This window comes from Loxodonta africana, chromosome Y (genome assembly GCF_030014295.1).
Source record: "Loxodonta africana isolate mLoxAfr1 chromosome Y, mLoxAfr1.hap2, whole genome shotgun sequence".
Classification (NCBI taxonomy): domain Eukaryota; kingdom Metazoa; phylum Chordata; class Mammalia; order Proboscidea; family Elephantidae; genus Loxodonta; species Loxodonta africana.
This window is the reverse complement of record NC_087370.1, coordinates 5,970,657-6,259,014: the sequence shown is the minus strand read 5'-3', so window position 1 is coordinate 6,259,014 and position 288,358 is coordinate 5,970,657. Positions and strand designations below refer to the sequence as shown.

Below are 288,358 nucleotides of genomic sequence, written 5' to 3'. Positions count from 1 at the left end.
TGTTCTACAATTGGAACTGAGGGGAGGGCACAGCACAGAGGCATGTGCTGGAAGCCAGTGGGGTCTGACTTGCCAGAGGGAGTCTGCTGCGGAAGCCAAGGCCAACCCAGACAAGGAACCATTTTCTCTTACATTGATCCCTTCTTTGGAGGTATAAACTGTATGTTATGGGTTTGGGGCTTTTGGCTTCCATTCATGAGTCCTCTTCCCAGTCTGAGACCTTGCAATGGCCTGGGAAGGTGCGTGACGGTCATGAAGATCACTGTGGCAGAGATCTGGGTAGGGGAAACGGAGGGTGAGGAAGTGGGAGATGGCAGGGGGAGGAGCTCTCTTATAATCTGTACACATTTGAATTTGTAGCTGCTTTCCAATTATACCAATACGTGCTTAAGCAATTGCAAGACTAATACAAAAATTTTTAATCATCAATCCGCCATCTAAAATACTCCCCTGGTCTCACCCCACCTGGAGCAAGAGAGAATGAAGAAAACCAAAGACACAAGGAAAAGATTAACCCAAAGGACTAATGGACCACAGGTACCACAGCCTCCACCAGACTGAGTCCAGCACAACTAAATGGTACCCAGCTACCACCACCGACTACTCTGACAGGGATCACAATAGAGGGTCCCAGCCAGAGGTGCAGAAAAATGTAGAACAAAATTCTAACTCACACAAAAAAACAGATGTTCTGACAGAGACCGGAGAAACCTCGAGAGCATGGCCCCTGGACACCCTTATAGCCCAGTAATGAAGTCACTCCTGAGGTTCGCCCTTCAGCCAAAGATTGGACAGGCACATAAAACAAAATGAGAATAACTGGGCACACCAGGCCAGGGTCAAGGACGAGAAGGCAGGAGGGGACGGGACAGCTGGTAATGGGGAACCCAAGATCAAGGAAGGGAGAGTGTTGACGTGTTGTTGGGTTGGCAACCAATGTCACAAAACGTGTATTGTTTATTGAGAAACTAGTTTGCTCTGTAAACCTTCATCTAAAAGGACAATTTTTTTTTCTTCCGGAATACTTTTTAGTTAATACAGACTTGTGATCCCTGACTCCCTACTTGGTGCTGGCTTTGTTGGTCCCTCTAATACCTGGCTTGCCAGGGTTTATTTTCTGTAGACAAATTGCTTCTACTTTTATAGGAAGGAGTTTGATGGTATTAGACCACTGTATGTGTGCAAAATCTCTCAAATTCCTGGATTCTTGTGTTCTTATTGTTAGTTGCTGTCGAGTTGATTCTGACTCATGGAGACCCCACGTGTGTCTGAGTAGAACTGTACCACAGGGTTTTTAAGGCTGTGGCCTTACTGAAGCAGATCATCAGGCCTGTCTTCTGAAGTGCCTCTGGGTGGGTTCAAGCCAGCAACATTTTGGCTACTAGTCGAGGGCTTAACCTTTTGTGTCACACATTGGAAAGACCATGCCATAAATGGACAATTGTATTTAATTTGAACTCACTGGGAACAGCTCCAGAGTGGCGTCTGCTGGCAGGTGGGAATGTGGCTGGACTTTATGGAGGTGTTCTGATGACCAAAATAAGCACAGAATGAAATGAATTGATATGACCATTCTAGAATATATTAATTAGTGTGTGTGTGTGTGTGTAAAAGAAAGACAGCAGGAACAGGCAGTAATGAAGAGCCAAGCTCAGAGCCTGGACGGAGCATTTGAATGCTCTGCCTCACATCAGGCCCCTAGGGAAGAGGATGTTGGCTGATTATCCTCGAGACTAACGCTGACTATGGAGAAGCTTGTCTTCAGCGTGTGAGAGGGATCGAGAATGAGGTAGCTCTAACTTGCCAAAAGCCCAGATCTCAAAGCACAGCCAAGGGCTCACAGGGTCACAGATTCCAAATGCAAGTGAACTACTATCAACTCACATCTAGTGTGTGAAAGAGAAGGGAAAGAGGGCTAGGTACAGAAAGAAGTAAGATTCAACCCTCTGCTCCCCCGTTGCTTAATGCCAGCTTACTGATGTTCTTTATTTACCACATTGAGGGTTCAAAACTTTCTGTGCTGATACTTAAAGATACGTGTGCTGCTCATTTGCTGTTTCTTTAAGAGCAATGTAGACACATCCAATACAGATCTGGGAGTTGATGCCCTTGGGACTTCTGCTTTAAAAATTGAAGAACAGAGCTCCCTCTGAATGCAGATTTGAGAAATTGAACTAAACACTCCATGAAGCACTTTTCTGTTATTATCAGATAAATCATATCAATAAGCTGGAAAACCAAAGTAGGCACACCTTGAAACCATTGGATTCAAATGAGCAGAGATGCTGGCCGTGCTCATGCTTTGATATTGTCTTATTTTTTAAAGCGTGAGACTTCCAGATTCCATTGATATTGTGTGTTCACACAGTGCTTACCATTCACCCAGGCAAAGGGAGATCGCTTTTTCTTTGAAAAACAATGCTTTAATCCACTGTAAATACACACACACACACACACACAGAGAGAGACCAACGCATTTTTCTTTTCTTATTGTATTGTATCCATCTTGTATGTTATATGTTGCCTTACATTCTAAAACAGAGAATAAATAGATCAGTCAATGAGTTAAAAAAAAAAAATGATTCTAAGGCAGAGAAATGGGAATCCATTTAATTGGTGCAGGTTGAAGAATGAATGAGAAATCCTTGGTGGATACTCACTGGTTTAATTTGCTCAATTTTTATCCAGAAATACTGCATGGTGCTATATTAAAGTGAATCTCTAATTCAGCAGAATGTCCCAGATATGGGGTTATTCTGGTTAATGGAACATTCTGACAAACTCAGGATGAACAAGCAACCCGTATTTTTGTTTATTTCTACATTTTCTGTTGAAAAGAAATGTGAAAACACACATCAGTTCATTCTCCTCTCAAATTCACAGTCTAATGAACTGAACATTTGGTTCAACGAATTCCATCAGAACCACTTGTCAGCTGTGATATCTATGTGTTAATTACATCATCTACAAAATAGCAATAACTGCAATTTACATATATTGCTTACCATAGTATTTGGCACACACAGGCCCTCAAAAATGCTAGCTGGAGCCCTGGTGGCACGGTGGTTAAGAGCTCAGCTGCTAACCAAAAGGTCAGCAGTTCGAATCCACCAGCTGCTCCTTGAAAACACTATGAGGCAGTTCTACTCTCTCCTATAGGATCGCTATGAGTTGGAATCAGATCAGCTACAACAGGTTTTGTTTGTTGTTTTTTTTTTTTTTTTTTTGGATACTACTACTACCATTCCTTATCACTGTATTACTTATTACTACTACTACCACCACCATTGCTTATTACCATTACATGTGATACACTGTCCTAGGTGCAGTGGGAGAAACAAACAAACTAAAAAGCAGGAGACTCAGTTGGAATCTTCTTTCAGGTACTTGTTGTTGTTGTTGTGGTCAAGTTGGCTTCAACTCATGACGACCTTATGTATAACAGAACAAAACATTGCCCAGTCCTGTACCATTCACACAATCTTTGGCATGTTTGAGTCCATTGTTGAAGCCACTGTGTCAATCCATCTCATGCATGGTTCCTCTCATTTTTGCTAGCCCCTCACTTTACCAAATATGATGGCTTTATCTAGCATCTGGTCCCTCCAGATGACATGTCCAAAGTAAGCAAGACAAAGTCTTGCCATCCTTGATTCGAAGGAGCATCCTGGCTGTATTTCCTTCACAACTGATTTGCATTCTTCTGGCCGTCCGTGGTGTATTCAATATTCTTTGCCAACAGTATAATTCAAATGTATCAATTCTTCTTTGGTCTTTCTAATTCACTGCCTAGCTTTCGCATACATATGAAGCTATTGAAAAGACCATGGCTTGAGTTAGACACACCTTAGTCATCAAAGTGATCTCTTTGCTTTTTAACACTTTAAAGAGGTCTTTTGCAGAAGATTTTCCAATGCAATGCATAGTTTGATTTCTTGACTGCTGCCTCCATAGCCTTTGATTGTTGATCCAAGTAAAAAAAAAAAAAATACTTGACAACTTCAATTTCTTCACTATTTATCACGATGTTTTTTTTATTGGTGCTTACTGTGCATTCAAGGTGCCAAAATTATGTCCACTAAACATTCAAATTTCAGAGGGAGGCCATTAACAAAAAAAAAAAAACCCAATCCGTTGCCATCAAGTCATTTCTGGGAGGCCGTAAGTTATGAGTTTTCTTGCCAAATGAGTGAGGCGCACATCAGGTTTAAAGGGGCTCAAGGAGAGGAGCCAATAGCTGGGCAGTGAGATTGAGGAAGGGAAGAGGAAGGAAGGAAGAGGGATAATAGAAGGAAGAAAAGGTGAGATGGAGACGGGCAAGCCCAGAATGATCTGAGTAGCTGAGGAAGCAGGAGCAAGAAGAGCACGTGAGGGATGGAAATGAGCCTGGCATGCTTTGGGGATGTCTCAGAGCCATCATTCTGGAGACCAAATTTCATTGCCAGGACTGTCACCGGAAAAGATGTACTCAATTAGACAGAAAGTGTTCTGATCCCTGGAACTTTTTCTGAAAGTTTACACAGAGCACAGCACAATGGAAAGAACTTCAAAAAAAGAAGACTCAAAGAAAAAGAAACGATTTTTTTTGTCAATATGGTTTTCCTGCAATAAATACAGAATCTTGATGAACCAAAGTTCCCTGCTAGTCCGATTTCATTTAATTGAAATCTTGATACATAGTAGTACATGGCTATCAGTTATAAAAAGCAATGATGTCACCTCAAAGACTAAGGTGCTCCTGACCCAATCCATGTGTTTTCAATTGCATTTAATGAGTGTGAAAGCTAGACAATGAATAAGGAAGTCCGAAGAGTTTGGTATTGGTGAAGAATACTGAATATACCGTGGACTACCAGAAGAGCCAACAAATCTGTCTTGGAAGAAGTACAGCCAGGCTGCTTCTTGGAAACAAGGATGGCGAGACTGTGTCTTACATCTTTGGACATGCTGTCAGGAGAGATCAGTCCGTGGAGAAGGAAATCATGCTTCTTAAAGTAGAGGGTCAGCTAAAAAGAGGAAGACTCTCAAGGAGATAGATTGACACAGTGGCTACAACAATGGGCTTAAGCCTAACAATGATTGTGAGCATGGTGAAGAACCAGGCAGTGTTTTGTTCTGTGGTACATAGGGTTGCTATGACTCAGAACTGACTTAACAGCACATAGCAACAGCAACAAAAATCAGTTATGAGGAGAATGAGTCTGAACAAAAGGCTCTGGAATGTCAGGGGCTGTTATGCATTGAATTGTGTCCCCCCAAAATGTGCGTCAACATGACGGGGCCATGACTCCCAGTGTTGTGTGGTTGTCCACCATTTTGTGATCTGATGTAATTTTCCTCAGTGTTGTAAATCGCAACCTCTAGGATGTTAATGAGGTGAGATGGGGGGAAGTTATGTTAATGAGGCAGGACTCAATCTACAGGACTAGGCTGTATCTTGAGTCAATCTCTTTTGAGATACAAAAGAGAATCCATCAGAGAGGAGAGGGACCTCATTACAACCAAGCAAGAAGTAGAGCGTGTCCTTTGAGCTTTGGGGTTCCTGCACTGAGAGGCTCCTAGACCCAGGGGAAGACCTATGCCAAGACCTTTCCCCAGAGAGAGAAAGCCATCCCCTGGAGCTAGCACCCTGATTTCAAAGTTCTAGCTTCCTAGACTGTGAGAGAATAAATTCTCTTTGTTAAAGCCGTCCACCTGTAGTATATCTATTACAGCAGTGCTAGATGACTAAGACTGGGGTAGAGGCATTAACAGAATTGTTCAAAACACTATTTGTATTTTGCCTGTGGATTGAGGCATTCCCATGGCTCTCAGGGGAAGGAATGGTGAGGAGATGCAGAGTGAGTTGAGTGGGTCTCAATTTCTGGCCTTGGTTTTGATTGTTGACCTTGGACAGAGACCTCACGAAGGTGAGCTCTGTCTGTTTCCTTATCTCTTCACATCCTCTGTGTTGATCAGGATCCAAGCTGTCAGCGAGCCTCCTTGCTTCCTGTCTGGAATAAATAGACTGAACAGTCTCTTAAACACGGAGTGAAGTGGAGCTTTGAGACTATTGAATGCGTTCACCTAATGGAATCATAAGTTTGGCCACAGAGAGGCTCTGAAGTCTAAGCCTCTGTGTTAGAGAAAAAGCTGTGATTATTTGGTATCATCAAGTCGATTCGGACTCATAGCAACCCCATGGGACAGAGAAGAACTTCCACATAGGGTTTTCTAGACTATAATTTTTACAGGAACAGATTACCAGGTGATTCACAGAGCTGCTGAGTGGGTTCAAACCACTAGCCTTTCAATTAACAGCTGACTGCTTAACTGTTGTGCCAGCAGGACTCCTTCCTAATAAAGAGTGGAGGAACACATTTAGTGCCGTGAAATAATTCTTTCTGACTCCCTGTTGGAGTGTGTAGGTTTTGATGTGGTGGGTAGTCCGTGGAATTTATGAAATGTTTTTGAAAATTTCTTCAGGTGAAAATGAAGCCATAGAAACATCCTAGGAGCCCTGGTAATGCAGAGATTAAGAGCTCAGGTTGCTAACCAAAACGGTCAGCAGCTTGAATGTACCAGCTCCTCCCTGGAAACCATGTGGAGCAATTCTGCTCTGTCCTGTAGGGTTGCTATGAGTCAGAATCAACTTGACAGCATACAACAATAACAACAGGTTTTTCTTGGGGTGCTGGAGCTGGGGACTAGGCATGGGTCAATCACATCGTAAGACCCCTCAGAGTCCAGACTTTTCCTCCTTCAGCATGAATATTTGGATCCTGATGAAACTCGTTAAGGTGACCAGTTGAGTTAAAAGAAGGTTAGGGATGAGAGGAAAAGAGAAACCGCTGCCCTATTGCTTGGCCTTGTGGTGAGGACTGTGAAATGAGATGTGAGGCTAATTTGTACATGAACTTGAGTTCTGTTTTTCCTTTCTCTGTATCTTTTGCTTGTAAAGCCTAGCTGGCCAAAGTCAATTCTTGTGCCTACTAGCTATTCCAAGAGGTAGTGACCAGCTGCCAGCCCCTGCTCACAGCCCAGCACCCTGCACCCCAGTAACAGCCCTGGGGCCAGCCATTCCCTTGGATGTCTTTCTCTTAGGTCTGTACTGTCTCCTTTCTCTCTTCTGATTTCAAAACACCCTTTGTTTCATCGTTTGTCTCTATTGTTCCAGGGGAAACAGATTCTCCCTTGGCCTCTACCTTGCCTCCATTTTTTTTTTTTTTTCCTAAACAAGATTCTTGGGGCCTGGAATAGTAGAAAGACAAGCTCAAAATATGCAGTTCTCATAGAGGCCCTCGTTTTGTCTGGACACAGTGCTTCAGAAGGGTCCAGGTATCTCAATTAAGCTGTTCATGCCGGAATCTCACTTCTTACAATAACTTGTGTCCCTTGATTGTGAAACACAACAGAGTGTGGTTTCAAAAGTTGTCTTCTCTATTCCTAGAGTCTAAAATGATAGACTCTAAAGTGATAACCTATTGATAACCAATGTCACTAAACAATATGTATACTGTTTACTGAGAAACTAGTTTGCTCTGTAAACCTTCATCTAAAGCATAATAAAAATAAAAATAGATAAATAAAAAGAATCTCATTATATAAAGCAAAAAAAAAAAAAAAAGGAAAATTTTGTTTTGTGCTGTCAAGTAGAATTCAACTCATAGTGACCACAAAGGACAGAGTAGAACTGCCCCATAGGGCTTCCTAGGCTGTAATCTTTATGAGAGCGGATCACCAGCCATATCTTTCCTTCCACAGAGCTGCGTGGGTTTGAACTGCCAGCTTTTTAGTTAGCAGTTGATCTCTTGCCCTGTTACAAAACCAGGGCTCCTGAACGATAAAATAGTACACCCATATGTGCGCTCATTGTATGTCCAATTGTAGGCATAGCACCCCATAATTTAGGCAAATGTCTACTTAGTCTTTGAAAACAAGTTAGAATAAACTCTGTTCCTGTATTTTGTAATCATTTACAGTACCTTTTCTTTTTTTGTGTGCTTTTCTATATCATTAATTATTTCTTTATTTACTGTACTTTAGATAAAGGTTTACAGAACAAACTAGCCTCTCGTTGAACAATTAGTACAGGGTAGGCAGAGCCAAGTTGGAGGAACAGACAGACGTTTCCGGTAAGCCCGGTTTACAACAAAGACCTAAGAAAAAGTGAAATGAGTATATTTGTGACAAGCTAGCAGGACTAAGCAACAAGGGCAAGCTTAGAAAACAAACCCAGGGGCATGGGGAGGAAGAGACAGTTCAGAAGTGGAGAGGAGTTACTGGACCTGATTGTTGGGAACCTTCAGGTACAATTCCCAGAGCGGCAGCAACAGGCTGGTGCTAGCGTTTGGTCGCAGTTTCCTCAGGCAGAAGCTACTGACCACACAGCCTACTTATACCTACAGAACCTGAGAAGAACGGCACGCTCGGCAAAAGCTAAGTACCTGCGTATACTTTACTGTGCCCCCCACCCCCAAGCTGGCTTTAGCAGCTGAATTCCCTGGGCCTGAGATAGGTACTTTTGAGTACTAGAGCCATCCTCCCAGCCATGGAGAAGGAAGAAATTTGCATTTGAGGGAAAAGTTAATTTGCCAGCTCCACTAACTAGGGGAGCGCAGGACAGAAGTGGCTCCCGTCCAGGCATAAATGGTCTGTGGACTTTTAGCACCTTTCCCCTCTGCATGGACCTGTGTGGGCCTATTTCAGGAGAACAGGTCCTTGTTGGCAGACTCCAACCATTTCAGCTGTGCAGTGGAGAGGTGGGTGTTTGATGTTTGACATTGCTCTTCCTATTAAACAGGGTCCTCACCTACCCGCATCAGGGGCCTAAGGACTGGTAGCTCCAGTCACATCACCCAGCCACCTGCAAAAGGGGTCCAAGGATAAGTAGACTTCCAGTCTTTACAACTAAAAATATTGTGTGCCAATTGTCTGTCTGTAGAACTCACCCACCTGCACACTCTAGGGATCAGGGATGTGCTTTCCTCAGAGACACTCGGGGGTCAGTTCTCAAGCTGCTGCCTTGTTCAGAGCTTGAACTCCTGCTGCAACCAGATACCGGTACATACACCAATTACCCCTGCCCCTCTAAGACTATAGGACAGAGCCTGTACCACATACCTGATGATCAGCTACCTGGGCAACTGAGCTGAATTCATACAAGAAAACTGAATAGACTCCTAGACTGATATACCTGATAACAGTTCTAGCCAGCTGGGGACAGGACATCAGAGCTCCAAAGGCAAAAATAATCAAGCTAGCTCACTCAAGCAGCCCATCTGGGCATAACAAAACAAAACAAAGTAAGAAGCTATGACACAGTAAGCAAACATAAACTAATATGATAACTTAGAGATGGCTCGGAGACAACAGTCAATACCAAGTCACATAAAGAAACAGACCATGATCACCTAAACAAGCTCTCAAACAAAGAATCCAGGGATCTTGCAGATGAAAGTGCATTCCTGGAATTACCAGAGGCAGGATACAAAATTTTGATATACAGAACCCTTTAAGACATCAGGAAGGAAATGGGACAACACACAGAACAAGCCAGGGAACACACAGATATAGCAATTGAAGAAATTAGAAAGTTTGTTCAGGAACATAATGAAAAATTTAATAAACCGGAAAAATCCATAGACAGACAGCGATCAGAAATTCAGTAGATTAACAGTAAAATAACAGAATTAGACAGATCAATAGAAAGTCAGAGGAGCAGAAATGAGCAAATAGAAGCCAGAATTTCTGAGCTTGAAGATAAGTTACTTGGCACTAATATATGTGAAGAAAAATCAGATAAAAGATTTTTAAAAAAAATGAAGAAAATCTTAAGAATCATGTTGGACTCTATCAAGAGAAATAACCTTCGAGTCACTGGAGTACCAGAACAGGGAGGGATAACAGAAAATACAGAGATAATTGTTGAAGATTTGTTGGCAGAAAACTTCCCTGATATTGTGAGAGATGAGGATATATCTATACAAGATACTTATCAAACTCTACATAAGGTAGATATTAAAAGAAAGTCACCAAGACATAGCATAATCAAACATGCCAAAACCAAGGATAAGGAGAGAATTTTAAGAGCAGGTAGGGATAAACAAAAAGTCACCTACAAAGGAGAGCCAATTAAGAAAATGCTTAGACTACTCAGCAGAAACCATGCAGGCAAGAAGGCAATGGGATGACATATTTAAAAAATTGAAGGAAAGAAATTGCCAGCCAAGATTCATGTGCCCAGCAATACTGTCCCTTAAATATGAAGGTGAAATTAGGACATTTCCAGAAAAACAGCAGTTTAGGGAATTTGTAAAAACCAAACCAAAACTACAAGAACTACTAAACGGAGTTCTTTGGTTAGAAACAATAAGATCAGGTATCAACCCAAGACTTGAACACTGGACTGAGCAATCAGATTTCAATCCAGACAGACAAATGAAAAAAAAAAAAAAAAAAGCAAGATCTAAAAAAAAACTCAAAAGAGAGTAACAACGATGTCAATATATAAAAGATCACAACATTAAAACAATGAAGAGGGACTAAGAAATGTAATCATAGACCTTCCATATGGAGAGGAAGATACAGAGATACAAAGAAATTAAAGTTAGGTATAAATTTAGAAAAATTAGGGTAAATACTAAGGTAACCACATAGAAGAAAAACTTCATCAAAATAAAGTACAAGAAAAAAAAAGAGACTCGGTAGAAACAAAATCAACAACAATGAATATGAGCAAAGGACAATATATAAGGAAAATCTACTCGGCACACAAAATTAAGTGGGAAAAAGAAACTGTCAATGACACACAAAAAAAGACATCAAAATGATAGCACTAAATTCATACCTATCCATAATTACACTGAATATAAATGTACCAATAAAGAGACAGAGAGTGGCAGAATGGATTAAAAAAAAAAAAGATCCATCCATATGCTGCCTACAAGAGACACACCATAGACTTAGAGACACAAAGAAACTACAACTCAAAGGATGGGAAAAAATATATATCAAGACAACAACAATCAAAAAACAGCAAGAGTGGTAATATTAGTTTCTGAAAAAAAGAGACTTTAAAGTTAAATCCATCACAAAGGATAATGAAGGACACTATATAATGATTAAAGGAACAATACACCAAGAAGATATAACCGTATTAAATATTTACGTTCCCAATGACAGGGCTGCAAAATACATAAAACAAACTGTATCAGCATTGAAAAGTGAGATAGACAGCTCTACAATAATAGCAGGAGACTTCAACATACCACTTTCGGTGAAGGACAGGTCATCCAGAAAGAAGCTCCATAAAGACACGGAAGACCTAAATGCCACAATCAACCAACTTCACCTTGTAGACATATACAGAACACTCCACCCAACAGCAACCAAGTATGCTTTCTTTTCTAGTGCACATGGAACATTCTCTAGGATAGACCACCTATTAGGTCATAAAGCAAGTCTTAGCAGTATCTAAAACACTAAAATATTACAAAGCATCTTCTCTGACCATAAGGCCATAAGAGTGGAAATCAATAACAGGAAAAGCAGGGAAAAGAAATCAAGCACTTGGAAACTGAACAATTCCCTGCTGAAAAAAAGACTGGATTATAAAAGACATTAAGGATGGAATAAAGAAATTCATAGAATCCAATGAGAATGAAAACACTTCCTATCAGAACCTTTGGGACACAGTGAGAGTGGTGCTCAGATGCCAATGTATATGAATAAATGCACACATCTAAAAAGATGAAATGGCCGGAATCAAAGAATTATCTCTACAAATTGAACAAACAGAAAGAGGCAACAAAAGAAACCCTCAGGCACCGGAAGAAAACAAATAATAAAAATTAGAGTTGAATTAAAGGAAATAGAAAACAAACAAAAAAAAAAAAAAAAACAATTGAAAGAATTAACAAGACCAAAAGCTGGTTCTCTAATAAAATCAACAAAATTGATAATCCACTGGCCTAACTGACAAAAGAAAAACAGGAGAGGAACGAAATGACCCAAATAAGAAATGAGATGGGTGATATTACCACAGACCCCCTGAAATTAAAAGAATCTTACCAGATTACTATGATAAACTGTATTCAAACAAATTGGAAAACCTAGAAGAAATGGATGAATTCCTAGAAACACACTATGTACCTAAACTAACACAAACAGAGGTAGAACAACTACATAGACCCCTAACAAAAGAGATTGAAAAGGTAACCAAAAAACCCCCAACAAACAAAAAAGCCCTGGTCCAGACAGCTTCACTGCAGAGTTCTACCAAATATTCAGAGAAGAGTTAACACCACTACTACTAAAGGTATTTCAGAGCATAGAAAAGGACGGAATACTATCAAACTCACTCTATGAAGCCACGATATCCCTGATACCAAAACCAGGTAGTAAAGACACCACAAGAAAAGAAAATTACAGACCTAAATCCCTCATGAATGTAGACGCAAAAATCCCCAACAAAATTCTAGCCAATAGAATTCAACAACATATTAAAAAAAAAATAATTCACCATGACCATGTGGGATTCATACCAGGAATGCAGGGATGGTTCAATATTAGAAAAACAATTAATGTAATCCACCACATAAATAAAACAAAAGACAAGAATCACATGATTTTATCAGTTGATGCAGAAAAGGCATTTGACAAAGTTCAACACCCATTCATGATAAACTCTCAGCAAAATAGGAATAGAAGGAAAATTCCTCAACACAATAAAGGGCATTTATACCAAGCCAACAGCCAACATCACCCTAAATGGAGCAAAACTGAAAGCATTCCCACTGAGATCAGGAACCAGAGAAGGATGCTCTTTATCACCGCTCTTATTCAACATTGTGTTCGAGTCCTAGCCAGAGGAATTAGGCTACATAAAGAAATAAAGAGCATCCAGATTGTCAAAGAAGAAGTAAAAGTATGTCTGTTTGCAGATGACATGATCTTATACACAGAAAACCCAAAGGAATCTTCAAGAAAACTACTGAAACTAATACGAGAGTTCAGCAGCGTATCAGGATACAAGATTAACATACAAAAATCAGTTGGATTCCTCTACACCTACGAAAACAACGCCGAGGAGGAAATCACCAAATCAATACCATTTACGGTAGCCCTCAAGAAGATAAAATACTTAGGAATGAACGTAAAAAGTAAAAGACTTATACAAAGAAAACTACAATACACTTCTGCAAGAAACCAAAAGAGACTTACATAAACGGAAAAACGTGCCTTGCTCATGGATAGGAAGAGTTAACATTACAAAAATGCCTATTCTCCCTAAAGCGATCTATACATTTAATGAGATGGAGAAACAAATCACCAACTTCATATGGAAGGGAAAGAGGCCCTGGATAAATAAGGTATTACTGAAAAAGAAGAACAAAGTGGGAGGCCTTTCTTTACCTGATTTTAGAACCTGTTACACTGCCACAGTAGTCAAAACAGCCTGGTACTGATACAACAAGAGACACATAGACCAGTGGAAACCGAGTTGAGAATCCAGACATAAATCCATCCACATATGAGCAGTTTATATTTGACCAAGGCCCCAAAACAGTTAAACGGGGAAAAGACAGTCTTTTTAACAAACGGTGCTGGCATAACTGGATATCCTTCTGCAAACAAATGAAATAAGACCCCTTCCTCACTCCATGCACAAAACCGAGCTCAAAATCAATCAAAGACCTAAATATAGAATCTAAAACAATAAAAAAAGGTAATGGAAAAAAAATAGAGACAACGTTAGGAGCCCTAACACAAGGCATAAACAGTATAGAAAACATTACTAACAATGCAGAAGAGAAACTAGATAACTGGGAGCCCTAAAAATCAAACACCTATCCTCATCCAAAGACTTCACCAAAAGAGTAAAAGACTACCTACAGACTGGGAAAAAGTTTTTAGCTGTAACAGTTTCAATCAGGACCTGATCTCTAAAATCTACATGATATTGCAAAAACTCAACTACAAAAAGACAAATAACCCAATTAAAAAATGGGGAAAGATATGAATAGACACTTCACTAAAGAAGACATTCAGGAAGCTAATAGATACATGAGGAAATGTTTACGATCATTAGCCCTTAGAGAAATGCAGATCAAGATTACATTGAGATTTCATCCTACACCAACAAGGCTGGCATTAATCCAAAACACACAAAATAAATGTTGGAGAGGTTGTGGAGAGATTGGAACTCTTCTACCATGCTGGTGGGAAGGTCAAATGGTACAACCACTCTGGAAATCGATTTGGCGCTTTCTTAAAAATCTAGAAATAGAACTACCATACGATCCAGCAATCCCACTCCTTGGAATATATCCTAGGGAAATAAGAGCCTTTACAGGAACTGATATATGCACACTGATGTTTATTGCTGCATTGTTCACAAAAGCAAAAAGATGGAAGCAACCAAGTTACCCATCAACAGATAAATGGATAAATAAATTATGGTATATTCATACAATGGAATAGTATGCATTGATAAAGAACAGTGAGGAATCTGTGAAATATTTCATAACATGGAAGAACCTGGAAAGCCTTATGCTGAGTGAAATTAGTGCAAAAGGGCAAATATTGTATAAGACCACAATTATAAGAACTTGAGAAATACTTTAAACTGAGAAGAAAGCATTCTTTTGTGGTTACGAGACGGGGAATGGGAGAGGGTTATTCACTAATTAGCTAGTATATAAGAACTACTTTAGGTGAAGGGAAAGACAGTACACAATACAGGGGAGGTCAGCTCAACTGGACTAAACGAAAACCAAAGAAGTTTACTGAATAAACTGAATGCTTCGAAGGCCAGCGTAGCAGGGGCAGAGGTCTGGGGACTAGGAGTTCAGGGGACATCTTAGTCAATTGGCATAGTAAAATCTATTAAGAAAACATTCTGCATCCCACTTTGAAGAGTGACATCTTTCTGGGGTATTAAACACTATCAAGCAGCCATCTAAGATGCTTCAATTGGCCTCAACCCACCTGAATCGAAGGAGAATGAAGAACACCAAGGACACAAAGTAATGACGAGCCCAAGAGACAGAAAGGGCCACATAAACCAGAGACTACATCGTCCTGAGACCAGAAGAACTAGATGGTGCCTGGCTACAACCAATGGCTGCCCTGAGAGGGAACACAACAGAGAACCCCTGAGGGAGCAGGAGAGCACTGGGATGCAGACCCCAAATTGTCATAAGACCAGATTAAATGGTCTGACTAAGATTGGAAGGAACTCGGTGCTCATGGCCACGAGACCTTCTATTGGCCCAGGCCAAGAAGCATTTCTGAAGCCAACTCTTCAGACAGGGGTTAGAGTGGGCAATGGGTTGGAGAGGGATGCTGGTAAGGAGCGAGCTTCTTGAATCAGGTGGACACTTGAGACTATGTTGGCATCTCCTGCCTGGAGGGGAGATGAGAGGGTAGAGAGGTTTAGAAGCTGGCGAAATGGACACGAGAGGAGAGAGTGGAGGAAGAGAGAGGCCTGTCTCATTAGGGGGAGAGTAATTGGTAGTGTGTAGCAAGGTGTCTATAAGTTTTTGTGTGAGAGACTGAGTTGATTTGTAAACTTTCACTTAAAGCACGATAAATAGTATTAAAAAATTAAGTGGAAAAAGAAACCGTCAACAATACACAAAAAAAGACATCAAAATGACAGCACTAAATTCTGACTAAATGACTGGACTAAATGCACCAATAAAGAGACAGAGAGTAGCAGGATGGATTAAAAAATACGATCCGTCTATACGGTGCCTGCAAGAGACACAGCTTAGACTTAGAAACAAACTAAAACTCAAAGGATGGAAAAATTATAACACACAAAAAAACAATCAAAAAAGAGCAGGAGTGGCAATATTAAATTTCTGACAAAATAGACTTTAAAAAGATCATAAAGGATACGGAAGGACACTATGTAATGATTAAAAAGGACAATATACCAAGAAGATATAACCACATTAAATATTCATGCACCCGATGACCAGGCTGCAAGATACATAAAACAAACTCTATCAGCATTGAAAAGTGAGATAGACAGCTCCACAATAATAGCAGGAGACTTCGACACACCACTTTGTGAAGGACAGGTCATCCAGAAAAGCTTAATAAAGACACGAAAGATCTAAATGCCACAATCAACCAACTTGACCTTATAGACATATACAGAACACTCCACTCAACAACAACCGAGCATACTTTCTTTTCTAGTGCACATGGAACATTGTCTAGAATAGACCACGTATTAGGTCATAAACCAAGCCTTAGCAGAATCCAAAACACTGAAATATTACAAAGCATCTTCTCTGACCATAAGGCCATAAAAGTGGAAATCAATAACGGGAAAAGAAGTCAAACACTTGGAAACTACACAATACCCTGCTTAAAAAAGACTGGGTTATAGAAGGCATGAAGGATGGAATAAAGAAATTCATAGAATCCAAAGAGAATGAAAACCGTTCCTATCAGAAGCTTTGGGACACAGCAAAAGCAGTGCTCTGAGGTCAAATTATATCAATAAATGCACACATCCAAAAAGAAGAAAGGGACAAAATCAAAGAATTATCCCTTCAACTTGAAGAAATAGAAAGAGAGCAAGAAAAGAAACCCACAGTTACCAGAAGAAAACAAATTATAAAATTTAGAGCAAAAATAAATGAAACAGAAAACAGAAAAGCAATTGAAAGAGTTAACAAGACCCAAAACTGGTTCTCTAAGAAAATCAACAAAGTTGACAAGCCATTGGCCAAAGTGATGAAAGAAAAACAGGAGAGGGAGCAAATAACACAGATAAGGAATGAGATGGGTCATATTACAAAAGACTGAACTGAAATTAAAAGGATTATATCAGATCACTAAGAAAAACTATACTTGAACAAATTTGAAATTCTAGAAGAAATGGATGATTTCCTAGAAACACACTATCTACCTAAGCTAACACAAACAGAGATAGAACAACTAAGTAGACACACAGGAAAAGAGATTGAAAAGGCAATCAAAAAACTCCCAACAGCAACCAAAAAATGCCCTAGCCCAGACGGCTTCACTGAAGGGTTCTACCAAACTTTCAGAGAAGAGTTAACACCACTATTACTAAAGGAATTTCAGAAAATAGAAAAGGGCGGAGTATGCCCAAACTCATTCTATGAAGCCAGCATATCCCTGATAACAAAGCCAGGTAAGGACACCACACAGAAAAGAAAATTACAGACCTATGCCCCTCATGAACTCAGATGCAAAAATCCTCAAAAAAAATTCAGGCCAATAGAATTCAACAACATAGCAAAAATGTAATTCACCATGACCAAGTGGGATTTATACCAGCTATGCAGGGATGGTTCAACATTAGAAAAACAATTAATGTAATCCATCACATAAATAAAAGAGAAGAATCACATGATTTCGTCAGTTGATGCGGAAAAGGCATTTGACAAAGTTCAACACCCATTCATAATAAAAACTTTCAGCAAAATACGAATAAAATGAAAATTCCTCAACATAATAAAGGGCATTTATACAAACCAACAGCCAACATCATCCTAAATGGAGAGAGCCTGAAAGCAATCCCCTTGAAACAGGGAACCTGACAAGGATGCCCATATTCACCCCCCTTATTCAAAGGTGTGTCGGAAGTCCTTTCCAGAGCAATTAGGCTACAGAAAGAAAGAAAAAAAAAAGCGCACCCAGATTGGCAAGGAGTAAAAGTATCTCTATTTGCAGATGATATGATATCATATGCAGAAAACCCTAAAGAATCTTCAAGAAAACTACTGAAACTAATAGAAGAGTTCAGCAGAGTATCAGGACACAAGAGAAACATACGAAAATCAGTTGGATTTCTCTATACCAACAAAAAGAACAACGAAGAGGAAATCACCAAGTCAATACCATTTACAGCAGCCCCCAAGAAGATAAAATACTTAGGATAAATCTTACCAAAGATTTAAAAGGCTTATACAAAGAAAACTACAATATGGTTCTGGCAGAAACCAAAAGGGACCTACGTAAGTGGAAAAACATACCTTGCTCATGGATAGGAAGACTCAACATTATAAAATGTCTATTCTACCAAAGTGATCTATACATTTAATGCAATTCCGATCCAAATTCCAATGGCATTCTTTAAGGAGATGGAGAAACAAATCACCGACTTCATATGGAAGAGAAAGAGCCCCTGGATAAGGAAAACATTACTGCAAAAGAAGAACAAAGTGGGAGGTGATACTTTATCTGATTTTAGAACCAATTATACTGCCACAGTAGTCAAAACAGCCTGGTACTGATACAACAACGGATACATAGACCAAGGGAACAGAATCAAGAATCCAGACATAAACCCATCGGCATGTGAGCAGTTGATATTTGACAAAGGCCCCGAAACAGTTAAATGGGGAAAAGACAGTCTTTTTAACAAATGGTGCTGGCATAACTGGATATCCATCTGCAAAGAAATGAAACAAGACCCATACCTCACTCCATGCACAAAAACGAGCTCAAAATGGATCAAAAACCTAAATATAAAATCTAAAACGAAAAAGATCGTGGAAGAAAAAATAGGGATAATGTTAGGAGCCCTAATATATAAAGAGTATACAAAACATTAGCAACAGTGCAGAGGAAAAACTAGGTAACTAGGAGCTCCTAAAAACCAAACACCTATGCTCATCCAAAGACTTCACCAAACGAGTAAAAAGGTTACCTACAGACTGGGAAAAAATTTTTAGCTATGACATTTCCAATCAGCACCTGAGCTCTAAAATCTACATGATACTGCAAAAACTCAACTACAAAAAGGCAAATAACCCAATCTAAAAATGGGCAAAAGATATGAACAGACACTTCACTAAAGAAGAATTTCTTTAGTGAAGTAACGGATACATGAGGAAATGCTCGTGATTATTAGCCATTTTAGAGAAATGCAAGTCAAAACTATGATGAGATTCCATCTTACTCCAACAAGGCTGGCATCAATCCCAAAAACACAAAGTAATAAATGTTGGAGAGGCTGTGGGGAGATTGGAACACTTATACATTGCTGGTGGGAATGTAAATTGTACAACCCCTTTGGAAATCGATTTGGCGCTTCCTTAAAAATCTAGACATAAAACTATCCTATGATCCAGCAATCCCAGTCCTTGGACTATATCCTAGGGAAACAAAAGCCTTTACATGAACAGATATATGCACACCCATGTTCATTCCAGGACTGTTTACAATAGCCAAAAGATGGAAGCAACCAAGGTGCCCATCAACACATGAATGGATAAATGAATTAGGGTATATTCACACAACGGTATACAACTGAATAGGCATTAATAAAGAACAGTGATGAATCTGTGAAACATTTCGTAACATGGAGGAACCTGGAAAGCATTATGCTGAGTGAAATTAGTCATTGGTAAAAGGACAAATATTTTGTAAGACCACTATTATAAGAACCCGAGAAACAGTTTAAACAGAGAAGAAAAAATTCTTTGATGGTTACGAGAGGGAGGAGGGGGAGAGGGCGGGAGAGGGGTATTCACTAATTAGATGGTAGATAAGAACTACTTTAGGTGATGGGAAAGACAACACGCAATACGGGCAAGGTTAGCACAACTGGACTAAATGAAAAGCAAAGAAATTTCCAGAATAAACTGAATGCCTGAAGGCCAGCATAGCAGGGGCTGACGTTTGGGGACAATGGTTTCAGGGGACATCTAAGTCAATTGGCATAATGAAATCTACTAAGAAAACATTCTGCATCCGTCCTTTGGGAGAGGCATCTGGGGTCTTATATGCTAACAAGTGGCCACCATAGAAGATGCATCAATTGGTCTCAACTCACCTGGATCAAAGGAGAATGAAGAACAGCAATGACACAAGGTAATTATGAGCCCAAGTGAAAGGAAAGGCCACATAAACCAGATACTACATGAGCCTGAGAATAGAGGAGCTAAATGGTGCCCGGCTACAGGCGATGTCTGCCCTGCGAGGCAATGCAACAGAGAACACCTGAGGGAGCAGCAGAGCAGTGGGATGCAGGCCCCAAATTCTCATAAAAAGACCAGACTTAACGGTGTGAGTGAGACTAGATGGACCCCGGTCGTCACGGCCTCCATACGGTCTGTTGGTCCAGGACAGGAACCATTCCCAAAGCCAACTCTTCAGACATTGATTGTACTGGATAACACATTGGAGAGGGATGCTGGTGATGACTGAACTTCTTGGATCAGATGGACACTTGAGACTATGTTGGCATCTCCCTGGTGTGGAGGTGAGAGGGTAGAGGGGGTTAGAAGCTGGAGAAATGGACAGGAAAAGAGAGAGTGGATGGAGGGAGTGGTTTGTCTCATTAGAGGGAGAGAAATTGGGAGTGTGTAACAAGGTGTATATAAGTTTTTGTGTGAGAGACAGAGTTGACTTGTAAACTTTCGCTTAAAGCACAATAAAAATTAAAAAAAAAAAACAAGATTACTACACATATTGTTTTGTGACATTGGTGCCAGCCACCCCCACAACATGTCAACATTCTCCCCTTCTTGACCTTGGATTCCCCATTACCAGCTTTTCTGGCCCCTCCTGCCATCTCATCCTTGCCCCTGGGTTGGTGTGCCCCTTGTCTCCTTTGTTTTTATGGACCTGTCTAAGCTTTGGCGGAAGGGTGAACCTTAGGGGTGACTTCATTACTGAGCTGAAGGGGAGTTCAGCGGCTACTCTTCTCTTTATTTAAATCTTACTCTTCACACCTGACACAAAGGACACTTGTAGCCTTCAATGTGAAACGACTTTAGAAAGCAGGACCACACCTAGACTTATTGGATTACTGTAAAATGCAGAAGCTATTGCACTCCTTCCACAATTGTGTTTATAAATTTTTAGCTAAAAGTAACATCTACAAAGACCATTTATCTCAAGTCAATGTATTTGCTAGTATCCAGGTTCTAAAGATTTTCTATAAATCAAAGTTATTTCTTTATGTTAGAATAACAAATCTATTTCAAAAAATACTTTATTTTATTTTTACTGTTATTGTTGTTGACAATATACACAGAAAAAACGTATACCAATTCAAGGACAATTCACGTACAATTTAATGATGCCGGTTACATTCTTCGAGTGGTGCAACCATTCTCATCCTCCTTATCTGAATGGTTCCTCTTCCATTAACATAAACTTACTACTCCCTAAGGTTCCTATCTGAACTTCCCAGTTGCTGTCGCCAATCTCATCCCATATAGGTGGATCTTAAAAGGGAATAATGCTCAAAGCAAATAAGATAATTAATTTCTGATCTGTACCTTTGATATATTTGAAATGCACTACAAGATAATTCTTTTTTTAATGTGGAATTACTTTTACAGGATTATTCCCCTTAAATTTTAGACTGAGGAGAGGTTATTACCTGCAACAATACTTTGAATACTTCCTATGTCTCGTCCCGAAAAAAAGATTGACCCTGATTCATGGTGACCTCATTATGTCAAAGTAGAACTGCATTCCACGGGGCTTTCAATGGCTAATTTTTCAAACTAGATTGCCAGGCCTTTCTTCTGAGGCCCCTCTGGCTAGATTCAAACTGCCAAATTTTTAGTTAGCAGTTGAGTGTTTTAACCATTTGCATTTGTACCACCCAGGGACTCTAGCTCATCCAATCGCCCTGGCTTAACTCATCTGGCACTCGGAAGTAGAGATACATTTAAAAAAATACTATGTATGTCTTTGGAAGACCCCATCCACTTACAGGAACAGTCTTCACATTTTTACTTCTTCCAGGCAGTCTGAGCGTGACAAAAACAATGTTCTGAGTTAGCAGGTGTCATACTAGGTATGAGTGTTAGCTGTGGAACTTGTGCTGAGTACACTATGGTTTGGGTCTCAGGTGGCAAGACTGGACGTGGTCCTTTCAGCTGAGGCCAGAACAAAGAAGAGAGCATTACTAGGTCTGACAGAGCCTTGGAGTTTTATTTGTGCAGATTCTGTAGTTCCAAGGGTACCTGATGTTTAAATGCATTGAGGAACCTGCTGTGTAAAAAGAAGGAAAGGGGTCAACATTGCGAAAGAATGTCCTGGTTTTAAAATCATCCAGTGAGGATGGCAATATGGGCATGCACAGTTGCACTCCTAGATGTTCCTCACTCCCACCAGGGACTGGAGCCTTTGGGGTGGCAATAGCCTTCTTCCGTCTGCAGAAGCCCTACTCTCTTGGTTATCTAGGGCTCTTATAACAGAAATACCACAAGTGGATGGCTTTAACAAACAGAAATTTATTCTCCCACAGTCTAGGAGGCTGGAAGTCCAAATTCAGGGCACTAGCTCCAGGTTTTCTTTCTGTGTCAGTTCTGGGGGAAGGTCCTTGTCATCAGTCTTCCCCTGGTCAAGGAGCTCCTCAGCACAGGGACCCCAGGTCCAAAGGACACACTCTTCTCCTGGCTGTTTTCTTGGTGGCATGAGGTCCCTCTCTTCTCTACTTCATTCTCTCTTTTATATCTCAGAAGAGATTGGCTCAACAGAAAAACCAATCCTGTACACACAGCCCTGCCTTATAAGCATAACTGGCTCTAATCCTGCCCCACTAAAATCATAGAGGCTAGGATTTACAACACATTGGAAAATCACATCAGATGACAAAATGGTGGACAACTACACGATCCTGGAAATCATGGACTCGCCAAGTTGACACTCATTTTGGATGGACACGATTCAATCTACAACACCCACGTTGCTCACAACTGCTTTGCTGACCATTGACACCACAAGTGTGAAGGGAGGAGAGAAAATCGGAATGAAAGCAGTGGACAACATGGCAAAAAAGACATGCTTTCCCAAGAAAACAGAGCCCCGCTTCAACTTGGGAACATATAAGCAGTACCTAAGCTTTCAAAGTGCTCTTCTTAATTTGATCCCATGTAGATAGTTCTTAAAAGAGCACAATGTTTAAGGCAGGCATTCATTACTAGTTAAGCTAAACTATCATTTGGTTTTAAGGAGACTTCAGGGAATATTTTTGGTTTAAGGTTTAAGGATTATCTCAGAACAATAGTTTCAGGGATTCATCCAGGGTCCATGGCTCCAGAGAATCTGGACTCCATAAGAATTTCACATTCTGTTCTGCATTTTCCCCATTTTGATCAGGATTCTGCTATAAAATCTTTGATCAAAATGAGAACTTAATAATTCTTAAAACTGGCCTCCTTAAACATCTCCATTTTTGTTGTTTTCTGCCCTTGCAGTTTCACACGTCAGTGATAACATCAACAAAGCTAAGGTCTGACTGCTTCTTTTCAGTGAGTGATTGTTCAAGAACATTGCTCAGGGGACCATCTCCTTACTCTTGCTTCAAACAGGACACATCCAAAATGTTGACTTTCAGTGTTTTGTTAGTAGCAACCAGAGTTCTCTGAAAGATGTTCAAGGTGGCAAAATACATGATTGTCTGCTTCTGAGCTGGGAAATGTACAGTGACATGTTCTCCTGAGCTGGAGGGAGAAGGGAAGAAAAGAGAGAAGTGCCTCCCCCTGATCTTGATGGAATCTACTCTTGTTTCCTTTGAAGCAGCAGCACTTTGGGGCCAGAATGGATCCTATTTCCCCATCTCCTCCATCAAAAGTGCAGACAGTGAACAGAATTTCTAGAGTACTGGATGAATGTACAGATGCCACCTTCCCATGAAGCCCTGTGCGTATCCTCTTAGGAAGTTTCCCTTAGGGTCCAGGGTTGTGCCTGAGCTCATCAGCATGATGAGAGCTTGGCCCTGGATTGTAACACACTGTTCTCTCACTGGAGACACACCTTCCCCATTTTGCAAAAGTAAGTTGTCTAAACAGGCAGGATGGGGAGATGGGGCAGGGGCAGAGAATGCTGGGTCAGTGTAAACCCACCATGGGCACTAGGAAACTTCTCTGATGGCCACTCGGGATGTTCTCATAAAGAAGGCCTCTTTGCCATTCCGTTTGAAGGGCATTACTTTAGCAATTTCCATCCACTTGGCACATGAAAACAAACACTCTGAGTGTTCACATGTTCATTGAAGATACAAAACGTGCCCTTAAAAAAAACCCCAGGGCACGGACTTCGATCATTTATTCAATTCATTGAATAGGCATTTGGTGAGCAGCTCTTAAGGTATGATATGCTCAATATAATATGACAGGGAAACAAAAAGACAGTTTGGAAAAACTGTAATGGAGATCATGTCTTAGAAGAGGGGTTGACATAGGTGGGGCCAAGATGGCAGAGTAGTCACATGCTTCCCGTGGTTCCTCTTACAACAAAGACCCAAAAATCAAGTGAATCAATGATATATGACAAGGTAGCATCCCTGAACATCAAGGCAAACTTGAGGAATTAGCCTGATTGGCAGGGGGAAGGAGAGACTGTTCAGAAGCAGCAAGGAGTTGACAAACCTGACCCAGTGGGAATCCACACTGAACAGGCTGATTCTGCTGGCTTGAGCGCCATGAGGCAAGCAGTGGCCTTCGGGACATGTTTGCCACAGCAGGAGAGAATGAGCAGCCAAGAGTCTGCTCAGCCCTCCAGAACAAGTGAGAAGTGGCTCTCAATCACCAGAAGATAAGTACCTGTGTTTACCCTACCTTGTGGATCCAAAAATACCCCTTCAGGAAAAAACCTCTCTCCCACTTACCCGCTCCCTTCCCACTCTGCACTGAGTCCCAGCCAGCTGCATCCCCTGAGCCTGAAGAAAGAACCTACACTCACCCTGATCCGTTCTCCCAGCTTGGAGAGGGAACAAATTAACAAACAGGGAAAAAAATAATCTGCCAGTTCCCCTAAGCCAGGAACTCAAGGTAGAAACAGCTCCTTTGCCTAGGCACAGGCATAAGGGGTCCACGGACTTTGTACATTATTTATTTATTTATTGTACTTTACGTAAAGGTTTATGGAACAAACTAGTTTCTCATCAAACAGTTAGTACATACATTGTTCCATGACGCTGGTTAACAACCCCACAAAATATCAGCACTCTCACTTCTCAACCCTAGCTTGCCCATTATCAGCTTTCCTATTCCTTCCTGCCTTCCAGTCCCTGCCCCAGAGCTGGTGTGCCCCTTTAGCCTTGTTTTGTTCCATGGCCCAACTCAATCTCTGGCTAAAGGTTAAGCCTCAGGAGTGATCACACTACTGAGCTGAAAGGGTGTCCAGGGGGGCTACGTTCTCAGGGTATCTCCAGTCTCTGTCAGGTGAACAAGTCTGGTCTTTCTTTTTGAGTTAGAATTTTGTTTTACATTGTTCTCCAGCTCTGTGCAGGACCCTCTATTGTGATCCTTATCAGAGCAGTCAGTGGTGGTAGCGTGGCACCATCTCATGGTATTGGACCCAGTCCTTTGGAGGCCATGATTCAAGAGACAGTCATAAGAGGAGAACTGAAGCAACGGAAGGGAGAATTAAATATCCAGAAAAACTGTCTCTCAAATACGATGGCAAAATTAGGACATTTCCAAATGAAGAGAAGTTTAGGGAATTTGTAAAAAACCAAACCAAAATGACAAGAAATACTAAAGGGAGTCCTCCAGTTAGAAAGTCAATAATATCAGGTAAAAACCCTAAACTAGAACACAGGACACGACAACCAGATATCAACCCAGATAGGAAAATCACAAAAATAAATCAAAGCTAAAATGCTCGAAACAGGGAAACAACTGTCACTATGTAAAAGATGACAACATTAAGACAAAAAAGAGGGACTAAATAATGTATTCATAGATCTTGCCTAAGGAGAGAAAATTAAGGTGATATAAAGAAACAAAGGGGCAAACATTAAGATAATCACAAATGAAACTAATGATCCTACACATCAAAATGAAAAACAAGAAAAAGATAAAGACTCAGCAAATACAAAATCAACAACAATGAAAAAGACAAAAGAAAATATATAAAGAAAAACAACATGGCACAGAAAATTAAGTGGAACAAAGAAACTGTCCACAACACTCAAAAAAAGATATCCAAATAACAGCACTAAACTCACACCTGTCTATGATTACTCTAAACGTAATGGACAAAATACACCAATAAAGAGACAGAGAGTGGCAGAATGGAGAAAAAAGCACGATCCATCTGTATGCTACCTCCAAGAGACACACTTAGACTAAAAGACACAAACTAAAACACAAAGGATGGAAAAAAATGTATCAAGCAAACAACAATCAAAAAAGAGCAGGAGTGACAAAATACTCCTTAAAGTTAAATCCACCACAAAGGATAAGGAAGAACACTAAATAATGATTAAAAGGACAATATACCCGGAGGATATAACCATATTAAATATTTATGCAAGATACGTAATCTCTATCAGCATGGAAAAGTGAGGTAGACAACTCCACAGTAATACTAGGAGACTTCAACACACCACTTTCAGTGAAGGACAGAACATCCAGAAAGAAGCACAATAAAGACATGGAAGATCTAAATGCCACAGTAAACCAACTTGACCTCATGGGCATATACAGAACACTCCACCCAACAGCAGCCAAGTATACTTTCTTTTCTAGTGCACATGGAACATTCGCTAGAATAGACCACTTATTAGGGCATAAGCCAAGCCTTAGCAGAATCCAAAACTTTGAAATATTACCAAGCATCTTCTCTGATCATAAGGCCATAAAAGTGGAAATCAAAACAGAAAAAGCAGGGAAAAGAAATCAAACGCTTGAAAACTGAGCAATACTCTGCTCATAAAAGACTGGATAAGATAAGACATTAAAGATGGAATAAAGAAATTCATAGAATCCAATGAGAATAAGAACACTTCCTATCAGAACCTTTCGGACACAGCAAAAGCAGTGCTCAAAGGTCAATTTATATCAAGAAATGCACACATCCAAAAGGAAGAAAGGGCCAAAATCAAAGAATTATGCCTACAACTTGAACAATAGAAAGAGAACAACAAAAGAAAACCCCAGGCACTGGAAGAAAGTAAATAATAAAAAGGAGAGGAGAATTAAATGAAATAGAAAACAGAAAAAAAAAAAAAATGAAAGAGTTAACAAACGAAAAGCTTGTTCTTTGAAAAAATTAACAAAATTGATAAACCATTGGCCAACGTGACAAAAGAAAAATGGAAGAGGAAGAAAATAACCCAAATACGAAATGAGATGGGCAATATTAAAAGAGACCCAAGGAAAATTAAAAGAATCATATCAGATTACTACGAAAAATTGTACTCAACAAATTGGAAAACCTAGAAGAAATGGATGATTTCCTAGAAACACGCTACCTGTATAAACCAGCACAAACAGAGGTAGAACAACTAAATAAACCCCTAACAAAAGAAGAGATTGAAAAGGTAATCACCAAACCCCCAACAACAACAAAAAACTCTGGCCTGGACGGGCTTACTGCAGAGTTCCACCAATCTCTCAGAGAAGAGTTAACGCTATGACTTCTAAAGGTATTTCAGTCCACAGGAAAGGATGGAAAGCTCCCAAACTCATTCTATGAAGCCAGCAAATCCCTGATGCCAAAACAAGGTAAAGATACCACAAAAGAAGAAAATTATACACCTATGTCCCTCATGAACATAGAGGCAAAAATCCTCAACAAAATTCAGGCCAATAGAATTTTACAACATATGAAAAAAAGAATTCAACGTGACCAAGTGGGATTCATACCAGGTATTCAGGGATGGTTCAATGTTAGAAAAACAACTAATGTAATCCATTGTGTAAATAAAACAAAAGACAAGAACCACTTGATCTTATTGATTGATGCAGAAAAGGTATCTGACACCGTTCAACACCCATTCATGATAAAAACTCTCAAAAAAAATAGGAATAGAAGGAAAATACCTCAACATTATAAAGGGCATTTATACAAAGCCAACAGCCAACATCATCCTAAATGGAGAGAGTCTGAAAGCATTTCCCTTGAGACTGGGAATCAGACAAGGATGCCATTTATCAGCACTCTTGTTCAACATTGTGCTGGAGGTCCTAGCCAGAGCAAATAGGCTCGATATAGAAATAAAGGGCAACCAGATTGCTAAAGAGGAAGTAAAAGTACCTCTACTGGCAGATGACATGATCTTATACACAGAAAACTGTAAAGAATCCTCAAGAAAACTACTGATTCTAATAGAAGAGTTCAATAGAGGGTCAGGATACAAAGTCAGTTAGCTTCCTCTACAGCAACAAAAAGAACATTGACGAGGAAATCACCAAACCAATACCATTTACAGTAGCCCCCAAGAAGATAAAATGTTTAGGAATAAATCTTGCCAGAGACGTAAAAGACCTATACAACGAAAACTACAAGACACTATTGCAAGAAACCAAAAAAGACCTACATGAGTGGAAAAATATATCTTGCTTATGTATAGGAAGACTTCACATTGTCAAAATATCTATTCTATCAAAAGCGATCTGTAGATACAATACAATTCTGATCCACATTTCAAGGACATTTTTTAATGAGATGGAGAAACAAATCACCAAGTTCATGTGGAAGGGAAAGAGGCCCTGGATAAGTAAAGCATTAGTGAAAAAGAAGAACAGTGGGAGGTCTCACTACCCAGTTTTGGAACTTATTATACCATCGCAGTATTCAAAACATCCTGGTACAGGTACAGCAGATACATAGACCAATGGAACAGAATTGAGATTCCAGACAGAAATGCATCCACATTTGAGCAGCTGATATCAGACAAAGGCCCAAAGTCAGTTAAACGGGGAAAAGACAGTCTGTTGAACAAATGGTGCAAGCTGGTTTAACTGGATATCCATCTGCAAAAAAATGAAAGAAGGCCCATACCTCACACCATGCACAAAAACAAACTCCAAATGGATCAAGGAACTAAATGTAAAATCTAAAATGATAGAGTGCTTTTTAGTACATCCACAAAGTTGGCACCATTGCGTGGCTCCAGAACATTTTCATCACCCCATAAGGGAAACCCTGAACTGGCTTGTAATCACTCTTTATGCCCCTTGTCTCATCCCATGAGAACTACTAATTCACTTTTGTCTCCCTAGATTTTCCATTTCATATAAATGGAACTATACTGTATATCATCGTTGTGTCTGGTTTCTTTTGTGCAGCACGATGTTTTCAAGGCTCATCCATGTTGTATCAGAATGACATTTCTCTTTTTGACTGAATAATATTATGCTGTATGGCTAGACCGCTTTTTGTTTATCCATTCATCACTTGGTGGACATTTGAATTATTTTAGCTCTATGGCTATTGAGAAGAGTACTACTATGAACATTCGCGTGCGTGTTTGGGTGTGTACATACGTGTTTATTTCTCTTGGGTTTACACCTAAGAGTGGAATTGCTGGGTCACGGATAACTCTATGGTCAACCTTCTGAGGAGAACTCTATGTTCAACCTTTTGAGGAGCTGCTATGGTGTTTCCCAAACTCATCCTCTTACCTTTTTTCTTCATTATTGTCTTTGTTATCTAGTGCTGCTAAAACAGAAATACCACAAGCAGGTGGCTTTAATGAGCAGAAATTTATTTTCTCACAGTTCAGGAAGCTAGAAGTCCGAATTCAGGGTCTTGGCTGCTAAACAAAAGGTTGGAGGTTCAAACTCACCCAGCAGCTCCATGGGAGAAAGACCTGGTGATCTGGTTCTCTAAGGATTACAGCCAAGGAAATACCATGGGGCGGTTCTACTTTGTCACACAGGGCTGCTCTGAGTTGTAATCAACTTGACTGGAGCCGGCAAATATCTTACTTGTTCTTTAGGAAATTGATTTGAGGACCGTGGCTCATTGCATAACAAGTTATACTTTTTCTTTTTCTCCATTGAAAAATAATGTGAGTATATTCCCAACCAGACCAAACCGATTGCCATAGAGTTGATTCCCACTTAAGGCGACCCCATGTGTTTCAGAGTAGAGTTGTGCTCCTTGGGTTTTTAAGATTGTTTCTTTTTGGAAGCAGATTGCCAGGCCTTTCTTCCAAGGTGCTTCTGGGTGAATTCAAACCTCCAACCTTTCAGTTAGTAGCTGAGTGCCTAACTCTTTGTGCCACCCAGGGACTCCTAAATATGTTGTCAGTGGATTTTATATACAGATGAATAAAGGACCTCTAACGGGATTTCCCAAAAGGCTATCCCTGCCAGTTGAGGGCTTTGGTTTCCTGCTGTTGAAAGAAATGAGAGTGTGAACAGAGTGTACAAAAGGTTTGACATTGCTTGCAAATGCAGCAGGTGGCATGAGGCTAAGTTGGATGCTGCTCATAGAATGAGTCCAACTAACTTGGAGGAAGGTCAAAGAGAAGGTCACAAAAATCTCTTTCTGTGGCCAGTTTTATCTAGTGCTGTTGCAACAGAAATACCACAAGCGGGTGGCCTTAATGAACAGAAAGTTATTTTCTCACAGTAGAGGAGGCTGGAAGTCTGAATTCAGAACACCTGCTCTAGGAGAAGACTTTGTCTGTTGGCTCGGGAGGAAGGTCCTTGTACCTTTTGAGCTTCTGCTCCTGGGCAATCTTACATCGCATCTCTCTTTCCCCATCTCTCTTTCTTTTGCTTGCTCATTTAATCTGTTTTATTTGTGTTTTATTCTGCTATACACAGGATTGCCTTGATTCAGAAGTGACTTGATGGCAACTAACAAAAATGACAGCCTTAACCAATGTCTAGGATAGTTGTGGAACTGAAACACACACACACATATAAAAACTAAATCCACTGCAGTCGAGTTGATTCCAACTCATAATGACCCTATAGGACAGCGTAGAACTGCCCCATAGGATTTACAAGGAGCAGATTGCCGGATTTGAACTGCTGAACTTTTGGTTAGCAGCTGAGCTCTAAACTACTACACACACGTTCGAACTTTTGAAATGAGGCTTCTGCAGTTTACTAATAATCTTCCTGTAATAAGAAATGAGGGAAGTCAAGGTACTTAAGAAAATAAGATAAAGAGGTAGACAGATCGACGGATAAATAGACAGGCGGATGGATCGATGGATGGATGGGTGGGTGGGTGGGTCAAGAGATGGGTGGATGGATGGACGGATGGATGGATGGGCGGACAGATGGACGGACGGACGGACGGATGGGCGGATGGGTGGATGGGTGCATGGACATATGGATGGGTGGATGGATGGGTAGGTAGTTAGATTGACGGATGGATAGATGAATAGTTGGGTGGATGGATGAATGGGTGGGTGTATGGATGGATGGGTTGGTGGGTGTGTGTGGGTGGGTGCTTGGTGGATGGGTGGATGGATATATGGATGGATGGGTGGGTAGATGGATGGGTGCATGGGTGGATGGATGTTGGGTTTGTGGGTGGGTCGGTGGGTGGAAGGATGGTTGTGTTTGTGGACATGTGAGTAGTGGGTTGATGGATGGATGGATGGGTGGATGGATGGGTGGGTATGCAGTTGTGTGGGGGAGGGGGGAGGGAGTGAGGGAAGGGCAGATGGATAGATAGCTATTATTGAGTTGATGCCAACTTATGGAAAACAGCAAAACACTAACCAGCCCTGCATTATCCTCATGATCACTGGCATGTTGAAATGCATCGCTGTGGTTACTGTGCCAGTCCATGTCAATCAGAGTTTCCCTGACCCTTGCCAGCCCTAGATTTCACCAGACATAATGTTCTCCTGCAGCAATGGATCCATCCTGATGATGTGTCCAAACCAAGTCGGACAATGTTCTGTTGTGATCCATAGGGTTTTCATTGCCTGATTTTTGGAAGTAGAGGGCCACACCTTTCCTCCTAGTCTGTCTTTGCCTGGAAGCTCTGCTGAAACCTGTCCACTGCGGGTGACCCTGCAGGTATTCCAAATACCAGTAGCATAGCTTCCAGCATCACAGCAACGTGCCAAGCATCACAGTATGACACATAGACAGACAGGTGGTAGTGTTTCCTTGAGGGGGTCAAAAACGCCATCTTTAATCAGCAAAGGGGCCAGCAGTCAAGCACTCCAATACAGAACTCCAGCTGCCTGCCTTCAGCACACACTGAGCGTGTAGTGTGTATAGAAAACATTTAACAGTGTGGGTGCACGCTAGGGAAACATCAGGGAGACTCTCAGGAGTTCACTGTCTTTCAGGAGCTAAGTGCACACGTACATACACATACTCTACCTGGATACACACACACACACATATACAGACACACACATACACAGACAATATGTATACAGGTAGAGACACACACACCACACATGTGCCACACTGCACATACACAAACACTTATACACACAGGTATAGACAGATGCATACACACAGAGACACATACATACCACACATATACCATAACATACACTCACACATATAAGCACACATATACCACACACACATAGATACACATGTACAGATACCACATCACATGCTCACACACAGACATACATACCTCACACACAGGCACACACACACACAGACATGTGCATAAACTATGCATGCACCAAAGCACATGTACACAAACACTCTCATATGCATACACTATACAAGCATACACTATACAAATATACACACACACAGACATACATGTACACTACATGGGTACCACACTGCACAGATACACACATACCACACCACTCATACTCACACACACACAGACACACATACCTCAAACACATAGAGACATGCACACACCAAAGCACATGTACACACACTCTCATATGCATACACTAAAGATACATACAGACAGACTACACAGGTACCACACTGCACAGACACACACACACCGCACCACTCATGCTCACACACAATCAGATGCACGTAACTCACAGAGACACATGCACACAGCGTGTACACACCACAGCACACATACACACACTCTCACACATATACACTACACAGATACACACACCTCAGAGACACATACACACACACCACACAGTTACCACACTGCACACACACACACACCACACAATATTCCCGCACATATACAAACATACACACTTGAGCTACTTTGCTTTTCCCAAAGCCTCAAGATAACTAGCAGGAATCGAAGCAGTGAAACCAAAAGGCATGGATGGTGAGGGGCATGGCAGGGAGTGGCCCTGGTCCCCAGGCAGTTGATGGCTGAGATGGGCTTCAGTCCTATGGAAGCATTCTTTATAGCGTGGCTGTTCACACATTTTACATTTGTGAAACGCAGAATTTAAAACTGAATACATGTATGCTCCAAAATGGCCCCTGTAACAATACCCTGGTGTTGCCTGAAACATATCCCATCTGTTCTGGGCACGTTCTCCCTCCATGCAAGCTGCTACGACAATGAATGTTTAACAAGGACACCGTCCACGGCCTTTGTGAAATCTCACTGTGGGAATACGTCCCATTTAACTTTACTTATTTTGTACTTGACTTCTGGTGTCTGTCATCTGCCAGTGCTGTTAGTCAATAGCCATTTCATAATTGAATCTCGCGCTCGTGGAAAAATCTTTGTTGGAAGGAAAAACATCAAAGACATGAATGCACCATGTCTCCATGGGTTCTTGGCCAGGTTTTAAGATTTCATGGTTGTTAGAAGAGGCACAAATAGAAGACGTGATGCTAGTGACAATATGTTCATTTCCTTCACGATGTGGGAAGCTGTTTTTTAAGTGGCTTCTTAAACAGATGAGTACTGTATTTGTAGAAATATGGGGTAAAACGAAGCATTTCCCATGGCTTAAGTGAGGGCATCCTGGAGCAAAATACCTATCCTGCACCTAACACTCAGCCATCACGTGAAACTCACCCTGTCAGGATTCAGTCATTACTTCAGGGACACCTCAGCAATCATTTACTGTGTGTCCACCATGAAACCCTCAACCAGGTGATTGACAAGACAGTCACAAACAACGAATGCAAACCAACGATCGTGAAGATGGTGCAGGACTGGGTCACATTTCGTTCTGTTGTACACAAGGTTGTTATGAGTCAGAGTTGACTCAACAGCAACTAACAACAACAAAAATATGTGTTATCTTCAAGTCAATGCTGACTCCTAGAGACCCAATAGGACAGAGCAGGTCTACCTCACAGGGTACCCAAGACTGTAATCTTTTTTTTTTTTTTTTTAAGGGAGTAGTTTTTTTTTTTTTTTTCTTTATTGTACTTTAGATGAAGGTCTACGGAACAAACGAGTTTCTCATCAAACAGTACACACATTGCTCTATGACATTGCTTAATAACCCCACAACATGTCAACACTCTCCCTTCCCAACCCTGGGTTCCCTGTTACCAGCTTTCCTGCCCCTCCTGCCTTCCATTCCTGCCCCAGGGCTGGTGTGCCCCTTTAGTCTTGTTTTATTCCATGGGCCTATTCAATCTTTGTATGAAGGGTGAACCTCAGTAGCAGCCTCACTACTGACCTGAAAGCGTGTCCAGGGGCCATACTCTCGGGGCCAAGGCTGTAACCTTTATGGAAGTAGACTGCCACATCATTCTCCCTCAGAGCAGCTAGTCAATTCAAACTACCAATCTTTCAGTTAGCAGCCGAGTGCTTAACCACTACACCACCAGGACTTCAACAACAACTACCATGACTAGTCATGTCTTTTCTCTGCGGAGACCTCTTTCTATATACTCTACAATGCAATTTTAGTTACTGTCTTTTTTAGTTAAGATTATCCCTCAAGAAGCTTGCTTTTGCGTCATTGGCTCCATCTCCCTTACTCATTCTTTCTTTCTCCAAAACAGTTCAGTCCCACCAGTCTCTAATACTGGACCTATCTAACCACATAATCCCGTCACCCATTTTTATCACTGGGCACAGTAACCGATAAACTTTGATGCCCCTACCACTATTGGATCTTCAAATTTAACTGATGTTGTGGTCAATTCTGGTGGTGGTGATGTTGTTAGTTGCAATAGAAATGGCTCTGATCATGGAAATCTCATGTACAACTGAAGAAAATGTTGCCCAGTCCCGTGCCACCTTTGTGATCATTGGTAGGTTGAGTCCATTGTTGGGCAGTTGTGTCAATCTTGGAGGGTTTCTCTTGTTTTTTGCTGAACCTCTATAAAAATCCTTACAACTATACCAACAAGAAACATCATGATAAATGGGGAAAATATTGAAGTTGTCAAGGATTTCATTTTACTTGGATTTACAATCAACGGTCATGGAAGAAGCAGTCGAGAAATCAAGTGACGTATTGCATTTGGCAAATCTGCCAGAAAATACCTCTTTAGAGTGTTAAAAAAAAGCAAACATTTCACTTTTAGGACTGAGGTGTGCCTGACCCAAGCCACGGTATTTTCGATCGCATCATATAGATGGGAAAGCTGGACGATGAACAAGGAAGACAGAAGAAGAATTGATGTCTTTGAATTCTGGTGCTGGTGAAAAATACTGAACACACCACGGACTGCCAGAAGAATGAGCAAGCCTTCCCTGGAAGAAGTACAGCCAAGATGCTCATCACATGTGAGGATGGTGAGACTTCATCTCATCTAGTTTGGACGAGAGACTAGTCCCTGGTGAAGGACATCATGTTTGGTGAAGTATAGGGTCAGCAAAAAAGAGAGAGACCCTCAATGAGATGGATTAACATAACAAAGATTGTGAGGGTGGTACAGGACCAGGCAGTGTCTCATTCTGTTGTGCATGGGGTCACTACGAGTGGGAACTGGCTCAAGAGCATCTAACAACAGCAACTACTTTCCCAACCATAATGTCTTTTTTCTAGGAATTGGTGAAGATGTCCAAAGTAAGCTAGCCAAGATCTCACCATCTTTGCTTCTAAAGAGCATTCGGATTGCATTTTTCCTAAGATAGATTTATTTGTTTTTCTGGCAGTCCATAATGTATTCAATATTCTTTGCTAACACCACAATTTGAATGCATGGGCTCTTTCTTCTGTCTTCCCTTTTCATTGTCCAGCTTTCACATGCATATAAGGCTATTGAAAAGACCATGGCTTGCGTCATGTGCACCTTAGTCATCAAAGTGACGTCTTTGCTTAAGTACCTTTTGGTTAGTACCAAAAACAAACAAAGAAGCCAAATCCATTAGCTATCTAGTCGATTCTGACTTACAGTGATTCTATAGGACAGAGTAGAACTGTCCCGTAGGGCTTCCAAGGCTATCATCTTCAGAGAAACATTCTGCCACATCTTTCTCCTGCAGAGCCACTGATGGGTTCCAACCACCGACGTTTCAGTTAGCAGCCTAGCACTTAACCACTGTGCACCAGAGCTCATTCTGACAGTCCTGCCTGAGAAAATCCTTCTTCTATTACTTAGAGTGGCTTTCACCAACGTTCACCAATTTCAGGTCCTCTGCCTCTCTCCCTCAGTTTCACCACACAATCTTTCTTTCCAAAGCAAAGAGAAAGTAGACATTATCAAGAATCACTCCGTTGATTTTTCACATCTCCTATGAAATGATCTATGCCTGCATTGTTTCTCCCCCGCAGTCTCCTGAGAACATAGGACCAAAGATAAGGATCTCCCTATCTGCTCTGTCAGTTCCATCTCATCACAGAAGAGCCTCCATCATTCATCCTCTTTATCTTCCTTATCGTCAACCTCCCTAAGAACGGAGCATCTATAAATGGATGAGTCTTCTGTGCTCCTCACCATGCTAGCCAGATGCCATCATTGAAATTTTAGCGCACACGTTACCAGGCAAACATTCGCAAACTTGTCCATGCCTGTTGCCACAATGTCTTCATCTCCTAATTGTTACTTAACCCGTGAACATCTGTTTTCAGAATCCTTCACCCAGATCTCTTCAGGGTCACACAACCTTCATAACCTCTTTGACTTCCTATTTCTGCTTCCTCCCTGTGCCCTACTTGATTGCTTTTATTGGTTAATCAAGAACTACTTCTTGAAACTCTTCCTTCCCTAGATTCATGACTGTACATGGAGGTGATTTCTTTCCACTGCTTGGCTCATTCCTTCTCAATATTCTTTTTGAATTTCTCTTGCTCCATCTTCCCTTCCAGTTGGGGTGCTTTCCAACATTGTGTCCTTGGTCCTTTCACACACCTTTCTCTGCACACCCTTTGGCAAGATGACCTTAAGCATTGCTGTGTGTTTGGCACCTCATTCTCGCACAGGCTCCAGCTTTAGAGATAAGCAGATGCGTGGGCCCCACCTCCAGGAATTCTCTTGTAATTGATAGGAACTATGGCCTGGACATCCAGTCTACCAGTTTCTCTACAGAGTTTAATCTGCATTCAAACCGTTCAAGGATCTTATTAAAATATACTCTGATTCAGACTGAATGGGCACACCAGCCTAGGGGCAAGAAGGAGAAGGGAGGAGGGGACAGGAAAGCCGGTAATGGGGAACCCAGTGTGGAGAAGGGGGAGCATTGACATGCTGTGGGATTTTCAATCAATGTCCCAAAACAGTATGTGTAGTAATTGTTTAACGAGAAACTAATTTTCTCTGTAAATCTTCACCTAAGGTACAATTTATACACATATTCTCATTCAGTGGGGTACTAAGGCAGAGTCCCAGGCTCAGCATTTATAACAGACTCAGTGTGATTTTGATGCAGTTGGTCCAGGGACTATAGCACCCACTTCCTCACTCATACCCTGTATCCTCTCTCCTTTCTTCACTTACCACAATACTTGTCACACTTACCAAAAAAAAAAAAAATATATCAAACAAACTTGTTGCTATCAAGTCAATTCCAACTTAATTCAACCCTTTAGGACGGTATAGAACTCTACCTCTATTTGTCAGTTTCAGCACACAATCTTACAAACATAGGGTTCCTAAGGAGCGGGTGGTGGATTCAAACTGCTGACCATTTGGTTAGCAGCTAAGCTCTACACCAGGGCTCTACAGCGACCATAGAGGTCCTATTCAGTGTGTGGTTGTTAGGTTCCATCAAGTCCATTCCGACGCACAGTAACCCCATCAGACAGAGAGAGTGAGCACTGCCACATAGTATTTTCTGGGCTATAATCTTTACAACAGCAGATCTCCAGGTCTTTTCTCCATGAGGCCACTTGATGAATTGAAACCGCTAACCTTTCAGTTAGCACCTGAGTGCTTAACCATTGCTCCACTGGGGCTACTTAAAAAACACCAAAAAACCCCGTCGTAGTTGAGTCAATTCCAATTCACAATTACCCAATAAGGGCTCCTTATTAAGGTGTATATCTGATCACATGCCAACGCTGCTTACAATTCACCATGGACTTCCCATCAGATGGAATAGAACCAACATCACCTGTCCTGGCTTCTTGGGCAACCACAGTCTGGCCATTTATTTCTCTCTCACCTTCTGTCCCCACCTCCTACAGGCTAGGTCATTCCTGCTCCATGGGCTTTGCTCAAGTATTTCTCTATTTGGAACACCTTTCCCCCAGTCTTCAGGTAGATAACTTCTTTCTCATTATCCAAGACTCAGCTCAAACCGTACTTGATCAGAGAGCCCTTCCCTGATGCTTCTTCTTGGTAACTCTGTTTCCTCGTCTTGATGGAACTCATCGCTGACTGGAAGTAACTCATTTATCTGTTGGTGCACAAGGTTTTATACTGTATCTCCCTACTAGACTTGCCCAGAAGGGCAGCAGCTTTGTCTTGTTCACTGCTGAGTACCCAGCATATAGAAGCTCACCTGGCACATATTAGGTGCTCTGCAAATATTGTCGCATGAATGGATAAACACATAAACCGATACATAAATTGCATTGTAGATAAGGCAGTTCATTGTGATCAAGCTTTCAATATTTGCCAGCTTTTGTTTTATAGGAGTTAACATTTTAAAACTAAACCTTAGGTGTTCAAACTGTAGGCTGTTCCTCTAGGATTTTTGCATTTATCCAAGCTTTGTCTATAGAAGGAATTCAGGGCTGGAAGAGATACTGAACAATGTGTCTATTCATCCGTGTCTGCCACAATCCTGCCTGCACTCTGGGTTGAAGGGGGCACATAGGATATGACCCATTTTGGTGGGAGGAATTATTTCATCCATGATGAGGTAAAGCACCATTGTGCAGCCAGACTCTGTATGCCTTTACTGTCAGATGTAAGAGATGCTTCCAGGAGACTGGTCCTCGTTACGAGTGCTGATGTAACAGAAGTATCACAAGTGGGTGGCTTTAAAGAGCAGAAGTCTATTTTCTCACAGTTCAGGAGGCTGAAGTCCAAATTCAGATCACTGGCTCTAGGGCAAGGCTCACTCTCTATTGGCTCTGGCAAAATCTTTTGCCATTCCTGCAGACCCAGGATTCCTTGGATCCTTGGTGATCTCCCCATGCCATCTGTCTTCTCCTCCGTTTATGCTGGCTTCTTCCTTTGCCTAACCTGTTCTTTGTATATCTCAAAAGTGAGTAAGTTTAAGACACACCCTAGACTGATATGCAGCCCTGGTGGCGCAGTGACTAAGTGATACGGCTGCTCACCAAATGGCTAGCAGTTCAAATCCACCAGGGGCTCCTTGGAAACCCTATGCGGCCGTTCTACTGTGTCCTGTGGGGTCACTATGGGTCAGAATCAACTCAACGGCAATGAACTTCTTTTTTTTTTTAATACTGCTAATGCCTCAGTAACAAATGGACTGAATCCACAGTTATAGGGCTTAGGATTCCAACACACAATTTTAGGCAGACGAAATTCAATCCTCAATAAAACCCAGGAATTATTTACAGCCTAAGGTTCTACGGTCAGAGAGACAAGTGAAAGTCAATATGAAAAAGGTGTTGTGATCTGGGTTTACTCATTGAATACACACTTGCATGGTGTGGCACCTAAACTGGAGAGGCTATCAGGATGGCATAAGCCAGGTAACTCTGATTCTGTTACTGGTGAGGACTCAAGCACCAAATCAATAAATAGTAAAATTGGAAGGCAACTCATCACAAAATAGAAGAGAAAGATTGTTTTTCCCCCTTCAAGATTTCCTTTTCCCACTTATTTTTCAGTGTGGTGAAATGACGGACATCTCATAACTGAGAATTATTGTCATAGACCATGTTCACACAGATTATGTTCTTTTCTCCTAGATTGGCAGACTTCAAGGTGGTAGTCTAAAAATAAAGACACATGAGGATTCAATCACTACTATTCTTTTATTTAAAGCTCTGAACAATTACCAAAAAAAAAAAAAAAAAAAAAAAACAACCCTAGGAGATAAAAAATAGAGATTAGAAAAATTGAGTAAGAAAGTCATTATGTACAATACATCTTTTGGTACTTGGTACTTCCTCATTGTGAATTTTAATAATGAGTCAGAGGATAGGTAGGTTTTTACTGTGTGTTAGGATCCTGTAAAATTACTCCATTTTCACAAGTACCTCAAAGATTAAATCGATATTTAAAATGCCCCTTTCTAAAGTGGATATTATTTCCTGTACTTTCAATAAATCATAATGGTTGCATAATTAACATTAGCCATTGACTAATTGGAAAATGGACTCATTGCTAATTGGAAAAATCCTCAAAATGGCGCATGTCCTTAGCTGGGCAAAAAAAAAAAAGCAGTGTCGTTCGTATTGCAAGAACCCTTAAATATTGACAAGGTACTCATGCCTGTACATGTACCTGAAATGGTCAAGATAAGTCATATTATAGCACCAGACCTGTTAAGAATGAGGTTGAAAAAATACATGAATCCACTACCCTAGCCAGTTGGTCAAACTGACAAATTCAGGCAAGGATGTTGCTGTTGCTGTTAGGGGCCAGCGAGTGGGTTCAGACTCATAGAGACCCAATGTACAAAAGAACAAAATACTGCCCACTCCTGCACCATCCTCACAGTCCTTGCTATGTTTGAGCCCTTTGTTGCGGCCACTGTGTCAATCCATTTTGTTGAGGGTTTTCCTCTTTTTCACTGACCGTCCACTTTGCCAAGCATGATGTCCCTCTCCAGGGGCTCATCCTTCCTGATAACATGTCCAAAGTACATGATAACAGGTACTACTTCCAACACAGATTTGTTCATTCCTCTGGTGTGTTCAATATTCATCACCAAGACCATAATTCAAAGGCATCAATTCTTCTTCAGCCTTCTATCCACGTGTTGACACAATGCCTTAAAGTCCATTCCGAATTACAGCCACCCTGTAGGAGGAGTAGAAATGCGCCATAGAGAACAGATCACCAGGTCATTCTCCTGTGGGGCTGCTGAGTGGGTTAGAACCAATAACCTCTTCCATAGCAGCCTAGTGCTTAAACACTGTGGCACTAGGTTTCCTGCATATTGAACCCAGGGGGAAATAAATATGATACTCATTTCACTCTGTTGTTATTTTTGTTAGTTGCCATGGAGTTGGCTCCGACTCATGATGACCTTATGCACAACACAACAAGATGTTGTTGAGTCCTGCACCATCTTCATAATTGTCGCTACGTTTGAGTCCATCATTGTGGCCATTGTGTCAATCCATTTCATAGAGGGTTTCCCTCATTTTTGCTGACCGTCTGTTTTATTAGACATGATGTTCTTAGGCACCATTAATTCATATGTCCTTCATTTAAACATTACAAAATACACATGTTGATGGATGTACTGTGCTTAAGTACGACAAATCAGAGTCCCCAACCTCAGAGGTACATAGGTATGTGGCATCAGGCAAAATCAGGTGAATTCCTTAATAGCAGCACAAATAAAGTGTTCTTCACCTGCACGTGGGTAAAGGTTAATTCTAATTTGAGAGGTCTGAGCAAAGTTGGATTTGGAGATGGCTCAAGATGCTACCTTTTGAGGTGGATTGAAAGAAAGCTGGCCACTGCGCAGTCTACTGGGAAACAGGCCGGTCAAGTCCACCGTGTAAATCTGAAGCCACAGCCCTGTGATAGGTGACTATATTTCCACTCTTAGTGGCAGTGTTCTGAAGAGTAAAGATTGAGTCAGTAAGTAGGGCATGGTACCCCCACCACCACCAACTCCAGACATGGAGAGCTCAGAATTGCAATTGTCATCCAAAGTCAAGGCATGTCATTTAGCTGTAGAATTTCAGCGGTCGTAGATTTACCCTGTTCCTTTGAGATAGTTTAGAGCATTTCAGTTCCAACGCAGGGACTGTTGGACCTGATTTTTCTTTTTTTTCTAATGGTTTTAAAAACGTAAAAGCCACGTTTGCCACTTTAGCATTCTTCACATGTACAATTGAGTGACATCAATTGCTTCAGTCATGCTGTGCAACCATCACTAATACATGTTGCTAAACTTCCATCCCCCTAAATCAAAACTCAATGACTCCTAAACTACAACTCCCTCCTCCCATTTCCCTAACTACTAATTATCTTTGGTTTCTATACCTTTTCCTACTCTAGATACAGGCACTCTCCGGATTATGAACAAGTTCCATTTCTAAGCCTGCCTTTAACTTGAATTTGTAAGTAAGTTGGAACAGTTAGGTATGATTTGTATCTAACATCAGATAGTCAAATGTATTAGTATATGGTATATAGTGTATCTTTCTGTGCATTAAAAAACATTAAAGTAACAATTCCACATACACTAAAAACCTTTTTATGGACTGAATTGTGTTCCACCAAAATGGATGTCAGCTTGGCTCGGCCGTGATTCCCAGTATTGCGTGATCGTCCACCATTTTGTCATCTGCTGTGATTCTCCTATGTGTTGTAAATCCTACCTCTATGATATTAATAAGGCAGGATTAGAGGCAGCTAGATTAATGAGGCAGGGCTTAATCTACAAGACTCGGGTGTGTTTTAAGTCAATGTCTCTTGAGATATAGAAGTGAGCAGAGAGACAGGGGGACCTCATGCCACCAAGAAAAAAGTGCAAGGAGCAGCACGTCCTTGGACCTGAGATCCCTGTGCTGAGAAGCTCCTAGACCAGGGAAAGATTGATGACAAGGACCTCCCCCCAAAGCCAACAGAGACAGAAAGTCTTCCACTGGAGCTGGCACCCTGAATTCAGACTTCTAGTTCCTAGACTGTGAGAGAATAAATCCCTCTTTGTCAAAGCCATCCACTAGTGGTATTCCTGTTACAGTAGTACTAGATAACTAAGACAATCTTTAACATAATCATACAGTGATAATAATATTGTTTTAATGCACTTGCAAAATAACATCTATTTGTTCTTACGAAACATTGTATGTATCTCGAATTTTTAACATAGTAGGCTATATGGGGCTGGTTCATAACTACAGGTTGGGCATAAGGCAGATGCTGGAAAATGATAGCCAGGAAAAACCTATGGGGCAGTTCTGCTCTGTCATGTGGGGTCACAATGAGTCAGAATCGACTCTATAGCACCCAACAACAACAACCTTCTCTTACTGAGATCCACTGTGGTTTACGTTCTTTCTCTTTGCAATGAGCAAACAACCCAACTTGTTGGACTACAGATGTGTTCCTGATCATCTTTGGCTGGAGGGCATTGGCACGCTTGAGGAAGCCCAAGGGTTTGGAGGGCAGTGGTTTGGTATAAAAATCTGCTTCTGAAAGATACTCTATAGTAAGCATTAACAAACTGATTCAATTTAAGCGTTCTCTTGGAATGCTGCTTAGTGCATCTAAGAATAAGGTAAGTCACTCATCCTTACTGGATGTCTATGTTTATGGATCGAGGTTGTAAGCAAGGGAACCTTGAGCGTTGGATAACAGAGAAGGTAACCAAACTGGGCACCCCACATTTCTTTATATTCTGCCCCTGGGAAACTTAAAACACTGGGTAAAATAATTGAAAGTGGGAATGCAAACAGATCTTTTTACACCAATGTTCATTGCAGCACTATTCATGAAAGCCAAAAGGTGGAAACCACCTAAATGGCCATCAACAGATGAATGGATAATCAAAATGTGGCACATACATACAGTGGAGTATCCTGTGTGGTAAAGGGAAACAAAGTTCTTATACACCATCGATGAACCTTGAAGGCACCACATTGAGTGAAAGAAGTCAGATACGAGAAGACTAGTAATCTATTACCCCACTTATATAAAATACCTAAACCAAACCTTTTGCCATGGGATTGATTCTGAGTAGAACTGATCCATGGGGTTTTCTTGGCTGTAATCTTTACTGAGGCAGATCATCAGGTCTTTCTTCTGCATTTGGCAACTCTAAGTGGAATTGAAATGCCAACCTTTAGATTACAAACTGTTTGTGCCACCAGGGGAACTCTATATAATATACAGAATATACAAATGTATAGTGATCAAAGTTCATTAGTAGTTATCAGAGGAAGGAGGAAGAGGGAAGTGAGAGCCATTGCTTAGGGGACACTGAGCTTTTGTTAAATAGAGGGTCAGTGAGAAAGAAAAGACCTTCAAGGAGATGGGCTAACACAGTGGCTGCAACAATGGCCTCAAGCATAACAATGATTGTGAGGATGGCGCAGGATGGGGCAGTGTTTTGCTCTTTTGTACACAGGATCGCTATGAGTGGAACCGACTCAATGACACCTAACAACAAGAACAACATATATATGCTTACTACAATTAAAACAATCTCATCAGCTTCACTTCAAAATTTATCCAAGTTTTGTCAGACTGTATCAGATTGTACTATTAAAATATATGGAGAATGTTGTTATGCCAAGTATTCCAAAACAAACCTGGGGGGAAAATCACATTGCTAAGAAAATAAAAGGAAAACAAATGTCAGGGAGATGGTTTTCCTTCTGATTTTCTTCACCTGTTGCTTCATCCTCCGTTGAGATCAATTCATGGTCACAAGTGACCTGCCCTGCATGGCTGGAGGTAGTTTGAGGACTAATGGAAATCTCTCAGCATTCCTTGAGTCAGGTTACAAAGTCTTTAGTAGAGGATCCCTTCTTGTTTCTCCCAGCTCTGGTAGCCACAGAAGTTCCATGACTGGTAGATGAGACTTCACATGCCATCTTTCCTCTGGCTGTCCCAATGCCTTTCTTCTCCTTTTGTATAGGGTCAGAACTCAGGTCCTGTTACCACTACTAGCTGCCACCCAGACAATTCCAGCTCAGGGCAACCCCACATGCTTCCGTGTAGAACTGTGCTCTCTAGAGATTTCAATGGCTGATTTTGCAGAGGCCCCTCCGGGTGGGTTTGAACCACCAGACTTTCAGCTAGCAGTTGATCACTTCACCGTCTGCACTGCCCAGAACTCACCACTGATAAACCTCTGAGTAGACTGTATAGCCTATTTACTTCTGGGTTCCTGGGTCTCACATCTAGACCACAGGCTTCCACAGGTGGCAGGCATATTCCCTGGGGCAGGCAAAACCACCTGTGGGGAAATAAGAAGATGGTGCAAAACATAACTTGTTGCTGACCCTCTAATTTACCACACACAATTTCCTTCTCCAGGTTGGTCCCTCCTGATAATATGTGCAAAGTATGTGAGACAAAATCTGGCCATCTTTGCCTAGAAAGAGCATTCTGGCTTGTACTTTTTCCAGACAGACTTGTTCATTCTTTTGACAGTCCATAGTATAGCCATCTAGTGCTGCTGTAACAGAAATACCACAAGTGGGTGGCTTTAAGAAGCAGAAATTTATTTTCTCACAGTTCAGGAGGCTAGAAGTTCACATTCAGGGTGTCAGCTGTAGGGGAAGTCTTTCTCTGTCACCTCCAGGAACGTCTTTGTTCCTTGGTTCCCTGAAGACTTTCAAGTGGTATCCGTGGCATCTCCTGTCCACCATCTCTGCCTTATTCTCTATGCCAATTCTGCTCTTTTGAGTTCTCAAAGGTGATTGACTTAAAATTCACTCTACACTGATATGACCTGTTCCCATAACAAAGAAGACCCATTCCCAAATGAGATTATAACCAGTATAGGAGCTGAGATTTACACCAATATTTTTAGGGGACACAATTCAGTTCATAACGCCCAGTATATATCACTTCATGAGTTATATATCCTTAGTGTTTTACCCGTTTAAAGAACTTTCCATGTATGATTTTGTATGAGATTGACATTGCTTAAATTGTGTGTTTTATGACTGTCTCAGCTTGAGAAGAAAGGGTGGTAAATAACTGTAGGTTTCTCTCTGGCATTTATATTTTTTAACATATGTACCAGAGATAATGTTGTGACAAAGGGCAATCAATACCTTAACTCTTGCATGATGCTCACATTTGTCATATTAAGTACGATCAAGAACAAGGAGCATACCATTAAGTAATGTTTTGATCAAAGATTCTATAGAAGAATCCCAATCAAAAGGGGGAAAATGCAGAACAGAATTTCAGATTGTCTTGGAATCCAGGCTTTCTGGAACCTTGATTGAGCCCCAGAAACTATTGCCCTTAGGTAATCTTTAAACCTTAAATCCTTAGCCAAAAATATCCCCTGAAGTCTTCTTTAAGCCAAACAATAATGTAACTTCATTAGGGAAGAATATCTGCCTTGAGAATGATGCTCTTTTAAAGGATTATCTATGCAGGGTAAAATTGATAATAGCCACTGGAAAGATTAGTTAGGAAGCTTAGGGAGCAGTGAGTTTATGTTAATAGTGGAGGAACAATTCACAAACCGTGGGTGAGAATGGATGCACAACTTGAAGAATGTAATCAATGTCACTGAGATGTACGTGTAGAAATGGCTGAACTGGTGTATTTATTTTTTTATTTGTATTGTACTTTAGATGCAGGTTTACAGAACAAACTAGCTTCTCACTGAACAGTTAGTACTCATACTAACCCCACTACATGTCAATGCTCTCCCTTCTCAACCTTGGGCTTTCTGTTAGCAGCTCTCCTGCCCCTTCCTGACTTGTAGTCCTTGCCCCAGGGCTGGTGTGCCCTTTTCGTCTTGTTTTGCTTTATGGGCCTCTCCTACCTTTAGGTGAAAGGTGAACGTCAGGAGTGACTTCATTACTGAGCTGATAGGGTGTCTGGGGACCATACTCTCAGGGTTTCTCCAGCCTCTGCCAGGCCAGCAATCCGGTCTTTCTCTTTGAGTTAGATTTTTGTTCTAGATGTTTCTCCAGCTCTGTCCAGGACCCTTTATTGTGATCACTGTCAGAGCTGAACTGGTGTATTTCTTCATGTATATTCTGAACAACAACAATTAAATAAAATGAATTACTTAAGAAAGGGGAGGGGGAAGTGATATTTAAGCCACCTAGCTCTCTTTGGGTTCTTGGGGGACAGAATAATCCAGTGACTAGTCTGTGCCATGACCACCTTGAAATATGGAGAACAAAGAAAAATTGTTGTGATTGTTCAGATGAGAAGCGAAGGGAGACTCACAAAATGTCTAGGTGTCATCCTAACTTTGGGCATACCCTCTTCCATAAGCAGGGTTGGTATCCTGAGAAATATGCCCACTCTCTCAGCTCTCCCTGATGGTATCTTTGAAGAGAAAACATTCCTGCTGCGTTGTCTGGAGGAACCCAGGACTGGGGCACTGGGTGCCAATCACATTGGACCCAAAAGGAAACATTTGCAGATTGTAGGGGTGAGGTGAAAACTAGGGGCAAGGTCAGTTGCTGACACTTCTTCCAATGTCCGTTTTTCAAATTAATAATAACCTTTGTTCCTTAGTCAAGTGCCTGCTGTTAAGAGTCATTGATTTTACCAGACCACGAGTTGGGTTTGGGTTCATTAAAATAGACTTCTTGAAGTTAATCTGACAAACTTGGCTCATTGTATGAGCTAAGTTTCAATTGGTGAAAGGTGGAGGAAATCCTCAATCTTACAGATATCTCTCTAAGATTTAAGCTGGTGAAGCGTAGCAACCACCTGGTTAAAGGCTTATGCATTAAAGAGTGGTTCATACTTTGATTGACAACACCGTTATCATTTATGAATTGTTAAAATATGTAAAGTCGACCGTCAAACTGAGTTCATTGTGAATGGCATGTCCTGAAATCACATATTCACTTTTACCTGTAATGACTTCTTGAAGACTTTGTTTCTTTTTTCTTTTCCAAAGAGGTGGCTTTTTATGCATGCTTTTATGTTTTTTCCCCTAAATATCATGAAAATTTTAAAAAGGGAAATAAGAGGCAACGTTTGCAAACAGTGAATATTTGTCCATTCTCTGCAGTAAGAGTTTACTCAATTGAGCAAATGCTTAATGAGATGGTGTTATTAATCCATGACTTTTTGAGGTTCAAACATATCCACTTTGTCCTCTGAGATATTGTGACTAAGGAAATGTTCTTTTGGCAAAAATGCCAAAACCCAAAAGTGTGCTGTTTCAGTCTGTGCCACAGGGTGTGACTTTTGACATTATTGTGCAATGAATTACATTGTATGTAAAAGTTGCTCGGGTTAGGGATTGTTGTCTTTTACATGGCTGACTAAATGCAAGTAAAAACATATGAAAAAATATTAAAATGCATGAAGAAATAAAGATTGTTGTGGGGAAAAAAACAGATTTCAGCTTTAAATTAAACCAATATTGAGGAGCCCTGGTGATGCAGTGTTTAATCACTAGCCTGCTAACCAAGAGGTTGGCAGTTCAAATCCACCAGTCGCTTCACAGGAGAAAGATGTGGCAGTCTGCTTCCATAAAGATTGATAGCCTCAGAAATCATACAAGACAGTTCTACTCTGACCTATATGGTTGCTATGGGTACCAACAGACCTGATGGCAATGGGTGGGTTTTCAACATATGTGCCTGGTCCTTTGAGTGGTATTTCCTCCCAGAAGGCACAACCAGAAGAGGTGATTTGTGCATTTGATCAGCTTGACCCTGCACATAGCATGTCCTTTTCTCCATGAGGCTCAGTCTACAGTTGACCAGCTGTTTGCTTCAAAGTGACTTGGAGCCACGTGGCTCTGGGTGTGCCAACAACACAGGATGATGATTTCCAGATTTGGGGGAAAACTGGAATGTACATATTATCACTTACTGTTGTCAGAGGAAAATGGATCATTAGAGCTCATTAGAATCTAATGTGAGAAAGCAAGTCCTTGGGGAACAGCCTTATGCACCTACCATTAGGTTGTGTGAGCCAAAGGTGGATTTGATGCTGCTGAAAACCCAGCGTGAGGCCAGTGGTGGTTCAGTGGTAGAATCCTCATCTTCCAAGCTGACCTGGCTTCGATTCACAGCCAGTATAGCTCATGCAAAGCCACTACTTATCTGTCAGCGGAGGCTTTCATGTTGCTGTGATGTTGGACAGGTCTCAGAGGAGCTTTCAGACTAAGACAAACTAGGAAGGAAGTCCTGGCAATCTACTTTGAAAATCAGCTAATGAAAACCCTATGGATCAGAAAGGTCTGATGCTGTTGCACATGGGGTCGCCATGAGCTGGGGCGGCTGAATGGCAGCTAGCGACAACAACCCAGCAGCAACCAGCTGCTGCATCACTGGGAACCACATGTCTGATGTCTACCACAATGAACAGATGGTGCCGAGAGTTCATTTTCTTGCACTTAAGAATAACGACACCACCAAAGTGTTGCTCCTTCCACATTTGATGCCAACATATTTACCAGGGTCTAGACTCACGGGAACCCTGGCGGTATAGTGGTTAGGAGCTATGGCTGCTAACCAAAAGGTCAACTGTTCAAATCCACCAGGCACTCCTTGGGAACGATATGCGGCAGTTCTACTCTGTCCTATGGGGTCACTATGAGTAGGAATTGACTAGATGGCAATGGTTATTTATTATTTTATTGATTCCCAGGAACTGACAGACAATTTAGGACATGAAAGATTTGATTAGCAAGAGTGATGTATTAGAAGGAGAATAAGACTTCCTTTGAAGACTCATATTTTATTCAGGGGGTCCTCCATTCAGCCTTTGTTTTGTACAGTTTTCAAGGCAACTCTGAGCTGCAGTTTAATGTGTAGATTGAAGTCCAGGGCTCTTGGTCCAGGGCTGTATTTGCCATGAGTGGGTGTTGAGTTCATATGGATGGGTCAGATGACACCAATGATGATATCATCCGTGTGGACCCAGAGGTGAGATTACGCAGAGGATTTTGTGGTTACCCTGTGCCAGGGTGACTAATTCAGCTCTTGTTTCTCTGGTTGTGCCTACATTTGAGGAAATAAAAGAACCATACGAAGGAAACGCATCTAAGTCCATGCTGTGAAAGCAAAAAAAAAAAAAGTTGCCATCTAGTAGATGCTGACTCGTAGCAACCCTATAGGACAAAGTAGAACTGCCCCATAGGTTTCCAAGGCTGTAATCTTTATGGCAGCGACTGAGGCATCTTTCTCCCATGGAGCATATCTTAGTCATCTAATGCTGCTATAACAGAAATACTACAAGTGGACGGCTTTAACAGCGTGATGTTTATTCTCGCACAGTCCAGCAGCATAGAAGTCTGAATTCAGGGCACCGGCCCCAGGGGAAGGTTTTCTCTGGAGGAAGGTCCTTGTGATTCATCAGCCTTCCCTTGGTTTGGTAGCATCTCAGCGCAGGAAACTCAGGTCCAAAGGACATGCTCTGCCCTTGATGTTGCTTTCTTGGTGGTATCAGGATCCCATGTCTCTCTGCTCCCTTCTCTCTTTTATATCTCAAAAGAAATGGCTTTAGACTCTACCTAATCTTGTAGTCCTCATCAATATAACTGCCACTAATCCATCTTATTACATTATAGCGAGAGGATTTACAGTATATAAGGAAATCATGTAAAATGGTGGACAATCACAAGATACTGAGACTCATGGCCCAGCTAAATTCACAGATATTTTGGGGTGGCATAGTTCAACCCATGACAGAGTGGCTGGTGGGTTTGAACTGCCAATCTTTCCATTAACAGCCTAGTGCTTAGCCACTGTGCCACCAGGATTCCTTTGAAAGCTAATAGTCCACAAAAAAAGATGCTCAAATATTTTTCAGCAATTGTTGCTTTGTGCAGTCAGGTCAATTCCAACTCATAGTGATCCTATAGGTAAGAGTAGAACTGCCCCATAAGGCTTCCTAGGCTGTAATCTTTGTGGGAGGTGATTGCCAGGTTTTTCTCCCACGGAACCACTGGGTAGGTTCAAACTATCATCCTTTTGGTTAGCAGCAAAGCACTTAACCAGTGAGCCACCAGAACTCCTTTATTAGTCATTATGAAAATACAAACCAAAGCCACGAGGTACCACTTCACATGCAGTAGGATGGCTATCATCAGAAAACCAGACAATAACAAGCATTGGCGAGGAGGTGGGATTATTGAAACCCTCATCTGTTGCTGGTGGGAATAAAAAAATTGTGTAGCCACTGTGGAAAACATTTTTGCTGGTCCCTCACAGAAGAAGACCATATCACCCAGCAATTCCTCTCCTAGGTATACACTGAAAAAAAAAAAATTGAAAGTTAGGACTCAAGTAGAAATTTGTCCCAAATATTTACAGCAGCAGTATTCCTAATAGCCAAAATGTAGAAACAATCCAATTGTTCATTAACTGATGAATGAATAAAAAGAAAACATGATATAGTCATGTCGTTAGGTGCCATCGAATCATCTCTAACTCATGCTTTGAGGTAAAGCTCTCTTCATTACCCAGCTTTGCACCATCTTCATGATGGTTTGCTATTTTCAAGCCGATTCTTGCAGTGACTGTGTCAATCCAGGTATAGCCATACGATTGAATATTATTCAACCACACAGGAATCAGGTACTGATTCATGCTATGCACAGATGAACCTTGGAAACATTATGCTCAGTGAAATAAGCCAGACACAAATGGAAAGATGCTGTATGATCCCATGCACATAAAATATCGAGAATAGGCAAATCCAGGGAGACGAAGTGGATCAGTGGTTACCAGGGAGTGGAGGATGGGAGTTATAAACTGGTATAAAGTTTCTGTTTGGAGTAGGAAAAGTTTTGCAAATACACAGATTGTGGTGATGGTCACCAAGAAAAAAAAAAAACTAATTGCCCAATAGATGGTGGAAATGCATGGCCCCATGGTCCAAGCATAAGATTGGATTATAATATTAAAGGCTTCAGTCAGTGGTAAGCAACTCAACTCAAGGAAAGTTTATTGGCTGTGTCTTATGAATAAGTTTCTAAGCCTTACCCAAGGAAAGGTCTGGTGACACTCTGGCTAATTTCACCCGGAGGTGAGAAATTGCCAGTAAACCTGGCAATAAAAGTGTCAAGCAATGGTTGTGGGGCATACTGTTCAGCACCATTGAGGAAGAGATTTGTTTGTTTTGGCAAATCAAGAAAGACTTTCCAAAGAAGAAGGCTTAGAAGACAGACTTCGTTGAATAAGTAGGATTTTGAGAGACAAAGAGAAGGATAGTGGAGAAAATGTTTTGAATGGTGGCCCTGTGATGCATCTGTGTTGTAATTCATAGGCCCTGTGAATGGGACCTTCTTGGAAAAAGGGTTGTTGCAGATGCAATTAATTGTAGCATCTTGAGATGAAACCATCCTGGACTATTGATGGGCTTTAAATACAATGACTAGTATCTTTATAAGAGGTAAAGGAGAGACACCCAGGTAGGGTGAAGACCATGTGAAGACGGAGGCAGAGACTGGAGTGATGCAGCCACAAGTCAGGGATGCCTGGGACCACCAGAAGCTGAAAGAGACAAGGAAGGATCCTCCTGTAGAGCCTTTGGAGAGTTGTGGTCCCACCAACACCATGATTTTGGACTTCTGGTCTCCATCTTCTAACTTGTAGGGAGACTCTGCCCACAGAGGCATTGGCTTTCAACCCTGATGACAGCGATGACAGCTGAACACCCAATAAATCTAAACATATATTCCCAAAGGTCACTTGTTAAAATCATAAAGGATCATGAGAAGGACTTACCATTTCCCATCATTGTTAAACCACCTAGGTGATATGAACGCTACTTCTTTTGGGTTCACATCAAAACCCAGTTCATTTAGGTATGCAACACCTTTGGTTAAATTCCCAGAGGACCCCACAGACGTAGTCTCATTAATCTTCATGACACTTGTTGGAGCCACGTGTCAGCTGTGGGCATGGTTTATAGGTTAGGGAAACCAGAGGAAGGCAGCAGGTTCTCACCTCAGGCTACAAGTCAATTTCTTCCCTGGCTGAGCCACAAGTCTTATTTTGGAAAATTCTCTGAGCACAGTCTTCACACTGCTCAGGGGATTGTTGCTACCTAAATGCTGACACAGGCAGCTGGCATTTCAGAAGAATTCTTTGCATGGTAGTGATAGAAAAAGACAACTTACTTTAGGAATGCGGAAACACACAGGCATTCTTTTCCTAGGGCATCTCGCCATGGTTGACAATTGAGCTGCTAAGTTATCTGAAGAATTTAACCCATTTTGGACGATAAGAAGTCCATTCTCTGGATAATGTTGCCAGGATTGAAGGGAATCCCATTCAAGTTTCTTGCTTTAAAGGAGACACCATCAAAAACAAAGAGTGAAATTGTGAAGTTGAACTCAAATGTTGAAGACAGTGTAGATTATGGAAATGATGATGTTTCTCCAGAGTTGTCACCAGGTTATAAAGTAAGTTGTTGGGTGCCAAGAAGTTGGTTCCAACTCATAGGAATCCAATGTACAACAGAATGAAACACAACCTGGCCCTGCACTATCCTCACAATTGTTGATATGTTTGAGCCCGTTGTTACACCTACTGTGTCAATCCGTCTATTTTAGGGTCTTCCTCTTTTTTGCTGACCCTCTACAAAGTGTGATGTCCTTCTTCAGGAACTGGACCATCCTGATAACATTTTGAAGGTATGTGAGATAAAGTTTTGCCATCCTTGCTTCTAAGGAGTATTCTGTCTATACTTCCTCCAAGACAGATTACAATTAATAGAATAAATATTGGGAGAGATCTAATTAATACTCATTTTTGAATCTTCATGCAGAAGCCAAGAAAATGAAAATCTGGTGACCCTGAAAATTCATACGGAATAGTTTTTAGTTGTTCCCCTGCCAGTGCATTTTTATTGTATTGACTATACAAAACGTGTTACCAGGAAAAGACCATTTTTCAGTAAGTGAAGTTCATTATTCAAAAAATATTGTGGGAAGGCGGGGCCAAGATGGCAGAGTAGTCAGACCCTTCCCTCTTACAACAAAGACCCAAAAAATAAGTGAAATGATTGTATTTATGACAAGCTCAGATCCCTGAACATCAAAGGCTAAGTACCTGTTATTATATACCTAATAACAGCTCTACCCATCTGGCAACAGGATGTTAGAGCTTCAAAAGTAAAAATAATCAATCTAGCTCATTCAAACAACCTACTCTGACATTTCAAAACAAAGCAAGAAGCTAGGATGTAGTGAGCAAACATAAACTAATACAAAAACGTATAGATGGGTCGAAAACAACAGTCAATATCAAATCATACATAGAAGCAGACCATGATCCCTTCAACAAGTTCTCAAAACAAAGAATCAAGGGATCTTCTAGATGAAGATGGTTTCCTGGGATTACCAGATGCAGAATAGAAAAGATTCACATACAGAACTCTTCAAGACATCAGGAATGAGATTGGAAAAGATATCAGGCAATATGCAAAACAAGTCAAGGACTACACAGATAAAGCAGTTGAAGAAATTAAAAAGTTTATTCAAGAAGATAATGAAATATTTAATAAGGTGTGAGAATCCATAGAGAGACAGCAATCAGAAATTCAAATTAACAATAAAATTACAGAATTAGACAGTGCAATAGAAAGTCAGAGGAGCAGAATTGTGGAAGCAGAAGCCAGAATTAGTGAGACTGAAGATAAAACAGTTGGCACCAATATATTTGAAGAAAAACCAGATAAAAGAATTAAAAAAATGAAGAAACTCTAAGAATCATGTGGGACTCTATCAAGAGAAATGACCTATAAGTGATTGGAGTACCAGAACAGTGAGGGATAACAGAAAATACAGACAGAATTGCTGAAAATTTGTTGGCAGAAAACTTCCTTGATATTGTAAAAGGTGAGATGATTTCTATCCAAGATACTCATCGAACTCCACATAAAGTAGATCTTAAAAGAAAATCACCAGACATAGTATAATGAAACTTGCCAAAACCAAAGATAAAGAGGATTTTAAAAGCAGCTAGGGATAAATGAAAATCACCTACATAGGGGAGTCAATAAGAATAAGCTCGGACTACTCAACAGACACCATGCACCAAGAAGGGAATGGGATAACTTATATAAAACATTGAAGGAAAAAAAAATCATCAGCCAAGAATCATATATCCAGTAAAATTGTCTCTAAAATATGAAGGCAAAATTAGGACATTTCCAGGTAAACAGAAGTTCAGGGAATTCGTCAAAACCAAACCAAAACTACAAGAAATAATAAAGGGAGTGCTTTGCTTAGAAAATCAATAATTTCAGATATCAACAGAAGACTAGAACATGGGACAGAGCAACCAGATTCAACCGACTTAGGGAAATCACAAAAATAAACCAAGATAAAAAAATGCTCACAATAAGGAAACAGCAAGATTTTATGTAAAAGGAGAAATTAAAACAAAAATGAGGGACTAAGAAATGGAGTCATAGATATTTCATATGGAGAGGAACACGAGGTGATATAAAAAAAGTAAAAGTTAGGTTTAAACTTAGAAAAGTAGGGTACATAGTAAAGTAACCACAAACGAGACTGACAATCCTACTGAACAAAATAAAATACAAAAAAAAAAAAAAAATTAGAGACTCAGCAGAAACAAATCAACAAAATCAAATAAGAGCAAAAGACAATACATAAAGATAAACCACTCAGCACAAAAAATTCAGTGGGAAAAAGAAACTGTCAGCATCACACAAAAAGGTATCAAAATGATAGCTGAATGTAAATGTACCAAATGAACCAATAAGGAAACAGAGTGGCAGATGGGTTAAGAAAACATGATCCATCTACATGATGCCTACAAGAGACACACCTGAGAATCAGAGACAACAAAGAAGTAAAACTCAAAGGATAGAAAAAAAGATATCAAGCAAACAATGTCAAAAAAAGAACAGGAGTGGCAATAGTAATTTCTGAATAAAATAGACTTTTAAGTTAAGCCCACCACAAAGGATAAGGAAGGACACTATATAATGATTAAATGGAAAATACACCAGGAAGATATATTCATATTAAATATTTATGTGCCCAATGACAGGGCTGCAAGATACATAAAACAAACTCTATCAGCACTGAAAAGTTAGATAGACAGCTCTACAATAATAGTAGGAGATGTCAACATACCATTTTCGGTGAAGGACAGAACACCCAGAAAGGAGCTCATTAAAGACATGGAAGATCTAAATGCCACAATCAGCCAACCTGACCTCGTAGACAGATACAGAACACTCCACCTAACAGCAGCCAAGTATATTTTCTTTTCTTGTGCATATAGAACATTCTCTAGAATAGACCACATATTAGGTCATAAAGCAAGCCTTGGCAGAATCCAAAACATCAAAATATTGCAAAGCATCTTCTCTGACCATAAAGCCATAAAACTAGAAGTCAATAACAGAAAAATCAGGGAAAAGAAATCAAACACTTGGAAACTGAACAACACTTTGCTCAAAAATGATTGGATTACAAGGGGGGCAAGATGGCTGACTAGCTAGAAGCTACCTCAGATCCCTTTTGCAAAAAAGACTCGGAAAAACAAGTGCATAGATCACATACATGACAATCTACGAACTCTGACCATCAAACACAGATCTAAAGAGTTGACCTGAGTGACAGAGACTGAGAACGAGCAACCACGGGGAAGCACTGTTTTCGGAGCCTGGAGCCAGCATCCCAGTCAGAAAACCTTGGCACCGGGCTTTGGACTGGGTGCAGGGTCGCTGAGCATGGCATCCTGAGACGGTGCAAACACAGAACGCAGCACTAGCCCCCAGAAGTGACCTCGGGGGAAACCCAGCCAGTGCGCGCAGGCAGCGCAGCGACGTGGCTGACAGAAGGAGAAGTCACCAGGAGGCAGCGACTGGTTTTGGAGCCTGGAGTGCGGCACTCCAGCCAGGGAACCTTGGCGCGGGGCTTTGGACTGGGAGCAGAGGAACTAACAACGGCTTCTGAGACAGTGCAAGCACGGGACGCGGGTCTGATCCTCGGGGGCAATCTCTACCCAGCCAGCGTATACAGTCGACGCGCCCCTCAGGAAGCTCAGAGAAAACAGTCATCCCATGCAAGATAAGTAACTTTGTCTATATTCCGGGGTGCTACTCTCTCCTGTTTATCTGAACCCTCCCCACCCCTTGCCAGGCAGTTTCTTTAACATTGGGATTTCCCGAGCCAGACAGTGAACTGCACTTCGGTTTTTCTTTCTTTTCTTTTTTGGTCTTTTCCTAACCCATTCTCCTGGCCTGAGAGAAGCAGCTACAAAAAACCCAGGGAACAAAAATCCTTCCCTAATTGGACTAAAAACACAGAACCAGCTCCAGCCAACCATATGTGATCCACAGTCTTGGGCTTTCATCCCTGCAGAGAACAAGGTGGCTATTATAATGCAAAGGCATTTCTGATAAGGATCTGACTGTAATTGTTTTAGCTGATTACTGGAAAGACAAGTTTCCCAAGTCTGATATCTCTGCATATTCAACAGAGCCCCCACTGACCCACAACAGGGAACTGAGGGCTGAAGCTCCCCCCAGACCACCTAGCCTCATGCCTTAAGGGTCTAAGGGGGGTGACACCTACCAGTCTGTAGAGGTACTTGCATTGGGGGCCTAAGGTACAGTTGCAGAGCCCACCCACCAAAGTGCTTTAGGAATAAAGACACACCTACCTCACTGGCACTCAGGGGAAGCCTGTCAGCATCCTGCCCCCCCTGGAGTGTGAACCCCACTGCTACTAGAATCTGGTGCACACAACTATCACCACTACTTCTCCAGGTGGATAGGTGACAGTCTGCTCCACACACTTGATGACCCAAAATCAGATTCTACTCAAGAATAGTGAATGGACTCTTAGGCTTATATATCTGGTAACAGCCCAAACCAGCTGGTACTAGGACATAAGTGATTCAAGGGCTACAACAATCAAGACAGCGCAAGCTAGTAGCCCATCTACGTATACTGAAAGAAAACCAAACAAGTTAAGACTCAGTGAGCAAATATAGAATAAATCACTACAATATCTTAGTGATGCCTTGGAGACAGCAGTTGATATCAAACCACATAAAGAAGCAGACCATGATTGCTTCTACAATTCTCCAAATTAAAGAATCAAAATCTTTCCCAAATGAAGATACAATCCTAGAATTGTGAGATGCAGAATATAAAAAACTAATTTACGGAATGCTTCAAGACATCAGGGATGATCTCAGAAATGAAATAAGGCAATCTACAGAGAAAGCCAAGGGACACACTGATAAAGGAGTTGAAGAACTCAAAAAGATTATCCAAGAACATAGTGGAAAAATTAATAAATTGCAAGAATCCGTAGAGAGACAGCATTCAGAAATCCAAAAGATTAACAGTAAAATTACAAAATTAGACAACACAATAGGAAGTCAGAGGAGCAGACTTGAGCAGCTGGAATGCAGAGTGGGAGATCTGGAGGCACCCGGGATTTGACACCAATTTAGCTGAAAAAAAAATCAGAGAAAAGAATTAAAAAAAATGAAGAAACCCTAAGAATCATGTGGGACGCTATCAATAAGAATAACTTGCGTGTGATTGGAGTCCCAGAACAGGGAGGAATAACAGAAAATACAGAGAGAATAGTTGGAGACCTGCTGGCAGAAAACTTCCCTGACATCATGAAAGACGAAAGGATATCTATCCAAGATGCTCATCGAACCCTATTTAAGATTGATCCAAAAAGAAAATCTCCAAGACATATTATCATCCAACTTGCCAAAACCAGAGATAAAGAGAAAATTTTAAAAGCAGCCAGGGATAAAAGAAAGATCTCCTACAAAGAAGAATCAATAAGAATAAGTTCAGACTACTCAGCAGAAACCATGCAGTCAAGAAGGCAATGGGATGACATACATAGAGCACTGAAGGAGAAAAACTGCCAGCCAAGGATCATATATCCAGCAAAACTCTCTCTCAAATATGAAGGCGAAATTAAAACATTTACAGATAAACAGAAGCTTAGAGAATTTGCAAAAACCAAACCAAAGCTACAAAAATACTGAAGGAAATTGGTCAGAAAACCAATAATATCAGATACCAGGACAACACAAAGTCACAGAACAGAACATCCTGATATCAACTCTAATAGGGAAATCATAAAAACAAATTAAGATTCATTTTAAAAAGAAAAAGCACTCAAAACAGGGAATCATTGAAGTCAATATGTAAAAGATAACAATAATCATAAAGAGGGACTACATACAGGTGGCATAGAACTGCCATATGGAGAGGGATACAAGGCGATATAGGACAATACAAGTTAGGTTTTTACTTAGAAAAATAGGGGTAAATATTAAGATAACCACAAAGAGGTATAACAACTCCATAACTCAAAATAAAATCCAAGAAAAACATAATGACTCAGCAAACATAAAGTCAAATACTATGAAAATGAGGAACACACAATTTACAAAGAAAAACATGTCAGCACAAAATGTAAGTGGAAAAATGAAATTGTCAACAACACACATAAAAAGGCATCAAAATGACAACACTAAACACATACTTATCTCTAATTATGCTGAATGAAAATGGACTAAACACACCAGTAAAGAGACAGAGAGTCACAGACTGGATAAAGAAACACGATCCATCTATATGCTGCCTACAAGAGACACACCTTAGACTTAGAGACACAAACAAACTAAAACTCAAAGGATGGAAAAAAATATATCAAACAAACAACAATCAAAAAAGAGCAGGAGTAGCAATATTAATTTCTGGCAAAACAGACTTTAAAGTTAAATCCACCACAAAGGATAATGAAGGACACTACATAATGATTAAAGGGACAGTAGACATGGAAGATATAACCATATTAAATATTTATGCACCCAATGACAGGGCTGCAAGATACATAAAACAAACTTTAAGAGAACTAAAAAGTGAGATACACACCTCCACAATTATAGTAGGAGACTTCAACACACCACTTTCGGAGAAGGACAGGACATCCAGTACGAAGCTCAATAGAGACACGGAAGACCTACTTACAACAATCAACCAACTTGACCTCATTGAGTTATACAGAACTCTCCACCCAACTGCTGCAAAATATACTTTTTTTTCTAGCGCACATGGAACATTCTCTAGAATAGACCATATATTAGGTCATAAAATAAACCTTTGCAGAATCCAAAACATCGAAATACTGCAAAGCATCTTCTCAGACCATAAGGCCATAAAAGTGGAAATCAATAACAGAAAAATTAGGGAACAGAAATCAAATACTTGGAAACTGAAAAATACCCTGCTGAAAAAAGACTGGGTTATAGAAGACATTAAGGAGGGAATAAAGAAATTCATAGAATGCAACGAGAATGAAAACACTTCCTATCAAACCTCTGGGACACAACAAAAGCAGTGCTCAGAGGTCAATTTACATGATAAATGCACAAATAGAAAAAGACGAAAGAGCCAAAATCAGAGAACGGTCCCTACAACTTGAACAAATAGAAAGTGAGCAACAGAAGAATCCATAAGGCACCAGAAGAAAACAAATAATAAATATTAGAGCTGAACTAAATGAATTAGAGAACAGAAAAACAATTGAAAGAATTAAGAAAGCCAAAACCTGGTTCTTTGAAAAAATTAACCAAATTGATAAATCATTGACCAGACTGACTAAAGAAATACAGGAAAGGAAACAAATAACCCGAATAAGAAACGAGATGGGCCACATCACAACAGAACCAACTGAAATTAAAAGAATCATATCAGATTATTATGAAAAATTGTACTCTAACAAATTTGCAAACCTAGAAGAAATGGATGAATTCCCAGAGAAAACGCTACCTACCTAAACCAACACAATCAGAAGTAGAACAACTAAATAGACCCATAACAAAAAAAGAGATTGAAACAGTAATCAAAAAACTCCTAACAAAAAAAAGCCCTGGCCCGGAAGGCTTTACTGCGGAGTCCTACCAAACTTTCAGAGGAGAGATAACACCACTACTACTAAAGGTATTTCAAAGCATAGAAAATAATGGAATACTACCTAACTCATTCTATGAAGCCACCATATCCCTGATACCAAAACCAGGTAAAGACATCACAAAAAAAGAAAATTACAGACCTATATCCCTCACGAACATAGATGCAAAAATCCTCAACCAAATTCTAGCCAATAGAATTCAACAACATATCAAAAAAATAATCCACCACGACCAAGTGGGATTTATACCAGGTATGGAAGGCTGGTTTAATATCAGAAAAACCATTAATGTAATCCACGATACAAATAAAACAAAAGACAAAAACCACATGATCTTATCAATTGATGCAGAAAAGGTATTTGACAAAGTCCAAACCCATTTATGATAAAAACTCCCAGCAAAATAGGAATTGAAGGAAAATTCCTCAACATAATAAAGGGCATCTATACAAAGCCAACAGCCAACATCATTCTAAATGGAGAGAGTCTGAAAGCATTTCCCTTGAGAATGGAAACCAGACAAGGATGCCCTTTATCACCGCTCTTACTCAACATTGTGCTAGAGGTCCTAGCCCGAGCAATTAGCCTAGACAAAGAAATAAAGGGCATCCGGATTGGCAAGGAGGAGGTAGAATTATCTCTATTTGCAGATGACATGATCTTATACACAGAAAACCCTAAGGAATCCTCCAGAAAACTACTGAAACTAATAGAAGAGTTTGGCAGAGTCTCAGGTTATAAGACAAACATAAAAAAATCACTTGGAATCCTCTACATCAACAAAAAGAAGATCGAAGAGGAAATCACCAAATCAATACAAATTACAGTAGCCCCCAAGAAGATAAAATACTTAGGAATAAACCTTACCAAAGGCATAAAAGATCTATATAAAGAAAACTACAAAGTACTACTGCAAGAAACTAAAAAGGACCTACTTAAGTGGAAAAACATACCTTGCTCATGGATAGGAAGACTTAACATAGTAAAAACATCTATTCTACCAAAAGCCATCTATACATACAATGCACTTCCGATCCAAATTCCAATAACATTTTTTAACGTGATGGAGAAACAATTCACTAACTTCATATGGAAGGGAAAGAAGCCTTGGATAAGCAAAGCATTACTGAAAAAGAAGAAGAAACTGGGAGGCCTCACTCTACCTGATTTTAGAACATATTATACAGCCACAGTAGTCAAAACAGCCTCGTACTGGTACAACAACAGGCACATAGACCAATGGAACAGAATTGAGAACCCAGATATAAATCCATCCACATATGAGCAGCTGATATTTGACAAAGGCCCAGTGGCAGTTAATTGAGGAAAAGGTAGTCTTTTTAACGAATGGTGCTGGCATAACTGGATATCCATTTGCGTAACAATGAAACAAGACCCATACCTCACACCATGCACAAAAACTAACTCCAAGTGGATCAAAGACCTAAACATAAAGACTAAAATGATAAAGATCATGGAAGAAAGAATAGGGACAACATTAGGAGCCCTAATACAAGGCATAAACAGAATACAAAACATTACCAAAAATGACAAAGAGAAACCAGATAACTGGAAGCTCCTAAAAGTCAAACACTTATGCTCATCTAAAGACTTCACCAAAAGAGTAAAAAGACCACCTACAGATTGGGAAAGGATTTTCAGCTATGACATCTCCGACCAGTGCCTGATCTCTAAAATCTATACGATTCTGTTAAAACTCAACCACAAAAAGACAAAGAACCCAGTCAAGAAGTAGGCAAAGGATATAAACACACACTTCAATAAGAAGATATTCAGGCAGCTAACAGATACGTGAGAAAATGCTCTCGATCATTAGCCATTAGAGAAATGCAAATTAAAACTAGGGTGAGCTTCCGTCTCACGCGAACGAGGCTGGCATTAATCCAAAAAATACAAAATAATAAATGTTGGAGAGGCTGCGGAGAGATTGGAACTCTTATATGCTGCTGGTGTATCTGGCGTTTTCTTAAAAAGTTTGAAATAGAACTATCATACAACCCAGAAATCCCACTCCTCGGAATATACCCTGGAGAACTAACAGCCTTCACAGGAACAGATATATGCACACCCATGTTTATTGCAGCTCTGTTTACAATAGCAAAAAGCTGGAAGCAACCAAGGTGTCCATCAACGGATGAATGGTTAAATAAATTGTGGTATATTAACACGATTGAATACCACACATGGATAAAGAACAGTGAAGAATCTGTGACACATTTCATAACATGGAGGAACCTGGAAGGCATTATGCTGAGTGAAATTAGTCAGGTGCAAAAGGACAAATATTGTATAAGACCACTATTATAAGATCTTGAGAAATAGTATAAACTGAGAAGAACACATACTTTTCTGGTTACGGGGCGGGGGAGGGAGGGAGGGTGGGAGAGGGTTATTTACTGATTAGTTAGTAGATAAGAACTACTTCAGGTGAAGGGAAGGACAATACTCAATACAGGGAAGGTCAGCTCAACTGGACTGGACCAAAAGCAAAGAAGTTTACAGAATAAACTGAATGCTTCAAAGGTCAGCGGAGCAAGGCTGGGGGTTTGGGGACTATGCCTTAAGGGAGCTTCTACGTCAATTGGCAAAGTAATTCTATTATGAAAACATTCTGCATCCCACTTTCAAATGTGGCGTCTGGGTCTTAAATGCTAACAAGCGGCCATCTAAGATGCATCAATTGGTCTCAGCCCACCTGGATCAAATGACAATGAAGAACACCAAGGTCATACGACAAGTATGAGCCCAAGAGACAGAAAGGGCCACATGAACCAGAGACTTACATCATCCTGAGACCAGAAGAACTAGATGGTGCCCGGCCACAACCGATGACTGCCCTGACAGGGAGCACAACAGAGAACCCCTGAGGGAGCAGGACATCAGTGGGATGCAGATCCCAAATTCTCACAACATGACCAGACTTCATGGTCTGACTGAGACTAGAGGAATCCTGGCTGTCATGGTCCCCAAACCTTCTGTTGGCCCAGGACAGGAACCATTTCCGAAGACAACTCATCAGACATGGAAGGGACTGGACAATGTGTTGGAGAGAGATGCTGACGAAGAATGAACTACTTGTATCAGGTGGACACTTGAGACTGTGTTGGCGTCTCCTGTCTGGAGGGGAGATAGCAGGGTAGAGAGGGTTAGAAACTGGCAAAATTGTCACAAAAGGAGAGACTGGAAGGGCTGACTCATTAGGGGGAGAGTAAGTGGGAGTATGGAGTAAGGTGTATATAAGCTTATATGTGACAGACTGACTTGATTTGTAAATGTTCACTTAAAGCTCAATAAAAATTAATTTAAAAAAATTAAAAAAAAATGGCTGGATTACAGAAAAAATTAAGGACAGAATAAAGAAATTCACAAAAGGCAATGAGACTAAACACACTTCCTATCAGTACTTTTGGAACACAGTGAAAGCAGTGCTCAGAGGTCCATGTAAAATAATAAATACACACATACAAAAGGAATAAAGGGCCAAAGTCAAAGAATTATCCCTACAACTTGAACAAATAGAAAGAGAGCAACAAAAGAAACCCTCAGGCACCAGAAGAAAGCAAATAATAAAAATTAGAACAGAATTAAATGAAAGAGAAAACAGAAAAACAATTGAAAGAGTTAACAAGATCAACATCTGCTTCTTTGGAAAAATTTAAGAAAATTAATAAATCAATGGCCAAACTGACAAAAGAAAAACAGGAGAGGAAGCAAATAACCTGAATAAGAAATGAGATGGGCAATATCACAAAAGAGACAGCTGAAATTAAAAGAATCATACCGGATTACTATGAGAATTTGTTCTCTAAAATATTTAAAACCTAGAAGAAATGGGTGAATTTCTAGAAACACACTACCTACCTAAACTAACACAAAGGGAGGTAGAACAACTAAATAGAACCATAACAAAAGAAGAGATTGAAGAGGTATACAAAACCTGCCAACAACAAAAAAAGCTCTGGCCCAGACAGCTTCACTGGAGAGTTCTACAAAACTTTCAGACAAGAGTAAACACCACTACTAAGGTATTTCAGAGCATACAAAAGGACGGAGTACTTCCAAACTAGTTCTATGAAGCTGGCCTATCCCTGATACCCAAACCAGGTAAAGATGCCACAAAAAAATAAAATTAAAAACCTATATGCCTCATGAACTTAGATGCAAAAATCCTCAACAAAATCCTACCCAAAAGAATTCAACAACATATCAAAAATATAATTCACCATGAACGAGTGGGACTCATACCAGTTATGCAGGGATGGTTCCACATTAGAAAAACAATTAATGTATTCTACCACATAAATAAAACAAAAGGTAAGAATCACATGATTTTATCAATTGATGCAGAAAAGGCATTTGACAAAGTTCAATACCCATTCGTGATAAAAACTCTCAGCAAAATAGGAATAGAACGAAAATTCCTCAGCATAATAAAGGTAATTTATACAAAGCCAACAGCCAACATCATCCTAAATGGAGAGAGTCTGAAAGCACTCCCCATTGATATCAGGAACCAAACAAAGATGCCCTTTATCACCACTTTTATTCAGCATTGTGCTGGATGTCCTAGCCAGAGCAATTAGGTTAGACGATGAAATAAAAGCATCCAGATTGGTAAGGAAGAAATAAAAGTATCCTTATTTGCAGATGACATGATCTTATACACAGAAAACCCTAATGAATTCTCAAGAAAACTACTGAGACTGATGGAATAGTTCAGAGGAGTATTGGGATACAAGATAAACATAAAAAAATCAGTTGGATTCCTCTACACCAACAAAAAGAACATCGAAGAAGAAATCACCAAATGAATACCATTTTGCAGTAGCCCCCAAGAAGACAAAATACATAGGGATAAATTTAACACTACTAAATCTAAACACTACTGCAAAAAACCAAAAGAGAGCTACGTAAGTGAAAAAACATACCTTGCTCATGGATTTGAAGCCTTAACCTTGTAAAAATGGCTATTCTACCAAAAGTGATACATGCATACAATGCAACTCCAATCCAAATTCCAAGAACATTTTTCATGAGATGAAGAAATCACCAGCTTCATGTGGAAGGGAAAGGGGGCCTAGGTAAGGAAAGCATTACTGAAAAGGAAGAACAAAGTGGGAAGCCTCAGAGTAATGCAGGACCAGTTAGTGTTTTGTTCTGTTGTACGTAAGTTTGCCATGAGTTGGAGTCAAGTCAATAACAGCTATGTGTTTATCTGTGTCTGTCTGTCCATCCCCCCATCCATACACCCACCACAAACCCATCCATCCATCCAGCCATCCACCCACCCACCCAACCGTCCATCCCTCTGTCCATCCATCCATCTATGCATCCATCCATCTTAAGCTTCTGTCTATTGTATCTCACATATTTCCTTCCTCTCTTTCCTTTTTCTTCCTTCCTTCCTTCCTCTCTTTCCCTTTTCTTCCTTTCTTCCTTTCTTCCTTTCTTCCTTCCTTCCTTCCTTCCTTCCTTCCTTCCTTCCTTCCTTCCTTCCTTCCTTCCTTCCTTCCTTCCTTCCTTCCTCCCTCCCTCCCTCCCTCCCTCCCTTCCTTCCTTCATTCCTTCCTTTTTTCCTCGCTCTCTGTCTTTGGATCTCCCTTTCTCCATCCTTTCCTTCCTTCCTCTCTTCTGTCATCTACCTAACTACCCACCTATCTGCTTGTCTAGTTATTATATATCTATTTATCCATCTAATCCTATTCCAGAGCCTGGACTCCCCACAATATACTTTTAATGATTAGTATATTATCAGAGTGCTTGGCATATAATTCTCAATAGATGCAGTAGGATTTATAACTGTCAAGAGTGTCTTAGAAGTTAAGAGTGCCTCATAGTTGAGAAGTAAAAGAACCAGGAAAAAAAAATGTATTTTATAACTTTCAACTACCCGTTCAATGTGTTTGACTATACCAGCTTTCTTTACTACTTTCAATTTTTAGAGTTAAAAAAAAAAAATGATTTGTTTTAACAGGCCTCAATGAACTTCAAAGGATCAATTTAGAATTCTCACCTGTAATTTGTTCCAATGCTGGAATCTCCTTTCTCCCAAAGAGAGAGAAACACGAAGACACAAAGATATGGCACAATTTAAACACACATGAAACTTCATTTGCTCTATACTTTTGTGATCCAAGAAAATCACAGGCTTTCTAAACCATGCTCTTAGAAGAAGCATACAGCCCAAAGAAGCCCTGTGAGTGCCCATCAATTAAAAATCCTGATTCTTGGAAATCTAGTTTGGCCGACATTGCCTCCTCCAACTTCCTTAGCTCCTGCTGGTGGTTATTACAATGTCAAGAGGGCACAGTGGCTCATTGATACAGCTTTTTCTTCTTACCAATTCTTACCTTGGCCCTTCCCTCCTTACTGAAGCTGAAAATACCTGTGCTCTTTGGGTGTAGAAGAAAGGTGTCTTCGGTTGTCCTGAGAAAGAGAACACATTTCTGCAATAAATGGAAATTGTGAATTTTTTCCTCTTTCTGTCCTAAAATACAGTAGCAGGTAAATTGAGTGGAGTAACAATTTCATGTTTTGCATCCAGAGCATATCATTGCTGGGTAAATGGGGATTAGGATGCTTCTTTTGTTGTGTGTTTATCTTGCTAACATACTGAAATAAAAAAAATAATACTGACTTTTCACTGGGAATTTGCGTTTTGTCACCTGATAGGATTTTTCTATGTCCTGTAAATCCTATCTCTATGATGTTAATGAAATGGGATTAAGGGCAGTTGTGTTAATGACGAAGACTCAATCTATAAGTTAAGATTGTGCCTAACCCACTGTCTTTTGAGTTACAAAAGAGAAAAGTGAGCAGAAAGACATGGAGACCTCATACCTCCAAGAAAGCAACCCTGGGAGTAGAGTGTGTCCTTTGGACCCAGGGCTCTTACTTGGAGAAGATCCGAGTCCAGGAGAAGATTGATGACAAGAACCTTCCCCCAGAGCTGATAGAGAGAGAAAGCCTTCCCCTGGAGCTGATGCCCTGTATTTGTACTTCTATCCTCCTAGACTATGAAAGAATAAATTTCTCTTTGTTAAAACCATCCATTTGTGTTATTTCTGTTATAGCAGCACTAGATGACTAAGGCAGTTTTGAATTGGATCATTGTGATCCATAGGGATTTCATCGGCTGATTTTCAGAAGTATATATGTAGGCCTTTCTTCCTAGTCCATCTCAGTCCGGAAGCTCCACTGAAACCTGATCGGTGTCATAGCAACACACAAACCTCCACTGATAGACAAGTGGTGGCTACGCATGAGGTACATTGGCCCAGAATGGAACCCAGGTCTCCGATATGGAAAGTGAGAATCCTAACACTCAACTACCATTGCCCCTCAGTAGGAAGGTCAATTTTGCAGGTGAAAAGACAATGCAAACACTTTTGCTACCAAAGTGTGGTCCAAGGACCAGCAGATTCAGCATCCACTGGTGAGTATCAGTAACAGCTTCTTAGAAATGCGTTATTTTCTTCTTAGATATAAACAAACTCCTTGCAGGATTAGTTTTGTGTGTTTGAAGGATTAGAACCATAGTCTTGTGGGACAACTTGGTCAACTGCCATAATGCAGTTTATAAAATCTATGTTGTAAATCCTAGTTTGGTGAGTAGTGTCTGGGGTCTTAAAAGCTTAGGAGTGACCATCTAAGATACAGCTATTAGTTTCTACTCATCCAAATCAAAAGAGAAAAAAAGGAAACCAAAGAGTCAGAGAAGAAATTAGTGCATAAGACAAAGAACCTACACAAACCATGACCTCATCTACCCTGACATCAGAAAAACTAGATGGTGCCTGGCTACCACTAACAAGTGTTCTGATTGGGGCCACAATATATGGGTCCTGATAGAATAGGAGGAGAATGTGAAACAGAAACTCAAATTCTTAAAGAGCCCAGAATTACTGGAATGGTTGCGATCAGAGGACTCCCTGAGACTATCGCCCTAAGATACTCTTTAAACCTTGAACCGAAATGATCCCCTGGGGTCACATTTTTTAGCTAAATAACAGACTAGCTTATAAAATAAAGATATCATCCTTGAGTGTTGCACTTCTTTACAAAATTGACTGTATGAGACCAAAAGGTCAATAATGACTTCAAAGCAAGGATGAGAAGGCAAGGGGAGGGGGCAGGTAAATGAGAGTACTGGAAATGGAACAACCAGAATGGAGATCATCAGAGTGATGACACATTTCAAAAAGTGTAACCAATGTCACTGAACAATTTCTATGTTGTTGTTAGGTGCCATCTAGTAAGTTTCAACTCATAAAGACCCTGGGTACCACAGAATGAAACACTGCCGGGTCCTGTGTCAACCTCACAATTGTTGTTATGCTTGAGCCCATTGAAGGAGAAAAATTGTCAGCCAAGAATCGTATACCTAGCAAAACTCTCTCTCAAATATGAAGGAGAAATTAAGACATTTCCAGATAAGCAGAAGCTTAGGGAATTTGCAAAAACCAAACCAAAACTACAAGAAATACTAAGGGGAATTCTCTGGTTAGAAAATCAATAATATCAAATAGCAACCCAACACTAGAAAACAGGACAGAGCAGCCAAATATCAACCCAGATAGGGAAATCACAAAACTAAATTAAGATAAAAAAGTGCTCAAAACAGGGAATCAGTAATGTCATTACACAGAAGATGACAACATTAAATCAATAAAGAGAGACTAAATAAAGTAGGCATAGATCTTCCATATGAGAGGAAATAAGGGTGATATAGGGAGATACAATGTAGGTTTAAACTTAGAAAAATAGGGGCAAATATTAAGGTAACCATAAAAAAGACTAACAAACCTACACACCAAAATAAAACAAGAACAACATGAAGACTCAACAAAAACAAAATCAACTACAATGAAAAAAGAGGAACACACAATTCACCAAGAAAAACTACTCAGCACAAAAATATAACTAGAAAAATGAAACTGTCAACAACACAGAAAAAAGGCATCAAAACAACAGCAATAAACTCATGTATACCTATAAAACCCAAAACCCAGTGCCGTCCAGTCAATTCCGACTCATAGTGACCCTACATATCTATAATCGTGCTAAATGTAAATGGACTAAATGCACCAATAAAGAGACAGAGAGTTGCAGAATAGATTAAAAAACACTATCCCTCTTTATGCTGCCTACAAGAGACATGCCTTAGACTTAAAGAAACAAACAAACTGAAACTCAAAGGATGGAAAAATTATATCAAGCAAACACCAATCACAAAAGAGCAGGAGTGGCTATACTAATTTCCTAAAAGCAGACTTCAAACTTAAATCTATCACAAAGGATAAGGAAGGACACTATATAATGATTAAAGGGACAATATACCAGGAGGATATTACCATATTAAATATTTATGCACCCAATGACGGCTTCAAGGTACATAAAACAAACTCTAACACCAATGACAAGTGAGACAGCGCCACAGTAATAGTAGGAAACTTCAACACACCACTTTCAGTGAAGGACAGAACATCTGGAAAGAAGCTCAATAAAGTATACTTGGCTGGAAGACATAAATGCCACAATTCACCAAGGTGACCTCATAGACATGCACAGACACTCCAACCAACCGTAGCCAATATACTTTCCTTTCCAATGCACTGGAACATTCTCTACAATACACTACATATTAGGCCATAAAGCAGGCCTTACCAGAATCCAAAACATTAAAATATTACAAAGCATCTTCTCTGACCTAAAAGCCATAAAACTAGAAGTCGATAACAGAAAAACCAGGGAAAAGAAATCAAATACATGGAAACTGAACAACTTTTTGCTTAAAAAGGACTGGATTATACAAGAAATTAAGTTCGGAATAAAGAAATTCATAGAATCCAGTGAGGATAAAAACACTTCCTATCAGAACCTTTGGGACACAGCGAAAGCAGTGCTTGGAGGTCAATTGATATCACTAAATGTACACGTCAAAAAGCAGAAAGGGCCAAAATCAAAGAGATGTCCCTACAACTGGAACATATAGAAAGAGAGCAACAAAGGAAACCTTCAGGCACCAGAAAAAAAAGCAAATAAAAATTTAAGCAGAATTAAATGAAATAGAAAAGAGAAAAATAATTGAAAGAGCTAACAAGAACAAAAAGAAGTCCTTTGAAAAGATAAACAAAACCGATAAATCACTGGCCACAACCAACAAAAGAAAAAGAGGAGTTGAAGCAAATACCCTGGATAAGAGATGAGGTGATATCACAGCAGACAAAACTGAAATTAAAAGAATCATGGCGGAGTACTGTGAAAAGTCGTACTCTAACAAATTTGAAAACCTAGAGGAAATGGACAATTTCTGGAAACACTAGGTACCTAAACTAACACAAACAGAGGTAGAACAACTAAATAAACCCATAACCAAAGACAAGACTGAAAAGTAATTTAAAAACTCCTAACAAAGAAAAGCCTTCTCCCTGACTGCTTCTCTGGAGAGTTCTACCAAGCCTTCAGAGAAGAGTTAACACCACTACTACTAAAGGTATTTCAGAGAATAGGAAAGTATGGAATACCCCCAAACTTATCCTATGAACCAGCATAACCCTGATACCAAAACCAGGTAAAGACTCCACAATAAAAGAAAATTAGAGACCAATATCGCTCATGAACTTAGACGCAAAAATCCTCAACAAAATTCTAGCAAATAGAATTCAACAACATAAAATCAAAAAAATAATTCACTGTGACCAAGTGGGATTCATACCAGGTATGCAGGGATGTTTCAACCTAAGGAAAACAATTAATATACCCTATCATATAAACAAAAGAGAAGAGTCAGATTTTATCAATCGAGGCAGAAAAGTCATTTGACAAAGTTCAACAGCCATTCATGATAAGAAGTCTCAGCAAAATAGGAACAGTAGGAAAACTCCTCAACATAACAAAGGGCATTTCTACAAAGCAAATAACCAACATCATCCTTACTGGGGGGAGCCTGAAAGCATCCCCCTTGAGATGCGGAACCAGACAAAGATGCCCTTTACCACCACTCTCATTCAACATTTGCTGGAGGTACTAACCAGAGCTATTAGGCTAGATGAAGAAATAAAAGGCATCCAGATAGGCAAGGAAGGAGTAGAAGTATCTGTATTTGCAGATGACATGATCCCAAGTAATCCTTAAGAAAACTACTGAAACTAATAGAGTTCTGCAGAGTATCAGAATATAAACATAAAGAAAAATCGGTTGGATTCCTTTACACCAACAAAAAAAAATCAAAGAGGACAGCACTAAATCAATACCATTTACCATAGCCCCCTAGAAGATAAAATACTTAGGAATAATTTTACCAGGGATGTAAAGACTTATTCAAATAAAACTGCAATACACTTCTGCAAGAAATGAAAAAAGACCTACATAAGTGGAAAAACATACCTTGCTCATGGGTTGGAAGACTTAACATTACATAAAAATGTCTGTTCTACCAAAAGCAATCTATACATTTAATGCAATTCTGATCCAAATACCAAGGACATTTTTTAATGAGATGGGGAAACAAATCACCAACTTCGTACGGAAGGGATAGAGGTCCTGGATAAGTAAAGCATTACTGAAAAAGAACAAAGGGAGGTCTCACTCTACCTGATTTTAGAACCTATTATACCGCCACAGTAGTCAAAATAGCCCGGTACTGGTACAACACAGGTACACAAACCAGTGGAACAGATTTGAGAATCCAGTCATAAATCTACCCACATATGTGCAGTTGATATTTGAAAAAGGCTGAAAAAGAGTTAAATGGGGGAAAAGACAGTCTTTTTAACAAATAGTGCTGGCATAACAGGATATCCATCTGCAAAAAAATGAAACAAGACCCATACCTCACTCCACGCACAAAACAACCTCAAAATGGATCAAAGGCCTAAATACAAAATCTAAAAGGATAAAAATCTTGAAAGAAAAAATAGAGACGTTAGGAGCCTTAATACACGGTATTATCAATATACAGAATATTACTAACAGTGCAGAAGAAAAACTAGATAACTGGGAGCTCCTAAAATTCAAACACCTATGCTCATCCAAAAACTTCACCAAAAGAGTAAAAAGATTACCTACAGTCTGGGAAAAGGTTTTTAGCTATGACATTTCCAGTCAGCACCTGATCTCTCAAATCTACATAATACTGCAAAAACTCAGCTACAAAAAGACAAATAACCCAATTAAAAAATGGGCAAAATATATGAACAGGCACTTCACTAAAGAAGACATTCAGGTAGCTAATAGATACATGAAGAAATGATCAGGATCGTTAGCCCTTAGAGAAATGTAAACCAAAACTACAATGAGATTTCATCTCACTCTCACAAGGCTGGCATTAATCCAAAAAACACAAAATAATAAATGTTGGAGAGGCTGTGGAGAGATTGGAACACTTCTACAGTGCTGGTGGGAATGTCAAATGGTACAACCACTTTGGAATTGGATTTGGCACTTCCTTAAAAAGCTGGAAATAGAACTACCATACAATCCAGCATTCCCACTCCTTGGAATATATCCTAGAGAAATAAGAGCCTTTACACAAACAGATATATGCACACCCATGGTTATTGCAGCACTGTTTACAATAGCCAAAAGATGGAAGCAACCAAGGTGCCCATCAATGGATGAATGGATAAATAAATTATGCTATATTCACACAATGGAATAGTACGCATCGATAAAGAACAGTTAGGAATCTGTGAAACATTTCATAACGTGGAGGAACCTGGAAGGCATTATGCTAAGTGAAACTAGTCAGTTGCAGAAGACAAATATTGTATAAGACCACTATTCTAACTCAATAAATAGTTTTAACAGAGAAGAAAATATTCTTTGATGGCTATGAGGGGGAAGAGGGAGGAAAGGTGGGAGAGGGGTATTCCCTAACTAGATAGTAGATAAGAACTACTTTAGGTGACTGGAAAGACAACACACAATACGGGGGAGGTCAGCACAACTGGACTAAACCAAAAGCAAAGAAGTTTCCTGAAGGAACTGAATGCTTCAAAGGCCAGTGTAGCAGTGGCAGGGGCTTGGGGACCATGATTTCAGGGGACATCTAAGTGAATTGCCATAATAAAATCTATTAAGAAAGCATTTTGCATCCCACTTTGAAAAGTGGCATCTGGGGTCTTTAACGCTAGCAAGCGGCCAAATGGGTCTCAGCCCACCTGGATCAAAGGAGAATGAAGAACACTAAAGACACAAGGTAATTATGAGCCCAAGAGACAGAAAGTGGCACATGAACCAGAGACCACATCATCCTGAGACCAGAAGAACTAGATGGTGCCCGTCTACAACCTATGACTGCCCTGATAGGGAACACAACAGAGAACCCCAAGGGAGCAGGAGAACTGTGGGATGCAGACTCCAAATTTCGGTAAAACGACCAGGCTTAATGGTCTGACTGACACTGGAGGGACCTCGGTGGTCATGGCCCCCAGATCTTCTGTTGGCCCAGGACAGGAACTATTCCCAAAGCCAACTGTTCAGAAAGTGATTGGACCGGACAATGGGTTGGAGAGGGATGCTGGTGAGGAGTGAGTTCCTTGGATCAGGTGGACACTTGAGAACTATTTTGGCATCTTCTCCCTGGAGGGAAGAAGAGAAGGTAGAGGGGGTTAGAAGCTGGCAAAATGGAAGGAAAAGAGAGATTGGAGGGAGGGAGCTGGCTGTATCATTAGGGAGAGAGCAACTGGAAATACGTAGCAAGGTGTATATAAGTTTTTGTTGAGCGACTGACTGGATTCATAAACTTTCACTTAAAGCACAATAAAAATTAAGAAAAAAAACATGGCTTGGGTCATTAGGCATCAACATGACATTAAAGTGACATCTATATTATTTCAGATTTAAAGAAGTTTTTTTTTGGCCAAAGACTTTCTCAGTGTGATACTTTGATCTCGACTGCTGCTCCCATTCTCCACAATGCTATCCATGTATATATATATACTTATGATCCACTCTGCAAAATGCCATGGCATAGAGGATGGAACACAGGAATATCTTTGTAGTATTATCTGCTTTTCTTAAGATCCATCAGACATCAGAAATCATATTTCTTGTTTCACGTCCCCTTTTGTATCTGTGGTAAACTTCTGGCAGTTCCTGGTCAAAGTACGGATAAAGCTGTTTTGAATTATCCTCAGCAAAATTTTTCTAGGGTATAATAATAATGATATTGTTCAATAAATTTCTAATTGATCACCTTCCTTTGGAATGGACATGAATATGGATCTCTTTCACTTAGCTGGCCAAAAAAGCTATCTTTCAAATAGATTGACATGGACAAATAAATGCTTGCAGTATTTTATCTGCTTGCTGAAATATATTAAACGGTAATCCATCAATTCCTAGAGGCTCGTTTGTGTCAATTTCTTCCTTCAGTACCAGCAGTTTTTCCTCCTATGCAACCTCCTGTTTGGTTGAACGTTGACCACTACACTTGGTGCAGTGACTGTGTATTCCTGACATCCTTTTTGTTGCTTCTTGTACCATCCAGTTTTTTCCCATGGAATACTTCAGTATTGCACCTTGAGTCTTCTGTTTTTTTCTTTTTGAGAATTGTGAAACATATTGTTTGTTTTCTATTTTTTTCCACTCCAGGACTTTGCATGTTTTGGAGCCCTGGTGGCTTAGCGGTTAAGACTCTGCTGCTAACCCAAAGGTTGGCATTTTGAATCCACCAGCCACTCCTTGGAAACCATATGGGGCAGTGCTCGTCTATCCTATATGTGTCAGAATTTACTCGATGGCAACAGGTTCGCACCTTTCATTACACAGGAAAACCTGCAAAATTCAGAACCTGGGAAAGACAGAAATTGTCAGAGAAGGAACACTCAAATATTTTCCACTAAGATGAGCGAGAGATAAGTGCTAAGACTGCACCTCATTGATGGAGTAGTCATAGCAGTCATCCTGTTCTCATTCCTGTTCTCAAGTGGGAGACTCTCAGTCTTCTCCATTCAGTGTCCTGCTGGCTGTTAGTTTTTTTTATAAAAACACATTATTTGTGCTCAAGAATTTCCCTTCTACGCATATAATATTGACAATTTTTATTAGGAAAGGGTATTGAATCTTATCAAACACCTTTTCTCCATCTATTGAGACAATCATGTAGCTCCATTACTTTGTTCTGTCATTGTGGTATATTACATTGATAAATTATATGATGTTGAAACCATCATTGTGTACCTGCAATAAATCTAAATTGTTCATGGTGCCTAATTCTTTTAATGTGTTCCTGTTCTCTGCTCACCAGTACTTTATTCAGAATTTTTTTGTGTATATTCATGAGGGATACTGGTCTAGTTTGTTTTGTTTTCATTTTTTGTTTTGTTGTTTCCTTGTCTGGCTTTGAAATCTGGGTAATGTTTCCTTTATAGAATGACTTATGGAGTATTCATGTCTGTTCCATAGTTTAGAAGAGTTTGAGGAATAAGGTGTTTATTTTTCTCTGAATATTTGTTAAAGTCCCCCAGGAAATGAATTTGGTCCCACAATTTCTTGTTGCTGGAAGGTTTTTGTTTCAATCTCCTCTCTTATGAGTTCGTTGAGATTTTCTACGCCATTTGTGTTTGCTTAGGTACATTATGTGTTTCTAGGAATCAGCTCATTTTATTTGTGTTTTCAAATTTGCTGGAATACAACTTTTTACAATACTCTGTTGTCCTATTTTTATTTCTGTTGTATCTGTTGTAATGTCTTCGGTTTAATTTTTTATTTTTGTTGTTTGCCTCCTAATGACTTTTGTCAGTCTAGCTGAAGACTTGCCATTTTACTGATCTTTTCAAAGAAGCAACTTTCAGTTTTGTCAATTTTCCCTGTTGTTTTTCTGTTCTTCATTCATTTATTTCTGATTTAGCCTCTGTTTACCTCAGTTGAAATGCTTTTTCTTCCCTGCCAAAAATTATGAATCTCAGTGGAGCCAAGATGAACAGAATAGTCGGATGCTTCCTGTGGTCCCACTTACAACAAAGACCTGAAAAAATAAAAGTGAAATGAATATATGTCACAATTTAGGAGCCCTGATCATCATAGACAAAGTTGAGTAGTCAGACTGAGCAACAGGGGGAAGAAGTGTTAGTTGTGAGATAGACAGAGCCCTGAAGGCTAAGTCATCAGGCACATGCAGGCTGAAGCAAACAGCAACACTCGGGACATGTTTCTCCATAGCAGGCAGCAGAGAGTCTGCAGAACCCTCCAGAGCTGAGGGGAAGCAGCGCTGGACCTTTGAAAGTTAAGTGCAAGTGTATATCCTACTATGTGGGGTCAAAATAACCCTACCCCCTTCAGGACTTTGACAGCAGAGAAGTGCTAATTTCCATTCAGCCACTCCCCTCCCAGCTCTGCTCCTACACCAGACCTGGGAATATTCTACAAATGCCATGCTCCCTATGCCAGAACTGAGGGCAACCCTCACCCAAACCAGTCTTGCAAGGGGAAAAAATCGGCAAGCTCCCTAAACCTGGAACTCAGCACAGTCTGCCCAAACAAGTCTTATGCTTCAAAATAGACTTACCCTGCCAAGCAGGAACCCAGGGCAGGTTCTGCCCCTTTGCCTAGGCACTGACATAAGGTTAGTCCATGAACTTACAACACCCTTCAACCCTGCCTAGAGCTGTGTAGGATGATGTGACACCACAGGCCCTCATTAATGTCAAGCTCCGTAAGCTGGTAGCTCTAAACCTTCCACCCCTAAGGCAGTGTAATGATTTAAAAAAAAATGCCACACTCCCTAACCCAGAAACTCAGAGCAGGCACTGTCCCTTTGCCTAGGCACTGGCATAAGGGGTCCATGGGCTTGAAACACCCTTCATCCCTGCCTACACCTGCATGGACTGATTCAACAGTGTAGGCCCTCATTAGCATAGAACAATAGGGCATGTATCTGAAGTCTATTTTTACTGCAGAAGCCAAGGGGGAGTTGCAGATTCATAACATTTGACACACCCTGCCCATTAAACAGGGTCCTCACCCACCCACATAAGAGGCCTGAGGGCTGGTGATATCACCTGTTCCACCGAGCTATAAACGAAAGGGGTCCAGGAATAAGTGGTGCCTTCCAGTGCTTATTGCCAACAGCACTGGGTACCCAAAGTCTGTCTGCAAAACCCACCCACCTACACACTCTAGGGGACATGGATATGTCTTCCACCCAGGCAATCAGGGTCAGCTGTCAGCCCTGAGCCTTGCTGAGCATATAGGCTCCTACTGTAGCCAGATGCCTGTACTCACACCAAACACCCTTACATATCTCTGCTTATCTAAAACTTTAGGTTAGAGTCTGCAACACATACTTGGTGACTGATGACCTGGACACCTGAGCTGAATTTGCACAAGAAAAGTAAACAGACTACTGAACTCACCTACCTAGTGACAGGACCTAAAAGCTTCAAAGACACCAACGACAAAAATGGCTCTCATTCCCAGCTACCTACTTGGACACATCTGAACAAATCAAAAAGCTAGGACACAGTAAGCAAACATACAATAAATAAATAAATAAAATAACTTACTGATGGCTCAGGGACTGGAGTCAATATCAAACCACATAAAGAACCAGGTCAAGATAGCTCCAGAAAGTGATCAAACAAAAAACAGGGAAACCTTCCAGATCAAGAGAAGGTCTTGGAATTACCAGAGTTAGAATTCAAAAGATTAATATTCAGAACTCTTCAAGAGATCAGGAAGGAAATCAGGCAAAACTCTGAACAACCCAAGGAACACACAGTAAAAGCAATAGTGGAATTCAAGAAAGCAATACAAGAACAGAACAATGAATTTAACAGGCCGCTAGAAACCAGAGAGATAGCAACCAGAAATCCAAAAATTTAACAATGAAATTTCTGAATTAGACAACCCAATAGGAAGTCACTGGAACAGAATTGAGGCAATGAAAGTCAAAATTAGTGAGATTGAAGATAAATCCCTTGAAACCAATTCATTTGAAGAAAAATCTAAGAGTTTTTTTTTTTTTTTAATGAATAAACTGTAAAATCATGTGAGACACTATCAAGAGAAAAAATCTATGAGTGATTGGAGTACCATAACGGGGGGTGAAGGGAAATAACAGGAAATGCAGAGAGAATTGTTAAAGATTTGCTGGCAGAAAATTTCCCTGATACTGTGAAAGACAAGAAGATATCTATCCAAGAAATTCATTGGGCCGCACACAGAGTAGATCCCAAAAGAAAGTCACCAAATCATATTCTAATCAAACTTGCCAAAGACAAAGATAAGATACATTCTTAATAGTAGCTAGGGATAAACAAAAAGTCACCTACAAAGCAGAGTCAATAAAACAAAGCACTGACTACTCGGCAGAAACAATGCAAGGAAGAAGGTAATGGGATGACGTATATAAACCCGTGAAGGAAAAGGAAAAATTGTCAGCCAAGATTTTATACATCTAGCAAAACTTTCTCTCAAATATGGTGTCAAAATTAGGGCATTTTCAGATAAACATAAGTTAAGAAAATTTGTAAAAGCAAAACAAATATTACAAGAAATATTCAAAGGAGTTCTTTGGCTAGACAACCAACAATATCAGACAATGACCCAAGATTAGAACACAGGCCAGAACAACCAGGTATCAACCCAGATAAGTTAGTTGCAAAAATAAGTCAAACTCAAAAGACTGAAAATAGGAAACAGTGACATCAACATGTAAATGATAACAACGTTAAAACAAAAAAAGAGGGACTAAATAGTGTAGTCATAGAACTTCCATGTGGAGAGAAAGGTAAAGCAATATCATGAAGTAAAAATTAGTTTTAAACAAATCTACCCATACAAATTAAAAAAAGGAAAACATAAAGAGTCAGCAAACACAAAATCAACAATAGTGAAAAAGATGAAAATACATAAAGAAAAATGCCTTAGCACAGAAAATTAAGTGGAACAAAGGAACTGTCAACACCACACACACACATGCACACACACACACACAAAAAATAATCAAAATAATGTCACTAAGCATAACTACCAATAATTACGCTGAATGAAAATAGATTAAATGCACCAATAAAGAGACAGAGAGTGGCAGAATGGATAAAAAACATGACTGTTCTATATGCTGCCTACAAGAGTCACACCTTAGATTCACAGACAAAAAATGATAATAATATCAAAGATGGAAAAAAATATATATGCCAAACAAAAACCGAAAAAGCAGGAGTGACAATATTAATCTCTGACAAAACAGACTTTAACATAAAATATACCACAAAAGACAAGGACGGACACTACATATTGCTTAAAGAGTCACTACACCAGGAGGACTCATCCATAATAAATATAGATACACCAATGATAGGGCCCCAAAATACATAAAACAAAATCTAACAGCATCGAAAAGAGAAACAGAAGCTCCACAAAATACTAGTAGACTTCAACACACCACTTTTGGTGAAGGTCAGGACATGGAGAAAGAAACTCAATAAATACATATAAGATCTAAACGCCACAAGCAATCAATTTGACCTGACAGACATATACAGAACACTCCACACAACAGCAGCCAATTACACATTTTTTTTCCAATGCACATGGGCATTGTCCGGAATAGAACATATTTCAGGCCACAAAGCAATCCTCAACAGAATCCAAAACATCAAAATATTACAAAGCATCTTTTCTGACCAAAAAGCCATAAAAGTAGAAATCAGTAACAGAGACAGCAAGGGGAAAAAATCAAATACATGGAAACTGAGCAACACCTTGCTTGAAAACTACTGAATTACTGAAGAAATCAAGGATGGAATAATGAAATTCGTAAAATTATATGAGATTGAAAATAAATCTTACCAGAACATTTGGGACACAGCAAATGTGGCACATAGAGTTCAATTTTTATAGCAATAAATGCCCTCATCCAAAAAAATAGAAAGGACCAAAAAGAAAGCATTAACCCTTCAACTTGAACAAATAGAGAGAAGCAAATGAAGCAGTGAGACACCAGAAAAAAGGAAATAATAAAGATTAGGGCAAGACCAAAAGCTGGCTCTTTGAAAAGTTCAACAAAATTGATAATCTTTTGGCCAAACTGACAAAAGAAAAACAAGAAAGGAAGCAAATAACGTGAATAAGAAATGAGATGGGTGATATCACAGCAGACTCAAATGAGATAAAAATACTCAGAAAAAATGTACTCCAACAAATTTGAAAACCAAAAGGAAAGAGGCAAATTTCTAGAAATACACACGTAAATGAACTAATACAAACCCTGGTGGAAAAACTAAATAAACCCGATATTACAACAGATCCAACTGAAATTAAAACAATCATATCAGGTTACTATGAAAAAAGTGTACTAAACAAAAGTACTACTTACCTAAACTACACAAACAGAGGTGGGACAACTAAATAGGCTGAAAACAAAAAAAGAGATTGAAAAGGTAACCAAAAAACTCCCAACAACAAAAAAAAAGCCCAGGCCCAGAATGCTTCACTGCAGAGTTCCACGGAACTTTCAGAGAGGAGTTAACACCACAAGAAAAGGACAGAATACTCCCAAACTCATTCCATGAAGCCAGCGTATCCCTGATACTAAAACCGGGTAAAGATATCACAAAAAAGAAAATTACAGATCAATAGCCCTCATGAATATATTGTAGCCCTCAACAAAATTGTAGCCAATAGAGTTTAACAACATATCAAAAAATAATCCATCATGACCAAGTGGGATTCACATCGGTACGCAGGAATGGTTCAACATTAGAAAAACAATATAGCCCATCGTATAAATTAAAAGAACCATATGATCTCATCAAATGATGTGGAAAAGGCATTTGACAAAGCCTAACAAACGTTCCTGGTTAAAAAAAAAAAGCTCTCAGCAAAATAGGAATTGAAGGGAAATTCCTTGACATAATAAAGGGCAATTATACACAGTCAACCATCGATATCAATCTAAGTGGAGAGAGTCTGAAAACATTCCTGTGAGAATGTTAACCAGACAAGGATGCCCTTTATCACCACTGTTACACAACATTGTGCTGAAGGTCCTAGCCAGAGCCACAAGGCAAGAAAAAGAAATAAAGGGCATCTACGCTGGTAAGGAGGAAGTAAATGTATCCCTATTCACAGGTGATACGATTTTGTACACAGAAAACCTCACAGAATCCATGAGACAACTACTGCAACCAATAGAATAGTTCAGCAACATACCATGATTTAAGATAAACATACAAAAATAAGTTGGATTTCTCTATACCAACTAAGAAAACTTTTAAAAGAAAATCACCAAATGAATACCATTTACAATAGCCCCCTAAAAGATAAAGGACTTAGGAATAAACCTACCCAGAGATGTAAACAAAGAAAACTACAAGACACTATTGCAAGAAAACCAAAGAGACCTACATCAGTGGAAAAACATACCATGCTCATGGAGAGGAAGGCTCGACATTGTGAAAATGTCCATTCTACCCAAAGCTATCTACAGATACGATGCAATCAGGATCCACATTCTAATGGCATTTTTTAACAAGATGGAGAAACAAATCCCTAACAGCATATGGAAAGAGAAGAGGACCCAGATAAGTAAAACATTACTGAAGAAGAAGAACAAAGGAGGAGGTCTCCCCCTACCTGACTTTAGAACTTATTATACTTCCTTGGTAACCAAAACAGCCTGGTACTGGTACAAGTACAGATACATACACCAACAGAACAGAATTGAGAGCCCAGACGTAAATTCAATCACCTATTAGCAGCTGATATTTTACAAAGGCCCACAGTCTGCTAAATGGGAAAATGTCTCTTTAACAAATGGTTCTGGCATAACTGGATACCCATCTGTAAAAAAAAAAGAAAAAGAAAAGAAACAAGGCAGGTACCTCATACCATGTAAAAGGCTAACTCCAAATGGATCAAAAACCTAAATATGAAATCTAAAATGATAAAGGTCACCAAAGAAAAACTAGGGAGAATACTAGGAGCCCTAATGCACGGCATAAATAGTGTACAAACCGTAATTAACAATGCACAAACACCATACACACAAGCACAATACTACTATACTAAAGAAAAATTAAATCATTATTCCACACAAAAACTTATTTATGGCCAAGTTGTTCATAATAGACAAAAGGTAGAAACAACCCAAATATCCATAAACGGTTGATTCAATAATCAAAATGTGGTAGTATGATGTACTCCTACATGGCACAGCATGGATGAACCTTGAAAATATCATGGTAAATTAAAGAAGCCAGTCACAAAAAGACTATTTATTAAATTACTCCGTTTTATATTAAATATGTAACCAAAAAAATAAACCAAACCCAGTGCAGTAGAGTCAATTCCGACACATGGTGACCCTATAGGACAAAGTAGAACTGCCCCATAGAGTTTGCAAGGAGCGCCTGGCCTATTCGAACTGCCGACCTTTTGGTTAGCAGCCATAACATTTAACCACTATGCCACCAGGGTTTCCACTAAATATTTAGAATAGACAAATACATTTCCCCTGTAGTGCGAATGGTTTCTTTGTGCTCCTGAGGAACCTTTCCATAGATCAAGAGGCAGTTGTTGGGCAGAACAAGGGGATACTGACTGGTTTAAAGCCAGGAAAGGTGTGTGTCAGCGTTGCACAATTTCACCATACCTATTTAATCTGTATGCAGAACAAATAAACCGAGAACCTGGACTATGTGAAGAAGAACAGGACATCAGGATTGGAGGAAGGTCCTTAACAACTTATCTTACGCAAATGACACAGCCTTGCTTGCTGAAAGTGAAGAGAACTTGAAACACTTACTAATGAAGGTCAAAGACCACAGCCTTCAGTATAGATTACACCTCAACATAAACAAAACAAAAATGCTCACAACTGGACCAATGAGCAACATCATGATAAACAGAAAAAAGATTGAAGTTGTCAAGGATTTCATTTTACTTGGATCAACAGTCAACGCCCATGGAAGCAGCAGTCAAGAAATAAAAGGATGCATTGCATTGGGTAAATCTGCTGCAAAGGACCTCTATAAAGTGCTGAAAAGCAAAGATGTCACCCTGGAGACTGAGCCGAACTGTGGTGTTTTCAGTCATATCATATGCATGTGAAAGCTGGACAGTGAATAAGCAAGATTGAAGAAGAATTGGCGCTTTTGAATTGTGGTGTTGGCGAAGAATATTGAATATACCATGGACTGCCAAAAGAACAAACAAATCTGTCTTGGAAGAAGTGCAGTCGAAATGCTCCTTAGAAGTGAGGATGAGGAGACTGCGTCTTACCTACTTTGGGCATGTTATCAGGAGGGATCAGTCCCTGGAGAAGGACATCACACTTGGCAAAGTACAGGGTCAGCAGAAAAGAGGAAGACCCTCAAGGAGGTGGATTGACACAGTAGCTGCAACAATGAGTTCAAGCGTAGCAATGATTGTAAGGATGGCACAGGACTGGGCAGTGCTTTGTTCTGTTGTACATAGGGTCGCTGTGAGTTGCAACAGAGTCAACAGCACCCAACAACAACAACTAAGCTAAAGGTTCTTGTTTCTATCCCATGCTTTGTCTCTGCAGAATAAAGACCTGGAAATCTGCTTCTATAAAGATTACAGCCAAGAAAACCTGACTCTCACAGTTCTACTCTGAAATACTTGTGATTGTCAGCAGTCAGAATCCACACAATAGGGACAGAAGGAGGTTGCTTTGAGCTGGGTGTGGGGATGGAACAATTGGTAGTTGAAGTGTACATGTTTCTTTTTAAGATGATAAAATGACTCTAAAATGGAACTGATAATATTTGTAGAGTCCTTGCGTGGTACAAATCTCTAATGTACTTGCTAACCACAAGGTTAACAGTTTGTGTTCACCCTAGAGGTATGTTGGAAGAAGGGCCTCGTGATCTACCTCCAAAATATCAGCCATTGAAAGCCCTGTGGAGTCCTCTGACATACATGGGGTTGCACTGAGTGGGAATCAGAGTTAGGGTACTGGTTTTGGTCATGGCTGCAGACATCTGTGAGTATACTTAAAAAAAATGAATTGAGTTTTGTATATGAAATGTATAAATTACATCTCAGTAACGCTGTTAAAAATCAGTGTTTGTGCACCCAAAGGTTGGACAGGCTCATAAAACAAAACAAGACTAAAGGGGCACACCACCCCTGGGGCAAGGACTACAAGCCAGAAACGGACAGGAGAGCTGCTAACAGGAAGCCCAAGGTTGAGTAGGGAGAGTGTTGACATGTTGTGGGGTTGTTAAACAATGTCGTAAAACAGTGTGAGTACTAACTGTTCAGTGAGAAGCTAGTTTGTTCTGTAAACCTGCATCTAAAGTACAATAAAAATTAAAAAATAAATACACCAGTTCAACCATTTCTACACGTACATCTCAGTGACACTGACTACATTCTTCAAGTTCTGCACCCATACTCACCCTTATTTTGTGAATTGTTCCTTCAACATTAACATAAACTCACTGCTCCCTAAGCTTCCCATCTAATCTTTCCAGTGGCTGTTATCAATTTTACCCTGCATAGATAATTCTTTAAAGAGCATCATTCTCAAGGCAGATATTCTTCCCTAATGAAGTTACATTATTGTTTGGCTTAAAGAAGACTTCAGGGGATATTTTTGGCTAAGGATTTAAGGTTTAAAGATTACCTAAGGGCAATAGTTTCTGGGGCTCAATCAAGGTTCCAGAAAGCCTGGATTCCAAGACAATCTGAAATTCTGTTCTGCATTTTCCCCCTTTTGATTGGGATTCTTCTATAGAATCTTTGATCAAAACATTACTTAATGGTATGCTCCTTGTTCTTGATCGTACTTAATATGACAAATGTGAGCATCATGCAAGAGTTAAGGTATTGATTGCCCTTTGTCACAACATTATCTCTGGTACATATGTTAAAAAATATAAATGCCAGAGAGAAACCTACAGTTATTTACCACCCTTTCTTCTCAAGCTGAGACAGTCATAAAACACACAATTTAAGCAATGTCAATCTTATACAAAATCATACATGGAAAGTTCTTTAAACGGGTAAAACACTAAGGATATATAACTCATGAAGTGATATATACTGGGCGTTATGAACTGAATTGTGTCCCCTAAAAATATTGGTGTAAATCTCAGCTCCTATACTGGTTATAATCTCATTTGGGAATGGGTCTTCTTTGTTATGGGAACAGGTCATATCAGTGTAGAGTGAATTTTAAGTCAATCACCTTGGAGAACTCAAAAGAGCAGAATTGGCATAGAGAATAAGGCAGAGATGGTGGACAGGAGATGCCACGGATACCACTTGAAAGTCTTCAGGGAACCAAGGAACAAAGACGTTCCTGGAGGTGACAGAGAAAGACTTCCCCTACAGCTGACACCCTGAATGTGAACTTCTAGCCTCCTGAACTGTGAGAAAATAAATTTCTGCTTCTTAAAGCCACCCACTTGTGGTATTTCTGTTACAGCAGCACTAGATGGCTATACTATGGACTGTCAAAAGAATGAACAAGTCTGTCTGGAAAAAGTACAAGCCAGAATGCTCTTTCTAGGCAAAGATGGCCAGATTTTGTCTCACATACTTTGCACATATTATCAGGAGGGACCAACCTGGAGAAGGACATTGTGTGTGGTAAATTAGAGGGTCAGCAACAAGTTATGTTTTGCACCATCTTCTTATTTCCCCACAGGTGGTTTTGCCTGCCCCAGGGAATATGCCTGCCACCTGTGGAAGCCTGTGGTCTAGATGTGAGACCCAGGAACCCAGAAGTAAATAGGCTATACAGTCTACTCAGAGGTTTATCAGTGGTGAGTTCTGGGCAGTGCAGACGGTGAAGTGATCAACTGCTAGCTGAAAGTCTGGTGGTTCAAACCCACCCGGAGGGGCCTCTGCAAAATCAGCCATTGAAATCTCTAGAGAGCACAGTTCTACACGGAAGCATGTGGGGTTGCCCTGAGCTGGAATTGTCTGGGTGGCAGCTAGTAGTGGTAACAGGACCTGAGTTCTGACCCTATACAAAAGGAGAAGAAAGGCATTGGGACAGCCAGAGGAAAGATGGCATGTGAAGTCTCATCTACCAGTCATGGAACTTCTGTGGCTACCAGAGCTGGGAGAAACAAGAAGGGATCCTCTACTAAAGACTTTGTAACCTGACTCAAGGAATGCTGAGAGATTTCCATTAGTCCTCAAACTACCTCCAGCCATGCAGGGCAGGTCACTTGTGACCATGAATTGATCTCAACGGAGGATGAAGCAACAGGTGAAGAAAATCAGAAGGAAAACCATCTCCCTGACATTTGTTTTCCTTTTATTTTCTTAGCAATGTGATTTTCCCCCCAGGTTTGTTTTGGAATACTTGGCATAACAACATTCTCCATATATTTTAATAGTACAATCTGATACAGTCTGACAAAACTTGGATAAATTTTGAAGTGAAGCTGATGAGATTGTTTTAATTGTAGTAAGCATATATATGTTGTTCTTGTTGTTAGGTGTCATTGAGTTGGTTCCACTCATAGCGATCCTGTGTACAAAAGAGCAAAACACTGCCCCATCCTGCGCCATCCTCACAATCATTGTTATGCTTGAGGCCATTGTTGCAGCCACTGTGTTAGCCCATCTCCTTGAAGGTCTTTTCTTTCTCACTGACCCTCTATTTAACAAAAGCTCAGTGTCCCCTAAGCAATGGCTCTCACTTCCCTCTTCCTCCTTCCTCTGATAACTACTAATGAACTTTGATCACTATACATTTGTATATTCTGTATATTATATAGAGTTCCCCTGGTGGCACAAACAGTTTGTAATCTAAAGGTTGGCATTTCAATTCCACTTAGAGTTGCCAAATGCAGAAGAAAGACCTGATGATCTGCCTCAGTAAAGATTACAGCCAAGAAAACCCCATGGATCAGTTCTACTCAGAATCAATCCCATGGCAAAAGGTTTGGTTTAGGTATTTTATATAAGTGGGGTAATAGATTACTAGTCTTCCCGTATCTGACTTCTTTCACTCAATATGGTGCCTTCAAGGTTCATCGATGGTGTATAAGAACTTTGTTTCCCTTTACCACACAGGATACTCCACTGTATGTATGTGCCACATTTTGATTATCCATTCATCTGTTGATGGCCATTTAGGTGGTTTCCACCTTTTGGCTTTCATGAATAGTGCTGCAATGAACATTGGTGTAAAAAGATCTGTTTGCATTCCCACTTTCAATTATTTTACCCAGTGTTTTAAGTTTCCCAGGGGCAGAATATAAAGAAATGTGGGGTGCCCAGTTTGGTTACCTTCTCTGTTATCCAACGCTCAAGGTTCCCTTGCTTACAACCTCGATCCATAAACATAGACATCCAGTAAGGATGAGTGACTTACCTTATTCTTAGATGCACTAAGCAGCATTCCAAGAGAACGCTTAAATTGAATCAGTTTGTTAATGCTTACTATAGAGTATCTTTCAGAAGCAGATTTTTATACCAAACCACTGCCCTCCAAACCCTTGGGCTTCCTCAAGCGTGCCAATGCCCTCCAGCCAAAGATGATCAGGAACACATCTGTAGTCCAACAAGTTGGGTTGTTTGCTCATTGCAAAGAGAAAGAACGTAAACCACAGTGGATCTCAGTAAGAGAAGGTTGTTGTTGTTGGGTGCTATAGAGTCGATTCTGACTCATTGTGACCCCACATGACAGAGCAGAACTGCCCCATAGGTTTTTCCTGGCTATCATTTTCCAGCATCTGCCTTATGCCCAACCTGTAGTTATGAACCAGCCCCATATAGCCTACTATGTTAAAAATTCGAGATACATACAATGTTTCGTAAGAACAAATAGATGTTATTTTGCAAGTGCATTAAAACAATATTATTATCACTGTATGATTATGTTAAAGATTGTCTTAGTTATCTAGTACTACTGTAACAGGAATACCACTAGTGGATGGCTTTGACAAAGAGGGATTTATTCTCTCACAGTCTAGGAACTAGAAGTCTGAATTCAGGGTGCCAGCTCCAGTGGAAGACTTTCTGTCTCTGTTGGCTTTGGGGGGAGGTCCTTGTCATCAATCTTTCCCTGGTCTAGGAGCTTCTCAGCACAGGGATCTCAGGTCCAAGGACGTGCTGCTCCTTGCACTTTTTTCTTGGTGGCATGAGGTCCCCCTGTCTCTCTGCTCACTTCTATATCTCAAGAGACATTGACTTAAAACACACCCGAGTCTTGTAGATTAAGCCCTGCCTCATTAATCTAGCTGCCTCTAATCCTGCCTTATTAATATCATAGAGGTAGGATTTACAACACATAGGAGAATCACAGCAGATGACAAAATGGTGGACGATCACGCAATACTGGGAATCACGGCCGAGCCAAGCTGACATCCATTTTGGTGGAACACAATTCAGTCCATAAAAAGGTTTTTAGTGTATGTGGAATTGTTACTTTAATGTTTTTTAATGCACAGAAAGATACACTATATACCATATACTAATACATTTGACTATCTGATGTTAGATACAAATCATACCTAACTGTTCCAACTTACTTACAAATTCAAGTTAAAGGCAGGCTTAGGAATGGAACTTGTTCATAATCCGGAGAGTGCCTGTATCTAGAGTAGGAAAAGGTATAGAAACCAAAGATAATTAGTAGTTAGGGAAATGGGAGGAGGGAGTTGTAGTTTAGGAGTCATTGAGTTTTGATTTAGGGGGATGGAAGTTTAGCAACATGTATTAGTGATGGTTGCACAGCATGACTGAAGCAATTGATGTCACTCAATTGTACATGTGAAGAATGCTAAAGTGGCAAACATGGCTTTTACGTTTTTAAAACCATTAGAAAAAAAAGAAAAATCAGGTCCAACAGTCCCTGCGTTGGAACTGAAATGCTCTAAACTATCTCAAAGGAACAGGGTAAATCTACGACCGCTGAAATTCTACAGCTAAATGACATGCCTTGACTTTGGATGACAATTGCAATTCTGAGCTCTCCATGTCTGGAGTTGGTGGTGGTGGGGGTACCATGCCCTACTTACTGACTCAATCTTTACTCTTCAGAACACTGCCACTAAGAGTGGAAATATAGTCACCTATCACAGGGCTGTGGCTTCAGATTTACACGGTGGACTTGACCGGCCTGTTTCCCAGTAGACTGCGCAGTGGCCAGCTTTCTTTCAATCCACCTCAAAAGGTAGCATCTTGAGCCATCTCCAAATCCAACTTTGCTCAGACCTCTCAAATTAGAATTAACCTTTACCCACGTGCAGGTGAAGAACACTTTATTTGTGCTGCTATTAAGGAATTCACCTGATTTTGCCTGATGCCACATACCTATGTACCTCTGAGGTTGGGGACTCTGATTTGTCGTACTTAAGCACAGTACATCCATCAACATGTGTATTTTGTAATGTTTAAATGAAGGACATATGAATTAATGGTGCCTAAGAACATCATGTCTAATAAAACAGACGGTCAGCAAAAATGAGGGAAACCCTCTATGAAATGGATTGACACAATGGCCACAATGATGGACTCAAACGTAGCGACAATTATGAAGATGGTGCAGGACTCAACAACATCTTGTTGTGTTGTGCATAACGTCATCATGAGTCGGAGCCAACTCCATGGCAACTAACAAAAATAACAACAGAGTGAAATGAGTATCATATTTATTTCCCCCTGGGTTCAATATGCAGGAAACCTAGTGCCACAGTGTTTAAGCACTAGGCTGCTATGGAAGAGGTTATTGGTTCTAACCCACTCAGCAGCCCCACAGGAGAATGACCTGGTGATCTGTTCTCTATGGCGCATTTCTACTCCTCCTACAGGGTGGCTGTAATTCGGAATGGACTTTAAGGCATTGTGTCAACACGTGGATAGAAGGCTGAAGAAGAATTGATGCCTTTGAATTATGGTCTTGGTGATGAATATTGAACACACCAGAGGAATGAACAAATCTGTGTTGGAAGTAGTACCTGTTATCATGTACTTTGGACATGTTATCAGGAAGGATGAGCCCCTGGAGAGGGACATCATGCTTGGCAAAGTGGACGGTCAGTGAAAAAGAGGAAAACCCTCAACAAAATGGATTGACACAGTGGCCGCAACAAAGGGCTCAAACATAGCAAGGACTGTGAGGATGGTGCAGGAGTGGGCAGTATTTTGTTCTTTTGTACATTGGGTCTCTATGAGTCTGAACCCACTCGCTGGCCCCTAACAGCAACAGCAACATCCTTGCCTGAATTTGTCAGTTTGACCAACTGGCTAGGGTAGTGGATTCATGTATTTTTTCAACCTCATTCTTAACAGGTCTGGTGCTATAATATGACTTATCTTGACCATTTCAGGTACATGTACAGGCATGAGTACCTTGTCAATATTTAAGGGTTCTTGCAATACGAACGACACTGCTTTTTTTTTTTTGCCCAGCTAAGGACATGCGCCATTTTGAGGATTTTTCCAATTAGCAATGAGTCCATTTTCCAATTAGTCAATGGCTAATGTTAATTATGCAACCATTATGATTTATTGAAAGTACAGGAAATAATATCCACTTTAGAAAGGGGCATTTTAAATATCGATTTAATCTTTGAGGTACTTGTGAAAATGGAGTAATTTTACAGGATCCTAACACACAGTAAAAAACCTACCTATCCTCTGACTCATTATTAAAATTCACAATGAGGAAGTACCAAGTACCAAAAGATGTATTGTACATAATGACTTTCTTACTCAATTTTTCTAATCTCTATTTTTTATCTCCTAGGGTTGTTTTTTTTTTTTTTTTTTTTTTTGGTAATTGTTCAGAGCTTTAAATAAAAGAATAGTAGTGATTGAATCCTCATGTGTCTTTATTTTTAGACTACCACCTTGAAGTCTGCCAATCTAGGAGAAAAGAACATAATCTGTGTGAACATGGTCTATGACAATAATTCTCAGTTATGAGATGTCCGTCATTTCACCACACTGAAAAATAAGTGGGAAAAGGAAATCTTGAAGGGGGAAAAACAATCTTTCTCTTCTATTTTGTGATGAGTTGCCTTCCAATTTTACTATTTATTGATTTGGTGCTTGAGTCCTCACCAGTAACAGAATCAGAGTTACCTGGCTTATGCCATCCTGATAGCCTCTCCAGTTTAGGTGCCACACCATGCAAGTGTGTATTCAATGAGTAAACCCAGATCACAACACCTTTTTCATATTGACTTTCACTTGTCTCTCTGACCGTAGAACCTTAGGCTGTAAATAATTCCTGGGTTTTATTGAGGATTGAATTTCGTCTGCCTAAAATTGTGTGTTGGAATCCTAAGCCCTATAACTGTGGATTCAGTCCATTTGTTACTGAGGCATTAGCAGTATTAAAAAAAAAAGAAGTTCATCGCCGTTGAGTTGATTCAGACCCATAGTGACCCCACAGGACACAGTAGAACGGCCGCATAGGGTTTCCAAGGAGCCCCTGGTGGATTTGAACTGCTAGCCATTTGGTGAGCAGCCGTATCACTTAGTCACTGCGCCACCAGGGCTGCATATCAGTCTAGGGTGTGTCTTAAACTTACTCACTTTTGAGATATACAAAGAACAGGTTAGGCAAAGGAAGAAGCCAGCATAAACGGAGGAGAAGACAGATGGCATGGGGAGATCACCAAGGATCCAAGGAATCCTGGGTCTGCAGGAATGGCAAAAGATTTTGCCAGAGCCAATAGAGAGTGAGCCTTGCCCTAGAGCCAGTGATCTGAATTTGGACTTCAGCCTCCTGAACTGTGAGAAAATAGACTTCTGCTCTTTAAAGCCACCCACTTGTGATACTTCTGTTACATCAGCACTCGTAACGAGGACCAGTCTCCTGGAAGCATCTCTTACATCTGACAGTAAAGGCATACAGAGTCTGGCTGCACAATGGTGCTTTACCTCATCATGGATGAAATAATTCCTCCCACCAAAATGGGTCATATCCTATGTGCCCCCTTCAACCCAGAGTGCAGGCAGGATTGTGGCAGACACGGATGAATAGACACATTGTTCAGTATCTCTTCCAGCCCTGAATTCCTTCTATAGACAAAGCTTGGATAAATGCAAAAATCCTAGAGGAACAGCCTACAGTTTGAACACCTAAGGTTTAGTTTTAAAATGTTAACTCCTATAAAACAAAAGCTGGCAAATATTGAAAGCTTGATCACAATGAACTGCCTTATCTACAATGCAATTTATGTATCGGTTTATGTGTTTATCCATTCATGCGACAATATTTGCAGAGCACCTAATATGTGCCAGGTGAGCTTCTATATGCTGGGTACTCAGCAGTGAACAAGACAAAGCTGCTGCCCTTCTGGGCAAGTCTAGTAGGGAGATACAGTATAAAACCTTGTGCACCAACAGATAAATGAGTTACTTCCAGTCAGCGATGAGTTCCATCAAGACGAGGAAACAGAGTTACCAAGAAGAAGCATCAGGGAAGGGCTCTCTGATCAAGTACGGTTTGAGCTGAGTCTTGGATAATGAGAAAGAAGTTATCTACCTGAAGACTGGGGGAAAGGTGTTCCAAATAGAGAAATACTTGAGCAAAGCCCATGGAGCAGGAATGACCTAGCCTGTAGGAGGTGGGGACAGAAGGTGAGAGAGAAATAAATGGCCAGACTGTGGTTGCCCAAGAAGCCAGGACAGGTGATGTTGGTTCTATTCCATCTGATGGGAAGTCCATGGTGAATTGTAAGCAGCGTTGGCATGTGATCAGATATACACCTTAATAAGGAGCCCTTATTGGGTAATTGTGAATTGGAATTGACTCAACTACGACGGGGTTTTTTGGTGTTTTTTAAGTAGCCCCAGTGGAGCAATGGTTAAGCACTCAGGTGCTAACTGAAAGGTTAGCGGTTTCAATTCATCAAGTGGCCTCATGGAGAAAAGACCTGGAGATCTGCTGTTGTAAAGATTATAGCCCAGAAAATACTATGTGGCAGTGCTCACTCTCTCTGTCTGATGGGGTTACTGTGCGTCGGAATGGACTTGATGGAACCTAACAACCACACACTGAATAGGACCTCTATGGTCGCTGTAGAGCCCTGGTGTAGAGCTTAGCTGCTAACCAAATGGTCAGCAGTTTGAATCCACCACCCGCTCCTTAGGAACCCTATGTTTGTAAGATTGTGTGCTGAAACTGACAAATAGAGGTAGAGTTCTATACTGTCCTAAAGGGTTGAATTAAGTTGGAATTGACTTGATAGCAACAAGTTTGTTTGATATTTTTTTTTTTTTTTGGTAAGTGTGACAAGTATTGTGGTAAGTGAAGAAAGGAGAGAGGATACAGGGTATGAGTGAGGAAGTGGGTGCTATAGTCCCTGGACCAACTGCATCAAAATCACACTGAGTCTGTTATAAATGCTGAGCCTGGGACTCTGCCTTAGTACCCCACTGAATGAGAATATGTGTATAAATTGTACCTTAGGTGAAGATTTACAGAGAAAATTAGTTTCTCGTTAAACAATTACTACACATACTGTTTTGGGACATTGATTGAAAATCCCACAGCATGTCAATGCTCCCCCTTCTCCACACTGGGTTCCCCATTACCGGCTTTCCTGTCCCCTCCTCCCTTCTCCTTCTTGCCCCTAGGCTGGTGTGCCCATTCAGTCTGAATCAGAGTATATTTTAATAAGATCCTTGAACGGTTTGAATGCAGATTAAACTCTGTAGAGAAACTGGTAGACTGGATGTCCAGGCCATAGTTCCTATCAATTACAAGAGAATTCCTGGAGGTGGGGCCCACGCATCTGCTTATCTCTAAAGCTGGAGCCTGTGCGAGAATGAGGTGCCAAACACACAGCAATGCTTAAGGTCATCTTGCCAAAGGGTGTGCAGAGAAAGGTGTGTGAAAGGACCAAGGACACAATGTTGGAAAGCACCCCAACTGGAAGGGAAGATGGAGCAAGAGAAATTCAAAAAGAATATTGAGAAGGAATGAGCCAAGCAGTGGAAAGAAATCACCTCCATGTACAGTCATGAATCTAGGGAAGGAAGAGTTTCAAGAAGTAGTTCTTGATTAACCAATAAAAGCAATCAAGTAGGGCACAGGGAGGAAGCAGAAATAGGAAGTCAAAGAGGTTATGAAGGTTGTGTGACCCTGAAGAGATCTGGGTGAAGGATTCTGAAAACAGATGTTCACGGGTTAAGTAACAATTAGGAGATGAAGACATTGTGGCAACAGGCATGGACAAGTTTGCGAATGTTTGCCTGGTAACGTGTGCGCTAAAATTTCAATGATGGCATCTGGCTAGCATGGTGAGGAGCACAGAAGACTCATCCATTTATAGATGCTCCGTTCTTAGGGAGGTTGACGATAAGGAAGATAAAGAGGATGAATGATGGAGGCTCTTCTGTGATGAGATGGAACTGACAGAGCAGATAGGGAGATCCTTATCTTTGGTCCTATGTTCTCAGGAGACTGCGGGGGAGAAACAATGCAGGCATAGATCATTTCATAGGAGATGTGAAAAATCAACGGAGTGATTCTTGATAATGTCTACTTTCTCTTTGCTTTGGAAAGAAAGATTGTGTGGTGAAACTGAGGGAGAGAGGCAGAGGACCTGAAATTGGTGAACGTTGGTGAAAGCCACTCTAAGTAATAGAAGAAGGATTTTCTCAGGCAGGACTGTCAGAATGAGCTCTGGTGCACAGTGGTTAAGTGCTAGGCTGCTAACTGAAACGTCGGTGGTTGGAACCCATCAGTGGCTCTGCAGGAGAAAGATGTGGCAGAATGTTTCTCTGAAGATGATAGCCTTGGAAGCCCTACGGGACAGTTCTACTCTGTCCTATAGAATCACTGTAAGTCAGAATCGACTAGATAGCTAATGGATTTGGCTTCTTTGTTTGTTTTTGGTACTAACCAAAAGGTACTTAAGCAAAGACGTCACTTTGATGACTAAGGTGCACATGACGCAAGCCATGGTCTTTTCAATAGCCTTATATGCATGTGAAAGCTGGACAATGAAAAGGGAAGACAGAAGAAAGAGCCCATGCATTCAAATTGTGGTGTTAGCAAAGAATATTGAATACATTATGGACTGCCAGAAAAACAAATAAATCTATCTTAGGAAAAATGCAATCCGAATGCTCTTTAGAAGCAAAGATGGTGAGATCTTGGCTAGCTTACTTTGGACATCTTCACCAATTCCTAGAAAAAAGACATTATGGTTGGGAAAGTAGTTGCTGTTGTTAGATGCTCTTGAGCCAGTTCCCACTCGTAGTGACCCCATGCACAACAGAATGAGACACTGCCTGGTCCTGTACCACCCTCACAATCTTTGTTATGTTAATCCATCTCATTGAGGGTCTCTCTCTTTTTTGCTGACCCTATACTTCACCAAACATGATGTCCTTCACCAGGGACTAGTCTCTCGTCCAAACTAGATGAGATGAAGTCTCACCATCCTCACATGTGATGAGCATCTTGGCTGTACTTCTTCCAGGGAAGGCTTGCTCATTCTTCTGGCAGTCCGTGGTGTGTTCAGTATTTTTCACCAGCACCAGAATTCAAAGACATCAATTCTTCTTCTGTCTTCCTTGTTCATCGTCCAGCTTTCCCATCTATATGATGCGATCGAAAATACCGTGGCTTGGGTCAGGCACACCTCAGTCCTAAAAGTGAAATGTTTGCTTTTTTTTAACACTCTAAAGAGGTATTTTCTGGCAGATTTGCCAAATGCAATACGTCACTTGATTTCTCGACTGCTTCTTCCATGACCGTTGATTGTAAATCCAAGTAAAATGAAATCCTTGACAACTTCAATATTTTCCCCATTTATCATGATGTTTCTTGTTGGTATAGTTGTAAGGATTTTTATAGAGGTTCAGCAAAAAACAAGAGAAACCCTCCAAGATTGACACAACTGCCCAACAATGGACTCAACCTACCAATGATCACAAAGGTGGCACGGGACTGGGCAACATTTTCTTCAGTTGTACATGAGATTTCCATGATCAGAGCCATTTCTATTGCAACTAACAACATCACCACCACCAGAATTGACCACAACATCAGTTAAATTTGAAGATCCAATAGTGGTAGGGGCATCAAAGTTTATCGGTTACTGTGCCCAGTGATAAAAATGGGTGACGGGATTATGTGGTTAGATAGGTCCAGTATTAGAGACTGGTGGGACTGAACTGTTTTGGAGAAAGAAAGAATGAGTAAGGGAGATGGAGCCAATGACGCAAAAGCAAGCTTCTTGAGGGATAATCTTAACTAAAAAAGACAGTAACTAAAATTGCATTGTAGAGTATATAGAAAGAGGTCTCCGCAGAGAAAAGACATGACTAGTCATGGTAGTTGTTGTTGAAGTCCTGGTGGTGTAGTGGTTAAGCACTCGGCTGCTAACTGAAAGATTGGTAGTTTGAATTGACTAGCTGCTCTGAGGGAGAATGATGTGGCAGTCTACTTCCATAAAGGTTACAGCCTTGGCCCCGAGAGTATGGCCCCTGGACACGCTTTCAGGTCAGTAGTGAGGCTGCTACTGAGGTTCACCCTTCATACAAAGATTGAATAGGCCCATGGAATAAAACAAGACTAAAGGGGCACACCAGCCCTGGGGCAGGAATGGAAGGCAGGAGGGGCAGGAAAGCTGGTAACAGGGAACCCAGGGTTGGGAAGGGAGAGTGTTGACATGTTGTGGGGTTATTAAGCAATGTCATAGAGCAATGTGTGTACTGTTTGATGAGAAACTCGTTTGTTCCGTAGACCTTCATCTAAAGTACAATAAAGAAAAAAAAAAAAAAAACTACTCCCTTAAAAAAAAAAAAAAAAAGATTACAGTCTTGGGTACCCTGTGAGGTAGACCTGCTCTGTCCTATTGGGTCTCTAGGAGTCAGCATTGACTTGAAGATAACACATATTTTTGTTGTTGTTAGTTGCTGTTGAGTCAACTCTGACTCATAACAACCTTGTGTACAACAGAACGAAATGTGACCCAGTCCTGCACCATCTTCACGATCGTTGGTTTGCATTCGTTGTTTGTGACTGTCTTGTCAATCACCTGGTTGAGGGTTTCATGGTGGACACACAGTAAATGATTGCTGAGGTGTCCCTGAAGTAATGACTGAATCCTGACAGGGTGAGTTTCACGTGATGGCTGAGTGTTAGGTGCAGGATAGGTATTTTGCTCCAGGATGCCCTCACTTAAGCCATGGGAAATGCTTCGTTTTACCCCATATTTCTACAAATACAGTACTCATCTGTTTAAGAAGCCACTTAAAAAACAGCTTCCCACATCGTGAAGGAAATGAACATATTGTCACTAGCATCACGTCTTCTATTTGTGCCTCTTCTAACAACCATGAAATCTTAAAACCTGGCCAAGAACCCATGGAGACATGGTGCATTCATGTCTTTGATGTTTTTCCTTCCAACAAAGATTTTTCCACGAGCGCGAGATTCAATTATGAAATGGCTATTGACTAACAGCACTGGCAGATGACAGACACCAGAAGTCAAGTACAAAATAAGTAAAGTTAAATGGGACGTATTCCCACAGTGAGATTTCACAAAGGCCGTGGACGGTGTCCTTGTTAAACATTCATTGTCGTAGCAGCTTGCATGGAGGGAGAACGTGCCCAGAACAGATGGGATATGTTTCAGGCAACACCAGGGTATTGTTACAGGGGCCATTTTGGAGCATACATGTATTCAGTTTTAAATTCTGCGTTTCACAAATGTAAAATGTGTGAACAGCCACGCTATAAAGAATGCTTCCATAGGACTGAAGCCCATCTCAGCCATCAACTGCCTGGGGACCAGGGCCACTCCCTGCCATGCCCCTCACCATCCATGCCTTTTGGTTTCACTGCTTCGATTCCTGCTAGTTATCTTGAGGCTTTGGGAAAAGCAAAGTAGCTCAAGTGTGTATGTTTGTATATGTGCGGGAATATTGTGTGGTGTGTGTGTGTGTGCAGTGTGGTAACTGTGTGGTGTGTGTGTATGTGTCTCTGAGGTGTGTGTATCTGTGTAGTGTATATGTGTGAGAGTGTGTGTATGTGTGCTGTGGTGTGTACACGCTGTGTGCATGTGTCTCTGTGAGTTACGTGCATCTGATTGTGTGTGAGCATGAGTGGTGCGGTGTGTGTGTGTCTGTGCAGTGTGGTACCTGTGTAGTCTGTCTGTATGTATCTTTAGTGTATGCATATGAGAGTGTGTGTACATGTGCTTTGGTGTGTGCATGTCTCTATGTGTTTGAGGTATGTGTGTCTGTGTGTGTGTGAGTATGAGTGGTGTGGTATGTGTGTATCTGTGCAGTGTGGTACCCATGTAGTGTACATGTATGTCTGTGTGTGTGTATATTTGTATAGTGTATGCTTGTATAGTGTATGCATATGAGAGTGTTTGTGTACATGTGCTTTGGTGCATGCATAGTTTATGCACATGTCTGTGTGTGTGTGTGCCTGTGTGTGAGGTATGTATGTCTGTGTGTGAGCATGTGATGTGGTATCTGTACATGTGTATCTATGTGTGTGTGGTATATGTGTGCTTATATGTGTGAGTGTATGTTATGGTATATGTGTGGTATGTATGTGTCTCTGTGTGTATGCATCTGTCTATACCTGTGTGTATAAGTGTTTGTGTATGTGCAGTGTGGCACATGTGTGGTGTGTGTGTCTCTACCTGTATACATATTGTCTGTGTATGTGTGTGTCTGTATATGTGTGTGTGTGTGTATCCAGGTAGAGTATGTGTATGTACGTGTGCACTTAGCTCCTGAAAGACAGTGAACTCCTGAGAGTCTCCCTGATGTTTCCCTAGCGTGCACCCACACTGTTAAATGTTTTCTATACACACTACACGCTCAGTGTGTGCTGAAGGCAGGCAGCTGGAGTTCTGTATTGGAGTGCTTGACTGCTGGCCCCTTTGCTGATTAAAGATGGCGTTTTTGACCCCCTCAAGGAAACACTACCACCTGTCTGTCTATGTGTCATACTGTGATGCTTGGCACGTTGCTGTGATGCTGGAAGCTATGCTACTGGTATTTGGAATACCTGCAGGGTCACCCGCAGTGGACAGGTTTCAGCAGAGCTTCCAGGCAAAGACAGACTAGGAGGAAAGGTGTGGCCCTCTACTTCCAAAAATCAGGCAATGAAAACCCTATGGATCACAACAGAACATTGTCCGACTTGGTTTGGACACATCATCAGGATGGATCCATTGCTGCAGGAGAACATTATGTCTGGTGAAATCTAGGGCTGGCAAGGGTCAGGGAAACTCTGATTGACATGGACTGGCACAGTAACCACAGCGATGCATTTCAACATGCCAGTGATCATGAGGATAATGCAGGGCTGGTTAGTGTTTTGCTGTTTTCCATAAGTTGGCATCAACTCAATAATAGCTATCTATCCATCTGCCCTTCCCTCACTCCCTCCCCCCTCCCCCACACAACTGCATACCCACCCATCCATCCACCCATCCATCCATCCATCAACCCACTACTCACATGTCCACAAACACAACCATCCTTCCACCCACCGACCCACCCACAAACCCAACATCCATCCACCCATGCACCCATCCATCTACCCACCCATCCATCCATATATCCATCCACCCATCCACCAAGCACCCACCCACACACACCCACCAACCCATCCATCCATACACCCACCCATTCATCCATCCACCCAACTATTCATCTATCCATCCGTCAATCTAACTACCTACCCATCCATCCACCCATCCATATGTCCATGCACCCATCCACCCATCCGCCCATCCGTCCGTCCGTCCGTCCATCTGTCCGCCCATCCATCCATCCGTCCATCCATCCACCCATCTCTTGACCCACCCACCCACCCATCCATCCATCGATCCATCCGCCTGTCTATTTATCCGTCGATCTGTCTACCTCTTTATCTTATTTTCTTAAGTACCTTGACTTCCCTCATTTCTTATTACAGGAAGATTATTAGTAAACTGCAGAAGCCTCATTTCAAAAGTTCGAACGTGTGTGTAGTAGTTTAGAGCTCAGCTGCTAACCAAAAGTTCAGCAGTTCAAATCCGGCAATCTGCTCCTTGTAAATCCTATGGGGCAGTTCTACGCTGTCCTATAGGGTCATTATGAGTTGGAATCAACTCGACTGCAGTGGATTTAGTTTTTATATGTGTGTGTGTGTTTCAGTTCCACAACTATCCTAGACATTGGTTAAGGCTGTCATTTTTGTTAGTTGCCATCAAGTCACTTCTGAATCAAGGCAATCCTGTGTATAGCAGAATAAAACACAAATAAAACAGATTAAATGAGCAAGCAAAAGAAAGAGAGATGGGGAAAGAGAGATGCGATGTAAGATTGCCCAGGAGCAGAAGCTCAAAAGGTACAAGGACCTTCCTCCCGAGCCAACAGACAAAGTCTTCTCCTAGAGCAGGTGTTCTGAATTCAGACTTCCAGCCTCCTCTACTGTGAGAAAATAACTTTCTGTTCATTAAGGCCACCCGCTTGTGGTATTTCTGTTGCAACAGCACTAGATAAAACTGGCCACAGAAAGAGATTTTTGTGACCTTCTCTTTGACCTTCCTCCAAGTTAGTTGGACTCATTCTATGAGCAGCATCCAACTTAGCCTCATGCCACCTGCTGCATTTGCAAGCAATGTCAAACCTTTTGTACACTCTGTTCACACTCTCATTTCTTTCAACAGCAGGAAACCAAAGCCCTCAACTGGCAGGGATAGCCTTTTGGGAAATCCCGTTAGAGGTCCTTTATTCATCTGTATATAAAATCCACTGACAACATATTTAGGAGTCCCTGGGTGGCACAAAGAGTTAGGCACTCAGCTACTAACTGAAAGGTTGGAGGTTTGAATTCACCCAGAAGCACCTTGGAAGAAAGGCCTGGCAATCTGCTTCCAAAAAGAAACAATCTTAAAAACCCAAGGAGCACAACTCTACTCTGAAACACATGGGGTCGCCTTAAGTGGGAATCAACTCTATGGCAATCGGTTTGGTCTGGTTGGGAATATACTCACATTATTTTTCAATGGAGAAAAAGAAAAAGTATAACTTGTTATGCAATGAGCCACGGTCCTCAAATCAATTTCCTAAAGAACAAGTAAGATATTTGCCGGCTCCAGTCAAGTTGATTACAACTCAGAGCAGCCCTGTGTGACAAAGTAGAACCGCCCCATGGTATTTCCTTGGCTGTAATCCTTAGAGAACCAGATCACCAGGTCTTTCTCCCATGGAGCTGCTGGGTGAGTTTGAACCTCCAACCTTTTGTTTAGCAGCCAAGACCCTGAATTCGGACTTCTAGCTTCCTGAACTGTGAGAAAATAAATTTCTGCTCATTAAAGCCACCTGCTTGTGGTATTTCTGTTTTAGCAGCACTAGATAACAAAGACAATAATGAAGAAAAAAGGTAAGAGGATGAGTTTGGGAAACACCATAGCAGCTCCTCAAAAGGTTGAACATAGAGTTCTCCTCAGAAGGTTGACCATAGAGTTATCCGTGACCCAGCAATTCCACTCTTAGGTGTAAACCCAAGAGAAATAAACACGTATGTACACACCCAAACACGCACGCGAATGTTCATAGTAGTACTCTTCTCAATAGCCATAGAGCTAAAATAATTCAAATGTCCACCAAGTGATGAATGGATAAACAAAAAGCGGTCTAGCCATACAGCATAATATTATTCAGTCAAAAAGAGAAATGTCATTCTGATACAACATGGATGAGCCTTGAAAACATCGTGCTGCACAAAAGAAACCAGACACAACGATGATATACAGTATAGTTCCATTTATATGAAATGGAAAATCTAGGGAGACAAAAGTGAATTAGTAGTTCTCATGGGATGAGACAAGGGGCATAAAGAGTGATTACAAGCCAGTTCAGGGTTTCCCTTATGGGGTGATGAAAATGTTCTGGAGCCACGCAATGGTGCCAACTTTGTGGATGTACTAAAAAGCACTCTATCATTTTAGATTTTACATTTAGTTCCTTGATCCATTTGGAGTTTGTTTTTGTGCATGGTGTGAGGTATGGGCCTTCTTTCATTTTTTTGCAGATGGATATCCAGTTAAACCAGCTTGCACCATTTGTTCAACAGACTGTCTTTTCCCCGTTTAACTGACTTTGGGCCTTTGTCTGATATCAGCTGCTCAAATGTGGATGCATTTCTGTCTGGAATCTCAATTCTGTTCCATTGGTCTATGTATCTGCTGTACCTGTACCAGGATGTTTTGAATACTGCGATGGTATAATAAGTTCCAAAACTGGGTAGTGAGACCTCCCACTGTTCTTCTTTTTCACTAATGCTTTACTTATCCAGGGCCTCTTTCCCTTCCACATGAACTTGGTGATTTGTTTCTCCATCTCATTAAAAAATGTCCTTGAAATGTGGATCAGAATTGTATTGTATCTACAGATCGCTTTTGATAGAATAGATATTTTGACAATGTGAAGTCTTCCTATACATAAGCAAGATATATTTTTCCACTCATGTAGGTCTTTTTTGGTTTCTTGCAATAGTGTCTTGTAGTTTTCGTTGTATAGGTCTTTTACGTCTCTGGCAAGATTTATTCCTAAACATTTTATCTTCTTGGGGGCTACTGTAAATGGTATTGGTTTGGTGATTTCCTCGTCAATGTTCTTTTTGTTGCTGTAGAGGAAGCTAACTGACTTTGTATCCTGACCCTCTATTGAACTCTTCTATTAGAATCAGTAGTTTTCTTGAGGATTCTTTACAGTTTTCTGTGTATAAGATCATGTCATCTGCCAGTAGAGGTACTTTTACTTCCTCTTTAGCAATCTGGTTGCCCTTTATTTCTATATCGAGCCTATTTGCTCTGGCTAGGACCTCCAGCACAATGTTGAACAAGAGTGCTGATAAATGGCATCCTTGTCTGATTCCCAGTCTCAAGGGAAATGCTTTCAGACTCTCTCCATTTAGGATGATGTTGGCTGTTGGCTTTGTATAAATGCCCTTTATAATGTTGAGGTATTTTCCTTCTATTCCTATTTTTTTTGAGAGTTTTTATCATGAATGGGTGTTGAACGGTGTCAGATACCTTTTCTGCATCAATCAATAAGATCAAGTGGTTCTTGTCTTTTGTTTTATTTACACAATGGATTACATTAGTTGTTTTTCTAACATTGAACCATCCCTGAATACCTGGTATGAATCCCACTTGGTCACGTTGAATTCTTTTTTTCATATGTTGTAAAATTCTATTGGCCTGAATTTTGTTGAGGATTTTTGCCTCTATGTTCATGAGGGACATAGGTGTATAATTTTCTTCTTTTGTGGTATCTTTACCTTGTTTTGGCATCAGGGATTTGCTGGCTTCATAGAATGAGTTTGGGAGCTTTCCATCCTTTCCTGTGGACTGAAATACCTTTAGAAGTCATAGCGTTAACTCTTCTCTGAGAGATTGGTGGAACTCTGCAGTAAGCCCGTCCAGGCCAGAGTTTTTTGTTGTTGTTGGGGGTTTGGTGATTACCTTTTCAATCTCTTCTTTTGTTAGGGGTTTATTTAGTTGTTCTACCTCTGTTTGTGCTGGTTTATACAGGTAGCGTGTTTCTAGGAAATCATCCATTTCTTCTAGGTTTTCCAATTTGTTGAGTACAATTTTTCGTAGTAATCTGATATGATTCTTTTAATTTTCCTTGGGTCTCTTTTAATATTGCCCATCTCATTTCGTATTTGGGTTATTTTCTTCCTCTTCCATTTTTCTTTTGTCACGTTGGCCAATGGTTTATCAATTTTGTTAATTTTTTCAAAGAACAAGCTTTTCGTTTGTTAACTCTTTCATTTTTTTTTTTTTTCTGTTTTCTATTTCATTTAATTCTCCTCTCCTTTTTATTATTTACTTTCTTCCAGTGCCTGGGGTTTTCTTTTGTTGTTCTCTTTCTATTGTTCAAGTTGTAGGCATAATTCTTTGATTTTGGCCCTTTCTTCCTTTTGGATGTGTGCATTTCTTGATATAAATTGACCTTTGAGCACTGCTTTTGCTGTGTCCGAAAGGTTCTGATAGGAAGTGTTCTTATTCTCATTGGATTCTATGAATTTCTTTATTCCATCTTTAATGTCTTATCTTATCCAGTCTTTTATGAGCAGAGTATTGCTCAGTTTTCAAGCGTTTGATTTCTTTTCCCTGCTTTTTCTGTTTTGATTTCCACTTTTATGGCCTTATGATCAGAGAAGATGCTTGGTAATATTTCAAAGTTTTGGATTCTGCTAAGGCTTGGCTTATGCCCTAATAAGTGGTCTATTCTAGCGAATGTTCCATGTGCACTAGAAAAGAAAGTATACTTGGCTGCTGTTGGGTGGAGTGTTCTGTATATGCCCATGAGGTCAAGTTGGTTTACTGTGGCATTTAGATCTTCCATGTCTTTATTGTGCTTCTTTCTGGATGTTCTGTCCTTCACTGAAAGTGGTGTGTTGAAGTCTCCTAGTATTACTGTGGAGTTGTCTACCTCACTTTTCCATGCTGATAGAGATTACGTATCTTGCATAAATATTTAATATGGTTATATCCTCCGGGTATATTGTCCTTTTAATCATTATTTAGTGTTCTTCCTTATCCTTTGTGGTGGATTTAACTTTAAGGAGTATTTTGTCACTCCTGCTCTTTTTTGATTGTTGTTTGCTTGATACATTTTTTTCCATCCTTTGTGTTTTAGTTTGTGTCTTTTAGTCTAAGTGTGTCTCTTGGAGGTAGCATACAGATGGATCGTGCTTTTTTCTCCATTCTGCCACTCTCTGTCTCTTTATTGGTGTATTTTGTCCATTACGTTTAGAGTAATCATAGACAGGTGTGAGTTTAGTGCTGTTATTTGGATATCTTTTTTTGAGTGTTGTGGACAGTTTCTTTGTTCCACTTAATTTTCTGTGCCATGTTGTTTTTCTTTATATATTTTCTTTTGTCTTTTTCATTGTTGTTGATTTTGTATTTGCTGAGTCTTTATCTTTTTCTTGTTTTTCATTTTGATGTGTAGGATCATTAGTTTCATTTGTGATTATCTTAATGTTTGCCCCTTTGTTTCTTTATATCACCTTAATTTTCTCTCCTTAGGCAAGATCTATGAATACATTATTTAGTCCCTCTTTTTTGTCTTAATGTTGTCATCTTTTACATAGTGACAGTTGTTTCCCTGTTTCGAGCATTTTAGCTTTGATTTATTTTTGTGATTTTCCTATCTGGGTTGATATCTGGTTGTCGTGTCCTGTGTTCTAGTTTAGGGTTTTTACCTGATATTATTGACTTTCTAACTGGAGGACTCCCTTTAGTATTTCTTGTCATTTTGGTTTGGTTTTTTACAAATTCCCTAAACTTCTCTTCATTTGGAAATGTCCTAATTTTGCCATCGTATTTGAGAGACAGTTTTTCTGGATATTTAATTCTCCCTTCCGTTGCTTCAGTTCTCCTCTTATGACTGTCTCTTGAATCATGGCCTCCAAAGGACTGGGTCCAATACCATGAGATGGTGCCACGCTACCACCACTGACTGCTCTGATAAGGATCACAATAGAGGGTCCTGCACAGAGCTGGAGAACAATGTAAAACAAAATTCTAACTCAAAAAGAAAGACCAGACTTGTTCACCTGACAGAGACTGGAGATACCCTGAGAACGTAGCCCCCCTGGACACCCTTTCAGCTCAGTAGTGTGATCACTCCTGAGGCTTAACCTTTAGCCAGAGATTGAGTTGGGCCATGGAACAAAACAAGGCTAAAGGGGCACACCAGCTCTGGGGCAGGGACTGGAAGGCAGGAAGGAATAGGAAAGCTGATAATGGGCAAGCTAGGGTTGAGAAGTGAGAGTGCTGATATTTTGTGGGGTTGTTAACCAGCGTCATGGAACAATGTATGTACTAACTGTTTGATGAGAAACTAGTTTGTTCCATAAACCTTTACGTAAAGTACAATAAATAAATAAATAATGTACAAAGTCCGTGGACCCCTTATGCCTGTGCCTAGGCAAAGGAGCTGTTTCTACCTTGAGTTCCTGGCTTAGGGGAACTGGCAGATTATTTTTTTCCCTGTTTGTTAATTTGTTCCCTCTCCAAGCTGGGAGAACGGATCAGGGTGAGTGTAGGTTCTTTCTTCAGGCTCAGGGGATGCAGCTGGCTGGGACTCAGTGCAGAGTGGGAAGGGAGCGGGTAAGTGGGAGAGAGGTTTTTTCCTGAAGGGGTATTTTTGGATCCACAAGGTAGGGTAAACACAGGTACTTATCTTCTGGTGATTGAGAGCCACTTCTCACTTGTTCTGGAGGGCTGAGCAGACTCTTGGCTGCTCATTCTCTCCTGCTGTGGCAAACATGTCCCGAAGGCCACTGCTTGCCTCATGGCGCTCAAGCCAGCAGAATCAGCCTGTTCAGTGTGGATTCCCACTGGGTCAGGTTTGTCAACTCCTTGCTGCTTCTGAACAGTCTCTCCTTCCCCCTGCCAATCAGGCTAATTCCTCAAGTTTGCCTTGATGTTCAGGGATGCTACCTTGTCATATATCATTGATTCACTTGATTTTTGGGTCTTTGTTGTAAGAGGAACCACGGGAAGCATGTGACTACTCTGCCATCTTGGCCCCACCTATGTCAACCCCTCTTCTAAGACATGATCTCCATTACAGTTTTTCCAAACTGTCTTTTTGTTTCCCTGTCATATTATATTGAGCATATCATACCTTAAGAGCTGCTCACCAAATGCCTATTCAATGAATTGAATAAATGATCGAAGTCCGTGCCCTGGGGTTTTTTTTAAGGGCACGTTTTGTATCTTCAATGAACATGTGAACACTCAGAGTGTTTGTTTTCATGTGCCAAGTGGATGGAAATTGCTAAAGTAATGCCCTTCAAACGGAATGGCAAAGAGGCCTTCTTTATGAGAACATCCCGAGTGGCCATCAGAGAAGTTTCCTAGTGCCCATGGTGGGTTTACACTGACCCAGCATTCTCTGCCCCTGCCCCATCTCCCCATCCTGCCTGTTTAGACAACTTACTTTTGCAAAATGGGGAAGGTGTGTCTCCAGTGAGAGAACAGTGTGTTACAATCCAGGGCCAAGCTCTCATCATGCTGATGAGCTCAGGCACAACCCTGGACCCTAAGGGAAACTTCCTAAGAGGATACGCACAGGGCTTCATGGGAAGGTGGCATCTGTACATTCATCCAGTACTCTAGAAATTCTGTTCACTGTCTGCACTTTTGATGGAGGAGATGGGGAAATAGGATCCATTCTGGCCCCAAAGTGCTGCTGCTTCAAAGGAAACAAGAGTAGATTCCATCAAGATCAGGGGGAGGCACTTCTCTCTTTTCTTCCCTTCTCCCTCCAGCTCAGGAGAACATGTCACTGTACATTTCCCAGCTCAGAAGCAGACAATCATGTATTTTGCCACCTTGAACATCTTTCAGAGAACTCTGGTTGCTACTAACAAAACACTGAAAGTCAACATTTTGGATGTGTCCTGTTTGAAGCAAGAGTAAGGAGATGGTCCCCTGAGCAATGTTCTTGAACAATCACTCACTGAAAAGAAGCAGTCAGACCTTAGCTTTGTTGATGTTATCACTGACGTGTGAAACTGCAAGGGCAGAAAACAACAAAAATGGAGATGTTTAAGGAGGCCAGTTTTAAGAATTATTAAGTTCTCATTTTGATCAAAGATTTTATAGCAGAATCCTGATCAAAATGGGGAAAATGCAGAACAGAATGTGAAATTCTTATGGAGTCCAGATTCTCTGGAGCCATGGACCCTGGATGAATCCCTGAAACTATTGTTCTGAGATAATCCTTAAACCTTAAACCAAAAATATTCCCTGAAGTCTCCTTAAAACCAAATGATAGTTTAGCTTAACTAGTAATGAATGCCTGCCTTAAACATTGTGCTCTTTTAAGAACTATCTACATGGGATCAAATTAAGAAGAGCACTTTGAAAGCTTAGGTACTGCTTATATGTTCCCAAGTTGAAGCGGGGCTCTGTTTTCTTGGGAAAGCATGTCTTTTTTGCCATGTTGTCCACTGCTTTCATTCCGATTTTCTCTCCTCCCTTCACACTTGTGGTGTCAATGGTCAGCAAAGCAGTTGTGAGCAACGTGGGTGTTGTAGATTGAATCGTGTCCATCCAAAATGAGTGTCAACTTGGCGAGTCCATGATTTCCAGGATCGTGTAGTTGTCCACCATTTTGTCATCTGATGTGATTTTCCAATGTGTTGTAAATCCTAGCCTCTATGATTTTAGTGGGGCAGGATTAGAGCCAGTTATGCTTATAAGGCAGGGCTGTGTGTACAGGATTGGTTTTTCTGTTGAGCCAATCTCTTCTGAGATATAAAAGAGAGAATGAAGTAGAGAAGAGAGGGACCTCATGCCACCAAGAAAACAGCCAGGAGAAGAGTGTGTCCTTTGGACCTGGGGTCCCTGTGCTGAGGAGCTCCTTGACCAGGGGAAGACTGATGACAAGGACCTTCCCCCAGAACTGACACAGAAAGAAAACCTGGAGCTAGTGCCCTGAATTTGGACTTCCAGCCTCCTAGACTGTGGGAGAATAAATTTCTGTTTGTTAAAGCCATCCACTTGTGGTATTTCTGTTATAAGAGCCCTAGATAACCAAGAGAGTAGGGCTTCTGCAGACGGAAGAAGGCTATTGCCACCCCAAAGGCTCCAGTCCCTGGTGGGAGTGAGGAACATCTAGGAGTGCAACTGTGCATGCCCATATTGCCATCCTCACTGGATGATTTTAAAACCAGGACATTCTTTCGCAATGTTGACCCCTTTCCTTCTTTTTACACAGCAGGTTCCTCAATGCATTTAAACATCAGGTACCCTTGGAACTACAGAATCTGCACAAATAAAACTCCAAGGCTCTGTCAGACCTAGTAATGCTCTCTTCTTTGTTCTGGCCTCAGCTGAAAGGACCACGTCCAGTCTTGCCACCTGAGACCCAAACCATAGTGTACTCAGCACAAGTTCCACAGCTAACACTCATACCTAGTATGACACCTGCTAACTCAGAACATTGTTTTTGTCACGCTCAGACTGCCTGGAAGAAGTAAAAATGTGAAGACTGTTCCTGTAAGTGGATGGGGTCTTCCAAAGACATACATAGTATTTTTTTAAATGTATCTCTACTTCCGAGTGCCAGATGAGTTAAGCCAGGGCGATTGGATGAGCTAGAGTCCCTGGGTGGTACAAATGCAAATGGTTAAAACACTCAACTGCTAACTAAAAATTTGGCAGTTTGAATCTAGCCAGAGGGGCCTCAGAAGAAAGGCCTGGCAATCTAGTTTGAAAAATTAGCCATTGAAAGCCCCGTGGAATGCAGTTCTACTTTGACATAATGAGGTCACCATGAATCAGGGTCAATCTTTTTTTCGGGACGAGACATAGGAAGTATTCAAAGTATTGTTGCAGGTAATAACCTCTCCTCAGTCTAAAATTTAAGGGGAATAATCCTGTAAAAGTAATTCCACATTAAAAAAAGAATTATCTTGTAGTGCATTTCAAATATATCAAAGGTACAGATCAGAAATTAATTATCTTATTTGCTTTGAGCATTATTCCCTTTTAAGATCCACCTATATGGGATGAGATTGGCGACAGCAACTGGGAAGTTCAGATAGGAACCTTAGGGAGTAGTAAGTTTATGTTAATGGAAGAGGAACCATTCAGATAAGGAGGATGAGAATGGTTGCACCACTCGAAGAATGTAACCGGCATCATTAAATTGTACGTGAATTGTCCTTGAATTGGTATACGTTTTTTCTGTGTATATTGTCAACAACAATAACAGTAAAAATAAAATAAAGTATTTTTTGAAATAGATTTGTTATTCTAACATAAAGAAATAACTTTGATTTATAGAAAATCTTTAGAACCTGGATACTAGCAAATACATTGACTTGAGATAAATGGTCTTTGTAGATGTTACTTTTAGCTAAAAATTTATAAACACAATTGTGGAAGGAGTGCAATAGCTTCTGCATTTTACAGTAATCCAATAAGTCTAGGTGTGGTCCTGCTTTCTAAAGTCGTTTCACATTGAAGGCTACAAGTGTCCTTTGTGTCAGGTGTGAAGAGTAAGATTTAAATAAAGAGAAGAGTAGCCGCTGAACTCCCCTTCAGCTCAGTAATGAAGTCACCCCTAAGGTTCACCCTTCCGCCAAAGCTTAGACAGGTCCATAAAAACAAAGGAGACAAGGGGCACACCAACCCAGGGGCAAGGATGAGATGGCAGGAGGGGCCAGAAAAGCTGGTAATGGGGAATCCAAGGTCAAGAAGGGGAGAATGTTGACATGTTGTGGGGGTGGCTGGCACCAATGTCACAAAACAATATGTGTAGTAATCTTGTTTTTTTTTTTTAATTTTTATTGTGCTTTAAGCGAAAGTTTACAAGTCAACTCTGTCTCTCACACAAAAACTTATATACACCTTGTTACACACTCCCAATTTCTCTCCCTCTAATGAGACAAACCACTCCCTCCATCCACTCTCTCTTTTCCTGTCCATTTCTCCAGCTTCTAACCCCCTCTACCCTCTCACCTCCACACCAGGGAGATGCCAACATAGTCTCAAGTGTCCATCTGATCCAAGAAGTTCAGTCATCACCAGCATCCCTCTCCAATGTGTTATCCAGTACAATCAATGTCTGAAGAGTTGGCTTTGGGAATGGTTCCTGTCCTGGACCAACAGACCGTATGGAGGCCGTGACGACCGGGGTCCATCTAGTCTCACTCACACCGTTAAGTCTGGTCTTTTTATGAGAATTTGGGGCCTGCATCCCACTGCTCTGCTGCTCCCTCAGGTGTTCTCTGTTGCATTGCCTCGCAGGGCAGACATCGCCTGTAGCCGGGCACCATTTAGCTCCTCTATTCTCAGGCTCATGTAGTATCTGGTTTATGTGGCCTTTCCTTTCACTTGGGCTCATAATTACCTTGTGTCATTGCTGTTCTTCATTCTCCTTTGATCCAGGTGAGTTGAGACCAATTGATGCATCTTCTATGGTGGCCACTTGTTAGCATATAAGACCCCAGATGCCTCTCCCAAAGGACGGATGCAGAATGTTTTCTTAGTAGATTTCATTATGCCAATTGACTTAGATGTCCCCTGAAACCATTGTCCCCAAACGTCAGCCCCTGCTATGCTGGCCTTCAGGCATTCAGTTTATTCTGGAAATTTCTTTGCTTTTCATTTAGTCCAGTTGTGCTAACCTTGCCCGTATTGCGTGTTGTCTTTCCCATCACCTAAAGTAGTTCTTATCTACCATCTAATTAGTGAATACCCCTCTCCCGCCCTCTCCCCCTCCTCCCTCTCGTAACCATCAAAGAATTTTTTCTTCTCTGTTTAAACTGTTTCTCGGGTTCTTATAATAGTGGTCTTACAAAATATTTGTCCTTTTACCAATGACTAATTTCACTCAGCATAATGCTTTCCAGGTTCCTCCATGTTACGAAATGTTTCACAGATTCATCACTGTTCTTTATTAATGCCTATTCAGTTGTATACCGTTGTGTGAATATACCCTAATTCATTTATCCATTCATGTGTTGATGGGCACCTTGGTTGCTTCCATCTTTTGGCTATTGTAAACAGTCCTGGAATGAACATGGGTGTGCATATATCTGTTCATGTAAAGGCTTTTGTTTCCCTAGGATATAGTCCAAGGACTGGGATTGCTGGATCATAGGATAGTTTTATGTCTAGATTTTTAAGGAAGCGCCAAATCGATTTCCAAAGGGGTTGTACAATTTACATTCCCACCAGCAATGTATAAGTGTTCCAATCTCCCCACAGCCTCTCCAACATTTATTACTTTGTGTTTTTGGGATTGATGCCAGCCTTGTTGGAGTAAGATGGAATCTCATCATAGTTTTGACTTGCATTTCTCTAAAATGGCTAATAATCACGAGCATTTCCTCATGTATCCGTTACTTCACTAAAGAAATTCTTCTTTAGTGAAGTGTCTGTTCATATCTTTTGCCCATTTTTAGATTGGGTTATTTGCCTTTTTGTAGTTGAGTTTTTGCAGTATCATGTAGATTTTAGAGCTCAGGTGCTGATTGGAAATGTCATAGCTAAAAATTTTTTCCCAGTCTGTAGGTAACCTTTTTACTCGTTTGGTGAAGTCTTTGGATGAGCATAGGTGTTTGGTTTTTAGGAGCTCCTAGTTACCTAGTTTTTCCTCTGCACTGTTGCTAATGTTTTGTATACTCTTTATATATTAGGGCTCCTAACATTATCCCTATTTTTTCTTCCACGATCTTTTTCGTTTTAGATTTTATATTTAGGTTTTTGATCCATTTTGAGCTCGTTTTTGTGCATGGAGTGAGGTATGGGTCTTGTTTCATTTCTTTGCAGATGGATATCCAGTTATGCCAGCACCATTTGTTAAAAAGACTGTCTTTTCCCCATTTAACTGTTTCGGGGCCTTTGTCAAATATCAACTGCTCACATGCCGATGGGTTTATGTCTGGATTCTTGATTCTGTTCCCTTGGTCTATGTATCCGTTGTTGTATCAGTACCAGGCTGTTTTGACTACTGTGGCAGTATAATTGGTTCTAAAATCAGATAAAGTATCACCTCCCACTTTGTTCTTCTTTTGCAGTAATGTTTTCCTTATCCAGGGGCTCTTTCTCTTCCATATGAAGTCGGTGATTTGTTTCTCCATCTCCTTAAAGAATGCCATTGGAATTTGGATCGGAATTGCATTAAATGTATAGATCACTTTGGTAGAATAGACATTTTATAATGTTGAGTCTTCCTATCCATGAGCAAGGTATGTTTTTCCACTTACGTAGGTCCCTTTTGGTTTCTGCCAGAACCATATTGTAGTTTTCTTTGTATAAGCCTTTTAAATCTTTGGTAAGATTTATCCTAAGTATTTTATCTTCTTGGGGGCTGCTGTAAATGGTATTGACTTGGTGATTTCCTCTTCGTTGTTCTTTTTGTTGGTATAGAGAAATCCAACTGATTTTCGTATGTTTCTCTTGTGTCCTGATACTCTGCTGAACTCTTCTATTAGTTTCAGTAGTTTTCTTGAAGATTCTTTAGGGTTTTCTGCATATGATATCATATCATCTGCAAATAGAGATACTTTTACTCCTTGCCAATCTGGGTGCGCTTTTTTTTTCTTTCTTTCTGTAGCCTAATTGCTCTGGAAAGGACTTCCGACACACCTTTGAATAAGGGGGGTGAATATGGGCATCCTTGTCAGGTTCCCTGTTTCAAGGGGATTGCTTTCAGGCTCTCTCCATTTAGGATGATGTTGGCTGTTGGTTTGTATAAATGCCCTTTATTATGTTGAGGAATTTTCATTTTATTCGTATTTTGCTGAAAGTTTTTATTATGAATGGGTGTTGAACTTTGTCAAATGCCTTTTCCGCATCAACTGACGAAATCATGTGATTCTTCTCTTTTATTTATGTGATGGATTACATTAATTGTTTTTCTAATGTTGAACCATCCCTGCATAGCTGGTATAAATCCCACTTGGTCATGGTGAATTACATTTTTGCTATGTTGTTGAATTCTATTGGCCTGAATTTTTTTTGAGGATTTTTGCATCTGAGTTCATGAGGGGCATAGGTCTGTAATTTTCTTTTCTGTGTGGTGTCCTTACCTGGCTTTGTTATCAGGGATATGCTGGCTTCATAGAATGAGTTTGGGCATACTCCGCCCTTTTCTATTTTCTGAAATACCTTTAGTAGTAGTGGTGTTAACTCTTCTCTGAAAGTTTGGTAGAACCCTTCAGTGAAGCCGTCTGGGCTAGGGCATTTTTTGGTTGCTGTTGGGAGTTTTTTGATTGCCTTTTCAATCTCTTTTCCTGTGTGTCTACTTAGTTGTTCTATCTCTGTTTGTGTTAGCTTAGGTAGATAGTGTGTTTCTAGGAAATCATCCATTTCTTCTAGAATTTCAAATTTGTTCAAGTATAGTTTTTCTTAGTGATCTGATATAATCCTTTTAATTTCAGTTCAGTCTTTTGTAATATGACCCATCTCATTCCTTATCTGTGTTATTTGCTCCCTCTCCTGTTTTTCTTTCATCACTTTGGCCAATGGCTTGTCAACTTTGTTGATTTTCTTAGAGAACCAGTTTTGGGTCTTGTTAACTCTTTCAATTGCTTTTCTGTTTTCTGTTTCATTTATTTTTGCTCTAAATTTTATAATTTGTTTTCTTCTGGTAACTGTGGGTTTCTTTTCTTGCTCTCTTTCTATTTCTTCAAGTTGAAGGGATAATTCTTTGATTTTGTCCCTTTCTTCTTTTTGGATGTGTGCATTTATTGATATAATTTGACCTCAGAGCACTGCTTTTGCTGTGTCCCAAAGCTTCTGATAGGAACGGTTTTCATTCTCTTTGGATTCTATGAATTTCTTTATTCCATCCTTCATGCCTTCTATAACCCAGTCTTTTTTAAGCAGGGTATTGTGTAGTTTCCAAGTGTTTGACTTCTTTTCCCGTTATTGATTTCCACTTTTATGGCCTTATGGTCAGAGAAGATGCTTTGTAATATTTCAGTGTTTTGGATTCTGCTAAGGCTTGGTTTATGACCTAATACGTGGTCTATTCTAGACAATGTTCCATGTGCACTAGAAAAGAAAGTATGCTCGGTTGTTGTTGAGTGGAGTGTTCTGTATATGTCTATAAGGTCAAGTTGGTTGATTGTGGCATTTAGATCTTTCGTGTCTTTATTAAGCTTTTCTGGATGACCTGTCCTTCACAAAGTGGTGTGTCGAAGTCTCCTGCTATTATTGTGGAGCTGTCTATCTCACTTTTCAATGCTGATAGAGTTTGTTTTATGTATCTTGCAGCCTGGTCATCGGGTGCATGAATATTTAATGTGGTTATATCTTCTTGGTATATTGTCCTTTTTAATCATTACATAGTGTCCTTCCGTATCCTTTATGATCTTTTTAAAGTCTATTTTGTCAGAAATTTAATATTGCCACTCCTGCTCTTTTTTGATTGTTTTTTTGTGTGTTATAATTTTTCCATCCTTTGAGTTTTAGTTTGTTTCTAAGTCTAAGCTGTGTCTCTTGCAGGCACCGTATAGACGGATCGTATTTTTTAATCCATCCTGCTACTCTCTGTCTCTTTATTGGTGCATTTAGTCCAGTCATTTAGTCAGAACTTAGTGCTGTCATTTTGATGTCTTTTTTTGTGTATTGTTGACGGTTTCTTTTTCCACTTAATTTTTTAATACTATTTATCGTGCTTTAAGTGAAAGTTTACAAATCAACTCAGTCTCTCACACAAAAACTTATAGACACCTTGCTACACACTACCAATTACTCTCCCCCTAATGAGACAGGCCTCTCTCTTCCTCCACTCTCTCCTCTCGTGTCCATTTCGCCAGCTTCTAAACCTCTCTACCCTCTCATCTCCCCTCCAGGCAGGAGATGCCAACATAGTCTCAAGTGTCCACCTGATTCAAGAAGCTCGCTCCTTACCAGCATCCCTCTCCAACCCATTGCCCACTCTAACCCCTGTCTGAAGAGTTGGCTTCAGGAATGCTTCTTGGCCTGGGCCAATAGAAGGTCTCGTGGCCATGAGCACCGAGTTCCTTCCAATCTTAGTCAGACCATTTAATCTGGTCTTATGACAATTTGGGGTCTGCATCCCAGTGCTCTCCTGCTCCCTCAGGGGTTCTCTGTTGTGTTCCCTCTCAGGGCAGCCATTGGTTGTAGCCAGGCACCATCTAGTTCTTCTGGTCTCAGGACGATGTAGTCTCTGGTTTATGTGGCCCTTTCTGTCTCTTGGGCTCGTCATTACTTTGTGTCCTTGGTGTTCTTCATTCTCCTTCGATTCAGGTGGGTTGAGGCCAATTGAAGCATCTTAGATGGCTGCTTGATAGTGTTTAATACCCCAGAAAGATGTCACTCTTCAAAGTGGGATGCAGAATGTTTTCTTAATAGATTTTACTATGCCAATTGACTAAGATGTCCCCTGAACTCCTAGTCCCCAGACCTCTGCCCCTGCTACGCTGGCCTTCGAAGCATTCAGTTTATTCAGTAAACTTCTTTGGTTTTCGTTTAGTCCAGTTGAGCTGACCTCCCCTGTATTGTGTACTGTCTTTCCCTTCACCTAAAGTAGTTCTTATATACTAGCTAATTAGTGAATAACCCTCTCCCATTCCCCGTCTCGTAACCACAAAAGAATGCTTTCTTCTCAGTTTAAAGTATTTCTCAAGTTCTTATAATTGTGGTCTTATACAATATTTGCCCTTTTGCACTAATTTCACTCAGCATAAGGCTTTCCAGGTTCTTCCATGTTATGAAATATTTCACAGATTCCTCACTGTTCTTTATCAATGCATACTATTCCATTGTATGAATATACCATAATTTATTTATCCATTTATCTGTTGATGGGTAACTTGGTTGCTTCCATCTTTTTGCTTTTGTGAACAATGCAGCAATAAACATCAGTGTGCATATATCAGTTCCTGTAAAGGCTCTTATTTCCCTAGGATATATTCCAAGGAGTGGGATTGCTGGATCGTATGGTAGTTCTATTTCTAGATTTTTAAGAAAGCGCCAAATCGATTTCCAGAGTGGTTGTACCATTTGACCTTCCCACCAGCATGGTAGAAGAGTTCCAATCTCTCCACAACCTCTCCAACATTTATTTTGTGTGTTTTGGATTAATGCCAGCCTTGTTGGTGTAGGATGAAATCTCAATGTAATCTTGATCTGCATTTCTCTAAGGGCTAATGATCGTAAACATTTCCTCATGTATCTATTAGCTTCCTGAATGTCTTCTTTAGTGAAGTGTCTATTCATATCTTTCCCCATTTTTTAATTGGGTTATTTGTCTTTTTGTAGTTGAGTTTTTGCAATATCATGTAGATTTTAGAGATCAGGTCCTGACTGAAACTGTTACAGCTAAAAACTTTTTCCCAGTCTGTAGGTAGTCTTTTACTCTTTTGGTGAAGTCTTTGGATGAGGATAGGTGTTTGATTTTTAGGGCTCCCAGTTATCTAGTTTCTCTTCTGCATTGTTAGTAATGTTTTCTATACTGTTTATGCCTTGTGTTAGGGCTCCTAACGTTGTCTCTATTTTTTTTCCATTACCTTTTTTTATTGTTTTAGATTCTATATTTAGGTCTTTGATTGATTTTGAGCTCGGTTTTGTGCATGGAGTGAGGAAGGGGTCTTATTTCATTTGTTTGCAGAAGGATATCCAGTTATGCCAGCACCGTTTGTTAAAAAGACTGTCTTTTCCCCGTTTAACTGTTTTGGGGCCTTGGTCAAATATAAACTGCTCATATGTGGATGGATTTATGTCTGGATTCTCAACTCGGTTTCCACTGGTCTATGTGTCTCTTGTTGTATCAGTACCAGGCTGTTTTGACTACTGTGGCAGTGTAACAGGTTCTAAAATCAGGTAAAGAAAGGCCTCCCACTTTGTTCTTCTTTTTCAGTAATACCTTATTTATCCAGGGCCTCTTTCCCTTCCATATGAAGTTGGTGATTTGTTTCTCCATCTCATTAAATGTATAGATCGCTTTAGGGAGAATAGGCATTTTTGTAATGTTAACTCTTCCTATCCATGAGCAAGGCACGTTTTTCCGTTTATGTAAGTCTCTTTTGGTTTCTTGCAGAAGTGTATTGTAGTTTTCTTTGTATAAGTCTTTTACTTTTTACGTTCATTCCTAAGTATTTTATCTTCTTGAGGGCTACCGTAAATGGTATTGATTTGGTGATTTCCTCCTCGGCGTTGTTTTCGTAGGTGTAGAGGAATCCAACTGATTTTTGTATGTTAATCTTGTATCCTGATACGCTGCTGAACTCTCGTATTAGTTTCAGTAGTTTTCTTGAAGATTCCTTTGGGTTTTCTGTGTATAAGATCATGTCATCTGCAAACAGACATACTTTTACTTCTTCTTTGACAATCTGGATGCTCTTTATTTCTTTATGTAGCCTAATTCCTCTGGCTAGGACTCGAACACAATGTTGAATAAGAGCGGTGATAAAGAGCATCCTTCTCTGGTTCCTGATCTCAGTGGGAATGCTTTCAGTTTTGCTCCATTTAGGGTGATGTTGGCTGTTGGCTTGGTATAAATGCCCTTTATTGTGTTGAGGAATTTTCCTTCTATTCCTATTTTGCTGAGAGTTTATCATGAATGGGTGTTGAACTTTGTCAAATGCCTTTTCTGCATCAACTGATAAAATCATGTGATTCTTGTCTTTTGTTTTATTTATGTGGTGGATTACATTAATTGTTTTTCTAATATTGAACCATCCCTGCATTCCTGGTATGAATCCCACATGGTCATGGTGAATTATTTTTTTTTTAATATGTTGTTGAATTCTATTGGCTAGAATTTTGTTGGGGATTTTTGCGTCTACATTCATGAGGGATTTAGGTCTGTAATTTTCTTTTCTTGTGGTGTCTTTACTACCTGGTTTTGGTATCAGGGATATCGTGGCTTCATAGAGTGAGTTTGATAGTATTCCGTCCTTTTCTATGCTCTGAAATACCTTTAGTAGTAGTGGTGTTAACTCTTCTCTGAATATTTGGTAGAACTCTGCAGTGAAGCTGTCTGGACCAGGGCTTTTTTGTTTGTTGGGGGTTTTTTGGTTACCTTTTCAATCTCTTTTGTTAGGGGTCTATGTAGTTGTTCTACCTCTGTTTGTGTTAGTTTAGGTACATAGTGTGTTTCTAGGAATTCATCCATTTCTTCTAGGTTTTCCAATTTGTTTGAGTACAGTTTATCATAGTAATCTGGTAAGATTCTTTTAATTTCAGGGGGTCTGTGGTAATATCACCCATCTCATTTCTTATTTGGGTCATTTCGTTCCTCTCCTGTTTTTCTTTTGTCAGTTAGGCCAGTGGATTATCAATTTTGTTGATTTTATTAGAGAACCAGCTTTTGGTCTTGTTAATTCTTTCAATTGTTTTTTTTTTTTTTTTTGTTTGTTTTCTATTTCCTTTAATTCAACTCTAATTTTTATTATTTGTTTTCTTCCGGTGCCTGAGGGTTTCTTTTGTTGCCTCTTTCTGTTTGTTCAATTTGTAGAGATAATTCTTTGATTCCGGCCATTTCATCTTTTTAGATGTGTGCATTTATTCATATACATTGGCATCTGAGCACCACTCTCACTGTGTCCCAAAGGTTCTGATAGGAAGTGTTTTCATTCTCATTGGATTCTATGAATTTCTTTATTCCATCCTTAATGTCTTTTATAATCCAGTCTTTTTTTCAGCAGGGAATTGTTCAGTTTCCAAGTGCTTGATTTCTTTTCCCTGCTTTTTCTGTTATTGATTTCCACTCTTATGGCCTTATGGTCAGAGAAGATGCTTTGTAATATTTTAGTGTTTTAGATACTGCTAAGACTTGCTTTATGACCTAATAGGTGGTCTATCCTAGAGAATGTTCCATGTGCACTAGAAAAGAAAGCATACTTGGTTGCTGTTGGGTGGAGTGTTCTGTATATGTCTACAAGGTGAAGTTGGTTGATTGTGGCATTTAGGTCTTCCGTGTCTTTATGGAGCTTCTTTCTGGATGACCTGTCCTTCACCGAAAGTGGTATGTTGAAGTCTCCTGCTATTATTGTAGAGCTGTCTATCTCACTTTTCAATGCTGATACAGTTTGTTTTATGTATTTTGCAGCCCTGTCATTGGGAACGTAAATATTTAATACGGTTATATCTTCTTGGTGTATTGTTCCTTTAATCATTATATAGTGTCCTTCATTATCCTTTGTGATGGATTTAACTTTAAAGTCTCTTTTTTTCAGAAACTAATATTACCACTCTTGCTGTTTTTTGATTGTTGTTGTCTTGATATATATTTTTTCCCATCCTTTGAGTTGTAGTTTCTTTGTGTCTCTAAGTCTATGGTGTGTCTCTTGTAGGCAGCATATGGATGGATCTTTTTTTTTTTTAATCCATTCTGCCACTCTCTGTCTCTTTATTGGTACATTTATATTCAGTGTAATTATGGATAGGTATGAATTTAGTGCTATCATTTTGATGTCTTTTTTTGTGTGTCATTGACAGTTTCTTTTTCCCACTTAATTTTGTGTGCCGAGTAGATTTTCCTTATATATTGTCCTTTGCTCATATTCATTGTTGTTGATTTTGTTTCTACCGAGTCTCTTTTTTTTTCTTGTACTTTATTTTGATGAAGTTTTTCTTCTATGTGGTTACCTTAGTATTTACCCTAATTTTTCTAAATTTATACCTAACTTTAATTTCTTTGTATCTCTGTATCTTCCTCTCCATATGGAAGGTCTATGAGTACATTTCTTAGTCCCTCTTCATTGTTTTAATGTTGTGATCTTTTATATATTGACATCGTTGTTACTCTCTTTTGAGTTTTTTTTTAGATCTTGTTTTTTTTTTTTTTTTTTTTCATTTGTCTGTCTGGATTGAAATCTGATTGCTCAGTCCAGTGTTCAAGTCTTGGGTTGATACCTGATCTTATTGTTTCTAACCAAAGAACTCCGTTTAGTAGTTCTTGTAGTTTTGGTTTGGTTTTTACAAATTCCCTAAACTGCTGTTTTTCTGGAAATGTCCTAATTTCACCTTCATATTTAAGGGACAGTATTGCTGGGCACATGAATCTTGGCTGGCAATTTCTTTCCTTCAATTTTTTAAATATGTCATCCCATTGCCTTCTTGCCTGCATGGTTTCTGCTGAGTAGTCTAAGCATTTTCTTAATTGGCTCTCCTTTGTAGGTGACTTTTTGTTTATCCCTACCTGCTCTTAAAATTCTCTCTTTATCCTTGGTTTTGGCATGTTTGATTATGCTATGTCTTGGTGACTTTCTTTTAATATCTACCTTATGTAGAGTTTGATAAGTATCTTGTATAGATATATCCTCATCTCTCACAATATCAGGGAAGTTTTCTGCCAACAAATCTTCAACAATTATCTCTGTATTTTCTGTTATCCCTCCCTGTTCTGGTACTCCAGTGACTCGAAGGTTATTTCTCTTGATAGAGTCCAACATGATTCTTAAGATTTTCTTCATTTTTTTTAAAAATCTTTTATCTGATTTTTCTTCACATATATTAGTGCCAAGTAACTTATCTTCAAGCTCAGAAATTCTGGCTTCTATTTGCTCATTTCTGCTCCTCTGACTTTCTATTGATCTGTCTAATTCTGTTATTTTACTGTTAATCTACTGAATTTCTGATCGCTGTCCGTCTACGGATTTTTCCGGTTTATTAAATTTTTCATTATGTTCCTGAACAAACTTTCTAATTTCTTCAATTGCTATATCTGTGTGTTCCCTGGCTTGTTCTGTGTGTTGTCCCATTTCCTTCCTGATGTCTTAAAGGGTTCTGTATATCAAAATTTTGTATCCTGCCTCTGGTAATTCCAGGAATGCACTTTCATCTGCAAGATCCCTGGATTCTTTGTTTGAGAGCCTGTTTAGGTGATCATGGTCTGTTTCTTTATGTGACTTGGTATTGACTGTTGTCTCCAAGCCATCTCTAAGTTATCATATTAGTTTATGTTTGCTTACTGTGTCGTAGCTTCTTACTTTGTTTTGTTTTGTTATGCCCAGATGGGCTGCTTGAGTGAGCTAGCTTGATTATTTTTGCCTTTGGAGCTCTGATGTCCTGTCCCCAGCTGGCTAGAACTGTTATCAGGTATATCAGTCTAGGAGTCTATTCAGTTTTCTTGTATGAATTCAGCTCAGTTGCCCAGGTAGCTGATCATCAGGTATGTGGTACAGGCTCTGTCCTATAGTCTTAGAGGGGCAGGGGTAATTGGTGTATGTACCGGTATCTGGTTGCAGCAGGAGTTCAAGCTCTGAACAAGGCAGCAGCTTGAGAACTGACCCCCGAGTGTCTCTGAGGAAAGCACATCCCTGATCCCTAGAGTGTGCAGGTGGGTGAGTTCTACAGACAGACAATTGGCACACAATATTTTTAGTTGTAAAGACTGGAAGTCTACTTATCCTTGGACCCCTTTTGCAGGTGGCTGGGTGATGTGACTGGAGCTACCAGTCCTTAGGCCCCTGATGCGGGTAGGTGAGGACCCTGTTTAATAGGAAGAGCAATGTCAAACATCAAACACCCACCTCTCCACTGCACAGCTGAAATGGTTGGAGTCTGCCAACAAGGACCTGTTCTCCTGAAATAGGCCCACACAGGTCCATGCAGAGGGGAAAGGTGCTAAAAGTCCACAGACCATTTATGCCTGGACGGGAGCCACTTCTGTCCTGCGCTCCCCTAGTTAGTGGAGCTGGCAAATTAACTTTTCCCTCAAATGCAAATTTCTTCCTTCTCCATGGCTGGGAGGATGGCTCTAGTACTCAAAAGTACCTATCTCAGGCCCAGGGAATTCAGCTGCTAAAGCCAGCTTGGGGGTGGGGGGCACAGTAAAGTATACGCAGGTACTTAGCTTTTGCCGAGCGTGCCGTTCTTCTCAGGTTCTGTAGGTATAAGTAGGCTGTGTGGTCAGTAGCTTCTGCCTGAGGAAACTGCGACCAAACGCTAGCACCAGCCTGTTGCTGCCGCTCTGGGAATTGTACCTGAAGGTTCCCAACAATCAGGTCCAGTAACTCCTCTCCACTTCTGAACTGTCTCTTCCTCCCCATGCCCCTGGGTTTGTTTTCTAAGCTTGCCCTTGTTGCTTAGTCCTGCTAGCTTGTCACAAATATACTCATTTCACTTTTTCTTAGGTCTTTGTTGTAAACCGGGCTTACCGGAAACGTCTGTCTGTTCCTCCAACTTGGCTCTGCCTACCCTGTACTAATTGTTCAACGAGAGGCTAGTTTGTTCTGTAAACCTTTATCTAAAGTACAGTAAATAAAGAAATAATTAATGATATAGAAAAGCACACAAAAAAAGAAAAGGTACTGTAAATGATTACAAAATACAGGAACAGAGTTTATTCTAACTTGTTTTCAAAGACTAAGTAGACATTTGCCTAAATTATGGGGTGCTATGCCTACAATTGGACATACAATGAGCGCACATATGGGTGTACTATTTTATCGTTCAGGAGCCCTGGTTTTGTAACAGGGCAAGAGATCAACTGCTAACTAAAAAGCTGGCAGTTCAAACCCACGCAGCTCTGTGGAAGGAAAGATATGGCTGGTGATCCGCTCTCATAAAGATTACAGCCTAGGAAGCCCTATGGGGCAGTTCTACTCTGTCCTTTGTGGTCACTATGAGTTGAATTCTACTTGACAGCACAAAACAAAATTTTCCTTTTTTTTTTTTTTTTGCTTTATATAATGAGATTCTTTTTATTTATCTATTTTTATTTTTATTATGCTTTAGATGAAGGTTTACAGAGCAAACTAGTTTCTCAGTAAACAGTATACATATTGTTTAGTGACATTGGTTATCAATAGGTTATCACTTTAGAGTCTATCATTTTAGACTCTAGGAATAGAGAAGACAACTTTTGAAACCACACTCTGTTGTGTTTCACAATCAAGGGACACAAGTTATTGTAAGAAGTGAGATTCCGGCATGAACAGCTTAATTGAGATACCTGGACCCTTCTGAAGCACTGTGTCCAGGCAAAACGAGGGCCTCTATGAGAACTGCATATTTTGAGCTTGTCTTTCTACTATTCCAGGCCCCAAGAATCTTGTTTAGGAAAAAAAAAAAAAATGGAGGCAAGGTAGAGGCCAAGGGAGAATCTGTTTCCCCTGGAACAATAGAGACAAACGATGAAACAAAGGGTGTTTTGAAATCAGAAGAGAGAAAGGAGACAGTACAGACCTAAGAGAAAGAAATCCAAGGGAATGGCTGGCCCCAGGGCTGTTACTGGGGTGCAGGGTGCTGGGCTGTGAGCAGGGGCTGGCAGCTGGTCACTACCTCTTGGAATAGCTAGTAGGCACAAGAATTGACTTTGGCCAGCTAGGCTTTACAAGCAAAAGATACAGAGAAAGGAAAAACAGAACTCAAGTTCATGTACAAATTAGCCTCACATCTCATTTCACAGTCCTCACCACAAGGCCAAGCAATAGGGCAGCGGTTTCTCTTTTCCTCTCATCCCTAACCTTCTTTTAACTCAACTGGTCACCTTAACGAGTTTCATCAGGATCCAAATATTCATGCTGAAGGAGGAAAAGTCTGGACTCTGAGGGGTCTTACGATGTGATTGACCCATGCCTAGTCCCCAGCTCCAGCACCCCAAGAAAAACCTGTTGTTATTGTTGTATGCTGTCAAGTTGATTCTGACTCATAGCAACCCTACAGGACAGAGCAGAATTGCTCCACATGGTTTCCAGGGAGGAGCTGGTACATTCAAGCTGCTGACCGTTTTGGTTAGCAACCTGAGCTCTTAATCTCTGCATTACCAGGGCTCCTAGGATGTTTCTATGGCTTCATTTTCACCTGAAGAAATTTTCAAAAACATTTCATAAATTCCACGGACTACCCACCACATCAAAACCTACACACTCCAACAGGGAGTCAGAAAGAATTATTTCACGGCACTAAATGTGTTCCTCCACTCTTTATTAGGAAGGAGTCCTGCTGGCACAACAGTTAAGCAGTCAGCTGTTAATTGAAAGGCTAGTGGTTTGAACCCACTCAGCAGCTCTGTGAATCACCTGGTAATCTGTTCCTGTAAAAATTATAGTCTAGAAAACCCTATGTGGAAGTTCTTCTCTGTCCCATGGGGTTGCTATGAGTCCGAATCGACTTGATGATACCAAATAATCACAGCTTTTTCTCTAACACAGAGGCTTAGACTTCAGAGCCTCTCTGTGGCCAAACTTATGATTCCATTAGGTGAACGCATTCAATAGTCTCAAAGCTCCACTTCACTCCGTGTTTAAGAGACTGTTCAGTCTATTTATTCCAGACAGGAAGCAAGGAGGCTCGCTGACAGCTTGGATCCTGATCAACACAGAGGATGTGAAGAGATAAGGAAACAGACAGAGCTCACCTTCGTGAGGTCTCTGTCCAAGGTCAACAATCAAAACCAAGGCCAGAAATTGAGACCCACTCAACTCACTCTGCATCTCCTCACCATTCCTTCCCCTGAGAGCCATGGGAATGCCTCAATCCACAGGCAAAATACAAATAGTGTTTTGAACAATTCTGTTAATGCCTCTACCCCAGTCTTAGTCATCTAGCACTGCTGTAATAGATATACTACAGGTGGACGGCTTTAACAAAGAGAATTTATTCTCTCACAGTCTAGGAAGCTAGAACTTTGAAATCAGGGTGCTAGCTCCAGGGGATGGCTTTCTCTCTCTGGGGAAAGGTCTTGGCATAGGTCTTCCCCTGGGTCTAGGAGCCTCTCAGTGCAGGAACCCCAAAGCTCAAAGGACACGCTCTACTTCTTGCTTGGTTGTAATGAGGTCCCTCTCCTCTCTGATGGATTCTCTTTTGTATCTCAAAAGAGATTGACTCAAGATACAGCCTAGTCCTGTAGATTGAGTCCTGCCTCATTAACATAACTTCCCCCCATCTCACCTCATTAACATCCTAGAGGTTGCGATTTACAACACTGAGGAAAATTACATCAGATCACAAAATGGTGGACAACCACACAACACTGGGAGTCATGGCCCCGTCATGTTGACGCACATTTTGGGGGGACACAATTCAATGCATAACAGCCCCTGACATTCCAGAGCCTTTTGTTCAGACTCATTCTCCTCATAACTGATTTTTGTTGCTGTTGCTATGTGCTGTTAAGTCAGTTCTGAGTCATAGCGACCCTATGTACCACAGAACAAAACACTGCCTGGTTCTTCACCATGCTCACAATCATTGTTAGGCTTAAGCCCATTGTTGTAGCCACTGTGTCAATCTATCTCCTTGAGAGTCTTCCTCTTTTTAGCTGACCCTCTACTTTAAGAAGCATGATTTCCTTCTCCACGGACTGATCTCTCCTGACAGCATGTCCAAAGATGTAAGACACAGTCTCGCCATCCTTGTTTCCAAGAAGCAGCCTGGCTGTACTTCTTCCAAGACAGATTTGTTGGCTCTTCTGGTAGTCCACGGTATATTCAGTATTCTTCACCAATACCAAACTCTTCGGACTTCCTTATTCATTGTCTAGCTTTCACACTCATTAAATGCAATTGAAAACACATGGATTGGGTCAGGAGCACCTTAGTCTTTGAGGTGACATCATTGCTTTTTATAACTGATAGCCATGTACTACTATGTATCAAGATTTCAATTAAATGAAATCGGACTAGCAGGGAACTTTGGTTCATCAAGATTCTGTATTTATTGCAGGAAAACCATATTGACAAAAAAAATCGTTTCTTTTTCTTTGAGTCTTCTTTTTTTGAAGTTCTTTCCATTGTGCTGTGCTCTGTGTAAACTTTCAGAAAATTTCCAGGGATCAGAACACTTTCTGTCTAATTGAGTACATCTTTTCCGGTGACAGTCCTGGCAATGAAATTTGGTCTCCAGAATGATGGCTCTGAGACATCCCCAAAGCATGCCAGGCTCATTTCCATCCCTCACGTGCTCTTCTTGCTCCTGCTTCCTCAGCTACTCAGATCATTCTGGGCTTGCCCGTCTCCATCTCACCTTTTCTTCTTTCTATTATCCCTCTTCCTTCCTTCCTCTTCCCTTCCTCAATCTCACTGCCCAGCTATTGGCTCCTCTCCTTGAGCCCCTTTAAACCTGATGTGCGCCTCACTCATTTGGCAAGAAAACTCATAACTTACGGCCTCCCAGAAATGACTTGATGGCAACGGATTGGGTTTTTTTTTTTTTGTTAATGGCCTCCCTCTGAAATTTGAATGTTTAGTGGACATAATTTTGGCACCTTGAATGCACAGTAAGCACCAATAAAAAAAACATCGTGATAAATAGTGAAGAAATTGAAGTTGTCAAGTATTTTTTTTTTTTTTTACTTGGATCAACAATCAAAGGCTATGGAGGCAGCAGTCAAGAAATCAAACTATGCATTGCATTGGAAAATCTTCTGCAAAAGACCTCTTTAAAGTGTTAAAAAGCAAAGAGATCACTTTGATGACTAAGGTGTGTCTAACTCAAGCCATGGTCTTTTCAATAGCTTCATATGTATGCGAAAGCTAGGCAGTGAATTAGAAAGACCAAAGAAGAATTGATACATTTGAATTATACTGTTGGCAAAGAATATTGAATACACCACGGACGGCCAGAAGAATGCAAATCAGTTGTGAAGGAAATACAGCCAGGATGCTCCTTCGAATCAAGGATGGCAAGACTTTGTCTTGCTTACTTTGGACATGTCATCTGGAGGGACCAGATGCTAGATAAAGCCATCATATTTGGTAAAGTGAGGGGCTAGCAAAAATGAGAGGAACCATGCATGAGATGGATTGACACAGTGGCTTCAACAATGGACTCAAACATGCCAAAGATTGTGTGAATGGTACAGGACTGGGCAATGTTTTGTTCTGTTATACATAAGGTCGTCATGAGTTGAAGCCAACTTGACCACAACAACAACAACAAGTACCTGAAAGAAGATTCCAACTGAGTCTCCTGCTTTTTAGTTTGTTTGTTTCTCCCACTGCACCTAGGACAGTGTATCACATGTAATGGTAATAAGCAATGGTGGTGGTAGTAGTAGTAATAAGTAATACAGTGATAAGGAATGGTAGTAGTAGTAACCAAAAAAAAAAAAACAACAAACAAAACCTGTTGTAGCTGATCTGATTCCAACTCATAGCGATCCTATAGGAGAGAGTAGAACTGCCTCATAGTGTTTTCAAGGAGCAGCTGGTGGATTCGAACTGCTGACCTTTTGGTTAGCAGCTGAGCTCTTAACCACCGTGCCACCAGGGCTCCAGCTAGCATTTTTGAGGGCCTGTGTGTGCCAAATACTATGGTAAGCAATATATGTGAATTGCAGTTATTGCTATTTTGTAGATGATGTAATTAACACATAGATATCACAGCTGACAAGTGGTTCTGATGGAATTCGTTGAACCAAATGTTCAGTTCATTAGACTGTGAATTTGAGAGGAGAATGAACTGATGTGTGTTTTCACATTTCTTTTCAACAGAAAATGTAGAAATAAACAAAAATACGGGTTGCTTGTTCATCCTGAGTTTGTCAGAATGTTCCATTAACCAGAATAACCCCATATCTGGGACATTCTGCTGAATTAGAGATTCACTTTAATATAGCACCATGCAGTATTTCTGGATAAAAATTGAGCAAATTAAACCAGTGAGTATCCACCAAGGATTTCTCATTCATTCTTCAACCTGCACCAATTAAATGGATTCCCATTTCTCTGCCTTAGAATCATTTTTTTTTTTAACTCATTGACTGATCTATTTATTCTCTGTTTTAGAATGTAAGGCAACATATAACATACAAGATGGATACAATACAATAAGAAAAGAAAAATGCGTTGGTCTCTCTCTCTGTGTGTGTGTGTGTGTGTGTATGTATTTACAGTGGATTAAAGCATTGTTTTTCAAAGAAAAAGCGATCTCCCTTTGCCTGGGTGAATGGTAAGCACTGTGTGAACACACAATATCAATGGAATCTGGAAGTCTCACGCTTTAAAAAATAAGACAATATCAAAGCATGAGCACGGCCAGCATCTCTGCTCATTTGAATCCAATGGTTTCAAGGTGTGCCTACTTTGGTTTTCCAGCTTATTGATATGATTTATCTGATAATAACAGAAAAGTGCTTCATGGAGTGTTTAGTTCAATTTCTCAAATCTGCATTCAGAGGGAGCTCTGTTCTTCAATTTTTAAAGCAGAAGTCCCAAGGGCATCAACTCCCAGATCTGTATTGGATGTGTCTACATTGCTCTTAAAGAAACAGCAAATGAGCAGCACACGTATCTTTAAGTATCAGCACAGAAAGTTTTGAACCCTCAATGTGGTAAATAAAGAACATCAGTAAGCTGGCATTAAGCAACGGGGGAGCAGAGGGTTGAATCTTACTTCTTTCTGTACCTAGCCCTCTTTCCCTTCTCTTTCACACACTAGATGTGAGTTGATAGTAGTTCACTTGCATTTGGAATCTGTGACCCTGTGAGCCCTTGGCTGTGCTTTGAGATCTGGGCTTTTGGCAAGTTAGAGCTACCTCATTCTCGATCCCTCTCACACGCTGAAGACAAGCTTCTCCATAGTCAGCGTTAGTCTCGAGGATAATCAGCCAACATCCTCTTCCCTAGGGGCCTGATGTGAGGCAGAGCATTCAAATGCTCCGTCCAGGCTCTGAGCTTGGCTCTTCATTACTGCCTGTTCCTGCTGTCTTTCTTTTACACACACACACACACACTAATTAATATATTCTAGAATGGTCATATCAATTCATTTCATTCTGTGCTTATTTTGGTCATCAGAACACCTCCATAAAGTCCAGCCACATTCCCACCTGCCAGCAGACGCCACTCTGGAGCTGTTCCCAGTGAGTTCAAATTAAATACAATTGTCCATTTATGGCATGGTCTTTCCAATGTGTGACACAAAAGGTTAAGCCCTCGACTAGTAGCCAAAATGTTGCTGGCTTGAACCCACCCAGAGGCACTTCAGAAGACAGGCCTGATGATCTGCTTCAGTAAGGCCACAGCCTTAAAAACCCTGTGGTACAGTTCTACTCAGACACACGTGGGGTCTCCATGAGTCAGAATCAACTCGACAGCAACTAACAATAAGAACACAAGAATCCAGGAATTTGAGAGATTTTGCACACATACAGTGGTCTAATACCATCAAACTCCTTCCTATAAAAGTAGAAGCAATTTGTCTACAGAAAATAAACCCTGGCAAGCCAGGTATTAGAGGGACCAACAAAGCCAGCACCAAGTAGGGAGTCAGGGATCACAAGTCTGTATTAACTAAAAAGTATTCCGGAAGAAAAAAAAATTGTCCTTTTAGATGAAGGTTTACAGAGCAAACTAGTTTCTCAATAAACAATACACGTTTTGTGACATTGGTTGCCAACCCAACAACACGTCAACACTCTCCCTTCCTTGATCTTGGGTTCCCCATTACCAGCTGTCCCGTCCCCTCCTGCCTTCTCGTCCTTGACCCTGGCCTGGTGTGCCCAGTTATTCTCATTTTGTTTTATGTGCCTGTCCAATCTTTGGCTGAAGGGCGAACCTCAGGAGTGACTTCATTATTGGGCTATAAGGGTGTCCAGGGGCCATGCTCTCGAGGTTTCTCCGGTCTCTGTCAGAACATCTGTTTTTTTGTGTGAGTTAGAATTTTGTTCTACATTTTTCTGCACCTCTGGCTGGGACCCTCTATTGTGATCCCTGTCAGAGTAGTCGGTGGTGGTAGCTGGGTACCATTTAGTTGTGCTGGACTCAGTCTGGTGGAGGCTGTGGTACCTGTGGTCCATTAGTCCTTTGGGTTAATCTTTTCCTTGTGTCTTTGGTTTTCTTCATTCTCTCTTGCTCCAGGTGGGGTGAGACCAGGGGAGTATTTTAGATGGCGGATTGATGATTAAAAATTTTTGTATTAGTCTTGCAATTGCTTAAGCACGTATTGGTATAATTGGAAAGCAGCTACAAATTCAAATGTGTACAGATTATAAGAGAGCTCCTCCCCCTGCCATCTCCCACTTCCTCACTCTCCGTTTCCCCTACCCAGATCTCTGCCACAGTGATCTTCATGACCGTCACGCACCTTCCCAGGCCATTGCAAGGTCTCAGACTGGGAAGAGGACTCATGAATGGAAGCCAAAAGCCCCAAACCCATAACATACAGTTTATACCTCCAAAGAAGGGATCAATGTAAGAGAAAATGGTTCCTTGTCTGGGTTGGCCTTGGCTTCCGCAGCAGACTCCCTCTGGCAAGTCAGACCCCACTGGCTTCCAGCACATGCCTCTGTGCTGTGCCCTCCCCTCAGTTCCAATTGTAGAACAAACTGCTGCCAGGGAAATAGGCAAGAGGAGCATCATGTCAATCAGAGGTGTGAGGATGGGGGTTTTCTCTCAGGAACTAAAGTGCATGTTCACCAGCCATGGGGCAGGCAGACCAACCACTGCTGGAAAGTTGGCTCTTACAGAAAATTGGTGCAAAAATATACAGCCTGGTGCCACAAAAGTCAGGCAGTAGTTTTCCACTGAAAACTTTCTTTTTAGAAATTTCCCTCTATCCCCATCCCAAGTCACAGAACTTCTCTTACTCTGTTCAGCACTTGAACCTTGACCTGTGACCTATTGGTTTTTAATAGGAGACACCTAATAGTGTGGCTCACCTTTTCCATTTATGTCACACCTTTCCTTTAAATTCCAGTAAAGGAGATTTTCCATAATCAGTTGGTGTTCGTTCTGACGTGTCTGGTAAGTTACTTCTTAGGAGGAAAGGCCCAGAGGCCATCTAGCTTCTGGCAGACTGGATTTGGAATTTCCCCAGCAAACCTATTACGCCTTCAACAATTAAACTCAGTAGAATTAGCGTTAGAGTGCTCTCCCTTAAACAATAGTATAAACTGATTAGAAACATTGACGTCATTAACTCTATATTCCTGGGCTAGAATATGCTATTATTTGTGTGCCTGCGAGTCCATTTCAAGTAACAGTGACCCTAGGTAACAGAGTGGAACTGCCACACAGGGTTTCATAAGCTGTGATTTTTTGTCAGAGTAGATCACCAGGACTTTTCTCCCACCGAGCCCCTACAACCTCGGGCATTTCGGTAGGTAGCCGAGCTCTTAATCAGTGCGCCACCAGGGCACCTGGGGCTACCATACGATGGGGCTAATTTAAGGGGCTGGGCAAGGAGAAGTAACAATGTCATTTCCCTGGAGCGCAGTGGTGGAGACCACAAAGTGATGATAAGTGTGGGTTTGGATACAGTACAGTTTTTCTCTGGGCTGCAAACCTCATTGTAGTGTATCAGGCTTGAGTCATTAAAACAGAACTTGTGCCCTCTGCCCGAACTGGATGATGGGCATCATAGCTCATCTCCAATTAACCCTCCTTACTGTGCTTGAAATAAAATAAATACATATATATATGTATGTATGTATGCACACACAGAAACACAAGCAGAATTGGTTGTGTTGTTAATACGGCCGTTCCGTGAAATGTGTTCTGTGGCCCTGGGCCCATCGCCCTTCCTTTCAAATATTTCAAGTTCAAGGCTGAGAAACGAGTCGATACTGTGTCCGGCTTAGACTCGATGAGTTTGATGCGCAACCAGAGGGATGCACGGAACTGGTTGGTGTGTTAAAAAGAAAAAGCAAGAGATTTAAAATCATTACAGCCGTTGAGGGGAAGCCTCGAGATGTCTAATAACATCTCTGAGAGCTGGGAGATGTCTTCATAACTCGTTTTCTTCTGTGGTGAGAGGTAATAAAGCAGAGTGATGAAGAGGACACGCTCCAGAATCGGACAATAAAAATAGTGCCAAGGCCTTCAGGTTTGTTGTAATGATTTGGTGCCTTGAACATAATAAACGTTCCATAAGTGTTAGCTATTAATGTTTCATTCCTGGGAGCAGAAACAGTAAAAACAGTCCCAAGTTAGGTTGGAGACATACATTTTCAAGTTAAATTTCTCAGAAAGGTTCCCTCAGTGTGTGTCATTCAAAATGCAAATGGCTTCATATTGGATAATCCTCTCCAAAAGGTAGAAGAACTGCTTGGATGAAAGTCGTCTGTCTGCGTGCAGAAGGTAAGTAACTTACCTGAAGGGACAGATGAAGTGATGTACTAGCAGGGATGAGAACAGGACTGCATGCTCCTTACACTCCAGCAGGCATCCTTGCCTCTAAGTACGTATATTCCAAGTACGGTTATGAGTCTGTTTAGACTGTTTCTTGATGTAGAAAATCCTCTGAATCTGACTCTGCATTGTTATAATACCTCTTCCACTGAATAAAGCAGTAAGAAGTAATTTATTCCGTCAGACCAATTATATTTCTTTTATAAGGAAGTTGTAGAACAAATGGACCCACAGCAGCTAAACTTTGAGGAATTGAGCCTTAGTTTTTTGTTTTACAGTTTATGGATAACAGCAATAATTAAACAGAAGAAACCACAAACATTATAAAACAAAACCATATTTTTTTAGTGTCCTCCAAAGAGTAGGTAGAGAACGTACTTCTTTTCCAAAAAGGAACTAGGGGAAAAAGAGAGAGCGAACAAACCCTGTACCTCATTGACTACAGCTTTTCTCACGTGAAACTTCTTACATTGTCAGTGCTCCCTTCGTTTTCTACTTCTAATGCTTCATTTTCATTGTTATCATTCTTGGGTTTCTGAAAATTGAGTGTTTGATGAAATTGAAAGAAATTTCTCTCTCCCTTCACAAATATGTGTAAACTAACGAAGTTATTGCCAAATGTAAGCCAGTTTCTGTCATGTGTTGCAGTAGATGAGATGGGCAGTTAGGAGCAATGTCTTGCATGGGACAGAAGGGATGCACTTGGCAGTCTCCCATGCTGCGTTTCTGACCTGTCTTCTCAGTCTGCATGTTGTCTATAATGTTAGATAGTGCCAGGTCCTAAGTGTTGGGTTTATAGTCCCACCAAATTTTTATTAAAGTGAAAATAGGACTCATCCGGATTCCTGATGAATTTCATTTTGTATTTAGAAAACTGAATGCACCTATTGACATAATATACGTGCGTGTATCTTCTAGGAGATTAATTGAGAGAGAGAGGGTTGGAGAATTGGGAGCTCCTGAAGTATGGGGACTTTCTCCAAAGAACCCTGAACCCGAGTAAGTGGTTGAAAGTATTTTTAGATAGGTTATACCATTTGTTTAAACCTGGAACCTGTTGTCAGATTACTTTGTCAACTAAGTAAAGAACTTTAAGTATATCTCTCCTTTTTTTCCACGTGTGATTTCTGCTGCTCTACTCTTTAAATTTTAGAAACATGGGACGTAATAGATACAGGTTGGAACATGTTGCTGGTGAGTTTTAGCATGCAAATTGTTCTCTTTAAATTATAATTCGCCAGGTATTTCCTATTCACAGAAGGGTACGATGTTAAAATTAAAAGAAACAGTACATTTAGTCTTCCCAATACTACCAAATACTTCCTGAAAGCTGGATGCTTTTCCTCATTTTCTCTTTTGTGCTATTCAAAGTTTCCTCTCCTCTATTTCTGTGTCTACTTTAGATTCAGTTGAGACAAAGTGCTTGACAGGAAACCTGTAATTTGTGACAGGGTGATAAACCATTATTATCTGCAACTTGTAATCAACACCTTTGGAAAATGATCTACGAACCTGAACTCTTAAGATTAGAATTGGCAGGAACTCTAAAAATAACTTTCTAGCCAATAGCTAAATTATTCCCGATGCCATTTTCAGAGGAAGAGATTAATGATATAGAAACTCCTTTTGTAAACTATTGTAGAATTTTAATGATACTCATTTTCAGAATTCTCTGTAACAGAATGAAATCTCTTTACACCATAGTTTGTTAGGTTTGTCTTGCCCTGGGGAGGCAGAACAGCTGCTCTTCTACCTATATGTCCTTAACTTACTTAGGAGAAAATTGTGAAGTCTTCCCTCAGCCTTCTTATCTCCAGTTTCTTTCATCTTTCCTTTTGGTTCCTGTTCCCCTATTTTAGCCACTGTGGTTTCTTCCGAAAATATAAATCCTCCCTGCTGCTTTCAGCGTGACTACAGGTTTCTGAACTCTAAAGCATTATGTAAATATAAGTGATTGTTATAGTTTGATGAAGGTTGTACACCCTGGAACTGTATCCTTCCCTACAAAGGCATCCCAGAGCTTGCTTATGATGGTTCTCGGACATTCAGTGTCACTACTGAAATATTTTCAATCCATATTTTTATGGTTCATGGCTCATATTTTGTCAGTTTTCTAATTCTTATTACCAGTTTCTTTAAATTCAGCTCCGATGAACATACACCAGTAGAGCACGACGAGCCAAAGAAAAGCGCTTCTTCAGCTTCTACTTCAGAAGGTTTTTTTTTTAAGTACAGAGCTTTTTTTTTTTTTATTAGAAAGTTAAAAATGGGTTTATTAATAGTTGAAAATTAGACTTTGTTTTTAATCAAGTTGTCCATCTCTTCCTTTTTTAGCATGTCAATTACAATAAAATTGATGCACAGGAATACTTCTTTAGAAGTTACTTTTTATCTGTATTTTATATAGAAGAAAAAAAGAAGAAGAAGTCTAGTCATTCTGAAGAAAGGTTGAAGAAAAGGAGAAAGAACAAATCATCCAGAAGAAAACACATTCTGATGACAGTGACAGTGGCTCTGATTCTGAGACAGACTTTAGTGGTAAGAAAGCCGACACAATTCTGCGAGCCTTGTTTTAAAACTAGTTTCACCCCTTAAATCTTGTCTTAGAAGAAAGCTCTTAAAATCAGTGGTAATAGACAAGATTTTTAAAATACCCACTGGCCATGCCAGGCACTGTGCTAAGTGCATGCTATTCTTTACTACTGTTTAATCCACGCAGTAGCTGTAGGATACCTCTTACAGATGAGGACATGCAGGTGCAGAGCAGGTTATAAGTACCACACCCGAGGTCACACAGATAGGATTCAAATCTCAGCAGCCTGACCCCAGAACAGTTGTGCATAGGTTGTACAAGGCCTGTGGCACCCAGCCACGTCAGGGATCGGGCCGCCAGTCTTGTGGAACCAAGTCAGGCCATACTGGGCTGCACTGGTCCAGTGGAAGGGGCCTTTTGTGTCATTCTCATACCGAAAGGGCACCTTTGTGCAATTTCCTAAAGGCATGCTGTCAAGCGCCCCCTTCAGGCTCTCTGCCGATTTACAGGAGGCACTCCTGGAGAGTCACATCACAAAAACCCACCTTTCTGTGTCCACTTCTGGCTGACCATTGACAAGAGAGTGCCTCCTTTGGGGTTGACATAAAGGTGTCCCTTCCTCTGATGCTGCCCGGTATCCTGGCCCCCACTGTCACTTCTCTTCCTCCTTACTGCTAGAAGACTAAACTTTCTTAAAGCACAAATCTGAGCATGTCTGTCCCCTACTTCTACTCCTTCAATGGCTTTCCATAGCCCTCAGGGTAAGGTTCACATGCTAACTGATCCCTCTCTAATTGCATATATGCCATCACCCTCTTGCACCATCCTCTCTAGCCTGAGAACTACTTTGTTTCCTCAGTTTTCCATGTTCTTTCCCTTGACTCTGTTACTTGGTACAGAGAATCCCTCTGCCTACATTCTCTCCTTCCATCTGGCTTGGCTTATTCATTTCAACAACGGGCATGCATTACTTTTTTAAGAAGTCTGATTTTTAAAAGGATTAGCTTTAGAATCACTTTTTCCTGGTCAACCATTTTTCACCCACCCTCTGCAAACAGGAAACCCTGGTAGCGTAGTGGTTAAGTGCTACATCTGCTAACCAAAGGATCGGCAGGTCGAATCCCCCAGGCAACCCTTGGAAACTCTATGCAGCAGTTCTACTCTGTCCTCTAGGGTTGCTATGAGTCGGAATCGACTGGATGGCACTGGGTTTTTTTGGTCTCCACAAATCAGTCTTTGTGTGAGATGCCTCTGTGCACCCAGAGCACTCCATGCTTCCTCTGTCCCTCCAGATTGTATTTATGTCTTAGGTCTTGTCTTCATTAGCTAGAGCTCCTGCAAAACTTCCCTGCCCTCCCAGACTCACAAAGTTTTGTTTTGTTTTCAGTTATGAAAAGAATCAAACATTCAAAAAAGCAAATAGTAGAGTTTAGCAGAAACCTGACCTGTTGCCATCCAGTCAGTTCTGACTCATAGCAATTCTACAGGACAGAGTAGAACTACCCATAGGATTTGAAGGCTGTAATCTTTTTTTTTTTCCTAAGTATAATCTATTCTGTTGTTGTTGAGAATATACAGGGCAAAACATAGACCAGTTCAACAGTCCCTACATGTACAATTTAGTGACATTGATTATATTCTTTGAGTTATAGAACATTCTCACACTTGTTTGCTGGGTTGTCCCTCCCTCCTTATCATAAACTTATTGCCTCCCAAGGTTCCTGTCTAATCTTTCCAGTTGCTGCCGTCAATTTGATGTCATATAGATATTCTTAAAAGACCATAATGCTGAAGCCAGGCCATTTTTACTAGTTAAAAAGTATTGTTTGGTTTTAACATGACTTTAGGGATATCTTTGGTTTAAGTTTTAAAGATTATCTCAGGGTACTAGTTTTTTTCCTTCTCAGAAACTTTTTTTTTTAATTTTTCTTGTGCTTTAAGTGAAAGTTTACAAATCAAGTCTGTCTCTCATACAAGAATTTATATACAACTTGCTCACCAGTCACCACCACCCGCTGCCATTGAGCGAATTCTGACTCATAGCGATCCTATAGGGCAGAGTAGAATTGCCCCATAGAGTTTCCAAGGAGCCCTTGGTGGTTTCAAATTTCGGACCTCTTGGTTAGCAGCTGTAGCACTTAACCACTACACCATCTGAGTTTCCATACACCTTGCTATATACTCCGAATTGCTCTCCCCTTAATGAGACAGTCTTCCCTCCACTTTCTTTTCTCACGTCCATTCTGCCAGCTTCTGACCACCTCTGCCCTCTCCTCTCCCCTCCAGATAGGAGATGCCATCATACTCTCAAGTGTCTACTTAGTCCACGAAGCGCATTCTTCACCAGCATCTTTTTCTATCCCATTTTCCAGTCCAATCCCTGTCTGAAGAATCGGCTTTGGGAATGGTTCCTGTCTTGGGCTAACAGAAGGTCTGGGGGCCATGACCACCGGGATTCTCCTAGTTTCACTCATACCGTTAAGTCTGGTCTTTTTACGAGAGTCTGGGGCCTGCATCCCACTGCTCTCCTGCTCCCTCAGGGGTTCTCTCTGGTGTTCCCTGTCAGGGCAGTAATTGGTTGTAGCCGGGCACCATCTAGTTCTTCTGGCCTCAGGCTGATGTAGTTTCTGCTTTGTGTGCCCTTTCTGTCTCTTGGGCTTATAATTACTTTGTGTCCTTGGTGTTCTTCACTTTCCTTTGGTCCGCGTGGGTTGAGACCCGTTGATTCCTCTAGGATGGCCACTTGCTGGCGTTTAAGACCCTAGACACCACTCTCCAAAGTGGGATGCAGAATGTTTTCTTGATAAAATTAATTATACCAATTGACTTACCTGTCCCCTGAAACCAGGGCCCCCAAAACCACGCCGCTGCTACACTGGTCTTCGAAGCATTTGGTTTATTCAGGAACCTTCTTTGCTTTTGGTTTATTCCAGTTGTGCTGACCTCTCCCGTATTGTGTGTTGTCCTTCCCTTCACCTAAAATAGTTCTTATCTACCATGTAATTAGTGAAAAAAAACCTCTTCCTGTCTTCCTTCCCACTCTTGCAAACATCAATGAATATTTTCTTCTCAGTTTCTTTTTCAAATTCTTCAGATAGTGGTGTGATACAATATTTTTCCTTTTGCAACTGACTAATTTCACTCAGCATAATGCCTTACAGATTCCTCCATGTTATGAAAGGTTTCACAGATTCATCACTGTTCTTTATCGATGCGTAGTATTCCACTGTGTGAATATACAACAATTTTCTTTATCCATTCATGTTAATGGACACTTGGTTGCTTCCATCTTTTTGCTGTTGTACACAGTGCTGCACTGAACATGGGTGTGCATATATCTGTTCGTGTAGAGGCTCTTATTTCTCCAGGGTGTATTCCAAGGAGTGGGATTGCGGGTCGTGTAGAAGTTCCATTTATAGCTTTTTAAGGATGTGCCAAATGGACTTCCAAAGTGCTTGTACCGTTTTAGATTCCCGCCAGCAGTGTAGAAGTGTTCCAGTCTCTCCACAACCTCTCCAACATTTATTATTGTGTGTTTTTTGGATTAATGCCAGCCTTGTTGGAGTGAGACAGAATCTCACTGTAGTTTTGATTTGTGTTTCTCTAATGGCTAATGATCATGAGCGTTTCCTCAGGTATCTGCTAGCCACCTGACTGTCTTCTTTAGTGTAGTGCCTTGGTCATACCCTTTACCCAATTTACAAATGAGTTACTTGTCTTTTTATAGTTGAGTTTTTGCGCTATCATTTAGGTTTTAGAGATCAGGTGCTGATCAGAAATGTCATAGCTAGAAACTTTTTCCTAGTCTGAAGGTAATCTTTTTTACTCCTTTGGTGAAGTCTTTGGATGTGCACAGGCATTCGATGTTTAGGAGCTCTCAGTTATCTAGTTTTTCTTCTGCATTGTTAGTAATGTTTTGCATACTGTTTATGCCATGTGTTAGGGCTCCTAACGTTGTCCCTATTTTTGCTTCCATGATCTTTATCGTTTTAGCTTTTATATTTAGGCCTTTGATCCACTTTGAGTTAGTTTTTGTGCATGGAGTGAGGTATAGGTCTTGTTTCATTTTTTTGCAGATGGATATCCAGTTATCCCAGCACCATTTGTTAAAAAGACTGTCTTTTCCCCACTTAATTGCTATGAGGCCTTTGTCAAACATCAACTACTCACATGTGGATGGACTTATATCTGGATTCTCAGTTCTGTTCCATTGGTCTTTGTATCTGTTGTCGTACCAGTACCAGGCTGTTTTGACTACTGAGGCAGTATAGTAGGTTCTAAAATCAGGTAGAGCAAGTCCTCCCATTTTGTTCTTCTTTTTCAGTAATGCTCTACTTATCTGGTGCCTCTTTCCCTTCCGTATGAAGTTGGTGTTTTGTTTTTCCCCTTCATTTAAAAATGTCATCGGTATTTGGATCAGAATTGTGTTGTGTCTAGAGATAGCTTTTTTTAGAATAGACATTTTTACAATGTTGAGTCTTCCTATCCATGAGCAAGGTATGTTTTTCCACTTATGTAGGTCTCTTGGTTTCATGCACAAGTGTACTGTAGTTTTCTTTGTATAAGTCTTTTACGTCTCTGGTAAGATTTTATTCCAAAGTATTTTATCTTCTTGGGGCCTACTGTAAATGGTATTGATTTGGTGATTTCCTGTTCGATGTTCTTTTTGTTAGCGTAGAGGAAGCCAAATGATTTTTTTTATGTTTATTTTTTATCCCGATACTCTGCTGAGCTCTTCTCTTACCTTCAGTAGTTTTCTTGAGGAATCCCTAGGGTTTTCTGTGTATAAAATCATGTCATCTGCAAATACAGATGCTTCTACTTCTTTCTTGCCAATCTGGATGCATTTTATTTCTTTGTCTAGACTAATTGCTCTGGCTAGGACCTCCAGCACAGTGTTGAGTAAGAGCGGTGATAAATGGCATCCTTGTCTGGTTCCCCATCTCAAGGGGAATGCTTTCAGCAGAGCTTAGTCTTATTGTTTCTCTTTGTATGTGACTTTTGTTTTTCTTCAGTCTCTCTCACAATTCTTTCTTTGTCTTTGGTTTTGGCAAGTGTGATTATGACATGTCCCGGTGACTTTCTTTTGGGGTCTATCCTACATGGGATTCATTGATCTTCTTGGATGGTCAGCTCTTTATCTTTCCAAAAATAAGCTTTCTATCAACAAATTTTCAATGATCCTCTCTGTGTTACATTTTCTCCCCCGTTCTGGAACTCTGATCACATGCAAATTTTTCTCTTGATTTGTTTCCACGTGATTCTTAGGTTTTCTTCCATCTTTTCTCTGATTTTTCCTCAAAGTTGTATCTATGGATTTGTCTTCAATTTCACTGATTCTGTCTTCCATTGTTTCAGATTTGCCCCTAAAACCTTTGATTACGCTGAAATTTTGTTATCTTTTGGATTTCTAATTGCTTTTTTTTTTTTTTAAAGGATTTCTACTTGTTTATTTATTTAGGTGTGTTATTCTTGTATTATTTTCCTGAATTCTTCTATTGCTTCGCTTGTGTTTTCTTTGATTTTGGCTATGCTTTGGTTGGTTTTTTTTCTTTGTCTGCATTTTCCTCAATTTCTTTCCTAATCTCTTGGAGAGCCCTGAATATTAGACTTTGGAATTCTCTGTCAGGTGGTTCCAGTGCCTTTTCTTCTGCTGGAAGGCCAGCTGATGCTTATTCTGATTGCTTACTGGAGCCATCTTGTCCTATTTTTTAATATATTTTAATATTGTGTGCTGTTTCTGAGACATTGAATTATTATTTTACTTATTTATTGATAGTAGGTTTGTTTGTTTTGTCCTGCTTTTCTATTTTGTTTGGTTATTTCTAGGTGGGTGGGCTGGATGTGCTTTGTTGCTTGCTTGTCTGTGGGCACGATAGCTCTCACCACCTTTTCCTGGTGTGCATGGCCAGTCGCTCAGCTATGGTGCAGCAGGGCAGGACCAGCAGGAAGGAAACGGGAAGAGATGGGTTGCTTGCCTGCAGCAGGAACTGGGCCGGTGGCCAGCGTGGGACCACTGTGGTCTGCGGGGTTGGGGGTGGGCATCCCCAGCTGGTGCAGTTTAGGCCGGGTCCCCTCGGGGCTGCAGTGGGCAGCAAGAGGTGTCCTACAGAAAGGGGCCTGGGATCTGTGCTGGGTACCCTGGGTGCCATGGCAGGTTGTGGGAAGGGTCCAGTGCTGGCAGGAAGGGGCCTGGGGTATGAGCCAGGTCCCCTGGGGGCTGCAGTGGGCATCAAGAGGGGTCCAGAGCCTGCAGGAAGGGGCTTAGGGTCTGGGCTGGGTATCCTGGGTGCTCTGGCAGGCTGTGGGAAGTGTCCAGGGCTGACAGGAAGTGGCCTGGGGTACCGGTCGGATCCCTCAGGGCCACAGTGGGTGGCCGGAAGGGGTCCCGAGCCAGCAGGAAGGTGTCTGTGGTCTGGGCCATGTCTCCTTGGGGCTGTGGCAGGCAGCAGGAGGAGTCCAGAGCTGGCAGGAAGGGACCTGGCCAAGTCCTTACGCTGGCTTATAAGGCTATACACAGCCTGCCCCCGCCCCCAATACTTCTCTTCCCTAATCTTATATTTCTTTCCGCTTCCATCATTGTACTCCAATTACAGTCTTCTTCACTGTTCCTAGGACATGTTGGCACTGTCCTGCCTCACGGCCTTCACACGTGGTGTTTTGTCTGGAATGCTCTTTGCCCACATAACTGCTTCATTTAGGTCTCTGCTCAAATGTTACATCATCAGAATGCTCTCTGACCACCCTGTATAAAACAGCATTCCCCCATACCACTGCACGCTTATCTCCTTACCTTTATTATTCTTCATAGTACTTATCACAGCCTGATATATTAGTATATTAAACAATACTGTGTTTAGAATATATATATTATGTGAGTATATTTAATATGTATTATGTATTAATTTGTTATTGTCGCTCACGTAAGTTCCATGAGAACATGGACTTGTGTTTTTGTCATGGCTGTACCTCCAGTGGAAACCCTGATGCTGTCGTGGTGAAGAGCTATCGCTGCTATCCAAATCGTTGGCAGTTCAAATTCACCAGGTGCTCCTTGGAAACTCTATGGGACAGTTCTACTCTGTCCTCTAGGGTCACTGTGAGTCGAAATCGACTGGACAATGGGTTTGGTTTGTGGTTTTTGGCAACTCCAGTGCTTAGAGCAATGCCTGGGGAATATTGAGTGCTCAAAAAATATTTATTTAATGAATGAAGTTCCACATCCACCAGTCTAGTCCAGTATTGCATGATCTGTTACCTGGACTAGCACGGCAGCTTCTTCACTCCTCTCCCTGCCTCAGACTGGTTCCCTTTCAATCCATTTCCATACAGCAGAATTATCTTTTCAAAAATCAAACCTGATAATCTCGCTTCCATTCTTAAAGTACTTTGATGTTGTCCCTTTGCCCTTCAAATAAAGTCCAAAGTCTTTAACATGACTTGCAAGGTGTCTGCTCTTTGGCCTTGACTACCTTGTCTCTTTCCTCCTGTCATCCTAGATTGCTTTCTTAGCAGAAGCCAATCTCTCACATTAGGTCCTTAGTATGTTTGTCCATCTGCCTGGGATCTTGTTCTCCTACTTACCTTTCAGGTCTTAGTGTGAAAGTCATTTTCCTAGGGAAGCCTCCCCTGACCTCTGAGACTAGGTTGGATTCTTCAGCATACAGCTGCAAGCTCATCTTTGCTGTGATGCTTTTTTCTTGCTCATCATTTCACACCCCTACCTAGCACGATACCTGACATTTAGAAGTTCGACCAATATTTGTAAAATGAAGGAAGCTGTTGTTAATTGCCATCAGGTCAGCCCTCAACTCATGCACAACTGAACAAAATGCTGCCTGGTCCTGTGTCATCCCCATGATCAGTTGTGGAATGGACCATTGTGAGCCAGAGGGGGTTTTTTAGTGACAGATTGAGTGAGCTTAAAGCAAGGATAACGTGAGCTTGCGGATACCAGAGGACAGAGCATATTGTCCCGGAATAAAGCCAGCACTGGAGAAAGAGCTGAATGATGGAGAGAAATCAATACTTTTTTTTTTCCTTTGCTTTTCCTTCCTGATTTTTTTTAATTTAGTTGTTGTTGAAAATATACACAGCAAAACATACACCAAATCAAGAGTTTCTACATGTACAAGTCAGTGACATTGATTATATTCTTTGAGTTGTTCAACCCTTTTCTAAGTTGTTCCTCCCCCATTAACACTGCTCCCTAAGGTCCCTATCTAATCTTTTGAGTTGCTTGTTATCAATTGATCCCATATAGATCTTAAAAGAACACAATGTTCAAAGATGACATTCTGTACTAGTTAAGCTAAACTACTGTTTGGTTTTAAGAAGACTTCAGGGGATATTTTTGGTTTTAGGTTTAAAGATCATCTCAGGGCAATGGTTTCAGGGGTTCATCCAGCCTGCATGGCTCCAAAAAGCCTGGAGTCCATGAGAATTTGCAAGTCTATTCTGCATTTCCCACCTTTTGATCAGGATACTTCTACAGAAGCTTTGATCAAAGTTTTCAGTAGTGGCAGCCAAGCAGCATCCAGTTCTGCTCTCATGGCAAAGGGGCAGCTGTTCATGGAGGCCCTTAACCCCACATTCCATATCCTCCTCCTATTCCTGACTCTCCTTCTCCCTCTGTTGCTGCGGGTGAATAGAGACCAATTGTTGTGCCTTGGATAGCTGCCTGAAAGCTTTTAAGACCCCAGGCACTATGCAGTGAACTAGGAGGTAGAACAGAAGCACTAATCATGTTAACTAGGACGCCCCATGAAACCAAGACCCTAAACCAAGGAACCAAATCCCATGAAGTTTTTGGTTGTACATGAACAGCCTCAGCAGCTACTCTCTTTTTGTTTTTGTTGTAAATATATCTACAACACGGCTTTTTCCAGTTCAACTTTTTACAGGTGTACAACTTATTGACAACAATTGCAATAATCACCTCTGGATCCCTAGGGTTTTCATTGGCTGATTTTCAGAAGTAAATTGCCAGGCCTTTCTTTGTACTCTGTCTTAGTCTAGAAGCTCTGCTGAAACCTGTTCAGCATCGTAGCAACCCACAAGCCTTCACTGACAGACAGGTGGTAGCCGCACATGGGGTGCGTTGGCTGGGAATCGAACACAGGTCTCCCAGAGGAAGGTAAGGATTCTGCCATTGAACCACCACTGCTGCCTCTGAGGTAGTAGGCAATTACTCAAGTATCCCCATCTTACTTTGTGCATTCTTTCTTATAGAATGTACCACATTATCTCAAGTGAGTTTATGTCTCTGAAGTCCTCCAAAATAGGGCATGGGTTAATCCTGGGAGATCAGCCCTGTGCACTCTTTTGTGATACTCCATCACACTTGTCATTGTTTAATGTCCAGCTTCATGAGGGCAGAAGCTGCTAATACCCCCTGTGCCAAGCACAGTGCCTGGCACAGCAGCTGTTCAAAGAATATCTTTAAAGGGATTAATGAATGTGAATAAAATACACTGTACCCTACAACTTATTCTTGCATGTTTCCTGGGATAAGCCCAAGTTCTAGTTAGAGCAATAACCATGTGCTAATGATCTGGCCTAATTGGTCTCCCTGCTTGTCTTCCATCTTCCTGCAATCCATCCTATAGCTTGCAACCACCTATACCCACTGCCATCAAGCCGATTCCGACTCATGGCTACCGTTAGGACAGAGTAGAACTGCCCCACAGGGTTTTCAAGGAGCAGCTGGTAGATTCGAACTGCTGAGCTTTTTGGTTAGCATCTGAGCTTTTTACCACTGCACAACCAAGGCTCTGCTTGCAATCACAATAAATATTAAAGAAAAAAAAAGCCTGTATTCCTTTCCCTAATCCTCTGCTGTCTTCCCATTATCTACAGAAATACAGTCGAAGCACCTTACCTTGGCATTTAAGGCTTTGTCCCCAGTCTCCCTTTTCAAAGCTCTCTGAGCTTACTTTAATAAGCACTGGCCTAGTCACTGAAGGAGTTCACAAAGTAATTGTGAAGAGACGTACATAGACTAACTATACGGCGGGGTGACCAGCTCTATTATAGTCTCTGAGAACATGGATAATTGCAGATAATGAGTTATAAGATATTAGGTCTTTGCCTTCTGCAGGTTCGCAAGTTCCATCTAGAACTGTCATGTCCAATACTTGGCCACAAGCCACATTTCAAAGGCTCAAGAGTCACATGTGGCTAGTGGCTATCATACTGGACAGCACAGCATAGACTATTTCTATCATCTATGAAAGAGTGCGGTGGAGGGGGGAATGGTTACCAAGAGATGCTTCAGAGAGAACAAGGACCACTGACCATACATGCTCCCTGTGGTGCTAGCTACCAGTCTCCCAACCACCTTCTTCCTTCCACCCCCTCACCCCACGTTTTGGCTCTGGTGCATTTTGAAGTTAGTACAGGCCCTCAGGGCTCCCGACAAAGATGTGTGAACGTCCTTAGCAAACTATTAAGTGACAGAAACGTGATACAATAAACAGGTCCAGTTCTTGCTCCCATCGCAGCCTGGGTTACTTCAAGCACGTTCTAGCTGTTTTCTCAAACTTCAAAAATCCCATCCCCATATTTTATGCCAAAGAGTTCTAAAACGTATATGCTACACACAGGTAAAGTGTTTATCTCAGCACTAAAAATCCAGGTTGTACCCACCTTGACGCTTTTACAAGTCATTGAGGACCCTACTGGAGTACCTGCCTTCTCCCCTCAGTCACCTTCCCCAAAAAGTCAGGACACAGGATCTCCAAAACAACAAAACATTTATTCTGTGATTGGAGAATTAGGAGACACTTAAATAACGGGAATTGGACCCTCATCGGGGTCTTCTGGGAAATCGGAAGCACCATCCTCTCCAGCAGCTCGATTCCTCTCCAGTTTGGCAATCACTTTTTTCGCTGGACTGAAGACGCCATTGGTCTGCCGGTCGCAGACATAGCAACGTGGGGTGGTGCGGAAATGCTGCAGCGCACAGCTCTCGCAGAAATAATGCCTGCACTTGGTGACAACTGGGTTTTGGAAGGTCTGGCGACAGATGAGACACTTGAATGGTATTTCCTCGTCGTCACTTCCCACTTGGTAGTTTTCGTCGCCGTAGACACCATAGCGACCTTCATCAAGCTCACGTTCGATCTGCCACCCATGCTTGTAATCTGAACGATCATGGAGGAACTTGCAGGTGTCTCCGAAGCCGCAGAAGCCAGTCTCTTTGTAGTCCTTACAAATGTCGGGCTGGTAATCCCAGCGCACCGTGGCACGTAGATGCTCGGGAGCTCGGACGGGGCCCTTCCTGACCATCCCCGAGGAGACACTGCCCATAGACGTATCCTTGGGCTTCACGTATTTCTGATAATTGTTGATTCCCCGATGGATCTTGTCACCCTCCTTGCCCCTCAGCTCCTCCTGGATCTTCTGGCCGCGCTCAAAGATGCCTTGTGCGTCACGCTCTTTCTCTGTGTCTAGCTCGTGGACAGCGGTTGCACCCATATCCTCTGGCCCCACGGGTCCCCCTGAGCCAGTGGACGTGTAGTCCACGCCAACACTCTCGAGCTCATTCTCCTCCTCGCTGCTCCCGTCGCCGTGAGCCACCTTTTGTTTACCGCTGCTACGCGTCTTCTGTACCATCGGATTGTGGGTCGTCCGCTTCTTTTCCGGGCGAACCACAGTGCTGCCTTCCTCACTGCTGCTGCTGCTTTCTCCGGGATCTCGGCTGCAGACAGGGCGCTTCCTGCGGCCTGTAGCACCTTTTCGTCCAGGCTTTTTGAAGAGGAAGGTGCACACCTGGTCTCCCGTCTTTCCTGGAGAAAGGTGCTCTGCCATTTTGGAGAACCGAGCTCCAGAGAGGCTCCGGCGTGTCGGAAAGCGCGGGCCCCGTCAAGTGAGAGCACGCCCTGCGCTCTGCTGCGCGTCGGAGGAAAAGAGGCCACAGCAAACACCGCAAAAACCCCAGAGCGCGAGGGCGTGATCGCGCACGCCCTTGAGCCCTACCGGACCCCGTCGCTTCCTCTGGCGAAGGGAGGGACGCTCCTCACTCGTGGAGCGCCGCGGAGCTTACCGGGAAGGAAGCCGGAAAGCGGGTCACCTCTAAGTAACCTAGAAGGACGTTCTGCCGCGATCTGGTTCGAGATTCTCCCCGGTATCGCTGTCATGGTGACGTGTTTGTTCATCCCGGGAGTGGCCCACACCCCTCAGCAAGGGGAAAATAAGTCTTGTCCCCACTCTCCTCGACCTCTAATCTCTCTCTATTCTTTCTGGCTCGGTTTTGATTTTCATTTCTCGCATCCACATTTCTCTACTCTTAATTAGGTTATTCCGTTGACATTTTTTTCATTTCCTGTTTTCTCTTGCAAGCCTTTAGGAATTTACCCCAAGACCCTATTTTTCTCATCAGGTTTTAATTTTTTCCCTCTTCCTAGCCCTTCACGTCATCCCTGGAATACAGTAATGGTATAACATTATTTTCTGGTTTTCGATTGTCCTTCACGTGTTACCCACCGCTATTGTTTTTGTTCGTTGGTGTCCTAAAAGATAACGAGTAAACTATTCTCAAAAAAAAAAAAAAAAAAAAAGAGATAAAGACAGCGATGCTGATTAAAATAGAAAGGTATAAGAAGTCATGTTGACCCTCTTAATTCTGAAGTTCAGTGGCCTGATTTTTATTTAGAAGATTCTGGCCTTGTTAATTTGGCTTCTATTTCAGCGATTGTTGCTTCTTTCTAGAATGTCGCTTTTTTAAAGTTCTGAGATTCATCAGCTGGGTCGATCATCTGTATACACTGCAATAGTACTTGTTTTCTGTTTGTAGGAGAAAGGGTTGTCCGTTTTCCGTACCAGTGGACTTTGATGGAAAGAGATAGGTGGGTCTCTGGGGTGAAATTTTTACTATGTATCAAAGGTAAGATGACCATGACGCCAGTCACCTGTCAGGGTTGAGGTGGGTTCTGTTATGCCTCCCCCTAGGTCATAGGTGGTAAGGAAGTGGTAGAGCTGAGTTTGGAGCCATATCCATTGTCCTTAGCCCCTACACTATACTACTTGTCCAGTTGGTAGTTATTTTTTTCATTGTCTCATTTGTCAGCATAAAAAATTGGTAATGTCGTTGTCAGTTCCCAGATTGTTTTTGAGATTTTACTGGCCTGTGTAATTCAGGAGCCTGGGAGCAATTGACCTACAGAGTGGTTAGACACTGTTAAAATAAATAAATAAGTCAAGATTTGCGACTGAGTTTTTTGATGACTGCAGCTGACCTACAGAGTGGTTAGACACTAGTTTTAAAAGATTTGCGAGTGAGTTTTCGGTGACTGCTCTTTTGTATAAATGTGTACATTTTTAAACCTTGTAAATTCGACTTTAAAAATATAATTCAAATGACAGTGGTATATATTAGTGAAACGAAAAGAGGATCGATTAAGACCACTAATTTGTGTATCCAGGTGGGAAATACACGAGCTTTAGAGTTGGACAGACTTGGATTTGAATTTCTGCTCTACTTAGGTCTTTTTAGTCTCTCTAACCCTCTGTTTCCTCAGTTGTGCAACAAAACTGTTAAAGACTACCTGATAGAGTTTTTGTGGTATGACAGTATTTGATACCTGTGTGAGGAACTCAGCGTTATCTTTGATACAAGCTCAATAAATGTTTCCCTCCCTTCTGGTTAATTTCTAAGCTTTTTTTTTTCTTTTTTTTTAAGGTTTATTTGGCTCAGCGGCATTGGAAATTATGGACTTTGAATTCAGTGACACCTAGATAATACTGTAGATCTTAAAATCTGTAAATACTGTACTCTGAAATTCCTTGAACTGGTACATGGACCATCATTTTACTGTTAGCACTTGACAGCAGTTTCTTTCCATTGGAATAATCTGTCTAGAGTGCAAAACTGTTGGTACCTCCAAAATCCAACCACAGTATCTTTTGTGGAAATGCAAAAGTCTGATTAGAAGCCATAATCGGGGGGAAATTCAGATTGCTACCTGGGCGGATGTGTTTTACGTTAGATCAAAGGGTATGTGTATCAAAACCAAGCCAAAACACAAAGTTGCAGTAGGCTTAAGATGGAAGCAAAGGAAATAAGCCCTAAGATAATGTGAGCAAGGAACGTGAAGATACAGTGCTGATAGGGAGGGGAACAGGTGGAATTTGGTGAGTCGTTTCAATGTGGAGTTTTGGACTTGATGGTCAAGTTGCCTTAATTTTACTTCAGCAGAGTCTAATGCTGCTTCTTGAGATTTTTGAGTAGAAATAAAGACTAACTGATAGTACTTTCTAAATCACAGTGGAAGAGAAGTACCTTATCCTAAAGAATCATCTAACATTGTATTTAACGTAGAGCGTAGTGGATCGTTGATCGTAAGGAGAAATGATAGTGTTGCTTTAATCCCTAACAAATTGTGCATCATAGGTAGTTGTTTGTGGATGAAATCATGAGCCAAGTACAATCAAGCACCTGTCGAAATCTGTTTTGTCAACTGATATGAGAGCTTAGATTTGTTTAGTGCCCTACTGTTTGCCGAGTGCTTTGTCCAAGTTCATTTAACATCTTTTTGTAAATGACGTAAGTGATTTCTGAATGTGTTGTATAAAAAATTTTGAAAATACAAAGGGTAAAAATCAAAGGCCCTTTTTCTCCCCCACCTCAGCACGCATAGCTACCCATGCAATCCTCCTCCTTTCTCCCGAGGTGACCATTGTTTTCATTTTGCTGTGTACCATCCTAGGCTTTTTTTTTCTGTATATTCCCATACATGTGCATGTTATCTATACATACAGTTTTGTAAAAAATGGGATCATCCTGTACATGTTATTTCTTAGTATTATCTGATAGGACATCTCAGAGATGAGATCTTCCCTCATCGGTTCATACATAGGTCTGTATCAGTGGTTCTCAACTGGGAGGGATTTTGCCCCGCAAGACGACATTTGGCAACGTCTGGAGACATTTTTGGCTGTTACAGCTTGGGGGGGCTGTGCTACTGGCATCTAATGGGTGGAGACCACAGATGCTGTGAAACATCCCTATAATGCACAGGAGAGGCCCCACAACAAAGAATCATCTGAGCTAAAATGTCAGTAGTGCCGGGGTTGAGATTTTTGAAAAATCAGGTAAAAGAATTTTTTTAAAAATGAGGAAACCCTAAGAATTATGTGGGATTGTATCAAGAGAAATAACCTGCACGTGATTGTAGTACCAGAATGGGTGGGATAACAGAAAATAGAGAGAGAAAATTGTTGAAGATCTGTTGGCAGAAAACTTCCCTGATATCGTGAAAGATGAGAAGATACCTATCCAAGATGCTCATCGAGCCCCACTTAAGGTAGATGTTAAAAGAAAGTAACCAAGACATATTACAGTCAAACTTGCCAGAACCAAAGATAAAGAGAGAATTATAAGAGCAGCAAGGGGTAAATGAAAAGTCACCTATGAAGGAGAGCCAATAAGAATAAACTCGGACTACTCAGCAGAAACCATGCAGGCAAGAAGGCATTGGGATGACATATTTGAAAAATTGAAGGAAAAAATTGCCTGCTATGAATTATATACCATCAAAACTGTCTCTTAAATATGAAGGTGAAATTAAGACATTTCCAGATAAATACAGGTTGAGGGAATTTGTAAAAACCAAACCAAAACTACAAGAAATCCTAAAGGGAGCTCTTTGGTTAGAAAATCAAGAATGTCAGGTATCAACCCAAGACTAGAACACTGGGCAGAGCAACCAGAAGTTAACCCAGACAGGGAAATCCAAAAAATCAAAGCAAGATTATTAAAAAAGAAAAAACAAAACAGGGTAACAGCGATGTTATTATATAAAAGAAGACAACATTAAAGTAATAGAGTGACTAAGAAATGTAATCACACACCTTCCGTATGGAGAGGAAGATATGGCGATACAAAGAAATAAAAGTCAGTTTTAAATTTAGAAAAATAGTGGTAAATAATAAGGTAACCACAAAGGAGATAACCTGTCCTACTCATCAAAATAAAATACAAGGAGAAAATACAGACTCAGGAGAAACAAAATCAACAACAAATATATGAGGAAAGGACAATATATAAAGAAATTCTACTCAGCCCATAAAATCAAGGGGCAAAAAGAAACTGTCAACAACACACAAAAAAAGACCTCAAAACAATAGCACCAAATTCCTACCTATCCATAATTACCCTGAATGTAAATGGACTAAATGCACCAATAAAGAGACAGTGGCAGAATGTATTAAAAGATAAGATCCCTCTATATGCTGCCTACCAGAGAAACATTTTAGACTTAGCGAAACAAACTAAAATGCAAAGAGTGGAAAAAATATATCAAGCAAACAACAATCAAAAAAGAGTAAGAGTGGCAATATTAATTTCTGACAAAATAGACTTTAAAGTTAAATCCATCAGAAAGGATAAGGAAGGACACTATATAATGATTAAAGGGACAATAGACCAGGAAGATATAACCATATTAAATATTTATGCACCAAATGACAGGGCTGCAAAATACATAAAACAAACTCTATCAGTATTGAAAAGTGAGATAGCTCCACAGTAATAGCAGGAGACTTCAACACACCACTTCAGTGAAGGACAGGTCATCCAGAAAGAAGCTCAATAAAGACACGGAAGATCTAAATGCCACAATCAAACAACTTGACCTCATAGGCTTATACAGAACACTCCACCCAACACCAACCAAGAATAGTTTCTTTTCTAGTGCACATGGAACATTCTCTAGAATAGACCACATACTAGGTCATAAAGCAAGCCTTAGCAGAATCCAACACATTGAAATATTACAAAGCATCTTCTCTGACCATAAGGCCATAAAAGTGGAAAGCAATAATCGGAAAAGAAATTAAACACTTGGAAACTGAACAATACCTTGCTCAAAAAAGAGTGGATTATAGAAATCATTAAGGATGGAATAAAGAAATTTGGAGATGCCAGTGAGAATGAAAACATTTCTATCAGAAGCTTCGGGACACAGCAAAAAAATAAACATTTGCGACTGAGAAGAGGGACTGACCAGGGCCAGGTCGGTCCACTGTCCGCAGGAGTTCTTCCTCCCCCCCCCGCCCCGCCCCTTGACACCTGCCCCAGTGTCGAACAGACCCCATGGCGAGTGAGGCTTGTAAGTCTTCGAAGAGCTTCAGATGAGCACAAAGGCCAACTTCAGTGCCCCAAGGGACGTGTGAGGAAGAACCATGGTTGTGGGGTAGTAGGGGTATGTGTGGCAATGATAGGAGGTGTGGGCGACTGTCTATCCCAGCACTGGTTTCTGGCCAGGTCGGTTTTGACTGGTGCTGGCCCTTCTCTGCCTGGCCTCTGAAAGCTCCTTGACCCCATGCAGATTATGAACCACCCCAGATGTCAGCCATGATCAGTGAGGAAGAGGAAGACACACTCAGCTATGTGATAAGTTTGGAGGTCAGGACAGAGGTCAGGCAGGGGAGGGGAGTGGGAAATATTCATTCATGAAAACAGACAAGGGCAGAGCTCCCTGAAAGGCAGGTTTCCTAAAAAGATGTTCTTGCTGTCCCCATCTACTCCTTTCTCCCATGTGGAAAAGCTCATCCATCCTAATAACAAATGCAAAAATCACATTTCTCTTTCAGAGCAACCCCTATTTTTGGAATGAAGTCATCATGGAAGAGTATGTCCTTAACATCACTGGTAAGAAGTGGCTTCCTTGATGGGTAGGGGAGAGTGTCTGCATGACCCAGCCCCTTCCCTGCATTCTCCTTTTTCTCCAAGGTGTACACCATCTCACTCCACTCTAACCCAGTAGTTCCAGACTGTGAACATGAGACTCAGAGATGCAGGCATCATGACAGCAGTCTTCACTTCTTCTACTGGTTCTCTGGTCTGAACTTCTGAGGATATAACAGGAGTGCTGAGGTGGGCCTCTGTAGGTGGGATCAGAAATGCTTTGGTATGTTCCTAGCTGCTTTGGAAATGAGGGCTGAACCTGGCATAATCTGTCCTGTTTCTACTATCAGATCATCAGTGAGGACCTAGGCATTAATTCCCTAAAATACCACCTGAGGGAGGAAGGAAGCTGGAGAGTTACTGGAGAGAACAGGTGAGAATTTCATTCCGTTGTGCATGGAGTTTCCCTGAGGTGGAAGGGACAGGAAGCCATCTATTGATAACAACATGAAAAGCGGAGATTGAGTCACTCATCAAAAACTGATCCACAAAGACAAGCGCAAGATCATATGGCTTCATGGATAGATTCTACCAAACATTTAAAGAATTAGCACCAATCCTTCTAAAATGTTTCAGAAAACTGAAGAAGAGGGATCACTTCCCACCTAATTCCATGAGGGCAGCATTCCTCTGAAAAACGAGCATGGAAAGACATTGCCGGTAAATTAGTGACCAGTTTTATGCTTATGTAAATATAGTTATTTTGTATTAAACTTTGAATCAGTTTTAAGTGGAAATGTTTTAATGATTTCCTTTCAGGATGTGTATTACTGGTGCAGAGAAATACATTGGACTTAGCTCATTTTGTTATTGTGTCCTACAATTTTAAGTTATTTACTATCTCTGATGCTTTTTGTTGTTTTTCTTTTTTGTGGATTTTAAGGAATTTTTTTATTATAAATTTATGTTATATGTGGAAGGAGATAGTTTTACTTTTTCACTTCAAATTTGATGCCATCTATATCTTGCTAAATTTCTCTGGCTAGAGCTTCGGGCGTAGTGCTCAATACGAATGGCAAATGCAGGCATCCTAGTTTTGTTCTTGGTAATAGTGGCGTGCTTCTAGTATTTATTGACTGTGATGCCAGTTTGGGGTTTTTAATAAATTTCCTTTTGAGCTTAAGCATCCTTCTAATTCTAGTTCGAGGGTTTTCATCATGAAAGGCTGTTGGGTTGTGTCCAGTTTGCTTCTGCACTGAGATGATGTAAACTTGCCCTTCATTCTCTCAACGAGCTGTGTTATGCGTATGAATTTTTGTATATTCAGCCCACTTGTATACTGGGAATACCTTCTGTTTGAACATGGAATATAATCCTTTTAATTATGTTGGATTTTGCTAGTGTTCTCTTCAAGATTTTTGCAGGCATATCCATAAAACATATACCCAGCCAAAGTGTGCAGAATGTATCTGCAGAGCGCGGGATAGGCGCGCATACTCTGTATCCACCAGCTGAGGCTTTTGAGAAGAGCGACTGAGCGGAGTCATGTCGGTCTACCATCCCCAGGAGGTCTCCCCTGCTCTCCCCCAGCCCTGCCCTCGACACCTGCCCCAGCGGCCACCAGACCCCATGGCGAGTGAGGTGCCGCCTGGAGAAGGCCAGGCTGCTCTGGGAGGTTGAGAGGACAGCGACCTGCGAAGTGGCCCTTTAGAGGGACGGCACCCAGCGTGTCCTGGGGAGCAGCTCCCCGAGAGCTCTAGTGCCAAGGCGGAGCAAGTCACAGCTGGTGCGCAGGCGCAGGATGAGACGCCTGAGGAGGCCGCTGTCTTCTGTGGGGTGCTGGTAGAGGAGAGCGGGGCCGGGAGGGGGACGGCGGAGGTGCAGGAGGAGGAGGTGGTGGTGGAGGATATAATTGAGGAGGTGGATGTCGTGGCCGTGGGGGACGAGGAAAAGCAGGAACAGGTGGAAGAGCAGGAACAGGCCCAGGAGCAGGAGCACTGTGAACAGCCCCAGGCCGAGCAGGCCACCATCGCCTGGACCCTCCAGCACCCAGCACTTCCTGGAGGCCTTGGAGGCCCTGGAGGCCCTTCAGATGGAGATATGGCCTATGAACACCAAGGCCAACAGGCCCTATTTTCGCCTGAGGTGCAAGCTGGTGCAGAGTTGTAAGCCTTACCTGGACCACAGAAGCACCATCATCCAGGGCATCCCAGGATTCTGGGTCAAAGCAGTATCCTTTCACTGGGAGCTCCCAAGGGCCTCAGAGTGGTGGGAGGTGGGAGAGGGAAGAGGGTTAAAAGAGCAGAAAGTTGGGTGGGGAGGGTGCATGGTGTCCAGAGGGGACACAGGTAGGGGAATAGAGCCAGGCCAGCATCCACACTAAGAAAAACCTGAGGCGGGGACAGCAGATGACTCTTTTGGCCCTGTCCTGAGCAGGGCAAACCTTCCCGGGGACTAGGAGCAGAGGCCACAGGCAGCATAAAAATAGCTTCGGTGACCTGAATGTCCATGCCAGTCAGTCACTCAAAAACAAAAGATACAAACCCAGTGTTGCGGAGTCGATTGCTACTCATAGCGGCCATACAGTACAGAGCAGAAATGCCTCATAGAGTTTCCAAGGAGCACCTGGTGGATTGGAACTGCCAGCCCTTTGGTTAGCAGCCCTAGCACTTAACCATTCCACCAGCAGGGTTTCCAGGCAGCCACAACCAGTACCTCATCTCCAAAAGGCAAGGTTCTCCTTACTCAAGTTTTTTTTGCTGAGCAGCCGTTGTCCTCTACACGACCTCAGCACCCCACCCCATTACACACCAGCCAACTCCAGCCTCTGCATCCACAGCCCCCTCTCCGCAGCCCCCACATATGTGACCTCTCATTGCCTCATAAGAATCCATCAGAGTTCCAAACAGAGCCAAGCACCCATGGGAAGTGCATGGGGCTCATGTAGGACACATGGCATCAATGGTTTGACCCCAGGATCCTGACTGAGGACCAGAGGCAGCCACAGGAGTGCCAGGCAGTATTAATTTCTGACAAAATAGACTTTAAAGTTAAATCCATCACAAAGGATAAGAAAGTTCAGTATATAATAATTAAAGGGAAGATATAACCATGTTAAATATGCACCCAGTGACAGGGCTGCAAGATACATAAAACAAACTCTATCAGCATTGAAAAGTGAGATAGACAGCACGACAATAATAGTAGGAGACTTGAACACACTACTTTCGGTGAAGGACAAGTCATCCAGAAAGAAGCTCAATAAAGATACAGAAGATCTAAATGCCACAATCAGTCAACCTGACCTCACAGACATATACAGAACACTCCACCCAAAAGCAACCAAGTATACTTTCTTTCCTAGTGCACATGGAACATTCTCTAGAATAGACTCCATACTAGGTCATAAAGCAAGCTTTAGCAGAACCCAAAACATTGAAATATTACAAAGCATCTTCTCGGACCATAAAACCATAAAGTGGAAATCAATAACGGGAAAAGAAATCAAACCTGGAAACCGAACAATACCCTGCTCAAAAAAGACTGGTTTATAGAAGACATTAAGGATGGCATAAAGAAATTCATAGAATCCAATGAGAATGAAAACACTTCCTGTCAGAACTTTTGGGACACACCAAAAGCGGTGCTCAGAGGCCAATTTATATCACTAAATGCACACATACAAAAAGAAGAAACAGCGAAAATCAAAGAAGTATCCCTACAACTTGAACTAATAGCAAGAAAAGACCCACAGGCACCAGAAGAAAACAAAAATTAGAGCTGAACTAAACAAAATAGAAAACGGAAAAACAATTGCAAGAATTAACAGAACTAAAAGCTGGCTTTTTGAAAAAATCAACAAAATTGATAATCCACTGGCCAAACTGAAAAAGTAACAACAGGAGAGGAAGCAATATAACCCAAATAAGATCAGATGGGCAATATTACAACAGACCCAACTGAAATTAAAAGAATCATCAGATTACTATGAAAATTGTACTCTTACAAATTTTGAAAACCTAGAAGTAATGGATAAATTCCTAGAAACATACTACCTACCTAAACTAACACAGACATAGAACAACTAAATAGACCCGTAACAAAAGAAGAGATTGAAAACGTAATCAAAAAACTCCCAACAAAAAAAATGCCCTGGCCAAGATGGCTTCACTGCAGAGTTGTAGCAAACTTTCAGAGAAGAGTTAACACCACTACTGCTAAAGGTATTTCAGAGAATAGAAAAGGATGGAATACTACCAAACTCATTCTGTGAAGCCACCGTATCCCTGACACCAAAACCAGGTAAAGACACGACAAGAAAAGAAAATTATACACCTATGTCCCTCATGAACGTAGATGCAAAACTCCTCAACAAAATTCTAGCCAATAACTTCAACCACATATCAAAAAAATAGTTCACCATGACCAAGTGGGATTCATACCAGGTATGCAGGGATGGTTCAACGTTAGAAAAACAATTAATGTAATCCACCACATAAATAAAACAAAAGACAAGAATCACATGATTTCATCGATTGATGCAGAAGAGGCATTTGACAAAGTTCAACACCCCTTCATGATCAAAACTCAGCAAAATAGGAATAGAAGAAAAATTCTTGAACATAATAAAGAGTATTTATACAAAACCAACAGCCAACATCACCCTAAATGGAGAGAGCCTGAAAGCATTCCCATTGAGATCGGGAACCAGACAAGATGCCCTTTATCACTGCTCTTACTCAACATTGTGTTGGAGGTCCTAACCAGAGCAGTTAGTCTAGATAAAGAAATAAAGGGCAACCAGATTGGCAAGGAAGAAGTAACAGTATCTCCATTCGCAAATGACATGATCTTATACACAGAAAACCCTAAGGACTCCTCAAGTAAACTACTGAAAGTAATAGAAGAGTTCAGCAGAATATCGGGATACAAGGTAAACATACAAAAATCAGTTGGATTCCTCTACAGCAACAAAAGAACATCAAAGGGGAAATCACCAAATCAATGCCATTTACAGTAGCCCCCAAGAAGATAAAATACTTAGGAAAAAATCTTAGCAGTGATGCAAAAGACTTATATAAAGAAAACTACAGTACAATTGTGTAAGAAACCAAAAGACACGTAAGTTGAAAAATATACCTCGCCCATGGCTAGGAATACTTAACGTTATAAAAATATCTATTCTACAAAAGCGATCTATACATTTAATGCAATTCTGATCCAAATTCCAACAACATTCTTTAATGAGATGGAAAAAACAATTCACCAACTTCATATGGAAGGGAAAGAGGCCCCAGACAAATAAGGCATTACTGAAAAAGACAAACAAAGTGGGAGGCCTTGCTTTACCTGAATTTACAGCCTATTATTCCGCCGCAGTAGTCAAAACAGCCTGGTACTGGTACAACAACAGACACGTAGACCAATGGAACAGAATTGAGAATCCAGACATAAATCCATCCGCTTATGAGCAGTTGATGTTTGACAAAGACCCCAAAACAGTTAAATGGAGGAAAAGACAGTCTTTTTAACAAAATGGTGTTGGCATAACTGGATATCCATCTGCAAAAAAATGAAACGAGACACATACCTCACTCCATGCACAAAAACAAGCTCAAAACGGACCAACCTAAATATAAAATCTAAAATGATAAGGATCATGAAGGAAAAAATATGGACAATGTTAGGAGCCCTAATACATGGCATAAACAGTATACGAAACGTTATTAAGAATGCAGAAGAAAAACTAGATACTGGAAGCTCCTCAAAGTCAAACACCTATGCTCATCCAAAGACTTCACCAAAAGAGTAAAAAGATTACCTACAGACTGGGAAAACGTTTTTAGCTATGACGTTTCTGATCAGCGCCTGATCTCGAAAATCTATGTGATACTGCAAAAACTTAACTACAAAAAGACAAACAGCCGTATTAAAAAAATGGGCTAATGATATGAATAGACACTTCACTAAAGAAGACATTCATGTAGCTAACAGATAAATGAAGAAATGTTCACGATCATTAGCCATTAGAGAAATGCAGATCAAAACTACAATGAGATTTCATCTCATTCCAACAAGGCTGGCATTAATCCAAAAAAAAAAAAAAAAAAAACCACAAAATAATAAATGTTGGAGAGGCTGTGGAGAGATTGGAACATTTCTACACTGCTGGTGGAGATGTAAAATGGTGCAACCACCTTGGAAATTGATTTGGCACTTCCTTAACAAGCTAGAAATAGAACTAACATATGATCCAGCAATCCCACTCCTCGGAATATATCCTAGAGAAATAAGAGCCTTTACACGAACAGATATATGCACACCCATGTTCATTGCAGCAATGTTTACAATAGCAAAAAGATGGAATCAACCAAGGTGCCCATCAACGGATGAATGGATAAATAAATTATGACATATTCACACGAATGGAATACTAAGCATGGATGAAGAACAGTGAGGAATCTGTGAAAAATTTCATAACATAGAGGAACCTGGAGGGCATTATGCTGAGTGAAATTAGTTGCAAAAGGACAAATATAAGACCAATATTATAAGAACTTGAGAATAAGTTAAAACTGAAAAGAAAACATTCTTTTGTGGTTATGAGAGGAAGGAGGGAGGGATGGTGGGAAAGGGGTATTCACTAATTAGATGGTAGATAAGAACTACTTCAGGTGAAGGGAAGGACAACACTCAATACAGGGGAGGTCAGCACAACTGGACTAAGCCAAAAGCAAAGAAGTTTCCTGAATAAAATGAATGCTTAGAAGGCCAGTGTAGCCGGGGCAGGGGTTTGGGGACCATGATTTCAGGGGACATCTAAGTCAATTGGCATAATAAAATGTATTAAATATTTCGCATCCCACTTTGAAGACCGGCATCTGGGGTCTTAAACGCTAGCTAGCAGCCATATAAGATGCATTGCATCAAATGGTCTCAACCCACCTGGATCAAAGGAGAATGAAGAACACCAAGGACACAAGTTAATTATGAGCCCAAGAGACAGAAAGGGCCACAAGAACCAGAAACTACACCATCCAAAGAACAGAAGAACTATATGGTGTCCGGCTACAACTGATGACTGCCCTGACAGGGAACACAACAGAGAAATCCTGAGGGAACAGGAAGTACAGGGATGCAGACCCCAAATTCTCATAAAAAGACCAGACCTAATGATCTGACTTGGACTAGAAGGACCCCAATGGTCATGGCCCCAGACCTTCTGTTGGCCCAGGACAGGAACCGTTCCCAAAGCCAACTATTGAGACATGGATCGGACTGCACAGTGGGTTGGAGAGGGATGCTGGTGAGGAGTGAGATTCTTGGATCAGGTGGACACTTGAGACTGTGTTGGCATCTCCTGCCTGGAGAGTAGATTAGAGGGTAGGGGGGATTAGATGCTGGTGAAATGGACAAGAAAAGAGAGAGTGTGGGCTGTCTCATTAGGGGGAGAGTAATTGTGAGTATGTAGCAAGGTGTATGTAAGTTTTTTTTTGTGTGTGAGAGACTCACTTGATTTGTAAGCTTTCACTTAACGGCACAATAAAAAGTATAAAAAAAAATTATTAGTCTCAGTGGGGTCAAAATGACGGAATAATGAGATGCTGCCTGTGGTCTCACTTATAACAAAGGCCTGAAAAAATAAGTTAATTGAATATCTGTCACAGTCTAGGAGCCCTGATCATCATAGACAAAGTTAAGGAGTCAGACTGAGCAACAGGGGAAGAAGTGTCAGTTGTGAGGTATCCAGAACCCTGCGGGCTAAGTTGCCAGGCACATTGAGGCCGAAGCAATCAGCAGCACTCGGGGCTTGTTTCTCCATGTTAGGCAGCGGAGAGTCTGCAGAAACCTCCAGCACTGGACCTTTGAAAGTTAAGTGCTAGTGTATAACCTATTACATGGGATCAAAATAATGCCACCCCCTTCAGGACTTTGATGGCAGAGAAGTGCTAATTTCCCTTCACCTACCCCCCTCCCCACTCTGCTCCTACACCAGATGTGGAAGTATTCAACAAATGCCACACCCCCTAAGCCAGAACTTCGGGCTACCCTCATCAAAACCGGTCTTGCAGCTTCAGAAAAAAAAAAATCGCAAGTTCCCTAAACCTGGAACTCAGGACAGTCTTTGCGGAAACCAGTCTTGTGCTTCATAAACAGACATGACCTGCCAAGCACTGCCCCTTTGCCTAGGCACTGGCATAAGGTGAGTCTGTGAACTTAAAACACCCTTCAACCCTGCCTAGGCCTGTATAGGATGATTCAACACTGCAGGTCCTCATTAGTGCCACCTCCCTAAGCTGGGAACTCTGCATCATCCACCCCAAACCAGTTTAACACTTAAAAAATTGCCATGCTCCCTAAGCCAGAAACTCAGGCCAGACATTGCCCCTTTGCCTAGGCACTGGCATAAGGGGTCCATGGGCTTGAAACACCCTTCATCCCTGCCTAGACCTGCATGGGCTGATTCAGCAGTGTAGGCCCTTATTAACATAGAACAACAGGGTGTGTACCTGAAGCCTATTTTTACTGCAGAAGCCAGGGGAGAGTTGCAGATTCATGATATTTGACATCACCCTGCCATCAAGCAGAGTGCTCACCCACCCAAATAAGAGGGCTGAGGCCTGGTGATATCACCCATTCCATGTAGCTATAAACGACAGGGGTCCAGGAATAATGGTGCCTCCTGGTGCTCATTGCCATCAGCACTGGGTACCCAAAGTTCAGTTGCAAAACCCACCCACCTAACCACTGTAGGGGACATGGATATGTCTTCCATCCAGGCACTCAGGGACAGCTCTCAGCCCTGAGCCTTGCTGAGCACATAGGCTCCTACTGTAACCAGATTCCTGTACCCACTCCAAACACCCCTAGATATCCCTGCCCATCTAGGACGTTAGGGTAGAGTCTGCAACACATACTCAGTGGCTGATGACCTGGACACCAGAGCTGAATCTGCACAAGAAACGTGAACAGACTCCTGAACTCATATACCTAGTGACAGAACCTGAAAGCTTCAAAGACACCAATAACAAAAGTAGCTCTCATGTCCAGCCACCTACTTCGACATATCAGAACAAATCAAAAAGCTAGGACAGTAAGCAAACATACAATAAATAAATACAATAACTTATTGATGGCGCAGAGACTGGAGTCAATATTAAATCACATAAAGAACCAGGTCAAAATAGCTACAGAAAGATTAAAGAACCAGGAAATCTTCCAGATCAAGGAAAGGACTTGGAATTACTAGAGTTAGAATTCAAAAGTTTAATATTCAGAGCTCTTGAAGAGATCAGGCAAGAAATCTGGCAAAACTCGGAACAACCCAAGGAACAGTAAGAAAAGCAATAGCGGAATTCAAGAAAGCAATACAAGAACAGAACAAATTTAACAGGCTGCTGGAAACCATACAGAGACAGCAACTAGAAATCCAAAAAATTAACAATAAAATTTCGGAGTTAGACAACCCAATAAGAAGTCTCAGGAAAGGAATTGAGGCAGTGAAAGTCAGAATTAGTGAGATTGAAGATAAATGCCTTGAAACTAATCTATTTGAAGAAAAATTAAAGACTTTTTTTAAAAATGAAACTAAGAATTATGTGAGACACTATCAAGAGAAAAAATTTATGATTGATTGGGGTACCAGGACAGAGGGTGAGGGGAAATAACAGGAAATGCATAGGGAATTGTTAGAGATATGCTGGCAGAAATCTTCCCTGATATTGTGAAAGGTGAGACGGTATCTATCCAAGAAATTTACTGGACCATGCACATAGTAGATTTCAAAAGAAAGTCACCAAATCATATTCCAGTCAAACTTGCCAAAAACAAAGACAGGTTCTTAGTAGTAGCTAGGGATAAACAAAAAGTCACCTACAAAGGAGAGTCAATAAAACGTGCTGGCTACTCAGCAGAAACAATCTAAGCAAGAAGGCAATGAGATTATGTATATAAACCCTTGAAGGAAAAAAAAAAAAGACACACATACACATATATATGTACCTAAACCAAGATATTAATACATCCAGCAAAACTGTCTTTCAAATATGGTGGCAAAATTAGGGCATTTTTAGGTGAACAGAAGTTAAGGGAATTTGTAAAAAGAAAACAACTATTACAAGAAATATTAAAAGGAGTTCTTCAGCTCTTGAACCAACAATATGAGACAATGACGCAGGATTAGAACACAGGACAGAACAACCAGGTATCAACCCAGATAGGCTAGTTGAAAAAATAAGTCAAACTCAAAAGACTGAAAATAGGAAACAGTGACATCAATATGTAAATGATAACAAAACAAAAAAAGAGGGACTAAATACTGTAGTCATAGAACTTCCATATGGAGAGAAAGGTAAAGTGATATCACGAAGTAAAAACTGGCTTAAAATTAGAAAAAGAGAGGTGAAGTTTGAGATAATCACAAAGGAAACTAGCTAATCTACTCATACAAATTAAAAAAAAAGTAGAGTCAGCAAACACAAAATCAACAATAGTGAAAAAGATGAAAATACATAAAAATGACTCAGCACAGAAAATTAAGTGAAACGAAATCACCACCACACACACACACACACACAAATCAAAATAATATCATTAAACTCATAACTTTGAATAACTACACTGAATTAAAATGGGTTAAATGCACCAATAAAGAGAAAGAGTGTGGCAGAATGGATAAAAAATGACTGTTCTATATGCTGCCTACAAGAGTCACACCTTAGACTCACAGAGAAAAAAAATATCAAAGATGGAAAAATATGTATATACCAAAAAAACCAAAAACCAAAAAACCAGGAGTGGCAATATTAATCTCTGACAAAACAGACTTTAACGTAAAATCTACCACAAAAACAAGGAAGGGCATTATATATTCCTTAAAGAGTCACTACACCAGGAGGACTTAATATATATGCACCCATGATAGGGACCCAAAATACATAAAACAAAATCTAACAGCATTGAAAAGAGAAACAGAAGCTCCACAATAATAGGAGACTTCAACACACCACTTTTGGTGAAGGACAGGACATCTAGAAAGAAACTCAATAAAGACACGTAAGATCTAAATGCTACAAGCAATCAATTTGACCTGAAAACATATACAGAACACTCCACACAACAGCAACCAATTATACATTTTCTCCAATGCACATGGAACATTGTCCAGAATAGAACACATTTCAGGCCACAAAGCAAACCTTAACAGAATCCAAAACATCAAAATATTACCAAGCATCCTTTTTGACCAAAAAGCGATAAAAGTAGAAATCAGAAACAGCAAGGGGGAAAAAATCAAATACATGGAAACTGAGCAACACCTTGCTCAAAAACTGCTGAATTACAGAAGAAATCAAGGATGGAATAAAGAAACTCATAAAATCAAATGAGATTGAAAACAAATCTTACCAGAACTTTTGGGACACAGCAAAAGCAGCACATAGAGGTCAATTTTTATAGCAATAAATGCATACATCCCAAAAAAAAGGAAGGACTAAAATGAAAACATTAATCCTTCAACTCGAGCAAATAGAAGCAAGTGAAGCAGTGAGACACCAGGAAAAAAAGGAAATAATAAAGATTAGAGCAAGACCAAAAGCTGGTTCTTTGAAAAGTTCAGCAAAATTGATAAACTATTGACCAAACTGACAAAAGAAAAAACAGGAGAGGAAGCAAATAATGTGAATAAGAAATGAAATGGGTGATACCACAGCAGACTCAACTGAAATAAAATGCTCAGAATAACTGTACTCCAACAAATTTGAATACCAAAAGGAGAGAAATTTCTAGAAATGCACACGTAACTAAACTAACACGAACCCAGACAGAAAAACTAAATAAACCAAATATTACAACAGATCCAACTGAAGTTAAAAGGATCATATCAGATTACTTTGAAAAAACTATACTCTGGGAGGCGGGGCCAAGATGGCGGACTAGGTGGACGACGCTACCGCAGATCCCTCTCGCAACAGAGACTCGGAAAAACAAGTGTATCGATCACATACATAACAATCTACGAACTCTGAACAACAAACACAGACTTAGAGACGGAAAACGAACAAATACGGGCAGACAGCGACCGTTTCCAGAACTAGGAGCCAGGGTACCAGGCAGGTGAACTTCGGAGCCTGATCTGGGGCAGAGCCCAGGGAGGCTGATGGCACAGACAAGGGGCCCAGCCGTACGCCCCCGAACCCATCCGGGGAGGGAGTCTAGCTGGTTGGCGCGGGTGGCGTAGCGGCGCAGCCGGAGGGAGAAGCACCCGGGAGGCAGTGACTGATCTTGGAGCCGGGAGAGCAGTGTCCCAGCTGGGGAGCCATCCCGCCAGGAGTTTGGCGGGAAGCGGGCGTGGCACGAGCGGGGGGATCAGCTATATTTCCCTAAAGCGACCCCGGGGCGGGGCCCACACGTTCATGCGGGAGACGCCTACCCAGTTTGCGCCAGCAGTGCGGCGCACCGGAGGGAGAAGTTCCTGGGAGGAAGTGACAGGTCTCGGAGCGGGGAAAGCAGCGTCCCAGCCGGGGAGCCGTCCCGCTAGGATTTGGGTGCGCACGGGCGGGGCGTGAGCGCGGGGTCCAATTATATTCCCCTGAATAGACCCCGGGGGTGGGCCCACGCGTTCGTGCGGGAGACGCCCACCCAGTTCGTGCAAGCAGTGCAGCACACCGGAGGGAGAAGTCCCCGGGAGGAAGTGACTGGTCCCTCGGACCGGGGAGAGTAGCGTCCCAGCCGGGGAGCCGTCCCGCCGAGATTTTGGTGGATGGGGGCGGAGCGTGAACGTGGGGATCAGCTCTATATTCTGTGGTGCAACACTCCTAGCTCTCTGATCCCTCCCCCACCCTCCCCAGGTGGCTCCATTAACATCTGAATACCCTGAGCCAGAGGGAGAATTCAGATAGGGATCTGACTGCATTTTTTTATAGCTGATTACCTGGAAAATCTAGTTTCCCAGTGATGGCTCGGAGACAGCAGTCCATATCAAATCACGTAAAGAAACAGACCATGACAGCTTCTCCAACCCCCCAAACAAAAGAATCAAAATCTTTCCCAAATGAAGATACAATCCTGGAATTATCAGATACAGAATATAAAAAACTAATTTACAGAATGCTTAAAGACATCACAAATGAAATTAGGATAACTGCAGAAAAAGCCAAGGAACACACTGATAAAACTGTTGAAGAACTCAAAAAGATTATTCAAGAACATAGTGGAAAAATTAATAAGTTGCAAGAATCCATAGAGAGACAGCATGTAGAAATCCAAAAGATGAACAATAAAATTACAGAATTAGACAACGCAATAGAAAGTCAGAGGAGCAGACTCGAGCAATTAGAATGTAGACTGGGACTTCTGGAGGACCAGGGAATCAACACCAACATAGCTGAAAAAAAATCAGATAAAAGAATTAAAAAAAAATGAAGAAACCCTAAGAATCATGTGGGACTCTATCAAGACGGATAACTTGTGAGTGACTGGAGTCCCAGAACAGGGAGGGGGGACAGAAAACACAGAGAAAGTAGCTGAAGAACTCCTGACACAAAACTTCCCTGACATCATGAAAGACGAAAGGATATCTATCCAAGATGCCCATTTAAGATTGATCCAAAAAGAAAAACACCAAGACATATTATCATCAAACTTGCCAAAACCAAAGACAAACAGAAAATATTAAAAGCAGCCAGGGAGAAAAGAAAGGTTTCCTTCGAGGGAGAATCAATAAGAGTAAGTTCAGACTACTCAGCAGAAACCATGCAGGCAAGAAGGGAATGGGACGACGTATACAGAGCACTGAAGGAGAAAAACTGCCAACCAAGGATCATATATCCAGCAAAACTCTCTCTGAAATATGAAGGAGAAATTAAGATATTTACAGATAAACACAAGTTTAGAGAATTTGCAAAAACTAAACCAAGACTGCAAGAAATGCTAAAGGAGATTCTTTGGCCTGATGACCAATAATATCAGGTACCAGCACAATACAAGGTCACAAAACAGAACGTCCTGATATCAACGCAACTCAAATAGGGAAAGCACAAAAACAAACAAATTAAGATTAATTCTAAAAAATAAATAAATAAACAAAATAATACACATAACAGGAAATCATGGAAATCAATAGATAAACAATCACAATAATCAAAAAGAGGGACTAAATATAGGAGGCATTGAACTGCCAGATGGAGAGTCATACAAGGCGATATAGAACGATACAAGTTAGGTTTTTACTTAGAAAAATAGGGGAAAATAATAAGGTAACCACAAAAAGGAATATCAACTCCATAACTCAAGAAAAAAGCCAAGAAAAACGTAACGACTCAACAAACATAAAGTTAACCATTATGAAAATGAGGATCTCACAAGCTGCTAAGAAAAACGTCTCAGCACAAAAAAGCATGTGGAAAAATGAAATGGCCAACAACACACATGAAAAGGCATCAAAATGACAGCACTAAAAACTTATTTATCTATAATTACGCGGAATGTAAATGGACTAAATGCACCAATAAAGAGACAGAGAGTCACGGACTGGATAAAGAAACACGAGCCATCTATATGCTGCCTACAAGAGACATACCTTAGACTTAGAGACACAAACTAAAACTCAAAGGATGGAAAAAAATATATCAAGCAAATAATAAGCAAAAAAGAAGAGGGGTAGCAATGTAAATTTCTGACAAAATAGACTTTAGACTTAAATCCGCCACAAAGGATAAAGAAGGACACTATATAATCATAAAAGGGACAATTGATCAGGAAGACATAACCATATTAAATATTTATGCACCCAATGACAGGGCTGCAAGATACATAAATTTTAACAGAATTGAAAAGTGAGATAGACACCTCCACATTTATAGTAGGAGACTTCAACACACCACTTTCAGAGAAGGACAGGACATCCAGCAAGAAGCTCAATAGAGACACGGAAGACCTACTTACAACAATCAACCAACTTGACCTCGTTGACTTATACAGAACTCTCCACCCAACTGCTAGAAAATATACTTTCTTTTCTAGTGCACATGGAACATTCTCTAGAATAGACCACATATTAGGTTATAAAACAAATCTTTGCAGAATCCAAAACATTGAAATATCACAAAGCAGCTTCTCAGACCACAAAGCAATGAAGCTAGAAATCAATAATAGAAAAACTAGGGAAAAGAAATCAAATACTTGGAAAATGAACAATACCCTCCTGAAAAAAGACTGGGTTATAGAAGACATCAAGGAGGGAATAAGGAAATTCTTAGAAAGCAACGAGAATGAAAGTACTTCGTATCAAAACCTCTGGGACACAGCAAAAGCAGTACTCAGAGGCCAATTTATATCGATAAATGCACACATACAAAAAGAAGAAAGAGCCAAAATCAGAGAACTGTCCCGACAACTTGAACAAATAGAAAGTGAGCAACAAAAGAACCCATCAGGCACCAGAAGAAAACAAATAATAAAAATTAGAGCTGAACTAAATGAATTAGAGAACAGAAAAACAATTGAAAGAATTAACAAAGCCAAAAGCTGGTTCTTTGAAAAAATTAACAAAATTGATAAACCGTTGGCTAGACTGGCTAAAGAAAAACAGGAAAGGAAACAAATAACCCGAATAAGAAACGAGAAGGACCACATCACAACAGAGCCAAATGAAATTAAAAGAATTATTTCAGATTACTACGTAAAATTGTACTCTAACAAATTTGAAAACCTAGAAGAAATGGATAAATTCTTGGAAAAATACTACCTACCTAAACTAACACATTCAGAAGTAGAACAACTAAGTAGACCCATAACAAAAAAAGAGATTGAAACGGTAATCAAAAAACTTCCAACAAAAAAAAGTCCTGGCCCAGACGGCTTCACTGCAGAGTTCTACCAAACCTTCAGAGAAGACTTAACACCATTACTACTGAAGGTATTTTAAAGCATAGAAAAGACGGAATACTACCCAACTCATTCTATGAAGCTACCATCTCCCTGATACCAAAACCAGGTAAAGACATTACAAAAAAAGAAAATTTTAGACCTATATCCCTCATGAACATAGATACAAAAATCCTCAACAAAATTCTAGCCAATAGAATCCAACAACACATCAAAAAAATAATTCACCATGATCAAGTGGGATTTATACCAGGTATGCAAGGCTGGTTCAATATCAGAAAAACCATTAATGTAATCCATCACATAAATAAAACAAAAGATAAAAACCACATGATGTTGTCAATAGATGCAGAAAAGGCATTTGACAAAGTTCAACACCCATTTATGATAAAAACTCTTACCAAAATAGGAATTGAAGGAAAATTCCTCAACATAATAAAGGGCATCTATGCAAAGCCAACAGCCAATATCACTCTAAATGGAGAGAACTTGAAAGCATTTCCCTTGAGAACGGGAACCAGACAAGGATGCCCTTTATCACTGCTCTTATTCAACATCGTACTTGAAGTCCTAGCCAGGGCCATTAGGCTAGACAAAGAAATAAAGGGTATCCAGATTGGCAAGGAGGAAGTAAAGCTATCACTATTTGCAGATGACATGATCGTATACATGGAAAACCCTAAGGAATCCTCCAGAAAACTACTGAAACTAATAGAAGAGTTTGGAAGAGTCTCAGGTTATAAAATAAACATACAAAAATCACTTGGATTCCTCTACATCAACAAAAAGAACACCGAAGAGGAAATAACCAAATCAATACCATTCACAGTAGCCCCCCCCCAAGAAGATAAAATACTTAGGAATAAATCTCACCAAGGATGTAAAAGACCTATACAAAGAAAACTATAAAACTCTGCTACAAGAAATTCAAAAGGACATACTTAAGTGGAAAAACATACCCTGCTCATGGATAGGAAGACTTAACATAGTAAAAATGTCTATTCTACCAAAAGCCATCTATACATATAATGCACTTCCAATCCAAATACCAATGTCATATTTTAAGGGGATAGAGAAACAAATCACTAATTTCACATGGAAGGGAAAGAACCCCCGGATAAGCAAAGCGTTACTGAAAAGGAAGAAGAAAGTGGGAGGCCTCACTCTACCTGATTTCAGAACCTATTATACAGCTACAGTAGTCAAAACAGCCTGGTACTGGTACAACAACAGTCACACAGACCAATGGAACAGAATTGAGAACCCAGATATAAATCCATCCACATAAGAGCAGCTGATATTTGACAAAGGACCAGTGTCAGTCAGTTGGGGAAATGATAGTCTTTTTAACAACTGGTGCTGGCATAACTGGATATCCATTTGCAAAAGAATGAAACAAGACCCATACCTCACACCATGCACAAAAACTAACTCCAAGTGGATCAAAGACCTAAACATAAAGACTAAAATGATAAAGATCATGGAAGAAAAAATAGGGACAACCCTAGGAGCCCTAATACAGGGCATAAACAGAATACAAAACATTACCAAAAACGATGAAGAGAAACCAGATAACTGGGAGCTCCTAAAAATCAAACACCTATGCTCATCTAAAGACTTCACCAAAAGAGTAAAAAGACCACCTACAGACTGGGAAAGAGTATTCAGCTATGACATCTCAGACCAGCGCCTGATCTCTAAAATCTACATGATTCTGTCAAAACTCAAGCACAAAAAGACAAACAACCCAATCAAGAAGTGGGCAAAGGATATGAACACACATTTCACTAAAGAAGATATTCAGGCAGCCAATAGATACATGAAAAAATGCTCCCGATCATTAGCCATTAGAGAAATGCAAATTAAAACTACGATGAGATTCCATCTCACACCAACTAGACTGGCATTAATCCAAAAAACACAAAATAATAAATGTTGGAGAGGCTGCGGAGAGATTGGAATTCTCATACTCTGCTGTGGGATTGTAAAATGGTACAACCACTTTGGAAATCCATCTGGCGTTATCTTAAACAGTTAGAAATAGAAGTACCATACAACCCAGAAATCCCACTCCTCGGAATACACCCTAGAGATTCAAGAGCCTTCACACAAACAGATATATGCACACCCATGTTTATTGCAGCTCTGTTTACACTAGCAAAAAGCTGGAAGCAACCAAGATGTCCGTCAACGGATGAATGGGTAAATAAATTGTGGTATATTCACACAATGGAATACTACGCATCGATAAAGAACAGTGACGAATCTCTGAAACATTTCATAACATGGAGGAATCTGGAAGGCACTATGCTGAGCGAAATGAGTCAGAGGCAAAGGACAAATATTGTATAAGACCACTATTATAAGATCTTGAGAAATAGAAAAAACGGAGAAGAACACATACTTTTGTGGTTACAAAGAGGGGAGGGAGGGAGAGGGCTTTTCATTGATCAATCAGTAGATAAGAACTGCTTTGGGTGAAGGGAAGGACAACACTCAATACAAGGAAGGTCAGCCTAATTGGACTGGACTAAAAGCAAAGAGGTTTCCAGGATAAAATGAAAGCTTCAAAGGTCAGCGGAGCAGGGGCTGGGGTCTGGGGAACTTGGTTTGAGGGGACTTCTAAGTCAATGGGCAAAATAATTCTATTAGGAAAACATTCTGCATCCCACTTTGAGTTGTGGCGCCTGGGGTCCTAAATGCCAACAAGTGGCCATCTAAGATACATCAATTCGTCTCAACCCACCTGAAGCAAAGGCAAAGGAAGAACACCAAGGTCACACGACAACTAAGAACCCAAGAGACAGAAAGGGCCACATGAACCAGAAACCTACTTTATCCTGAGACCAGAAGAACTAGTTGGTGCCTGGCCACAATCGATGTCTGCCCTGTCAGGGAGTACAACAGACAACTCCTGAGGGAGCAGGAGACCAATGGGATGCAGACCCCAAATTCTCATGAAAAGACCATACCTAATGGTATGACTGCGACTAGAGGAATCCCAGAGACAATGCTCCCCAGAACTTCTGATGGCCCAGGACGGGAACCATCCCCAAAGACAACCCATCAGGCATGAAAAGGACTGGTCAGTAGGGGGGAGAGAGATGCTGATGAAGAGTGAGCTAATTAAATCAGGTGGACACTGGAGAGTGTGTTGGCAACTCTTGACTGGAGGGGGGATGGGAAGATAGAGAGAGAGGGAAGATGGCAAAAACGGCACGAGAGACTGAAAGGGCTGACTCAATAGGGGGAGAGCAAGTGGGAGAAGGGAGTAAGATGTATGTAAACCTACATGTGACAGACTGATCGGAATGGTAAATGTTCACTTGAAGCTAAATAAAAATTAATTAAAAAAAAAAAACTATACTCTAACAAACACAGTACTGACATAAACTACACAAACAGAGGTGGGACAACTAAATAGACCCATAATGAAAGAATAGATTGAAAGGTAATCAAACCCCCCCGCAAAAAAAAAGCCCTGGTCCGGATGGCTTCACTGCAGAGTTCTACAAAACTTTCAGAGAGGCGTTAACACCACTAGAAAATGACAGAATACTCCCAATCTCATTCCATGAAGCCAGCATATCCCTGATACCAAAACTGGGTAAAGATACCACAAAAAAAGAAAATTACAGATCAATATCCCTCATGAATATACCCACCAAAATCCTCAACAAAATTATTGTGTGTTGCTGTGATGCTGGAAGTTTCGCCACTGGTATTCAGATACCAGCAGGGTCACTCATGGAGGACAGGTTTCAGCTAAGCTTCCAGACTAAGACAGACGAGGAAAAGGGACCCAGCAGTTTACTTCTGAAAAGCATTAGCCAGTGAAAACCTCAAGAAACAGCAGTGGAACATTGTCTGATATAGTGCTGGAAGATGAGCCCTCCAGGTTGGAAGGCACTCAAAAAATGACTGGGGAAGAGCTGCCTCGTCGAAGTAGAGTAAACCTTGATGATGTGGATGGAGTAAAGCTTTTGGGACCTTCATTTGCTCATGTGGCACGACTCACAATGAGAAGAAACAGCTGTAAACATGCATTAATATTCGGAACCTGGAATGTACGCAGTGTAAATCTAGGAAAATTGGAAATCATCAAAAATGAAATGGAACGCATAAACGTCGATATCCTAGGCATTAGTGAACTGAAACGGACTGGTATTGGCAGTTTTGAATTAGACAATCATATAGTCTACTATGCTGGGAATGACAACTCGAAGAGGAATAGTGTTGCATTCATCGTCAAAAAGAACATTTCGAGATCTATCCTGAAGTTGATTCTAACACACAGCGACCCTGTAGAATAGACTAGAACTTCCCCATAGAGTTTCCAAAGAGTGGCTGGAATGGAAGAGATGATGAAGTAAAAGAGCTTCAGAAAAGATTTCAAAGGGCGGCTTGAGCAGACAGGCTAAAGCAGTGTAATGAAATGACCAAAGACCTGGAATTAGAAACCAAAAAAGAAGAACGTATTGCATTTCCCAGGGTGAAACAACTAACTGACGAAAAAAATTCAAGCCTCAAAGTGCAATATGTAAGAATTATATTGTAGCCCTGATGGCACAGTGGTTAAGTGGCTCGTTGCTAACCAAAAAGTTGGCAGTTTAAATCCATCAGCTGCTCCTTGGAAACCCTATGGGGTAGTTTTATTCTGTCCTAAGGAGTCATTATGGGTCAGAAATGACTCCATGGCAATGCGTTTGGTAGAGTTTTTATTTATTGGTTGGTTTGTTTATAGTCATAAAATGATGTTGGCATTTGTCAAGCATTTTTCTCCATCAATCAAGGTTGATAATGTGTTTTTTTATTCTTGATGTGGTATAGTATAAAATTGATACTCTTAAGCTGAATCATCCTTTCTTCCAGAGATAAATTATGCTGTACATGCTTTAATACGCCGTTGGTTTCAGCTTGATGAAATTTGTTGAGAACTTTTGCATCTGTGTTCATAGGGATAGTGATCTCTAGTTTTCTCGTGTCTTTATCTGGCTTTGGTATTAGCACAATTATTTTCTCATAGAAAATATTTGCTCATCTTATTTTTTTTAAGAATTTGGCAACTGGTGTTAATTTTTTAAATGTTAGAAATTCACCCATTTTTTTTTTATTGGGATGTTTTTGTGTATTTTTTTAATGTGTTGGAACTATACAGAAGATATTAGCCAATTCAAGAATTTCTACACATATAATTCAAATATATTGATTATATTCTTTGTGTTTTGAAACCATTATCTCTACCACTTTCCAAATTATTACACCACCATTAACCAAAATTGCTATGCTCCTTGTCATGTATTTAATTATGCCCGTCAAAAGAATGTGGTGTAAATAGTAATACCCTGTACATGTGTTTATAATCCCATTTGGGAATAGTGTTTTATTTGTTTTGTTAATGAAGCACTATTACTGTAGAGCATGAGTTTATCTTTTGAGATATAAAACAGAGCAGAATAGACATACAGAAGGATGGAGAGATGGGGAAGAGAGATGCCAAGCAACATGGAGATCATGGGAGCGGAAGCCCAAATGAGACAAGGATATTTCTTGAGAGCTGATAGCAAGAGAAACCCTCCCCATAGAACTGACACTTTGAATTCAGACTTCTGGTCTCAACACTGTGAGAAAATAAGTTTCTGTTTGCTAAAGCCACCCATTTGTGGTATTTGTTACAGCAGAACTAGATAATTAAAACAGAATTTGGTACTGAGAAATTTGGCTGCTGTTAGAACAAATACCTAAAATGTGGAAATCATTTTTGAATCTGGTAATGAGTAAAGGCCAGAAGATTTTAAGGGATCAGCGTGACTGCAATGGGCTTTTTATTTTCTTTTTCTCGGCGGGGGACTTGTGGGGGTTTGGTTTAATAGGAACAGCTAGATTGCCTTGAAGAGACAGTTGGGAGAATTGTGGAAGTCAAAGGCAATTGTAGTGAGGGCATAGAAGGAGGTGAGGAGAGCCATGGAAAACTCCTCTGTTTCCCTAAAGAATACATCTGAGACCATCAACAGAATGTTGCTGCACGTTTGGATGTTAAATGTGCTTCTCATGAGGCTTTCTAAGGAAATGATGAGCATGTGATTGTGACTGGCCAATAGAGGAATGGTGATTTTTTTAATGCAATGGCAAAGAACTTAGCTAAACTATGTTCAAAAGTTTGGTTGAATGCAGAATTCGTGAGTGATAAACTGGAATATTTGGCCTAGGAAATTTCTAAGCAAGATCTCCAAGGGGTTATACAGTTTCTCCTTGCTGTTTGTAATCAAATGTGAGAGGAATTAAAAATAACTTTACAAAATGAAAACAGAACTTAAAGATTTGGAAAATACTATTGTACAAACTAATCACGCATGTTCTAGAATTTTTACAAAGGACGTGGCTACATAATCATTTGTTAAATCCTGTGATGGATGAAGCTAACCAACTACCCTAGTAGCAAACCATCTTAGATTGAACAGGACAGAAATGGGATGAATGGAAGGAAAGCTGTCTGCCCCTTGAAATTCTACAGGCAGGAAACAGGACAAAGGAGCTACATCTCTTGTCCCCCAGGAAAAGAAATGGACTATCCCTGTAACAGCTTGGTTATCAGCAGAACAACTGCAGGGAGCATGGGAAACAGGACTGCCTGGGTTTCAAAGGGGTGGAACAAAGGGTGATGCCATGACCTTCTAGGTTTTACAGAGTCAGATCTCTATCAACTCAGTTTTGGTGTGCGGGACTGCCGTTACTGCCCAAAGCTGAGGGAGTGGGGCAGCCATGCTCAAGGGGCAAAGGAGAATGGAGTCTGCCAGGACTGAGACGGTACTGTCTACACTCAGATGGACTAGGAGAATGGGATTTCTCAAAGCCAAAGGAGCATAGTTGCCATCCCCACGGACCTTGGAAGTGAGGCTGAATCCTAGGGCGAAAGGGTCACCACCCAGAATGCGGAGCGTGGTTTACAAGCAGATTGTGGAGAGTGGGGCCGTTGCCCAGGTCATCTTAGAAAACAAAGATTATCGTCAATACTTGAGAGCTAATACTATTTGTTCTGTTGGGTTTTAGACTTCCTTGGTGCCTGTTATTCCTTCTTTCTCTCCAGTTTCTCTCATTCATGATGAAAATGTCTATCCTGCGTCTGTTGTACCATCATACTTTGGAAGCAGGTAACTTGTATTCTAAATTTCACAGGTTCACAGATAAAGGTGAATTTTACCTTTGGATAGAATGTGCCTAAAAGCTCAAGCATTTTTGATTTAGATGACTCATAAGATGAGATTTTGGACTAGGAGTTGATTTAAGACTTTTGGGAAAATGTGATGGGGTGAATGTGTTTTGCATGTGAGAATGATATGAATTTTGGGAACCAAAGGGTGTAATGTTATGGATTAAATTGTGTCCACCAAAAATCTGTGTTCTAAATCATAACCCCTATATTTGTGTTTATAATACCTTGGGAATAGGTTTTTCTGTTATATTTATGAGACAGTATTACTGTAGGGCATTCTGAGACAGTTATTTTTAGGTATGAAAAGAGCAGATTAGGCATACAGAAGCAAGAAGAGATGAAGGAAGACATGTTAAGCTATCTGAAGCTCAAAAGAGACAGGATCCCCCTTCCATAACCAACATAGAGAGAAATAATTCCCCTAGAGCCAGCACCCTGAATTCAGACTTCTAGCCTCCTCAACTATCACAAAGTATATTTCTGTTTGTTAAACCACCATTTTGTGGTATTTCTGTTATAGCAGCACTAGATAACGAAGACACTGCTTAAGAAAAAACATCCCTCTCCTCATAAGAAATAATATATTTGCTTATTTCATATAGGTGAGATTGTACAGTATGTGTACTTTTAAGAGAGACTTATTTCACTCAGCATGGTTTTATGGTGTATTCATGTTGTATCATTCATCAGTTTCATTTTTCTTTACGGCTTAATAATATCCCAGTGTATGTGTATCCCACATTTTGTCCATAGATTTACCTGTTGACAGACATTTTAATTGTTCCTACATTTTAGCTATTGTAAAAAGTGCTGTAAGAAATATTGGAATGCAAAATTGTCTTCTCTTTACACTTCTTTTGAGCATGTACCTACAACTGGAATTGCTGGGTTGTATGCTAGCACTATTTTCAACTTTTTTGAGGAGCCATCTATCTGTTATTTAGTGTTTATACCTTTTATATCCCTATTACATCCCTAGAAGCAATAGCTGAGAGATCTCGTCTCCAAAACTTCATCAACATCTGCTTTCCCTTTTTTCTTCTTAATTGCCATCCTAGTGGGTTTAGGTGGTATCCCACTGTGATACTGATTTCCAATACTAGTGTGTGATACCACCTCACTCCCACAAGAATGACAGTTGAGGAAAAAAGGGAAAAAAAAGGTGTTGGAGAGATTTTGGAGACTGAAACCCTCAGCTATTGCTACTAGGAATGTCACTTTAAGAATGTCACTTGTGGGACTATTCTGTGCCTGACTCAAGCCACAGTATTTTCAGTTGCCTCATACACATGAGAAAGCTGGACATTGAATAAGGATGACCAAAGAAGAATCAATGCATTTAAATTACAGTGTTGGTGAAAAATATTGAATGTATCGTGGATCGCCAGGAGATCAAATAAATCTATTTTGGTAGAAATACAGCTAGAATGTCCCTTAGAAGGGGGGATGACAGGACTTCATCCCAAGTATTTTGAACATGTTATCAGGAGGGATCCCTCCTTGCAGAAGGACATCATGCTTGGTAATGAAGAGTGTCAGCAAAAAAAAAAAAAAAAAAAGGAAGACCCTCAATGAGATGAACTGAAACTGCAGAACCAATTCCATGGCACATAACAACAACAACCTTGATTTATATCATCCTAAGTATTTAGAGGAGCCCTAGTGGTACAGTGGTTGAGTGCGGCTGCTAACCAAAAGCTCAGTACCTCAAATCCACCAGTAAATCCTTCGAAACCCTTTGGAGTGCTTCTGCTCTCTTCGGTAGGGTATCTATGAGTCAGAATCTACTCAACAGCAAGAGGCTTGTTTGGGTTTGTTTTTTAAGTACTTAGAAGGAGGCCTGGTGGCTCGGTGCTTAAGAGATAGCCTGCTAACCAAGAAGTTGTCAATTTGCATCCACCAGCTGCTCTTTAGAACTCCTGTGGGATAGTTCTACTCTGTGCTATGGGGTCTCTAAGGGAGAATTTGTTGTTGCTGTTGTTAGGTGCCGTAGAGTTGATTCCAACTCATGTGCAACAGAACAAAACACTGCCTGCTCCTGAGCCATCCTCACGATAGTTGTTATAGTTGAGCCTGTTAATACAGCCACTCTTTCAGTCCATCTCATTGAGGGTCTTTCTCTGACCCTCCTCTGCTTTACCAAGCATGATGTCCTTCTCCAGGAACTGATCCCTCCTGATAATGTGCCAAAGGATGTGAGCCATAGTCTCCTGGTAATGTGTCAAAGGATGTGAGCCATAGTCTCATCATCTTCACTTCTAAGGAGCATTCTGGCTGTACTTGCAAGACGGATTTGTTCATTTTCTGGCAGTCCATGGTACATCCAACACTTTTCATCAGCACCACAACTCAAAGTCTTCAATTCTTACTTGGTGTTTCCTATCCATTGTCCAGCTTTCGCATGCATATGAGACAATTGAAAACATCATGGCTTGGGTGAGGAGCACCTTCTTCTTCTATGTGACATCTTCGTTTCTTAACATTTTAAGCGATCTTTTGCAGCCGATTTGCCTAATGCAGTGTGTCGCTTGATTTCCTGACTGCTGCCTTTCCTGAGCGTTGATTGTAGATCAAAGTAAAATGAAATCCTTGACAACTCCATTCTTCTCTCCATTTACCATAATATTGCTCATTGGTCCATTGTGCAAATATTTTTCTTTGTGTTCTTTGTAATCAATACCAAAGGCTGTAGTCGTTGACCTTCATCGCTAAGTGCTTCTAGTTCACTTTGCTTTAAGTAAGCAACGTTGTGTCATCCGCATAAGGCAGGTTATTAATGAATCTTCCTCTTTTTCACATACCTTCTTGGATTCTTTGCTCAGCATACAAATCAAATAAATATGGTGAAAGGATACACGCCTGACACACACATTTCCTGACTTTAAAAAACACACTGTCCCCTTATTCTGCTCAAAAGGCTACCTCCTGATCTATGTACAGGTTCCATGTGATCACAATTAAGTGTTCTACAATTCCCAATCTTTGGAATATTATCCATAGTTTGTTATGACCTACACGTTTGAATGCCTTCTGTGTAGTCAGTAAAACACAGGTAAGCATCTCTTTGGTATTCTCTGTTTTTAGCAATGATCCATCTGACGTAAGCAATGATATTCCTTATTCCACATTCTCTTCTGAATCCAGCTTGAATTTCTGTCAATTCCCTGTTGATGTACTGCTGCAGCCAGTTTTGAATGATCTTCAGTAAAATTTTACTTGCGTCTGATATTAATGATATTGTTCAATAATTTCCACATTATGTTCGAGCACTTTTTTTGGAATAGGCATAAATATGTATCTCTTCCTGTCATTAGGCCACATAACTGTCTTGTTAATTTCCTGGCATAAATGAATGAGAGCTTGCAGCGCTGCATACAGTTGTTGAAACATCTCAGTTGGTATTGCATCAATTCCTGGAGATTTGTTTTTGTTTTTGTTTTTGTTTTTTTTTTGCCAATGTCTTCATTGCAGCTTGGACTCCTTTCTTCAGTACCATCAGTTTCTGATCATATGCTACGTCATGAAAATGACTGAATGTGGAACAATTATTTTGGGTATAGTAAATCTCTATAAATCTTCCCTCTTCTTTTGATGCTTTGTGACTCATTCAGTATTTTGCCCATAGAATCCTTCAGTATTTCAACCTGAGGCTTGAATTTTTCCTTCAGTTTTTTCAGTTTGAGAAATGCTGAGCCTGTTCTTTTGGTTTTCTAACTCCAGGCCATTGCACATGTCATCATAATACTTTACTTTGTCTTCTTGAGCTGCCCTTTGAACTCTTCTGTTTACTCTTTTACTTCGTCATTTCTTCCTTTTGCTTTGGTTACTCTGTGTTCAAGAGAAAGCTTCAGAACCTCTTCTGATAGGCATTTTGGTTTTTCTTTCCTGTCTTTTTAATTACGTCTTGCTTTCTTCACGTATGATGTCCTTGATGTTGCTCCACAGTTTTGCTGGCTTTCAGCCATTAGTGTTCTATGTGTCAAATATATTTGTGAGAGTGTCTCTAACCTCATATAGGATGTGCCGAAGGTCATACTTTGGCTCTCATGGATTTGTTCTAATTTTCTTCACCTTCAGTTTGAAATTACATATGAGCAATTGATGGTCCATTCTGTAGTTGGCCCCTGGCCTTGCTCTGACTGATGATACTGAGCTTTTCCAACATCTCTATCCACAGAATAGGCAATTTGATTCTTGTGTATTCCTTCTGGTGAGGCCCACAGAAAAAGATGCTGTTTATAATGTTGAAAAAAGATATTTGCAGTGAAGAAGTCATTGGTCTTGCAAAAATCTGTCATATGATTACTGCCATTGTTTCTATCACCAAGACCATATTTTCCAACTATCAACCCTTCTTGGTTTCCAACTTTAACACTCCAATTATGCATACTATTTGCATGTTCCTTCAGTTTCAGACTGACGAAGTTGGTAAAAATCTTAATTTCTTCATCTTTGCTCATAGTGGGTGGTGCATAAATTTGAATAATAATCATAACAACTGGTTTTCCTTGTAGGCATATGATATAATCCTATCACTGGTTACACCGTATACTTCAGAATAGACCTTGAAAAGTTCTTTTTGACAATAAATGCAATGCCATTCCTCTTCAATTTGTCATTCTCAGCATAGTAGATGATATGATTATTCAACTCCAAATGGCCAATACCAGACCACTTCAGCTCACTGATGCCTAGGACATTGATGTTTATGCATTCCATTTCATTTCTGACAATTTCCAAGTTTCCTGGATTCATACTTCATACATTCCATGTTGTGAATTTTAACAGATGTTTGCAGTTCTTTCTTCTCGTTTTAAGTCTTGCCACCTCAGTAGATGAATGTCCCAAAAGCGTTATTCCAATGTGTCATTTTGGTTGTCCAGAGCATGCGGCTGTTTTCCAGTTGTGTTTTGAGGGCCTTCCAACCTACTGACTTGTTTTCAGGCATTATATCAGACAGCGTTCCTCTGCTCTTCGTAAGTTTCTCACTAGCTAATTTTTTTTTGAGAAGTTGACAACTGGGTCCTTCTTTCTAGTCTGTTTTAGTCCAGAAGCTCAGCTGAATCCTGTCCACCTTGACTGACAATACCAATATTTGACTTACTGCAGGATAGCTTCCAGCATCGCAGCAACGTGCAAGCCCCTACAATAGGAGAAACTGACAGACTTGTTGAAGAGTTGGAATCTACCTGACAGCAATGGCTGAGTATTTAGAGCATCTTTCCATCCGCTTGTTGGCCGTACAAATATCTGCTGGTGAAATATCTGTTGAAGACTTTGTTGACTGCGCCGTTTGATTTTCTGGTGTTGTAAAAAAAGTGATTTAAATATATTTTGTAAGTGAGGTCCATATTGGAAAAATGCTTCCTGAATATTTAATCCCAAGATATACGTTATCTTTTCAGCTCGCTGATAAATCTTTGAATGAAAAAGGAAAAAAGTATTTAGTTCATATGAGGTCCCATTCATCTGTATTTTGATACCTGTGCTTTTGTTGTCTTTATCAGATAATCCACCATTAAATCTAGGTCTCAGGGACACATTTTCTTGTAAGAATCTTAGTATTCTAATCTTTACATTTAAGTCCTTAATCTATTTGTAATGGCTTTTTTTGTGGATAATGTGAGGCACAGATCCTCATTCATTCTTCTGCCTGTCATAATCCAATTTTGTTAGCAGTATTTGTTTACGAGATATTTCCTTCTTATTGAATGGTTTTAGTAACCTCATTGAATGGCATTTCTGGATTCCCAGTTCTGTTCCATTGACCCATATGTCTATTTTATACCTGTACCTGGCTGTTTAAATTACTGTATATTTGTAGTGTGTTTTGAAATCAGGAAATGTGATTTATCCCACCATATTTTTCTCAAAATTCGGGGTTATTACATGTGACATAAATTTGAGGTTAAGCTTCTCCATTTCTTCCAAGGAGGTTGTTGGAATTTGGATGAGTGTTGCATTGATATGTATATGTATATATACTATTATATCTTGACTATAGTAAGGCTTCCTAACCCTGAACAGAGACTGTCTACTTAGTCCTTTTCTGATTTCTCTTAATCATAATTTATAATTTTATGTGTATAATCTTACACTTTTCTGGTTAAATATATTCCTAGCTACTTTACTCTGTTAGATGCAATCACAAATGCTGGTTGCTTTATTTTTCCCCTTACTGATACTGACGTATAGATACCTGAGTGATCTGTGTATGTTGACAATGGACCCTGACACTTTGGTAAATTAATTTACTAGATCTAATAGCTGTTGGAGTTTTTATGTACAGAATCCTATCATCTGTTTTCTTTCCTTCCCATTTAAATAATATTTTTCTAGCCTAAAAGTGGTATTTCCAGAATAGTTTTTGAATGATCAGTGGTGGTAGTGGATCTACATGTAGTTGTGACAGAATTGTGTTCCCCCAAAAATATGTATTGTAAATCCTAACCTGTATAAATCCTAAGGAAATCCTGGTGGCACAGTGGTTAAGATCTACGGCCGCTAACTAGAAGGCTGGTGGTTGGAATCTACCAGGTGCTCCCTGGAAATCCTATGGGGCAGTCCTACTCTGTACTGTAGGGTCACTGTGAGTCCGAATCTACTTGATGGCTAAGGGTTTTGGTTTTTATAAATGCTAACCTCCATAATCCCATTTGGGAATGGGTATTCATTGTTATGTTAATGAGGAGGTGTGCCAGGTATGTCTTAAATCAATCTCTTGATATATAATAGAGCCAGAAAGTAGAGGAAACACTGGTGGCATAGTGGTAAAGAGCTACAGGTGCTACACAAAAGGTCAGCAGGTTGAATCCACCAGGTGCTCCTTGGAAGCTCTGCGGGGCAGTTCTACTCTGTCTTATAGGATAGTTATGAGTTAGAATCGAATGGATGGCATTGGGTTTGGGTTTTTTGTTTTGAAGAAGTAGAGATCGGAGAAGTTAAATGCCATTCCACATGTATATCACTAAGGGGTAGAAAAGAGAGAAGGACATTGCCCTAGAAAACCCAGAGACAGAAAGCCTTCCACTACCTGGGACCCTGAATTTCTCACCCCCAGACTGCTTATTTTGAGGAAATAAATTTCTGTTAATTAAACCCACCCCCCTGTGGCATTTCTGTTATAGCAGCACTAGATATCTAAAACACTTGCCTTGCTCCTTACCTTAAAAAGAAAAATAGAGTTTTCTCCACTGAGGAGTATTTTTTTTTAATAATTTTAACTGTGCTTTAAGTGAAAGTTTACAAATCAAGTCAGTCTCTCACAGAAAAACCCATGTATTTTAAGCCTTTATTATATTAAGAAACTTTTTTTCTAATCCTACCATTAAATTTTGTCAAATGCCTTCTCTGTATCAATTGAGATGCTCATGTGATTCTTTTATTTTGCCCTATTAGTGTTTGTTTTTTGTCATTTATTTCCTCCAATAATACCTTCTTCTGTGCTTTGTTGATTTTTTTAAAGCTATTTTGATTCCATTCTTCTTTCCTTTTATGTGTATCTTTAGATGTTTTTTGTGGCAACCTTGCAATTTACACTTAACATCAAAACTTAAAACAATTCCGTTAGAATTGTTACTCACTTAACTTCAAAAGCATACAAAACTTTGTTCCTATACAGAACTATCCCGTCCCCATTTTATTTTTACTGTTATCACAAATTACACTTTCATACATTGTGCACCCATTAACTTATATGTTTATTTTTCTCCCAGCACTTTAAATATTCTGTCTCTCTTCTAGCATCTTTAGCTTTTGGTGAGAAATTGGATTTTAACTTTATTAAGATCCTTTGTAAGATGATTCACTTTTACTGCTTTTAGAAGTCTCTCTTAAACTTTGTATTTTTTTTTTTTATTGTGCTTTAAGTGAAAGTTTACACTTCAAGTCAGTCCTTCATACAAAAACTCATACACACATTGTTATGTGACCCTAGTGGTTCTCCCTATAATGTGACAGCACAGCCCCCCTCTCCACCCTCTATTCACCATGTCCATTCAGCCAGCTCCTGTCCCCTCCTGCCTTCTCATCCCCCCTCCTGACAGGAGCTGCCCATTAAGCCTCATGTATCTACTTGAGCCAAGAAGCACACTCTTCACCAGTATCATTTTATGTCTCATAGTCTAGTCTAATCTCTGTCTTGAAAAGTTGGCTTTGGGAATGGTTTTAATTCTGGACCACCAGACAGTCCGGGAACAGGTCTCCTGGGGTCTTTCCAGTCAAGTCTGGAATTTTTACTAGAATTTTAGTTATGTACCCAACTTTTCTCCTGCTCCATCAGGGAATCTCTGTTGTGTATACTCTCAGGTGGTCATTGGTGAGCCCAGCACCATCTAGTTCTTCAGATCTCAGGCTGATTGAGGGTCTGGTTTATGTGGCCCTTTCTGTCTCTTGGGCTCATATTTTCCTTACGTCTTTTTTATTCTTCATTCAGCTTTGCTTCAGGTGGGTTGGGACCTTGCTAGCTTTTCAGGCCTCAGACGACACTCACCAAAGTGGGATACAGAATATTTTCTTGAAAAAGTTTTTTTTTTTTTTTTTAATGCCATTTAACCTAGATGCCTCCTGAAACTGTAGTCCCCACACCCCTGCCCTTGCTGTTCTATCCCTTGAAGTGCTTGGTTGTATTCAGGGAACATCTTAGCTTTGGTTTAGTCCAGTTGTGCTGATTTACTTGTATTGATTGTTGTCCTTCCCTTCACCTAAAGTGGTTTCAGGAATTGATGAAATATCAACTGAGATCCTTCAACAAACAGAGGCGGTGTTGGAGGTGCTCATTCCTCTATGCCAAAAAATATAGAAGACAGCTTCCTGGCCAACTGACTGGAAGAGATGCATATTTATGTCTATTCCCAAGAGATGTTATCCAATCAAAAGTGGAAATTACAGAAAAATATCATTAATATGACATGTAAGCAAAATTTTGCCGAAGATCATTCAAAAAAGACTTCAGCAGTATATCGACAGGGAACTTCCAGAAACTGACGCTGGTTTCAGAAGAGGATGTAGAACCAAGGATATGATTGCTGATGTCAGATGGATCCTTGCCGAAAGCAGAGAATACCAGAAGGATGTTTACTTGTGTTTTACTGACTATGCAAAGGCATTTGACAGTGTGGATCATAACAAATTATGGATAATATTGTAAAGAATGGAAATTCCAGAGCACTTAATTGTGCTTATGAGGAACCTTTACATAGATCAAGGGGCAGTTTTTCGGACAGAACTAGGGGATACTGATTGGTTTCAAGTCAGGAAAGGTATGCGTCAGGGTTGTATTCTTTCACCATACCTATTCAATCTGTATGCTGAGCAAATAATATGAGAGGCTGGACTGTATGAACAAGAAAGGGGGATCAGGATTGGTGGAAGACTCATTAACAACCTGCATTATGCAGATGACACAACCTTGCTTGTGAAAAGTGAAGAGGATTTGAAGCACTTGCTGATGAAGATCAAAGATCACAGCCTTCAGTATGGATTACACCTCAACATAAAGAAAACAAGAATCCTCACAACTGGACCAATGAGCAGCATCATAATAAATGGAGAAAAGTTTGAGGTTGTTAAGGATTTCATTTTACTTGGATCCACAATTAACAGCCATGGAAGCAGCAGTCAAGAAATCAAAAGAGGCATTGCATTGGGTAAATCTGCTGCAAAGGACCTCTTTAAAATGTTGAAGAGCAAAGATGTCACCCTGAAGACTAAGGTGTGCCTGACCCAAGCCATGGTATTTTCAATTCCATCATAAGCATGTGAAGGCTGGACAATAAATAAGCAAGACTGAAGAATTGACACCTTTGAATTGTGGTGTTGGCAAAGAATACTGAATACCCCATAGACTGCGAAAAGGACCTACAAATCTGTCTTACAAGAAGTACAACCAGAATTCTCCTTAGAAGCAAGGATGGTGAGACTGCGTCTTACATACTTTGGACATGTTGTCAGGAGGGATCAGTCCCTGGATAAGGTCATTATGCTTGGCAGCGTACAGGGTCAGCAGAAAAGAGGAAGACTCTGAGTGAGGTGGATTGAACAATGGCTGCAACAGTGAGCTCAAACATAACAATGATTGTAAGGTTGGCGCAGGACCGGGCAGTGTTGCGTTCCTTTGTGCATAGGGTCACTATGAGTCGGAACCCATTTGACAGTACCTAACATGAAGAACACGGTCAGAAAAGATGCTTTTTAATATTTCAGTGCTTTGTATTCTGTTTAGGTTTGCTCTGTGACCTAATATGTGGTCTCTTCTGGAGAATGTTCCATGTGCATTGGGAAAGAAAGTATACTTGACTGATGGTCAGTGGAGTGTTCTGTGTGTATTTATGAGGTCGAGTTGTTTGATGGGGCATTTAGATATTTTGTATCTTTACTGGGCTTCTTTCTGGATGTTCTGTCCATCACTGAAAGTGGTAGGATGCAGTCTCCTATTATTATTGTGGAGCGATCTATCTCTCTTTTCAATGCTGTTAGAGTTTCTTTTATGTATTTTGGAGCCGTGTCATTGGGTGTATAAGCATATAATATGGTTATGTCCTCATGGTGTTTTGACCCTTTAATATTGTATGGTGTCCTTCCTTATCTTTTGTGGTGGATAATTCTTTATAGTCTGTTTTGTCAGAAATTAGTACTCCCACTCCTCCTTTTTGATTGCTGTTTGCTATATATATTTTTTGTTGTTGTTGTTCCATCCTTTGAGTCTTAGTTTGTGTCTTTAAGTCTAAGGTGTATCTCTTGTAGGCATGATATAGAAGGATCATTTTTGTTTTATCATTCCTGCCACTCTCTGTTTTTTATTGGTGCATTTACTCCATTTACATTTAGTGTAATTGTTGATAGGTATGAGTTTAGTGCTGTCATTGTGATGTCTGATTTTTTTGTATGTGTTGTTGACAGTTTCTTTCTTCCACTTAATTTTCTGTGCAGAGTCATTTTTATGCATTTTCTTTTCATCATTTTCATTGTTGATTTTGTATTTGCTGATTCTTTACTTTTTTTTGTTGTTTATTTTGATTTGTAGGCTTGTCAGTTTTCTTTGTGGTTACCTTAATATTTACCCCCATTTTTTAAGTTGAAACCAAACATTTATTTGTTTATATCGCCTTGACTTTCTCTCCATATGAAAGAACTATGATACTTTTTTCAGTCCCTCTTTTTTGTTTTAAGGTGGTCATCTTTTATATAATGATATCTCTGTGTTTTAGCTGTGATTTTTTTTGGTTTGTTTTTGTGGTTTCCCTTACCGGATTGATATCTGGTTATTGTGTCCTGTGTTCTAGTCTTGAGTTGTTATCTGATGTTACTGATTTTCTAACTGGAGGAGTCCCTTTAGTATTTCTTTAATAAGCTTCCTGGGTATAACACTCATAGTATTACTTCCTATTTCTTAGCAGGAAATTCTGTAGGCACCAATCTCTATCAACCCTGACTCCCCATTATTTGAACGGAATGCCACATTTTTAACTGTAATACACTTAACTGTTTATTACTCAGGTATGGTACAGTCTCTTCCCTCTATGAAACGCTCCCCCATCACCTATCCTGCATATGTTGGTAGCTACCTATCTTATTGTTACAATCATGGTATCCATCTTAGTAGGATATGTATTCGGGCTGTTTGGGCCATGGACATTGACCACGTAACTTGATGAATATTGATTATAGCCTCCTACAGTCACAACCATGACCTTATTCTTACTAGATTATGAATGCAACCTCTTTTATAAGAGGATATGGATTCCAGGAGTTGGAAACCTGACCTCCTTTTCCTTTGCATGAAAGTCTAGCTTTTTAGCTATAAAAACCATGGTCTCTTTCCTATTAGGGTAAAAATTCTGCCCTCAGCTCTATGAACCCTGCATTTCTCTATCCTTGGATGTTAGGTTTCTGACTGTAAGACTCACATCCCAATTTTCACTAGGCTATGAGTAAAGGGTCTTAGCTTTATGAAAACTTTATGGCCTTTTCTTTTTCTTTTTCTTCCTCTGTGGGTGTGCTTACTTGTTTATTTATTGTAACAATGATAGTCTATAAACATTGACCACCTAGTTCTTTGAATATTGATGCTAGCTTACAAATGTGATAACCACGGCTCAATTTTCTATTAGTATAAGAATGTAGGCTCCTGATATTTGAGCAATGATTTTCTGTCTTCATTCATACAAATAATAGTTTTGTTGCTGTAACATGTTCTCCTAGGAACAGTAGGAAATAGAACTAGTCTCCAGAATCTTTCAGTGCTGACATCATAGTTCCTTGGTTATGGATGCTAGCATATTTACTAAACATGACCTTATTCTTGCTAGTACGTGGATTCAGGCTCCTGAATGTATGAATCCTAACTTTATGCAATTTTTTTAAATTTCTTTTGGATTTTTTTCAATATGCACATTAGCTTCCAGATGTTAAAAGCCATGAATAGGAGAAGAGGCAAGATGGCAGTGTAAGCAAAAATAAACAGAAAATGAATGAATTAATAAACAATGTGGGGGCACGATTGACACAGAACTCTGGGAACATGAATCATCTAAGCAAAAACTAACCAAGAACAAGGCAATAGAGTTGGAAAGCTTGTCTCTTTATTGTATATGCTCTTCTCTGCTCCGTGCCTATAGTGATAGTGGCTGTGATAGACAAAGTGCAGCCACTTGGGAACCATGAACCACGCTCTCTTTTGGCCAAGCTGTTGGGGAATAGATTTAGACTTAGGTTTTTCTGGCAAACTACTGCACACAAATTTGTATCTGTCTGAGGAAAGCCAGAAAAATTGAAAATACACAGTTCCCTCATTGCCACCTTGTACACTCCTGCAGGACTCAGGGAAAAGCAGTAAGTATGCCTGCAGGCTGTAGTTATACTAACCTGAATCAGCTGGAAATAATTAATGTGACAGAGTAGAGAGAAGGGCAGGTTTGAGAGTTTTCTGAAAGTTCCCACTACACATTCTTATACTAGTAAGCCGCTCTAGGCTCATGAGTTGCCATCCCTATTTCCAAAGCAGGGCTGAGAAGTAGGGCATGTTATCTGGTTGGCACATGCAGTCCACCTAGGAAAGATTAGCAGCTTGACTCTTCATTAAGCATGATACAACTGATGCGATGCTTGAGTCCATCATTACAGCCCCTGTGTCAGTCCGTGTCATTGAGGGTCTTCCTCTTTTCACTTATCCTCTACGAAGCATGATGTCTTTCTCCAGAGACAGGTCCCTCTTGATAACACGTCTGAAGTAAGTGAGATGAGTCTTGCCATCCTTGCTCCTCAGGAGCATTCTGGCTATACTCCTTACAGATAAATTTCTTCATTCTTCTGAAAGTCGGCAGTATATTCATTATTCTTCACTAACACCGTAATTCAAAGGCATCAGTTCTTTTTAGGTCTTCCTTATCTACCGTCCAGCTTTCACATTCATATTATGCAAATGAAAATGCCATGACTTGGGTCAGGTGCACCTTAGGACTAAAGAGACATCTTTGAGTTTTAACCCCTGATAGAGGTTGTTCGATTTCTTGCTTGCTGCTTCCATGAGCGTTGATAGTGAATCCAAGTAAAAGGACATCCTTGATATCTTCAGTATTTTCTGTTTGTTTTATGATACTGTTTATTGGTCCACTTGTGAGGATTTTTGTTTTATGTTGAGATGTAACCCATACTGAAGGCTGTAATCTTTGACCTTCATCAGTAAGTGCTTCACGTCCTCTTCTCTTCCTGCAAGCAAGGTTATGTCATCTGCATACTGCAGTCTGTTAATAAGTCTTCCTCCAATCCTGATGCTTTGTTGTACTTCATGTAGTCCAACTTTTTGAATTATTTTCTTGGCACGCAGATTGAATAAGTACGGCGAAAGTATACAATCCTGAGACGTACCTTTCCTGATTTTAACTGCACAGTAATCTCTTTTTCTGTTCTAATAATTGCCTCTTGGCCTATGTACAGGTTTCACATGAGCACAACTAAGTGTTCTTCTGGAATTCATGTTCTTCAAGGTGTTATCCATAATCTGTTGAATGCATTTGCACAGTCAATAGAACACGGTAGACATGTTTTTGGTATTCTCTGCTTTCAGCTAACGTCCATCTGACAACAGCTATTATATCTCTTGTTCTAAATCCTCTTCTGAATCTGCTTTGAATTTCTACAAGTCCCCTGTTGATGTACTACTGCAAATATTTTTGAATTATCTTCAACAAAAATTTATTTACATATGATATTAATGATACTTTTCAACAACTTCAGCAGTCTGCTGGATCACCTTTCTCTGGATTGGGGATAAATGTGGATCACTTCTGGTCAGTTGGCCAGGTACCTGTCTTCCAAATTTCTTGGCAGAGATGAGTGAGCACCTCCAGGACTGCATCTATTTCTTGTAACACCTCAATTTGTATCCCATCAATTCCTGTTGCAGTATTCCTCCAATGCTCTTAGTGAAGCTTGGACTTCTTCATTCAAAACGTTGGTTCTCGATCATATGCTACTTCCTGAAATGGCTAAACATTAACCAGTTCTTTTGTACAATGTCTCTGTGTATTTCTTCTATCTTCTTTTGATGTTTCTGGTGTTGTCCAATATTTTGTCCACAGAATCCTTCAAAATTGCACCTCAAGGTTTGATTTTTTTTTTCCTTCAGTTCTGTTAGCTTGAGAAATGTCAAGCATGGTTTTCACTTTTAGTTTTCTAACCCCAGGTGTTTGCACGGTTCATTATAATGTGTTTCCTTTTTTTGTGAGCTGTCCTTTGAAAATGTACGTTCAACTCTTCTACTTCATCATTTCTTACACTTGCTTCAGTACTGCACATTTAAGAGCAAGTTACAATGTCTTTTCTGACATCTTTTCTGGTCTTTTTTGCTTACTTTCTGGTCTTTTAATGATCTTTTGCTTTCTTCATATATGTTGTCCTTGATGAACTCCCACAACTCGTCTGGACTTTGGTAATTTGTTTAATGTGTCAGATCTATTCCTGAGATTTTTCCAGATTCAGTTGGAATACACTCAATATCATATTTCCACTTCAAGGAGTTCTTTTAAGTTTCTTCTGCATCACCTTGATGTTGCATTGTAAGTAACTGATGGTCTGTTCCACAATCAGCTCCAGGTCTTGTTCTGATGTATACAGTTCAGTTTCTGCATCTCCTCTTTCAAAAGTTGTAGTCACTTTGTGTTTTCCATCAAGTGAGATCCACATTCATAGTCACTGTTTATATTGTTGAAAATAGGTATTTTCAATGAAGTCGTTGGCCTTGCAAAATTTTATCATGTCATCTCTGTATCACTAAGACCATGTTTTCCAACTTCAGATCCCTCTCGTTTCCTATTCTCACATTCCAGTCACCAGTAATTATCCATGGCAAACTCTTCAATTTCCTCATTTTTGGCATTAGTCTTCGGTGAGTAAATTCAAATAATAGTCATACTAATTGGACTTCCTTGTAGGCGTATGGTTATTATGCTATCACTGACCATGATGTACTTCAGCATAGATCTTGAAATGTTCTTTTTCAGGGTGACTGTGATGCCATTCCTTTCAATTTGTCATTCCTGGTACTAAAAAAAAAAAAAACCTAAACTCATTGTGGTCCAGGGAGTGGCTGGTGGATTCAAACTGATGACCTTTTGGTAACAGCTGTAGCTCTCAACCACTGCAGTACTAGAGCGTCGCATTTCCTGCCATAATAGGCCACATAATTGCTAGACTCAAAATGGCCAATACCAGCCCATTGTGGCTCTTTAATGCCTAGTATATTGGCCTTACGTGTCCATTTTATTTTTGACGACTTCCAATTTTTATAGGTTCATACTTTTTTCATTCAGCATTCTGATTGTTAATGGATTTCCGCAGCTATTTCTTCTCATTTTGAATCATGCCTCCTCAGGAAATTAAGGTTTCAAAAGCTTGATCCATACACATCATTAAGGTCAACTTTATTTGAGGAGGCCACACTTCTCCACTTGTATTTTGAATGCCTTCCAACCTGATGCCAGCAACTATATCAGGCAATATTCTGCTGCTATTCATATGGTTGCTGAGGATATGGGGAGATTATAATTCGTATCCACTGCTCGTGACAGTATAGAATATTGCAAACATTGTGGAAAGAATATGGCAATTTCTAGAGAAAAAAAATAATTGAAAAAGTGCTAGCATATGACCCAGCATTCCCACTCGCAGGAATATGTCCTAGGACGCTAAATGTAGGGACAAGAACAGACATGCGTATGCCAATGTTTGCTGCAGCACTATTACCAATAACAAAAAGATAAAAACAACCTAAATATCCTTCAGCAGATGAATGGATACATAAATGATAGATAAATATATAGAATGGCACTCAAATATAAAGAAAATGAAGTCCTGATACCCATTCCAACATAGATGAACCCAGAAGATATTTTGTTGAGTGAAATAAAGCAATTAAAAAATGGCAAATGTTATAGGTTTTGTATATATGAAATGACAAGAAGGAGTTAATATGTAAGTACCAGTGATTACCAGTTTTTGGAAACCCTGGTGGTGTAGTTGATAAGCACCATGGCTGCTAACCTAAAGGTTAGCAGTTGAAATCCACCAGGTACTCCTTGGAAATAGGGGCAACGGGTAGGATGGAGTGAGAATCATTCCTTGGAAACTACTGAATTCCTCTCTGTGTGACGGGAGAACTGGCATTAGTTAAGGGTAATGGATAAAAAGTTGACTGTTGTAACTGATATCACTGAAGTGTTCATCAGGGGCTAACACGGCAAAATTGAAAAACAACATCCAAAAAAAGAAAAGTGCAACTGTTAATAGTATACCAGTACAAACCAATAACTCATGGGTATGATTTTCTTTGTTCAAAGTTTTAGGGTCATGATTTCCCAGTCCTCTCCGGTCAATTGGCCTATTATTGTTTTTAGACTTTCTACTGTTTCTCCTATTTAGTGAGTAATGACTAGGGTGTTAAGAGATTTCGAGCACCCACCCAAGTTAAAATTAGTCTCTACTCACCTGGAACAACAAACAGAGAAGAAGACCCAAATATGAAGAAGAAAATGGGCTGCAGGTCTAATAATCTCTATTAGAGACTACTACCTCCTTCTACGTAAGACTAGAAGAAATGGATGGTTCCTAGTTACAATTTATGAACAATTTGATGGGTATTGATCAAGCAGAGAGAAAACATGGAACAGATCTTCAAGTTGTTACTGGAAATCAGACTTGCTAGATACCTTGAGACTGGGAACCTACAAATTCATTGGGTTTGAGCTAAAACTATTCCATGAAATTGTCTTCAAACAACGATATAGTTTATTTAATAAAGAATGTTCAAGGTGGGGCCAAGATGGCTGACTAGGTAGAAGCTATGTCAGATACCTCTTGCAACAAAGACTTGGAAAAACAAGTGAGTCGATCACATACATGACAACCTACGAACCCTGACCATCAAACACAGATCTAAAGAGTTGATCTGAGTGACAGAGACCGAGAACAAACCACCACAGGGAAGCAACGACTGCTTTCGGAGCCTGGAGCCAGCATCCCAGTCAGAAAACCTTGGTGCTGGGCTTTGGACTGGGTGCAGCGGAGCTGAGCACGGCATCCTGAGATGGTGCAAATATGGGATGCAGCCCTAGCCCCCAGAAGTGACCTCAGGGGAAGCCCAGCCAGTGCACGCAGGCAGTGCAGCGATGTGGCTGAGAGGCGGAGAAGTCAGCGGGAGGCAGCGACTGATTCTGGAGCCTGGAGTGCCGCATCTCAGCCAGGGAACCTTGGCACTGGGCTTTGGACTGGGAGCAGAGGAACTGACCAGGGCTTCTGAGACAGCACAAGCACAGGACGCCGGCCTGACCCTGGGGGGCAATCTCGACCCAGCCAATGCACACAGGCTACACACCCCTCAGGAATCTCAGATAAAAGAGTCATCACCAAACAAGATAAATAATTTTGTGTGTATCCCAGGGTGCTACTCTCTCCTATTTATCTGATCCCTCCCCTCCCCTTCCCAGGTGGCTTCATTAACATTGGAATTTCCTGAGCCAGAGAGTGAACTCTGCTGCAGTTTTTCTATCTTTTTTGGTCTTTTCCTAACCCATTCTCCTGGCCTGAGAGAAGCAGCGACAAAAAACCCAGGGAACAAAAATCCTTCCCTAATTAGACTAAAAATACAGAACTAGCTCCAGCCAAGCATGTGAGATCCACACTCTTGCGCTTTCATCCCTACAGGGAACAAGGTGGCTATTATAATGCAAAGGCAATTCTGATAGGGATCTGACTGTAATTGTTGTAGCGGATTACTAGAAAGACAAGTTTCCCAGGTCTGATATCTCTGCGTATTCAACAGAGCCCTCACTGACCCACAGCACAGAACTGAGGGCTGAAGCTCGCCCCAGACCACCTAGCCTCCTGCCTTAGGGGTCTAAGGGTGGTGACACCTACCAATCTGTAGAGGTACTTGCATTGGGTGCCTAAGGTACAGCTGCAGAGCCCACCCAGCAAAGTGCTTTAGGAGTAGAGACACACCTACCTCACTGACACTGGGGGGAAACCTGTCAGCATTCTGCCCGCCCTGTAGTGTGACCCCTGCTGCTACTAGAATCTGGTGCACACAACTATCACCACTACTCCTGTAGGTGGATAGGTGACAGTCTGCAGGACACACTTGATGACCCAAAATCAGACTCTACTCAAGAATAGTGAATGCACTCTTAGGCTTATATATCTGGTAACAGCCCAAACCAGCTGGTAATAGGACATAAGTGACTCAAGGGCTACAACAACCAAGACAGCGCAGTCTAGTAGCCCATCTACGTATATTGAAAGAAAACAAAACAAGATAAGACTCAGTGAGCAAATATAAAATAAATCACTACAATATCTTGTAGACGGTTCAAAGACAGCAGTCGATATCAAACCACATAAAGAAGCAGATCATGATTGCTTCTACAACTCCCTAAACTAAAGAATCAAAATCTTTCCCAAACGAAGATACAATCCTGGAATTGCCAGATGCAGAATATAAAAAAACTAATTTACAGAATGCTTCAAGACATCAGGGATGACCTCATAAATGAAATAAGGCAATCTACAGAAAAAGCCAAGGAACACACTGATAAAGCAGTTGAAGAAATCAAAAAGATTATTCAAGAACATAGTGGAAAAATTAATAAGTTGCAAGAATCCATACAGAGACAGCATTCAGAAATCCAAAAGATTAACAGTAAAATTACAGAATTGGACAACTCAATAGGAAGTTAAAGGAGCAGACTCGAGCAATTGGAATGCAGAGTGGGGGACCTGGAGTTTGGCAGAGTCTCAGGTTATAAGATAAACATACAAAAATCACTTGGATTCCTCTACATCAACATAAAGAACATCGAAGAGTAAATCACCAAATCAATACCATTCACAGTAGCCCCCAAGAAGATAAAATACTTAGGAATAAATCTTACCAAAGATGTAAAAGACCTGTACAAAGAAAACTACAAAGCACTACTGCAAGAAACTAAAAAGGACCTACTTAAGTGGAAAAACATACCTTGCTCATGGATAGGAAGACTTAACGTAGGAAAAATGTCTATTCTACCAAAAGCCATCTATACATATAACGCACATCCGATCCAAATTCCAATGACATTTTTTAATGTGATAGAGCTTCATATGGAAGGGAAAGAAGCCCCAGATAAGTAAAGCATTATTGAAAAAGAAGAAGAAAGTGGGAGGCCTCACTCTACCTGATGTCAGAACGTATTATACAGCCACAGTAGTCAAAACAGCCTGGTACTGGTACAACAACAGGCACGTACATCAATGGAACAGAATTGAGAACCCAGATAGAAATCCTTCCACATGGGAGCAGGTGATATTTGATAAAGGCCCAGTGTCAGTTAACTGGGGAAAAGATAGTCTTTTTAACAAATGGTGCTGGCATAACTGGATATCCGTTTGCAAAAAAATGAAACAGGACCCATACCTCATACCATGCACAAAAACTAACTCCAAGGGGATCAAAGACCTAAACATAAAGACTAAAATGATAAAGATCATGGAAGAAAAAATAGGGACAATATTAGGAGCACTAATATAAGGCATAAACAGAATACAAAACATTACCAAAAATGACGAAGAGAAACCAGGTAACCGGGAGCTCCTAAAAATCAAATACCTACCCTTATCTAAAGACTTCACCAAAAGAGTAGAAGGACCACCTACAGACTGGGAAAGAATTTTCAGCTATGACATCTCCGACCAGTGCCTGATCTCTAAAATCTATATGATTCTGTTAAAACTCAACCACAAAAAGACAAACAACCCAATCAAGAAGTGGGCAAAGGATATGAACACGCACTTCACTAAAGAAGATATTCAGGCAGCTAACAGATACTTGAGAAAATGCTCTCGATCGTTAGCCATTAGAGAAATGCAAATTAAAACTACGATGAGATTCCATCTCACTCCACCAAGGCTGGTATTAATGGAAAAAAAAAAAAAACACAATAAATGTTGAAGAGACTGCGGAGAGATTTGAACACTTATACACTGCTGGTGGGAATGTAAAATGATACAACCACTTTGGAAATCTATCTGGCGTTACAGTAAACAGTTAGAAATAGAACTACCATACAACCCAGAAATCCCATTCCTTGGAATATACCCTAGAGAAATAAGAGCCTTCACACAAACAGATATATGCACACCCATATTTATTGCAGCACTGTTTACAAGAGCAAAAAGCTGGAAGCAACCAAAGTGTCCATCAACGGATGAATGGTTAAATAAATTATGGTATATTCACACAATGGAATGCTACGTGTCGATAAAGAACAGTGACGAATCTGTGAAACATTTCATAACATGGAGGAGCCTGGAAGGCACTATGCTGAGTGCAATTAGTCAGATGCAAAAGGACAAATATTGTATAAGACCACTACTATAAGATCTTGAGAAATAGTATAAACTGAGAAGAACACATACTTTTGTGGTTACGAGTGGGGGAGGGAGGGAGGTTCGGAGAGGGTTTTTTACTGATTAGTTAGTAGATAAGAACTGCTTTAGGTTAAGGGAAGGACAATACTCAATACATGGAAGGTCAGTTCAACTGGACTGGACCAAAAACAAAGAAGTTTGCAGGATAAACTGAATGCTTCCAAGGTCAGCGGAGCAAGGGCGGGGGTTTGGGAACCATGGTTTAAGAGGACTTCTAAGTCAATTGGCAAAATAATTCTATTATGAAATCATTCTGCATCCCACTTTGAAGTGTGGCATCTGGGGTCTTAAATGCTAACAAGCAGCCATCTCAGATGCATCAATTGGTCTCAACCCACCTGGATCAAAGGAGAATGAAGAACATCAAGGTCACACGATAACTAAGAGCCCAAGAGACAGAAAGGGCCACATGAACCAGAGACCTACATCATCCTGAGACCAGAAGAACTAGTTGGTGCCCGGCCACAACCGATGACTGCCCTGACAGGGAGCACAACAAAGAACCTCTGAGGGAGCAGGAGATCAGTGGGATGCAGACCCCAAATTCTCACAAAAAGACCATACTTAATGGTCTGACTGAGACTAGAGGAATCCCGGCGGTCATGGTCCCCTAACCTTCTGTTGGCCCAGGACAGGAACCATTCCCGAAGACAACTCATCAGACATGAAAGGGACTGGACAGTGGGTAGGAGAGGGTTGCTGATGAAGAGTGAGCTATTTGTATCAGGTGGACACTTGAGACTGTGTTGGCATCTCCTGTCTGGAGGGAGGATGGGAGGATGGAGAGAGTTGGAAGCTGGCAAAATTGTCACGAATGGAGAGACTGGAAGGGCTGACTCATTAGAGAGCAAGTGGGAGTATGGAGTAAGGTGTATATAAACTTGTATGTGACAGTTTGACTTGATTTGTAAACGTTCACTTGAAGCTCAATAAAAGTTAATAAAAAAAAGTAGAAAAATGAAATTGTCAACAAAACACACAAAAAGGCATGAAAATGACAGCACTAAACATATACTTATCTATAATTATGCTGAATGTAAATGGACTAAATGCACCAATAAACAGACAGAGAGTCTCAGACAGGATAAAGAAACTATCTGTCTAATGCTGCCTACAAGAGACACAACTTAGACTTAGAGACACAAACAAACTACAACACAAATGATGGAAAAAAATATATCAAGCAAACAACAATCAAAAAAGAGCAGGAGTAGCAATATTAATTTCTGACAAGATACACTTTAAAGTTAAATCCACCACAAAGGATAAAGAAGGACACTACATAATGATTAAAGGGATAATTGCCTAGGAAGATATAACCATATTAAATACTTATGCACCCAATGACAGGGCTGCAAGATACATACAACAAACTTAAATAGAACCGAAAAGTGAGATAGACACCTCCACAATTATACTAGATGACTTCAACACACCACTTTCGGATAAGAACAGGAGATCCAGTAAAAAGCTCAATAGAGACACGGAAGACCGAATTGCTACAATCAACCAACTTGACTTCATAGACCTATAAAGAATACTCCACCCAACAGCTGCAAAGTATACTTTTTTTCTAGCCCACATGGAACATTCTCCAGAATAGACCACATATTAAGTCATAAAACAAACCTTTGCAGAATCCAAAACATCAAAATATTACAAAGCATCTTCTCAGACCACAAGGCCATAAAAGTGGAAATCAATAACAGAAAAACTAGGGAAAAGAAATCAAATACTTGGAAACTGAACAATACCCTGCTGAAAAAAAGACTTGGTTATAGAAGACATTAAGGAGGGAATAAAGAAATTCATAGAATGCAACGAGAATGAAAACACTTCCTATCAAAACCTCTGGGACACAGCAAAAGCAGTGCTCAGAGGTCAATTTATATCAACAAATGCACACATACATAAAGAAGAAAGAGCCAAAATCAGAGAACTGTCCCTACAACTTGCACAAATAGAAAGGAGCAACAAAAGAATCCATCAGGCACCAGAAGAAAACAAATCATAAAAATTAGAGCTGAACTAAATGAATTAGAGAACAGGTAAACAATTGAAAGAATTAACAAAGCCAAAAGCTGGTTCTTTGAAAAAATTAACAAAATTGATAAGCCATTGTCCAGACTGACTAAAGAAATACAGGAAACAGATAACCCGAATAAGAAACGAGATGAGCCGTATCACAACAGACACAACTGAAATTAAAAGAATCATATCAGATATTATAAAAAATTGTATTCTAACAAATTTGCAAACCTAGAAGAAATGGATGAATTCCTAGAAAAACACTACCTACCTAAACTAACACAATGAGAAGCAGAACAACTAAATAGACCCATAACAACAAAAAAAAGAGATTGAAAAGGTAATCAAAAAACTCCCAACAAAAAAAAGTCCTGGCCTGGACGGCTTCACTGCAGAGTTCTACCAAACTTCCAGAGAAGAGTTAACACCAGTACTACTAAAGGTACTTCAAAGCATAGAAAATGATGAAAAACTACCTAACTCATTCCCTGAAGCCACCATATCCCTGATACCAAAACCAGACAAAGACACCACAAAAAAGAAAATTACAGACCTATATCCCTCAAGAAGATAAACACAAAAATCCTCAACAAAATTCTAGCCAGTAGAATTCAACAACATATCAAAAAAATAATCCACCATGACCAAGTGGGATTTATATCAGGTATGCAAGGCTGGTTTAATTTTAGAAAAACCAGTAATGTAATCCACCATATAAATAAAAGAGAAAAACCACATGATCTTATCAATTGATGCAGAAAAGGCATTTGACAAAGACCAACACGCATTCATGATAAAAAATCTCAGCAAAATAGAAATTGAAGGAAAATTCCTCAACATAATAAAGGGCATCTTTAGAAAGGTAACAGTCAACATCATTCTAAATGGAGAGAGCGTGAAAGCATTTCCCTTGAGAACGGGAACCAGACAAGGATACCCTTTATCACTGCTCTTATTCAACATTGTGCTAGGGGTCCTAGCCAGAGCAATTAGGCTAGACAAAGAAATAAATTGCATCCGGATTAGCAAGGAAGAAGTAAAAGTATCTCTGTTTGCAGATGACATGATCGTATACACAGAAAACCCCAAGGAATCCTCCGGAAAACTACTGAAACTAATAGAAGAGTTCAGCAGAGCATCAGGATACAAGATAAACATACAAAAATCACTTGGATTCCTGTACATCAACAAAAAGAACATCGAAGAGGAAATCACCAAATCAATACCATTCATAGTAGCCCCCAAGAAGATAAAATACTTAGGAATAAATCTTACCAAGATGTAAAAGGCCTATACAAAGAAAACTACAAGGTACTAGTGCAAGAAACTAAAAGGGACCTACATAAATGGAAAAACATACCTTGCTCATGGATAGGAAGACTTAACATAGTAAAAATGTCTATTCTATCAAAATCTATCTATACATACAATGCACTTCCGATCCAAATTCCAATGACATTTTTAATGTGATGGAGAAACAATTCACCAACTTCATATGGAAGGAAAAGAAGCCCCGGATAAGTAAAGCATTACCGAAAAAGAAGAAAGTGGGAGGCCTCACTCTACCTGATTTTAGAATATATTATACAGCCACAGTAGTCAAAACAGCCTGGTACTGGTACAACAACAGACACATAGACCAATGGAACAGAATTGAGAACCCAGATATAAATCCATCCACATATGAGCAGCTAATATTTGACAAAGGCCCAGTATCAGTTAATTGGGGAAAAGATAGTCTTTTTAACAAATGGTGCTGGCATAACTGGTTATCCATTTGCAAATAAATGAAACAGGACCCATACCTCACACCATGCAAAAAAACCAACTCCAAGTGGATCAAAGACCTAAACATAAAGACTAAAACAATAAAGATCATGGAAGAAAAAATAGGGACAACATTAGGAGCCCTAATACAAGGCATAAGCAGAATACAAAACGTTACTAAAAATGACAAAGAGAAACCAGATAACTGGGAGCTCCTAAAAACCAAACACCTATGCTCACCTATAGACTTCACCAAAAGAATAAAAAGACCACCTACGGACTGGGAAAAAATTTTCAGCTATCACATCTCCGACCAGTGCCTGATCTCTAAAATCTATATGATTCTGTGAAAACTCAACCACAAAAAAACAAACAAACCAATCAAAAATTGGTCAAAGGATATGAACACGCACTTCACTAAAGAAGATATTCAGGAAGATAATGGATATATGATCATTAGCTCTCGATTATTAGCCACTAGAGAATGTGAATTAAAAGTAGGATGAGATTCCACCTCACTCCAGCAAGGCTGGCATTAATCCAAAGAACACAAAATAATAAATGTTGGAGAGGCTGTGGATATTGGAACTCTTATACACTGCTGGTGGGAATGAAAAATGGTACAACCACTTCGGATATCTATCTGGTGTTTTCTTAAAAAGCTGGAAATAGAATTACCATACAACCCAGAAATCCCACTCTTCAGAATATACCCTAGAGAAATAAAAGCCTTTACACGAACAGATATTTGCACACACATGTTATTGCAGCACTGTTTACAATAGCAAAAAGCTGGAAGCAACCAAAGTGTCCATCAGTGGATGAATGGTTAAATAAAATATGGTATATTCATACAATGGAATACTACGCATCGCTAAAGAACAGCGAAGAATCTGTGAAACATTTTCTAACAATGAGGAACCTGGAAGGGATTATGCTGAGTGAAATTAGTCAGTTGCAAAAGGACAAATAATGTATAAGACCACTATTATAAGATTTTGAGAAATAGTACAAACTGAGAAGAACACATTCTTTTGTGATTACGAGAGGGGGCAGGGAGGGAGGATGGGAGAGGGTTATTTACTGATTAGATAGTAGATAAGAACTACTTTAGGTGAAGGGAAGGACAATACTCAATATAGGGAAGGTCAGCTCAACTGCACTGGACCAGAAGCAAAGAATTTTCTGGGATAAACTGAATGCTTCGAAGGTCAGCGGAGTGAGGGCTGGGGTTTGGAGACTATGGCTTAAGGGGACTTCTAAGTCAATTGGCAAAATAAATTCTATTAGAAAACATTCTGCATCCCATTTTGAAGTGTGGCGTCTGGGGTCTTAAATGCTAACAAGCGGCCATCTAAGATGCATCAATTGGTCTCAACCCACCTGGATCAAAGGAGAATGAAGAACACCAAGGTTACACGATAACTATGAGCCCAAGAGACAGAAAGGGCCACATGAACTAGAGACTTACATCATCCTGAGACCAGAAGAAATAGATGGTGCCCGGCCACATCCAAGGACTGCTCCTGACAGGGAGCACAACAGAGAACCCCTGAAGGAGCAGGAGAACAGTGGGATGCATACCCCAAATTCTCATAAAAAGACCAGACTTAATGGTCTGACTGAGACTAGAAGAATCCTGGCGGTCATGGTCCCCAAACCTTCTGTTGGCCCAGGACAAGAACGATTCCCGAAGACAACTCATCAGACATGGAAGGGACTGGACAATGGGTTGGAGAGAGTTGTTGATGAAGAGTGAGCTACTCGTATCAGGTGGACACTTGAGACTGTATTGGCATCTCCTGTCTGGAGGGGAGATGGGAGGGTAGAGAGGGTTAGAAACTGGCAAAACAGTCATGAAAGGAGAAACTGGACGGAGGGAGCGGGCTGACTCATTAGTGGGAGAGTAAATGGGAATATGTAGTAAGGCGAATATAAGTTTATATGTGACAGACTGACTTGATTTGTAAACTTTCACTTAAAGCACAATAGAAATTATTTTAAAAAACTTGAAATAGAACTACCATACGATGCTGCAATCCCACTCATTGGAATATATCCAGAGAAATAAGAGCCTTTACACAAACAGATAAATGCACAACCATGTTTATTGCAGCACTGTTTACAATAGCAGAAAGATGGCAGCAACTAAGATCCCCATCAATGGATGAATGGATAAATAAATTATGGGATATTCTCACAATGGAATAGTACACATCGATAAAGAACAGTGAGGAATCTGTGAAACATTTCATAACATGGAGGAACCTGGAAGGCATTATGCTAAGTGAAATTAGTCAGAGGCAAAAGGACAAATATTTTATAAGACCACTATTGTAAGAACTTCAGAAATAGTTTAAAATGAGAAGAAAACATTTTGTGGTTAGGAGAAGAGGGAGGGAGGGAGGGTGGGAAAGGGGTATTCACTAATTAGATAGTAGTTAAGATCTACATTAGGTGAAGAGAAAAACAGTATACAATACAGGGGAGGTCAGCACAACTGGACTAAACCAAAAGCAAAGCAGTTTCCTGAATAAACTGAATGCTTCAAAGGGCAGTGTAGCAGGGGGAGGGGTCTGGGGACCATTGTTTCAGGGGACATCTAACTCAATTGGCATAATAAAATCTATTAAGAAAACATTCTGTATCGCACTTTGAAGAGTGGTGTCTGGGGTCTTAAACAATAGCAAGCAGCCATCTAAGATGCATCAATTGGTCTCAACCCACCTGGATCAAAGGAGAATGAAGAACACCAAGGTCATATGACAACTATGAGCCCAAGAGACAGAAAGGGCCATGTGAACCAGAAATCTCCTCATCCTGAAACCAGAAGAACTAGATAGTGCCCGGCTACAACCAATGACTGCTCTGACAGGGAGCACAACAGAGAACCCCTGAGGGAGCAGGAGAACAGTGGGATGCAGACCCCAAATTCTCATTAGACCAGACTTAATGGTCTGACTGAGACTGGAAGGACCCCGGTGGTCATGGCCCCCAGACCTTCTGTTGGCCCAGAACAGGAACCATTCCCGAAGCCAACTCTTGAGACATGGATTGGACTGGACCATGGGTTGGAGAGGGATGCTGGTGAGGAGTGAGCTTCTTGGATCAGGTGGACACTTGAGACTATGGTGGCATCTCCTGCCTGGAGGGAAGATGAGAGGTTGCAGGGGGTTAGAAGCTGGCGAAATGGACATGAAAAGAGAGACTGGAGGGAGAGAGCAGGCTATCTCATTGGGGGGAGAGTAATTGAGAGTGTGAAACAAGGTGTATATGGGTTTTTTTGTGAGAGACTGACTTGATTTGTAAACTTTCATTTAAAGCACAATAAAAACTATAAAAAAATATTAAGTTCATTGATGACATTAATTTTTCTGAAGGTGTGTTCTGAAAGCAGAGAGAAAATGTAGTTTAATAGCAGTGTAAGAACCCAGGGCTTGTTTACCCCTATCAGTTCTTGTTGCTTTCTCTATTCTACAGGAGAGTGGCAAGTGGCTGATGCTGAAACCCACCACCTGTACCAGGAAACTTCTGGCTGAGGGCAGGGGGTAAGGGGAGCACATTTAAAAATCCTGGGTGTTCAATATTCAATATCACACAGATAATTTGGTGACCTGAGAACTCAAGTTCTACTGTAGTTTTGTGATGATAAACATGACACATGAAAAAATTTAGGGTTTTGTCTTTCCCAAGAATGTAGATGCTGAGTCTAGATATCTAAAGAGAGATTGACATTTGGCTTATTGGTTCAAGTCTGGGTGTGCTTGTGTAATAACTTCTGCTATCCACACCTTCACACACACACAAACACACACACAACTTCATCCTCTTCTCCAACCAACTACTTAATCTCTGAAGTGTGCATACACTGGTGCACGCTCTTCCTTTCAGAGGAAACAGGAGCAGAAGTTTGTGGCCTACAGCATCCTGAGCCCAGGGTTGAGAATTTTCTTACACCCTTGACATTTTGGTGCATTTTTGGTAAAAGACAGAGAAGGAAGTAAACAGAGAAAACCCCAAGCTATATGTGCATAACCCTTATTGTGAAAGGCGTTCTCTGGCATATTTGTGTGCTTTCTGTGTCTCTTTTGCTGTTTCCCCAACCCCAAAAGACTCTTTTGCAGTGAAGCACCAAATAATTGCTTTTGGGATTTCCACAAATCTTGATTGAGGATTATAGACCTAATTGTTCTTTTAAGAACATCACTGAGAAAATGGCCAGGCAGATCTTACATGTTAATTCAGCGGTAGAAACCCAAACTACCTGTTGCTACATTAGCTGGAACATATTTTGAGTGTCATCTGTTGCTTTGTTTGTCGGCAGGTTCCTGAAAACATAGAGAGATCATTTATTACATTTGGGCTAGAGAGTACTCAGATTATAAAATCTTAAAAACAAATACGCAATTTTGGTTATGACCCCCAAAGGGTTGTAATCTTTAAGGCAGTAGAAAAAAGGTAGGGAAGACAACGGGAACACTGAACATTACTGCCCCAAGAAAACAACATGATTTTCCAGGTGTTGAAGAATATCTTTGGTATACACCATTGCCAAGTCCCTTTGTGTACTACCTACCACCTGTCTGACTGGGAGTATCTGTTTCATTGAGGGTGGGTCTCTAGTCTTCTTCAGATTTTCTTCTCTACAATGCCAGGGCCTGGGACTAGGACCTTTTACTCAAAAGATATGTGTTGGCTGACTGGGCTCACCTGACAAGAAGAGAATGTAAGCATTTAGCCTGGGCTTTATTTAAAGGAGACGTTCTTCTTCGGTGCAGTTGAGTCAGTTCCACCTCATAGCGACCCTGTGTACAACAGAACGAAACACTGCCCGGTCCTGTGCCATTCACAATCGCTGCTATGTTTGAGACCATTTTTGCATCCACTATGTCAATCCATCTTATTGAGGGTCTTCCTGTTTTTCACTAACCCTCCACTTTACCAAGCATGATATCCTTCTCTAGGGACTGCTCCCTCCCATATCATATGTAAAGTATGTGGGAAGAAGTCTCACCATTCTTGCTTCTAAGGAGAATTCTGGCTCTACTTCTTCCAAGACAGATTTTGTTTCATTCTTCTGGAAGTCCATTGTACAGTCAGTATTATTCGCCAACACCACAGTTGAAAGGCATCAATTTTTCTCGTCTTCCTTATTCATTATCCAGTTTTCATGTGTATAGGTGGCCATAGAAAACACCACGGCTTGTGTCAGGCACACCTTAATCCTTAAAGTGACATCTTTGCTTTTCAACACTTTAAAGAGATCTTTTACAAAGATTTGTCCACAGGCAATGCATCTTTTGAGTTAACTGCTTCTTCCATAGCTGTCGATGTGGATCCAAGTAAGAAGAAATCCTTGACAGCCTCAGACTTTTCTCCATTTGTCATGATGTTGCTTATTGGTTCACATGTGAGGTTTTGTGTTTTCTTCATGTTGAGGTGTAATGCTGAAAGCTGTAGACTTTGATCTTTGTCAGTAAGTGCCTCAAGTCCTCTTCACTTTTAGGAAGTGAGGTTGTGTCATCTGTATAACACAGGTTGTTAATGAGCCTTGCTCCCCTCCTGATGCTGCATGCTTTTTCACATAGTCCAGGTTTTCGGATAACTTGCTCAAATGGAGATTGAATAAACATGGTGAAAGGTACACAGTGATGCTCATCTTTCCTGACATTAAATCATGCAGTATCCCCTTGTGCTGGTAGAATGACCACTTCTTGGTCTAAGTATTGGTTCCTCATGAGCACAATTAAGTGTTTTGGAATTCCCTTTCTTCTCAGTCTTATCCAATGTTTGTTATGATCCACAGTCAAATGCCTTTGCATAGTCTGTAAAGCCCTCTTTCTGCTGTTTGCTTTCAGCCAAAATCCATTGGACATCAACAACGATATCCTTCATTTCATGTCCTTTTCTGAATCTGGCCCAGATTACAGGCAGTTCCCTCTCCATGTACTTTTAAAATCATTTTACGTTTATCTTTAGCATAATTTTACTTGTATGTGACATTAATGATATTGTTTGGTAATTTCTGCATTCAGCTGAATCACTTTTCTTTGGAATAGGCACAAAGATGGATCTCTTCCAGTCAGTGGCTGGGTAGTTCTCCAAATTTCATTTCTTTTTATGGCACTTTAAGTGTGAAAGTTTACAATTCAAATCAGTTTCTCATCCAAAAACTTATACGCACATTATTATGGGACCCTAGTTGTTCTCTCCAGAATGTGACAGCACACTCCTTCTCTGCACCCTGTATCTCCCGTGTCCATTCAACCAGCTCCTGTCCTCCTCTGCCTTCTCGTCTCACCACGGGACAGAGCTTCCAACATAGTCTTACGTGTATATTTCAGCTAAGAAGCACACTACTCAGCAGTATCATTTTACGTCTTATAGTCCAATCTAATCTTTGAAGAGTTGGCTTTGGGAATGGTTTTAGTTTTGGGCTAAAAGAAAGCCTGGAGGCCACGACCTCTGGGTTCCCTCCAGTCTCCTTCAGATCATTAGGTCTGGAATTGTCACTAAAATTTGACTTCGGCACCCCACTTTACTCATGTTTCATCAGAGATTCTCTGTTGTGTTCCCTGTCAGGGCAGTCATTGGTTGTTGCCAGGCACCCTCTGGTTCTTCTGGTCTCAGGCTGAAGGAGTCTCTCGTTTATGTGGCTTTTTCTGTCTCTTGGGCTCATATTTTCCTTGTGTTTTGATGTTCTTCATTCTCCTTTACTGCAGGTCAGTTGAGACCAATTGATGCATTTTAGATGGCTTCTTACTAGCTTTTAACACCCCAGATGCCTCTCACCAAAGTGGGATGCAGAACATTTTTTTAATACACTTTGTTATGCCACTTGACCTAGGTGACCCCGAAACATGTTCCCCAGACCCCCGCCCCTGCTACTCTGACCCTCAAAGTCTTTGGTTGTATTCAGGAAACTTCTTAGCTTTTGGTTTACTCCAGTTGTGCTAACTTCCCCTGTATTATGCATTCTTCTTCCCTTCCCCTAAAATAATTCTTGTCTAGTATCTAATTAGTGAGTGCCCCCTTCTTTCCCTCCCTACCCTCATAACAACCGAAGAATGTTTTCTTCTGTGTTTAAACCTTTCCTTGAGTTCTTATGATAGTCATTTCATATAGTATTTATCCTGTTGCAACTGATGAGTTGCACTCAGCAAAATGCCTTCCAGTTTCCTCCATGTTATGAGATTTTTCATGGATTCATCTTCATTCCTTAACACTGCGTATTATTCCATTGTGTGAATATAATGTAATACATTTATCCATTCATTCGATGATGGGCACCTTGTTTGTATGTATCTTTTCACTATTGTAAACAGTGCTGCAGTGAACATGGATGTCCATATATCTATTGTGTGAGGGGTCTTATTTCTCTATGATATACTCCAAGGAGTGAGATTGCTAGATTGTATGGCACTTCTATTTCTAGCTTTTTAAGAAAACATCAAATTGATTTCAAAAGTGGTTGTACTGTTTTACATTCTACCAGTAGTGTGTAAGTGTTCTAGTTTCTCTACAACCTCTCCAACATTTATTATTTTCTGTTTTTTGGAATAATGCTAGCCTTGTTGGGGTAAGAGGGCATCTCACTGTAGTTTTGACTTGCATTTCTCCAATGGCTAATGATGGTGAGCATTTCCTCATGTATCTGTTAGTCCCCTAAATGTCCTCTTTGGTGAAGTGTCTGTTCATATCCGTAGCCCATTTTCTAACTGGGTTATTTGTCTTTTTGTTGTTGAGTTCTTGCAGTATCATGTAGATTTTTAGAGAGTAGATACTGATCAGATGTGTCATAGCCAAAAATGTTTCCCCAGTCTGTAGGTTGTCTTTTCACTCATTTGGTGAAGGCTTTGGATGAGCATAGGTGTTTGATATTTAGGAGCTCCCAGGTATCTAGTTTCTCTTTGGATATTTGTACATTGTTAGTCATATTTTGTATACTGTTCATGCCATGTATTGGGGCTCCTAGTGTTCCTATTTTTTCTTCCATGATCTTCATCATTTTAGATTTTATATTTAGGTCTTCGATAGATTTTTAGTTAGTTTTTGTGCATCGTGTAAAGTATGGGTCTTGTTTCATTTTTTTGCAGGTGGATATCCAGTATGCCAGCTTCATTTGTTAAATAGACAGCCTTTTTCCCGTTTAAGAAACTTTGGTCCATTGTCAAATATCAGCTGTTCATAGGTGGATGAATTTATATCTGGATTCTCAATTCTCTTCCATTGGTCTACGTATGTGTTGTTGTACCTGTACCAGGTTGTTTTGACTACTGTTGTGGTATAATAGGTTCTAAAATCAGGCGTCCCATTTTGTTCTTCTTTTTCAGTAATTCTTTACATATCCGGAGCCTCTTCCCTTTCTATATCAAGTTTGTGATTTGTTTCTCCATCTTATTAAAAAATGCCATTGGGTTTTGGATTGGGATTGCATTGTACGTATAGATGGCTTTGGTTGGGTAGAATAGACATTTTCACAATGCTGATTCTTCTTATTCATAAGCAAAGTATGTTTTTCCACTTATGTAGGTCTCTTTTGGTTTCTTGCAGTAGTGCCTTGTAGTTTTCTTTGTATGGGTCTTTTACGTCTCTGGTTAGATTTATTCCTAAATATTTAATCTTCTTGGGGGCTATTGAAAAATGGTATTGGTTTGGGGATTTCCTCTTCGACATTTGCTTTGTTGGTGTAGAGGAACTGAACTGCTTGGTGTGTTTATCTTGTATCCTGATACTTTGCTGAACTCTTCAATCAGTTCCAGTAGTTCATCTTGTGGATTCTTTAGGGTTTTTCTGTGTGTAAGATCATATCTGCAAATACAGATAATTTTACTCCTTTCTTATCAATTTGGATGAACTTTATTTATTTTGCTAGCCAAATAGCAATGTTGAATAAGAGTGGAGATAAAGGGCATCCTTGTCTTTTTCCCTATTCTCAAGGAAAATGATTTCAAACTCTCTCCATTTAGAATGATGTCAGCTGTTGGCTTTGCATAAATGCAATTTTTATGTTGAGGAATATCCCTTCTATTCCTATTTTGCTGAGAGTTTTTATCATGAACAGGTGTTGGATTTTCTCAAATGTCTTTTCTACATCAGTTTTGGAGATGGTTAGGTGCCATCAAGTCTGTTCCGACTCATAGCGACCCTATGCATGACAGAACGAAACATTGCCAGGTTCTGTGCCATCCTTACAATCGTTATGCTTGAGCTCATTGTTGTAGCCACTGTGTCAATCCACCTCGTTGAGGGTCTTCCTCTTTTCCACTGACCCTGTACTCTGCCAAGCATGATGTCCTTCTCCAGGGACTGATCCCTCCTGACAACATGTCCAAAGTATGTAAGACGCAGTCTCGCCATCCTTGCCTCTAAGGAGCATTCTGGCTGTACTTCTTCTAAGACAGATTTGTTCATCTAACAAGTCTGTCTTAGTTTGGGTAGGTAATGTGTTTTTAGAGCCTTATCCATTTCCTCTGTTTTCAAATTTGTTCAGGACAGTTTTCCATAGTGCTTTGTTATGATTCTTTTAATACCAGTTGGTTCTGTTGTGGTATCACCCATCTCATTTCTTATTCAGGTTTTGTGTGTTCTCTCCTGTTTTTCTTCTTCAGCTTGGCCATTCCTTTACAATTTTGTTGCTCTTTTCAAAGAACCAGTTTTTGTTTTTGTTAACTCTTTGTTTTTCTGTTCTCTGTTTCATTTAATTCTGCTCTTATTTTTATTATTTACTTTCTTCTTCTGAGCGCTACTTTTGCTGATCGCTATTTTTTCGAGTAGTAGGCATAATCCTTTGATTTTGGCCCTTTCTTCTTTTTGGAAGTGTGCTTGTGATGTTGTAAATTGATCTCTGAGAACTGCTTTTGCTGTGTCCTAAAGGTTCTCATAGAAAGTGTTTTCATTCTCATTTGATTCTATGAATTTCTTTATTTTGTCTTTAATTTCTTCTGTAACCCTGTTCAGTTTCTATGTGTTTGATTTTTTCCTTGCTTTTTCAGTTACTGATTTCTACATTTATGGCTTTAATTCAGAAAAGCTTCTTTGTAATATTTCAATGTTTTGCATTCTGTTAAGGCTTGCTTTATGGGCTAATATGTGGTCTATTCTAGAGCATGTACCATGTGCATTGGAAAAGAAAAGTATACTTGGCTGCTGTTGGGTGGAGTGTTCTGTATATGTTTATGAGGTCAAGTCAGTTGATTGAGGCATTTAGATCTTCCATGTCTTTGTTGAGCTTTCTGGATGTTCTCTCCTTCATTGAATATGGTGTTTAAGTCTCCTACTATTATTGTCGAGATTTCTGTCTCTCTTCCTTGGTTTTAGAGTTTGTTTTTATGTATTTTGGAACTCTGTTCTTGGGTGCATAAGTATTTATTATGGTTGTATCCTATTGGCATATTGACCATCTAGTCATTATGTAGTGTCCTTATCCTTTGCGATAGATTTTACTTTAAAGTCTATTTTGTCAGAAATTAATACTGCTAGTTCTGGTCTTTTTTGATTGTTCTTTGCTTGATACATATATTTTTTCCATCCTTTGAGTTTTAGATTGTTTGTCTTTTAAGTTTAAGGTGTGTCTCCTGTAGGCAGCGAATAGACAGAACATTTTTATTTATTTATTTTTAACCCACTCTCTGTCTCTTTATTGGAGCGTTTGGTCCATTAAAGAGATAGTGGCTACTATTGAAAACAGTTTTGTATCTGTGCAGAACAGGAAGGGGTTAAGAGATTTTTTTTTCCCAAAGGGCTGTTTTCTGGTCCACATTGTACATTGGGGGCAAGTTCTTATCATTTGCTGGGAGCAGTGGTTTTTGCTGATTCTGTCACATGAGTGGACTCTCCACCACTAGGTCTCTGCCGACTTGGAAAACACGTCCCAAATGCCATTGCTTGCCTCACTGCACTCAGGCCAGCAGATCTGGCTTGTAGGCTGCTGATTCCCACCAGATCAGGTCTGGTATCCTCTTGCTGCTTCTGTGCTGTTTCTCTGTCACCATGCCTCTCAGATTTCTCAACTTTGCCTTTGAAATTCAGTGTTCCTAGATTGTCATATATAATTGATTCAATTTTTTTTCAGGTCTTTGCTGTAAGAGGGACCTCAGGATTCATCTGACTACTACGGCATCTTGGTCCCCGCCTCTCTCCAAAGTTCTTGACATAGACAAGTGAGAACCTCCAGTGCTTCCTCAATTTGCTGAAACACCGGAATTGGTATTCTGACACTTCCTTGAAGCTTGTTTCTTCACAGATGTGTAGCTTCAGCGTCTTCGTTCAATATGTTTAGTTTCCTGATCATATGCCACGTCCTGAAATGGTTGAATATTGGCCAATTCTTTTTGGTACAGTGACTGTGTGTTCCTTCCATCTTCTTTTGGTTCTATTATGGTAGGAAAAGCCAAGTGGAAGCAATTAGAACTGACCCTACATAGGAAAATATTAAATTGAAAGCAATACTGCATTCCTGGAGGGGTTGTGATGATTACTGCCATTATCTGATATTAATAAATAGTTTTTGGCTTGTTATTGGTCCTTAGCTCATCCATGAGCCACCAAGTCACCATGTGGCCTGAGCTGAAGATCATGAACTGGGTGTTGCCTGACACAGAGAGCCGTAACGTTGTACATGCACAGCAGTACTGCATCGTTAAATGGAAGTGGTATATACAAGATCAGGTCAGAGCACTACCAGAAGGCACAAGTAAGTTGCATGAGGAAGTGACCTGTATGCCCATGGTGTCCACTCCTGGCTCGTAACCTTATATTTCCCAGTCTACACTTATGGCCTCACAGGGAGTTCCTTATGTTCAGTTGACAAGGAAGAGAACACTTGTGCCTAGTTACAGATGATTCTATGTAGGCACCACTCAAAAGTGGACAGCAGCAACACTATAGTCCCTTTCTGGGGCCTCCCTGAAGGACACTGGTGCAGGGGAATCCTCCAAGTGGACAGAACTTTGAGCAGTTCACCTGGTTGTTTACTTTGCTTGGAAGGAGAAATGGCCAGTTGTGTGACTATACTGATTCGTCGAAGATTTTTCAGCTGGATGGTCAGGGACTTTGAAGGAACATGATTGGACAACTGCAGACAAGAAAGCATGGAGAACAGGTTTGTGGATAGAGCTCTATGAATGGGCCAATGAAGTAATGATATTCATGTCCCATGTGAATTCCCACCCAAGGGTGACCTCAGCAGAGGATGATTTTAACAGCCAATTGGGTAGGATGACGCTTTCTTTAGAAACCAGTCATCCTCTTTCCCTAGCCACTCCCACCCTTGCTCAATTAGCTCATGAATAAAGTGGCCATGGTGTCAGAGATGGAGGTTATTTATGGGCTCAACAACATGGATTTCCACTCACCAAGGATGACTGAGTTACTGCCACTGCTGAGTGCCCAATCTACCAGCAACAGAGACCAACACTGATTCCCAGATATGGCACCATCCCTTGAGGAGATTAGCCAGAAACCTGATGACAAGTGTTTAAATTGAAGTACTTCCATCATGGAAAGGGCAGCATTTTGTTCTTACCAGAATAGACACATACCTAATATGGGTTTGCTTTCCCTGCCAGAACTACCACCCATAGACTTACAGGACGCCTTATCCACTCTCATGGTATCGCACACAGCATTACCTTGGATCAAAGGACTCACTTCACAGTGAATGAAGTTCGTCAATGGGCCCATGCTCATGGAATTCACTGGTCTTACTATGTCCCCCATCACTGTGAAGCAGCTGCTCTGATAGAATAATTGAACAGCCTCCTAAAGACACAATTATGGGGTGAGCTGGGTGTCAATACGTTGTAGGTTTGGGGGAATGTTCTCTAGGAGGCTATATATACTTTAAGCCAGCACCCAATATATGGTGCTGTTTCTTCCATAGCTCCAATTCATGGGTCCAGCATCAAGGGGTAGGAATGGGAGTGGCATTACTCACTATTACCCCTTGTCTTGGATTGAATTGTATCCCCAGAAAATATCTGTCAACTTGGCTGGGCCATGAGTCCCAGTATTGTGTGACTGTTCACCATTGTATGTGATTTTCCTATGTGTTGTAAATCTTGTCACTATGATTAAATGAGATGGATTACTGGCAGTTAGATTGATGAGATCTACAACATCAGATAGTGTCTTAAGCCAATTTCTTTGATATATAAGAGAGAGAAGTGAGCAGAGAGGCAAGGGGACCTCATACCATGAAGAAAGCACCACCGGGAGCAGAGTATGTCCTTTGAAACTGAGTCTCCTGTGCTGAGATGCCCCCAGAACAAGTGAAGATTGATGGCAAGGACCTTCTTCCAGAGCAGACAGAGAGAGAAAGCCTTCCCCTGGAGCCAACACCCTGAATTTGGACTTCTAGCCAACTAGACTGTGAGAAAATAAATATCTATTTCCTAAAGCCATCCAATTGTGCTATTTCTGTCACAGCAACACTAGATGAGTAAGATACCCCTAAGTGACTCACTAACAAAATTTTCACTTCCTGTTTCCACTACCTTGTGCTCTGGTGGTCTAGAGGACATAGTTCCAAAGGGAGGAATATTCCCACCTGGAGACACATCATTGAAATGGAAGCTAAAAATGCTACCTGCTGTGCAGGAACGGTTCAACATTAGGAAAAAAAAAAACCGATGTAATCCATCATAGAAATAAAACAAAAGTCAAGAACCACATGATCTTATCCATTGGGGCACAAATGGCATTTTAAAAAGTGCAACACCCATTCACGATAAAAACTCTCAGCAAAATAGGAATAGAAGGAAAATTCTTCAACATAATAAAGGGCATTTATGCAAAGCCAACAGCCAACATCATCCTAAATGGAGAGAGTCTGAAAGCATCCCCCTTGAGAATGGGAACCAGACAAGGACATCCTTTAATACCACTCTTATTCAACATTGTGTTGGAGGTCCTACCAGAGAAATTAGCCTAGATAAAGAAATAAACAGCATCCCGATTGGTGAGGAAGAAGTCGAAGTATCTCTGTTTGCAGATGGCATGATATTATACTCAGAAAACCATAAAAGATGCTCAAAAAAAAACTACTAAAACTAATAGAAGAATTCAGTGATGTTTCAGGATAAAAGTTAAACATACAAAATCGGTTGGATTCCTCTACAAAAACAAAGAGAACATCGAAGAAGAAATCACCAAATCGAAACCATTTAGAGTAGCCCCCAAGAAGATAAAACTCTTAGGAATAAATGTTATCACAGAAATAGAAGACAGACAAAGAAAACTAGAAGAAATTACTGCAAGAAACATAGGTGGAAAAACACACCTTGTTCACGGATAGGAAGACTCAACATTGTAAAAATGTCTATTGTACAAAAAACGATCGATAGATACAAGGCAGTTACAATCCAAATTCCAAAGACATTTTTTAATGAGATGGAGAAACAAATCACCAACTTCATATGGAAGAGAAAGAAGCCGCAGATAAGTAAAGCATTACTGAAAAAGAGCAGAGTCAGAGGCCTCACGCTACCTGATTTTAGAACGTATTATACCACCACAGTAGTCAATACACTTCATCCACATTTGAGCAACTGACATTTCACAAAGGCTCACAATCAGTTATTCGGGGAAGAGACAGTCTCTTTAACAAATGGTGCTGGCATAACTGCATATCCATCTGCAAAAGAATGAAACAAGACCCAGACCTTACACTATGCACAAAAACTAACTGAAAGTGGATCAAATACCCAAATATAAATGCTAAAATGATAAAGATCATCGAAAAAAAAAATAGGGACAATGCTAGGAGCCTTCATACATGGCATCAACAGTATACGAGACGTTACTAACAATGCACAAACACCAGAAGAGAAACTAGAAAACTGGGAGCTCCTAGAAATCTAACACCTACGCTCATCAAAAGATTTTGCCAAAAGAATGAGAAGATTATCTACAGACTGGGAAAATTTTTTTAGCTGTGACATTTCCAGTTAGCATCTCATCTCTAAAATCTACATAATATTGTAAAAACTCAACAAGAAATAGGCAAATAACTCAATTAACAATTGGGCAAATGATATGAACAGGACCTTTACCAAAGAAGACATTCAAGCAGCTAACAGATACCTGAGGAAATGCTCATGATCATTGGCCATTAGAGAAATATAAATGAAAACTACAATGAGATATCATCTCACTCCAACAAGCCTGGTATTAATCCAAAAAAAAAAAAAAAACATAAAGGAGAGGTTGTGGAGAGACTTGAACACGTGTACGCTGCTGGTGGGAATGTAAAATGGTATAACTACTTTGTAAATAAATTTGGTGGGAATGTAAAATTGTGTAACTGCTTTGTAAATAGATTTGGTGGGAAAGAAAAATGGTGTAACTACTTTGGAAACAGATTTGGTGCTTCTTTAAAAAGCTATAAATAGAACTACCATATGTTCCAGCAATCCCACTTCTTGGAATATATCCCAGAGGAATAAGAGCCTTTACACCAAGAGATATATGCACACCCATGTTAATTGCAGTAGTGTTTACAATGGCAAAAAGATGGAAGCAACCATGGTGCCCATCAACACATGAATGGATAAATAAATTATGGTATTTTCACACAATGGAACATTATGCCTCGATGAAGAACAATGATGAATCTATAAAACATTTCATAACATGGAGGAATCTGGAAGGCATTACGCCAATGAAATTAGTCAGTTGCAATAGGACAAATGTTTTATGAGACCACTGTTATATGATCTCAAGAAATAGATTAAACACAGAATAAAATATGCTTTGAAGGTTACAAGGGTGGGGAGGACAGAGGAAGAGGTGTATGCACTAATTCTGTAGTAGACAAGAACTCCTTCAGGTGAAGGGAAAGAAAATACAATACAGGAGAGGTCAGCATAACTGGACTAAAACAAAAGCAAAAAAGTGTCCTGAATAAACTGAATTCTACCAAGGCCAGAGTAGCAGGGACAAGGGTCTAGGGACCATGGTTTCAGGGGGCTTCTAGGTCAATTGGCATAATAAGATCTATTAAGGAATCATTCTGCATGCCACTTTGGTGAGTGGCATCTGGGGTCTTAAACACTACCAAGCAGCTGCCTAAGATGCATCAATTGGTCTCAACCCAGCTGGAGCAAAGGAGAATGAAGAACACCAAAGACACAAGGTAATTATCAGCCCAAGAGACAGAAAGGGCCACATAAGTCAGAGACTCCATCATCCTGAGTCCCGAAGAACTAGATGGTGCCCAGCTAAGACTGATGACTGCCCTGACAGGAAACGCAACAGAGAATCCCTGATGGAGCAGAACAGTGGGATGCCGACCTCAGATTCTCATAAAAAGACCATACTTAATGGTCTGACTGAGACCAGAAGAATCCCAGAGGCCATGGTCCCCAGACCTGTTCACCCAAGACTGGAACCATTCCCAAAGCCAACTCTTCAGACAGGGATTGGACTGGACTATAACATAGAAAATGAGAAGTGAGCTTCGTGCCTCAAGTAGACACATGAAACTACGCGGGCAGCTTCTGTGTGGCGGGAAGATGAGATGGCATAGGAGGACAGAAGCTGGCTGAATAGACACAGGGAATACAGGGTGGAGGTAAGAAGTGTGCTGTCTCATTAGGGCGAGAGCAACTAGGAGTACAAAGCAAGGTGCATATAAATTTTGTATGAGAGACTGACTTGATTTTTAAATTTTCACAATTAAAAAAAAAAAGAATGCCACCTGCCACATTGGGCTCCTGTGCCTCTAGGCAAAGAAGGGAATTACCATACTGGCTGATGTGATTTATCCTTGTTACCAAGAGGAAATGGGATTGATATTACATAAAGGAGGTGAAAATGAGTATGTCTGGAATGCAGGACATCCCTTAGGGTGTCTTTTAGTACTATCATGCCCCATGATTAAAGTCAATGAAAAAACTACAGCAACACAATTCTGACATGACTACTCATGACCAGGACCCTTCAGGAATGAAAGTTTGGGTCACCCACCAGGCAAAGAACCATGACTAGGTGAGGTGCTTGCTGAGGCCAAAAGGAATAGGGAATGGGTTGTGGAAGAAGGTAGTCCTAAATACCAGTTATGACCATGTGACCAATTGCAGACAGCAGATTGTTAGGAGGATATGTGCTTTGTATGTGTTCATCAATTTTTTTTCACTTATAAAATAGAAGCGCTAGTGCATTTTTGCTTTTATCTGTATTCACTGTATGATGTTAGTGCAACTGTATCTTTATGATTGTGTTTATTCAGTGATTATGTAAGGCTTAAGGAGATGTGTACAGGTGCCAAGTTGATAAAGGGTGGATGGTGATGGTTAAAGTTGTGTGACAACTTGACTGGACCATGATTATCAGTGGTTTGGCAGTTATATTTTGGCTTTCATATAATGTTGTGAGCATTTCCATGATGAGATTTGATATACATAATCACCTCCATGATGGCATCTGCTGTGAGTAGCCAATCAGTTGAAAGGGAATTTCCTTGGGCATGTGGCCTGCATCGAGCTGGCAAAGCTCATTGGCTTTTGCTCCCTCTGGATCCTGCAGCTGGCTTCTTGGGCAAGGAGCTTACCTGCAGCCTTGTCTGCTCATCTTGGGATTCATTGTTCTTCACAACCTGTGAGAAACAGCCTTGCTGTCCATCTTGCCAATCCTGGTTTCACCAGCCCCTGTGGCTACATGAATCAGAAGTCTCTATCCTGATCAGTGGACTTGGGATGATCCAGCCTCTACAACGTTGTAATCATTTCCTTGATATAAATCTCCCTACATATATTTATATGCTTGTCTGGTTTTGCTTTTCTAGAGAACCCAGCCTAAGGCATAGGCTTTATCAATTCCCAGACTTCAGCCTGTATTCAGACCCACAACTACTTAAATGTAAGGGAGGCCGAGTTCCCTTGAGGAAGGACTCCCCTGCATGGCCAAAAACTTATACTTCTAATTTTCCTTCCACCTTTCCAAAGAAATAAACAGTGACTTTTTTTTTACAACAGTGACTGCTCTTGAGGTAAAGGAAATAATCAGACTTTTCTGGAATTATTGGATACCGACTCAGAACAGACACTAACCCCAGGAGATCCAAACGTTACTGTGTCCCAACAGACAGAGTAGCAGCACTATGTAGATAAGATTATAATGGAATCTTAGTTCAGGGTCCAAGAACCCACCCTGTAGTGATTTTCCATGTTCCATGATTCATAATTGGAATACATATACTCAACCACTGGCAGAACCCTCACACTGGATCCTTGACAAGTGGAGTAAGGGTTATTATGGTAGGAAAAACACTGTGGAAGTCATGAGAACTACTTCTACTTGGAAAATAGTAAAATGAAAGCAATGTTCCATTCCTGCAGGAATTGAGAAAATTACTGCCTCTGTCAAGGACTTGAAGGATGCAGGGCTATAGATTCCCACCACATCCCTAAAAAACACACCTATTAAGCCTATGCAAAAATAGATGAATCTTGGAGAATGCCAGTGGGTTAACTTAAACTTAATCAAGTGGTGACTGCAATTGCAGCTGCTATTCCAGATGTGCTTTCATTGCTTGAACAAATTCATACATTTCCTGATGCCTGGTATGCAGCTATTGATTTGGCTAATACATTTTTTCCCCCTTAAGAAGAGACACCAGAAGCAGTTTGCCTTCCACTGGTAAGGCCAGCAATACACCTTCACTGTCCTACCTCAGCCGTATAGCAACTCTCCAGCCCCATGTCATAAATTAGTCTGCAGGGATCTTGACTGCCTTCCCATTGCACAATATGTCATACTGGTCCATTACATTCATGACATTTTTCTGACTGGGTCCAGTAAGGAAGAAGTGTCAATGGCTACGGGCTTAATGGTGAAACATCTGCTTTGTAGAGGGTGGTAAATTTGTTCCACAATAGTTCAAACCCTTTGCACCTCAGTGAAATTCCTAGGAGTCCTTAGTTGTGGGACATGTTGAGATATTCCTTCAGAAGTGAAGGATAAGTTGTTAAACCTGGTCCCTCATACAATTAAAAGAAAGGACAAAACGTAGTGGGCCTTTTTGGATTTTTCAGGAGACATACATCTAATTTGGGTGTGTTACTCTGGCCTATTTACCAAACGACTCTAAAACCTCCTAGTTTTGAGTAAGGCCACGCAAAGAGAAGTTTCTGCAAAAGGTTCAGGATGCCATGCAAGTGGCTCAGCGACTTGGGTCATATGATCTGGCTGATCCAATGGTACTTGAAGTGTCAGTGGCAGAGAGGTTGTTTGCAGTCTTTGGCCAGCCCGTATTAGTCAATTAGAGTACAGTCCCTTAGGATTTTGAAGCAAAGCACAGATATCCTCTGCAGATAAACACTTTCCATTTAAGGACAGGTTTTAGCTCATGTCCTCATGGGAGTTTGTTATGGTCACTTGACTAAGTTAGGGAAAACTCGTGCCTGGTTTACAGATGGTTCTTCCCATTATGCATATGGTTAGAGCACTACAGCCCCTTTCTGGGACCTCCCTGAAGAACAGTGTGAGGTAAAATCCTCCAAAGGACAGGGCTTTGAGCAGTGCACTTTGCTTGGAAGGAGAAATGGCAAGATGTGCGATAGAATACTTCTTCAAGGGCTGTGGCCGATACTTTGGCTGGATGATCACAGACTTAGAAGGAACTTGATTGGAAAACTGGTGACAAAGATGTATGGGGAAGGGATATGTGGACAGACCCCCCTGAATGGGCAAAGAAGTGATGCTATTTGTGTCTTATGGGAATGCTCATCAAAGGCTGACATCAGCAGAGAGGTATTTTAACAACCAATTGGATCTGATGATGTGTTCTGTGGAAACCAGTCATTCTCTTTACCAGCCACTCTATTCATTGCACAATGGTCTAAAGAACAAAAAGGCCATGGTGGCAGGGATGGGAGTTATGCATGAGCTCAGCAAAATGAAGTCCAACTCACCGATGCTAACTTAGCTACAGTCACTGCAGGGATCAACACTGAGCTCCTGACATGACACCATTCCTGGAGGTGATCAGCCAGTAACCTGGTGGCAGGTTGGTTACGTTGGACAGCTTCCATCGTGCCAAGGCAGCATTTCATTCTTACAGGGTGAGACACCCTGGATACCTGTCTGCCTTCCCTGCACACAATGCTTCTGCCAAGACTACCATCCATGAACCCACAGAATGCTTTATGCACAGTCAGGTTATCACAAACAGCATTTCCTCTGATCAAAGGACTCACTTCACCTAAAGTGAAGTGCAGCAATGAGCACATGCCACGGAATTAACTGGTTTTACCATGTTCCCTTTCATCCTGAAGCAACCTGCTTGATAGAACAGTGGAATGGCTTTCTAAAGACACAATTACAGTGTCAGCTATGTAGCAACACTTTGCAGAGTTGGGCAATGTTCCCTAGGAGGCTGTATATGCTCTAAACCAGCACCCAATATGTGATGTTATTTCCCCCATTGTGAGGACTCATGGTTCCAGGAATCAAGGCGTGGAAACTGGAGTGGTACCAGTCACTATTATCCCCAGTTTTCCACTCACAATGTTTTGCTTCCTGTCTCTGTGACCCTGTGCTCTGCAGGTCTAAAGGTCTTAGTTCCAAAGGGAAGAATGTTCCCACCTGGTATTCATGATTCAGTGGAACTAGAAGTTAAGAATGCCCTCGAAACACTTTTAGACCCTCATGCCTGTGGATGAAATGTTAGGTGGGGTAATTCATCTGGACAACCAAGGAGAAATCAGACTGCTCTTGCCTAATGAGGTAAAGAAGATTATGTCTGAAATACAGAAGATCCCTTAGGGTATCTCTTAGTACTATCATGCCCTGTGATTAAGGTCAATGGGAAGCTACAGCAATCCAATATCGACATGATTACTAATGGCTCAGGGGCTTCAGGAATGAAAGGCTGGGTCACTCGACCAGACAAAGAACCATAAACAGCTATGGGGCTTGCAGAGGTTACAGAAAATACAAAACTGATGGTAGATGAAGGTAGTTTAAAATACCAGTTATGACCATGTAACCAGCTACAGATATGAGAACTGTAATTTTTTTTACGAATATGTCTTCCTCATATGTGTTCATCAGTTTTTTTGTCTTCACTTATAAAATATAAGATGTAAACTAGGCTAGTGTGTCTCTGGCTGTACACGTTTGTTGTATTATGTTAGGCACAAGTATGACATTGTCATTGTCTTTACTTAGAGGTTTATTAGAGCTGTGTATGGTTTTAGGTGATGTGTATAGGTACCAAGTTGACAGCAGATGGACTGATGGTTACAGTTGTGTGTCAGCTTCGCTGGGCTGTGATTCTCAGTGGTTTGGCAGTCTGGTATTGTGTAATGATGTAATCTGACAGTTACGTATTGATGTAGTTATCCTCCATGATATTTTTTGATGTGATCAATCTGTTGTAAGTGGAACTTCCTTGGGGCTGTGGCCTGAATCCAGTATGTATATAGACACTCTGCGAAAGTTCACATTGGTATCCTGCATCTGGTTCATCATCATCTGTCCTACTGACATAGTGGCCTACCATATTGCCTGCAAAACTTTGGAATCATCTGCCCTCACAGTCAGTGAGTCAGTGTCCCGCTCTCTGACCTGCCAATTTTGGGTTCATCATGCCCTAGATTTATGTTACGCCTGACCCACAGACTTAGGACTTCGCAGTGTCTACAGCTGCATGAGCCATCTCCTTAAATAAATCTCCCTTATGTGTACATGCTCTTCACTGGTTTTGCTTGTCCAGAGAACCCAACCTAAGACACTTGGTGAACACTTTTGCCTTCTCTTCATAACCTTCTTTTAATCATTTTTAATCTGCCATAGCACACCCAGTGCCGTCGAGTTGATTCCGACTCATAGCAACCCTAAAGGACAGAGTAGAACTGCCCCTTAAGAGTTTCTGAGGAGTGCCTGGTGGATTTGAACTGCTGACCTCTTGGTTAGCTGCTGTAGCAGTTAACCACTACGCCACCAGCCACCCAAATTTCCTTCTCTGTGTTTCTCTTTCTCATTCTGGACCAACTAGTTTCTTTCATTTCGGTGCAAAATTAATACCTTTTCACTTAAACATACTCCATAATCTTAAACTAGCCTAAGGTGCTTGGAAATTCCTTTGAAACTAACATAAAGTTTTGAAAGAAGTTCACTTTCATTAATTTCTGGGAATACTTGAGCTGTTAAATATATAGAAGCACTTATTTACCATTAAATCAAACAAAATAAATCTCTTTAGCAGAATATTATAATCTAATTTAATGATACCATCCATAGGTAAGAAAATATTCCATTTTCATAACTCTATCTTCTGTGTGCTTTAAATAATTCTTCATAGAAGTAAATTTAGAATAAATTGTATTATTTTGAGCCTTTGTTATATCAGTCAAAATAAACAACCCATAGTTTCCCTTTTTTGGTGCACGTTTCAAACGAGCCAACTTGTACCAACATTTCTCAGGGTAGCTACTGAAAGCCCAGATCATAAGACATGCATATGAAGCACTTTTTTATGGAGCAGAGTTGAAGTAAGCTCATGATGCTGTTCAGAAAAACAAAAATTAAAAATCCTGAAGTAAATGTTCTTTGTAAGTCAAAACCAAAGTACTCAAGTTAAAAACTCATTCACTGTTTTTTTTAGATGACCCACCACAAAAGTCGTCTAAGTGGACATGATTTTTGGGGAAAAACACACATTCTCCAGTGTGTCGAGCCAACTTAAGCATCAGGCTCATAAGGTCTAAACCAAACACATTGTAGTCAAATTGATTTTTATTCATAGGGACCTCACAGAACAGAGGAGAACTGTGTCAAAGGGTTTGCCAAGGCTATAAATCTTTACAGAAGCAGACTGCCACATCTTTCTCTCATGGAGCAGCTGTTGGGTTTGAGCCACCAAAATTTCAGTTAGCAGCTGAGTGTTTAATCACTGTGCCACGAGGGCAGTTTTCAGGGCAAATTTATAGTTATAAATGTCTACAATAACAAAAGAAGAAAAGGCCCTAACTTTAAATCTTGAGGAACTAGAAAAATAGCAATTCATCATCAATGGTAGTATAAGGAAGGAAATAAAATATACTAGAGCACAGATATAAAGGAAATACAAAGAAAAAAAGAAAAGCAATCAAGAGAATCAATAAAACCAAGAATTAACTCTTTGAAAAGATCAACAAAATGGGTAAGTCATAGCTAAACTGGCAAAAAGAAAAAGATGTTAATAACTAAAACCAGAAATGAAACTGACAATGCAAAACCCATTGCCATCAAGTCAATTCCGACTCATGGTGATCCGACAGGCCAGAGTAGAACAGCCCCATAGAGTTTGCAAGGCTGAAATCTTTACAGAATCTGATTGTCACATCTCTCCTACAAAGTGGCTGGTGGAATTTGGACTACTGACCTTTTGGTTAGAAGCTGAGTGTTTAACCACTGCACCACTAGGAGTCTTTGAAAGTGCCAACACTACCACCAAGTTCATAGAACTTAAAGGGATTATAACAATACTATAAACAATTCTATGCTAAAATCCTGGGTAACCTAAACAGAATAACTAAATTGACAGAAACACACAAACTACCTAAATTGGATTAAGAAGAAACAGAAACTGACCTATAACAAGAAAAGAGGTTAAAATTGCAATCAAACATCCAAGCAGAGAAAAGACCTTTACCAGAAGGCTTCATTTGTAAATTCTACCAAATATTAAGGCATTAGAAACAATCCTTCTCAAACACTTGTTAAAAATAGAGGAGGAGGAAACACTTCTTAACTTATTCTGTGAGGCCAGCATTGTTGTGATAAAAAAAGACAGAAAAAGATGCCTGCCTCAAGAGAAAAGGTACAGCAAAGAAATAGCCTTCATGATTATAGATACAAAAGTCCTCACTGAAATAGTAGAAAAACAAATACAACAGCATATTAAAATCATTCTATACCATGACCAAGTAGGATTTCTCCTAGGATGTAAGGTAATTTTCAAGTTAAGAACAGTAATGAATTTACCATATTTTTACACACGTAACGCATACCTTCTGTGCTTGTTTTCCACCCATGCCCTCCCTGCTGTGAAGCATTTCCATAAGTATCATAATGTCAAACTTAATTAACATGTAAATAATTAGCATAGTCCACTGAAGGATACCTTGTGGTGGGAAGGGATGTATGGCAAATGAGCACAGAAGGCGTGCATTATTTGAGTAAAAACATGGTAATCAACATAATTATCTTAATTGATTAAAAACAGGCAATCAACAAAATCTAACACTCTTGTAATAAAGGTATTCAACACACTAGGGATAGTAGAAAATTCCTTACTATAAACTTTATTTATAATAAAAACACAATGAACATCACATTCAATGATGGAAAAGTGAAACTTTTCCCCTCAATATCAAGAACAAGGCATGGATGCCCATGTTTATCACGCTATTCAATACTGTACTGAAAGTCCAAGCCAAGACTATTAGGAAAAACAAATGAACACTAAATAAGTAACATCTATATCAGAAAAAAGAAGAAAAACAATCTCTATTTGCAAGTAACATAATAATCTGTAAAATCCCAGAAGAATCCAAAGAAAACTCCTACAGATAATACACAAATTCATTAAGGTTTCAGGGCACAAGATCAATCCACAGACATTGGCTGTGTTTCTATGCTCCAGCACAAACAATCTGAAAAGGAAATTATGGAAACCATTGTTTTTATAATCGTAAGCAGAAGAATAAAACACTTAGAAAAAATTTGACCATGGAGGTTGTCATACATTGAATTGTGTCCCACCAAAAATCTGTGTTTCCAATTGGCTAGGCCATGATTTGTAGTATTGTGTGATTCTGTAGGATTTTGTCATCTGTTGTGATTTTCCTATGCATTGCAAATTCCATTCCTATGATGTTAATGAGATGGGATTAGTGGAAGTTATGCTAATGAAGCAAGACTAAATCTATAAGATTAAATTCATGTTTTACACTAATCTCTTTTGAGATAAAAGAAAGACGGGTGCAGAGAGACATGGGGACCTAGTACCACCGAGAAGGCAGAGCCAGGAGAATAGTGTGTCATTTGGACCCAGCATTCCAGCACAGAGAAGCGCCTAGACCAAGGGAAGATTGATGTCAAAGACCATCCTTGAGTGTTGATAGAGAAAGACTGCCCAGAGCTGGCACCCTCCATTTGGACTCCTAGGACACTAGACTGTGAGAGAATTAATCTCTGTTTTTTGAAGCCATCTACTTGTGGTATTTCTGTTATAGCAGTCCTAGACGATTAAGAAATAGTTGAAAGATTTTACATTGAGAAGTATAAAACACTGCTGAGAAAAATGAGCATGTACCTAAAAAAAATGCAGACATTTTGTGTTCATGGATTAGGAGAATCAACATTATTAAACTGCTAATTTTACAGAAACTAAATTACAGATAAAATACAATTTCTATAAAAATTAAAATAATCTATTTCAGAAATAGATAAGTCAATTCTCAAACCCATATGAAATTTCAAAGGGCCCCTTGTCATAGACTGAATTTGTACCCCCAAAATATCTGTGAACACAGCTAGTTCATGGTTTCCAGTATTATATGATTGTCTACATTTTACCATCTGATGTGATTTCCCTATGTGTTGTATATCCTATCGCTATGATGTAGTAAAATGGATTAGTGACCATTGTATTGATGAGATCTACAAGATTAGATAGTGTCTTAAGACAATCTCTTTGGAGATATGAAAGAGAGAGAGACATGGAGATCTCATACTACCAAGAAAACAGCATAGGGTGCAAAGCGCATCCTTTGGACCCAAGGTTCCTGCACAGAGAAGCTCCTAGACCACCAGAAGAGTGAGGACAAGGACCTTCCTCCAGAGTCGACAGAGAGGTAAAGCCTTTCCCTGGAGCTGGCACCCTGGATTCGGACTTCTAGTCTACTGGGCTGTGAGAGGATAAACATCCTCTTGTTAAAGCTATCCACTTGTGCTATTTGTGTTACTGCAGCACTAAATGACCAAGACAGCCTAATAGCCAAAAATATCTTGAAAAAAAATTATGAGGATTCACATTTCCTGATTTCACAGTGTACTATATTGTGGTTCACGCATACAGTAGAATAGTAATTAGTGCTAAAGCAAAATGAGTTCCTAAAATATCTAAGAAAATGGAGGACATTATGTTGAGCAAAACAAATCACGAAAAGCAAATACTGTATGTATGTTCTCAATTTTATAAAATGACATGAACATGTAACTATACAGAAACTAATGTTCATTAGTGATTACCAAGTAGATGGGGGAAATAGAGGATTCACCTTCTAGATAGTAGACAATTATTACTTTTGATGGGAGAAGTAATACTGAAAGAGGGTGAAGTGTACGCAGCTTGACAAAGGCAAACAATCACTAAAAAGTACACAAGAAGGACCTGTTTGCAATTGCTATGGCGTATATAATTTTAAAACAACAGCAAAAAATATATATATACATATGTGTGTGTGGGCGTGTGTATGTGGGTGTATGTGCACAGATGTAGGCATATACATATGTTAAGAAAAAAAAAAATCTGTTGCCATCAAGTTATTCCCACTACCCCACTGTGTTTCCAGGGAGCTCTGGGAGATTTGAACTTCTGCCCTTTAGGTTAGCAGCCATAGTTCTTAACCACTATGCATCCAGGTTTTCCTATATGGGTACAGGTATGTATATATGGGCCCGTATATAGATTATGTGTATGTATATGCAACTATATGACTGTATGCACATATATTAATTTGGTAATAGAGCACATACAAAGATACTTCTTAGACATGTACACACATTACAGGATTGAATCTCTGAAGAATTAGGACCATGGTCTCATGTAACATCTCAGTCAACTGACATAATAAAGTTCGTAAAATTATGTTCTACCTCCTCATTTGGTGAGACATTTTTTTGGTCTAGGTCCTGGCACATCTATAAATTCAGAGTTTCTCATTTTTTTTAATTATATGCATATAGATATATAGGTAAGGGTCCTGGTGAGTCAGCAGTTAAGCGCTCAGTTGCTAACCCACCAGCTGCTCCGGGGAAAAAAAATGTAGTAGCCTGCTCCCATAAAGATTTACAACATAGGACACCTTGTGGGCAGTGGTACTCTGTGCTATAGAGCTGCTATGAGTCAGAATCGACAGCAATTATTAATGGGTAGACAAGCAGGTATTAAAAAAAAAAAAACCTGTTGACCAATAAACATAAAAAAAGGCACAACATCATTAACTACTAAGGAACTACAAATCAAATAAAAAATGAGATACTATATCATACCCACTCAGGTGGCAACTGGAAAACAAACACATAAATAAATAGAAAACAAGTGTCAGTAGAAATTGGAACACTCCTACATTACTGATGATATTATAAATAGTACAGACACTGTGGAAAGCAATCGGCAGTTCCTAAAATGTTAATAAAGAATTTGCTTGTGACCTCATAATTTTACTCCTAGGCATATAACAAAAAATTTCAAAGTAGGTATTCAAACAGAATATTGTACACTGATATTCTTATGGAGAAAATTGAAGGTCAGTTAACTGTCTTACCTAAGTTAATAAATGACAGAGCTTGTGTTTGAATTCAGGTGTTTGGACTCCAAAATCTATAAAATAATGTAGACGGCTTGGTATGCACTCAGCTACTCACAGAAGGGCTGGTGATTTCAGCCTACTCAATGGCTTCACAGGAGAAATCCGCTCCCATAAAGATCGTTGTTGTTAGTTGCCATCAAGTCCATTCTGACTGCCTGGTCCTGTTCCATCCTCACAATTGTTGTTTCTCTCAAACTTTTATGTTTTTCTCTTATTTTATTGTGTTGTGTAGGATTCTTAGTATCCGTTATGGTTACCTTAATATTTTCCCCTATTTTTCTAAGTTTAAACCTTACTGTTGTGGCCCATTGTGTCAATCCATTTCATCATTCCCATTTCACCCAGGGTCTTTCTCTTTCTCACTGCCCCTCTGCTTTACCAAGCATGATGTCCTTCACCAGGGATTGGCCCCTCCTGATAACATGTCCAAAAGTATGTGAGATGAATCTGTGTATCTGTTGTTATACCAGTATCAGGCTGTTTTGACTACTGTGGCGGTGTAATAGGTTCTAAAATCAGGTAAAGTAAGGCCTCCCACTTTGTTCTTCTTTTTTCAGTAATGCTTTACTTATCTGGGGCCTCTTTCCCTTCCACATGAATTTGGTGATTTGTTTCTCCGTCTCATTAAAAAATGTTGTTGGAATTTGGATCAGAATTGCATTAAATCTCTAGATGGATATTGGTAGAATAGACATTTTTATAATGTTGTCTTCCCATCCACGAGCAAGGTATGTTTTTCCACTTACGTAGGTCTCTTTTGGTTTCTTGCAGAAGTGTATTGTAGTTTTCTTTGTATAAGTCTTTTACATCTCTGATAAGTTTTATTCCTTTTTATCTTCTTGGGGGCTATCCTAAGTGGTATTGATTTGGTGATTTCCTCTTCGATGTTCTTTTTGTTGGTGTAGAGGAATCTAACGGATTTTTGTACATTTATCTTGTATCCCCATACTCTGCTGAACTCTTCTATTAGTTTCAGTAGTTTTCTTGAGGGTTCCTTAGAGCGTATAAGATCATGTCATCTGCAAAAAGAGATACTTTTACACCTTCCTTACCAATTTGGATGCCATTCATTCCTTTTTCTAGCCTAATACCTCTGGCTAGGACCTCCAACACAATGCTGAATAAGAGCAGTGATAAAGAGCATCCTTGTCTGGTTCCCGATCTCAAGAGGACTGCTTTCAGACTCTCTACATTTAGGGTAATGCTGGCTATGGGATTTGTGTAAACGCCCTTTATCAGGCTAATGAATCTCTCCTCTATTCCTATTTTGCTGAGAGTTTTTATCATGAATGGTGTTGGATATTGTCAAATGCCTTTTGTGCATCAATTAAGATCATATGGTTCTTGTCTTTTTTTTTTTCGTTTATATGATGGATTACATTGGTTGTTTTTCTAATGTTGAACCATCCTTGCCTACCTGGTATGAGTCCCACTCGTTCATGGTGAATTATTTTTATCATTATTATTTTGATATGTTGTTGAATTCTATTGGATAGAATTTTGTTGACGATTTTTGCATCTAAGTTCCTGAGGGATATTGCTCTGTAATTTTCTTTTTTCATGGTGTCTTTACCCAGTTTTGGTATCAGGGATATGCTGGGTTCATAGAATGAGTTTGGGAGTATTCTATCCTTTTCTGTACTCTGAAATACATTTAGTAGTAGTGGTGTTAATTCTTCTCTGAAATTTTGGTAGAATTCTCCAGTGAAACCGTCAGGGCCAGGTTTTTTTTCTTTTTTTTTTTTGCTGTTATTTAGGGTTTTTAAATTAACTTTCGAATCTCTTATTAAGAGTTTATTCAGTTGTTCTATCTCTGTGTTATTTTAGGTAGGTAGTGTGTTTCTAGAAATTCATTCATTTCATCTAGTATTTCAAATTTGTTAGAGCACAACTTTTTTTCAGAGTAATTAGATATGACTCTTTTAATTTCAATTGGGTCTGTTTTGATATGGCCCATCTCATTTCTTATTTGTGTTATTTGCTTCTTCTCACATTTTTCTTTTGTCAGTTTGGCAAACGGTTTATCAATTTTGTTAGTTTTTTCAAAGAATCAGCTTTTGGTCTTGTTAACTCTTTCAACCGTTTTTCCTGTTTTCTATTTCATTTAATTCTGCTCTTACTTCTGGTGCCTAAGGGTTTCTTTTGTTGCCCTCTTTCTATTTGTCCAAGTCATAGGGATAATTCTTTGATTTTGGCCCTTTCCTCTTTTTGGATTTATGCATTTATTGGTATGAATTGACTTCTGAGTACTGCTTTAGCTGTGTCTCAAAGGTTCTGATAGGAAGTGTTTTCATTCTCATTGGATTCTATGCATTTATTTATTCCATCCTTAATTTCTTCTATAACCCAGTCATTTTTGAGCAGGGTGTTGTTCACTTTCCAAGTGTTTGATTTCTTTTCCCTGCCATTTGTGGTATTGATTTCTACTTTTATGGCTTTACCATCAGAGAAGATGCTTTGTGATATTTTTGATTCTGTTAAGGCTTGCTTTATGACCTAATACATAGTCTATTCTAGAGAATGTTCCATGTGTGTTGTAAAAGACATATACTTCACTGCTGTTGGGTGGAGCGTTCTGTATATGTCTGTGTGGTCAAGTTGGTTCATAGTGTCCTATATCTTCAGTGTCTTTATTGAACTTCTTTCTGGATGTTATGTCCATCACCAAAGTGGCGTGTTGAAGTCTCCTATTTTCCTGGAACTTTGTATCTCACTTTTCTAAGCTGTTAGAGTTTATGTATCCTGAAGCCCTGTCATTGGCTGCATAATTTAATATGGTTATATCCACCTAGTATCTTGTCCCTCTAATCATTATATAGTGTCCTTCTTTATCCTTTCTGCTGGATTTAACCTTAAAACCTATTTTGTCAGCAATTAACACTGTCACACCTGCTCTTTTTTGATTGTTGTTTGCTTGATATATTTTTTTCCATCCTTTGAATTTTTGTTTGTTTGCGTCTCCAAGTCTAAGGTGTGTCTCTTTTAGGCTTCATATAGACGGATCGTGTTTTTTTATCCATTCTGCCACTCTCTGTTTCTTTATTGGTGCAGTCAGCCCATTTACATTCAGCGTAATTATGAATAGGTATGCTGTCATTTTGACGTCTTTTTGTGTGTGTTGTTGACAGTTTCTTTTTTCCAGTTAATTTTTTGTGCCGAGTCGTTTATCCTCATATATTGTCTTTTCCTCATATTTGTTCTTGTTGATTTTTTTTTTTTTTTGGTGAATTCTGGTGTTTTTAATCGTCTTGTATGCATGTGAAAGCTGGACAAAGAATAACTGATAGCTTTCAATGATGGTGTTGGCGAAGGATATTGAAAATACCATAGACTGCCAGAAGAATGAACAAGTCTGTCTTGGAAGAAGTACAGCCAAAATGCTCATTTGAAGCACAGATGGCAAGACTTCATATCACATATTTTTGAAATATTATCAGGAGGGACTATTGTATGAGGGATATCATGCTTGATAATGTAAAGGGTCAGTGAAAAAGAGGAAGACCCCCAATGAGATGGATTGACACAGTGGCTGCAACAATGGGCTGAAACACAGCAACTGTTTTAAGTATGGGCCAGAACTGGTTAGTGTTTCATTCTGTTGTACATAGGGTCGCTATGAGTTGGAACTGACTGGACAACACCTAATAACTACAGAAATCTTTCCCTATGTCTCTGTGTATTTCCCTGTGTCTGACTGATTGAATTTATTATTTTCTCTGTATTTTTTCTATCTTTCTTCCCTTCCTCTGTATCTGTCTCTGCCTCTCACTCTGCTTCTCTTTTGTTCTTCTCATCTGTCTTTGTCTGTGTCTCTTTCTCTCTCTCCATGCCTCTGAATGTCTTTTTCCATCTCTGAACATCTGTTTTTTTTTGCCTCTTTCCTTCTCTCTCTCTATCCCCCTTTCAACCTGTCTCAAAATCTGTATCTCACTTTTCCTTTCTGTCTCGCTGTCTTTGTCTGTCTGTCTGTCCTCTCTCTGTCTCTGGGAGGAGGTAGTTCTGCTTCTCCCTGGATTTCTGTGTCTATTTCTTATTCTCTCTCTCTGATTTTTTTTCCTCTCTGCACCTGTCTTTGTGTCTCTCTAGCTCTCTCTTTCTGACTCTACGTATCTCTATGTTTCTCTCTGTCTCTGTTTCTATTTTAAGCTACTCATGCTTTTGGTGTCATATCTAAGAATTTATTACAAAACCTAGATCATGAATATTTAACACTGTGTTTTCTTCTGAAATTTGTATATGCTTCATTCTAATCATTTGGACATTGACACATTTTTCAGCTAATTTTGTTATATAGTATGATACAAGTTCAAAATCCCTTCCTTTGTATGTGAATATCCAGTTGTCCAAGGAATATTGTGAAGAAATTATTCTTTTCTTATCGAATGGTCTTTGCACTTTGGTTGTAAACTAATTGGCTTTATATCAAGTGGTCTCTGATTTCTATTACTCTGTCTATACTTACGTTAAGTGATGGTTAAGGTTATTTGCCAACTTGGCAGGGCCATAATTCTCAATGGCTTGGCAGTTATGATGTAATTTGGCAGCTGTGTGATGATGTAATCACCTCCGTAGTGATATCTGATACAATGCTATCACCTCCATGGTAAGATCTGCTCCAAACAGTTAATCAGTTGAAAATGAGTTTCCTAAGGGGTATGTTCTACATCCAATGCATGTGACTTTCTGGCAAAGGTCTCTGGCTTTTTCTTACTCTGGATCCTGCATCTGACCTCTGGTTCTTGGTGCTTGAGCTAGCAGCTTACCTGGCACTCTGGGGATTTGTCAGCCTCTGTAGCTTATGAGCCAGGGAACTGACATATTACCTGCTAATCTTCGTGCTAGTTGGCCTTCATAGCCTGTGAGCTAGAGGCCTGCTGTCTGACCTGCTGATCTTGGGTTTCCAGAACCTGCAGCTATGTGAAGCTATGTGACTTAGGATAAGCCTCCGACCTCACCCATGGACTTAGGACTGTCTCTTCTTTACAACCACATGAGCCATTTTCTTGATATAAATTTCTCCCCCCGCATCTATCTCCTTCTCTGTATATACACACACACACACACATATATATACACATATACACACACATACATACACATATACATATACACGCACCTATATACACACACACACATATACATATATACACATGTATACATATACACACGTACATACACACACACGCATATATATATATTCATATACTACATTGATTCTGGTTCTCTAGAAAACATCTTAAAACAGTCAGTATCACACTGTTTTGACTTCTATACCTTTGTAGAAGGTTTTGATATTTGAGCAGTGTGTCTTCCAACTTTGGTCTTCTATTTCAAGACTCAGTTGATCTGTGGTGCTTGGCTTTGCCATTTCTAAAAGTGGTTATCTGGATTTTAATCAGGACTGCATTAAATATGTAGAGAAGTTTTGGCAGTATTCCTTATTACCAATATTAATTGTCTAAAACCATGACATGGTTTAGGTCTTCTTAAGTTTCTTTCTACAATGTTTTGTAGTTTTAAGTGTTTACTAAATTTTCTTTCTGAAGTGTTTATTGCTGGTGTATAGGAACATAGCTAATTTTTGTATGTTGATTTATTTTTACTCGGAATACTTTGCTGAACTCATTTATTGCTATAACATTTTGTGTTGTTTCTTAGGAATTCCTCTGTCCATATAAAATCAAGTCTTCTACCAATATAGCTATTTTTACTTCTGAGTCTCTAATTTGGATAGTTTCTACATTATTTATTCTCTCCTGTGAAACTGCTCTGGTAAGAAGCTTAAGTAATATGTTAAATAAAAGTTGAAAGAACAGACACCTTTGGCCAACATGGCACCATATGCAGAAGCACCTTGACGTCCCTCTATAGCAAAGACCCGAAAAACTAAGTAAAACAGAAAAAAACATCATTCCTGGAACCTGAAGTGCCAAAAACATAAATAATTCAGCCAAGCACCGAATGGAATACGGAAATGACAGACAATAGAGGGAGAGCAGAGATGTGTGCAGAGGGCACCATCACTAACGCAGCATGGATCCGCCATCTTGGATTCCAGTTGGGGATTGGTAGTCTGTAGGAGACAGAGGACGTGGTAATCAGTGATACACACTTTCCCACCCCGCCCCCCCATTCTCTCCCCACTGCTCCACCTCTGAGCTTCCTGGCTGGCTATGGTGACTCAGCCGCCTGGGAAGTGAAGCATCCGTGCTACTTAGATTCTCCCCACCTAGTTTGGAGATCAGCGGACAGGGGGTACAGAAAAGCAGCTTCACAAAATTCCCAACAGGAGACAGAGCACCTGGTAAGGAGCAATATATGCTTTCCTAACCCTCCGCTTCTTCCACCCACTTCGGCCTCCTCTACTTCCCACCAGCTGCAGTTTCGGCCAGGAGGCAACTGCTTTGGCCTCAGACTGCTTGAATTCGCCCTACCCACACTGGCCGGGTTCCTGAGCAGATGTTGGTTCTTTCTGCCTTTGTTGGTTTCTTCTGTTGCTCCTACCACCTCCCCCTGCTTTCTCTGGAACACCTGGTTCCGTGTGCCATCTTTGTTTCTTCTTGAAAGTCTGGGAGCCATGCTTGACTGGGTAACCACTCCCCCGGCCCAAGACACCACGCTTGGGGGGATCCCTGGGGCTTTTGTTTGCCATATTTTGCTTTGTTCTGTTTTGTTTGTTTGTTTTCTTTTTCTTTTTGCAGATTGGGAGCTCCTTCTAGCTGAGCTACATTGCATGGCTTAGGAGCCATTCCCCCAGTCTGTGCAGCTGAGTACCTGGGGGCATCTTTTATTTTCTTCTTTCTTTCTTTTTTTTATTCTCTTTTCTCTCTCTTTCTCTGTATGTCTTCATTTCTCAGTTCTCATCTCTCTACACTTATCTTTTCCTGTCTCCTGAATACCTGGTGCTGTGTGACATCTATGCTCCCTCTATCCAGGCTGTACTGCACAGCCTGGGAGCCACTCCCCTAGTCTTAGCTGCCCCAGTGATGGTACTCGGGGACTCCTGGGGGCTTTTCTTTTCCAAAATTTTGTCTAGATTTTTTTTCACCTTTTTCCTCTGTTTCGTATGTTTGTTTGCTCCCTTTCTTGGTCTCTTCTCTCCACTTCAATGGCAAACTCCCTTGGCACTTTTTTTTCTGTACTTGTTTGTTTTTAGCTCCTGTTTCTCTCTCCTGTTTCCTTACAACTATTAGCTCAACATCACAACCTCCCCCATCTTTCATGTCTACCTGCACCATGCACTGAACATCATACTCCCAAGCAGCAGAGGCACGGTCTACTTGAACCTGCCCAGCACTGATTCCTGGTCCACACTGTGAAATTAGCGCATTTCCAGATTAGCAGAAATTAACAGAATATGTAAAAGCCAAACCAAAACTACAAGAATTATTAAAGGGAGCCCTTTGGTCTGAGAACACAAAACATCAGACCACGGCCTGAATCTAGGAGGCAAGGTTGTACCAGCCACATATCAACCTAGGAAATGAACTCTCAAGGACTACCCAAAACCAAAAAAATGCAACAGGGAACCAGAGAGGTTAATCTGTAATTGAAAAAAAGTCACGAAAATAAAAGAGGGAATAAATGGTACAGGTATAGAACTTTCTAATGGAGAGGAAGGCCAGGCAATATCAAGCAATAGTAGACTGGCTCAAACCTAGGAAGATAAGGGTCAATTTCAAGTTAACCACAACCTTAACTAACCTATCCATCAAAATAAAGAAGAAAAATATAAAGTCTCAATAAAAAAATAAAAGCTATTTAAAAACAAAAAGAAATCCACAAAGAAAAGGGACTCAGCACAGGAGAGTCATAGAAATGAAGACTATGTTAGCACCACACACACACACACACACACAAAAAAAAAAAAAAAAACACTACACAATGATAGCAATAAACTCACACCTATCAATAATTACACTGAATGCAAATGGCAGAAATGCAGCCATAAAAAGATGCAGAGTGACAGAATGGATTAAAAAAAAAAAAAAGGTCTATCAATATGCTGTCTATAAGAAAACACACCTTAGAAACAAAGACATAAATTTATTAAAAATCAAAGGATGGAAAAAAATACATCAAGCAAATAACTACCAAAAAAGAGCAGGAATGGGAACACTAATCTCAGATAAGATAGAGTTTAAAACAAAATCCACCATAAAAGAGAAAGAAGGGCATTATATAATGGTTAAAGGGATGATCCATCATGAATACACCCATAATAAACATCTACACACCCAATGACAAGGCTCCAAAATACATAAAGCAAACTCTAACAGCAGTGAAAACAGAAATTGACACTTCCACAGTAATAGCAGGAGACTTCAACACACCACTCTCAGTAAAGGGCAGAACATCTAGAAAGAAACTCAGCAAAGATACAGAAAAACTGAAGAGCACAATCAGCCAACTTGACCTTAACAGGCATACATAGAACACTCCACCCAACAGCTGCCAAGTAAACATTCTTTTCCAACATACACAGAGCATTCTCCAGAATAGACCACATCTTAGTCCACAGAGCAATCCTGAACAAAATCCAAAATTTTGAGATAATACAAAGTATTTTCTCTGACCACAATGCCATCAAAGTAGAACTTAACAACAGAAAGTGCAAGGGAAAAAAAAATCAATTACCTGGAAACTGAATAACACCCTGCTTAAAAACAACTGGGTAACAGAAGAAACCAAACATAGAATGAAAAAGTTGCTAGAATCAAGCGAGAATGAAAACACATCATACCAAAACCTTTGGGACACAGCAGGGGCAGTCCTCAGAGGTCAATTTATAGCACTAGATGTCACATCAAAAAAGAAGAAAGGGACAAAATCAAAACATTAGCTACGCAACTTAAATAGAAAGAAAAGAGAAAAAAAGCAAACACCCATCAGAAGAAAGAATAAAGATCAGAGCAGAAATAAATGAAATAGAGAATAGAAAACAATAGAAGGGATCAACAAAACCAGAAATTGTTTCTTTGAAAGGATCAACAAAATCGATACATCACTGGCCAAACTGACAAAAGAAAAATGGAAAGAACACAAATAACCCAAACAAGAAATGATATGGGGGACATTACAACAGACCGAACTGAAATAAAAAGGATCATAAAGGAGTATTGTGAAAAACTATACTCCAAGCTATTTGAAAGCCTAGAGGAAATGGACAAATTTCTAGAGACACATTACCTTCCCTAACTAACACAAAATGACATTGAAAATCTGAACAGACCCATAACAAGAGATTGAAATGGTAAAAAAAAAAAAAAAAAACTCCCACCAAAAACAATCCCTGGCCCAGATGACTTCACTGGAAACTTTTACCAAACATTCAGAGAAGAGCTTAAGCCAGTACTACTCAAACTATTTCAGAACGTAGAAAATGAAGCAATACTTCCAAATTCATTCTTTGAAGCCAGCATAACCCTGATAGCAAAACCAGGCAAAGACACCACAAAAAAAGAAACTTACAGAACAATCTCTCTCATGAATATAGATGTAAAAATTCTCAACAAAATTCTAGCCAATAGATTTCAGCCTCATATAAAAAAAATAATACACTGTGACCAAGTAGGATTCATTCTGGGTATGCAAGGATATTTCAACGTTAGAAAACCAACCAATGTAACCCACCACATATATAAAAGGAAAGAATCACATGATCTTCTGAATCGACACAGAAAAAGCACTCAACAAAGTCCAACATACATTCCTGATAAAAACTGTCAATAAAATAGGTATAGAAATAAAATTTCTCAACATTATAACAGGCATCTATGCAAAATGAATGTCCAACATCGTTCCCAATGGAGAGAGGCTGAAAACATTCCCCTTGAGAACAGGAACAAGACAAGGATGCCCTTTATCACCTCTCCTATTTAACATTGTGTTGGAAGTATTAGCTAGACCAACAAGGCAAGAAGCAGAAATAAAGGGCATACAAACTGGTATTGAAGAAGTTAAACTCTCCTTATTCCCAGGTAATATGATACTATTTTTAGAAAATCCAAAAGACTCCAGGAGAAAACTACTGGAACTAATAGATTCAGCAGAGTAGCAGGATACAAGATCAACATACAAAAATCAGTTGGATTTCTATACATTTATAAAGAGAATGATAAAAGGAAATCAGGAAAACAATACCATTTATAATAGCCCCTAAAAAAAATAAAATACTTGGGAATAAATCTAACCAGTGATGTAAAAGACCTATTCAAAAAAACTACAAAACACTACTGCAAGAAAACAAGAGATCTACATAAATGGAAAAACATGCCATGTTCATGGATAGGTAGACCCAACATTGTGAAAACGACAATTCTACCCAAAGTGATTTACAAATACAATGCAACCCCCATCCAAATACCAACAATATTCTGTAAAGAGAAGGAAAAACTTATCATTAACTTTCCAAGGAAAGGGAAGGTGCCCTGTATAAGTAAAGCACTACTAAAGAAGAATAAAATAGGAGCACTACCTCACCTTAGAACCTACTATACAGCTACAGTAATTCAAACAGCCTGGTACTGGTACAACTACAGATAGACTGACCAATGGAACAGAGTGGAGAACCCACATGACATACATAACTATATTAATATATGACAGATCCCCTTCCTGTTATTAGAAATTACATCTTCCTATAACTATATATAACTAATATATATAAAATATTATATAAGTATATAATATAGGTTTATAATTATGTATGTATTCATTTGCTTCTTAAAGCATAGAGATAATGCTGACATCCCAAAAGTCTAGAAGTCATGGCTTTTATATTTACCTATGTTGTTATATTTACCCATTTTTTGGTATGGCTTCAATTTATCATCAAGTGTGCTTTCAATTCAGCCTGAGGAACTCCGTTTAGCATTTTTTTGTAGAGCGGATCTAGTAATGAATTATCTCAGCTTTTATTTATCTATAATTGTCTTAATTTTTCCTCAATATTTATAAGGTTAGTGTTACCAGTTTAAAATTAGTTATTGAAAATTTGTTTTTTTTAGCACTTTAAATATGATGTTGTAGTTGTTCTAATATCCATGATGTCTGATACAATATCTTATTGAGGGTCATTTTTGTGTGATGATTTACTTCTCTCATTACTTTCAAGATTATCTCTCCAATATTTGCTTTCAGTTGTTCTGTCATAGCATGTCCGAGTGTGGTTGTCCTTAAGGTTTTCTTATTTATAGTTCACTGAGGTTTTTGCATATGTCACTGTTTTTGTTTTATTAGATCCCATCAACTTGATTCTGAGTCATGAGACCACATGTGTGCAAAGTAGAACTGCTCCATAGGATTTCCAGGGCTGAGACCTTTTGGAAGGAGAACCCCAGGTTTCTCTTTTGAGGTGCCTCAAGGTGGGTTTGAACCACCCACCTTTCAGCTAGTAATCAAGTATTTAACAGTTTGTTTTACTGTTATATGTGTAGGTTAATGTATTTACTCAAATCTGGGAAGTATTAAGCCATAATTCCTTCAGATCAGAATCTCCTTAGGTAATCTGTCTGCCTATTTCTCTCTTTTTGTGGACCAGTAATACGGCATACATTAGTATGTATAATGATGTCTCACTGGTTCACCAGACTCTATTCATTTTTTAAAAATTTTTATTGTGCTTTAAGTGAAAGTTTACAGATCAAGTCTCTCACAAAAAAACCTTTATACACCTTGCTACATGCTCCCAATTACTTTCCCCCTGATAAGAAAGCCAACTCCTTGCCTCCACACTCTTTTCATGTCCGTTTTGCCAGCTTCTAGCCCCCTCTGCCCCATCCAGGGAGGAGATACCAACATAGTCTCAAGTGTCCACCTGATGGAAGATGCTCTCTCTTCACAAGCATCCCCCTCCAGCCCGTTGTCCAGTCCAATCCATGTCGAAGAGTTGGCTTTGGGAATGGTTCCTATCCTGGGCCAACAGAAAGTCTGGGGCCCATGACCACCGGGGTCCTTCCAGTCTCAGTCAGACCATTAAGTCTGATCTTTTTATGAGAATTTGAGACTCTCTTAATTTTTACATATTCTTTTTTTTTTTTCTGCTTGTCTGACTGGTGATGTCAATTATCGTAGCTCCAAGTTTTCCAGTTCTTCTGCCTGCTAAAACCAGCTAAGTAACATCCTCCGGTGAATTTTTCATTTTAGCTATTGTGCTTTTAATCTGCAGAATATCAATCTAGTTCATTTTTATACTTTTGATCTCTTATTATTTTCTTTTGTAGTTTTTTAAAAGGGAGATTTATTTGACAAGTTCCACTTAGCACAATACGTCTAAAGGGAAATCACAATGGAAGTTTTAAATTAAGGCCTCAGAATTTCATACAAACATCAAGACCACAATCCTAAAGTATTGGTATTGTGTCTCATTTTCCCCATTAACTTAAAAAGAAGCTTAAACATACATACATTTCAAGTTATTAAATGGGACTAGAATTAACAAACATGCCGAATGTTTCCCCTTTAATTACAAACACAACTCATACATTTGAGTTTTACCAAAAAGCAAGTATTTCGTCATGCATTCAGTGTTCAGTGGTAATGCAGTATAAGACATCATTTAAGGGAACTGAACTGCTTTAACCTAAATAGCTTCCTGCTTAAGTACATCCTACAGCTAACTGAAGAAAAGCTGAAAATTGTTGAACAGTTATAGTTTGCTCAAGCTTTGTTGTTATACCTCAGTGAATGTTTCATGTTCAAAACACTGAACCTGAAATTGTTTTAAAACAAACCTGATTTCCACTTAGGGTAAGCATAAGCCACAAGCTTGAATTGCGAAACTGTTAAACTTCAGAGTTTTAGTTTTCCTTTTTCTTAAAGAAAGTGTTCACCACGAGTCAGTGATCAGGATTACATTCCCTATCCACCACTCATCATGGACATGGTACACATCCCTCCCATTCTGTTCACTCCCATAGATGCACAGCTTCCACTGCTGTAGTCGTTGCCACTCATTGCTCCTTGGCTACATGTGCAATGTTTGACTGAAAGTCACTGGAGGTTTCCTGTAAAACTTGGTCATACCCACTCATGCCGCTCTGACTGCCATACCTGCCTCCATAACTACCCCTCAGCTGCTGGCTAGCTGGGTCATCATAACCAGGCTGATTTGCAGGAACAAAAATGCTGCTGTTCTTTGGCTGAGCAAGACCATGGCAAACCCTGGACCTTTACCATGAATCCCTCTCCACCTTCAGTGCCCAACACCATCATCTCGTAGAGGGCCTATCATTAAAATAAGACTTCAAAGACTAGGTTGTCATGGCTGGGAATAAAAATCTCTATCTCTTCCTGATATCTATTGTACTCATGTTTTCCTCTTCTTTCTTGAAAATATACTTAAAGGCTGTATGTAAGTCCAGACTTCCTCAGAGATGATTTCTATTTATACTTTTTCTGTGAAATACATACTCCCCTATGGGGTTTGTAACATTTTGTTGAAAACTTGATGTTCTGAATACTATGACTTGTTAAGTTAGCTCATCAATTTTTTGCATCCCCCCAAAGTGTCTGCTATAGTTGCTTGTTTAAAATTGTAGTTACCAATTTTAAGTGATGTTTCAAAATTATTTTCCCCACTACTGTATTTTTTATCATGCACGATCAATGTGTGGTCTCTGTGTTTAGCTGGTGATCTGAGAGAACTTGCCTTAAGTTCATAGAACCAAGTAGTAAAGCAAAGGAAAGCAAAATTTTTGCAGGTTGTCTTTGGGCTGGAATGCTCTCCTAATCATAAACCTTGTTGCCTAAAACTCTGCTGTTGCCTTCACCTCTTGTTGCATGGATACCAAAAGTTGGATAGTTATATATTATATATATCTCAGGTTTTATATTTCTATTTTTTTTAAAGAATGTATTAAAGCTTGGGAATGCAGTTTGCACTTGGTAGCGCCTCAATGGCATGTCCCTTTAGGAACCATGGACCAAGCCTCCTTAATTCTTGGCTTCTAGAATATTGCACATTCCATCTGCCATCTTTTGCCACAGATTTTCTGCTTTTAGAGGATTAGTACAGATGCCACCTGGATGCCACAGAGAGTGTTGGGCAGGGCAAACTGAAGTTACTTTATTGGTTTCTCAGGGTGCTACCAGGCATGTAATAATGTACATTAACAACTTGTTTTTTAGGACAAAGTCTTAATTGAACCCGTGGCTTCAGCATCCCACACCAAGAATATGGACCACTATCACCATGGGTGCTGCCAATATGGAGAGTGGGGGGTTGTATGCAGATGGAAAAAAATACCTGGTGATATATCTCAAAATATCAGCCAATGAAAACCTCATGATTACAATAGCCTAAGACTGAATCTATCATGGGAGTGATACAGGACTGGGAAGCAGTTTTTTCCATTGTTTTTGGGGTTGCCATGAATCAAGTCAACTCGATCACAACTAAAATTAACAACAAGCAGGTAAACAAAAGCAAAACTGTCTCCATCTAGCTTTTACAACTTCTTTTCCTCATTAAAAGCTCTTTTGATTTCTGTATTTATTTAGAAGCCAGAGTTCTTATTTCTTTAAAGTATTAATTTTGCCAGCTGAATAGTTGCTTCAGTGGAGGAAATGGTTGTCAGAACACTCTATTTGGCTGTTTTCAGAGATGCTTCACTAGTACTTCATCTGTTTTTAAGCTGCTGGTTTCGGATTTAAAGTACTTAATTTAAGGATTTCATTGACTAAGTCCTGTCTGGGTGTCTCAATGACAGTTTGTGTTGACTCTGTATTCCTGTCAGTTGTCGCAACTGTTTTTTTTCTTATTTGCACACCACATAACTTTTTGTTGAAAACTGGATTCTGAACATTTTCATGTGGTAATTTTGTAAATAACATTCTCTACCCTTCCTACTCCAGTCCACCAGTCTTCAGTGGGTTTGTCATACCCTTGGTGGCTTGTGTGTTTCTCTGGTTCTGAAAGCTATGCCACCAGTATTACACATACCAGCAGGGTCACCTGTGGCAGACAGGTTTCAGCTGAGCTTCCAGACTAAGACAGACTAGAAGGAAGAATCTGGCAATCTAATCCTGAAAAAAAAATTGCCAGTAAAAACCTTATGAATAGCAGCAGAACATTTTCTGACATAATGGCAGAAGATGAGCCTCTCAGTTTGCAAGGCACTCAGAAAACAACTGAGGAAATGCTCTTCCTCAAGGTAGAATTGTATTTAATGATATAGATGGAGTAGCAATTTCCAAATCTTCATTTGCTGATGTGGCATGACTCGAAATGAGAAGAAAAGGCTGCAAACTTCCATTAGGAGCCTTTATGTAGAATGTATGAAATATAAGTCTAGGAAATTTGAAAGTTGCCAAAATTAAATGTAATGCATAAAGATCAATATCCTAGGCATTAATGAGCCAAAATAGATTGGTATTGGCCATTCTGAATCAAACATATTGTCTACTATGCCAGGAATGACCAGTTGAAGAGGAATGGTGTCATGTTTATCGTCTAAAAGAACATTTCAAGAGCTATCCAGAAGTACAACACTGTCAATGATAGGATAATATCCATACGCATACAAGGAATATCAGTTAATGTGATTATTATTCAATTTTACAAACCAAGCACTAATGCCAAATATGAAGAAATATAATATTCTTACAAACTTATGCAGTCTGAAATTGATCAAACTTGTAATCAGGATGCATTCATAATTACTGATGATTGGAATGTGAAAATTGGAAACAAAGGAGAAGGATCAGTAGTTGGAAAATATGGCCTCAATGATAAAAATGATGCCAGTGATCATATGGTAAAAATGTGAAAACCAATGACTTATTGGTTGAAAATACTATTTTCCAACCACATAAACTGTGAATATAAAAGTGGACCTCACCTGAGGAATACACAGTAAAGAAATCAACTACATCCATTGAAAGAGATGACAGCAAATCTCAATATCGTCAGTCAGAACAAGACTATACGTCAAATGTGGAACCGATCATCAGTGGCTCATTTGTAAGTTCAAGTTGAAGCCAAAGAAAATTTAAAAAGTCCACAAAAGCCAAGCAATGACCTTGAGTATATCCCACCTGAGTTTATAAACATCTCAAAGATAGATCTGACACATTGAATATTAATAACCAAAGACCACATGAATGTATAAAGACATAAAGGAAATCATATATGAAGAAATCTAAAAGTTATTAAAAATGCAGGAAAGAAAAGACCAAACTTAATGTCAAAAGAAACTCTGAAACTATCTCTCTTATGTAGTGTAGCTAAAGTGAATGGAAAAAAAGGATGAAGTAAAAGAGCTGGAATTAGAAAACCAAAAGAGAAGAACACACTTGGCATTTCTCAAGCTGAAAGACAAAAATCATCAATTGTCCGTTAGTAGTATTCTAGGATTCTATAAGCAAAATTCACCACTTTTCACGTCAGTTTGTCATGCTGTGGTGACTTTCATTCTTCTGTGATGCTGGAAGCTATGTCACTGGTATTTCAAGTTAAAGCAGGTCAGCCATGATGGACAAGTTTCAGTGGAGCTTCCAGATTAAGACAGAGTAGGAAGAAGGACCTGGTGATCTACTTCTGAAATAACTGGCCAGTGAAAATCTTATCTCATTGCCTGATATAGTGCTAGAAGATGAGCCCTTGGGATTGGAAGGCATCCAAAATAATGCTGGGAAAGAGCTGATTCTTCAGAGTAGGGTTGATTTTAATGATGTGGATGGAGTCAAGCTTTTGGGACATTAATTTGATGATGTGGCTTGACTTAAAATGAGAAGAAACAGCTGTAAACATCCACTAATAATCTGATAGTGGAATGTACAAATTGGGAAAAGTGGAAGTCATCAAAAGTAGAATGAAATTCACAAAAATCAATATCCTAGGCATTAGTGAGTTGAAATGGACTGGTATTGGCCATTTTGAATGAGACAATCACATGGTCTACTCAGGAATGAAAACTGAGTATGAACAGTGTCTTATTGCTTATCATAAAAACATTTCAATGTCTCTCCTAAAGTAAAATGTGGTCAGTGATATGACAACATCCGTGGGATTGCAAGGAAGACCAACTATTAAAACTATTATTCAAATTTAGGCAGCAATCAGTTGAGCCACACATGAAAATTTTTACCAGCTTCTGCAGCCTGAAACTGATCAAACGTGCAATCAAGATGTATTGATATTTACTGGCAACTGGAATGAAAAATTTGGAAGCAAAGAAGGATTAGTAGTTGGAAAATAAGGCATTGGTGACACAAAAGATGCCAGAGATCACATGTTAGAATGCTGCCAGACCAATGACTTCTTCCTTGCAGATACCTTTTTTCAGCAGCATAAATGATGAACCATACAAGTGGGCCTTACCAGATGGAATACACAGGAATCAAATGGAAAGAGATGATGGATAAGATAGATATCCTCAGTCAGAACAAGGCCAGTGTAACTGCAGAACATACTATTAACTGCTTATATATAAGTAGAAGTTGAAGCTAAGAAATTTAGAGCACATCCACGGAGCCACAATTTAACCTTGGGTATTTTACACCTGAATTTAGACACCATCTCAACAGGAGATTTGAAGCACTGAAAACTAATGACTGAAGACCAAATTGTAGAACACCAAGAACATCATAACATGAAGAAAGCAAAGTGTCATTAAAAAGATGGGAAAAAAAGGAAAAGACCAAATTGAATGTAAGAAGAGACTCTGGAAGTTGCTTTCAAACGTAAGGTAGCTAAAGCAAACCGAAGAAATGATGGAGTAAAAAGAGCTGAACAGAAGATTACAAAGGCAGCTAAAGAAGGCAAAATATTGCAAGGACATGTACGTAGACCTGGAGATAGAAAACCAAAAGGTGAGAAAATGCTCGTTATTTCTCAAGATGAAACAGTTGAAGAAGAACTTTAAGCTCAAGGTGCAATATTGAAGGATACTACGGGGAAAAAAATCTATTGACTTAGGAAGCATCAAACAAAGAGGAAGAAATACAGTCACTGTACCAAAAAGAACTGGTCGATGTTCATCCATTTCAGGAGGCAGAATATGATCAAGAATCGACGGTACTGAAGGAAGAAGTCCAAGATTCACTGAAGGCATTGGTGAAAAACAAGGCCTCAGGAAGTGAGGGAATAGCAACTGAAACTTTTCAGCAAACGGATGCACCACTGGAAGCACTCGTTTGTCTATGGAAAGAAGTTTGGAAGACAGCTAACCTGGGCAACCAACCAGAAGAGATCCATACCTGTGCCCATTCCAAAGAAAGGTAATCCAAGAGAATGCGGAAATCATCGAACAATATCATTCTTATCACAGACAAGTAAATTTTTGCTGAAGGTCATTCCAAAGCCGTTTCAGCAGTACACTGAAAGGGAACTAAGAGGACACGGATCAAGGGATATCACTGCTGATGTCAGATGGATCTTGGCTGAAAGCAGAGAATACCAGAAGAGGTTTACCTGTGTTTTACTGTGTATTCGACTTCGCAGGTAACAACAAATTATGGATAACATTGTGAAGAACGGGTATTCTGGAACATTTAACTGTGCTCATGAGGAACCTGAACTTAGACCAAGGAACAGCTACTCAAACAGAATAAGGAGATGCTGTATGTTTTGAAGTCAACAATGCTGTGCATCGGGGTTGTATCATTTGACCATATTTATTAAATCTGTTTGCTGAGAACATAATCCGGAAGCTGCACTACATGAAGAACAATGGTGTATCAGGATGGGAGGAATACATGTTAACCTGCGATATGCAGCTGACACAACCTTGCTTACGGAACATGAAGAGGACTTGAAGTGCTTAATGATGAAGACTAAAGACTACAGCCTTCAGTAGTTCAACATAAAGAACACAAAAATCCTCACAACTGGACCAATAAACAACATCATGATAGAAGGAGAAAACTGATCGCAATCAGTGCCCATAGGAGCAGCAGTAAAGAAATTATATGACACATTGTATTGCACAAATCTGTTGCAAAATCTCTTTAAAGTATTGAAAAGCAAAGATGTCACTTTGAGAACTAAGGTGCACCTAACTGAACTTACAGTGTTTTCATTTGCCCCATATGCATGTGAAAGCTGGACAATATGAGTAAGGAAGACCAAATAAGAATTGACACTTTTGAATTACACTGTTGGTGAAGAATATTGAATACGCTATGGACTGCAAGAGGAAGGAACAAATGAAAGTAGTAGTACCAGCATGCTACTTAGAAGGGAAGATGGTGAGATGTTTTCATGCATAATTTGGACATGTTATCAAAAAGGAGTAGTCCCTGGAGCAGCACATCATGGTTGGTAAAGTAGAGGACCAGTGAGAAAGAGCAGGACACACAATAAGATAGATTGACGAAATTGCTGCTACAATGGGCTCTAAGATGGCACAAGGACCCAGCAGTGTTCTGTTTTGTTGTACATAAGGTTTCTATGAGTAGGAGCTGGCTGGACAGTACCTAACAACAACAACCCTTTTTGGGATTAGATTATTCTGGGGCTGTTTGTTTGTCGGTATTTGATTGTCTAGAAACTTTTGTAAATAGTTTTGTAAGTGTTTTTTAATATGGGTGGCCATTGAGTTCTGTGTTCTACTTACCCATTTTGCTCTATTCCATGATGACCCTAGATATAGATGCTATTCACAGTAGCCAAGCTTAAGCCTTTTGCCCAAGTTGCCAAATTAGGTAACAGCCACAAATCTGTAGACTGTCTCACATTTGATTTGAAGATGTTTCTTGCTCTTGGAATACCACAGTGAGCATGTCTGCACCTTGCTGAGTGGTTTTCCCCCCCTGTTATATGGACTTCCCCGTCAAACCACCCCACACCATTTTATGGGCCTGCTTCAGGCTAAAGGAAGGGAGAGGACTGAAGTAGTCTCACCCATGTGTTAAAAGGCTCCTTGAGAAGTGGCTTTCACTTATAGTGCTCCTTCCTGAGGCATAGGTGCTTCCCAGAAACAGTGCTAATCTATGGACGGACAAGAGTCTGTATCTCCCATCGCTGGACAAAGATCCCAGTACTTTCCTCAGAACATATTTTCCTCTATTCTGAGGTGAATAATTACAACATGAGTATCTTTATCACTGACATTCTTATATTGACCATATGCAGACTTCCTCAACCAAGTTCTTTAGGAGAAATCTTACGCTCTGTGTCTCAGCAGCTTTTTCAAGGATAAGCATGTGAAAATGGTTGTTATCCACGTGGTCAAACACTTTGCATAGTCAGTAAAACACAGATAAACATCTTTCTGATAGTCTCGGCTTTCAGCCAGGATCCATCTGACAGCAGCAACAGTGTCGCTTGCTCCATGTCTTCTTTTTAAACCTGACTTGAATTTCTGGCCGTTCCCTTTCAATGTACTGCTGAAACTGCTTTTCAGTGATCTTCAGCAGAATTTTACTTGTGTGTGATATTAATTATATTATTTGATAATATTTACCTTTCTTTGGAGTGGGTTCAGGTATGGATCTCTTCCAGTCGGTTGGACAGGGAGCTATCTTCCAAATTTTTGGCATAGGCAATTGAGTGCTTCCAGTGCTGCATCCATTTGTTGAAACTTCTCAACTTGTTTTCCATCAGCTCCTGGAGCTTTGATTTTTGCCAGTGCCTTCAGTGCAGCTTGGACATCTTCCTTCGGTACCATCATTTTTTGATCATACGCCGCTTCCCGAAACAGATGAACGTCAACCAATTCTTTTTGCTACTGTGACTCTGTGTATTCCTTCCATCGTCTTTTTTTTTTTTTTTTTTTTGTATTGTAGTTTAGATGAAGGTTTACAGAACAAACTAGTTTCTCATCAAACAATGCACACATTGTTCTATAACATTGGTTAACAACCCCACGACATGTCAGCACTCTCTCTTCTAAACCCTGTGTTCCCTATTACCAGCTTTCCTGGTCCCTCCTGCCTTCCAGTCCCTGCCCGTGGGCTGGTGGGCCCCTTTAGTCTTGTTTGTTCCACAGGCCTGTTCAGTCTTTGGCTGAAGAGTAAACCTCAGGAGTGATCTCATTACTGAGCTAAAAGGGTGTCTTGGGTCATACCAAACCATCGAGTCTGGTCTTTCTTTTTAAGTTAGGATTTTGTTCTATATTTTTCTCCAGCTCTTTCTGGGACCCTCTATTGTGATCCCTGTCAGAGCAGTCGGTGGTGGTAACCAGGCACCATCTAATTGTTCCAGGCTCAGGCTAGTGGAGGCTGTGATAGATGTGGCCATTAGTCCTTTGAACAACTCTTTCCCTTATGTCTTTAGTTTTCTTCATTCTTCCTTTCCTTTGAAGGAGTGAGTCTGTGGAATATCCTAGATGGCCTCTGACAGGCTTTTAAGACCCCAGAAGCTACTTATCAAAGTAGAATGTAGAACATATTCTTTATAATCTTATGTTACACCAGTTGAGCTAGATGTTCCCTGAGACCACGGTCCCCAAAGTCCTCAGCCCAGCAACTGGGTCCCTCAGGGAGTTTGGATCTGTCTATGGAGCTACCATGTCCTTGTCTTGTGCAGGTTGTGCTGGCTTCCCCAGTATTGTGCATTGCCTTACCCTTCATGAAAGTTTCCACTTATCTATTTCTATTAAGTGTTTTTTTCCATCCCAACCCCTCCCCTCCCTCATAATCATCAAAGATTGTTTCTTTTCGTACATAAACCTTTTCGTGAGTGTTTACAGTAGTGGTCTCATACAACATTTGTCTTTTTTTGATTGACTTATTTCACTGAGCATAATGCCCCCTGGATTCATCTGTGTCAGGAGATGCTTCGCAAATTCATCGTTGTTCTTTACCGTTTCTTAATACGCCACTATGTGTCTCTACCACAGTTTGTTTACCTATTTATCTGTTGATGGGCATCTAGGTTGTTTCCATCTTTTTGTGAACAACGCTGTAATGAACATATGTGGGCTTATGTCTGTTCATGTGACAACTCTTCTTTCTCTAGGATATATTCCTAGGAGTTGGATTGCTGGATCATATGGTATTTCTATTTTTAGCTTTCTAAGGAAGGCACCATATACTTTTCCAAAATGGCTGTATCATTTTGCATTCCCACCAGGACTGCATAAGAGTTACGACATTTCTTACTTCCTGTTTTACTGATTCGTGCCAGTAATGTCAGGGGCAAGATGGTATCTCACTGTGGTTTTGATTTGCATTTCACTAATCGTGTAGAGATTGTCAGACTTTCTTCAGGCGTCTGTTGGCTTCTGGAATGTCTTCTGTGTTAAACTGCCTATTTCCTTTGCCCATTTTTTAATTGGATTATTTGTCTTTTTGTCATAGAGATGTTGAATTTTCTTGTAGATTTTAGAGATCAGAACTTTGTCTGATTTGTAATAGCCACATTTTTTTCCCAGTCTTTAGGTTCATCTTTTTACTCTTTTGGTGAAGTCCTTTGATGAGCGTAAGTGTTTTTAGAAGGTCCCAGTTATACAGCTTATCCGCTGGAGCCTGTGTGTTGTTGGCTGTGGTTTGTATCCTGTTAATGCCATGTGCTAGGGCCTGTAGCATTGATCATGAACTTCATGTTTTTTGGCTTTATGTTTAGGTTTTTGACCAACTTTGAGCTAGTTTTTGTATATGGTGTGAGGTGTGGGTCCTGTTTCGTTTTTTGCAGAAGGACATCCTTTTTTGCCAACGCTATTAGTTTAAGAGACTGTCTTTTCCCATTTGATGGATTTTGGGCCCTTTTCAAAGATGAGTGACCATAGGGGGATGGACTTATATAGTACCAGGCTGTTTTGACTACTGTAGCTGTACAGTAGGTTCTTAGGTCAGGTAGTGCATGTCTTCCTACTATATTCTTCTTCAGTAGTGCTTTACTTACCCAGGGCTTTTTCTCTTTCTGTATAAAGCTAATGAGAATTTTGTCCATCTCTTTAAAGAATGTTGTTGGTATCTGGATCAGTATTGCACTGTATTTATAAATTGCTATGGGTAGAATTGTCATTTTCACAAGGTTGAATCTACCTACTCATGAACAAGGTATGTTTTTCTATTTATGTAGATTTCTTTTGGTTCCTTCCAGTAGGGTTTTGTGGTTTTCTTTGTATAGGTCTTTTATATCCCTGATTAGATTTATTCCCAAGTGTTTTTTTAGGGGCTATTATAAATGGTATTGTTTTCCTGATTTCCTTTGCATCATTCTCTTTATTGGTGTATAGGATTCCAAATGAATTTTTTTGTTTGTTTATATTGTAGCTTGCTACTCTGCTCAATCTTTTTATTATTTTCAGTAATATTCTCGTAGTCTTTTGGATTTCCTATGTAAAGTATCATATCATCTGCAAATAGGAAGAGTTTAACTTCATCACTACCAATCTGGATGCCCTTTATTTCTGTTTCTTGCCTTATTGCTCTGTCTAGGACTTCCAGAACAATGTTAAATAGGAGTGGTGATATAGGGCAGTCTGGTCTTGCTCCTGTTCTCAAGGGGAATGTTTTTAGCCTCTCTACGTTAAGAATGATGTTGGTTGTTGGTTTTGCATATGTGCCCTTTATAATGTTGAGAAATTATCCTTCTAGATTTTACTGAGATTTATTTTTTTTTAATCAGGTATGGGTATTGGACTTTTTCAAATTCCTTTTCTGCATTGATTGAGACGATCATTTGATTTTTTTCTTTCTCTTTATTTATGTGGTGGATTACATTGATTGATTTCCTAATGTTGAACCTTCCTTCCATAACTAGCATGAATCCTACGTGGCTGTGGTTCTCGTTTTCTTTTTTTTTTTAATGCTGAATTCTCTTGGCTAGAATTATGTTGAGAATTTTTGCATCTGTGTTCATGAGAGATACTGGTTTGTAATTTTCTTTTTTGTGGAGTCTTTGCCTGGCTTAAGTATCAGAGTTATGGTTGCTTCATAGAATGAATTCAGAAGTATCACCTCTGTTTCTATGTTTTGAAGTAGTTTGAGTAGTGCTGGTGTAAGCTCTTCTCTGAATGTTTGTTTGAATTCTCCAGTAAAGCCACATGCTCTAGGGCTCTTCTGTGTTTTGGAGTTTTTTGTTTTTTAATTACCTTTTCAATCTCTTCTCTTGTAATGTCTGTTCAGATTTTCAACATCGTTTTGTCTTAGTTTGTATAGGTAGTGTGTTTCTAGAAATTTGTCCATTTCTTATAGGCTTTCAAATTGTTGGAGTATAGTTTTTCATAATACCCTGTTAAGATCCTTTTTATTTCAATTGGGTCTGCTGTAATGTTCCCCATATCGTTTCTTATTTTGGTTATTTGCATCCTCTCCTGTTTTTCTTTCATCAGTTAGGCCAGTGATTTGTCGATTTTATTGACCATTTCAAGGAAACAACTTTTGATTTTGTTGCTTTTTTCTATTCTCTATTGTTAAATTCTGCTCTGATCTTTATTATTTCCTTTCTTCTGGAAACCCTGGTGGTGTACTGGTTAAGTGCTGTGGCCGCTAACCAAAAGGTCAGTAGTTCTAGTCCACCATTCCCTCTTTGGAAACTCTATGGGGCAGTTCTACTCTGTTCTATAGGGTCACTATGAGTCGGAATTGACTCTGCAGCAATGGATTTGGTATCTCGTTTTGTTCTGGTGGATGTGGGCTTCTTTTGTTGTTCTCTATTTGTCCAGCTTATGTAGCTAATGTTCTGATTTTGTCCCTTCTTTTTCCATGTGTGCATCTATTGCTATAAGTTGACCTCTAAGGACTGCCTTTGCTGTGTCCCAAAGTTTTTGGTATGATGCATTTTCATTCTTGTTTGATTCCAGGAATTTCTTTTTTTTACTCCATCTCTGATTTTTTTCTATTACCCAGTGGTATTTAAGAAGATATTATTCAGTTTCCATCTAATTCAGTTTTTTTCCCCTTACTCTTCCTGTTGTTAATACCTACCCTGTTGGCCTTGTAGTCAGAGAAGAAACTTTATATTATCTCAGTGTTTTGGATTTTGCTGAGGGTTGCTCTGTGGCCTAAGATGTGGTCTATTCTGGAGAATGTTCCGAGTGTGTTGAAAAGAATGTGTGCTTTGCAGCTGTAGGGTGGAGCATTGAATGCATATGTCTATGAGGTCAAGTTGCCTGATTGTGCTCTTTAGTTCTTCTGTATCTTTGTTGAGTGCCGTGTTGAAGTCTCCTGCTATTATTGTGGAGCTGTCAGTTTCTCTTTTCAGTGCTATTAGAGTTTGTTAGTTTATGTATCTTGGAGCCCTGTCATTGGGTGCATGCGTGGTTATTATAGTTAAATCTTCATGATGGTTTGTCCCTTTAATCATCATGCCATGCCCTTCTTTCTTTGTCTTTTATGGTGGATTTTCTTTTAAAGTCTGTTTTATCTAAGATTAGTGTTGCCACTCTATTCCTTTTTGGTAGTTATATGCTTTGTAAATTTTTTTTCCATCCTTTGATTTTTTAATAAATTTACGTCTTTGTTTTTAAGGTATGTCTTTTGTAGACAGCATATTGATGGATCCTGTTTTATTTTTATCCCTTCTGTCACTCTTCATCTCTTTATGGATGCATTTAGGCCATTTACATTCAGTGTACTTATTGATAGGTGTGAGTTTATTGCTATCATTTTGTAGTCCCTTTTGTGTTGTGCTAATATTTCCTTTGTTCCTCTTACTCTCGTGTAGTGAGTTCCTTTTGTTTGTGGGTTTCTCTTTCTTTTGTTTTTGTATATTTTATTATTGAAGCTTTATTTTTTCTTCTGTATTTTGATGAGCCACTTTGTTAACTTCCTTTGTGGTTACCTTGAAATTTACCCTTATCTTCCTAGGTTTGAACCAGTCTATAAATACTTGGTATTGCCTTTTCTTCCTCTCCATTACAAAGTTCTATAACTTTGCCATTTATCCCCTCTTTTATTTTTACTGACGTTGTTGTAATTTACAACTTAACCACTGTTTCCCGGTCATGATTCTTTTGGTTTTGGATAGTCTTTGAGTGTTCGTTTCCTTTGTTGGTATCTGACTGGTACAGTCTTGCATTCTACAATCAGGCTGTGGTCTGATGTGCTTTGTTCTCAGACTGAAGAGCTCCCTTTAATAATTTTTGTAAGTTTAATTTGTTTTTTCATATTCCCTTAATTTTTGTTTATTTGGAAATGTCCTATTTTCACCATCATATTTGAACAAAAGTTTTGCAGCATATATTATTCATGGTTCACAGTGTTTTTCTTTCAAGGTTTTATATATATCATGCCATTTGCCTTCTTGACTGCATGGTTTCTGCTGAATAATCAGAGAATAGTCTTATTGTTTCTCCCTTGTAGGTGACTTTTTGTTTTTTCTCGAGCTGCTCTCAGGATTTTTTCTTTGTCTTTATTTTTAGTGAGTGTGATGATGATGTGCCTTGGTGTTTTTATTTTGGGGTCTATCTTACATGGAGTTCTTCGAGATTCTTGGATAGTCAAATTTTCATCATTGATGGTATTTGCAAAGTTTTCTGGCAGTAGTTCATCAATGATCCTCTCTGTGTTTGCTGTTTTTTCTCACTGTTCTGGAACTCCAGTCACTCACAGATTGTTGCCTTTGAGTGTATCCCACAGAATTCTTAGGGTTTCCTCATTTTTCTTCATTCTTTTTCCTCAGAGTTATATTCAAGTGTTTGTCTTCAGTGTCACCAATCCTGTCTTCCATCATTTCGAACATGCTCTTCAGCACTTGTATGACACTGTTCATTTTTGAAATCTTGTTTATTTTCTGGATTTCTGGTTTTTGGTTTTGGATGGTTTCTAGCTGTGAATTTATTTTGGCATTTTCTTCCTGTATTATTTTCCTGAATTCCTCCATGTTTTTTTCTGTACTTTCCATGAATTTATCTGTCTTTTCCATGAATTTCTCTATTTTTCCCTCATTTTTATCTACTTTTCAACTTTTGAATAGCTTTGAATATTAGAGATTGGAGTTCCTGTGAGGAAGTTCTAGCGCCTGTTCTACTGGGATATCATCTGGTATTTTATTTTGGATGCCTCCTGGAACCATCCGTGCTGCATTAGCTGATAAGAAACTTTGGCATGTATTTCTCCTCGCTCTCAGTCCTCCTTCAGTTTCTTATTGCATTCAGTGTTTGGCTGAGTTATCTCTTCATTTGACACTTAGGTCCAAGAAATGATGTTTGTCTCTGTTTTACTTACTTTTTCAGGTCTTTGCTGTGGTGGGACATTGTGGTGCTCCTCTATCTGGCTCCATGTTGGCCAGAAGTCCACCTTCCATCTTCTTTTGATGCTTCATGAGTCTATTGAATATTTTCTCCATAGAATAACTAAATATTGGAACCCAGGACTTGAAGTTTTCCTTCAGTTCTTTCAGCTTGTGAGGTGTCAAGTTTGTTCTTCCCCCCCTTCCCCCCTCCCCATCTCAAGGTCTTTACTACTCTGAATCGAAACAGGAAAGCCTACCATCTATTGAGATCTGTGGTCTTGTCTGGTCACTTTAACATGCTGTCCAACCTCAGGGTTTGACAACAGTTTCCCACCCCCCCCCCACCCCGGATCAGAAAAAATTGACCAAGGTGGAATTGAGTTTCTTTTGATTCCACATGAGCCCCAAAGTTTGTGTTTTCCAAAGTGGGCACATAATTTTCCCAATGTGTTGTTCCATAAAATATTAGTACACCAAGAGCCCTGCAGACCTCTCTGTTAAGAGGGTCACCTGTCTAGTTTTTGAGCAGAGAAGATTAATCTCTCTGAACCTCGTGTGTTTTTCACAGTCTGTCAGGATCATGGTGCTATTCCTCATTGGAAATCAGGATTTTTGGTCCATACATGATTGTATTTATCCCTTTTGTTATGTGACTTTGTAACTCTCTCTCTGAATTTGTCTGTACATTTATCTCCTTGATAATTGTCTATCTCCATTTTCACATAAATACATCTGTAATAGTGTCTGTCTTTTCTTGTTTTTGCTTAGCTCTTCATTATTGAAGTGCAGCTAAACTATTTCTGTATTTCTCAATCAAATTTGTCTATCTTGTTTAACCAAAAAATTTGTGGTATTGTGTTATTCAGATCTCTAGAAAGACAAGAAATACTTTATTGTGGGCATAGAAAATAAAGGCATACATTTAGAAAAATACCAGTACAAAGCCTGGAAATCACTGAGCCTCTGTTCTACTTGGCCCACTTAGAATGTAAAGACAGAGGCTGGTTCCCAGAAAAAGGAATAATAACTATGGTTTCCAGAGTAATGAAAGGTTTTAAGGCTGTCTCCAGGTTGTATACATTCTACAAGAGCCTTTTTATAGTGACTTGTAATATATTACAAATTCTACAGCAGGAGAGAAGTAAATTCACAATTATTCCTCAAATGTATTTGGATTACTCCTTTAGCATGTGCGAGGAAATTTTAATTTTGGAGGTGCTAGCAGATGTAATTGTGGAAATTTCAGTACTAAAATTAAGCACTCTATTTAGATATTAAACTAAGAGTTTTACTTCTATGCTCCTGATAACAATTCAGCTTCTGTTAAATTATTAAAGGAGTCCTTCAGTCTCTGAACAGACAACATCAGACCACACCCTGAATCTAGGATGCAAGATTGTACCAGCCAGATATCAACCTACGCAATGAACTCTCAAGGGCTATCCAAAAGCAAACATTTGCAGCAGAGAACCAGAGAGGTTAATCTGTACATGACAACAATGTCAGAACAATAAAAGAGGGAATAAACAGTATAGGTATAGAACTTTCTAATGGAGAGGAAGGCAAGGTGGTACCAAGTAATAACAGCCTGGTTCAAACCCAGAATGATAATGGTAAATTTCAAGGTAACCACAAAGAAGGTTAACAAGCCTACTCATCAAAATAAAGAAGAAAAACAAAGTCTCAATACAAACAAAATCTACAAAAACAAAAGAAATGAAAAAGAAATCCAGAAAACAAAAGGAACTCAGCACAGGACAGTAAGAGGAACAAAGAAAACCTTAGATGGATCTGTGAAGCACCTCATAATATGAATGCATCTGGAAGAGTTTATGCTGAGTGAAATAAGTCACTCACGAAAGGACAAATATTATACGAGGCCACTACAGTGAAAACTCATGAAAAGGTTTACATACAAAAAGAAACAATATGTGATGTTTGCGAAGGATTGGAGGGGGAGGGAGGGATGGAGAAACACTTAATAAACAAAAGAAAAGCAATAACTTTGGTGAAGGGAATGACAGTACACAATATTGGGGAAGCCAGGACAACCTGTATAAGCCAAGGTCATGGCAGCCCCACAGACACATCCAAATTCCCTGAGGGACTGAATTGCTGGGCTGAGGGCTGTGGGGACCATGGTCTCAGGAAACATCGAGCTCAACTGGCATAACAGAGTTTGTAAAGAAAATGTTCTACATTCTAGTTTGATGAGTAGCATCTGGGATCTTAAAAACCTGTCAGGGGCCATTTAGGATACTGCACTGGTCTCACCCCTTCAGGAAAAAGGAAGAATGAAGAAGACTAAAGACGAAAGGGAAAGATTTGTCCTAGGGACTAACAGACCCCACCTACCATGGCCTCCAGCAGATTGAGTCCAGTACAACTAGATGTTGCCTGGCTACCACCACTGAGTGCTCTGGACAGAGCTGGAGAAAAATATAGAACAAAAGTATAACCCACAAAAAAAGACCAGACTCTGGCCTGACAGAGACTGGAGAAACCCTGAGAGTATGGCCCCCGAACACACTTTCAGCTGAATAACGAGGCCACTCCTGAGGTTTACCCTTCAGCCAAAGATTGAACAGGCCCATGGAACAAAACAACACTAAAGGGGTACACTAGCACCTGGACAGGGACTGGAAGGCAGGAGGGAACAGGAAAGCTAGTAATAGGTAACCCAGGGTTGAGAAGGGAGAGTGCTGACCCATCATGGGTTTGTTACCAATGTCACGGAACAATGTGTGTACTAACTGTTTGAAGAGAAACTAGTGTGTTCTGTAAACTTTCACCTAAAGTTCAATGAAAAATAATAATTTTTTTAAGAAAGAATTCCTTACAAAATTGAGTTTTCATTCAAAAATGAGGAGGAAACTAAGACATTGTCAAATACACAAAAATTGAGCGAATTTGTTACAACTAGACCTGCTTTGCAAGTATTTCTAAAAGGAATTTTTCAGAGGCAAAAGACAGAACACTAGGCAGTTACTCAAATCTGCACATGAAAAAATTACTAAAGAGAGAGAAAGATTTCTAACAAAGGTAGTCACATAGGCTAAAAAGGAGCCAGATGTATCTCGAGTGGATAAATTTGGTAATTAAAGTCTTCAGGCATCCATAGTAGCAAATGTGCAAATAACAAGTACAAATTTAACCTAATGAACACAGTATGTGAAATGATATAATTGGAGTTAAAACAACTGAGATAGGAGAGAGAGGAGCAAAACAGAAATAGAGTTTTAGTGAGCTCCAGTTGCACAACGGTTAAGCACTGAGTTGCTATTGGAAAATCTACAGTTTGAGCCTACCAGCTCTTCCATGGAAGAAAGCAACTGGTGACCTGCTCCTGGAAATATTTCAACTAGGAAACATTTTGGGGGAAGTTCTACTCTGTTATATAGCGTCACTATGAGTTACAATCAAATCAGTAGCACAAAACTACAAAAAAAACAAGGTATGTTGTTTTTTTGTATTTTTTGTAATGTTGATATAAGCTAAAATAGGATGAGGTTAGTGTAAGTTGTTGAATGTAATTTTAGTTGTAACCATTGAATAAAGTACTTATATACACAGAAGGGAAGGAAGAAGAAAAATTCAGTAAGAGTGAACAGAACACATACGCGAAAATAACAAAATAACAGGAATTGTGAGACAAAAAATTCAAGATCCAAAAACAGTTTGCAAAATTCATTAAGTAGGTCCTTCATTCTCAGTAATTACCTTAAATATAAATAATTTAACTCTCCATTCAAAAGTCAGAGAGGGGATGCATGGATTAAACTAAAAGAACAAAGAAAGCCAAAAGAAACAAACAAAAAACCATGATACATCTGTATGCTTTCTATAAGAGACTCACCTTAGACCCAAAGACACAGACAAACTAAAAATGAAAGAGTGAAAGGAACATTCCACGCAACACGAAACCAAAAAAGATGAACAGTCACCATACTGATAACAGATGAAAGACATTTTAAAACAAAATCTGTGATAAGAAATGAAGAAGAACATTACATGATAATAACCGGGTGAATCCACCAAGAAGACATAAAAATTATGAATATATATGTACCTAACATTAGTACTTCAAAATATATGAAACAAAAACTGAGAGACTGGAAAGGAGTAATACACAACTCCAAAATAATTGTTGGGGACTACAGCACACCACTTTCAGTGTCGGACAGAAAATCTAAAAGGAAGTAAGTAAGGACATGGAAGGTTGACACAACGTCATAAGCCAATTACACCTCACAGAAGTGCATAGAGCTCTCCACTCAACTTCAGAACAATACGTGTATTTCTCCTGTGCACACGGATCATTCTCCAAAGCATAACATACGCTAGGCCCCAAAACAAGTCTCAATACCTTAAATATATACATACATGTATAGAAATCATACAAAGTATCTTGTCAGCTCACAAAAGAATAATATTAGAAATTAACAGCAGAAGGGAAACTAGAAAACACACAAATGCTTGGACATAAAACAAGGCGTTACTAAACAACCAATAGGTGAAGGAAGAAATCAAGAAAAAATGAAAAATACCTGGAGATAAAGCAAATGAAAACACAGATAAAGTACTTATGGGACAGAGTGAAGGGAGTCCTCAGAATGAAAATGATGGCAAAAAATGACTACATTAATAAAGAAAAGAGATTTCAAATGAATAGTTGATATTTACAACTTGAGGAACTAGAAAAACAAGAGCAAATGAATCCTAAAGTTACTAACCCCCCAAAAACCCACTGCCCTTGAGTGGACTCTGACTCACAGGGTTTCCAAGGCTGCAAATCTTTATGGAAGCAAATTGCCACATCTTTCTCCTGCAAAGACATGGCGGTTTCAAACTGCCGCTTTTTGTTAGCAGTTGAGCACATTAACCACTGGCCCATAAGGGACCCCACAGAAAGGAAATAATAAAGATCAGAGCAAAAGTAAATGAAATGGAGAATAGAAAAACAGTAAAGAGAATCGGCAAAACCTGAGTTGGTTTTTTCATAAGATCAATGAAATTGACAAACCTTTAGCTAGGGTGACAAAGAAACAAAGACAGAAATTGCAAATAGTGAAAATCAGAAATGAAAATGGTAACTTGTCAAATAATGGAAATGAAAAGGCTCTTAGCAGAATACTCTGAACAACTGTACGCCAACAAACATGGTAACTTAGATAAAATGAACAAATTCCTCGTTGTTGTTACGTGCCGTAAAGTCAGTTCCGACTCACAGCGACCCTATGCACAACAGAACAAAACACTGCCCGGTCCTGCACCATCCTTACAATTGTTGATGTTCTTGAGCTCATTCTTACAGCCACTGCGTCAACCGACCTCGTTGAGGGTCTTCCTCTTTTCCACTGACCCTGTACCATGCCAAGCATGATGTCTTTCTCCAGGGACTGATCCCTCCAGACAACATGTCCAAAGTATGTAAGACGCAGTCTCACCATCCTTGCTTCCAAGGAGCATTCTGGCTGTACTTCTTCCCATACAGAAACCTATAATTTACCTAAACTGAAAAGGAAATAGAAAAGTTCAACAGACCCACAAGGAAGATACTGAATCAACGAAGAAAAGCATGGAGATGGATGGCCTCACTACACATAAAAAAAAAAAAAAAAATTCTGCCAAACGTTTAGGGAAGCATTGACACTAATCCTGTTCAAATGCTTCCAAAACATAAAGGAGAAAAGAATAATCCTTGTCTTAGCTATCTAGTGCTACTATAACAGAAACACCACAAGTGGGTAGCTTTAACAGAATTCAGAATTCAGGATGCCAGGTCCAGGCTTTCTCTCTCTCTGCCAGCTCTGGAAAAAGTTCCCTGCCATCAATCTTTCCCTGGTCTAGGAGATCGCCTTTACACCCCGGGTTTAAAAGACACACTCTGTTCCTGGCTCTTCTTGCTTGGTGGTTATAAGCTCCCCCACCCCCACCACACACACACACAAAATGCTCTGCTCAATTCTCATATCTCAAAAAAGGGTTAACTCAAGATACAGCCTAATACTGTATATTAAGCCCTACCTCATTAACATAACTGAGTCTAATCTTGGCTCATTAACATCATGTTGTTGTTGTTTTTTGTGTGTCAACAAGTCAATTCTGACTCCTAGCGAGCGTATAGGACAGAGTAGAACTGCCACATAGGGTTTTCAAGCAGCAACTGTTAGATTTGAACTGCCAAGCTTTTGGTTAGCAGCCTTAGCTCTTAACCACTTTGTCACCAGGGCTCTGATTATGATTTAGAACATATAGGATAATCACATCAGATCACAAAATGGTGGAGAACAACATATACTGGGAGTAACTGCATAGCCAAGTTGACACACATTTTGAGGGGGCACAATTCAATCCATAGCCCTTCCCAGATTTTTCTAAGACAGCATTAGCCAATATCAAAGCCAGACAAATACACCACAAAAAAGAAAACTACACACCAATATCCCTTCCAAAATAGATGCCAGAAGTATCAACCAATACCAGTGAACAGAATCCAACAGCACATTTAAAGACCTATACACAGTGACTAAGTTGGATTCATTTCAGGAATTCAAGAATGGTTCAGTATTAGAAAGTCAGTCAATATAATACGCTACATTAATAGAACAAAGGAAAACAATCACATGATCATCTCAATTCATGCAGAAATGATATTTTATAAAATCCAACACTCTTTCTTGATAAACAAACAATAACCTCTCAATGAGATAGGGATAAAAGACAAGTTCCTCAACGCGATTAAGAGCATTTATGAAAAATCAGCAGCCATCATTATTCTCAATGGAGAAAACGGAGAACTTTCCTCTTGAAAACAGAACCGTCTCTATTACTTTTCAATATTGTGCTGGAAATCTTAGAGCAATAAGACAAGAAAAAGACATACACTCACTACTCACTTATTGACATTATTAGTTTCCAAAGACCAGGTCATTATGCAAAAAATCGGCAGTATACAAAAGTGGAGAATGATCACATCAGAACACAAAATGAAGGATGACTGTGTCATTAAATTACTGCCAAACCACTGGGTATCATGGCCCAGCCAAATTAATAAAACATAACCCTAACCATCACAGCCAGAGTTACTCTCATCTTGCACGTCAGCGTTCGTTACTGCTGTACATATGTTGTTAATGTGCAAAACAGAGAGTAGTTTTTTTTCACTACTGCCATAAATGCAAAATATCAGATAGCAACATAGTCAATAATTGGAAAATAGGTATCCGAATTGGAAAGGAAGAGATAAAATTTGATCCTGTATGGAGAAAATCTCAAAGAAACCGCTAAGACATTTTGGAAGCTAATCAAAAAATTTATCAAAGTTGTAGGATATAGTCATTCTTGAAGGATATTTGGTCATATATAATATTCTTGGTTGACAGATCTAGCCTTTCGTTACTTTAATTCCACCTGCTTGTGATCTGCAGTCTTTTGGGGGAGAAATTGTCACCTAATCTTATTGAGGATACTTTGTAACATTTTGCTTCTTTTTGGCTTCAGGATTTTCCCTTCATAAAATAAAACTGTGAAAGCTGGAAATTGTGTAAGGCAGAAATCTGCCAGAGGAAAGAAATGCAAATATTTTCCACTAGAGCAAGTGACAGAAAATGGTAAGACTGCACCTTGTCAAAGGTGGAAAACTTGCGAGACCTAGAAAAACAAGACAGTCTCACTGAACTCCAACTCTCACAGGTTTCGCTATATATGGTTTTTGAGAGCTTGATTATAACGTGTCTTGTTGTGGAACTCTGGTTTTATTCTGCTTGGAATTTGTTGAGGTTTTAGGATTTCTAGACTTTTGCCATTCCTTAAGGTAGCCATTTTTTCTTCAAATAATTTTTTTCTGTCACTTTTCTCTTATCTCCATCTGTGAGTACCCTGATGCATATGTTAGTTCACTTGTTTGTGTTACACAATTCCATTAGGTTTTTCTCTATTTTCTTTATTTTCCCACACTTTGCTATTCAGCATAAATAATTTTGTCTTTACACTCTATTTCACCAATTCCTTTTTTTGCCAGATCAAATTCGTTGTTAGGGCCTTTTAATTTTTATTTCAATCATTGTATAATTCAGCTTAAATTTCTGTTTGATTTTTTATAGTTTTTATATCTTTATTGAATACTACAAAGAATTGTACGTCAAGAAATTAGGTCATGTAGATGAAACATACAATTTCCTAGAAACACATAAATTACCAAACTGACTGAAGAAGAATAAATATGAACATATTTATAATTTTTAAAATGGTTTAATCAGCAGTAAAATGTCCATAACCACAGGTCTTCTCTTGTAAATTCTACCAAACTTCAACTGTAACTCATTCTTTGATGTCAGCATTACACCAATACCAAAAGCAGATAAATAATTCATAAGTATGTACCATATCCCTTATAAATACAGGTGCAAAAATCCTCAACATCATAATATTAAACCAAACCCAACAGAACATTCTCTGGTGACACTGGCAATAGTCTGGGTCCTATGTAAGGCCACAGGCCCAGCCCTGGATTGCCTGCCATAGGCCACTCTGAATGATATACCAGAAGCCTGGGAATTACCAGGCTACACAAGAGATAGCAGCCAACTAGCCACAGTAAACTTTCTCCTGTTTGTCTACAAGCTCTTAATCTGGTCACAGAGGGTGCTGGGCAATGGTGGGATGATGTGAGCCCACATGTGGGCAGAGGGAGGCAAAGAGAGGGCTGAAGCTGTCTGAGAGTTTGGTGTGATGATGCATGATGAGGGGTAGAGGGAAAGCAGTAACAGGGGGTCCCCGGTAAATGAAGGACAAATGGGGTCCTTTCCTGGGTGGGTGATGGGTGGCAGCAAGAGGCAGTGAGCGGCAGTCAGCTGGCAACACTCAACCACCACCACCACCACCTGGTCCCATGGGCTTGGTGGTGGTGGGGAAGTTGTGGTGGGGAAGGAGGGCCAGCCACACCATGTGCATCTCCAGATGCAAGGGGGGACCCAATGGGCAGCAAGATATCAGGGAAACACTGGCGCTGCTGAAGATGGGCGTGCCCTGAGTTGCAAAACACTGATTTCATATAACAACCTGGTCTTTGGAACCTAACCATATGGATAAAGTAGGAGGAAGTGTATTGTTAAGAAGCAATACTCCTCACAGATATCTTCAGTGAAATTCTTATCAAAATTCCAGTGGCCTTTCTGGCAAAAATGAAAAATCCAATTTTGGAATTCATATGGAATTGCAAGGGACCCAAAATAGATAAAACAATCATGCAGAGAAGTAGTAAAATGGAGGACTCATATCTACAGATTTGCAAACATGTTCTAAAAGGTCAAATAAATCAAAACGGTCTGGTGCTAGTGTAATTGTCTACTACCTCTTGATCTGGTCACAGAGGTGCTGGACAGTGGTGGATGATGTGAGGTCAAAGGTGGGCAGGGGGAGGCAGGGGAGACATACATTGTTGTTGTTGTGTGAGGTGAAGTCAATTTTGAGTCATAGCAATCCTGTAGGACGGCGTACAACTGTCCCATAGGGATTCCTAGGCTGTAATCTTTATGGGAGGAGATCACCAAGTCCTTTCTCCCATGTAGTGCTGGTGGTTCAAACCACTGACCTTTCGTTAGTAGCCAAGTGCTTAAGCATTTTACCACTAGAGTTCCTGACAGACATATTGATCAGTAGAATATAATTGAGAGTGCAGAAATAAAACTATGTATCTATGATCAATTGATTTTTAAACAAGAGTGTCAAGGCCATTCAATGGAGGAAATAATAATCTCTTTTCTAAATGTCTCTGGGACAACTGGATATTCACATGCAGAGAGTGAAGTTGAATTTCTAATCACACCATATATAAATAAACTAGAAAAATGGATTAATGATCTAAGTATGGACTAATGGGACTAAAATATGGACCTAAAATGAATTAATGAACTAAAACCATAAAACTCTTAGAAGAATACCTAGGGGGTAAATTTTCGTATCCATGTATTTGGCAACAGATTCTTAGACATGAGTCCAAAAACATGAGCGACAATAGGAAAAAAAAAAAAAAAGATAAATGAGACTTACTCAAAATTTTAAAAAAAAAGAAAATTTCATTAAAAACCCTATCTACAGGGTGAAAAGTTAGCCCACAGAAATAGACTAAATGCTAATAAGTCATTGAACTCTAGAGTCTAGTATATATAAAGAACTCTCAAAATACAACTAAAAGACAATCTGCATTAAAACTTGTTACAACACGTAAATATTTTTATAAAGAAGACATGCAAAAGGCCAAATAACACGTGAAGAAATGCTTACATCATTAGTCTTTAGAAAATGCAAATCAAAACCATATGAGAAGGCAGAGAAGGCAAGATGGTAGCAAAAGCAGTTCCTGTCTCCCCATACAAAAACAAAACAAAGCAAACAAACATTACCATCAGGTTAATTCTGACTCATGGTGATTCATGTACATCAGATTGGAATTGCGTTCCATCAGGTTTTCAATGGCTGAGTTTTCCAAAGTACATCACCAGACCTTCATTCCAAGGTGTATGTGGTGTACTCAAACCTCCATGCTTTTAAGTGGCAGCAAGCATATTAAATATTTGTACTAAACACCAAAAAAGAAGGAAGGAAGGAGGGAGGGAAGGAGCAAGGAAGGAAGGGGAAGGAAGTGAGGGGACGGGAGGGGAGTGGAGGGGAGGGAAGATAAGAATGAAACAGAGAGAGGAGAGAGAGAGAAAAAAGAAAGAGAAACAGAGAAGGGAGGGAGGGAGGGAGGGAGGGAGGAAGGGAAAGGAAGTAAGGAAGGAAGAAAGGAAGGAGGGAGGGAGAAAGGAAGGAAGAAAAGAAAAAGTAAGAAAGAAAAGGAAAGAAAAACAGAAACTCAGAACTTGTCAGAACTCTGGGTATTAAAAAATTACAGTAACCAAGACATACTGAAAAAGGTGGAATTAAATGTTAAGCTTTCCTTTTCTCCCTGCATTGCACCCCTCTCCCCCGCAGAACTGTGTCCATATTAAAGCTGTGGTAGCTCACCTTTCTAGAAAGTGTGTTTGGTCTGGTTCCTGAAGAAGCAGAGCAGACTTTATAAGCGAATTATTCTGCATGTCTCTTCTGACCTGTTTCAGAGCAACCTGAGATAATGAAGGAATGGACTTGGCTGTTTTTTGACCTATCTAATGGTTCATTCAGGTTCATGTTAGAATCATAAAACTGGGAAGATAAGCCTGAAGAGGTATATTTTGAGAAAGAAGGATATTCAAAAGCACTAAGCATATGATGGAATTGAGAAAATCACACATATATCCTGGGAGGGATGTTCAGAAAACCTCTTTGAAGACTCTACACTTATATCTCAGAATAAATATGAGATTTAATGTTTTATTGTTGTTAGGTGCTGACGAGTTTGTTCCAACTCAGAGTGACCCTATGTATACGAGAATGAAACACTGCCCAGCCCTGAGTTATCCTCACAATCATTGTTATGCTTGAGCTTATTGTTAAAGCCACCATGGCAATTCATGTCATTAAGAGTCTTCCTCTTTTTCACTGATCCTATACTTTACCAAACATGATGTCCTTCTCCTGATAACATGTCTAAAGTATATGAGTCATAGTTTTACTATCCTTGCTTCTAAGGATTCTTCTGACTGTTCATCTCCCAAGACAGATTTGTTTGTTCTTTTGGCAGTCCATGTTATATTTAATATTCTTTGCCAGCACCACAATTCAAAGACATCAATTATTCCTCAGTGTTCTTTATTCACTGTCCAGCTTTCGAATGCATATGAGTTGATTGAAAACACTGTGGCTTGGGTCAGGTGCATCTTAGTCCTCAAGGTGATATCTTTGCTTTTCAACACTTTAAAGAGGTCTTTCACAGCAGATTTCCACAATACGATGCATCGTTTGGTTTCTTGGCTGCTGTTTCCCAGGTGTTGATTGCAGATACAAGTAAAATAAAATCCTTGACAACTTCAATCTTTTCCCCTTTCCTCACGATGTTGCTTATTGGTCGAGTTGTGAGGATTTGTGTTTTCTATGTTGAGGTATAATCCACACTGAAGACTGTAGTCTTTGACCTTCCTCAGTAAGTCCTTCAAGTCCTCTTCTCTTTCAGCAAGCAAGGCTGTGTCATCCGCAAAAATGCCGGTTGTTAAAGAGTCTTCATCCAATCTGATGCCCCACCGTTCTTCATATTGGCTTCATATATCTTCTTCTTCATGCAGCTTCTCAGATTATTTACTCAGCATATATAGATTGAGTAAGAATGGTGAAAGGATACAACCCTGATGCACGCCTTTCCTAACTTTAAACCATGCAGTATCCCCTTCTTCTGTTCAAATGACTGCCTCCATAGGTCAAACCTGTAAAGACTGGTACAGATGTATTCTTTTTGTTTTCCTCCTAGCATTTAAGGAAATCTCTGTCAAAAATCTAAATGAAGACAGGTGAAAGAACTGAGACATTAGTGTCTACACACAACCGGAAAGGATTCTTTAAAAAAATACTTAGAAGTCTCTAGTCACTTGGACTGGTAAAACCTTCAGAAATTAAAACAAACTACAGTTAAGTGAGAGAATCTAATATTCAGAGTCTTACATCATAATATTTAAATAGACATTTAAATGAATTTCAACATAAAAATCACAAAGCATAAAGAGAACAGGAAATGATAACCATTTTAAAAAATAAATAAATAAAATAAAAAAATTATGCCTTGAATTGTGACTCCTAAAAAGTATGTCAAAGTGCTAATCCTGTACCTGTACATATGTTTCTGTTTGGAAATAGGTTATTTTTTACGCTGACAAAATTACATTAGAGTAAGTTTGGTCCTGAAAGTAATCCCTTCTGTGTTATCTCTTATAAATGGTGTATAGACACACAAAGACAGCACAAGGGAATCATTCCATGTTACAGTGGAGGCAGATGCATTCACAAACCCAGAAATGTGAAAGATTTTCAACAGCTCTTAAGAGCTGAAAGAGGGAAATAAGGATCTTCCTCTAAAGCTGACAACAAGAACTTGAATTTGTAGCCTCCCAATTGATGAGAATTTTTGTTATTGTTATTTAAAACCACCCACTTGTGGTGTTCTCGTTATGGCCTCAACATCAAATAAAAGCAAAGTGAAAAACTGTCCTTACAGAAACACAGATCATGAATGTACTAGGTAAGTACTTTAAAAATATTAAAAATGCTGAACTAAAAGGAAATATTAAAAATTACTAAATTTGAGAAAGTTCTGTATGAATAAAATATCAACAAACATAGAATTAAAAAATGCTGGTTGAATATTTCAATAGTAGACATTAAAAATTAACTACAGTGATATTAACCAAGAATAAGAAAAAATCTCTAAATTTAAGCTTTAAAATATTGAAGTCTGAGGGCAAAAAAAAGAAAAAGAAAAACGGTGACCATAACCTAAGGCACTTTTACAACTTCATCAATGTACTAATATATACAATACGGAAGTCTCAGATGAGAATAGAGAAAAGGGAAAAATAAACATTAGAATAAGTAATAGCTGAAAACTTCCAGAATTTGATGAAATTAATAAGCCTAAATATCCAAGAAGCACAAAAAATTCCAAATAGGATAAATTCTAAGACACCCACACTAAATACATTGTAATACAAATGCCAAAAACCAAAGATAGACACACTTCAAAGCAGCAAGGGAGAAGCAAAGGACAAAATATATTATAAGGATCTTCAATAAGAACAAATATCAAGTTCACATCAGAAACCAGGGGGCCAGAAAGCACTAGAATTAAGTACATAAAATGCTGAAAGGAGAAAATGAAACGGTTAATCCAGAATTTTATGTTTAGAAAGATGATTTGAAATATGTGGGCAAAATTAAGATATTTCCAAATAAACAAAACCTGAGGAAATACAGGAAGGTAATATCAGCAAATTCAAATGGGAAATAATTCTGTAATAAAAATTAGAGACTTTAATACGCCACTTTCAAAAATGGATAGATTTTCTAGAGAGATGGTTGATAAGGAAATAGATTGCATGAACACTGTAAACCAACTAGAACTAAAAAATATATATACGTGTATACATGTATATGTTTATATATGTATATATTTGCTAATTTCTGTTCATATATATTAAGTATATTATATATTTGATCCCATAACAAAAACACCGTATATATACACCTGTGTCCACACAACAGCTTACTACACATTCTTCTCCTGTGTTCTTAGATAATTCTCAGAACAGACCATGTGTTAGGTCACAACACGGAGTCCTGGTGGTGCAATGGTTAAGAGTTCAACTGTTAGCCAACAAGTCAGTAGGGAAGTCACAAAATAAGTCAAAGCCATAAAACTGAAAATAGGGAAACGGCGATGTGAACATGTAAAACAGGACAACGTTAAAACAAAAAAGAGAGACTAAAAAATATAGTCCTAGATCTTTCGCATGGAGAGGAAGTCAAAGTGATTTAAAGAAACAAAAGATTGTTTTACACTTAAAAATTAGGGGTAAATATTCACATAACCACAAAGGAGCCAAACAATCCTATACATCAAAACAAAAAACAAGAAAAACAGGAAGACTCAGCAAAAACAAAATCAACAACAATGAAAAAATACATTAAAAAAAGACTCAGCACAGAAAATTAAGTGGAAAAAACTGTCAACAACGCAAAAAGGACATCAAAATGATGGCATTAAACTCATGCCTATCAATAATTATGCTGAATATAAATGGACTAAATGCATGAATAAAGGGACAGTGAGTAGCAGAATGGATTTAAAAAAAAAACACGATCTGTCTACATGTTGCCTACAAGAGACAAATCTTAGACTTAAAGACACAAACTAAAACTCAAAGGATGGAAAAAAAATATCAAGCAACCAATCATCAAAAAAGAGCAAGAGTGGCAACAGTAATCACTGACAATATAGACTTCAAAGTAAAATCCATGCCCAATTATAAGGACACTATATAATAATTAAAGTGACAATACACCACGAGGTTATAACCATAATAAATATTTACACACCCAATGACAGGACTCCAAAATATTAAAACAAACTCTAACAGCATTGAAGAGAGATAGACAACTCCACAATAATAATAGGAGACTTCAACACAGGATTTTCAGTGAAGAATAGAACATGCAGAAAGAAGCTCTGTAACGACAGGGAAGATATAATTACCACAGTCAATCAACTTGACCTCAGAGACATACGCTGAAAACTCCACCCAACAGCAGCCAAGTAGAGTTTCTTTTCCAACACACGTGAAACGTTCTCCAGAATATTCAGCATATAAGGCCATAAAACAAGACGTAACAGAACCCAAAGCATCGAAATAATACAAAGCATCTTTTATGACCATAAAGCCATAAAAGTGGAAATGAATAATGGAAAAAGAAAAGAAAAAAAATCAAAAACATGGAAACTGATCAACCCCATGCATGAAACCTACTAGGTTATAGAAGAAATTAAGGACAGAATAAAGTAATTCACAGAATCAAATGAGAATGAAAACACATCCTACCAGAACATTCAGAACCCAGAAAAGGCAGTGCTCAGAGGTCAATTTATAGCAATAAATGCACACACCTAAAACAGAAGAAAAATGAACCCAGGCCCATACATCACACCATGAATAAAAACTAACCAAAATCAAAGTATTAACCCTACACCTCAAACAAAAAGAAAGAAAGCAGCAGAAGGAGCACTCAGACACCAGAAGAAAGCAAATAATAACAATTAGAGCAAAATTAAATGAAATAAAGAATAGAAAAAGAATTGAAAGTTTTAACATGACCAAAAGCTGGTTCTTTGAAAAGATTTAACAAAATTGATAAACCACTGGCCAAACTGACAAAAGAAAAGCAGGAGAAGAAGCACATAACCCAGATTAGAAATGAGATGGGCAATATCACAACAGACATGAGTGAAATTAAAAGAATCATAACAGAATACTATAAAAAATTGTGCCCTAACAAATTTGAAAACCTAGAGGGAATGGACAAATTTCTAGAAACACCCTACCTACCTAAACTAACACAAACAGAGGTAGGACAACTAAATAAACATGTAACAAAAGAAGAGATTGAGAAGGTAATTAAAAAGCTCTGAACAACAACAACAAAAACTCCTGGTCCTGATGGCTTCACTGAAGAATTCTGCCAAACTTTCAAAGAAGAGTTAACACCAGTGCTACTAAAGGTATTTCAGAGCATAGAAAAAGATGGAATGCTCCCAAACTCATTCTATGAAGCCAGCGTAAGGCTGATACCAAAACCATTTAAAGACACCACAAAAAAAAAAAAAAGAAAGGCTAATATCCCTCATGAACAAAGGTGCAAAAATCCTCAACAAAATTCTAGCCATTAGAATTCAACAACATATCAAAAAAAAAAAAACAAACTTCACCATGACCAAGTGTGGTTCATAAAAGGTACACAGGGATGGTTCAACATTAGTAAAACAATCAACATAATCCAGCGCATAAATAAAACAAAAGACAAGAACCACACGATTTTTTCAATTGATGCAGAAAAGGCATTTGACAAATTCCAACACCCATTCTTGATAAAAACTCTCAGCAAATTAGGAATAGAAGGGAAAATCCTCAACACAATAAAGGGCATTTATACAAATGCAACAGCCAACATCATCCTAAACAGAGAGAGTCTGAAATCACTCCCCTTGAGAACAGGATGCCCTTCATCACCACTCTATTCAGCATTATGCTAGAGGTCCTACCCAGATCAATTGTCTAGAAAAAGAAAAAAGGCATTCAAACTGGTAAGGAAGAAGTAAAAGTAAATCTATTTGCAGAAGACATGATATTCTACACAGAAAATCCTAAAGATTCCACAAGAAAACTACTGGAACTAATAGAAGACTTCAGCAAAGTATCAGGATACAAGATAGAAAAAAAGCACTTGGATTCCTCTACAACAAAAAATAGACCAGTGAAGAAGAAATCACCAAATCAATAACATTTACAAGAGCCCTCAGGAAGATAAAATATTTAGGAATAAATCTAAAGAAAATAACAACATACTACTGCAAGAAACCAAAAGAGGCCTACATAAGTGAAAACAACTACCTCAACATTATGAAAATGGAAGACTCAACGTTATGAAAATGTCTATTCTACCCAAAGCTATCTATAGGTACAATGCAATCCTGATCCGAATTCCAATGACATTTTTTAATGAGATTGAGAAACAAGTCATCAACATCATACCCAAAGTGAAGAGGCCCTGGATAAATAAAAGAGGACTGAAAAAAAGAACAAAGTGAGAGAACTCACACTACCTGATTTTAGAACCTATTATAACACCGCAGTAGTTAAAACAGCCACGTGCTGGTACAAAAAGAGATAGATACACCAATGGAACAGAATTGAGAATCCACACATAAATTCATCCACCTATGAGTGTCTGATATTTGACAATGGACCAAAGTCTGTTAAATGTGGAAAAGACGGCCTCTTTAACAAATGGTGCTGACATAACTTGGTATCAGTCTGGAAAAAAGTGGAAAAAGACCCATACCTTACACCATAAACAAAAACTACCTCAAAATGGATCAAAGACATAAATATAAAATCTTAGATGATAATGATCGTGGAAGAAAATATAGGGGCAACACTAGGAGCCCTAATACATGGTATAAAGCGTATACAAAATAGTACCAGTAATACACAAACACCAGAAGAGAAACTAGATAAGCAAGAGCTTGTAAATACAAAATACTTACCCTCATCTGAAGACTTCACCGACAGAGTAAAAAGACAACCTATAGGCTGGGAAAAAGAATTTGGTTACAACAAATCTGATCATCATCTAATCTCTAAAATCTACAAGATACTGCAAAACCTCAAGAGCAAAAAGACAAATAACCCAATTGAAAAACGGTGAACGGGCACTTCACCAATGAAGACATTCAAGTGACTAATAGATACACAAGGAAATGCTCATGACCAGTATCCATTAGGGAAATGTAAATCAAAACTATAAGATACCATGCACCTCAATAAGGCTGACATTAATCCAAGAAATACAAAGTAATAAATGTTGGACAGGTTTTAGAGAGACTGGGATGCTTATGGATTGCTGGTGGGAATGTAAAATGGTAAAACCACTTTGGAAATAGTTTTGGCGCTTCTTTCAAAAGCTGGAAACTACCATACCATCCAGCAATTCCACTAGTTGGACTATATCGTAGAGACCTAAGAGCCTTCACACCAATTGTTACGTTCACAATCATATTCATTGCAGCACTGTTTACAACAGCAAAAAATGGAAATAACCAAGATGCCCATCAATGGATGAATGGATAAACATTACGGAATAGTCACAAAATGGAATATTACAGGGGGATAAAGAACAACAGTAAAAAAATAAAAATAGAACAATAAATCCATGAAACATCTCATAACATGTAGGAATCTGGAAGGCATTATTCTAAGTGAAATTAGTCAGTTGCAAAAGGCAAATATCGCATGAGACAACTATTAGAAGACCTCAAGAAACGGTTTAAACACAGAAGAAAATATTTTTTGATCGTTACCAGGATGGGGAGGGAGGAAAAGTGGTATTCACTAATTAGATAACAGACAAAAATTATTTTAAGTGAAACGAGGGAAAACACACAATACAGGGAAAGTCAATACAACTGGACAAATCTAAAAGCTAAGAAGTTTCCTGAATACCATCAAATACTTCAAGGGACAGAGAGGCAGGTATGGGGTATGGGGACCACGGTATCTGTGGACATTTAGGTCAATTGGCATAACAAAGTATATTAAGAAAATGTCCTGCAGGGGGCAGAGCCAAGAGGGTAGAATAGCCAGATGCTTCTGATCATCCCAGCTACAACAAAGATTAAAAAAAAAAAAAAAAAAAAGTGAAATGATTATATTCTAGAGCACTGAACATCAAAGACAAAGTTAGGGAATCGGATTAAGTGGCAGGTAGAGGGAGAGATGGTTCAGAAGCAGCGAGGACTTGCTGGACCTGACTTGGCAAGAATGAGTACTCATCACGCGGGATACCCTGGAGCAACTGTGGGGGGTTGGCATTGGCGTTCAGGATGCAGATTACTCAGGAAATCACAGCAGACCACATAGTCTACTCAACCTCTGGAACTAGAGAAGAGCAGTGCTCCCAGCAAAACCTAAGTACTTGCATTTATTTTACCGAATTCCCAGCCCCCAAGCTGGCTTCAGTGGCTGTTGATTTCCCTGGGCCTGAGATAAGTTCTGATGTATACTCCAAACCATTCCTTGGAGAAGGAATAAAGAAAAAATTGGGGGAAAACATAAGCTGTCAGCTCTTCTAAGCTGGGCAGCTCAAGACAGAAGTGGCTTCTGTCCAGGCAGAATGATCCATGGACTTTGAATAACTTTCACACCTACATGGGCTTGTGTGGGTGCATTCCAGATTAGGCCCTTGCTGGCAGACTGCAATAGTGTATGTGCTTGAGATCTGACATCAACAGTTTCAGCTGTGTGGTGGAGAGGCGGGTGTTTGATATTTGACAGCACTTTACGTATTAAACAGGTGGCCTGAGGACTGGTGGCTCCACCCTCATCACTTAACCACCTGCAACAGGTGCCCAAGGATAAGTGGTGCCTCCCAGTCCTTACAACCAAAAGCATTGGGTGCCCATTGTCTGATTGCAGAACACACCCACCTGTGCACTCAAGGGAACAGGGACACACTTTCCTCCTAGATACTCGGGATGATTGTCAGCCCCCTGCCTGTTGATAGTGTGACCCCTCATTACAACCAGACACCTGTGCCTACACCAATCACTTCTACCACCTCTAAGAATGTAGGATGAAGCCTGTACCACTTGCTTGATGACCAACTACCTGGACACTTGAGTTCAATCCACACAACAAACGTGAATGGACTTCTAGGCTCATATACCTGGTAAGAGCTCTAGCTATTTGGTGACTGGACTTTAGATTTTCAAACGCACAAATAAGCTAGCTCACTCAAGCAGCCTATTTACGCATTTCAAAACAACACAAAGCAATAAGCTAGGTTATAGTAAGCAAACATAAAATAGTACAATGAATAAGAGAAAGCAGTCAATATCAAATCACAGAAAGAATCAGACCACAATCACTTCAACAATCTCTGAAAACAAAGAACCAAGGAATCTTCTGGATGAACATGTATTCCTGGAATTACCATACATACGTAGAATACAAAAGATTAACCTACAGAACTCTTCAAGAGATCAGGAAGGAGATCAGGCAAAATGCAGAACAAGCTAAGGAGCACACAGATAAAGCAGTCAAGGAACTTAAGAAGGCTATCCAAGAACATAATGAAAAATTTGATTAGCTACAAGAATCCACAGAGTGACAGCAATCAGAAATTTGGATTAACAATAAAATTTCAGATTTACACAACCCAGCAGAAACTCAGAAGAGCAGAACTGAGGAACTGGAAGGCAGAATTAGTGAGCCTGAAAATACAATGCTTGTTGGCACCAATATATTCAAATCAACATCAGTTAAAAGAATTAAAAAAAAAAAAAAATGAAGAATCCCTAAGAATCAACTGGACTGTATCAAGAGAAATCACCTACGAGTGACTCGAGTACCACGACAGGGAGGGATAACAGGAAATACAGAGAGAATTGTTATAGATTTGTTGGCAGAAAAGTTCCCTGATATCGTGAAGATGAAAAGATATCTACTCAAGGTGCTCATCGAGCCCCACATAAGTGAAATCTCAAAAGAATGTCAAGACATATTATAATCAAATTTCTAAAACCAAAGATAAGGAGAGAATTTTAAGAGTGGCTAGTGATAAATGAAAAGCCACCTACAAAGGATAGTAAAGAAGGCTATGCTTGGACTACTCCACAGAAACCATGCAGGGAAGAAGGCAATGAGATGATACAACATAAAGCACTGAAGGAAAAGAAAAAATTGCCAGCCATGAATCGTCATACATCCTGCAAAACTTTCTCTCAAATATGAAGGTGAAATTAGGACGTTGCCAGATAAACAGAGGCTTAGGGAATTTATAAAAACCCAACTCAAACTACAAGAAATACTAAAGGGAGTTCTCTAGTAAAATCAATAATATCAGATATCGACCCAAAACTAGAACACAGGACAGAGCAAACAGATGTCAACCCAGATAGGGAAATCGCAAATATAAATCAAGTTTTAAAAAAAAAAGCTTAAAACACAGTGAAACATTGTTGTCATTATGTAAAGGATGACAATATTAAAACAATAAGGAGGGACTAAAAAATGTAGCCATACATCTTTCATATGCAAGGGAAGTCAAGGCAATATAAATAAATAAAGATTATTTTTAAACTTAGAAAAATATGGGTAAATATTAAGGTAACCACAAAGGAGACTAACAATCCTGCACATCGAAATATAATACAGGAAAAACATAAAGACTAAGCAAAAACAAAATCAACAACAAAGAATGCGGAAAAGAAAACATATAAACTGCTCCGCGTGCATACATAGGCGTAAACCACACACATACACAGATGCATAAAACGCACCACAGGTGCATCACACTGCACACACATACATACGCTTACACACACATACATGCACATACTCCACATGCATACACAGACACACATATATACAGACACACACATACGCATACTCCACACGCATACACAGACGCATAAAACATAGCACATCTTCTAGCACTATATCACATATTGTATTATGGTGACTCGGAGTTTTCATTTTCTGATTCTTCACAAGTATATCACTGGGTCTTTCTTCCTAGCCTGACTAAGTCCAGAAATTCCTCTAAAACACGTCCACCGTGCATGACCCTGTTGTTGTTAGGTGCCGTCCAGTCAGTCCCGACTCACAGTGACCCTATGCACAACAGAAGGACACATTGCCAGGTCCTGCTCCATTTTCACCAGTGTTGTTATGCTTAAGCCCATTGTTGCAGCCATTCTATCCATCCATCTCATTGAGGATCTTCATTTTTTTCGCTGACCCTCTACTTTACCAAGCATGATATCCTTTTCCTGACAATATGGATGTCTGCAGCTGTTTCTTGTCATTTGGAGTCAGCAAATTAAGGTCCCAAAAGCTTAACTCCACTCACATCATTAAGGTCGAATCTATTTTGAGAAAGCAGCTCTTCCCCAGTCATCTTTTGAGTGCCTCCCAACCTGAGGGGCTCATCTTCCGGCACTACATCAGACAACATTCTGCTACTATTCATAAGGTTCTCACTGGGTAAATCTTTAGGAATTGACTGCCAAATCCTCCTTCCTAGACTGTCTTAATCTGGAAGCTCAGCTGAAACTTGTCCACCGTGGGTGACCCGGCCGGTACTTGAATACCGGTGGCATAGCTTTCAGCATCGCAGCAATATACGTGCCTTCATAGTAGGACAAACTGACAAGTAGGGGGTGTGTGACTCTGCTGGTATTTAAAATATCAGTGGCAAAGCTTCCAGTGTTATGGCAGCATGGAAGCCGCCACAGTAGCACAAACTGACACATGGGTGGGGGCTTCTAGAAGTAAAAGTTTCCTGAATAGCTACAGTAGTCAAACAGTGTGGTATTTGTGAAGGATGAGGTACACAGGTCAATAGACTAGCACAGAGTTCCCAGAGATGAAACTACCAAACAGCTGTAACTGATTTCGAACAGCATTACTGAGATGTAATCCACATACAATGCAATTATTCAAAGTAAAATTCAGTGTTTTTTTAGTATATTCACAGATGTGTGCAACCATGACGAAAACCAGTTACTGTCAACCTTGATTCCAACACAGGGCAACCCCTTGTAAGTCAGAATACTCCACAGGGCCTTCAATGTCTGATTGTTTTGAAAGCAGGTCACCAAGCCATTCACGCAACGTGCCTCTGGGTGAGTACAAATTCTGAAACTCTTGACTAGCAGCAAGCACGTTAAACACCTGCACCACCCGGGGACTCTACAAATACTGCCACAGTCAATTTTAGAGAATTTTAATCAGCTCAAAAAGAAACATATACACTCTAACTACCACTCATTCCCTCCCCTGTCCCAGGTCAAAGTAACTGCCAGTCCCTGTCCAAACCAAAACATACCCACTGCTATTCCATTGATTTTGACTCCTAACAATATCAGGTGTATCACAGGGGAATTGTGCTCAGTAGGGTTTCCTTGGCTGTAATCTTTACAGAAGCAGATCGCGAAGACTTTTCTGCAGAGCCACTGCTTGAGTTTTGACTGCCAAACTGTAGCTTATTAGTCAACTGCAAACCACTTGCACCACACAGGACCTTCTATCCCTACACATTTGCCTATTCTTCATATTCAGTACAAATGGACTAATATAATATATAGTCTTTGTGAACGTTTTCTTTCACTTAACATAATATTCTCAAAGCTCATTCACATTGTAGCATGTGTCAGTACATTAATCCACTGCATTTTGTTTGTGCTGTCAAATATTTATTAAAATTTGGGTGGTTTTGACATTTGTCTATTATCAGCAACAGAACTATAAATATCCGTGTACAAGTTTTTGTGAGGAATGATGATTTTATTTCTCTTTAGTATATATCTAACTGTGGAATTGCTGGTTTATATGGTTTAACCTTTTGAGGAACCCATAACCATACAGCCAACTGCAGTGTGTGAGGATTCCGAGGTCTCCATATCTTCACCAACACTTATGTGACTTTCTGAAGTGGTGTCCCTAGCGAATTTGAGTTTTGTTTCCCTGGTGACTAATGATGCTAAGCATCTTTTCATGTCCTCGTTTGCCATTTGCGTAGGTTTTGGGAAACCAGAGATGAAAAAGCAGTTTGTTTTTGGGAAATAAAGATCAAAACAAAATAAATGCAACGAAGAGTAGAAGAACAACAGAGAAAAAATCAACAAAACCAAAACTTGGTAGTGAAGGAAGAAATGAGACCCACACTGAAGGCACTGGCAAGAAACAAACCTCCAGAAATTGCAAGATTATAATCAACAAACAGATACAATGCAGGAAGTACTTACTTGTTTCTGTCAGGAAATTTGGAAGACAGCTACCTGGCCAGCCAAGTGAAAGAGATACAAATTCTAGCCCAGTCCAAAGGAAGGTGACCAAATAGAAAATTATGGAACATCATTAATATCACATGCTAGCAAAACTTTGCTAAAGGTAAGTGAAAAACAGCTGCAGGTGTATATTGAGAAGGAAAATGCCAGAATTTTAACACAGATTCGTAAGGAGGATATGGAACAAGCAATATGATTTCTGATGTTGGACAGATCTAAGGAAAAGCAGAGAATACCAGAAAGATATTTCTGTGTTCTATCCACTATGCAAGGGCATTTTGCTGTGTGGATCATAAAAATAGAGGAAAAAAATGGGTAACATTAAGAAGAATGGGAATTCCAGATTTCTTACTAGTGCTAATATGGAACCTGTACATGGAACATGAGGCCACTGTTCAAACAGAAATGGGGATACTGCGTGGTTTAAAACCGGAGAAGGTGTGTGATAAGGTTGCATCCTTTTACCTTAGTTATTCAATCTGCGTGCTGAGCAAATAATAAAAGTACCTGGACTATATGAGGAAGAATGTGGCATGAGGATTGGAAGAAAACTCATCAGCATATTAAAAACATTCAGATGACTCCATCTCCTTGTCAAAAATTAAGATGAGTGAAGCACTTACTGGCAGAGGTAAAAGACTTCGGTCTTCAGTACGGATTACACCTGAACGTGAATAAAAACAAAATCCTCACAATTGTCCAATAACCAACATCTTGATACCTGACAAGGAATTAAAATTATCAAGGATTTCCTTCTCTTGGATCAAAAATGAATGCCAATGGAAGAAACAGTCAAGAAAGTAAACAACGTATTGCACTGAGAAAATCTGTGGCAGAAAAAAAAAAACCTCCCCTTAAAAACCGTAAAGAAGAAAGTTGCCACTTTGAAGCCACATTGATGCCTAACGACCCAAGCCATGTTCTTTTCTGTTGCCTCATACACCTACAAAATTTGCGTGATGATATAATAAGAATCAAAAGGAACTGATGAATTTGAATTGTAGTGTTGGCAAAGAATGTTGAATATACCACAGACTTCCAGAAAAATGAACACAGTATTGGAGGAAGAGCAGCAGAATGCTCCTAAGAAGCAAGTGTGGCAAAACTTCATCTAAATAACTTTGGACAGATCAACAGAAAGGACCAGTCAATGGAGAAGAACATTGTACCTGGAAAAGTAGATGGTCAGCAAAATGAAGGGAGGCTCTCAGTGAGACTGATTAACACAGTGGGTGCAACAATGGGTTGAAACACAGCAAGTACTGTGAGGATGGTACAGGAATAGGAGTTTCATTCCTTTACACATAAGGTCACTGTGAGTCAGACCCAACTCAAGGGAACTGAACAACAACAGCAATAGCAGTGTGTTGTCAGGAAAAGAGTGAAAGTGAGTCCTACCCGTACCAGTGTCATTCCACAGTCACTGTGGACATATCCAAACCTGTGGCTTTCTGATGAGTGACATCAGAGTCTTACAATGGTAGGTAAGGAACACACTTCACTAAAACATGCCATTCAGCTCCTGAGCAAATAAATAAACAATGAGCAATAACAAGACCCCAAGGAATGGGCAGTACCCAGAGCTACTTCAAAATATTATCCAAAAAAGATGTTGTTATTGAGTCCATTATGTCTCTCTGCAACCTTATGGGACAGGGTAGAAGGTAGAACTGTATTCTAGGAGCAGCTGGTGAATCTGAACTACCAGCCTTTTAGTTAGCAGATGAGATCTCAAGCGAAGTGTCCAGGGATCCTCTCAAATGTGAGTTCTTCATAATTCAAAAAGAAAAGAAAATCATGAGGCATGTGAAGGAACAGTAGAGTATGACCCCTAGAGCATCAATAATGCAGGTGAAATAAATCGCTTGTGAGATCAACAAAATGTTCATTGTTTAACAGAGACAAGTTTCAAAGTAGCTAATATAACGATGCTCACAGAACTATAGGAAAGCATGAGTGAAGAGGTAAAATAAGGTGTGATGACAATTTCATGTTAATGAGGAATATTAATGAAGAGATATAAATTATTTTTGAAAATGAAAAGTCCAGATTTGCAATGGTTATGTCTTTGCCAATAACTGGAGTACTTAAAGACAAACTCATAGAGGTTATGGAAGCTGAAGAACAGAGTACAAAACAATGCCTAAAAATGAACAGAGCCTCAGAAAATATGGGGCACCATTAAACACACCACTACACATGAAATGGAAGAAAGGAGAAAAGGGAGTACTAAAAAAAAAAAAAAAAAAAAGCAAGAAAGAAATTAAAAGGAATAATTTCTATAAACTTTAGAAATGTATTTGAAATAAATAACTTATCCATCTAGGAAGCTCAGCTAATTCCAAAGAGGTTAAATGCAGAGACCTACAAATTGGCACATTATAAAAAAAAAAAAAAAAAAAATTGCTGAAAGTCAAATGCAAGCTGAAAATCTATAAAGCATCAAGAAAAACTTGACTTCATGGACAATGGAAACACAGTAATATTAAAAAGATGATCTCTAAACCAGAAAAAGTGAGTCTAGAAGGCAGAACAATAATATTTAAATTTCTCAAAAGAAAAAAGTCAACCAAGAATGCTTTATGTATGTATAAAGCAGTTACGTATGTATATACACATAATACATATATATGCATATATTATACAGAATTAAGATATAAACTGCCATTTTATTTTAGTTTTCTTTGAAACCACTCTTTTTATTCCTACATGATTTAAGGAAAACTGCACAAAATGGTAATTATACATATGGTATCGGACTCACTCTATGTTCAGACATAACTTGTGACAATAACAACATACCCAACAGATACAGACCTGTGTAGCACTAAAACCAAGTTACTGTGAAGTCATAATGCATTTTTCTGATTCTACGATGTGAATGTAATTTTCAGGAAAACCATAAAGGAAACAAAAAAATGCAGAAGAAAATAAAAAATTTACACTGGTAGAAAGTCAATAAATCAGTAAGAAGGAGGCAAAATCAAGGTCTTCCAAAATGCTGGTGGAGGGAACACTTTCTAACTCATTCTATGCATCTATCATTACTTTGGTATCAAAGTTACAAATTCACTGATAGGAAAACAACACAACTACAGGCCAAATACATCTTAGGACTCTGCATGCAAAAATCCTGAACATAACGCTAGGAAACTTCCGGAGAATATTACCAGGATTATATTCAACGTCCAAATAGAATGTATTCCCATTATGCAAAGTTGGTTCAGCATACTAAAATCAGTACACACAATGTGAAGTACTAGGTCATCTCAATTAATGCAGAAATAAATTGGACAAAATCCAACACACTTTGATGAAGAAAACACTCAATAAACTAAGAATGGAAGGATGCTTAACCTCAAAAAGAAATTTGTGGAAAACCCACAATTAGCATCATAATCACTGGAGAAATCCTAGAAACACAGCAGCTAGTATCAAGAACAAAACTAAGATTCCCGGTTTCACCACTTGTATTCAACGTAACACTCAAAGTTCTAGCCACAGCAATTAAACAAACAAAAAGAAATTAAGGGCATCCAATTGGAAGTGGAGAGGTAAAATTATTTCCTCCCATGTATGACATTAACTTACAATTTTAAAAAACCCTGTAAGAAAAAAGGAAAAAAAAACACAAAAGAACAAAAACACTAGAGCTTGTACGTAAGTTCGACGTAGCCGCAGGATATTAGCATCAAAATGTGTAAGACCAATACAGTTCTAGTTCAGAAATAAATATTCTGAAAAATTAAACAGTTCCATTTAAAATAACACCAGAAAGTATAATTGAAAATAAACGTATTTATATGTTCACAAAATGTACTGATCATTAGTTTCCTAGTAATATCTTTGAATAGTCTTCTCTCAGGGGAATGCTCTTCTCATGGAGTTGAGAAGTGTTCCCTCTTCTTTAATGTATGTACTTTAGTTGAAGGTGTACAGAACAAACTAGCTCTTCACTCAACAGTTAGTACCCATACTGTTTTACGACATTGGTTAACAACCTCACGACATATCAACACTCTCCCTTTCAACCTTGAGTTCCTTATTACCAGGTTTCCTGTCATCTCCTGCCTTCTAGTCCTTGCTCCTGGGCTGGTGTGCCCCTTCAGTCTCTTTTGATTTATGGGCCTGTCTAATCTTTGGCTGAAGGGTGAACCTCCAGAGTGACTTCATTACTGAGATAAAAGGGTGTCTGGGGGCCATAATCCCAGGGTTTCTCCCATGTCTGTCAGGCCAGTAAGTCTGGTCTTTTTTTGTGAATTAGAATTTTGGTCTACACTTTTCTCCAAATCTGCCTGGGATCCTCTGTTATGATCCCTGTCAGGCAGTCAGTGGTGGTAGCCAGGCATCATCTAGTTGTACTGGACTCAGTCTGGTGGAAGCCATGTTAGTTGTTGTCCATTAGTCCTTTGGACTAATCTTTCCCTTGTATCTTTTGTTTTCTTCATTCTCCCTTGATCCCAAAGGGGTGAGACCAGAGTCTACTTTAATTTTTAGGAAAGGTTTTAAGAAGGATCTGCGTTAATTCTCTAAATGTTTGGTAGACTCCATCTGTGACATCACGTGGTCTTGGGGTTTTCTTTGTTGCTAAGTTTTTAATTAGTGACTCAGTTTCTACTTTTTATGCTGTTGTTGCTAGACCCCTTTAAATCCGTTCCACTTCAGGGTGGCATCCCCACACACAACAGAATGAAATGCTCAGGCCCATTTTTGTGGCCACTAGGGGGCTCATCTTCCATCACCGTATCATACAACATTCTGTGATCCATAGGGTTTTCATTGGCTAGTTTTCTGAAGTAGATCGTCAGGTACTTTTTCCTAGTCTGTCTTAGTCTGGAAGCTCCACTGAAATCTGTCCACCATGAGTGACCCTGCTGGTATTTCTAATACAGAGCCATAGTTTCCAGAATCACAACAACACAACAAACTCAGAGACGTCCCTATAGGTTAATTCAAATTATCTATGCCTTCTTCGGTAGTTCCTATGTTTCAAGGATTCCCAGGGTGGTGCAGATGGTTAAGTACTGGACTATCAACTGAAAGGCTGGTAGTTCTAACCCAAGCAGGGGAGTCTCAGATGTAAGGAAGGCCAAGAGATTTGCTTCTACAAGTTCACTGTCTTAAAAGCTGGGGGTAGCAGTTCTACAGAGCACACTTGGGGTCCCACAGTCTTGAGTAAATTGGAATAGACTTCACACAAGTAACAACAACAAATGTTTCTAGGAATTTGTCCATTTTGTCTTGATCATCTAAGCAGCTAGCATAGAGCATTCATAATATCTTCCTTATAACCATTTTTGTTTCTCTAAGTTTGATAGTAATATACTATTTTCATTTCTCATTTTATTGTTTTCTCTCTTTCTTATACTAGATCCAGCTGGTCACTTTTCTTATTCTTTCCAAATAACCAAGTTTTCGATTTGTTAACTTTATCATATTTGTATCCCCTAGTTTTATGCTAATCTTCATAAATTTCTTCCTAAGCAGGATTGGATATAACCGGCTCTTACTTTAATATTTCCTTCAAGTTTAATCTTTTCTTATTTTTTTATTGAAAATTGGATATTTGGAAAATGACAATGTTGATATTCAGGAAATCAGATTCTGTCTGCTCCCTGGTAATGATAGTGGGTTATAGTTTTCACCTTTTTTAGTGAGTTTTGTAACCTGTACTTGTAATATTAGAATTATTTTCTGAATAGGGTGATTAAGTATTGGCTACTAATGTTTAGATAGCTATGTGATCAACGACTATTTTCAGTTTACTTAAATCTTTGGAGAAAAAAGAGAAAATAAAATTTAAAAAGATTACGAAAACAAAACAAAACTGAGAACACAAACAGAGACCTAGAAACTTCACTTTAAACAGAGTTGTATTTTGTGGCTTCAAGTTAAAGAAAAAAAAAAAAAAAAAGAAATTTGTCTGTTGCTTCTGGTTCCAAAGCCCCACCTAGTACATGACCTTGCTGGGATTGGTTAGTGGGTCCCACTGTGTCTGACCTTTACTGGGATTATCTAGAGGACCCCACCCCAACACTGAGTTTTACATGGATTGGCAGCCCTCCCAAACCTCCACCTTAACCCCAGGGCCATGTCACCCCTTACCTCCAACCCCCCATCTTCCCCCACAGGTGACTGACAAAAACTCTGCAACACAGAGGCAAAGACATGGCCTCCTGGTCTAGGAGAGCTAGGAGAGGAGCAGATATTTGAATACTGCTGCCCTGCTCTAGGATCCTCCCACAGGTATTAAGTCTGCTCTGGTGAGTGACCGAGGCAGTGCCTACCATGGTAGAAACAAGAAGCTGACCTGGACAGCAGAGTGTAAAATCTGAACCTCAGCTGAGTGCTGAGAGGAGTGGCTAATAGCTTTAGCCTGCCTAGTGGTGTCATGGCATTTCCTGTTTGGAAAGTTTCCTGATGGGTGACAATGAACACTGGTTTTCAGAAAAGCATAAGCTGGTTTCCTATTAGATGCTGAGGCACCATGCAGGGATTCTTCCTAAACCTTGCCTGTTGCATTATCTTCATTTCAGTTTAAATCCTTTATGTCCTTCAGTTATTAACGTTGCTACTGCAACTATGTTGTTCCCGCGAGTTCTCTGTGACTGTTCTCATTAGGTATCAAACCTAAGAGAGTGAGTGTCATACACGCAACAGCTGGTGTCAGATATGGTGGAGAACCTGATGAAGGGAGCTTATTTGCTTTCCACTTCATAGGAACCAGCTTGGTGCTGTTCCTTACACTCAGGGTTGTCCTTTCAGTTGGTATTCAAGAAAGTGCTCCTACTTACAGACCACGAAAAACAAATGAGTTTCAAAGACACTGACCCAAAATGCACATAAGCTGGCCAATTAAATTCTAAAAAAAAAAAAAGACTAGGTTGTGGAATTCTTCAATTTTGCACTCACTTTCACTGACACAAAATTTAGGGCCCGTGTGAAAGCACTAGAGGGACGGAATTATATCCTAGTCAAAGTATTGTTGTCCATGATGAAAGTTAAGTTGTATTCTCTGCGGAGGGACAACATGGCTAAGTGTCCAGCCAATGCGCTCTTGTCAACAGACAGTAGTTTAGGGTATTGCTACCTGGACTTAGCAAAGTCCCACCCCCTTAATTCATTTTAGGATACGCCAGACCTAAACCCAGCCATGACACCCACATGCTTACAGGAAACATTAAGCACCTGTCTTATTTTTTCTGAATTTTTAAATCCTTGAAAAGAACAAATACCTGATTAGAAGAAAGTTATCACTTTAGTCTCAAAAAGGTATTTAAAATTTGCTGTGCCCCAGCTTCAGTTCCCCTATGACCAGACCACAATCTGCTGTGCCATGAACGCCTGCAGAATTACTGTATTTTTCCTTTCGCCAGCACCCGCAAGTCCTGGGCACTGTCATGTGAAGCCTTAAAACCTCCTTGAAAGTTTAAGGCTCAAGAAGCTGGGAAGGCCTTTTTCTGTTCCATCTGTGGGGATGGACTATGGGAAGAGTAAACAGAGGGTCAAATCTTGCTTTGTACAGGCTCAGCTTCCTTCCACCTGAGAACTGCGTCACAGGACCTCAGACCAAATACCTGACACACAGCAGATGGTCTGTAATGCTTGTTGCAGAGTGAGACTGTACTGGGGCAGTGGCAGGAGAGTGCTTGGGAGGATTTATTTGACTCTCATTGTCCATTCCTGAAGGATCTGCTGGGTGCAGCAGCAAGACATGACCCCAAGAAGAAGGGCTTGAGCAAAGTAATCTATGCAGGGTAAGGTATGTAGTGTAAAGAGTTTCACTGAGGGACGTGCTCAAGATGGATCCTCGTCACGTGTAAATATAGAAGAACATGCTGGGAGAAACAGTAAACTCTGACCAGTTATGAGTCAATCTGCTTCTTGCCCTGCAGGTCCCCACTTTTGCAGTCAACAGAGTCAAAAACCTGGCAACAGTTTTACCACCTGCTCCTACCACTCTAGTCCCTATATAAAACTTATTCCTAAAATTTCCAACTGTTTCTTGGAACACTGGCAGTAATATACCGTTAGTCCCTCCAGAGGATTCTGCATTTAATTTGGAGACCGTTTTGTTCAACAGTGAACTCAAGTTTAAAGTTTCTTGTCTTTTGTCACACTAATGTGAGTGAATATATCCAAGAGGTACCACTGAAATGTTAGCAGGCTGCCAGACCCTGCTCATTAAGCCCATCCTTCTTTTTTCAGTTAAAAGCCTTGAGTCCCCAATAAATTGGTATCCCTTTCTCCTCCTGCTCCCAGCTACTGTCCTACAGAAAGAACTGTATCCTCATCTGGTATCCTAAAGCCTGCTGAATCCCTTCCCTCTAGCTTTATAGTCCTTGCTCCCCCTGTACACTGAGACTTCCTGAGCAGTTATTTCAAAAGTCCAATTGTGAGGAGTTGTTTTATTCCTCCAAGTCACCATCTACCTAGCATGTGAACTCACACTTAGCCACAGACAGACACTTGGAAGTGTTTTATTTTTCA

The 288,358-nt window shown here is 39.8% G+C and overlaps 1 protein-coding gene across 1 annotated transcript; it reads right to left on the bottom strand.

Moving 5' to 3' along the window:
- Positions 1 to 146,494: 146,494 nt before the first annotated feature.
- Positions 146,495 to 147,520, bottom strand: LOC135229010 (E3 ubiquitin-protein ligase RNF113A-like). The gene has a single exon (XM_064278754.1). It carries the CDS (start codon positions 147,518 to 147,520, stop codon positions 146,495 to 146,497), a length of 1,026 nt encoding a protein of 341 aa, XP_064134824.1.
- Between the last annotated feature and the right edge of the window lie 140,838 nt (positions 147,521 to 288,358).

What these genes read in the sequence shown, in the direction of transcription:
- LOC135229010 (XM_064278754.1), bottom strand. Translation starts at nt 147,520, where the DNA reads ATGGCAGAGCACCTTTCTCCAGGAAAGACGGGAGACCAGGTGTGCACC.